Raw genomic sequence first — 258,404 nt, 5'->3', positions numbered from 1 at the left:
TCCATAGCATTACCTAGCTTATCCTAAAACAGTAATGATGAGGTCTGTCACTTGTGATGGAATACCTGTCCCCTAATCTCACTCCAGTGCGATTTAAGAGCAGCAACCTGATTCTCAAAAGTTACAGGTCAAAACAGTTGACGAGAGACCTCCCTGGGTAGTTCAGTGACTAAGACTCTGTGCTCCCGATCAAGGGGGCTTGGGTTCAATCCCTGGTCAGGGAACTAGGTCCCATATGACACAAAGAAAATTGAAGATCCCATGTGCTGTAACTAAGACCTGGAGCAGCCAAACAAGTATATAATTTTTTTTTAATAGTTGATGAAAGAGCAAAGCAAAACAGAGATGAAGGTAGAAAGGGCTGGGGACTCTGAAGAGGGGAGCTGGCAGGGACAAAGAAAGATAGCCAGAAGAATCCGTTACCAGGAAATTTGTGGTAATGCACTTGGCAATGGGATTTGTCCTTACCCAAGACATCAGAAACACTGATGCCATCTAAGTGAACCCCCATCTGTCACTCCTAGCTTCTCCTACTCTCTGTTTGATGCCTCCCTCAAGCTTAGCTATGGGCACAGTTTCCCATTCGCTGAGTCAAACTGAGCTAAGCAGAACTCTCAACTGATTGAAGCTGGGGTTTTGGACTCTGCACTTTTTAACCAACTAGTTGCATAAAGCCAGAGCAACTTTCTCCAGGAGTAAGTTTCTGGAGCCTTACTCTAGAAATTGGTTTCGCAAGTATATTGCAAAGTGTATCTTAAATCCTAACGATCTAGTAATAAAGAGTTTGCATGATTTCAGACTGTTCCCAAAGACAGGCTCCAGGAAAGAAGACCCATAGCATTATTAGTAGCAGCAAAAGTTGGAAATAGTCTAAGTAATCAGCAAAAGAAGAGTCATCAAGAAAACAGCAACAAGAACAAAAACAGAGAATAACCATGTAAGAGAATATCATGGATAATGCAAAATGATGTTTTCAAAGAATGTCTCAAAGGATGTGAAAATAGCTTATAATGTTAGATAAACAAAAAGATGCAAAACTTTCTAAACAGAATCATCTCAATTTTACATAACAACACATTATATGCATAAAAAGACTAGAAGAAAATATATTAAAAAGGTTACCACTGAGTATCTCTGAGTAATGAGTTCTTTTTATTTCTTCTTTGAAAGTGTCTACATTTTCACATTCTTATTAATGAATATATGTGATTTTAAATTAGAGGAAAACTTTTATTTTAAACAAACTGAATTTGTATCAGGACTTCAGCGATTTTAATTATTCCAGGGTATGTTCTAGGGTGAGGAAAGCTTTGGCTCAACCTTTTATACCATCTAAATACAATTCTAAACAATTGCCTTTATTGAACAACATGATGGCTCTGTCAAAGGGGTGTTTTATTTTTATACTTTTCAGTTGATATACTAATTAAATAAAATACAAAACACTATTCAGAGCCTTGTTGTTAAATTTTTTTACAAAACCTTTGGTTTATATAAGACTATCCTCAAGTTAGCTGTTCTGAAATCCAGGGGTTCGTAAAATAATTCAGCGTGGCTGGGAGGAAGGTGCTGGATTCTCTAGGCCTTTGGCCCATCCTACACTAACCTTTGTCTCCACACAGCCCTGTGTGGAGAAGAGGCAGCCCCACCCTAGGGCGGCACCACAGGCCGGGACCCAGGCAGCCAAGCAGGTATGAAATCTGCCCTAATGTCCAAGACCCCTCAGAGCTGGAAGGAGTCTGGGGTGGCACTGAGATTCCAGAAGTGCTTTAGGAACGGGAAGAATCTCAAAGGTCAGTTTCAGTCTGGAAACTTTTGAGATGAATCGCATAAGGAACACTGGATGTTGTTCCTGGGGCTTCCAAACAGGTTCGAGTTCCCAGGCACCAAGCAAAGACTTTTCCTTACCTTCTCCTCTCCCTCCCATCTTGGAGTTCATCAGGAGCTCATGGCATGGAGACCCCTCTGCTCACGCTGCTGCCTGGCCTGCTGAGGACCAGCCAGTTGACCAGAACTTACTGGACAGCCAGCACCCGCCAAGCACTGCGCCACACTTGAGGTAGACAAAGCAGAAAAGCTGCATCGTGTAGTGCTTCTCAGACTTCCTAAGTATGCCTGCACATCACCAGGGGACCTTATTAAAACTACAAACTCTGTCCCAGGTTAGGGCCTGGGAGTCTCACAAGCTTCCTGGTGACCTTGTTGTTTCTAGGACGTGGGTAGTATTTCAAGTGTCCAAGATCTAGTGGGAGGGGAAAATATATACGGAAATATACATATATAAATATATATTAAAAATATAAAGATTTAGTGGGAGGGGAAACTATACAAAAAAACATAAGTGGTTGTTGTCATTCAGTTGCTGAGTCATGTCCAGCTCTTAGTGACCCCATGGACTACAGCATGCCAGGCTCCTTTATCCTCCACTGTCTCCCAGAGTTTACTCAAATTCATGTCCACTGAATCAGACATATATACAAAAAGAAATAAGCTACCATTATTAAATACCTCAGTTCAGTCAGTTCAGTCACTCAGTCATGAACCGCAGCATGCCAGGCTTCCCTGTCCATCACCAACTCCCAGAGCTTGCTCAAATTCATGTCCATTACATCAGTGATGCCATCCAACCATCTCATCCTCTGCCGTTCCCTTCTCCTCCTGCCCTCAATCTTTCCCAGCATCAGGGTCTTTTCCAATGATTCAGTTCTTTCTATCAGGTGGACAAAGTATTGGAGTTTCAGCTGCAACATCAGTCCTTCCAATGAACACTCAGGACTGATCTCCTTTAGGATGGACTAGTTGGATCTCCTTGCAATCCAAGGGACTCTGAAAAGTCTTCTCCAACACCACAGTTCAAAAGCATCAATTCTTTGGCACTCAGCTTTCTTTATAGTCCAACTCTCACATCCATACATGACTACTAGAAAAATATGCTGCCTAGGTTGGTTATAACTTTTCTTCCAGGTTTCATGGCTTCAGTCACCATCTGCAGTGATTTTGGAGCCCCAAAAAATAGTCTCTCACTTTTTCCATTGTTTCCCCATCAATTTGCCATGAAGTGATGGGACCAGATGCCATGATCTTCGTTTTCTGAATGTTGAGTTTTAAGCCAACTTTTTCACTCTCCTCTTTCACTTTCATCAAGAGGCTCTTTAAATCTTCTTCATTTTCTGCCATAAGGGTGGTGTCATCTGCATATCTGAGGTTAATGGTAATTCTCCTGGCAGTCTTGATTCTAGCTTGTGCTTCACCCAGTCCAGCATTTCTCGTGATGTACTCTGCATATAAGTTAAATAAACAGGGTGACAATATACAGCCTTGACGTACTCCTTTCCCAATTTGGAACCAGTCTGTTGTTCCATGTCCACTTCTAACTATTGTTTCTTGACCTGCATACAGATTTCTCAGGAGGCAGGTCAGGTGGTCTGGTATTCCCATCTCTTGAAGTATTTTCCACAGCTTGTTGTGATCCACATAGTCAAAGGCTTGGGCATAGTCAATAAAGCAGAAGTAGATACTTTTCTGGAACTCTCTCAGTTTATCAATGATCCAGAGGATGTTGGCAATTTGATCTCTGGGTCCTCTGCCTTTTCTAAATCTAGCTTGAACATCTGGAAGTTCACGGTTCATGTACTATGGAAGCCTGGCTTGGAGAATTTTGAGCATTACTTTGCTAGTGTGTGAGATGAGTGCAATTGTGCGGTAGTTTGAGCATTCTTTGGCATTGCCTTTCTTTGGGATTGGAATGAAAACTGACCTTTTCCAGTCCTGTGGCCACTGCTGAGTGTTCCAAATTTGCTGGCATATTGAGTGCAGCTCTTTCACAGCATCATCTTTCAGGATTTGAAATAGCTCAACTGGAATTCCATCACCTCCACTAGCTTTGTTTGTAGTGATGCTTCCTAAGGCCCACTTGACTTCACATTCCAGAATGTCTGGCTCTAGGTGACTGATCACACCATCATGATTATCTGGGTCATGAAGATCTTTTTTGTATAGTTCTTCTGTGTATTCTTGCCACCTCCTCTTAATATCTTCTGCTTCTGTTAGGTCCATACCATTTCTGTCCTTTATTGTACCCATCTTTGCATGAAATGTTCCCTTGGTATCTCTAATTTTCTTAAGAGATCTCTAGTCTTTCCCATTCTGTTGTTTTCCTCTATTTCTTTGCACTGATCACTGAGGAAGGCTTTCTTTTCTCTCCTTGCTATTCTTTGGAACTCTGTATTCAAATGGGTATATCTTTCCTTTTCTCTTTTGCCTTTTGCTTCTCTTTTTTTCTCAGCTGTTTGTAAGACCTTTTCAGACAACAATTTTGCTTTTTGCATTTCTTTTTTGGGGGGATGGTCTTGATCACTGCCTTCTGTACAATGTCATGAACCTCCGTCCATAGTTCTTCAGGCACTCTGTGTATCAGATCTAACCCCTTGAATCTATTTGTCACTTCCTGTGTAATTGTAAGGGATTTGATTTAGGTCATACCTGAGTGGTCTAGTGTTTTTCCCTGCTATCTTCAATTTAAGTCTGAATTTGGCAATAAGGAGTTCATGATCTGAGCCACAGTCAGCTCCCAGTCTTGCTTTTGCTGACTGTATAGTGCTTCTCTATCTTTGGCTGCGAAGAATATAATCAATCTGATTTCAGTATTGACCATCTGGTGATGTCCATGTGGAGTCTTCTCTTGTGTTGTTGGAAGAGGGTGTTTGCTATGACAAGTGTGTTCTCTTGGCAAAACTCTATTAGCCTTTGCCCTTCTTCATTCTGTACTCCAAGGCCAAATTTGTCTGTTGCTGCTGCTGCTAAGTCGCTTCAGTCGTGTCCGACTCAGTGCGACCCCATAGACGGCAGCCCACCAGGCTCCCCTGTCCCTGGGATTCTCCAGGCAAGAGCACTGGAGTGGGTTGCCATTGCCTTCTCCAATGCATGAAAGTGAAAAGTGAAAGCGAAGTCTGTCTGTCGTGCCTGACTCTTAGCGACCCCATGGACTGCAGCCCACCAGGCTCCTCCATCCATGGGATTTTCCAGGCAAGAGTACTGGAGTGGGTTGCCATTGCCTTCTCCGAATTTGCCTGTTACTCTGGGTATTTGTTGACTTCCTGCTTTTGCATTCCAGTCCCCTATAATGAAAAGGACAACTTTTTTGGGTGTTAGTTCTAGAAGGTCTTGTAGGTCTTCATAGAACCGTTCAACTTCAGCTTCTTCAGCATTACCGGTTGGGGCATAGACTTGGATTACTGTGATATTGAATGGTTTGCCTTGGAAACGAACAGAGATCACTCTGTCGTTTTTGAGATTGTACCCAAATACTGCTTTTCAGACTCTTTTGTTGACTATGATGGCTACTCCATTTCCTCTAAGGAATTCTAGCCCACAATAGTAGATATAATGGTCATCTGAGTTTAATTCACCTTTCACTTTTCACTTTCATGCATCGGAGAAGGAAATGGCAACCCACTCCAGTGTTCTTGCCTGGAGAATCCCAGGGACGAGGGAGCCTGGTGGGCTGCCGTCTATGGGGTCGCACAGAGTCGGACACGACTGAAGCGACTTAGCAGCAGCAGCAGCAGTCCATTTTAGTTCGCCGATTCCTAAAATGTTGATGTTCACTTTTGCCATCTCCTGTTTGACCACTTTCAAGTGAATACCTACAGTGTGCAAACGCACAGTGTGAGAAGAGTATTACGAGAGCTCTGACCCTGGGTTTCTCCAGCCTGAATCCTAGTCACAGGTGTCTGGAGGGACTCTAACACCCCCTGGGACAGAGAGGAGCTGCCTGTGGTCAAAGCTGTGCCCTGTGCAGATAAGCCACAGTTAGAGCAGTTGGCGTGTTAGCACACCCAGCACACCTCAACACTTCCGTCAGGTGCTCACTATGAAGACATGATCCAATCATCTCGGCAGCTGAGGCTTAACTCGTAAGGAAGCCCTAACAGGAATATAAGCACTACAAACAGGTCTTTAGATCACTTCTTAAGTCCTTGCCAGTCCTAGGGCCCTGTGACTATAACAGACCTAGAAATGCATAAATGGCCATTAGCCAACTTCCGGCCAAGCAGAGACACTGTAAAAGCATAAATGAGCAGAGCATATTACTCCTGAACAAAGTTCATGATGAAAGCAAACATCCTGCATGCTAGAGACTTTCTTCTAATGTCCGTTCACATCCAGAATGAAGTGCTCAGAAGCTGACTGGAAGCTCTGTGTGGGTGGATGGGCTTATCTATTGGGAAAATCTCAGGCCCTACCCTAGATCTACTGAAACAGAATTTGCATTTTTAACAAACCCCCAGGCGATGTGCCTACACAAAAATGTGAGAAGCACTGAATCCCGTGCCTTTTCGGCCCTGTTTGCCCCTGCACTCCGAGGGCCATGACAATGTTTAGCATCCACTAGCTGCCCAGTGAATACGTCTTGACTGGCCATTATATGGACCATAATTTATAGTGAAATCTCATCCTAAATTTTAATTTTAAAAGCAGCAAAGTTTTTCTTTTTAACTTTTTCTTTTATATTGGGGGGTATGGTCAGTTGGAGAAGGCAATGGCACCCCACTCCAGTACTCTTGCCTGGAAAATCCCATGGATGGAGAAACCTGGTGGGCTGCAGTCCATGGGGTCGCTAAGAGTCAGGCACGACAGAGCGACTTCGCTTTCACTTTTCACTTTCATGCATTGGAGAAGGCAATGGCAACCCACTCCAGTGCTCTTGCCTGGAGAATCCCAGGGACAGGGGAGCCTGGTGGGCTGCCATCTATGGGGGTTGCATAGAGTCAGACACGACTGAAGCGACTTAACAGCATAGTCAATTAACAAACAATGTTGTGATAGTTTCAGGTGAACAGCAAAGGGACTAAATCATAACATATACACGTATCCATTCTACCCACAAACTCCCCTCTTATTCAGGCTGCCACATACCTTTCAGCAGAGTTCCATGTGCTATACAGCAAGTCCATGTTGGTTATCCATTTTAAATACAGCAGTGTGCACACGTCCATCCCAAACTCACTCACTATCCCTTCCCTCCATTCATCTCCCCCCTGGCAGCCATCAGTTTGTTCTCTAAGTCTTTGAGTCTGTCTCAAAAGTAGCACAACTGTTGAACCCAACCTCTAAAAGTTCTGAGGAACCAAACAGCCTGACATTCTTTCTGGTGGCATTGTCATATATATGAGCAGGACGCTGGAGCTCTGCTTCTTTAAATCGATCTCCACTTTCCTCCTATACTGTGCTAAAATAATGAGCAAAGGAACGAAGGACAAAGAAAACAGGAGAGAAGATAGTCACAACAAATATTTCCAAACATTTGCAGATGGAAGGTTAGATGCACGAGTGATAACTGGTTCAGTGGAGTGGAAAAATACACCTAAGAGCCTGTAGAGAGGAGGCCCCGAAATGGGGTTGCTTCACAGTAGAGGCTCAGGGAGGCTCAGGGGCCTTCCTCAGGAGGAGGGCCAGGGTGGATTAAGGAGGGGAGAATTGGCTGCTCCCCAGCCCTACCTGTGGCAACCTAGAGATCACTCCTCCCCAATTCCGCGAATTTGGGAGATTTATTTTTCACATTATTAGATCAGAGTGGCTCTCATGAAGACCCAGGCACTACAGAGGAAGAGGTGAGATGCTCTACTGACGCAATGGCATTAGGTGAGCACTGACAGCATCCCGGCCTCCTCCACTGCCTCCAACACTGACAGCCAGGCTCATACACGCTAAGGAGACTGATTCTTCTCTGAAGAACCCGAACTAAGAAGGACAATCAAAGATGCTGATCTGGGACACATCCCCAGTAAGATGACCTGCTCCTGTCAATCACCCTTCAGTGAAGTCTACCAACAGATAAGTCTGGCCCCACACACAGACCTTGCAACCAAACTCTAAGGGCTTTGGTTTTAGTAAACAGGTATTAGAGAAAGTCTTCACCATGAAACATGGAGAATAAACCAAGGGAACTTGGAGCAGATCGCCACAATATTTCTGTTCTCACATTTAAAAAAAATTTTTGCTCCTTCTTTCATTGAGAGGTGGGATTTATATTTTCTTTCCTTGAATCTGGGTGGGACTCCAACCAACAGAGCCACCTTCGAGCCAATGGCCACGAGGCACATGTGGCTATCAAGTTCTTGAAATGTGGCTATTGCAACCAAAGAACTGAAATAATCATTTTATTCAATTCTACATCATTTAAATTAAAAAACTGAAGCCATAGAAAATATTTTACCAATAACTTGATTGTTTGGATAGGACTGTGCTTCCCATCAACTATTGAAAATTTTGCATCTGAAAAGAAAAATTTAGTATTTGGATTGAGATGTGTTATAAGTCTAAAATCTAAACTGGGGACTTCCCTGGTGGTTCAGAGGTTGGGAATCTGCCTGCCAATGCAGGGGACATGGGTTCCATCTCTGGGCCAGGAAGATTCCACATGCCACAGAGCAACTAAGCTTGTGTGTCACATCTACGGAAGCCTGCATGCCTAGAGCCCATGCTGTGAGACATGGAAAAAGCCACCACTTTGAGAAGCCTGAGCATCACAGCAAAGAGGAGCCCCCACTCGCCACAGCTAGAGAAAGCCAACAACACAGCAACGAAGACTCAGAGCAGCCGAAGATAAATAGATGAATGTTTTTTTAAATAAATAAAATCTAAACTGAATTTTGAAGACAGTATGAGAAGAAAGACTGTAAAATATCTCATTAGCAGTTTTATATTAATTATGTATTACAGTATTTTGTATATATTAAATTAAATATTAGAATTCTGATAGCAGTCCTCACTAATGGGTCTGAGACTGCAATTTGACAGGAGTTGGATAATTTGAGGGAACAAGTCAGAATCTGATCAAACGATAAGACTTATCCTCCCTGTTGACAAAGAAGAAGAATCCTAAGAGACTCTAAGTAACTAAAAATTTCCTGCAGGGCCCTCAGATGTCATAGCCCTGTAGCTGTTGGTCCCCAATTCTTGATAAAACCCGAATTTCCCATCCAATGCCTGTTAAACCACAGATCTATTCCTTTTCATTCCTCTACTTCCTCCCATCTTACTGATGCTCTGGTCAATCTCCTTCTATACCTGCTGACTGGTTTTACTGTCTGACCACTTTGTCCTCTCGTGGACAAAGAATGCAAGGGGATAATGAACAATTGAAAACCATTGTTGTGTTAGGGTAGTGAGACTATTAAGACTTTTTTTCTAAGGCAATTATATTATCTTAGCAGTAATTACATCTCCTAATGGAAAAGGGTAGGCATGTATTACTCTGTTCCTACTTCCCTGGTGGCTCAGATTGTAAAGAATCTACCTGCAATGTGGGAGACCCAGGTTCAATCCCAAAGAAGGGAATGGCTACCCACTCCAGGATTCTTGCCTGGAGAATTCCATGGACAGAGGAGCCTGGTGGGTTACAGTCCATGGGGTTACCAAGAGTCAGACATGACTGAGCGACTAACACACTCAGAATTATAACCACTCTAAGAAAAGATTTCCAAGAACAATGTAAGAATTCTGTTTTCCCCAAAATTACTCAAGGTAAGTCTTGAGTCATCTAGAATATTGATTTTTTTTTAACTTTTTCTTTACTTAAAAAAAAAATAGCCTGTTTCTTCAGTGGAAACATGAATATTTGGTTTAGAAATGACCAATGTCTCAAAAAGCTTTGATTTCTTGCCACCTACTCTTCTCCAAAATGCCAAATTAATGGCATCTGATCCTAACCAAGTAAGGCATCCACAGCTAAAAACGTCTTTATAATGGGGGTAGGGAGAGTGGGGGGAAAAAGCAAGGGTAATTTTTTTCCCAATATGTTTGTCATTATTATAGGTTATATATACAGAAGGAAAGTTAATTAAGCTTTAAAAAAAAATCCATCACACATCAATGGCTGCATTTTAATGAGTACAAAAAGTTGAGGTGTTTACTACCAATTAAAGTGGTTTTTAAATAAGCATTAATTAACACAGAAATTCAGAAGAAAGTTATACCTTGTCAAAGAAAGGCCAGTGCAGGCTATGCCCACTTGTGCTCCCATTCATATTCAGATAGTAATTACCACCAACCCTATATTTTCCATAATAATGAGGAGATGCTGTCATGTCTATCAAACAACAACACACACAAAAGTGGGAGAATTAGAAATTCTCAACCTGAAGCAAACTTTTCAAATTTTTTCCTTCTGGGTTTTTCCCTCATCTGTGTCAAAGTTATTCAAAGAGGAGGTTGGCCTGATTTTAATGGTGAGGTTTCTGTCTTTTTCCCTCTTTTGCAAAGAACACTATATAAGGAGTACTCATTGCTCAGTCTACATCAGCAAATCCAAACAATTACCCAATCATGATTTAAGAGGGCCTGCAGTTCTTCCTTCAGAGAAGGCAATGGCACCCGACTCCAGTACTCTTGCCTGGAAAATACCATGGGCGGAGGAGCCTGGTGAGCTGCAGTCCATGGGGTCGCTAAGAGTCAGACACGACTGAGCAACTTCACTTTCACTTTTCACTTTCATGCATTGGAGAAGGCAATGGCAACCCACTCCAGTGTTCTTGCCTGGAGAGTCCCAGGGACAGCGGAGCCTGGTGGGCTGCACAGAGTCTATGGGGTCGCACAGAGTCAGACACGACTGAGGCGACGCAGCAGCAGCAGCAGCAGCAGCAGTTCTTCATTTGTTTCTTCATGATAATGTTAATTTGCATACTACTACTGACTGACTACTCCACTTCCTTTTAGAAAATTATTGTCTATCTTAAGGTGGTAAGGAGGAGAAAGACATAAAACCTGTAAAGCCCACAACCTAACTAGCACAAACTTTGATGGACAGTCTCCTCCTTGAGTGAAAAGTAATGGGGAGCATATTGGAGTCTGGGCAGCACCTAGGAAGATGCCACAGGGTGGTCGCAGGAAAAGGGTTCTCAGGCACCTCAGGCAACATGTTCCAGAGATGGATCCCCACCTCACAAATCAGGTTTTCTTACAGATGAACGTATTCTTACCAGATTCACGTAAAATTAGCCAATAAATCAGTGTATTAATGTACTAATCTTTAATAGAGGATTTAAGAAACTCTCTTTCTAGAGCTGGAATTCTCATGTTTCCTCTCCCTTCCTAATATCAATGTATTTAGGAAAGAATGCTGAGTTACTAATCAGAAGGCTCCTTGGTGAATTCAAAATCAGATCAGGAAAGCAAATGGTGTGGGAGGGTTCCGCCCAATGGAATTTCCCCTTCACATAACAGGGAACCTCTTTCTTGTAGTCAAAATACTGTGATCCTTTGAAAAGAAGTGCCTCTCACTTATTCAGTGTAAACAGGTTGACTTTGGTCTCTCTGGACTCCAATTTTCAGTGAAGATTCTTCCTCTATTTCACTGGTACATATCTTGCTTTATCTACCAGTAAAGTTCTTCTCTTTGCAGTAATTTAAGTAGTCAAATTCTCACCATGGGAGAAGCTCCTCCCAGCCAGTCTTTAGTGATCCAAGAATAGAACACCCAACAAGAAAGGCCAATTCCAGGAGTCTGCATTGAACATGTTTTCAATCAAGTTGGCTAAGTTGCTATAGACTCGATTCTTGAAGCTAAAGGGTGAGAGGGAACAGTGGAAGAAATTCCATCATCTCCCAGAGAGGGGTGGTTTCTCCCCAGTGTGCAAAAGTTAACACCATGTTTCCGAAAGTTTGCACAAAAAAGTGGGAGGGAATCTACTGGTCTTCTTGAGCCCTGAATTGCGCATGAATAAAGAGATGGATGAAGAGATGGTTTGATTATGCAGCCCTTTAGTTGCCAGAGTGTATTTTCAGTGCACACCCAGTGTAGCTTCAGAATTTCTATTTATAAAATAGGTTTAGGGAGCAATCCAGTTGGAAGGGGCTTAGAGAACTTGTCTGGAAGCCACATTTGCAAAGCAAACATGCCATTTTTACCTAGATTGAATGTTTCTTGGAGTGGCCTGGGGGTGTTGATGAACACTGAGGGAGGAAATGAGGACTCTGCCCGTTGCTATGGGATTACTGAGGGCGGGAGCCAGGTCTAATTTATCTTTGAATCATGTAAATGCCTAGCAGGATGAGTAGTACAAGTGTTCAAAATGTTTATTAAATGATTGATGAGTGAGTTTTTAGTTCCATGTTAAAGATGGTAAGTTTATGCCTGGGTTTGATGCTTTATAAGCCCACTGGCTTGCCTCTAGTTTTATGACTAGTGATTAGGCTCTTAACTTGTACCAACCAACTGGTATACCTGCCCTTGTCACAACCAGGCCCAGGAAGAGGCTGATAATGGACCAGCAAAAAGCTACAGAGAAAAAAAAATCTACAAAACCCAGAAATTTAGTCGGAAAGAGAACAGGCTGAATTGACATACAAGATAAGGAGGGGCTGGTAATCAATGAGGAGTAGGAAGCAGACTGTGGCCCATGCCTCACTGATGAACCACAGAGCACAGATATGCTGCCATTCAAGTTGCAAGTGCTCTCCATCATACTTTTTTTTAAACTGTTCACAGCTGATGTTCACCTCTGTCTTATCTGATCCCTTTGTACAGGAATAAACAGTCTCTGAAGAACACTGAGGTACCAATGTGCTTCTTAGGAGAGGATAGTAATAGGCTGGCAATGCCTCAAATTCCAGAAGTATGAAAATCTCCTACCTTGACTGCCACTTTGGTCTTTGCTTTTTCTCATTCTTTTCACTGTTCTTGCCTTTATAGGAAAATGCTAGTTTGGGGGCACTGTTTAAACATGCAGTCAATTGTACTTCTTTTTGGCAAAGTGTGCAGTTTTCCCCCATAGCATAGAGAAGGGTAACATACCTCCTTGGTCAAGTTTGGAAAAAGGAAATGTCTCTTTTTCTGCAGCTCTTCATTTATGTTACCTTTATCTGGCCTTATTAAAATGGAAAGAACTTCCCCTATGTGTGTCCCATTCTTCTATTTATCAGACTTGGGATAGATTTTGCCTTTCCACTCAATTTGGACAATGAACTGAGTTTCATTTTTATTTATGGGCTTCATAAATCCGTTTCACTTGCTGCTTTTCATGCCCCAGTTCCATGCTGTTGTGTTGGGATTTCCCACCCTGCCAGGCAATTAAACAAAAAACTCATGGAAAAGAAATTTCTTTACAAAACTCTTTTAAATTCAAAATACACACAATCATCTCCATTTCAGATCCAATATATTTAATGGATGGGGCTTTTAAGTCTTTTTTTTTTAAGCATCCAACTCTCCAAATTAATTATTTCACTGTCATAGCCAACTCCTCATTTGAGTTCTAAAGATTAGTTCAAAATTCCAAGACAGAAAGCACACTTAACTTTAAACCCTCTATTTGCAGACCAGGTGGCAGGCATGTGAGAAGATACTACAGTGGCCACGTGGCTGATGAGTTTGAAGAACAGGAGGGGGCTGCACATCATGGTCACCTGAGCTCAGAGCAGGATAAGCCCAGAAACCTAGGGCAGCACCAATAGTTACTTGTCCTAGGCTGGATTAAAAAAAACAACAACAACAAACAAGAGCAGCCAAACTTAACCACACAGACCTACACTATTAAAGGAAGCACGGAGAGATGTAGTCCCCTTTCTCAGTGCTGTGTCACCCTCAGAGGAAATTACTGCTATTTCTTTAAATACATGACCAGACAGCAAGTTTCTGCCTGACAGGGCTGCCTCCAATAGGACCCGATAAATCAGAATCCCATCTAAGAAAATTTACAGATTGGGTTCAAGCATAGTTCAGTCCAAGAAAAGAAATCCAATAAAATTTTATTTAGACAGAGACCCAGTAATCTGAGTCTCGCATTGCTCAGACACAGGCCAAACTACAGTTTACTTTGATGCTTTCTCTGATTTCCATCTCTCTCTCACACACACATACTATAGACAGATGATAGACAGACAGAGATATGCCAAGTAGAAGTGGGCAAAGAATGCTAAATCTGGTCCTTCCAGGCTGTAAGCTACTTAAGACCAGGAACCGCTGCTGGTTGCCCCCTGTGTCTAGTCCATGGAAGGTGCTCCAAGGCCGTTAGATTCATTTACCTGAAATTCTTTAAGTGTGAAGTGAGCAGGCTGCTCCAGCTGTCGTGTCACCAGTCACTAGGGTTGACCCAGATGTTCTGACTGTGAAGGTGTTTCCTTTCTCCCTCTGTGTGGAGCCGAGGAAAAGATACACTAGAAAGCAAGAATTCGTAAGTGTGTACACTGCGCGATGTTGACACGGTTGACACAGTGTTTTGGTCCAGCTGGCGGGTATCTCCCTGGAGTAGACGGGGGTGGACCAGAGTGTGATGGGAATGTCACCAACCATTAGGATCATCCACTTCACTTTGTGAACCACATAACTTCCTGGCTTCAAACGTACTTACCTAGTAGGGAGAAAATAGAGATAAGGTGAGTACCTTCATTCATTTAGCAGTTACTATTATAATAGGAAATTAATCAACTGACATTCAAATTTATATCACGATCTTTTGAACCTTTGCTACTGTGGATCTATCCCCCTGAACCTGATGAATTATGATGAATCAAGTTCTGGACCTGGCCAAGATGGGGTCTAGAGCTCACCTTTGTGCTAACCAGAGCAGGGGTACAATACCATCGAATTTCCTGCCTCTGCAGCCATTCAGCTCTCTTAAACCTTTCTAACACTGAAATACTAGCTAGAACAGCACTTTGTCTATCCCACTGGATTGCTAAATTGCACTGAGGTAAAATCCCTCAAAAACCAAAAAGATGTTTGCCAAAAAAAAAAAAAAAAATCCCTTTCTGTAACAACACTGAACAGAAACGAACCTGAAACAATGTAGAGATTCGAGGCCATTTCATAATGTTGAGCAGGTTGTGCACCATACAAAACCACCATCAAAGAGGCACTTTTCATTCATAGTCATTATTATATATTTTTGTATTTACTGGCCAATAGCAGCAAATGCCCAAGGAAGCGCTGACTTTTTCTAATGTGATAAGGACTAGCGGAAGCTCTGGAGAAACTTCGATCTAGTAAGAGTACAAGGTAGCCAGTACCCTCTATTTCTATTTATACATTTATAGGAAAATACAGAAATAGAAATAGCAATTTTATGTTTATTTATGTATTATATTTGTGTGTATATATTATGCATATATATACATATTATCCATGGAGAAGGGATAGGCTACCCACTTCAGTATTCTCCTGCCCGGAGAATCTTAAACATGGACAGAGGAGCCTGGTGGGCTACAGTCCATGAGGTTACAAAGAGTTGGACACAACTGAGCTACTAAGCGTGCACACACACACACACACACACACATATATATGTAATATCCCCAAGAAGTCCCTCCGTGCACCCTACCCAATCATAATCCCTCCCTCCCCCCAAAGGAACAGTTATCCTGTTACAATTTTAACTTCTTTGCATTTAAAAAATCATTTTATCACCCAAACATGCATCTCTAGATAGTGCTGTTTAGATGTGCCCTTAAAAACTTCAGTAATGTTTCTTTTCATCTAGCATTTTCATATCTCCATTCATCTCCATCATTTTCATATCTTATAAAGATATTATCTGCTGAAGACTTCAGAACATTTGACATATAGTTCCCCGGTGTCTTGATGTTGCTGACTACATGCGTGTGCCTGTTCAGTCGCTTCAGTCATGTCCAGCTCTTAGTGACCCCATGGACTCTAGCCTGCCAGGCTCCTCTGTCCATGGAATTTGCCAGACAAGAATACTGGAGTGGGTTGCCATGCCCTCTTCCAGGGGATCTTCCCGACAAAGGAATAAAATCTGCATCTCCTGCATTGCAGGCAGATTCTTTACCCACTGAACCAACTGGGAAGCCCCTGCTGACGACATCCTTATGGAAAAGCCCACCTGCCTATGACTTCTGTGTTCCCAGCAAATGGCAGGCTCAGTCCAGTTAAGTATCAGGCCACTTTTGGATCCCTTCATGAAGACTACAGGTGATGTCTGGCAACATTATTAAGAGTCACAAAAATGTCTGGTGGTCTTTCTTTTTATAATCTTAGCAGCCATTGATGTTTAATTCTTGTATCCATCCATTGAGGGTTACAAAATGGTGATAATCTAATTCTATTGCTTCTTTTTCATTCTGTAGCTAGAATGACTCTGTAAGAAACTCTGTCCCTCATTTAATATCTGGATACCCAGAGATATAGCTCATATAAAAATCAGTGTAAATGCTTGATTCTTTTCCTTTGTTTCCTTGTTTACAAGATAATGAATTAGTTCTCTATAATCTCTGAAGATAATTCTTTTTAATATCCTTATCAAGTCATGGATTAAACATACATGATGGGCTTCCATTTTTCTCAATATTGAAGGTCAAATTGTTCCATCTTTGGCCAGTGGGAGGCTCTGTGTCTTTTTGACATGATCCGAGAAGTCTTTTAGTATATGTGCTGCCGAAGCGAGCACCGAGAAGTCTTTTATAGTTTCCTTCTTATATAAGATGTTCCAGTTTCATTTCACAAACTTTCTACCTCAGACTTATTTCTCTAAGAAGCCCTAATTTATTTTATAGAAAAATGGTATTTCAGAACCAGAGTCTGAGTGCTAGAGATGTTCTTTGCTAAATTAGACATATTTTCTAGGACTTTTCAGTGGAATAAACTAGGAAATACTATCAATTCAAAGAAAAAAATCTCATAAATGCATGTTGACACCTATTCAAATTCAACACTACAGAGCTTTTACCTAACCACTTCTCTAAACATTGGAATCTTCTTTCGTCCATTCTGAGAATTCTGGTTCTTAAAAGCAAAAAGCACAATAGACTTAGAACATCTCCAAATGATCTGTTTATCCCATGTTACACAGCAGCAATATCAGAATGACAGCAGTGATGTTACCACAAATGTGATTGTCAAAAATATGTTTCAATTTTTGTATATGCTTTATTTCCCCAGTAAAAAATGGATCTGTTACATTTACACTGTCAGAAAATATTATCATTATGCACGATACACTTTCCCCCTTAGTCCTAATTCTACAAGCATCTGTTTATTTAATGTTTAGGCTTACATTGGTGTCTTTTTCATCACCTCAGTCATCTACAATATATTCTCTAGTAGATTTTTTAGGAAAAGCTCATGCAAACAATACTCTGTGAATACTCACATGTTGATCACTATTGTGCCCTTTATACTTAAAAATTAGCTTTGTTGGGTGTAAAATCCTTGGCACATTTTTTTTTTCCCTTATTTTAAATACAAAGGTTGAACAACACAAAGTTGGGGGCTTGACCCTCCACACAGTAGAAAATTCAGGTATAACTTATATTTGGTACTCCATATCCACAGTTCCTTCATATCCACAGTTTCACACCTGCAGATTCAAAGAACCACGGATGGTGTAGTACAGTAGTATTTAGTATTGAAAAACGCATATACGTGGACCCGCAGAGTTCAAATCCGCCTTGTTCGAGGGTCAACTCTATGTTGATTCATTTCTCCCCCGCAATAAGACGCTGCTGTTGAGAAGTGATTAATGATAAACTTGTCTCCTTTGTAAGTCACGTGCACTTTTTCTTCTAGAAGCTCAAAGGATTTTTTCCTTTTCTTGGTGTTAATCATACTGTTGCCATTCCCAGGTATGCAGTGTGCTATTTCTGTATTTAGCTTCAATTTCTTTTAACTTTCAAGAAAGTTTTCTTGAATTAGCTTTTACACTTCAATTGCCTTGCTTTGATTTTCTTTGTGATCTCCTACCAACTATATATTCTATTTCCTTTGCCCACTTCAATATTTGGGACATTTTCTTGAATGCTTTTTATCTCTTTCTCTCTTAAATTTTTTATTTTTAAAAATTTTCTGGCACTCAGTTTCCAGTTCCACAAATAAGGAGTTTAGAAGTCACCACTCTAGCCAGACCACCTGACCTGCCTCTTGAGAAACCTATATGCAGGTCAGGAAGCAACAGTTAGAACTGGACATGGGACAACAGACTGGTTCCAAATAGGAAAAGGAGTATGTCAAGGCTGTATATTGTCACCATGTTTATTTAACTTATACGCAGAGTACATCATGAGAAACTCTGGGCTGGAAGAGGCACAAGCTAGAATTAAGATTGCCAGGAGAAATATCAATGACCTCAGATATGCAGATGATACCACCCTTATGGCAGAAAGTGAAGAGGAATTAAAAAGCCTCTTGATGAAGGTAAAAGTGGAGAGTGAAAAAGTTGGCTTAAAACTCAACATTCAGAAAACGAAGATTATGGCATCTGGTCCCATCACTTCATGGGAAATAGATGGGGAAATAGTGGAAACAGTGTCAGACTTTATTTTTCTGGGCTCCAAAATCACTGCAGATGGTGACTGCACCCATGAAATTAAAAGACGCTTACTCCTTGGAAGGAAAGTTATGACCAACCTAGATAGCATATTGAAAAGCAGAGACATTACTTTGCCAACAAAGGTCCGTCTAGTCAAGGCTATGGTTTTTCCTGTGGTCATGTATGGATTTGAGAGTTGGACTGTGAAGAAGGCTGAGCGCCAAAGAATTGATGCTTTTGAACTGTGGTGTTGGAGAAGACTCTTGAGAGTCCCTTGGACTGCAAGGAGATCCAACCAGTCCATTCTGAAGGAGATCAGCCCTGCAATTTCTTTGGAAGGAATGATGCTAAAGCTGAAACTCCAGTACTTTGGCCACCTCATACGAAGAGTTGACTTATTGGAAAAGACTCTGATGCTGGGAGGGATTGGGGGCAGGAGGAGAAGGGGACGACAGAGGATGAGATGGCTGGATGGCATCACTGACTCGATGGATGTGAGTCTGAGTGAACTCCGGGAATTGGTGATGGACAGGGAGGCCTGGCGTGCTGCGATTCATGGGCTCGCAAAGAGTCGGACACGACTGAGTAACTGAACTGAACTGAACTGAACTCTAGCCTAACAGCATGTAAAATTCTATACAGAGTGAGAAACCAACAACTCTTAGATTTGTAAGAGAGGGGCAAGGACACAGGGAAACTGGTGTCCCTAAGACTGAAGAGACAGACAAGTGAATGAAGGGAGTTGTGGCTTACAGAGCAGAAATTCACATATGGAAGACTCACAGCTGGGAATCAAGGTTGCGGTAAGAAAATCTGAATCATAATTGACAAGGTGATAGAGGCTCAGTGTGGACAAGCTTGAGATTTAAAGTCTCCAGGGGACTCAGTTATCGGGGTCCCCACAATACCATGAGATTCACCTCCAAAAACTCAACCAGGTTTCCATAGCACACACCAGAGAAAAAGTCCCTTGTGTTTTCATGTTCCCAGCAAGGGAGCAAGAAAGGAACCATTTTGTAATATGTCAGGGCAGTCTGTTCTTCTTAACAAGACATTTCCTTGGGGGAAACTAGTTAACCCCAGCATAATCTGCTGGGATATTATCAGAGCCTAACTGATGTGGGGAAGGAAAATAACCAACTTCAGCCTCCTCTAGTCTTCCATGTGGGAGAATAGAAATACTAACTCCAGTCTAACCACCCTGTCCTACCTAAGGAGGTTGAAAAAAACTAAGAAACTCCATGAAATTCACAATCCAGAAGCATAGTTTCACTAAAAGAATGAGCCCTAATCACAAGACTATAGAGTGCTTCCTTTCTTTCCATACCTCACAACGACATTACTAAAGGCCTATTTACAGCAGGCATCATGTCTGGCTATTAAGAAAAATTACAAGGCACGCCAAAAGGCAAAAAAAAAAAAAACCACCCACCACCTGAAGTCACAGAGCAAGCAACAGAACAAAAATGTTGGCATTATCATATTGCAAATTTAAAACAAGCATGATTAATATAGTATGGATTCTAATGGGTAAGACAACATGCAAGAACAGATAGGCAGCGTAAGCAAGCACATGGAAATCCTAAGAAAGAAGCAAAAAGAAATGCTACAGATAAAAACAAAAACGCTAAAAGAAATGAAGAATATCTTTGATGGGCTTCTTAGTAGACTAGACGCAGCTGACAAATGAATCTCTGAGCTAAAGGATATAGCAAAAGAATCCTTGAAAACAGAAAAGCAAAGGAAACAAAGATTGGGGGAAAAAATAGAATATCCAAGGAGTAATTACAAAAGGTATAACACACGTGTAATGTTAATACCAGAAGGAGAAGAAGGAAATGAACAGAAGAAATATTTGAAACACTAATATCAGAATTTCTCCCAAATTAATGTCAGACATCAAACCACAGACCCAGGAAGTTACATCTAGAGGAACAAAGATACAACTCACATCTGACTTCTCCTTAGAAACCATGCAAACAAGAAGAGAGTAGAGTGAAATATTTAACATGTTGAGAGGGAAAAAAATCAGACTAGAAATTTGCATCCTGAGACACTAACATTCAAAAGTGAAAGATTAAAAAAGACCCTCAAACAAAAATTGAGGGAATAGATAATATTCAAAAATCAATTAACAGGGACTTCCCTGGTGTCCAGTGGTTAAGAATCCACCTGTCAATTCAGGGGACACAGGATCAATCCCTGATCCAGGAAGATCCCACATGTTGAGGAGCAACTAAGCCCATGTGCCACAACTACTGAGCCCACACTCCAGAGCCTGGGAGCCACAAATACTGAAGCCCCAATGCCTAGAGCCCACACTCCGCAATAAGAGAAGTCACCGCAGTAAGAAGCCCTGCACTGCAACCAGAGTAGCCCCCACTCTTAGCAACTAGAGAAAGTCTACGCATGGCAACAAAGACCCAGCACAGCCAAAAATAAAAATAAATAAATAGTTTTAAAAGAAATCGATAAATGGATCCATCATATCAATAGGCTGAAAAATAAAAATCACATGATCGCATCAGTTGATAAAGAAAAAACATTTGAGGGGTTCCCTGATGGCTCAGTGGTAAAGAATCTGCCTGCCAATGCGGGACACACGGGTTCAATCCCTGATCTGGGAGGATGCCACGTGCCATGGAGCAACTAAGCCGTGACGAGAGAAGCCACCACAATAAGAGGCCCACGCATTGCAACTAGAGAGGAGCCCTGCTCGCCGCAACTAGCGAAAGCCAGCATACAGCAGCGAAGACCCAGTGTAGTCGAAAATAAATAAATGAATCGTTTCAAAAATCTTAAAGATAAATGAATAAGAGTGTATCTTTAAAAAAAAATAAGAGCCATTTGACAAAATCTACCCCACATTCATACAGACTCTCAGAGAAGTAGGAATAGAAAGAAGCTTCCTCAGCTTGAAAAAGCGCATTTACAAAAATGTCTATAGTGAGGGGTAAACTAGGAGATTGGGATTAATATATACACTCTACAGTATATAAACTAGATAGCCAACACAAACCGACTGTATAGCCAGGGAACTATACTTAGTATTTTTTAATAATCTATAAGGGAAAAGGATATAAACAAAAAAATATATATTATATATCATATATATGTAACTGAATCACTGTGGTATATACCTGAAACTAATACAACATCATAAATCAATTATACTTCCATTTTTTAAAAGTACAAAAAAAAGAGATGAAAGCAAATAAAGTATTCGTTATTAAAAAAATATCTACAGCTAACACACTTAACAGTGAGAAACTCAAAGCTTTCACAATAAGATCAGAGAAAAGAATGTCGCTTCTCAGTGCTCCTTTTCAAAGTCCTTCTGTAAGTTCTAAACTTATGCAATAATATAAGAAAAGGAAAGAATAGGTATGTAGATTGGAAAAGGAGAAATAAAACTGTATTTGTTCACAGATAACATGATTGTCTATGCAGAAAATCTGAAAGAATTGACCCCCTCAAAAAAAAATTTCCTGGAACTAATAAGCAATTATAGCAAGGTGGCAGGATACAATTTCCTATATACCAGCAGTGAAAATCTGAAATTTTAAATTAAAAAGCACAATACCATTTACATTAGCATCCTCCAAAAATGAGATACTTTAGTATACATTGAAAAAAAATAAAAAGACAAGATCTTTGTAGAAGGAAAACTATAACATTCTTTTGAACAAAATCAAAGAACTAAATAAATGGATAGTTTATGATATTTCATGGATAGGAAGACTAAATATTGTCAAGATGGCAGTTCTTTCCACTTTGATCTATAGGTTCAGTGCAATTCCAATCAGAATCTCACTCAGCAAACTGATTCTCAAGTTTACATGGAAAGGCAAAAGACTCAAAATAGCCAACACAATATTGAAGGACAAAGATACTGACACTACCCAATTCAAAGATTCACTATAAAGCTATAGTAATCAATTCGAAGATTCACTATAAAGCTATAGTAATCAAGAAAGTGTTGCGGTGGGGCTGGGGCGGGTGTGGAATGAAAGTGTGGTATTGGTTAAAGAATGGACAAATAGATTATTGAACAAAGTAGAGACCCCAGTAGTAGAACCACAGACAAAGCAATACGAAGAAATATTTTCAACGAATGGTGCTGGAACAAGCGAACATGCAAAAAAACGAATCTAAACATAGACCTTACATCCTTCACAAAAATTAACTCAAAATGGAATGACAGGCCAAAAGGTAAAATAAAAAACCATAAAATTCTTGACTATAACACAGAATAAAAACCTAGATGAATTTAGGTACGGCAGTGACTTTTTGATACCAGACCAAAAGCACGTTCTATGAAAGAAAGAATTATAAGCCTAAGACTTTGTTAAAATTTCAAATTTCTGCTCTGCAAAAGACAATGTCAAGAGAATAAGAAGGCAAGTCACAGATTAGGAGAAAATATTTGCAAAGTACATATCTGATAAAGGACTGTTCTTCAAAATATTCAAAGAACTCTTAAACTCAACAATAAGAAAATGAGAAACCCAAGTTTAAAAATGGGCCAAAAACCTTAACAGGCACCTCACTAGAGAAAATATACAGATGGCAAATAAGCATGTGAAAAAGATGCCCCACATCATGTGTCATTGGGGACATGCAAATTAAAACAATAAGATACTACCACACACGTATTAGAATGGCCAAAATCTGCAACACTGACAGTATCAAATGATGTCGAGGATATAAAGCAACAGAAACTTTCATTCATTGCTGGTGGCAGCACAAAATGGTACAGCCACTTTGGGAGACCATCTGACGGTTTTTTAACCAAATGAAACATACTTTTACCATACAATCCAGCAATCATTCTCATTAGTATTTATTTAAATAAGTTGAAACTTATGTCCACACAAAAATCTACATATGGATATTGATAGCAACTTTATTCATGATGGCCTAACCATCTTAGAAGCAATCAAGATGTCCTTCATCAGATGAATGTATAAATAAATTATAGTACATTCAGATAATGGAAAATTATTTAGCATCAAAAAGAAGTGTAAAGTGTTATTCACTCAGTCATGTCCGACTCTTTGCAACCCCATGGACTGTATGGACTGTAGCCCACCAGGCTCCTCTGTCCATGGCATTCTCCAGGCAAGAATACTGGAGTGGGTTATCATTTCCTTCTCCAGGGATTAAAAAGAAATTAGCTATCAAATCATGAAGACACGGAGGAAACTTAAAAGCATATTACTAAGTAAAAGAAGCCAATCTGAAGGTTGGCATCACGTATGATTCCATCTGTGACATTCTAGAAAAAGCAAAACTATGGAGACAGTAAAATCTTCAGTGGTTATCAGATGTCAGGAGTCGGAGGAGGTAAGGAGGGATAAATAGGCAGTTGACAGAGTATTTGGGGGGCGGTGAAAATACTGTTTATGCCATAATGATGAATACACATCATTATACATTTGTCAAAACCCATAGAAAGTGCAGCACCAAGCGTGAACCATAATGTTAATTTGGACTTTGAGTGGTAAGTGAAAAGAAAATGAAAGTGAAGTCGTTCAGTTGTGTCCAACTCTTTCCGACCCCATGGACTGTAGCCTACCAGGTTCCACCGTCCATGGGATTCTCCAGGCAAGAACACTGGAGTGGGTTGCCATATCCTTCTCCAGAGGATCTTCCCCACCCAGGAATCAAACCCAGGACTCTCGCATTGGAGGCAGATGCTTTAACCTCTGAGCTACCAAGCAAAGGACATGATGTGCCAAACCACCCTCATCAGTTGTAACAAACGTATCAGCCAGTCTAGTGGGCGGTGTTCACAGTGGTGGAGGCTATGAATGTGAGGGCAAAGGGCATTAGGGAATTTGTAACTTCCCCTCAATTTTGCTATGAACCTGAAAGTGCAGTAAAATGCTTTAATTTTTTAAATTAGTTTTTCATTTTCGTTTTATATTTCTCTTATTATCTATCATGTTTATGTTCATTTCTAAAATAGTTGTGTTTTTTTTTTTTAACCTCTAAGTCTTTCCTGAGTTGTCACCTCATTTCTGAGTTTTCTACTTAACGATTTCTGTCATTCTTTCATGTCATATAATTTTCTTAATGTCTTTCCATTCATTTTGAAATTGTAAATTTTCATCTGTTTCGTGAGAATGTCTTTCCGGAATGCTCTCATTGTCTCTAAGGACTTTATTCTAGCCTGAATTCTCTTTTTTCTTATAATAACTTTGTATGGGACTTGATTATTTTCTGTTGTGTATTTTTATGTGAAATTAGTTTTCCTAAACTATGAGAATGAAGCAGGTTAAACTTTCAAAGGCTCTAACTCCACAGAGCTCCTTCTGTTGTTTTTGTTAAGGTTTTTTTATTTTCTTTTTAAAGTATGTCATCTTGCTTTCTGCAATTTCCTCGCTACTCTACCTTTCCTTTAAACTGGACCTTTCTTTTGTCCCTACTCTGCTCAGTTTTGATTCCATTCCCAGCGATTTCTCCTCATTGTAGGGTCCTGGACTAGAAGGCGGCTCCGGCAGGTCAATTTTGAAAGTTCCAGGAACCTGCCCCTTTAATCTCTTGTCTTGCAAGCTCTCTGCACTTACCCGGTGTTTAAGCAGGCGAAACACCTTCTCCTTCAGCTGCTGTTCTCAACTTGGTCCAGTGAGTACCAGCTGGCTAGCTAGCAATCTCCTGTTCTCTGGTCCCGTCAGAAGCTAGACTTTTGCTTCCTTTTGTTTCCCACACGAATTTGCTTATCACACGAGTCTTGTGGTTCTTGGTATTTTGTCCCCAGCTGCTTGCATTCTGGGGTACCAGGTACCTTGTTACCTAGTTTTATTGTGAATGTCACCCGTGAATTTTTGACCTCGCTAATCTAATTGCACCGTTACGTTTTTACATGGGATTATGAGAGCAGTGTGTTACTGCCATCATCACCACCAACTTGCCAGGATTTTCACCATCTTTTAATTCCAGCTAATTTTTGCTTTGTACTTCCTCTTGATTCCTTCCTTCAGCCTGTCACAGGAAGAACTTGGCTTCAGCTTGTATTAGAGTGTGTGTGCGTGTGTGTGTGTGTAGCTGAGCTGTATGAAGACAGGGTCATGAATGAGTTGAGGCTGCTGCTAACTGGGGGCACAATTGCAAAAAGTTAAAGACACAGTCCCTGCCCTTAGGTGTTTACAACCTAAGAATGCAACACACACTTGCTTAGTGAAGCAGAACTTTAGCTACCTGGTTTTCAATCACAGCTCTTATTAGCTTGCCATGCCAAATAGGGGAAGGCAACTCTTAGGGACTTCAGTTCCTCCCTTTTTAAAACACAGCGCATCTCACCGCCCTGTTCAGGTGTGTAGGTTGTGGGGGAAGAAATGAAATAACAGAAGCATATATGATCTGGTCATTCACAGCCTGCGTCCTGGGGGGTGGGGGGCAGCGACTGTGCTGTTCTTCATCCTTGTCTCTGCCCTTCAGGGCCTCACAGAGTGCTTGACACATTCTGAGTACTCAGTGCTTGCATCTTGAAAAACAGTATTAACAGCCCTATTATGGGATTATTAATTTAAAGAGTTCCTTGGCCGCATCAGCAATAACAAAAGTTAATCAGCCCATGTTTGGGACTCGAGAGGGTAACCTCCAGAAGGACCCTTCACATGGAAGAAATGGCCTTCACTCCAAAAGTCAAGCGTCAGAAGACAGGGAAGAGCTGAATTTTTAAAATGCATGCTTTATTATTCAGCCTTCAGCAGAAATGTCACCTTTCTAAAGCAAGCTGTTATCATGCACTCACCGTGCCAAACAGGCGCCTCTGAGGAGCAGGATTTTATCTCAACATTTTGAGTGATTTGTGTTTCCCTTTCAAGGAGCTCCATGCCTTAAGGCAGCTGAAACACTAACAGCGCAAGAAGGTAAGGTTACGGGAGGAGCAGACTCCAACAACATGAAACAGGGATTTTTGCAAAACAGGTCTAGGATCGGCATCAAAGCTCTCGTCTGCAGCCGCCCTGCCCAATAATTCATGCCCTCGCCACGCAGCTCATTGTTTTCTGGTGGGCTCCTTGGTCGACACCATATTCTCAAAGAAACTCCGTTTTGTGACAGGGCCCCCATTAGCAAGCTCAGCCACATGACAGGCCTCGAAGCAGCCAGCACAACTGCCGGCGACGCTTGCCAATAAGCCAGATGCTGCCACATATTGGCATCTGGGTCCTGGAATCGCAACCATGTTCTCAGTCTGGCTAGGGATTCTGACCCCAGCTACGGAAGGAGACAAAGGAAGGAAAGAAAGAGATGGAACGCGGGGAGGGCGCGCAGGCTGTGGAAGAGTCTCTTGGTAATTTCCCTACCATGGATTTAGAGCCTCCACAACAAAAGACTCCTTGGAAAGCTGCTACCAATGCTGCCATGGGCGGGAGAGGTAGAGATGGGGAGCATTTTAAACCCAGCGAGCTGCTTTGGCACCTGGGGAGTGGGGGTGGCTGATTCAAAAGGAGACAGCTGCAGCAGGCAGCCACGTTCTCCGGGCTCCGGGCACTGAGAGAGCCCACAGTGGAGACCAGCCACCGGATGGGGCTTTGATCTGCAGCTGGGGGACTGGGGGCAACACCAGGACGGCTATCGCTTTCCATTTTCTGGGTGCCAAGACCGACCGGTGACGGCAAGGCCAAAGAAACGGCCAGGGCGAGATTCAGACCGGCTGTCTTCAGGGGATCCTTTCGATCCAGAAAGGTGTGATCGGGGTGGAGGGGGTGCCGGTTTGAGCAGACGAACGGGGTGCAGGCAAAAAGAAGCCCTTTGCCTTCAACTGATTTTTGATGCCACAGTGACACCAGCCCAAGTGAAGCTTCGGATCCTGCCAGAGTCCTATGAGGTGAAGGCATGGCCCAGGAGGGCTGGGCTGCATGAGGAAAGGATAGGGTCCGAAACGAGAGGTGAGAAGAAAAAGGAGGCAGAGGTTCTTCTTTCTTAAAAATCCCCAATTGTACCCAGCACCCCTTTTTTCCCCATCATGTCCATCAAGAGGTGTTCAGGGCCTTAGGCTTGAAATACAAGTGGGAGGAGCAAGAGAATCAGAGTCGACGTGGTGGAAAGAGCCCAGCTTCTACTGTCAGAAGACTGGGGAGACAGCCCCAGAGGACACCTGCCCGCGGGAGGGCTGCTTCTCTTGGGGCACACTGGCTGTTTTCTGCTCATCAGATACTGTATCAGAACTAGAATCTCGTGGTGGTGCCTCTGCTCACAGTTTAGTGGTGAGGAGGAGGTGTTAGGGGGAACCTGTCTGTCAGGGCTTCCCTAGTGGCTCAGATGGTAAAGAATCTGCCTGCAATTCAGGTTCGATCCCTGGATCAGAAGATCCCCTGGAGTAGGAAATGGCAACCCACTCCAGTGTTCTTGCCTGGAGAAGCCCGTGGACAGAGGAGCCTGGTGGGCTACAGTCTGTGGGGTTGCAAAGAGTTGGGCGTGACTGAGTGACTAACGCTTTTCTATCTACCAGTGAAAAAAATTCTTCAAAGCATGTTCTACCAATGGTGGTTAAGCAACAGTGTTGCTTTTGAAAAAGGCTAGCACATTACTACTGAGACTGAGTCCCGCCATAGCAAGACCGTAGAGACACGTGAAGCAACTGCCAACACTGAAATCCCACCGCCTGGAAACATGAAATTATCTAAACATCTGGCAGATGCATACACATGGTCAGTATATATTTGGTCAAGATATATTTTATTATATATACTTTATTATCTCATCTAATAACCTTGATACCTTATAAACAAAAGGAGCTTCAAGTGAAAAACAGGAAAATAGTGGGTCACCCCCATCCCTTTCACGCCCCCTCCACCTACACACACACACACACACACACACACACAGCCTTCAGGGAACAGCTAATGTATTTCTCTCTACTCCTGTGAAGCTTGGTGCCCCTTTTCAAAAGGCAAAACCAAGTCTACAGAGAGAATGTGCTCAGCTGAGTCCCTCAGTTCTGGAGAACACTGAGCAGCAGCTCTGCAAGCCTCCCAAATTCGCCTGGAACTTTCTGGTGTCTTCCTCAATCTTGGTTTAGATTCTTTACACTGAGATTTTGAACAACACAGGGTCTAAATACTAAACTTCCACTGCGGCTCTGCTCAAGAATAAGCAAATAGTCCAACAACATACACCAAGTAATCAAAAGAATTGCAATGATAATGTTTATTCTGTTCAGTGGATGAGTTATTTGAATCCAGAGAACTGCGACAGAAGGGGCTGAGTCTCTGTGAGGGACCAGATCACAACCCACCACGTACGCCTCCTTCTGCCCCTGCCTCTGATGTCTTCTTCATCCAGTTGGCTCTTCCCCTTGACTTTTCCCTTCCCCCTTGTTGACTTCCTTATCTATCTTCTGCTGTCACCTGTTCCCACTGATGCAAAAACTCCTTGGGCCAGCCTCCTGGGAAATAAGCTAAGTGCTGGGAAATGTCTTCAAATTAAAAAACACACACCAGAAAAAAAACAAAAACCACACACCACACGGAAGGATGTTGGTGTTGATGCAAAGCACAGGCGATAAGCTGACAAGGAACTAAGCCAGTGGTTCTCAAACTTCATTGTGCATGAGAATCACCTTGAAGGGTTTGTTAAATAAAATCGATTGCTGAGATTTGGGATAGGGTCCAAGACTATGCATTTCTAACAAGTTCCCAGGTGATGCTAACATTGATGGGCTGGGGACCTCTTTTTTTTTTTTTTTTTTCCATTTCCCTAAAACTTTCTTATTCGGGAGTAATTTCAAATTTAAACTCTCAAGAAGAGTAAAAATCTCGCTGTTCCCTTGACTCAGATTGGGATCCCTTTTTGAGGACCCCTAAGACTCTTGAGAGTCCCTTGGACTGCAAGGAAATCCAACCAGTCCATTCTAAAGGATATCAGCCCTGGGATTTCTTTGCAAGGAATAATGCTAAAGCTGAAACTCCAGTACTTTGGCCACCTCATGCGAAGAGTTGACTCATTGGAAAAGGCTCTGATGCTGGGAGGGATTGGGGGCAGGAGGAGAAGGGGACAACAGAGGATGAGATGGCTGGATGGCATCACTGACTTGATGGACGTGAGTCTGAGTGAACTCCGGGAGTTGGTGATGGACAGGGAGGCCTGGCGTGCTATGATTCATGGGGTCGCAAAGAGTCAGACATGACTGAGCGACTGAACTGAACTGAAGCTAAGCTATGTCTGAGGAGCAAACAATCCCCTGGCAGGACACACCGCCTTATAAGAACAGGAGCGGAGTGCTATCCACATAGAAAGCAGACCAACTCTTTAGAAGGTGGGACAAAGTGTCACAAAATGATGAGTGAAACTGAGAGGAGGTCCCGGGGGTTTTAAGCTCAGAACAGTGAACAGCATTGGCAACCAATGGGCGGAAGTATAGAAATTTCTGGTTTGTTTCTCTGGTGATTCCTTAGGGGTGATTTTCAGTTCAGTTCAGTTCAGTCGCTCAGTCGTGTCCAACTCTTTGTGACCCCATGAATCGCAGCACACCAGGCCTCCCTGTCCATCACCAACTTCCGGAGTTCACTCAAACTCACATCCCTCAAGTCGGTGATGTCATCCAGCCATCTCATCCTCTGTTGTCCCCTTCTCCTCTGCCCCCAATCCCTCCCAGCATCAGAGCCTTTTCCAATGAGTCAACTCTTCACATGAGGTGGCCAAAGTACTGGAGTTTCAGCTTTAGCATCATTCCTTCCAAAGAACACCCAGGACTGATCTCCTTTAGAATGGACTGATTGGATCTCCTTGCAGTCCAAGAGAGTCTCAAGAGTCTTCTCCAACACCACAGTTCAAAAGCATCAATTCTTCGGTGCTCAGCTTTCTTCACAGACCAACTCTCACATCCATACATGACTACTGGAAAAACCACAGCCTTGACTAGACGGACTTTTGTTGGCAAAGTAATGTCTCTGCTTTTGAATATGCTATCTAGGTTGGTCATAATTTTCATTCCAAGGAGTAAGTGTCTTTTAATTTCATGGCTGCAATCACCATCTGCAGTGATTTTTGAGCCCCCCAAAATAAAGTCAACCACTGTTTCCACTGTTTCCCCATTTATTTCCCATGAAGTGATGGGACCAGATGCCATGAGTTTTCTGAATGTTGAAACTACAGATCCGTATCTCCTAGGATAAACTGTCTTTGAAAAAAAACGAAAAGTAATTATTTGCTAGGGAAACTCTGTACCTGAGAGACACGGACGAGGCATGTACCCCTCTATTCTACTGCCTGAACTCAGGACTTTATCTCTTTCCTGGATGTCTGCAGTTAACTCCTAACTGATCTCTTGACCTCTTATCACCCTGTCTCCAATTTATCCTCCATTCTAACCCTGAAGTTACCTTTTTAACAGCAGGCTGCAATAATGTCATCTCTCTGAAGCCCCCTACCACTTAGAGAAGGAATTCCAAATGTCTCTAGGTGGCATTTAACCTGGCCCCAACCTACCTTTCAAAAGCATATGTCTACACACCAGCCTCAATAGAATAGGCACAGTTACACCTTTTCCTAGCTCCAGGCCTTTGTACACAACTGTTTTTTGTTCCCCTGGAGATTTTCCTTCTTCCCAAACAAAATCTTGAAAAAGAGAAGTCCTTATGTTTAAAAATACTATTCAAAGGTCAAGGTTCCATTCCAATATAGGCAGCCTTCCTGCAGTTGCTCTGATCTCGCCTTTGTAGGCTCACCATACTCTATTTGTACCTTCTAACACTAACACGTCCTGCCCTACTTATTATTTATGCTTTCTTCCCCGAGTTTCATAAGGTCCTTGAAGACAAGTACCGTGTCTTTTGTTCAATGACCAGAGAAGCCCACAGGAGGCATGGTGGGCAGATGAAGAAAAGATGAAGGGAGGAAGATGGAGAAGAATGAGAAAAGGCGAGCACAGGGAGGGGAGGTGTTCAGTTTTAGTTTTCTTAGGCTTTTAGAATGCTTTGCTGAAGACAGATCCTTCAAAAATCTAATACATTTTCCTTCCAGAACAACCAAGACTATAAAGTTGTACAGATTTTTGTTTTGCCAACACTTCACGTCTTTTTTTTTTCTTCCTTTCTATGCTGCTAGATCATGGAAAAAGCAAGAGAGTACCAGAAAAACATCTATTTCTGCTTTATTGACTATGCCAAAGCCTTTGACTGTGTGGATCACAATAAACTGTGGAAAATTCTGAAAGAGATGGGAATACCAGACCACCTGACCTGCCTCCTGAGAAACCTATATGCAGGTCAGGAAGCAACAGTTAGAACTGGACATGGAACAACAGACTGGTTCCAAACAGGAAAAGGAGTACGTCAAGGCTGTATATTGTCACCCTGTTTATTTAACTTATACGCAGAGTACATCATGAGAAACGCTGGACTGGAAGAAACACAAGCTGGAATCAAGATTGCCGGGAGAAATATCAATAACCTCAGATATGCAGATGACACCACCCTTATGGCAGACAGTGAAGAGGAACTCAAAAGCCTCTTGGTGAAAGTGAAAGTGGAGAGTGAAAAAGTTGGCTTAAAACTCAACATTCAGGAAACTAAGATCATGGCATCTGGTCCCATCACTTCATGGGAAATAGATGGGGAAATAGTGGAAACAGTGTCAGACTTTATTTTTCTGGGCTCCAAAATCACTGCAGATGGTGACTGCAGCCATGAAATTAAAAGACGCTTACTCCTTGGAAGGAAAGTTATGACCAACCTAGATAGCATATTGAAAAGCAGAGACATTACTTTGCCAACAAAGGTCCGTCTAGTCAAGGCTATGGTTTTTCCTGTGGTCATGTATGGATTTGAGAGTTGGACTGTGAAGAAGGCTGAGCGCCAAAGAATTGATGCTTTTGAACTGTGGTGTTGGAGAAGACTCTTGAGAGTCCCTTGGACTGCAAGGAGATCCAACCAGTCCATTCTGAAGGAGATCAGCCCTGCAATTTCTTTGGAAGGAATGATGCTAAAGCTGAAACTCCAGTACTTTGGCCACCTCATGCGAAGAGTTGACTCATTGGAAAAGACTCTGATGCTGGGAGGGATTGGGGGCAGGAGGAGAAGGGGACGACAGAGGATGAGATGGCTGGATGGCATCACTGACTCGATGGATGTGAGTCTGAGTGAACTCCGGGAGTTGGTGATGGACAGGGAGGCCTGGCGTGCTGCGATTTATGGGGTCACAAAGAGTCAGAAACGACTGAGTGAATGATCTGATCTGATCTGATCTGATGTCACTATTGAGTCTGTCTATTCGATGTCACTATTTTATGTCTGTCTCACATGGGATAAGGGCAATATCACATTCCAATTGTTATTTTGGTTCCAATAACGAAACAGGTTGAAGTCTTTTTACATGTGTCAAATCCCCTTTGACATTTGCCTCTTTGGTGGGGCTGGTCAAACTCCTACCTTGTGGTTTAGCTTTAGAAGGAATTTGATCAACATGCCCAGAAGAGTTACCTTTTTGATATGAACACTTTTTTGAGATTTACAAAAGCAGGACGCCAACATCTCTAAGTGTGACCAGAAGTTGGTTTGCTGGCCATTCTTTCTTATTCACTGAGATGTTTTCTTGCCCAAAGAAGTCAAAGCAGCTCTTTGGAGACACTCCTGGCCTCTTCCTTGACTGCAGACATACCAGCTGTCCTCTGCAAAAAAGCAGAGCTAGAAGCAACTCTGGGTAAGTGAGTCATTTAATTCTTTCCAGAAGGTAGTTTAGCATCTCTTTTCCTGGAAGAAGAGGAACAGTTTCTGTTTCTGCCTAACTCTCGCTGGGGGAAGAACAAAGAATAGCACTTCAGCTCGAAAAAGCACACTCATTGTTCCAGAAACCTGGGCCAACACACCTCACCAGCCCTGCTCTCACTCTCGTACAGTAACACTCAAGTCACTTTCTCTCCTGCACCTCCTCACGTTTTCTCTGTCGCTATTTCTCCCTGTGGTAGACCCCTGGATCAAGGGAAGGAGTCACACGGCAGGGACAAAAAAGGCGGGCTCTGCCATCTGACTACATATCACCACTATTATAAATCTTCCTAAAAAAGGAAGCTTGTCCTCTGGTTTCCTATTTACTGAGAGTAAGTGCTGCTGAATCATAAACGCCTGTAGTACTTTCCTTCCCGTTTCCCTGCTATGTTTACAATCTTACTGAGAAACGACTGACTTCACAGCTTTTGCCATTTAGTAACCCTTCAACATGGACTTAATATGAAATCCTTAAAATGAGCTGAGTAGACTCAAAAGTCCAAATTACCTAGATTGGTAGAGGTTAATGTTCTCCTGCATTAAATAGGAACAGAAGGTATCAGTTTTGTACTCCGATTGTGCCTGCCCAAGAAGTGAGTCAAATAAGCATATGAAACATGATAGATGAGGACAACAGGGGTAGGAAAACCACCCGAGTTGTGGAGAGAGGTCTGAGAAGTAAGCAAATGTAGGCGTGTCCTGCTCCTTTCACCTCCATGCACTTCTATCTAGACCTTCTACTCTCCTTTTCCAGCGCAGAGCTGACAGAGACACAGCCCTTTAATATTTCAATCTATTTTTAATTTTTATAGCCACATAACCACCAAGCACTGTGCTACTGAGCGAATGCATGGCAGCAACCCAAGTACCTGGGATTACTAAAAAAGCATTACAAGAAAACAGTTAAGTACCAATTTCAAAGATTTTCATTAACTTTGTATTTTTACAATGTTGGTTTACTCTGAAAAAATCCACCACATACTTGTGACGCTTAGAACTCAACTGCCTTTTCATTCTATAGGTAAGGGAACAGATCTAGAATATTGTTATTAAAGCTAAAAGGCTAGTCACAGAGGTGGGACCAGATACCACCCTAAGACTTTCTATTATATTTCACAATCCTTAAAGAACTTGAAATACCAGGTTTCATGACCCAGAGCATTTAGATATACCAGAGGTTAAATCCACTACTCTAAGAAAAAAGATGACCCATTTATGCCTTGGCCTCTGCTATAAAGTAATCCCTGTGTGTGCTAAGTTGCTTCAGTTAATGTCTGACTCTTTACGACCCCGTGGACGGTAGCCCACCAAGCTCCTCTGTCTAGGGGCTTCTCCAGGCAAGACTACTGGAGTGGGGAAGTGGGGATCCTCCAGGGGATCTTCCTGACCCAGGGATTGAAACCAAGTCGCTTACATCTTCCGCTTTGGTAGGTGGGTTCTTTTCCACTACTGCCACCTGGGAAGTAATCCCTAAGTGAGCCCAATAAAGAAGCTAGAAAAGGCTCCCTGGGAGGCAAAGAAATTCTCAGTGCTACAATTAGGTTATTTTTCTATCTAGAGTCATAAATTATGGGCAAGTGGAATTCAACTAAGGCATACATTATGTGCAGGGTCCTAATATAGTGTTACTGATCGTAGCATGAATATTATTTATAGATTTTATCTTTTTCATTACACACATTATACGAAAGCTAAACTTAATCTTGGTTCACAATATTCTGAAATAAGACAGGGTAGGAAAAGCCTGAGGGTCAAAACACAATAAGAATTATAGCTGTTTAGACAGGCTTAAAATACAGGTTTAAACATGTGAACAAGAGGTCAGTAATTATAACAAGTAAATTGAAGACATACATGTCTCCCAAAATCTTAACTCATACCATTGTTAAAACAAACTGTTAAAATCACAGCATTCTTTGTTACTTTTAGGGACCTTAACTTACCCCTTTTGTGAAACAGAAATGGTAGATATTCATAGCATATCTGAAGATAGGTGGCATTATGCCAAATTATTGGCAACCTGCAGGAAAAGCTCTTTTTAAAGAATGTAGTAAAATAACAGTCAATGGCATTGGTAATTTCATACAAAAATATAAAATCAAACGAGAGTAAGGACTCAAACGGTTATCTGTACATCAAGGTTCTTGAGGACACTGCTTACAACAGCCAGAAGGTAGAGATATCCAAATGTCCACCGACAGATGAATGGATAACCAAATGTGGTATATACATATAATGGAGTATTATTCAGCCTTAAAAAGGAACGGAACTCTGGTATGTGATACAGCATGGATGAACCTTGAAAACACTACATCAAGCAAAATAAGTCTGACAAAAAAGAACAGACATCGTATGATTCCACTTCTGTGAGAGACTTAGAAAATAAGATTCATACAGAAAGTAGAACAGTGGTTACTAGGGGGTGGAGGGAGGAGGAATGGAAAGTTCTTGTTTAATGGGTAAAGAGTTTCAGTTTTAGAGATGTAAAAATTTTGAAATGCAGTGGTAATGGTTGGGAAAAAATGTGAATATACTTAATGGCATTGAATTGTATACTTAAAAGTAGTTAAAATGGTAAATTTTATTATGTAAATTTTGATACAATAAAAAACTAATTGAGAAAAAAATTTTAAAAATCAAATGAGAAATGTAAGTGGTAAGTTCTCTGATTTTGATTTTTCTAATACATGTCATCAAGTACAAACAGACTTGGGTCACCACCTCAAAGCCATTTGTCCTGTGTGTTTATTATTCTATAATTCATGTCCACCATGATTATGAATGATGTATTTACGTTAAGTACAAGTTCCAAACACAGAAATAGAGAAACTGAAGCAACGGATTTATGTCAACACAATTCCATCTGTTAACACTGTCCTTTGAACCCAGGGACGAAAGTCATGTGGTAGGGCTGGGAGCGTCACCTTAGCTGTGAAGTCCTACTTTATGTCATAGGGCACTTCTGGAAGGAAGCTCTGGAATGACCAACTCTAACTACTTGCAGATTTCCTACCAGTCCTACACAGGAAGGAATTCTTGTGTCTCACCTGCATGAGTTCCTGTTTTGAGACCTGGGGGCTGGCGAGTTGAAATCCAGTTCCAGGGAGTGATGTCATCTCAACTGAGCTATGATCCTGGTGACCTGCTCCCCATCCTGGTGTTGTTGCAGCCCTCCAGCTGGGGTTCAGGTTATAAGGGGACCAAAAAGGAAAATGGGGGAGAAGGATAACAGAACAAGGAAAATGCTTGCACATTTCCTTCGTTCCACTAAAGCTTTTTCTGCTTCCATTTAATGTGATGGGCGGGCCTGGCCAATGGCAGCTGGAAGCTGCACAGAGGCTCTTGGGGTGGGGATAGGCTCTCTCACAGATCTTGAAAATACAAAGAATTAAAACATACAGAAAACTTTCATTATGTTTGTGGCACCATTTGGAAATGGTGATTTATTCTTTCATCTTTGGATAAAGTTTAAAAAAAACATGCATTAACTTAAAAAGTTTGTATTCTGTTGTAAACACAGTATGACTACAGGAGCGATCTCAGCAACAGAAAGAAATAACAAACACAAATGTATAAATACGCATGTTCTTTCGACACAATGTCAAGTGGATGAGGAGGTCAAATCTCGAAATCCTGTCAATACATAATAAAATAGGATTGCCGTTCAATCCCACTGAGATGAGATCCTTTGGTTCTTAGGATACTCAGCCAAAAAGCTAAAACAAAGTCAAACACAGTAAGAAGCAGAAACTGCTAACCTTTCAAAATGAAAGGAAGAGAGGTCTTTGAATAGAAAAAAAATTGTAAGCAATTAAGAGAAAGAGAGACTTCAATCTTTAGTGCATTTATTTTACATCATGATTCTTTAATTCTTATTAAGTTGATACAGTTTGGGGAAATAAATACTCCTTTCCCTTTTTTGCTGCCTATGTATTAGTAGCGGTAGGAAGAACAGAATATGACAATAGGCAAAGGGTGTAGAAAGTGGAAAGATAAAGATAGAGAGAGAGAGCTGAGAGCTCATATGAACCCTACTGTTAGCAATACCAACCAAGAAAGTACAGAGTTGACAACAGGAAGTGTTTTTTTAAGTGGACTTCAGAAAGAATGAATATGGGACCACATTCGATATACATTAATTATATAGCATTGTGGTTGAGTTTCCTATCAGACATGATGTGTATCTTCCTTTTTTTCTCATTTTTTAAGCTTCATAGATGACACTACTTGTGAAGCACTTTTAGTATATATATCTTGGTTAGCGAAAAGCACAGTCAGCTGCCATGTAAAGGTCATCCTTTCAAGTAACACTTCATTCTACACTCGGAGCTTCATCTCAGAGGAAGTTCTTGAAGGTCGTTCCTCTTTTAGTTGGGTTTACAACTCACCTGCACCACTAAATGCAGATAAAATAAAGATCACACCTTGGTTTGTATGTAACAGCCCCTTGCAAAGGTAGCCAGTATCTTGTCCAGACAGTAACTGTAAAGGAATTGTTCTCTCTCAGGCCTTTTCTCTCCATTTCCTCTAAAGCTCTTCATCCCAATGCCTGGTGTCCCGTGAGTGAGTGTGAGGCTGAGCTGCCTCCGTGCTAGAGATGCCTGTCGCAGAGAAGGCCAGAATGTGTGCAGAGAACTCTGCGTTCTGTTCATCTCATCAGCTCTGCCCAATCCACAGGGGTAAAAAACGGATGAGATTTGATATCTTCAACACCAGCAACTCCAGCACCAAGCCGCTCCACAGGGTTGAACTGTAAGAGCTAAAAAGGAAGGATTTAAGTGAGTAGTGGGAATCTAACTAAAGAATCAAAGGAAAATAAAAACATAATGAAAGGAAACTACTTCTAAATTCAACCTCAGTAACAAATGGACTTGATGACAGCCAACTGACTGTATTTCCTTGAAAGAGGATTGTGTCTGTAACACCACCCTAGCTATGGGGTGCTGGGGAATATATCTGAGTTTATGGCTTTTCAAATGATATCACCTTGAGTAACTCACTTTGTTACTATATACTATATGCTGCTGCTGCTAAGTCGCTTCAGTCGTGTCCGACTCTGTGCGATCCCATAGACAGCAGCCCACCAGGCTCCCCGTCCCTGGGATTCTCCAGGCAAGAACATTGGAGTGGGTTGCCATTTCCTTCTCCAATGCATGAAAGTGAAAAGTGAAAGTGAAGTCGCTCAGTCGTGTCCGACTCCTAGCGACCCCATGGACTGCAGCCTACCAGGCCCCTCCGTCCATGGGACTTTCCAGACAAGAGTACTGGAGTGGGGTGCCATTGCCTTCTCTGATATACTATATAGCTATAGTGTATCTAGTATATCTATCTATACTATACTATATATCTATATACTATAGGGTAGTTCCACCTATCAATTTCCTACTCCAAAAGAATGATCATGACATTAATTAGATATTGCACCAAATTCTGAGAGATCCAGCTACTCCTTTCATGGTTAGAAAGTCTGAGAGGCACATTAAGTCTTTCAACCTCTAGTGAATTATATATGCCCTGGGACTAAATTTACCTAAGGTCTGAATGTGTGTGCTAGCTGCTTCAGTCATGTCCAGCTCTTTGTGACCCTATGCGCTGGGGCCCATCAGGCTTCTCTGTCCATGGAATTTCCCAGGCAACAATGCCCTCCTCCAGGGGATCTTCCCAACCCAGGGATTGAACCTGTGTCTGTTGTGTCTCCTGCCTTGGTAGGTGAGTTCTTTATCACCAGTGCCACCTGGGAAGCCCAAGGTCTGAATAAGCAAATTCATATTCTAAAACTGCTTTCTTTTAAACAGCTGCCTCACATGGAACAATTTGATCCAATGAGTGAAATGTGTTTCAACTTCTTCACTAATAGCAATAAGGCTAAAATAAGTTAATAATGTTATTTGCAACACGATTTGTGTGGGAAAATAAAAGTAGTCATACACAGTAACAGATGACGCTGGTCATACTGAAAGAATGTGTTACTTAAGACATTCATGTATCCTCAAATTTTTGTTTTAACAACTTTACTGAGAGATAATTTATATAGCACGAAATTTATCTATTGCAAGCGTACAACCTAATGACTCTTGGCAAATTTGAAGAGCTCCCTAAAATGTTTCTTCATGTGGTTTGCAGTCAATCTACATTTCCATCCCCACCCCCAGGCAACCACTGATTTGCTTTCTATCTCTATAAACTTGCCCCTTCTGGACATTTCATATAAATGAGATCATAAAGCAGCTGCCTTCTTTCACTAAGCATAATGTTTCTGAGGTCCATCTGTGTTGTAGGTGTTGCAGAAGGTGTCAACAGTCTGTTCCTTTCGGTTTCTGAATAGCATTCCACTATTTGAATATGACTACTTGGGGTTCCCTGTAGCTCAGACGGTAAAGAATCTGCCTGCAATGCAGGAGACCCAGGTTTGATCTCCGGGTCAGGAAGGTCCGCTGGAGTAAGGGAATGGCAAGCCACTCCAGTATTCTTGCCTGGAGAATCCCATGGACAGAACAGCCTGGTGGGCTACAGTCCATGGGGCTGCAAAGAGTTGAACACGACTGAGCAGCTAACACTCCTGCTCGTCTTTGGATGGAACATATTCTGTGAACTTTGGATGGAACATATTCTGTGAGTCTGTTCACCAGTCGATGGACGTATGGGCTCCCCAGGTTGTGGCTACCATTAATTGTACTGCTTTTAACATTTACATATATGGCTTCCTGCAGACGTGTATTTTCATTTCTCTTAAGGACATCCCTAGGAGTGGGGACAGTCGGTTGTGTTAAGTTTATGTTTAGCTTTTTAAGAAACTACCAAACTTTTCTAAGGTATCTGTACCATTTTACATTCCTGTTAGCAACGTATGAGAGTTTCAGTTTCTCTATATCCGCATCAACACTTGATACTATCTTCTTTACTACAGTCCTTCTAGTGGGTATTAATTATATCTTATTTTGGTTTTAATTTATATTCCCTAATGACTAATAACACTGAGCATCTTTTCATATACTTACTAGCCATTTATACAGCCTCTCTGGTGAATCTTTGCCCATTTTTATACTGAGCTGTCTGCTTACTGAGTTAAAGGGTTTCTTTACACATTCTGAAAACATGTCAGTTACTTGATGTGAATGTATTTTCTCCCAGTATGTGGCTTGTCTTTTCAATTTTTCACTGTTATCTTTTGAAGTGCAAATGTTTTTAATTTTGATGAAGCCCACTTTATCATTTTTCTTTTATGGATCATATTTTGGTGTCACATATAATCATTCTTTTCCTAACGCAAGGTCATGAAGATTTTCTCCTATTTTTTCCCTATGATTTTATAGTTTCAGCTCCACATATAGATCTATGAGCTACTTTTGAGTTAATTTTTGCATATGATATGAATTAAGAGTCTTAGTTCATTTTGGTTTTAGCATGTGAATATTTTATTTTCCCAACACCATTTGTTGAAAAGACTATTTTTCACCAAATTATCTTGGCATTTTTATTGAAAAATCATAGGATGCAGAGGGACATGAGAGGGAGGTTCAGGATGAGGGTACACATGTGCACCCATGGCTGATTCATGTAGATGTATGGCAAAAACCACCACAATATTGCAAAGTAATCATCCTCCAATTAAAATAAATAAATAAAATTTTTAAAGAAGAATAAGAAAAAAGAATATTAAAAAATGAGTACAGTTAATGCAGGAAGCCTAACATCCAACTAGTAGGTGTTCCAGGAAAAAGAAACACATGGAAGAGAAGAAACTGTCAAATAAATAATACTTTAAAAACTTCCCAGGACTGAAATAAACACGTTTACAGATCAAAAAAACAAAACAAAACAGTATACTACTCAGTTCCAGCCAAAGCCATGTATCATCATAACAGAACACCTTCTTGAAGTATGAGTATTTCAGTAAAAAATTATCATTATAAATTTTTATTAAGCATTTTAAGAGCTTTTAATTGACAGTATACAATTTATCATCTGCTATCAGCTGTTAGGTTATTTCTATAGTCTCTAGTCTGTACATACTCTGTACTAAATAAATACTCAATTCCAATTGAAAAAAAAAATTGTTTTGGATACTCTAGGTCCCTTGCCTTTTTTAAAAATTGATTTATTTAATTGGAAGCTAATTACTTTACAATATTGTAGTGGCTTTCCCCATACATCAACACAAATCAGCCACAGGTGTACAGGCGTCCCCCATCCTGAACCCCTCTCCCACCTCCCTCCCCATCCCATCCCTCAGGGTCATCCCAGTGCACCAGCCCTGAGCGCCCTGTCTCATGCATTGAAATAGATCGAATGTGGACTGGCGATCTATTTCACATATAGTAATATACATGTTTCAATGCTATTCTCTCAAATCATCTCACCCTCGCCTTCTCCCACAGAGCCCAAAAGTCTGTTCTTTATCTCTGTGTCTCTTTTGCTATCTCGCATATAGGGTCATTGTGACCATCTTTCTAAATTCCATACATATGCGTTAATATATTGTATTGGTGTTTTTCTTTCTGGCTTATTTCACTCTGTATAATAGGCTCCAGTTCATCCACCTCATTAGAACTGATTCAAATGCATTCTTTTTAATAGCTGAATAATATTCCATTGTGTATATGTACCACAACTTTCTTATCCATTCGTCTGTGGACAGACATCTAGGTTGCTTCTATGTCCTGGCTATTATAAACAGTGCTGCGATGAACATCGGGGTACACATGTCTCTTTCAGTTTTGCTTTCCTCGGTGTGAATGCCCAGCAGTGGGATTGCTGGGTCATATGGCAGCCCTTCCCTTACCTTTTTAAAATACTCATTTCTGAAGTCAGCTAAACATTTCCCAATTTTGCTAATCTTTTCAAAGAACCAACCTGAGATTTAATTTGTCTCTTATTTTTATCTTCTAGCCAATGAAGATTTTCTCTTCACTGATTTCTGCTTGTTTTGGATTTATTTTGCTTTTTACAAAATGCTTTTTATCTTTCTAGTTTCCTCAATTACAAGGTGAGATTTTCATTTGAGACCATTATTTTCCTATAGAGATTTCTAAAGCCATACATTTTTCTCAAGAACTGATGTACCTGCATCCTGTAAATTTTGATATACTGTGGATCTGTTTTCATTCCATTAAAAACATTTTATGGCTTTTCTTGGGATTTCTTCTTTGACTCAGGCTATTTAAGAAGTGTGTTGTTTAATTTCCAAACATCTGTTATGGACTCACCAGATCTCTTTCTGTTGATGATTTCTAACAAAAAATTGTTACGGTCAGTGTATGCTATGTGATTTCAAGTCTTTCAAATACTGAAACTTGTTTTATGACATAGCAAATGATCTATCACAGACAATATTCTGTGTGCATGTGATAAGAATGTATTCTACAATCATTGTTCTATACATGTCAGAGTTGTTTGATAGTGTTGTTCAAGTCTTCTCTATATCCTTGCTGATTTTCTATCAATTATCATGAATAGGGTATTGAAGCCTCCATTTATTATTGGAATATCTATTTTTCCTTCAAAAATAGGACTTAGCTTCATATGTTTTGAAGGTGTTATTAGAACATATACATTTATAATTGTTATATCTTTCTTTGTATTGATCCTCTCATCATAAAAAATCTTAGTCTCTGATAAGTCTCATCTTCACATCTATTTTATCTGATATTTAATAAAACCACTTCATCTCTCTTGTGGTCACTGTTTGCATCGTTTATCTTTTCCCACCCTTTTTCTTTCAACCTATTTGTGTTTATTAATTCAAGCATGCCTCTCATACACTGATAACTGGATCTTTTTTATCCAGTGAACAATCTTTGTCTTTCGCTTCACGTGCTTCGAGGTTCACACTGAATGACACGGTGAGTTCCCATTTGCCATTTCGCTATGCTTTCTCCAGTTACTGCCTTTTCTATTCCTCTTTACTGCCTTGTTTTGTGCCAAACACTTTCTACTGTACTGTTTCAGTTCCTCTATTAACTTACTATTTTTTGAGTGGTTGCTATCAAGATTATAATATGCTTCTTAATTTATCACAGTCTATTTCAGATTAATGGCAATCCACTCCAGTACTATTGCCTGGAAAATCCCATGGACAGAGGAGCCTGGTAGGCTATAGTCTATGGGGTCGCAAAGAGTCGGACACGACTGAGTGACTTCACTTTCACTTCACTTCAGATTAATACTTATTTACTTCTTCCAGTGAAATGAAGAAATTTTGCTCCACGATGGTTCTATTCCTTCTGCCTTCCTTTGTCTTAAGTACTGCATTGTTGTTGCTGTTTAGTCGCTAGTCACGTGTGACTCTTTGGTGACCCCAAGGAGTACAGTCCACCAGGCTCCCCTGTCCATGGGATTTTCCAGGCAAGAATATTAAAATGGGTTGCCATTTCCTTTTCCAGGGGATCTTGCCAACCCCAGGACTGAACCCAAGTCTCCTGCATTGGTAGGCAGATTCTTCACCACTGAGCCACCAGAGAAGCCCTAAATACTGTATATTATATCCATATGTCATTAAATACTACATAGTCATTAAATACTATATATTACATGTGTTATAAACCAACCAGCATAGTGTTATAAATATTGCTTTGTTCAACCTTATGTTTTTTAGAAGAAGTTGAGCAGAGAAATGAGAAAAAAAACATATTTAGTCTTCTCTATTAACTCATATTTATCTTTCTAACAGTCTTCATTTCTATGAATTCAAGTCACTATATGGTAACTTTCAGCCTAAGGACTTCCTGTGTTATTCCTCATAAGACAGGTTTGCTAGGAATGAATGCTCTGTCTTTACTTGGAAATTTATTTATTTCATTTTTATTTTTTGAAGGATAATTTTGCTGGATAAGGAATTCTTGGCTGAAAATTACTTCCTTTTAACACTTTAAATATGCCTTTCCACTAACTTGTCTTCCATTGTTTCTGATAAGAAGTTAGACATCAGTGTTCCTTTGAATACAAGTTGTTCTTGGCTGCTTTCAAAATTTTCAAATTGTTTTTGTCTTTCAACAATTGAAAGATGAAATATCCCTATGTGGATCTCTCTGTATTTTCCAACTTAATGTCCACTAAGCTTCTCGAATGCATTTTAATGTTCTTCATCAAATTTGTGACGCTTTTAGCTATTATGTCTTAAACATTTTTTGCTGCCCTTTTCTCTATGTTCTCTCTTTCTGGAACTCCCATTATATGTATTTTGGTGTATTTAATATCATCTTACAGGTCTCCATATCCCTGTTCATTTTTCTTCAAACATTTTTAATCTGTTTTCAAATTGAATAATTACTATCAATCCTGGTCTTCAAGTTCTTTGACTTTTCCTTTATCTATCTAAAATTTGCTGTTGAGATGCTCCAGGGAATTTTTTTCACCTATTTAAGTCTTCATTTCAATTATTGTACTTTTCAACTTGAGAATTTCTATTTGGCTCTTTTTTAAAAAAAATAAGATTTAAATATCATTGAGAATCTTTATTTATTGATTCATTATTGTCTTAATTTCCTTTAATTCTTTTTCAATTAATTATTTTTGGTTGTTCTGGGTCTTTGTTGCTGCATGCGGGCTCTCTAGCTGCAGCAAGCAGGGGCTACTCCCTTTGTCATGGTACACAAGCTTCTCACTGCGGTGACTTCTCTTGTGGAGCACAGGTTCTAGGCGCACGGGCTTCAGTAGCTGCAGCACACAGGCTCTACACTGCAAGCTCGGTAGCTGTGGTGCACAAGCTTAGCTGCTCCATGGCATGTGGAATCTTTCTGGAACAGGAATCGAATCTGTGTCCCCTGCATTGGTAGGCAGATTCCTATCCACTGTAACACCAGGGAAGTCCTCCTTTAAGTTATTTATACACAGATTCCTTTAGTTCTTTGAATATAACTATAATAACTGCTTTGAAGTCTTCACTATATCCAAAATCTCGGGACACCCAAGAGCAACTTCTATTGACTGCTTTTTTTCTCTGCCTATTCTGTTTCTGTGAATATCTTACAACATTTTGCTGAAAATGAGACATCTTAGACAATATATTTTAGTGACTCGAGTCATTTTTTCCATGAAGATGGTTATCATTGCTGTTTATTCTTTGTTTGGTAACTTTTTTTCAGCTAGATTTGTAAATCTGCTTTCCCCCACCCCCACCTCCAACTATAATAAGCAGAGGTTGACAGACTTGCTCATTTTTTTTTCTTTTCTTTTTTTTTAGTTTTTTAACTTATTTATTTTTCAATTGAATGATAATTGCTTTACAATATGTTTTTGTTTTCTGTCAAACATCAACATGAATCAGCCAAGTTTTATATTTTCATTTTTAAGCTTGGTTTCCTAAGGGTCACCCCTGTGCCTGCATAGCTTAGGGGCCAACCAGTGATTGAAAAGGGCTGCCAAGTCTGTCCAACTTTATAATTTCCTTTTTTGAGAAGAGAACTTTCCAGCCTTCTCATATATGGCTAGTCATTCACATCTGAGAATATCCCTAAAGCATATAATTTTTTTCTTCAGAATTTAGTCAACTAGAATAAAATATCTGGATGATTACATTAATGGTTCCACAACTGTAGGAAACCCCAACACTCAAATTAAACCTACACATTTGTTTCTTCTTTTTCCTTTATTTCTATTTTTTTCTTTCATTCACTAATCATTAACTTAATTATTTATATAAAAATATCAATTGATTTCCTATTGGGTGCCAATCCAGTACTTTTCTAGGCCTTTTCAACATATATTACCAGCAGTAGCCTTACTCTTACACTGGCAACCCTATACTATAATTCAAATACATACTTCATCAAATTATAAATTACTACATGTCATGAGCTCTCAGTGCTGCTCTATCAATAATAATAATACAAAATATTTATGTGACACTTACTGTGTACTAGGCATTATTCTAATTGCCTTGTATAAATTAGTTCATTGAACTCACAACAACTGTATGAATAGTTACTATAATTATCTCTGTTTTATAGATGAGAAGATAGAAACTTGTTTAAGGTCATATTAGGCAGTAGACAGCAAGGATACGATCTGAATTCAGGTACTAAGTCTCCAGAAGCCATGCTGTTAACCACAGCATCACACTGCCTTATGAGTGTGTGATCTGCAAATGCCAAGAATCTATTACTTTACTTTGATATTACCAAATCCACAAGGGCAGTGAAGTATACACTTCAAAAGACTGTATTCTCAGTCTTTTCACTTGAAATTACTGTATCCAGCATTCAAAATGACTTTTTATTAAAGTGTATTGAGTACAAAGAATTTTTATATTAGAAGTTGCTAAGGTGTGTTAAGAGAAAAGCTGCTCTTATAAAACAAACATCTAAGAATATTCTAACATAGCAAATCCATTTTCAGAATCAGACAATTCATATCTACTGATTGAGATGTGGAAGGCATCAAACATTTGAATATAAAACTAAAATACCACACATTGGTAAGAATTAACTATAACTATAGCATGCTTTTTAATATTTTGGCAAATATGTAAACATGTAGGTTCTCTCTTTCTTGTTACAATTGGTTTTTCCACCCCCATTCTCTCCAAACCATGACCTCATTATGAAATCCCAATGAAAGTTCATATTTTGACTTTTATGAAAGTCAATTTACCTTAGTTCGTGAACTCTTCATAAACTTGTAAGTATAAATCCATAGGCAAAAATATAACTGTTTCACCCATGACTGTCTTGCTTATTCTGCCATTTAAAATATTAATACTATCCCAGATCTTCTGAGAGATTTCACAAAGATTGTTCTGCTAAGAGAATGTGTTGACCAGTGGCAAAACCAAGACAGTCTCTGCCAACCTCCTTTCTCTTAAAGAGCAGACAATAAAGCTGAGCAATGGAAGCACAGAAATTTGTTTCGCATATAATATCTTTCAACTGACAAAGCAATTGTGTCATAAAGAACTAAATGTACACTGCGAAGTACAAACATACATGCTCTGAGCACCTGTAAATTGTAAATATATATTTTGTAAATTGCACTCAAAATGTAACTTTGCTTACTTTAGCACCATTCACTTGGACTGGGATGACTAGACCATGGGTACAGGGAATTATGAACTCTAGAAGAAAGCAAGCAGCTAAAAAGACCAAAGAGAGGAAAATCTCCTCAAAGTGGACTAATTCTTTCCATATAAATTGTTTGATGATTTTTTAAAATAACCTCTATGAACTGTGAGGTAGTGGAAGAGGAAAGTCAAAATGACAGATTGCTAATCATGCCAAGAGACCGCTTTTCCCTTTCCTGACGATGTTTCCTTAACGTGAGTGGTAGTTTCCTTAGGCAGGCCAGGGACAGAATGCTGCTTTACTATATAAATATACTTATATAAGTATATTTATATACTTATATACTATAAGATATATATATATATGTACTTATATACTATATAAGTATACTATATAAGATATGTACACATCTGTATAGGGGAACTTAACATATCTTAAGCTCAGACTCCTTACAATATAAATTCTGATAGACAGGAGCAGCAGACGTTTATTAATTAATGTGGGGAATTCTATTCTCAGTATTTGTCATGATGACTACTTCTTTAAGAAAGAGAAACAAACAAAAGCAGTTGCTGCTGCTGCTGCTGCTAAGTCGCTTCAGTCGTGTCCGACTCTGTGTGACCCCATAGACGGCAGCCCATCAGGCTCCCCCGTCCCTGGGATTCTCCAGGCAAGAACACTGGAGTGGGTTGCCGCTAGCCCTCCTTAAATTAATAGACAAAAAAAATACTTTGAATTTACCTTGCTGTTCCACAACAAATAAGAGGAAAATAGAGGAGGAGCTGTCCTTTCTCTCCATTAGAATGAAATGCTTTATGAATCTTTACATTACCTCTTAATCCTTGTACAAAGTGCTCAGGGTACTCTCATCTCACTATTTTCAACCTAATTATGTTTCTTTGTATTTTACATACTCTGGACAAATGAATCTTCCTGAAGCACAACTCTGATCCTTTCACTCTTTGTGCACAAAAACTTCAAATCTCAATTTTTTACTGAATTAAATACTATCATTCTCTTTTGGTATTTATGATAAGAGAATCCCAGCTTCTCTTTCCACACTCATTTACTACTGTTACTCATCCCTATATTCTCCCTGTACTCTAGATAAACCAAACTTTTGATTTCCCAAATGAGTCTTTCTGACTCAGTCCTTGCCTTCATTCAAACTTTTCATCCCTCCTAGCTATTCCCCCACATCTAACCTTCCAATGCCAAAATTCTGGCTAAGGCTCCACAAAAATAACACTCACTACACAAAACCTTCCCCAATACCACCACTGCATCAGTTATAACATCTCTTTATCCTGACTTGCCAAAGTATTTTTTAAACCGCTCTGATAGCCTTTACCAAATCCATCTGTGATATAGCTATTTGTGAGTCTCAGGTTTGCAGCTTATGACACCATGCCTTTATATATATTTGCTGAATGGAACCAAAATCACTGCCTAAGAAAATACTAGGTAAATCTTTTCTTAATATATTATCCCCTCCTCTTTTTTTTTTTTTTTTTTTTACAAATTTTGCTTTCCCTGATTTAAAAATAATTTGTGTTTCATTAAACAAAAATTTTGGTTCTTGATCTTTTTCAAATAAGTTTTCCACTGATATTTTCCCAAAAGTGTAAGGGATCACAGTTCTGACAATTCTTGCTGATCTGTGGTGAGTCTGCCATAAAGCTAGACAAGCATTTTAAATGTAGGGAATCAATTTAAGGAGCTCACTAGAGTAAGCCTACCTCTGGTATACCAAACTTTAATTATCAATAGTCTCTTTTTTCAAAGCCACCAGAATACACTAACTGACAGCAATATTCAAGTTCCATGACTGGATCTAAAGTGATTTAACTTGGCAAGATTTTCTACCATTTCTCTCCCAACCAGCCAATTCTTAAGCTTATCAATATGAATTAAAGATTTAAAATAGCCATTTATGAAATGTCGAGACTAGCTCTAAGGAATAAACACTTCAATAACTTTAAAAAAAGAAAAAGGAAAAAAGGAGCCATTCATATATGGTTACAAAATATAAAGCAGCTATAGACAGGCTTAAAAGCAATACTTAAATCTCACGTCTACACAGATATATGTGAAGTGAAGTGAAGTAGCTCAGCCGTGTCCGACTCTTTGCAATCCTGTGGACTGTAGCTTACCAGGCTCTTCCCTCCATGGGATTCTCCAGGCAAAAGTACTGGAGTGGGTTGCCATTTCCTTCTCCAGGGGATCTTCCCAACCCAGGGATTGAACCCAGGTCTCCCACATTGCGGGCAGATGCTTTAACCTCTGAGCCACCAGGGAAGCCCCCATACAGATATATGGAATTGACTAAACATTAGCCTGGATTTCAGAAATAAAAAAATAAATAAAATACAACTTTTAACTGTTCTGACATCACCAATACTTAGATTATAACAGAAGCCTAAAGATACACAGTACTAGTTCTGAACGTGTAATTACAATGGGTCCTTCTTGCCCAAAACTAATTTCTTTAAGGTTTTAGAGCTGTGGGCTCTGCCAATTTGCATGGTTGATATACTTGGCCAATAGGTCAATTAAATTACCTGTTGAATGAGTGAGCGAGCCTCTTCAGAGACACATTCTGGCATGTTCAAAGTGGTGTGAGTATTTATTCCTGCTGGATGGCACTCAACCAGAGTCTGAAACAATCAATCACATACACTGCTTATCCGAAATAACATCATATTCTGTTCCATCACAGGGTTTACAGACAGCAAATACAGACAGCTCAACAATCACCCTAGCCGCAGTGCCCTCTAAGCAGTCTAGGACAAAGGCTATGAGCCTAAAGAACTTCTAACTGGAAAAAAGGCAGTCATCATAATCACATCATAAGCTATGCCACTTGCCATTTTCCCTTAGATATAAAGAAAATGGTCCATAATAGAAAGATTCCATTACAGCCAAAACTTAAAACAGGACTCGGTATCTTGGAAATTTTTTAATGTTCTTAAAAACGTCCAAAGTCGAGAATTTGTTAATAATAATGTTTTATATATGTATAGCACCTTATGGCTCAAATGTATTAACATCTATAAGTGATCTGTATATTTCACAACAATGTTAGGAGCTCAGTATTAACTACATATTTAAGGTAGATGGCTGCTTACAAAGGTAGGATTGTTCATTTCTTCTATTTTAGTCCCAGGAGGCAATTTGCACAATACTCTATTAGAATCTATTAACCTCAAATATCTTACTTAAACATTATTGATCAGAAAGAGTATGAATTCTGTACTTAAGACAGAACAGAATGGAAAAATTAAGTGTTGAGAAAAAAAATCATGCTACCTTTAATATCTACATTAATTTTCTAAAGTGATAATTCCCTCCTGATTTCAGACAGGTGTTTAAAACACAGAATTCTAACAAATCCTTACACAACCCTTACAGGTTTAACTCTGTTAAAACTGAATCGCAGAAAAGGAAGAGAAAGAATGTCTAGTCTTCTATCTCGCTATGTACTGACACTGTGACATAACAGAATTTTACTATCAATTTATTCAATGTAATACAATTCTGCTTTTTAAAACCTCTGGAATCTTGATAAATTTGCATTTTTCTGGTATCCCATCCCTTTTGATATCAAGGTTTTCTTACTTAGTCCCCAACCTAAAAACTAAAGGCAAAGGCTAAATATTCTCAATTTGAAATCAAGGTAGCATCTGGATAAACTTATTAAACCTCCAGGTCACTGCTTACCTTGCCAGTGAGAAGTTCAAAGAGGACAGCACCCAAACTCCACCAATCACAGGCTTCAGTTTCTTCCGTGATTGCTCCAACCTCTAAACACACCAAAAAAGGTTGATATTAAAATTCCAAAGGTCAATTAAACTCTCAAAATTAACATGTATTAGCAAGGTGACCTTTTTAATGCTGAGAGAGCACATACTAAATACTACTGGGCTTTCAAAATTCCTGAAAGTTACTTATCCCTTTGGTCACCTACTGTGGTTGCATTTTTTTTTCCTATGCAGTCATATATTAAACTGAGACATTTGTTCTTTAGTTGATAGAGGGACACCTTCAAGATGCTATACTTAAAAGTTACATGAATCTACTAGATCAGCATTTTGCTTAATTTTTCAAATTTGAGAATATACAGTCAACTCTATCTCAGAGGTCATTTTTTGTTTTAGAAATAAAGACTCTAGGTTTCAGAAGGAACTTCGAAAATTATCTAAACCAGTATTAATTATCCTTTGAGTTACCGAAACCAGAAAGGTGAAATGTCTTGTCCAATGTCATACAGTAAATCAGCAGCAGAACTAAGACCCAGTTTATGGTATCACCCCTCTCCTATATAATCAACTGTTTTCAACTAAAGGAGCATGTGAAATGCAAACTTGTTATTCAGAAGTACAGACAGACACGGTGTCTTAAGCCACAACTGAAACTACTGGCTAAGGTAAAGGCTTTTGGAGTATCTCCAAATTACAGTTTATCTGTGTTATCCCTCTCTCTCACCAGCACAAGTTCCTGAAATGTAATCGTTTTCAGGCGTAATCTTTTAGGTTTCTCCGTAAATCAGCAGTAACTCCTCATTTCACCATTTTTGAGGTTTTTAGCTAACTCATGTTTTGATGTCTTCTTGTCCTTTCCTAATAAGATCCAACTAGTCCCTAAGCCTGAATATATCTGCCCTTTCATTTCCATTAGACTGATAAAACATGCTTGATTATTTGTCTGCAGGTAGCCCACAACTCACAATAATCATGTTGAAAAGGCTTTGTAAGTAGTTAGGTTGGAACTTGGACAATAATAATAAGTGGAAGAGGTGCTCAGGTGCCCAGTCTTTTAACGGATACTAAGTGAATCTACTATGTTGGAAAATCAAAAAGACTTGTAATACAGCTTGAGTTTTAAGTCTTAAAGGTCACAGGCATCAGAAAAAGAGCCATTTCTATGCAGAATACTGAAATTATTCCACTGCAGCAACCTTCTTCCGTATCCCTACCCCATTCTGGGTTGCTAAAGGCCCACGTTCAACTACGCCCTCCACACTAGCTCCCACGCAGTCTTTTCTCCCCCGGTGGTGCTACCCACCAAATGACAACCTCTATTCTCTAACTCAGCTGCTCTCAGCTAGGTGGTAAGAAGAAAACACAGATATTTAACCAACTCAAATTACTGTGTGAATGACCAAAAGTCTCCTAATCCCCTGAGAGCCCTTTGCATTCATGAAATAGCCAATTTGTTTGAAAAACTTAGAACTACCTTACTATCTGACAGCAAAGGGTCAGTTACACATATATTGGCACATCAATGGAACATTACTACGTAAGCATTTTAAATGATGTATTCACACAAGGTTGAAGTATGTAAGTAAATGTCTGGATATGTTAAATTTTAAAAAACAAGCTATAAAACAATAGAATCTTAATTTTAAAAATATTTTTTTTTAAGAGACTGGAGCGAAAATACAACAAAATGTTTTAGTTTTTGCCTCTGGGATGGTGAGATCTTTATTTTCATTCTATACTTACTAACCTACACGAATATCTAAGTGGTATGATTTTAAACACATAGTGAAATGACATGAAAACTTCATTCAGGCTTGTTGGAGCAGGAAAGATGAAGCTATTATAGGTCAGTCCTCCCTAAGAATCTGTCTGCCTACAGTTTGCTCTACAATGTTACACTTGAACTTAGCCAAAAGACTGAGAAGCTATCCTCTACTTTAACGTGTTATATTATTTGAGACAGTAGAGGACTAGGAATCAAGAGTCCTGGCCTAAGAACCTTGAGGAATTCACTTGATCTCATCCTAACATGAGGATTAGATCTGAGGGCCCCTAGGTTAAATTTAGCTGTATAATCTACAATTCTGACATGGATTTCCTGAAGGAGATTTTCTTGAGGGACCATTCCTTGGGGGCTCTCATTCAAAGTACTTACACTACCCCTCCCAGATTCAAATACACTACCCCCACCGCCATTCCCAACATCCACACAGAGAGCCACCACCACCTTCAGAAGAGTGCTCTAGAAACTTTGGAAAGGATGTGTGTTCTTAGAAACGTTTGGGAAGTAGAAGAAACTTACCACAGCCCTGTCATCATATATAACCTTTTGCACATTTCCCTCTAGCCTACGGCAGGCAATGGATTGTATCACTTACCTATTCAAAATTCTAAAATGGCTTCTCTTTCTCACTAAACATTCAGTAACATTCAAATGTCTTGCTTAACCAGGCATGTATACATTCAGGTCTCCATAATGAGGTCTCAATGTATTTGATTCATTCAAACCAACACTTACAAGCAGTACAAACTAGGTCCCCTGCTAGGCCCTATTGCTCTGCAGAACTCTATGTACTTACTATGTTGCTAAATGATGTGAAGCTAAAGTCAGTTTCCCCCCTGGCAGGGTTAATGGATTTCTTTTTAAATATCTTGCTCAAGAATATGTTATGTCATTTTCTTTAATCATATAGCAAGTACTATATACTCCTTACTTTTATAAAGGTGTTATATGCTCACAACTCAAGACCCCAAGTTAATGACTAGCCATGTGTTTTGAATGTGGCACCTCCAAGTCTAACTTTCTGTGTATGAATGTTGCTAGTGGGCATGTATTGCAATGATGATAGTTGCAACAATAAAACAGTAGCTAACATCTGCTGACTGCTTACTATATGTAAGGAACCGTGTTTAACATTTTACACGAATTGTTTAACATTTCCAAGCATCCTTATGGAGAAGTTCCTTGGGTAGAAAGACTTTGAAGGAGAAAGAATACTATATTTGTGTGTTCAGGGAAAGGGGGAACACCTGATCCCGTCAGCTCAGATTAAGTTGTGAAAATCAGACATGTGTTGTACGGTCTAACAACATGCCCTGAGGAGCTCTAGACTAGAATCACACCCCAAGCCTCGCTCACAAAGGTTTCCTGTCACAACTGAGCGAAGGGTCACTGGGGTAAGTCTTGGCAAGGTAATCAATGGCTAATACAAGTTATAAAGGGACCTTTCAAATTCAGCTAAGGTCCAAAGTGCCATCACCCGCGCAGCCTAGACAATCAAACACTATGTGTTTGCCTGCTTCCCAGATCACTGCTAGGAAGGCGACTGGGGGTGAAACGTGTTACCACGTGTGTGTGGGGGGGGCAGGGGGGCTCCTTGATGCTACCATAAGCACAGTGCATCTTCCTGAGCATCAAAGATTTTTATGTGTGGGAGGGGGCAGGATGTTGTTTTATTATTAAAAGAAACACAGACCCATCATGGAACAGAATGTAATCCTTGCATGGATCTGCAAGATAAAAAGACTTCAAAGCAACATCAGGATCATATGACTAGTCTCAGAGGTCCCCATTTCATACCTCCTCTACAGTCAGAAATACTTGGACAGAAAAGTTTGAGAGGCACTTCTGGAGACAGACAAGGTGCTATGTCTCTATTGGTTTTCTGCAACCTCGCTAAACTAAGGCGTCTAAGAACAAGGTTCACTGGTTTTTATGCTGCTTTGAAATCTCTCACAATTTTCTGCCCGAGTCCTTAATAGGTAGGTAACAACCAACATAGTGCTTCAAAACGAGCCTCAGTCTGAACGTGAGACAACAGAGCCAGTAGCCAGAGACCCAGACAGGCCCTAAAGCCAACGCACTTCCCATCTTCAGTGGGCTCACTGTACAGTCCAGGGCGCGCTACACGGCGCCTCGTGGGGCCGCTGGCGACCCTCTAGCGCCATCAACCTTAGTCTACTTCATCTACTCCCCGTTTCTTCTTCCACCTTTCCTTGACCTTCCCCTCTTCCTTCTTCCACACACAGCCTGCTTCTTTTCCCCTCCCCTAACTCTCGCTTTCCTCCCCTCACCCCTTGGCACCACTGGTTAAGCGGGATTTCTAAAGCACTTGAGCCTAAAGGAACGACTGAACCCCATCTAAGAAACGTGCTCCTGAAAATCGGAGGCAGCTAGGCTGAATTTCATCTTGAATCTGACTGGACTAATAAATAAAGACAGCAACTTCGGAAAGTTAACTTTTTTTCTCATGGAAACCTGGAAAAAGACACTAAACAATTTTAAATCCATCCCCTTAACAATGCAGCTTGAACTACTTCAAAATGAGTTTATATTAAGCAGGGATTCATTAATTAACGTGAAACTGACATCATAACCAACTGTCCTTGATTTTAACAGATAACTCTGAACTACAACAATAAGATACAAAGAACTTCCCAACGGCTAAGAAAATGTAAATGTTAAGAGAGTTGTAAAATTTCTCCTTTAGGGTTTTAAAACAGAATCTCACTTTCTTTTAATAATCAGAATAAAATATTTTGGTTGTCTTTTTGAAATTCTTTAACATTCAATAATTCTTAAGATTAAAATGTTAAAGATACACTCTGAAATCTCATTGCCAAAAAGAAGACTGAGGTTGTGCAATTGTCAAAACTAATATTCTAAGACTGCTTATTTGTAAAGTCTATACAAAATTTCAAGCATTAAACAAGAGTGCCGATTCATATATAAAGCTACGTGATAGCTACTACAAACACAAGGTGAATAGGTATGTATATCTAAAGTCAAACACAGAGAATATAAAGAAATATCAAATAAATCTGTGAGGCTTCTTTTAAAAGCTCTTATACTCTTACACTCTTTTAAAGTATAATGTAGTTAAAGCTGAGAAATTCCTTTAAACTCCCACCTTGAATTTTTTAAATCTCTGGAGGGGGGGGTGGGCGGGAAGCAGAAAACAAAAAATTTAAAGGATAAATTCTACCACTGCTTTGTCAATTTTCAAAATATCTTCCCTATAAAACCCAATGTGTTGAGTTTCCACGTGGACCCCTCCCCCGACACTACATTCTGTATTTGCAGTTTCCAGGGTGGTTGAGCAGTCTCCCCAGTCTCCATAAGTACAGCAGGGCTACAGGCATTAACCAAAGTGATGGGGGTTGGGGTCGGGGGGGAGGAAGTACACTAATTCCTACGGAAACAAACAAATTCTCAGGTTATTCCCACGAAAACTCAAAAAGAGATAGTGATATCAAAGGATGCTGGATTTTTGTCTTCCAATCAAAGAAATGCACCGATGGGTCTAGTTCTGCTGCTGTTTGAGCCCGGCTGGGTATTTCAGCTTCTCTGAAAATGAGGACAGCCAGACTTCTAACACTCTTTCTACCTGTAATTTTATGATGCTGAAAGTGTTTTCAAAAGCACTCATGAGCCTTTCTTATAACTTCTCTCTCCATTAACCTAAGACGCCCAAAGAGTGGGATTATGCTAAAAAGAGCCAGCATTCCACAGTCTTTCTTCTCCTTTTTCTCCACAGTGACTCTTCCCTTCCCCTGAGACCTGATGGTGAGCAAAATCAATCAGTGTCACTAAATCTAACCGCTATCATCATTTAACGTAATGGAGATACAAACTCAGCTCCAGATTAGATTTCAACTCATCCAAATTTTTGAAGGACAGCAAAACTCCTTAGTAAAATTCTAGAACTCCCACTTTAGCCCTATCAATCCTCATATCCTAACAAAATAAAATCTCACTGATTCACACTAATGATTCAAACTACCAAAATTCACAAGTAAAACAAGTTTAAATAAAACAATAAAGATATCACAACATAAAAATTGTTTACCTCTGTTTCACTCATGTTTAACTCACAGAACACTTCAACAAGCTAGGATATTTTTCAGAAAAATAACGCTGCTTTAGTAACCCATATTGTCAAAAGGCTTGCTAAAACATAGAATAAGAGTTTTATAGTCCTCATGACAGTCAGAGTTTACTGTCTCCTTCTTACAATCAAAAACAATAGTGTTAACCTGACCCCAAAACTGTGTTATAAGCAGCCTCACTCCAGAAAAGTAAAAAAAAGCAGAAACCCTGGACTCAGGAGACAAAAAAAATATCTCTATGTGTATCAGAAGAGAAGGGAAAGACGCAAAGTATACACTCTTAGACTACATGAAGTCTGAGACGCTGGAGAGGCCAGGTGATCCCAACATTACTGAAATCACACATGTACTGTCTACTGACCCAGGCCCTGCCTTTTGGGGCTACACAATTGAAGCCACGTGGATCTGTCAAAGATATGACTCAGAAATAACTGTAGATAATACTAAAACTAAGCGAGAAATTGTACAGAAAATTTTAAAAGCTAGAAAATGTGTCTCAAGCCCAGGCTTTAAAAATGAACACCAACCTTCCTATAAAGCTTTATGAAGAAGGAACTACCTTGCATTTAAACTGTGAATTCCCAGAGTTAGAATTTACTTTTCTTTAAGAGACATTGCTATGGTGCTTGATAAAGAAGGGAACCTGATACTCTGCATTTAGGCTTTGATGTATTTGTTACGGCACATTTTCAGACTGGTGACGTCACTTGATTCTGTTCCCTGGTTTTTCCACTAAGGGAGACCCACACATGTCATCGCATCCTTCTCCTTACCTCTACTGATAACAACAAATAGCTACTCACCCACATTCCAAAAATACTAAGAGACAATTCCTTGACCTCCCTCTGGCAGTATACTCTGTTGCTGCTCTCTTCCATTCAGGATATCATAGGAAATACAGTAAGTTCACATATAGAGAAATTCTATTGAAATTTAGAGTATTTAAATATCTCTCCCAAACTCTTTCCCTTAACGACACTTCTTTTTAATAAATAGAATCTTAGACGCTTCATTTCTCTTCACTCTCAAAGTTACAGTAATTGTGGAACTGTTACTAAGAGGTCATATAAAACTCAATAAAAAAAGCAACTATTATTGCAAATAAATATAATAGTCAAATTAAACCAATATTTAGATGCTAAAAGAATTAGTCACATAAATGATGGAGCACTTGATCCAAATATCAAAATGATGGAACAATTTTAAAAGTATACACCTACAGAATACATTAAAATGATAATCAATAGTAAGTATACTTTGAGGGGAGGTGGGGGGGGAGGGTAAATGCAGTTCTCTAATGTCACAGGATTTTCTTCCCAAAACAATTCTTTAAATTTTGAAGTTAATTATATGACTCAAGGATTCCAAGTCTCTCTTTTGGGGAAAAAAAGGTAAGAAAAATATATAAGCTTTTAGAATAAGAGAGAGATCTTTGGTGAATAGGACAATATAAAACTTAAGCCACATTCTTACGAACCTTAAAATTAAGCACCACATATACTTTTACAGTATCAAAAAAAAAAAAAAAAAGCTGTGGTATTTGAATTTTCCATAAATTCTGTAAGTGTTCAGTAAAATTTAAAACAAATAGTTCGTTATCTTTCTTCCAGAAGAGTCAGACTTCATTAATGGCCTCAGAAATTTCTATTTTAACGTGATCTATCATTAGTGATACATGTGAACCAAGGAAAAGAGCATCTTTCTTCTGCAATGAGCATTCCATGTCAGCTAGAGCACGGAAACATTAGTCCTGTGTTTCTACACAGTCTTTCCCTGCAGCATCTGTTGCTAATTGAAAGGAACTAGAATTACAAAATTCTAGTCAATTTCTCTCACCAGCTCTTGCTGTGTATAAAGATTTTCCTTGCAGGGGCTGAGCATTAGTCTTCCACCACAGATAATGACTAAAGAGCTAAGAGAAACACGGAAGAAAACATTTCTTTTCTCTTTATATATCCAACAGTATATGGAACTAAGCTGTGAGAAGAAGGATAGCTAAGCATATCTTCTGTTAGCTTGGTAAACTACAATTCTGGAAACATAACTATTCACCTATAAAGTGTATCCGTGCCCCAGTTAACTGTGTATGTCTACGGTTTGGGCTGTCTCTTCACACAAATCTTCAAAAGTAAATGTCAGTATCAACCAAATCTGCCTTATCTCCGGCTCTGGGGCACAGCGCCCGGCACGTGGGCAGCACGTTAACAGGCGTGTGCAGAACCACCATCTCCACCTCGTGTTTCGCAGCACGATGCACTAAAGACCTGCAAAGGCTGCACTGCACGCGTTTTCTTGAAGTCTCATTGAGCAGAGATCTACAGCAAGTCTTTCGGCATTTTTCATGTGGTAGGCCAGAAAGTTTTAAATGTTATCTAAAGCATCGCTCTGGCTGCTAGATGAAACCCCGATTAGAACAAGGTAGAAATGCAGGTCACTGAGCTAAGGACTGCAACAGTCCAGGGAAGAGATGACGGTGGCTTAAAGAGGGGTGGTCAAGTGGACACCTTCCAGGGCTCCCCTCTGCAGAGTGTGACTGCTACAGTCTGTCCCAGCATGGATAGCATGTGGTAAGGAAAAGGGACTGGAAAGCCCTGGGAGTAGGGAGAAGAGAGAACTGGGAAGTAAACTGAGCTTTCCTCTGCCCGCGTTCAATGGAAGGAATCTAGACACAATTACATGAAATGTGCTGCAAATGGGTAAGCTGGAGATAACCCCTAACTAGAGCCTGGAAGCTGCATTTCCTAGCCCGTCCTTTCAAATGGGCATTTTGCTCCTTTGTTATTTAATAAAGTTTTATCTGTATTTCAGAAAATGTAAGCTCCCCAGTTATCTGGCTCCATACGCCATAAAGTCCTTCAACATTGTACTCAACCAATTATTCAAATACCTTATTGTCAAGTAGAGCATATGAACCGCTTAAAAGTTGCTGCTGTTGCATCACTCGGACTCATTAGAGTGTCACCAGAGAAGACCGATGACAGGGGCTCGCACTTTCCAGAGGGGAGAGTTTGCAGCGGCCGGGCTCTATACTTCTCCTCATGCCTCAGGTGACGGGAGGGAGGCGGGGCTCCTGCCCTCTCTCGGCGCATCCCAGTCTCTAGCCTTGCTTCCTGCCACCACAAGACTAATTCGGGTGGTTTCCAGGTAATCTCATGATATGAAACCCTGGGCCCTGGGTTGTATTGTGGAGACTTGAACATAAGTAACACACCACACTAAGACAATTCAGGGGAGGTCTGACAGACTTCTGCTTCTCTCACCACCCATATTTTAATTCCTTGTTGTCGTGGTGACCTGGCAACCATGTTCTGAGCTTTTACACAATTATCTGCACAACTTGGGTCAGGACTCCTCGATTTAACTAGATGCAGCATTCCAGAGCCAAAAATCACTTGTTCAAGGAAGTTTATAGGTACCGTTACTATATAGTTTTCTTGTGAGATAAAGTAAGAAACAGGTAACTACCAGATGACTTCTGGTTGACTGACTGATTATAATTCTGAGCTCTGTACAGTCCTGCTTACTTAACTCTCACCCTGCATTTCTGGTAGGAAAAAAACCAATAGCATGCTCCACTTTCCATTGATCATATCACAACAACTCCATTCTGAATAGCCATCGGGTGTCACAGTGTTACCCAACCAAAGCCATTACGGTTGACTGATGAGAAAAAGGCTAACTGAAAACTGTGAATATGACAGGCACGGCTTTCCCTCTCCCTGCTGCTCTGTTGCTGTGTCAGGCAGGCCAAGCTACATGCACTGCTATGAAGGGAGCTTCAGGAATTCTATTTGCTTTATCATCAATTTTTTTAAAATCTTAGGATTTTTAAACATTTATTTGAAGGAAGTATTTATGAACAACTGTTTAGAAGGCATCAGACCTGGTTACTTCCTGGCGATTCAAACTGACAAGATTTTACAAGGTATAAAAATTGAGGATTTGGTCAGAGTAGCTTGGCAAGAGCTCTGGTATGTAATGTTGAACTCAGCTTTCATCTTCGGGTTAAGTATCAGGAGTGAAAGATAGTTCCCTGTCTTCTTCAGAATAATATGGTGGTAAGGTCAATTAACTGAACAATTACCAAAAATACATTTGGTCTTCAGAAGCATTAAGTGTTCTTAAGCGTTAGTCGCTCAGTTGTGCCCGACTCTTTGCGACCCCATGGACTGCAGCTCACCAGGCTCCTCTGTCCATGAGATTTTCCAGACAATGATACTGGAGTGGGTTGCCATTTCCTTTTCCAGGGGATCTCCCCACCCAGGGATCGAACCTAGGTCTCCTGCACTGCATGCAGATTCTTTACCAAGTGAGCTACAAGGGAAGCCCGATGCAGCTATTACTTAAAACTATTTAAGTATCTAATCTCATGTTCCTCTTCTAAAAAAGAAATTTGTCTAAGATCATAAAGAGAAAGATTAGGAGGAAATAAGAGATGAAAATTAACTTTCTTTTAATAATCTAAAGCTTGAAGTAAACCCCTTATTTCCCCAATATCAGGTAGTACTAGGAAATGGACAGACATTGTTTTCACACAGAAGAGGTGAAATACAGTATCAATTTGTTTACCCTTATCAATTCTCTAGTTCTAATAGCTAAAAAATTTCTTCTCTTGAGAGGGACTAATATAGTCTTTACTCAAGTGCCAAATAACAAAGACTAAACACTCTATTACTCTATCTCATTTTTACCACTAGATCCAAATCACATTCTGATCTGATAAGAAGTATGGTTTCAAAATGGGTCTATTTCAGTACCGAGTGACCTTAATGCAGAAGTGAAGGTGACTGGCCCATTATTAAGGGATTCATGAAGGTTTCAGAATACACCCTGCCTAGGGATCGATCCCAAGGTTCCAGACCCTCAAACATACGTAAGTGAAAGCAAAAGTCGCTCAATCGTTTCTGACTCTTTGTGACCCCATGGACTATATACAGTCCATGGAATTCTCCAGGCCAGAATACGGGAGTGGGTAGCTGTTCCTTTCTCCCAGGGATCTTCCCAATCCAGGGATCAAACCCAGTTCTCCTGCATTGCAGGTGGATTCTTTACCTGCTGAGCCACAAGGGAAGCCCAAGAATACTGGAGTGGGTAGCCTATCCATTTCCCAGCGGATCTTCCCAACCCAGGAATCGAGCCACTGCCAGCGGATTCTTTACCAACTGAGCTATCTAGGAAGCCCAACATACATAAAGTAACCCTTTAATCTTCTTTCCATCAGAAAGCTCTTGCCCTCCTGGACACGGTTAATTAAGACTTAAGTTGACTTGAACCTCTTTTTGCTTAACCTAATATTACTCAGGGCACAAGCTTCATAGTACACAGTGGTACTGATGGGGGTTGAGTGCACTGACGGAGGGAATTTTCCTCACGTAAAATTTCCACTATTCTACGGCAAACTTGAAAAGATACTGCTTCTCTCAAAGAAGATATAGATTTAGTTTTATAACATTAGGAACTAAAGGCAAAAGATTAAAAGTACTTGCTAATCATTCAAGGAAAACATTAAAACATTTACTATGTACAAGAGAGCTACTGTTGAAGTTTTGCTTAAGGGTAAATCAAACAAAAGAGCTTCTGTTTGAAACATAACGTTTAAATATTAACCACAGATATTTCACTCTTTTAAAATTACTTCTATGGTTCCCTCTTGCCTTTTTCTTCCTTTTCCTATGGGGTGGAAGACTAGACCAGCAATACAGCCATACTTCCTGGTTATAACATTATTATTTCAAAATATACATCTATATTCGTCTGCTTTCTCTATCAACTTCGCATGCTTAAAATTAGATTCCTCAGTCATGGTGAAGTTACCTAGGACCCAGAAATTCTGAGATCTAAATGATTCTTCTTTTAGACAACTTTGTTAAAAATCTTGGCATTTAAATTTCACACTATTCAAGAGCTGTCTTGGCTCTTTTCCTCCAAATGAAAATATTTTCCATAAACTCATTTCCATATTGCATATCATTTATGCACAAATGATACATGAGTAAAAACAGAATACTTAGAAAGTCCTCCAAGTGAAATAATTTTTTAACTTACTGATGTTAGACAAGAAATCAGTATTTATTCCTCAGGGGAAAAGTTCTTGCCTTAATAAGATGGTCTCCAATTTTGACTAAACTTTGTATAAGAAGGCTATTAGATCATCTGACATCTGGCATCTTTTCAATATTCATGAAATCTACTTCGGGTAGATATATGATAAAGCAAATATTAATATTATAGGATGTTAACTGCAGAATCTAGGTGACAGATAAATATGGGTGTACAATTCTTCCAACTTTTCTGTATGTTTGAAATTTTTTCAAAATAAAATGTTAAAAAGTTTTAAAAAATCTATTTCACTACTGATAAATTAAGGCCTAAAAAGTCGTCTTAAATAATTTGCCTATGTCATGCAATGAGTTAATGGCTGATTTCAGAATATTGAGTTTTGATAATTCTCAATTCCATCATAATATTCTAAATCTTAAACCTATGATGCCCTCATGGTATTTTTAAACCATCCACAGTCCGAGTCTCAGATCTAATTATCAAATACATAACTGTCACACGGAACACCATGCTTAAAAGGCAACTAATCGTGTATAAAGCACGCTTATGGAGAAAGGCAGGAGAGACTATGCCCCAAAAATATATTCATGGGTTATTTGACAAAATCAGGCAAGAAGAGCAAAGAGTGGTAGTAAATAAATGTCATGCTCTAAAACTGAATTTTGCAGATAGTTTTCAGCATGGTTTTTCTGTTTCGCTTTTCACTGTCAGCTGTGAGCTGTTCCCAAGTGTGAAATCGCCTAAGAGAGGAAGCAAAGCTGTCATTTGACATCTGGGAGCGTGGAGATTGGGCTGCGGTAAAAAGCACTTCGGACTTCTTCAATTTACACACACATTCACCTATAAATTCTCAAGTGTGAAAAGTGTTCAATGAGAAATATCAATGTAAATCTCAAGCATTTATAAAGGCTCATAATAGGCTGGAAAATAAAGGTGAAGAACACACTGACAGGATACCATATCAAGTTGCTAACACTGGAGTGGGAGACTTAAGTGACCATGTTAGCAGAAAAACGACATAGAAACAAATTTTACTCACTTGTCTTAATTGCATATTAAACTTTCAAATCCAGTCTTTTGTGTTTTTATATGCTTAGTATTCTAAGGACTATTTTCTAGCTGCCTTTTTATGATAAAAGACCAGACCACTAAGAAAAAAATACTGGTAAAAGAAAAAAATACTTTTTTGACATTGTATTTTTCCTCTATATTTAAAATAGTGTAACAAAAATTTTATTCTATATTATGATAAGCTAATAGCTCCAGTAATAAAGCACATAAAATCTTTTACATAAATCTGTGTTTGTAGGTGTGTATATACAAACAGAAATAAAATGAGTAACTAAAAGGAAGCCCTCTGGAGAAGAGTAACTAGTTAACTCCAGTTTTTCTATAATACTCCAGATTATCCTAAAATCTCTAGTAACAAAAAACAGGAGACTGATGTATGGCAGAAACCAACACAATACTGTAAAGCAATCATCCTTCAATTAAAAATAAATAAGTTTAAAAAAATAGGAGAATCTGTCTAGACATCTCTTAATATCTAAAACTCTCCTCAGATGGGCACTAGATAGTGCTATACTTATACTGTCATGTTATAAAATCTATTCCCACTTTGGGGACTATTTCTTCACTCTTTCTTTTCCTGAACTCTGTTCTGTGTTTCTATGGTATGAAAGGAACCCATTTGCCATGAATGATGTTTATTTAAAATAAAACCTTTCTAGAGAATCATCCTAGATAATCTAAGGATACAAGTGAACATAAAAGGAATGGCTTCTACTTTGAAAACAGGGCTGAGTTTGATCAGTGAATTCGTATTCTCAAGACCCTCTTGATGGGCCTGCAGCTGCAGCCATTTATTTGCTGGCTTTTTCACAGATGTAGACAGAGAAAGCTCCATGGTTTTTGTCTTTTTGTTGTTGGATTTATTTTCTTTAATATAAAAAAGTGACAACTTTTTAAGTTCTTCGTTTCACTATAGAAACTTGTGAACATCAGACATCCCCGGTAGTATATATATTGCTGAAATAACTGACTTTTTAAAATCTAAGATCTCAAAGTTGGCAGAAACTATACTTAAATAACAGAAGGTGATCATTTGCATTTCAAAATTTATCTATCTTGCTTTTCCCCTCAATTAGACCAAAACATGTTGATTCACAGGTTTCTCTGTGTGTGTTTTCTTTTTTAAACTTATTTATAGAGCAGAATAATGGCCCCCCTGCTAGTCTGGCATTTGCTCAAGTTTCTGTCGAATCTGTTACTGGAAAATTTTCTCAAAATATAAAGGCACATCATCCACAAGATAAAAAGATACACTGCTGATATTATAGAGTACAGGGCAGGTGGACAATGTTTTTAGGACAAATGTGTGATAAGGATTCCCAGGAGAGACGAGTGGTGAGGGAGAGGCTACACGCTGTTTAAACAGAAGTGAGTCGTTCTCATCACAATCTTCCGACAACTTTACTTTCTAAGCAAACATCAGCTGCTTAACCTGCTTCAGAGTTACTTGGGCAATAGTACTAAGGTCAGAGCTGGGAAACAGGAGGGAAAGGGGGACATGGGAGAAGTACTTCAACCCTTACTACTACAAGGAGTAGATCAAAAGATAATTTAGTACTCTATGTCCCCATGTGCTCACTGATTGTGATTTTAACCACTGAAACGTCAGCTTCTTATCACTGCTTCCACCCCTCTGAGAAGAGGAGCAAAGTCTACTTGTATTTTTATCAGCAGCACTGCTATTCAGTTTTGAAAGAAACAGTAAATCACAAATTTTTGCTCCTTACAAATGCAATTCCCCTTCATCATAAGCAATGGGCAGGAGTACACAAACTTAACTTTGAGTTCTGCAACTCTAGGCTTCAAATCATCTGAACTAGAATACCAGCATTACTTTTCAATTAAGGCCATTACTGATCTGAGTTTTATCCTATTGATAAATTAATAGGTCCAAGGAATGAAGAGACTTCTCACATTGTTCAATATATGCCTCAATACTATAACACTTTTGTAACTCATAAAGCCTGCAGTTCTTTTATATAAATAATTAAAACAAAGCCCTTCTTCAGACGACAGCTTTTTTCAAATGTTAGTGAAGGACAACCTAGACCATGACAGCAAAAATCCATTAATGGTAGACTGCCACCTGCTGGTGAACTTTGGGAACTGCTATTTCTGGGAAAAGGCTTAAAAATTAGAACTTGGAAACTGATCTGAATTAAATTCAGTACACAAAACTGTATTCAGCTGCATACAGAGCCCAAAGTATGTACGTGCTGATGAACGTCATATGGTTTTGTTCCACATGTATTAGAATTCTCAGGGGGTCAACATGCTATGGATGTTAAACATGTCTGTAGTTTGAAGAAAAATAATCTGCTAGAAAGCCAAAGTACAACCCTTCAGATAGTTTTCAACAAGAAAGTGAGAAGAAAAATAGGAAATAAAGAGTCAGTTATAAACATTAAACTACTTTACAAACATCTGCTTTTGATGTGAGATTTATACTACACTTAAGGACTTAACAGGTTTTACTTAAAAAAGAAAAACAACTCCCAGATTTAATGTTGACCCTAAATCCTTGAATCTGAGCAAACTCCAGGAGATAGTGAAGGACAGAGAAGCCTGACATACTGCAGTCCATAAGGTCACAAAGAGTCAGACACAGCTTAGCTACTGAACAACAATAAAACCTTGAAATTCATCATATTAACATACATATTTATATACATTGGTGCCTAAAATATTGTTTATTATCAAATTAGAAAGGAGGAAAGTCTGTCAAAAAATAAAGCAGATAACCATAATAAAGTCATTTCACTATGAAATTTTTTTTGTTATCCCATTAACTAAATCATACTAATAAGATCAAAAGCCAGCGTAATATTATCTATCTGTGAGAAACAAAAAAATGTAGGCATGTTCTATGCTTTATAGCCCCTAGGAAGAAACAAAATCAAACAATCCTAATTTGGGGGACAAAAGAGAAAAGAAAAGAGTATAACACTAAGAAGAAAATCTAAATCATTGTTTTCAGGAAATAGTTTGAGGATATCTGCTTGGCATATTGAAAAACTTTTCTATTCCCCAATAAAGAAATAATTCTTAACAATGAAAATTACAACTAAAAACCATATAGCTCTTTCAATCCTTGTAATTATTTCCCATTATGCAGGGAAACAATGTTAACATCAACAAAACGCTGGTTTGCTAGTAAGCATTAAACACTGTATTAATCAACAACTAAGCTGATCATGTCAATACAATCCAGAGCGGTGACGAGTAAAGCAACTTTGGCCATCCAAAGGGGCTGAAAGTGAAAGTCGCTCAGTTGTGTTTGACTCTTTGCAACCCCATGGACTATACAGTCCTTGGAATTCTCTAGGCCAGAAAACTGGAGTGGGGAGCCTTTCCCTTCTCCAGGGGATCTTCCCAACCCAGGAATCGAACCCAGGTCTCCCTCACTGCAGGCGGATTCTTTACCAGCTGAGCCACAAGAGAAGCCCAAGAATACTGGAGTGGGTAGCCTATCCCTTCTCCAGCAGATCTTCCCAATCCAGGAATCGAACTGGGGTCTCCTGCACTGCAGGCGGATTCTTTACCAACTGAGCTATGAGGCAAGCCCATACTAGGCAAAAGGTGAACAAACTGGATTCAAACACAGCCCCATCTGCACTGATGACAGAGAAAGTAACTCAAACCCAATTCATATGCTTAAGAGACCTGTAATTATCAGCAAAGGACCTAACAACCCCAGAGAGTCTCTAATAAGTCTCTAATTTTAGAAAACAAAGATAATACAGTAAAAGAAACGTGTTGGGTCAGATATTTGGTTATTTCAAAACAAGAAGAATATGCTTCCTAAAATTTCTCAAATATGGAAAGAATTCTTTAAAATCTGTTCTAAAATGTCAGGATGGCTCATCACTGAAGTCACAACATTGTTGTTTTTTTTTTTAATTTCAAATTTTATCCATTTATAGCCTTAGGAATTTTATTGTTTTAGTCATCTACCTCTCACATCATAAAAATGATCCATTTGAAGAGGTTCAGGAGGACTTTCCTGGTGGTCCAGTGGTTAATAATCTGCCTTGCAATGCAGGGGACAGAGGTTCAATCCCTGGTAGGGGAACTAAGATTCCATTGGCCATGGAAAAAACTAAGCCTGCCTGCAGCAACTAAGACCCAATACAGTCAAATAAATGATTTTCTTTTCAAAGAGATTCAGGATACTTAAAGGTCTTTTTAAACACTAAGAAGTTAAGACATTTCTACAAATTCATTGCCAGTTCTAAGAGAAGTATAAACCCATTTAACAGCATACACTAACAAATATACATTACACATATGCTATGGACCATATAATGATTTTATCCCCCAAATAATCTTTTTTAAAGGGTTAAAGAGATAACCAGATCCAATATCTTGTCAATGGCTAGTGAAAATACAACTTGGATAAAGAAATGAGAGCTGCGGAACTACTTTTGCAAGTGAGACATTTAGGAGACGGCTCTAACCTGGGGCACAGTACATTCTCTCTATGGCATCGCTGTCACAGGAATCTTCAACCTCACTCCACCTGCTAAAATACGTTAGCTGAATGTGTCCTAAAAACAAAACGACAGGAGAAATCAAAACATTTTTCTCTTCCATTTTCTGCAGAAGTGAACTGTAATTACTCCTTTTGTAGCTAAAAACAGTATCATTAAGAATAATGGCATCATTAAGTACTAGAAGCTATTACTGGGGGTGAATTTGCTGCACTGATAATGAAGCTCTAGACAGGAAATGAAGATACTAATTACAAGATAAAACGCCTACTCAGTTAATTGGAAGCAACAGCGAATAAAAAGAAATGCATTTGCAAAAGTTCCTGACCTCTATCATTCAATAAGATGTTGTTTGGGTTCAAATCGCGGCACACAATCCCCTCTCTATGTAAAGCATCAAGGGCTACCACCATTTCAGCTGCCCATCTTTGAATGCAGCCTTCTGGGATGTAAAACCTGGAGTTCAGTGCTAATTTTTTATCAAGGTCCTCAAAAATCTGGTGTATTTCCTTGTCTCCTTCTTGTGCTAGCCCACTCTCTTGCTTAGGCTCCAAGTCTCTCTGAAATATAGCGGGTTCCTCTTTAGCCAAATCATCAGCCTGATCTGTAAACAGCAAGACTTCTTCAGTTTTTAGAGTGTCTGTATTTACGTTATATTCATTAGCACCTGAGAGCGGGTCAGAAATGTGGAATAATCTTTCTTCCGTGTTGTTTGCAGTTCCTGGTGACTCAACCGCGCTAAGTCCTTGGAACTGAGACTCTGAACTGTCTAACAAAGACATGTCTCCCGTATTACTATGATCAACAGCTGGTAAAAATAACATCCCAAGATCCCCCTGTACGTAGTGTTTCTCTGTTATACTGTGGGCTTCAGGCCCACAGGGATCACTCAGTTCCTCTGTGCCTTTTTCTTCCTGTGCTTGGCACTGTTCAGTACTAAGCCTGAGGCATAAAACATCAGGGGTTTCCAACAGTTTACTCTCTATTATGCCTATATTAGTCTGTGTGAACTTAGTAGGTCCCACTGCCACGCCATCTTTCATTGGCTCCAGTTCACCAGGCAGATTTACAAGAAGATCAGGCCTTCCTTCATCAGTACCACTGACATCATCAAAAGCAGCATCTTTAAAAGAAATAACGGGGACTGAGTCATCTGAGCCCCTGCTAATCGTGTCCTGAGCTACACACTCTACCTTGCTTTCACTCGTCCTAACGCTCCTGGGAGTGCTTTCTCCGTCTGACAGAGTGAAGAACGGTTTCAAAGGTTCTGACTTTAGACTATACAATTTTTCTCCAAAATCAAGTCCTAGGAGTTCACTAGTGCTGTCCTTACTATCTATCCTAAAGAATTCCATGGGGATGTTTTTAGATCTACTGAGGGAATCTGATGTTCTTGGAGAACTAGCGGCTTCAAGGCCATCATCTCCAGGGAAGAACTTCAGCTGTCTGCTGGGGCTGTCGCCGTCAGTAGCAAGCTGTCCTGGGAACTTTTCTATAGCTTTGGTATCAACATCATTCCTTTCAGCCTTCATGAAAGGTTCCTCACTCAAAGACCCTGGTTCAATCTTCTCTTGCCCGTACTCATTGCATAATGTTAAGTAGCTAGTAGTGCACTCTTCCTCGGAACTGGAGCCGGAGTCTGGCCATTGTGGAGAGCTATCTTGCCCACCATCATCTTGGTTGCTATCATCCTGAGAGCTTGGAGTAAGACTAGTCTTCAAAGGCAGAACTTGGAGCGTGGCTCCACCATCACTTCCTCCAGATTCAAAGCTGGTGCTGTCCTGGGGACTACAAGCTGGCTGCTGCAGGTGAACTTTAGCAACTGAAGACTTTTTCACTTCTTCGATGTCAAAGCTTTCTTCAGGACTTCTGTTGAGAAACTTACTGATATATGACCAGAGTTTGCCACCTGTGAACAAGTACAACCAAAAAAATAAAATTAAGAACCCCAAATTAATAGTTACATATTGAAGCCATTAGAAAAACCTAAAAAGTATTCTAATAATCAAAAGCAAGTCAATGATACCCATTAATGTCAAGTACGCTGTAAGAAGCATTTTAATAAAAATGCCTTCTTGAAGAACAGTTGCTCATGGATTTGGGATTCATGACAACAAAGAGTTTAAATAGAATTTCTGCAATGAAAAAAGAAACTAAATAAAATAGTTTATAAATGGTGAGTACAGTTTCAAGCATATCTCCTAATATCAATTATTTTATAAATATCAACCTATTTCTCCCTTTGAAGAACTGGTTATAACAAAAACTAAATATGAAATTTCACAGCTAAAATTCTACTTACAAATAATTAACTCTATAAATATCTATGTTCTACTTTGTTAATAATTTTTTCAAGCATGGCCACCGAAGCTCTACTGACAAGAAAACAGTATTACAAAAAGAATAAGTCTGATCCATAAATCTTAAAAACAGTAATTATGGGAACATACTTTGTGAAGATACAACTATTTCTTCCAAAATAGGAAATAATGCACTAAAAATGAAACCCTGTACTAATAAGAAGAAGGCAATTTTTTCAGTACATTTTTAAATGTTGCTATTAAACATCATGTAACAAAGGTAACTAAATCTTAGGGGAAATAATCATTGACAGTCAATTATATCTGTAAAAAGTCAATGGAAGCATCTAAAAACTCTTTCTCTCCTTGGCATCTCACTTCATTTAAAGGAACTCAGTAAATAACATAAATATCCAACATGGTGCCTAGCACAGAGTAAATGCTATGAAGGGTAGTTGTCATAATATTATTCCTAGGATACCCAGACATCTTCTACCAGTGATTTAGTTTATAGACTTATCCCATTTTTTTAATTCAAACATTGTGGCTTTTAACTTTTCCCTGTGGCTTTTTCTTAGCTAATCTTCTGTCATCACTAGATTATATGCAAGAGTCTCATTTCCCCATATTCAAACTACTTTAAGGATTCATATATGGCTTTCAAATTCACTCACTCACACACAAAATAAGCTATGCATTGATTCCATCTTTTTTCATTTCTTTGACAACAACGATGCCATTCCTCTGATCACAAATACCTTCACCAGCACACTGATAATAACGCCAACCGTGGGACTCTCCTGGTGTTCCAGTGGTTAAGAGCCCACCTGACCAATGCAAGGGACATGGCTTTCATTCCTGGTCTGGGGAGATCCCACATGCCACAGAGCAACTAAGCCAACGAGTCACAACTACAGAGCCCCTGTGCTGCAATTACTGAAGCCTGAGGGTCCAGAGCCCATGCTCTGCAACAAGACAAGCCACTGCAATGAGAAGGCTGCGCATCACAATGAATGAATGCGAGCTCACCCCACTCGCCAAAACCAGGGAAAGCTCGGGGGCAGCAACAGAGACACAGTGCAAGCAAATAAATAAGCAATGCCTACCCTGAAGCTGGGATTCTTGTGTGAAATCCAAAAAATCACGTTATCTACTGTTTTCAGTGCTCTTAGATTATAACCACCATAAGGACAGGACCAAGTCTTTTTCATCTTTCTATACCTACTGCCTGGAGAAGGTGATGGCACCCAACTCCAGTACTCTTGCCTGGAAAATCCCATGGACAGAGGAACCTGGTAGGCTGCAGTCCATGGGGTCACCAAGAGTCGGACACGACTAAGTGACTTCACTTTCACTTTTCACTTTCATGTGTTGGAGAAGGAAAGGGCAACCCACTCCAGTGTTCTTGCCTGAAGAATCCCAGGGATGGGGGAGCCGTCTATGGGGTCACACAGAGTCGGACACGACTGAAGTGACTTAGCAGCAGCAGCAGCAGCAGCAGCAGCAGCAGCATACCTACTGCTGATACGGTGTGCAGGAAATGACAGGCATCACTCAATGCTTGTTAACTCAAATGGTTACTCATTTGTGATGAGATACGCCATCACAAAGTGGCCACTATCTGTAGCTGTAACGTTCCAGTAATCAGCAAGGAACCTAATAAAGTTCTAAGACAAGTTGCATTTATTTTTAGGCTAATTGGGCTTCCCTAGTAGCTCAGACAGTGTAATAAAAAAAAAAAAAAAGCATCCACCTGCAATGCAGAAGACCCAGGGTTGATCCCTGGATCAGGAAGATCTCCTGGAGAAGGAAATGGCAACCCACACTAGTATTCTTGCCTGGAGAATTCCATGGACAGAGGAGCCTGGTAGGCTATAGTCCATGGGGTCGCAAAGAGTCGGACATGACTGAGCAACTAACACACACACACACACACACACACACACACACACACACACACCCTGGATGAGCTGCTCAAATCTAAAACTGATTGTGCTTAAATTCTTTATTTTTGCTCCCCAGATCACTTCCTCTTTCTGACTTCAGAGCTACTGAGGCACAAAAGCTTTGGACCATCTTGGACACTTTCTCTCCCTGTTCTTCCTACATCTGACAGGTTTCAAAGCCCTATAAGATCTACACATGCTTCCCACAGTCCTCCACTTCTAATTCCTCCGATCACTCTGTGCTTCCTGGAATAACGTTACAGCTACAACTAGACCTCTACTGTCAGTCCTTCTTGTGGCGCCCTGCCATACTAATTGCTACCCAAGTAAGCTTTTCACTTTAGCACAGATCTTATCATGTCATTTCTCCAAAATCCCAAATCCCCCTGCTGCCTACCTACTGAATAATGTACATCCTCAGTCATTTCAGTCATGTCCGACTTTTTCTGACTCCATGGACTGTAGTCTGCCGGGCTCCTCTGTCCATGGGATTCTCCAGGCAAGAATACTGGAGTGGGTTGCCATTTCTTCCTGACCCAGGGATTGAACCCGCATCTCCTGCATCTCCTGCATTGGCAGGTGGATTCTTTACCACTGTGCCACCTGGGAAGCCTCACTGAATGATGTACCAACACCATATGGGCATTTAAACCCCTACTAATGCAGTATCAATCCATGATTTGGTTCTCTCCCTCAAATTACTATGGCATTTTACCTGAACAGAATTTCTCCACATATAACCCATGCTGGGTTTTTGCTCAAATGAAAGCTGAGTGCCAAAGAATTGATGCTTTTGAACTGTGGTGCTGGAGAAGACTCTTCAGAGTCCCTTGGACTGCAAGGAGATCCAACCAGTCTATCCTAAAGGAAATCAGTCCTGAATATTCATTGGAAGGACTGATGCTGAAGCTGAAACTCCAATACTTTGGCCACCTGATGCAAAGAACTGACTCATTTGAAAAGACCCTGATGCCAGGAAAGATTGAAGGCAGAAGGAGAAGGGGATGACAGAAGATGAGATGGTTGGATGACATCACCGACTCAATGGACATAAGTTTGAGTAAACTCTGGGAGTTGGTGATGGACAGGGAGGCCTGGCGTGCTGCAGTCCATGGGGTTGCAAAGAGTCATACACGACTGAGCGACTGAACTGAACTGAATTGATATTTATACCACTTAGAATTTTCTTCCCTTTTAGTTTCCCCAATATCTGCTTGTCAAAATCCTATCCATTCTTGAAGGTCTTTCAGAATTTGTTTTCTTTTATCAATTTTTTTACATGTCCTCACTGGATACAATTCCTATCTTCTTAGAATCCTCTGTATCACTTCATCCCTCTTATTACATTTACAACATCCTATTTCCTACTAATATTACTTTTATGCTTTCATCAGCTCCTTTACCAGACTGCAGGGTCTTCATAACTACAAAGAGAGGATTCTGTGTAGTAAGTAAAATAATAGGAATTAAATATTTATTAAATAGAGTTTTAAAACAATGATATTTTTAAAAATTTTTGAAAATCTTTCAAGGAAAAGCTTATGCACACTAAAAATGTCATTATTTTGGTCATATTTTCTTCTTATTCTAAAACTGATACATATAATAGTTTTACTATGAAAATAAATTTAAATACAGAAAAGGACAAGGAGAACAGCAGAAAATTCAGAATACATAATTCAACCACAAACAGTATTAACCATTAGTATATTTTTTTCAGACTTTTCATAACTAACATCTTATCATAAGCATTTTCTCATTTCATGAGAATACAAACCTGAATGGCTACAGAGCATATCCATGAGATAGACAGATAAGGTGTTTAAATGTTCCTCTACTGTTGAACATTTGCTTCCAGTCTTTTAAATTAGAATTTAAATACTGTATATTCATAGTTTAATTTACAAATACTTAACACCTCTGACTATTTCATCAGGACAGAATACCAGAAATGAAAGTGGCAGGTCAGGAAGTATGAATATATTTAATGCTCCTGATATGTGTCATTAAACTGCTTTACAGAAAGGCTATGCCAGAATCCACTCCTATTACAACGTGTACCAGAGCCATCTTCATAGCATCTTACCTAGACTGAACATTAGCAAGTTTACCAATTTGATTAATCAACTATGGCATCTTATTTAATTTCCATTCTTTTCATTATCAGATAAAATTTTAATATAATTGTCGGCATTTTCTTTATGAAATTTGTTACTAGCCTAAATGAGTACCCTAACACAAAATATAAAAACTGCATTTTCCAGAGAGAAGAAAACTGTTTCAGCTCATCTCCATTCTATTTGGGGGCCCCAGTTAGATTTAATGCTCAATATAGAGCTACAGAAACAAAAATTTGGTCCTATGACATACTTTTTTTCAATTACAAAATCATGAAGACACATAACTTACAAAAAACATATTATTCCACAAAGTTCCTGATCCACAGAAGCTGAATGGGTTTTACTTACTACAGAGTTAAGATCAGGCCTAATACACAAGCTTACACAAACATTAACATTATTATTGTAACATTAATGACATTAACCTAGAAAATCCCATTATTGCTAAATCACAAATATAAATAGAAAATATCTAAAAAATGTATAATTTTTAATACTCTAATATAAATGACACTTTTCTAAGCCCTGTTGAAGCATATAAAATTGTAGATATTAGCTATTTTAAGCTACAAAAATAGCAATCCATAAAGTTTAATAAGAATTCTCTCTCATTAAGATTTTCATCTATTGGTTTTCTACAAGATTGCAAAGAAAATCTGTTCAATTTACTTATCAGAATTCAAATTGTTTTAATACATATGATAAAATATTTCTGAACAAATGATCAAAAATCATCTTTTGACCCAGCAGTTCTACTTCACGAAATTTGTTCCATAAATAAACAATAATTTATTATTACTTAATTAATTCAATTTTAAATAAATATTTATACACTTAGGTTATTTCATTTAATTCTAATAAATTATTGGTTATTTAAATAATTTATTGTAATAAATAATAATTAGAATAAACTATTATTTAAATAACTCTCAAAACAAAAATGTACAAAGATGTATAGGGACAAGTACTAGAAACAATTTAAACAACAATTGACAGAGGACTACTTAAATCAACTACAGTAAATCAGCACAGCGAAATAAATACCCTGCATCTACTCAAAAATAAATAAAACAACAATACTGCAAACATGTACTAGGCACTATTTTGAGTATTTTACATATATCAACTACTTAATCCTTACATCAACCCTATGTAATTATTATAGTTAATTATATAACTATTACATAATTCTTATTATCCCCATTTTACACATAAGGAAACAGAGGCATCAGTTCAGTTCAGTCGCTCAGTTGTGTCCGACTCTGCGACCCCATGAATCGCAGCACGCCAGGCCTCCCTGTCCATCACCAACTCCCAGAGTTCACTGAGACTCACATCCATCAAGTCAGTGATGCCATCCAGCCATCTCATCCTCTGTCGTCCCCTTCTCCTCCTGCCCCCAATCCCTCCCAGCATCAGAGTCTTTTCCAATAACTCAGCTCTTCGCATGAGGTGGCCAAAGTACTGGAGTTTCAGCTTTAGCATCATTCCTTCCAAAGAAATTGCAGGGCTGATCTCCTTCAGAATGGACTGGTTGGATCTCCTTGCAGTCCAAGGGACTTGTGCAAGGTCACCACTAGTAAATTACGAACCAACCTTCAAGCTAATGTGGTCTGGCTCTAAGATGCTTGTTTTCAATGACTATACTATACTGCCTCTCTGGATATAGACAACTATACAAGGCACTGATAGGAAAGATGATCAAAGTACACTATTAGGACAGGGGGAAAGCAAGCTATAGAACAATATGTGAAATCCATTTGTTTTTAAATATCAGAAAGATGAAGAGGGAGTTCAGTTCAGTTCAGTTCAGTCATGTCTGACTCTTTGTGATCCCATGGACTACAGCACACCAGGCCTCCCTGTCCATCACCGACTCCCAGAGTTTACTCAAACTCATATCCATTGAGTCAGTGATGCCATCCAACCATCTCATCCTCTGTCGTCGCCTTCTCCTCCTGCCTTCAATCTTTCCCAGCATCAGGGTCTCTTCAAATGAGTCAGTTCTTCGCATCAGGTGGCCAAAGTATTGGAGTTTCAGCTTCAACATCAGTCCTTCCAAAGAACACCCAGGACTGATCTCCTTTAGGATGGACTCGTTAGATCTCCTTGCAGTCCAAGGGACTCTGAAGACTCTTCTCCAACACCACAGTTCAAAAGCATCAACTCTTCGGCGCTCAGCTTTCTTTATGGTCCAACTCTCACATCCATACATGACTACTGGAAAAACCATAGCTTTGACTAGAGGGACCTTTGTCGGCAAAGCAATGTCTCTGCTTTTCAATATGCTATCTGGGTTGGTCGTAACTTTCCTTCCAAGGAGTAAGCGTCTTTTAATTTAATGGCTGCAGTCACCATCTGCAGTGATTTTGGAGCCCAGAAAAATAAAGTCTGACACTCTTTCCACTGTTTCCCCATCTATTTCCCATGAAGTGATGGGACCGGATGCCATAATCTTCGTTTTCTGAATGTTGAGCTTTAAGCCAACTTTTTCACTCTCCACTTTCATCAAGAGGCTTTTGAGTTCCTCTTCACTGTCTGCCATAAGGGTGGTGTCATCTGCATATCTGAGGTTATTGATATTTCTCCCGGCAATCTTGATTCCAGCTTCTGCTCTACTAGCCCAGCGTTTCTCATGATGTACTCTGCATATAAGTTTAAGCAGGGTGACAATATACAGCCTTGATGTACTCCTTTCCCGATTTGGAACCAGTCTGTTGTTCCATGGCCAGTTCTAACTGTTGCTTCCTGACCTGCAAACAGATTTCTCAAGAGACAGGTCAGGTGGTGTGGTATTCCCATCTGTTGAAGAATTTTCCAGTTTGTGGTGATCCACACAGTCAAAGGCTTTGGCATAGTCAATAAAGCAGAAATAGATGTTTTTCTGGAACTCTCTTGCTTTTTTGATGATCCCACGGATGTTGGGAATTTGATCTCTGGTTCCTCTGCCTTTTCTAAAACCAGCTTGAAGATCTGAAGAACTATGGACAGAGGTTGGTGACATTCTACAGGAGACAGGGATCAAGACCATCTCCAAGAAAAAGAAATGCAAAAAAGCAAAATGGCTGTCTGAGGAGGCCTTACAAATAGTTGTGAAAAGAAGAGAAGCAAAGAGCCAAGAGAGAAAAGCAAAAGATATACCCATTTGAATGCAGAGTTCCAAAGAACAGCAAGGAGAGGTAAGAAAGCCTTCCTCAGCGATCAGTGCAAAGAAATAGAGGAAAACAACAGAATGGGAAAGACTAGAGAATTCTTCAAGAAAATTAGAGATACCAACGGAACATTTCATGCAAAGATGGGCACAATAAAGGACAGAAATGGTAGGGACCTAACAGAAGCAGAAGATATTAAGAAGAGGTGGTAAGAATACACAGAAGAACTGTACAAAATATATCTTCACGATCCAGATAATCACGATGGTGTGATCATCCACCTAGAGCCAGACATCCTGGAATGTGAAGTCAAGTGGCCTTAGGAAGCATCACTACGAACAAAGCTACTGGACATGATGGAATTTCAGTTGAACTATTTCAAATCCTAAAAGATGATGCTGTGAAAGGGCTGCATTCAATATGGCAGCAAATTTGAAAAACTCAGCAGTGGCCACAGGACTGGAAAAGGTCAGTTTTCATTCCAATCCCAAAGAAAGGCAATGCCAAAGAATGCTCAAAGAACACACAGTTGCACTCATCTCACACGCTAGCAAAGTAATGCTCAGAATTCTCCAAGCCAGGCTTCAACAGTAAGTGAACTGTGAACTTCCAGATGTTCAAGCTGGTTTTCGAAAAGGCAAGAAGAGGGAGGAGTGTATGTTTATATACAAAGGAAGTTTCTGACAATATTCCCATTTCTTGGGCATCAAAGTGAAAAAGGAAGAATTTCCATTTCTATTTTATAGACTTCCATCTAGCGTAAATTTCTTTCTATATTCATTTTATAATATTTTTTAGAAACTAGCTAATAAGAATAATTTTATCCCTTGGGTCCCCAGGTATCTTAAGGAGAAACTCTTTCCTATCCCCCACCTAATTGGTATGTTCATGCTCAGATGCTTTTCCACTTTCTTATAACCTAATCATTCATCTTTTCTTACTCAATATTGAACAGTTATACACTGAGCACCTTCTGTGTGCCAAGCATTCCTGTAAGTGCAGGTATCTGTCAACACAATGAATCATAATCTCTAATCTTAGGAACCTAAAGTTTTTAATGACACACATAGCCTTGACTGAATATATTTGTTTCTCCCACCTTTTCTTCTTCAAACAGAATTAAGAGATCCATTCATAGGAACAATACCTGTTTTAACCCCCTCTCCTAAAATCCTGTCTGGCATTTCCAACTGCCTACTCAACACCACCTAGAAATTTAATTTAATAAGCATCTCAAACTCAAAAGGGGCTTCCCAGGTAGCTCAAATGGTAAAGAATCTGCCTGCAATGTGGGAGATCTGGGTTCGATCCCTGCATTGGGAAGATCTCCAGAGAAGGGAATGGCAACCCACTCCACTATTCTTGCCAGAAGAACTCCATGGACAGAGGAGCCTGGTGGGCTACAGTCCAAGGGGTTGCCAAGAGTCAGACAGACACGTTCACTTTCACACTCAAATGTCCAACACCGAATCTCATTTTTCTCTCTAAATTTACTCTTCCCAGAGCTTTCTTTATCTTAGTAAATGGAAACCATTCTTTCGGTTATTTGAGCCCAAATCCATGGAGTCATACAAGGCAGAACCATGCCAGTTCTGTCTTCAAAATACATTCACAATCTAATAACCATTTCTCACCACCTCCACCTCTATGTCCACACCAGCGCTGACTTCTCCTGGATTACTTCAACAACCTCCAAAGTGGTCTCCCTCTTAAATTCTATTTTTCCTCCTAGATTCTGTTTTTCACCAAGCAACCAGAGTGATCCCTACCTTGTCACTTCTCTGCTCAATATGCCCCAGTAACTTCTTCTCCATTCAGAATAAAACTATGTTCTGAAAGTGTCTGAGGAGGCTCTGTCCACATGTGTCCCCACCTCCACGAGACCATTTCCTGTCACTCTTCACATTCTGCTGCAGCCACCGCTGACCTTGCTGTTTCTTGTACAGCAAATACACTCTTGCCTCCAGGCCTATGAGCTTGTTCTCTTTGCCAAAATACTCTTCCCTCCCACGTCCACATCTGCTCCCTCTCTCACTTCCCTCAGGTCATCTGCCAAATGTTCCCTTCTTAATAAGATCGACCACTCTATGTAAAATAGAAACCCTCAACTCACCCTTCTGGCATTCCCTCATATATTTACCAATGTATTTGCTTATTGTCTGCTCTGCCTCTATACTATTAACTCCATGAGGACATATTCTTCGTTTTGCTCATTACCATGTTAGAACTGGGGCTTCTCTGGTGGCTCAAATGGTAAAGAATCTGCCTGCAATGCAGGAGACCTGGGTTGGGAAGATCCCCTGGAGTAGGGCATGCATGACAAGCCACTCCAGTACTCTTGCCTGGAGAACCCCATGGATAGAGGAGCCTGGCACCCTGCAGTCCATGAGGCTGCAAAACGTCGGACACAACTGAGTGAGTGAGCACAGCACATGTTAGAACTAGGGCTTCCCAGGTGGCGCTAGTGGTAAAGAACCTGCCTGCCAATCCAGAAGGCATAAGAGACGTGGGTTCAATCTCTGGGTTGGGAAGATCCCAGGGCATGACAACCCACCCCAGTGTCCTTGCCTGGAGAATACCATGGACAGAAGAGCCTGGTGGGCTACAGTCCATAGGGTCACAAAAGAGTCAGACACACGCTAAGAAGCGACTTAGCGTGCATGCACGCATGTTAAAACTAAGAGCCCAGAGCGTGCCCAAAATATTTCTAATTGAATGAATTAAAATGTTAAGAAAATTAGTCCAAGAGACTTGTGTGGAAAATGAATAGTTCTGTAAGCAAAGGGAAGTTAAAGCCCAAACCATAAATATTCAAACATTTATATTATGGAGAAAACAATTCTTCAATGTTTACTTTTTCATTAATAGCCACTCATGCATATGAAAGTGATATTTTTATGATAAATGCACAACCTCCTATTTCACAGGTAACAAAGTACCAGCGACACATAAAAGGTAACACACTGTCCCCCATCCAGTTCACCTGACTGCTCATGCCAAATCCAGGAAAGCATCCTAAATTCTCCTCCCCCTAACTTTAAATCCATCATAGGTCCCACTGAAAGTGAAAAGTGAAAGTGAAAGTTGCTCAGTCGTGTCCGACTCTTTGGATCCCATGGACTGTGAATTCTCTAGGCCAGAATACTGGAGTAGGTAGCCTTTCCTTTCTCCAAAGGATCTTCCTGGTTGAGGAACTGAACCAGGGTCTCCTGCATTGCTGGTAGATTCTTTACCAATTGAGCTATCAGGGAAGCCCACATAGGGTCCCATTAATTACCCTCAAAGCAACTCCATAGTATCCCAGAAGGCCATACCATCATCATCTCTTGCCCAGGCGATTTTACTAGCCCGCTCACTGCGTCTCCTCTTGACTTTCTATAATCCATTCCACATATAACAGTCAGAGGGATTTTCTTGAATGTGAACCAGATCGTGTCACTGCTTAAAATGTCCAATCACTTCCCAATGCCCTTGAATGAAAGCCAAAGTCTCTACCTTGCTCCTGCCTGCTTCTTCCGTAGCTTCATGTAACACCAAAGCCATCGATTGCTAGATCCAACTGAATGGTCTCCATTCTTGTTCATCAAACCAACCAAGTTTACTTCTGCCTTCGATTTTTCACACTGATCCCTATTAGAACGGGCTTCCGCCTTACATTCAAAGGGTTATTTCTTTTGTCATTCAGAACTCCTCTAAATGTCACTTTTTTAGAGTAGCCTTCCTTGAATAACTAAAATTGTCACCCAGTCACTTTCTATTAGATCTCTGTTAAAAATGAGTATGAATGAGCGCTAAGTCGCTTCAGTCGTGTTCAATATTTTGTGACCCTATGGACCACAGCCAGCCAGGCTACTCTGTCCACGGTATTCTCCAGGCAGGAATACTGGAGTGGGTTGCCATTCCCTCCTCCAAGGAATCTTCCCGATCCAGGGATTGAACCCTTGTCTCTGGCATCTCCAGCACTGGCAGGCCAGTACTTTATCACTAGCACCACCTGGGAAACCCCAGAAATGAGTAGAGTCCCCATTATTAGCTGATATTATCACTCTTTCATTTTCTGTCTGACTTTCCACAAGAAGAATCTAAGTTTATTTTCCTGTCTTGTTCATTGAAAAAAAAAGCCTAATAGACAGTACATACTCAATAAATTTGCTGAATATTAAATGAATCCAGAGTCCCTATTTCTACTATAATCTATTTGTATTATAAAATCTTTTAAAAATTAAACAATAAACACCTGAAATAAACTGTCAACAGCAATTTCTCTCCTCTCCCCACCCCCATCCCCCCACCTTCCCCCCATTTAAATAATCCAGGACAAATTCCATTCCATATGATCATTCAAAGTCAGGCATGGTCAACAGCAAAGGAAAAGAAATTTGGTGAAGACAATCTAAAACACTGAAAAATTTGAAAGCCACATGTCTATGGCTTTAAAGCAGATTATAAACATCGTCTATAGTAACAAGGTAAAATCAGTTGAAATATGAGCTTTAAGAAGTATAAGAAATGATAAGATGGCATAAGAAAAAATTAAGTATTTGGAGAAGGAAAAGGAAAAACAGGAAGAGGAAGCTCAAATAGCAGAGGTAAACCAGGATTGGAAATTTACCACAGATTATCTCCAACATGAATAATCCACACTGGGTAATAGAATATTGACTATAATTACATTCATCCTACTGACCTTGTTCTAAATTATTATGGATTATTACTACGCAAGTTATTTTGTTCCACACCAGAGGTGGCTGTATTTCGCTATCAGATGACATGACCTCTAATTCAATAATGTCTGTAATGCACTGGTATCCTCAGATAAAAGCTGTCTATAATGTCTGAACAAAGGTGAATTAGTTATCCAATTCACACACGCAATTAACTCTCTTAATACCTGAGAGACCATGGAGCCCCTTCTGAATTTCCTATTAAATACTACATATGGAGGTCTTCCCTCCATCTGTAGTTATCTTGTGCTGTACTTCATAATAAACAATATTAATAGTTTATTGCCCCTGTCAAAAATCTTACATTAGTTACCATAAGAGACCTCATTCCACAAAGCAATGACTCATTTTCCTAGCAAAATGCATTCAATTCAAATGTTATGCCTATTACTAAAGCACAACAGTTCTTTATTCTCAGTGACGTAAAAATAATAACAACACCTTCTTGAAACATGGTAATTTTCTTTACCACTTAAAAAAATCTCTCAAAATCCAAAAGGCAATTGTTTATCTTGTGCATTTATATTTATATGCTATGTTCATTTTAATAGAAGACTAATTATTTAAACTCAGGTGTTAAAGGGCAAAAACAAACCAAAACGTAGTATTTTTTTTGCCACCTGTTCCCTTTACTAAGAGCTGAAATCTCATAAAGAGTCTGAAGGCAGAGCACTGCGCCTCTGCTTTGTACCCATATGTGATGCCAATGGCTGTATTCATAAAAACCCAGATCAGAATAACTAGTTAATGTCAAACGTTAAGCAAATACCTACGCCTTCTAAAAAAGGAGGTAATTAATTAATTCTTCAGGGGATGCTTTTCATTTTGTCATCTAACATTAATGTATCTTTTTCAGCAAAGAACAAGAGAAATTCCTAAAATAAAACCTAGTCCTCTTAGCACACGGCCGCATTAAAGTTCTCGTCATACTGGACCCATCCTCAGAGTAAGGAAGCAGTTAAGCATATCTAAGAATGTTCCTACGGTTCAAATGAAATCTGCTGCTCGCCTGGGCTTTCATTGTCCCTCGCAACTCAAAGTGGGCGGGGGTGGGGGGGCAGGTGGCGAGCAGAGGAATAGGAAACAGTTTCTCACATGTGTTTCGTATGTTTTATCCACTCAAGTAATGACAGAAGGAAGAAGGACATTATAGAAACTAAAAAGCTAAGAAGGGTGCTCGGCTTCAGTGCATAAACAATTTAAGCTACAAACCAACCTTCTGCGTGCTGCAGCACAAGAAATACTGACTCCTCAGAAACGATGTACTTGTGCAGGCACACCATGTTGGGCACACAGCGGGGGACGATGGTCTTTCTGTTCCTGCTGTATTCACTGCTTTTCCTTAGACCCTGACAGAGAACAAAAAGGTCAGTTGTACCCTCAGTTGCCTTTGGAGCCTGCTGTGCTCTGTGTTTATCAACCAAACTAATCTATCCGAGTTACTCTGGGCTTCAGAGAAACCACTCATCTGCTGCTCTATGCCCCTCGGTCCCTGGAGGCTCTGCTGATGGCATCTGGCGTGAGTCCAGAGCACTGAAGATGCCACAAAGCTGCCATTAAAATCAATTACGTGGGTCAGTGTTTTTATTAGAGATGCTCTCAAACTAAGTCATCAGGATGACACACAGTTATTTCTCTATGACCTTTTCTTAAGTTTTATTTTACTTATGTGTATCTTCAAAGCAGCAGACATCGTGAGATCAATTCAAATTCCTGAGACACAAAAGGTATTCCGAGATTAAACAGGCAGTTTTGAAATTCTATTCCAAAAAAAATACGAAGATCATTTTAAGTTTTCTCCAAAGGAACAAGGTATGTGGAGTTCCTCACGTCACACCCTGGTTTAAAAACCTGAGGAAATAGCAGCAGTAAAGTACACGCAGAGAGAAAATTTTATTTCAGTGTATGTCAATGTGACCTACTGCCATGCTGATAAGTAAAAGGAAAAATATCAGAAAAACATAACACTAATTTGAAATTCATTAATTCTGGATGCTGAGGAAATGCTTAAAATTAGGATACTTTTAGAATATTGCACTATCAAAATCCACTTCAAATATGATTTTGAAATTACAAAATTTGGGGGGGGTTCTTCCCTTATTCACTTAATTACAAATTGAATAATACAGAGAATCAAAATTGAATTTAGGTAAAAGACACGGCCAGGGACGTAGATAACACTTTTCCAAATACCTTTAACAAAGACTTTAAGGTAAAATTTCAGCTCTTAAGAACTGTAATCATAATCAAATGTATGATTGCATGTGGTCTTCATAAATTATGCAAAATATATTAGAGATGTACTTAAATTATACACTATACATTTAAACAGCATAAAAGGAGCCTTCAACTTATCCAAATTATTTCCTCCACTCTTTTTAAATGTATGCTACAGAGTATTTATCAACTGTGATGGAAGGACACAGAATAAAGTGAATCCAGATGACTGTAAACACACAAAAAAAACATTCAAACACCCAGAAAAAAAATACTTTCTTTCAGAAGCATAATTTGAAAACATATTTCTAAACTCATTAAACAGAAAAATTCTTACTTTTAAAATAAATGTCTGTTCTGTCCTTGTGTCCATTACAAGTAAAACCTACAAAAAAAGACATGAGTAATAAATTATTTACAATATAATGAAATACGAACTCATAACTTTTTGAAACCATACTAAAGGTTTGGGGAGAAAGTGCTGAAACTGACTCAGCCAAAACCGCTAATTTGTGAATAGGCTTTTTTTTAAAGTCACCAAATCACACAGTGAAAACTCTTATCCAAAGGCTATTTCCTTTCTAAAAATGCCATATTTTAGAAACTCTACCATGTTTTCCTAGATTTATTTTAAAATATAATTCTTAAAAGGAAAAATTATTTTAGAAAAAGAACTTTTCCTTATGAAACATTAAGTGGCTAAGTAAAAAATGAATAAATAAATAACTGTTTTACAGAAATTGAAGTCTCAATTTTCTTCCCAAAACCTCACACGTAGCCACTTGCTACAATGTGATCTCAATAACTCAGGCTCAACCCAAGGCACCCTCTGGTGCTACTTCTCCATCCTGGACTCATCCTTAAATCCTCTTTTCCCATCAGCAAATCCTGCCAGCTCTCTCTTCAAACTGGATCCAGAATCTGAACTCACCTCACCCCTTCCACAGGTATTACCCTGAATAAAACAAAGATTTACCCGGATTATAACAATGGCCTCCCAACAGATTTCTCTGCTTCCATCTTTGCTGTCCTATGCTCTATTCTCAAAATAGTAGGCAGGTTTTCTTTTTAAAACATTATGTTATATCATGTCACTTTTCTTATTCAGAGAAAAAGCATACATCCAAAAAATGACTTCAAGATCCCTCATAATTTCACACATCACCCCCTCAAACCACCTACTCCCCCTACCCATCTTGATGAAAAGAGTGAACAGAGATAGGGAATTATCCTCCCATATTTACATTTATAGTTTATAAATATATTCGATATTTACATATTTTATATCATGTTGATCTTATCATTTTGGAGACATTACAGCAGAGGTTGGCAAACTATTCCTGGAGAGATACAGACAGTAAGTATCTTAGGCTTTGCACCCCATGTCGTCTCTAGTGTAGAGAGAAGCACATGAAGCAGCAGAGTCTGAAATGGGCCGTGGCGGGAGAACTTGCACACAGAAATCTGTAAACACCCAGCAATCTGTCAGCACTGTATACACGGCCTTCTTTCCTGCCCTCTTCAGTGATGGGAGCCAAGGGTAAAAGAAGGTATCAAGCTTGGGGAAATAAAAGAATGCTGAGAACAAACAGGCGAGTTAAAATGAGGAACCTGTTTAAGACCTGATGAATCTGAAGTCATAGCAACAACTTCATCTTTGACCCCTCTTCTGAGTGCTTCATCGATCCTATTCTACTCCATCTAATCTCAAACAAATACTCCCACGGATACCTCCTTAACTCCTATCCTCTTCCCAAAGCCCTCTTCTCACTAAAAACAAAACCCAGTTTCACCTCTTAACAGTATTAAATAATATTATCACCCATGAAACCCCCTAAATCAAAAAGCTCCTTAAGTCCTGTGAGTTCTCCCGTCCCCACCTTCATGACCAGTGACCTAGAAGTCTAGTCAATTCTACCCCCTAAGTATTTCTCTTTTCCACCCTCCACTCTCCTTCACCTACCATGATTTCAGTGTTTACTATGTGCTATGCTTTAGTCACGTGGAATCATTGTTAATTCTTTCAATTACCCAGTAAGATAGTTTTACCATTCCCACTCCATATGTGAAGATATTACAGCTTCATCTGTAGAAGATACAATGGTGAAGTGAAGTGAAAGTCGCTTAGTCATGTCCGACTCTTTGCGACCACACAGACTGTCTGTAGAATTTTCCAGGCCAGAATACTGGAGTGGGTAGCCTTTCCCTTCTCCAGGGGATCTTCCCAACCCAGGGATTGAACCCAGGTATCTCGCACTGCAGGTAGATTCTTTTACCAGCTGAGCCACAAGGGAAGCCCATAATGGTAGATAATAATAGTATCTACCATTTGTGAGAATTTCAGTGAGATAATCTTTAAAAGTACTTGGTACAGCCACTTGGTACTATTACTGCTGTTACTATTATAGCTTCTTCTCCCTGAAATGTTCACCCAGCCCCTTATCAAACAAGCACTCATATTTCCATATTCAGCTCAAATGTCACTGATGCTTGTCTTCCTATGTTTTCCTGCTGTATACGATACCAGCCTCTTCAATATGGTTTTATTTGGTCACTTTGATCTATATCCCAACCAGACTTCAAGCTTTTCATCAGCATGTTGTAAGCAGAAAAACAGTTGCCAATGATGCTCATACCTTAATCTCCATAACTTGTGAATATGTTATGTTATTGGCCAAAAGGACTCTGCAGATGCAATTAGGATACAGACCTTAAAACAGATTACCTTGGATTATCTCAGTGGGCTCAATCAAATCATATGAACCCTTAGAGAACTGTCTCGGTCCAGAACTGTAATGATGCACAAAACTGATATGCCAGAAGGGGAAATCAGAGGGATTCATAGTATGAGAGAGAGGTGCTACTGCTGGCTCCAAGACACAGAGGTCCACATGTAAACACTGGACATACCTCTAGGAACTCACAGTAAGCATGGGAAGGAACAGGCAGCTTTTAGGCACAAAGACCAACCCTTGGCTGAGAGCTAGCAACCACAGTCCTACAACTCCGAAGAAAGGAATACAGCCAACAACCTGAATGAGCTTGAAAGTGGGTTTTCCCCCAGAGTCTCCAGGAAAGAAAGCAGCCCTGCCGGCACCTTGATTTCAGCCCAATGCAACTCATGTCAGACCTCTGATCCAGAGAACTCTGACATAATAAAGTGAGTTGTTTTAAGCTGTAGAGTTTGTGGTAATTTGTAATGCAGCAACAGAAAATTAATACAGGGCAGAAACTGTATTTCCTGCAACACATAACCTATCCACCTCCCAAAGTAACTGTTCACTAAACATATGTGAATGAATTTAAGCATAAAAGTTTGGAAGGTAGATAGCAATGTGGGAATGGAGTTTAGAAAATAAGTCAGGACTACAGATGTATATGAATAGCTAAGAATTCTCCATTAAAAATAATAGCTAAAGACAGGAGAAATTATCCTACTAGAATGCTTCAAGCAGGCACTGTGACGGGGTTTAAAGAATCAAATCACATAATTCATTCAACAATCTAATAAGGAAAGTATACTTTTTCCTTTTTTCTTTGATCACACCATGCAGCATATGGGATCTTCGTTCCCCAACTAGGGATCAAACCCACACGTGTGAAACTTTCAATACTGCACTATGCGGTGACCTGGGGACAGAAGCGAACTGCTCTGAGTTAGTAATGGGGGGTAAGAAAATGGAGGAAACATATACGTATCTTTCCACAGAGAAGTATATCAGAAGAAGGAAAAACACTAAAATGAAACAGTTAGTAGGATTATCAGGTTTGAACCTTTTTCAGATAGGGTAAAACTGCTCTCCCTTGGAACTTGTATTCACCACCAATCTTGAACCTCCAAGTCAAGGAAATATATTCAAAGAACCTGAACCTTGACAATCAAATTAATATCATGAGTGCAAAAGGAGGCACATCTCTGTAAAGGAGAGCTCAATAAACATCTACTGAGCCTGTAAAGACATTCAGTGTCCCTTAAATCTCATTTGTTTTCATATCTGTTTGTGACTCTTTTAAAGTCACTCACCAGATTCCAATCCAAAACATTTCACCAGGGAAAAGGTATGGAAGCCGTACAAAGGAAATAACTTTTTCCCTACCAGAAGCTTCTTAACCGACTGGACAATATGTACCTGTATAAATCAGCAGTGATACCTCTTTGCTGGTCTCACTTAGCCATGAAGCATGAAGTCAATAGATAAAAAGGCCAAATTAAGATCGATGAACATGGCTGAGAAGGGCTTCTTTGCTTACATTTACTTTCTCCTCCTACCAAGTTTGTTTGTGACCAGACAATGTTCACATTGAGGCAATAAACACAAGAACATATGTGATTTTTTTTAAATGTGCCCTTTGACTGTCAATTTCTCCCAAACAGGTGTTGGCTAAATGATTATAAATTGGCCTCTGGATACACCTCTTCAACTGAGCCGTACAGGGCTGGTGATAATATAATTAGACCTAAAAACATCAGGCTGGTGAATGCTTTCCATCTGTTTGGCAATAATGTTTAGTTAACAATAGTCTTTAAAAGAAGCACCTTCAACTTCAGTTCTTAAAGTTATTTATAGAGCCATTCTTAACACACCAGCACTCCTGCTAACAAGAGCTTTAGCCACTTGGAAATTATTAGCCATACGGCTGTATACAAAGAGAAACGACTGCATTTAACATCTGTATCTTTCCAAATTTACACGCTTCAACCTCATTTAGAGTCATTTCTTAATGAACAGTGCTATGGCACTGCATTAATATTATAGTTGCATGCACAAAGATCATAAGGAGCCAAACATTTTTTTAATGCCAACAGTAGGCCAATCTGTAATGAAGCTGTCAGCATAAAGGACAAAATAATAGCTTCTTTAACCCTCAAACAGAATTTGTTCATTTGTGGACTAGAACACATCAATTTAAAAACTGCTCATGGGTTTGCTCACCTTTATAAAGACAAAAATCTAATCTAGTACTAATTTGATACAATTGTCTTTCCAATAAAAGGCTCCTAAAACCAGCTTTTATTTCATGATAAAACAAGTTCTATAACTCAAACTGTCATGAAATAATTATCTTGGATGGCATACCTTATTGAGAGAATACAATTAATGTATTTTTCCCTTTCATTTTTCACACTCACTTATCAGCACTATATTAGCATATGGTCTAACAGGAGAGATTACTCCATCTTTGCCCATGGTAATATATAGAATCACTGCTCCTAACTGGAAAAAAAAAAAGCAAACAACTTATCCCTCTAGGATTAGCCTCATCTGTTCTTCAATTCCACCAGCACAATGAGACTTGCCTACTTTCCTTTCACAACAGTAGCAAGAAAAGTTCCAGTTGATTATCAGTAAATTTTGTTAACTAGAATGGGGAAGACTTGACATTTAACTAGGTTTAACTAGGTACTACCTCTGGAAAGAGGGGAGGTGGGAGAGCATATCAAAAGTATCAAATGACAATTAATTTTTAGGCATATGAAAAATAAATTTGGAGAAAAGAAAAGAGACAAACAGCAATAAAGACATGATGAATGTGGTGAGGAAGTGCAGAAAGTTCCCTTCGGTGAAGATTATATGTCATCTATTTTTGAATTTTTTTAGATACTTAATTTAAATGCTGACATTCAAAGTCTGTAAGCCTCTAGAGTTAACTCCAGCTCCAATTCCTTTAAGAAGAAAGATTACCTGGGTAATCCAAGGGAACATCTCTCACTACTTTGGTGTCACTTATTTCACAGAACTCCAAAACAATTAATAAAAGTTTTTTTGTTTTTTCTTTTTTTAATGTTTAAGAAAGGCCTACAGAGATAGCCATACTGGCACAAACTGCCTTTCCTCTAACGGTTGTCACGGTATTATTCGTGTTGTCTGGATGTCATCTAAATGGACTTCAGTTGTGCAAGTGATACCACTTAGAATTCACATATAAATATACCAGAGAACAAGGGGATCAACATAAGAAAGAAGCCAGAGAAAATAGAGAAGCCCAATCACACAAGTTAGCTAGTTTTTCTCAACATAGTTCTCAACACTTGACCATGAGTAGATTCATTAAATTCACCTTGGCAGCATTATAGGTACTGGTAATGTTATTCTTCTGTAGAAACAGTCACAAACCTAAAGTACTAAACCCTTGCTTTCCCTGTCAATACTACATGATGATAATAAAATGTTACTTACACTTATTGCTAAAACTCATCTCATTTCATAGGCTGAGAATATTCAAAATGTATTTTGACTGTTAACTGTGAATTCCATACCTTATTCTTAAGAGAGATATCTTATAAAAATTCAACAACCAGAAAACAAGGAGTACTTGGTGAACTTTAATACGAACAACTCTTCCAATTCTTCCCACCGGGGTCTAACTTTCTCTTTCTTGGACATCAGAAACTAGCAGTGTTCCCTGTACCACCGCCCAGCAACTAAAAAGCAAAGGATACTCAGCCTACCACTTCTGTCCATGAGAAACTGCAGCACCAGGAGTGTCAGCATGAACAGACAGTGGAGAGGCACTTCTTGCCCTTATGCCATGAAACCAGTCTGTTCTGGATGGTCCTGTGCTTATTCAGTTTCACTGATAAGAACTGAAGTATGAAGAGCAACATTTGACACGGATACTTACAACTCTATCCTAAAAGATGGAGAGTTCAAGGATCTGTTTTCAGTAAAGCATAAAAATTACCCTTGTGACTGACGGGAAACAGAAAAAAAATTCTTTGGCATCTTATCAGTGTTTTATTCTTGCTAGAATTTCCAAAATAACACAACATCGTGAAGTAAGTGAACAAACAATCCAAAAGGATATTGCTCTGTGGATTGATGGCAAAGCCAAAAACATCACCACGCAACTTACAGCAAGGTGAAATATCATTTTGAAGTGGGCTGAGTTCTCTAGGCATCTATATAGCCTAGAAATATCTTCAAATGCAGGAAACAACAGAACTGATCTACTAGGATTATATGCAATGAGCATGCAAGATCCACATTGTTTTCTAGTTATTAAATTCTAAATTATCGTAAATAAAAATATAGTTTAAATGTTTATCCAAACACATTTAATTCCCCACAACATCCCATTTCAGTTTACCTAATTTTCTTATCTGCCTTAACTATAAACAAATTGGGGCAGAACAAGGGGGAAAGAATGACATTAGGACAAGCAAGCAACACAAAACTAAGCTGGTAAATAACTAATTTCTCTAGGAGAAAACAACTGATCTTAGACTTCTTTAAATGCCCACACATTTGCAAAGGTTTGAGTATGCTAATTTTTTAATTAAAAGATATTTCAGCAGTGAAAGCTCTTTCATATGCACTACTGATTCTTCATCAAACGTTAACTTTCCAACTTAACACCAGTATAGCCGGTGGCAGCCTGAAGGTTCACCATCTGCTGCTACCCAAAGTCACTGTGGCCACCTTCAGAACATATGCATCAAAGCCTGGAGATAAGAGACTGAAGGAATACTGCCTAAGTCAGCATAAGGGCGATGACAAACCCAGAGGCAGGCAACAGGCAAGCTACCAGAAAATTTAGAACATCACGAACCATCAGTCACCTCTTCGAATACATACCCAAGGTCACAAGGGATTCTAGTGGCTGAACAAACAGCCAAGAGAAATACTACCACTAATGGCATTTACTTAAGTAAATAAGTGTGATGATTTTTTCCTTAAAAGAGAGGGGATAGTTATTTTTTAAATCTCCTGTAATTTTATTCAAAGCAAGCATATGGTAAATGAAATATAAAATTGAAGTTATATTAATCTATGAATAATAATAAAGGTATAAGTATATATTTTAGGCAGTCATAAAATAAGGTACTTTGCTTTGAAAGATTTATTTTCTGTGTACCATCATACCCACCATTCAAATATTATCAAAGTACTTTGAGATGAGATTTTATAAAATTCACAAAACAGCAATTAAAAACCCTGATTTCTGGCTACTGAAAAATGTCATTTATTTAAGGTAATGATCATATTCACCACAATACTGCATAGAGAAACATAATATTGTGGTGTCTTTTAAAATATTAAAGAGAGAAACTCAAAAACCTGGCTATATTCAATTAGAATACTGAATAATTGACATATTCATCTTAAAAGAAATTAACTAATATGAAATTTTCTTATACATCATCTTTGATTTCTAGGTTGGTTATTTTGGTTTCTTAAATGTAGTTAGAAAAAAGCAATATAGAAAATATGTTTTAGAGAATATAAAGCATCTTTCAATTCTTAATTTTAAAATGGCAACAGATATATTTAGTTAGAATTCATTCTAATCTTAATCCAGATATTTAAAAATTCTTCCAAACTTCCACAGCAAATTAGTTATAAATTAATTTAAATCTAGGGCATTATTAAGCATTCATATACCATAAGAACTGTCATGATGAAGCCCATTTGTCCTGCCCTCTATTTAAATTGAACACAACCTGTTGAGCACAACTATCTACAGTTTCTACAACCGAATACAGTAGTGTAGTGTATGTATGCGTGTCCCAGGAGAACACAGTTAATACCTCTGTACACTTGTAATTTCAATAATAATCATGATTTCTTAAAGGGTCATAGTTTGTCATTGTGAGAGCTAAAAATAGAGTTCAGTTCACTTCACTTCACTTCAGTCGCTCAGTCATGTCCGACTCTTTGAGACCCCATGAACCGCAGCACGCCAGGCCTCCCTGTCCATCACCAACTCCCGGAGTCCACCCAAACCCATGTCCATTGAGTCAGTGATGCCATCCAACCATCTCATCCTCTGTCGTCCCCTCCTCCTGCCCTCAATCTTTCCCAGCATCATGGTCTTTTCAGATGAGTCAGCTCTTCGCGTCAGGTGGCCAAAGTATTGGAGTTTCAGCTTCAACATCAGTCCTTCCAATGAACACCCAGGACTGATCTCCTTTAGGATGGACTGGTTGGATCTCCTTGCTGTCCAAGGGACTCTCAAGAGTCTTCTCCAACACCACAGTTCAAAAGCATCAATTCTTTGGCACTCAGCTTTTTTACAGTCCAACTCTCACATCCATACATGACTACTGGAAAAACCACAGCCTTGACTACACGGACCTTTGTTGACAAAGTAATGTCTCTACTTTTCAATATGCTGTCTAGGTTGGTCATAACTTTCCTTCCAAGGAGTAAGTGTCTTTTAATTTCATGGCTGCAATCACCATCTGCAGTGATTTTGGAGCCCCAAAAAATAAAGTCAGCCACTATTTCCACTGTTTCCCCATCTATTTGCCATGAAGCGAAGGGACCGGATGCCATGATCTTCGTTTTCTGAATGTTGAGCTTTAAGCCAACTTTTTCACTCTCCTCTTTCACTCTCATCAAGAGGCTCTTTAGTTCTTCACTTTCTGCCACAAGGGTGGTGTCATCTGCATATCTGAGGTTATTGATATTTCTCCCGGCAATCTTGATTCCAGCTTGTGCTTCCTGCAGCCCAGCGTTTCTCATGATGTACTCTGCATGTAAGTTAAATAAGTAGGGAGACAATATACCGCCTTGATGTACTCCTTTTCCTATTTGGAACTAGTCTGTTGTTCCCTGTCCAGTTCTAACTGTTGCTTCCTGACCTGCATACAGATTTCTCAAGAGGCAGGACAGGTAAACATTATCAAAATAACTTTATCTTCCAAGAAATGTTATGAATATATTATGAATCATAACATTAAAAAAAAGAAAGTAAGCATATTTTGGTGGTGCTAAAAGAATTTGCAAATACAAGTAATGTACTCAAAATTCAAAAACCAGTCATTCTCACACTATTTCATTCCTCCAAAGGGCACTGAAATATGGCTGGCAAAGTTTGTTTTCTTTGACAGACTAATATCAGGATCAGAAAAGATAAAAAGGATTTTAAGGATGTTTCTCTACTTCCCATCTAAAAGTCATTTGGCCAACACCTGGATTATTCATCCTTAGGCAAATAGCTAAATCTAGTCCTGCCCTACAGCAATACAAAACACATGTGATTCTCTGGAAAATAACTCAGGGAGTAATTATTTCAACCACAAATATGAATTTTAAATCTCTTATATTCCTATTAGCCGAATGTCAATGAATGTGAGCCATTCCTCAGTGATATCTCATATTAGGATGTGAAGTGAATGATTCAGTGAACAGTAACCTATACAGAAATGTCTTATATACACACACACACACACACACACAAACATAAATACATAAAAAAACTTTTACTTTGTATAATTTTTAAAATCCTAGGCCTATACATCTATTACTTCATAAAACATGCTTCTAAAGGACATGGTGTGTCTTTGTAAGAAAACAGGATATAAATACAGCAGAAGGCAGAATATAAAAGACAGAGAAATCAGGTTTAAAACAGAAAGGCTGAAGAGCTAGGAAAAACATCCACTTAGGAGGCTCTTCTCAGATCCAAATGCTTTAAAAGCTAGATCTCTACACCTTTGTCATTCTCATTTTGATTGTCTGTTTTCTGTTTTTGTGAAGCAACTTGCCCAAGGCCACAAAGAGATTACGCTAAAGAGAGGTTAAAACTCTGAAGTTCTGGGTTTATAGGCCCAAGTTGAGCTTATGTCATTCAATTCCATAATGAAACCATTTATTTTATTTTTTTGGTTTGAATTCTGAAGTTCACTTGGGATAATGATTTGACACTGTTAACTTTAGATGAAAATTAACTCAAAAGTATGATCTGTTATACTTAGCTTTAGATACATTTTTTTTTTTTTTTTGCGTTTGCCAGAAACACCTAATACTCTAGAGCTGATAAAAAATATCCATGAAATTAAAAGACACTTACTCCTTGGAAGAAAAGTTATGACCAACCTAGACACCATATTAAAAAGCAGAGACATTACTTTGCCAACAAAGGTCCATCTAGTCAAGGCTATAGTTTTTCCAGTGGTCATGTATGGATGTGAGAGCTGGACTACAAAGAAAGCTTAGCACTGAAGAATTGATGCTTTTGAACTGTGGTGTTGGAGAAGACTCTTGAGAGTCCCTTGGACTGCAAGGAGATCCAACTAGTCCATCCTAAAGAAAATCAATCCTGAATATTCATTGGAAGGACTAATGCTGAAGCTGAAACTCTAATACTTTGGCCACCTGACGCAAAGAACTGACTCCCTGGAAAAGACCCTGATGCTGGTAAAGATTGAAGGTGGGAGGAGAAGGGGACAACAGAGGATGAGATGGTTGGACGGCATCACCAACTCAATGGTCATGAGCTTGAGTAAACTCCGGGAGTTGGTGATGGACAGGTAAGCCTGGCGTGCTGCAGTCCATGGGGTCTCAAAGAGTCACACAACTGAGTGACTGAACTGAACTCAACTGAACTCTGTCTTCATCTCTCTGATTTTTAAAAACAAATGGATTTCACATATTGTTCAGTAGCTTGCTTTTGCCCCCATCCTAATAGTGTACTTTGATCATGTTTCCTTATCAGTGCCTCATATAGGTGTCTATATTCAGAGAGGCAGTATAGTATAGTGATGAAAACAAGGAGCAAAGAGTCGGACACGACTGAGTGACTGAACTGAGACTGAGACTGATTCATACTCTGCCTTAGTATTTTCATTCGGTTGCTAAATGTGCTGTCAATACACTCGCATAAATTTATAGGTTCTGGAAACTGAAATAAGTTCCTAAAAATTAGCAAATATATGCACATAGTTTGTATATCGTGTTCAAAATTGGAGTAGTATGTACTCAGCAAATGCTACCTTTCAAAGGTAAGAGGCTGACACAGAGCCTACATCTTCAAGTCAATCATGTGTATCCAACTAAGTTGCCAATGTCAGAGACAGCCTGATTCCAATGCAGAAGAAAATGCTTCAAGGGCAAAAAAGCTTTAGATGCTATTATTTTTAAGTGTTTTAAATGAGTTTTGCACTTTTGTAGCAGATGGAGTTGAAATTTTGGTACTGATTAAAATTTAACAGTGTTTTAAATATGACCTAGAACATTTATTTAGTTTAAAAATCCAAGTGCTGATGTTCTTTAAAACATTCCAAAGTATTTCAAAGCACATATGAAACACAAAGACACAACACTCACTCTCAAACTGACAATTTCATTGACTGCAACTATTTCCCTGCCAACAATCTTCACGTGTATTCCGTGAGATGGTGAAAAAGGGAGAGGGATGAATGCTTGGACAGTTTTCAAAACCCCTCTCTTGCTCTGATCCTGAACATGTGGTATAGTTTGAGGTGCAGCCTCACAGAGTATGTGAAACCTTAAAATACATGTATTATTTCTTTTTGTCCCCTTTATAACTATTCAGCAAGCATTTATTAAATCCTTACTGGATAGACAGCAATATGTTTAATTAGGAATTATCAAAGAAAGAAAGAGAGGTAAATAAGGTATACTTTCTGCCCTCTAAGACAGGTTAACAATATATTTAAGGCAACTAAAGTGAAAATAAGACACAAACGAACGCTAAGTTTAATTCAAAGAAAGGAAAGATGAATATTACAGTTGAGGAGGTAAGCTTTCAACTATGTCGTGAAGACTGGACTGTATATAGGCAGGCAGGAAGGAAAAGAGAAGAAAAAATTCACAGTTGAAGAAGCTAGAAAGAAAGCATGCTCTGAGTCTCGCATACCTCTGAATACGGCATTCCTTTAGCCTTCGATGAGTAACCCTACTCATTTCTCATGTCTTTACTTTACTTTCTTTAACCTCTGGAGAGCCCCAAGTTAGGTACCCCTCTTACATGTTCTCATAATTCTCTAGTGTACTTCCCTCACTGAAAACAGTTTCACATTGTACTGTAACTGCTATTTCCCACTAAATTATAAACTCTGAGAGGGTACAGATCAGGTGTTTTATTCACCATTATATCTCCAGTGGCTATTATCACATTTGACATATAGCAGGAGCTCAACAAAATCACTGCAAATGGTGACTGCAGCCATGAAATTAAAAGATGCTTACTCCTTGGAAGGAAGCATATGAAAAAGCAGAGACATTACTCTGCCAACAAAGGTCCATCTAGTCAAGGCTATGGTTTTTCCAGTGGTCATGTATGGATGTGAGAGTTGGACTATAAAGAAAGCTGAGCGCCGAAGAACTGACGCTTTGGAACTGTGGTGCTGGAGAAGACTCTTGAGAGTCCCTTGGACTTCAAGGAGATCCAACCAGTCCATCCTAAAGGAGATCAGTCCTGGGTGTTCACTGGAAGGACTGATGTTGAAGCTGAAACTCCAATACTTTGGCCTCCTGAAGTGAAGAGCTGAGTCACTGGAAAAGACCCTGAGGCTGGGAAAGATTGAAGGCAGGAGAAGGGGACGACAGAGGATGAGATGGTTGGATGGCATCACTGACTCAATGGACATGAGTTTGGGTAAATTTTGGGAGTTGGTGATGCACATGGAGGCCCGGCAGGCTGTGGTCCATGGGGTCACAAAGAGTTGGATACGACTGAGTGACTGAACTGAACTGAACTGAGGAGCTCAACAAATATTTTCTGAATTAATGAATGAATGAAAAAATAGAAATAGAAAAGACCTGGAGAGAAATGGTGAGGAGGTAGGTCAATTAAAATAAATGGTCCCTACCTGTTTTTAAGATAATGTGAGTAGAGAGGTATCATTCATTCATTTATTCATTTTTTTCAACACATATTTATTGAGTATCTGCTGTTTCTAAGTCACTATGCTAAATGTCAACTATGCTAACTGTCAGAAACACAAAATTAAATAAGATATAGTCACCAAGCTGGTATTTGACATCTTATAGAGGCTTCCTCTTCAAAGACACATTATCTTCTGCCCAAGATTTAGACTATCTTTCCTGTCTAAAATTAATAGATGTCTATGATACTGTATCAAAATACACAAAAATGTTAATTTTCAGGAAAAAAAAAGAAAAATACTTGGTATTTGAGGCATGTGAAGGCTTGTTGAAGGAGGCATAGAAATAGTATCAAAAACTACCATACAGGGATTTCCCTGGTGGTCCAGTGGCTAAGACTCTGCACTCCCAATGCAGAGGGCCTAGGTTCGATCCCTGGTCAGGGAACTGGATCCCACATGCCACAACTAAGAGCTCACATGCCACAGCTAAAGAACCCACACACCACAACAAAGATCGAGGATCCTGCATGCTGCAGTTAAGACCCGGAGCAGCCACATAAATAAATATTTAAAAAGTAAACCTACCGTATAATATGCATGAAATCTACGGCAGAAAGGTTCAAGGCATTAAAAAGACACAGCAAAAGATATTTAAAAACATAATAATTCTTTCAAAAAAAAAAATAGTAATTCAGAATGAGACAAAATTAAGTGAGGAAGGGAAAAAAAAAAGTCACTTCAGGTAGAGGGGTACATCCTGTGTAAAACATGATACCCTGTGTACCTTACAAGTTCCACAGGGCTATACCCAAGGAAGCATGCTGAGGTGGTCTGGGAACAGTCTTTGTGGCTTAGATAAGAAGTGCAAACATTACCCTAAAAATCTATGTGATGGTATTAAAGGCTTATAAGCAAGAGAGTTACTAGCTTTGGAAAAATCACTTTTCTAAAGCACCCATTTTATGAATTATTCTGATAGCAGTGTCAACAATGAACTGGAGGAAAATCAGATTAGAGGCAAGTATAGTATATATTAAAAGGGGGATAAAGGGAATAGTGTATGCCTTTAAACTTACAAGTAACTTGGGATGCCTAAGTTTTGATTTGAAACAATTGAAGGTTAGTTGTAACTAGCAGTGCCCAGAAGGTACTGGGTCAACTTGAAATAATTATTCTAGCTATACGTCATCTACAGGATTCTTTGTCCTATTTTGGTGAAAAAAAAAATTGTTAACTTGAAAAAGGTCAACAAAGACATGTTGATCAAAATCATGGACACCACAAAGCTGAGAGGTCCACACAAAGTGTTAAATTTAACATTCTCTGAAACACAGATCACTATCCCCTGTAGAAACTGGTGATGGGCATGGACGCCTGGCATGCTGCAGTCCGTGGGGTCGCTTAGTCAGACATGACTGAGCGGCTGAACTGAACTGAAAGAAATTTTTAAAGCTATATAATAATGACTACAAAGAAAACAAGAGAGGAGATGAGAAAAGATGGAAGACAGACAACAGAATGAATCGGATACTACAGACAGCTAAAGCAGGGACTGAAGAGTGGCAGTGAAAACAGGGCTTATATGAAGACCTACACACCAAATGGATGAGGACAGTGGTCCTCCTTCAACCACTGGGCTCCCAGAATCTTGGTTGGTCTAATACTACATCCCTCAGTAAGAGACCGGAAAGTTCTTTTCTAAGAAAACCAAGTAGCCTAAAAGATAAGGCATATAGATACTGAAACTATTAGGTCTCCTAATAAAACATCTGTATCATTATCCAAATTGAAGCTCACCAAATGCCCAACTCAACAAATGAAAATAAAATAAAATAAAATCCCACCAAAACAAATCACTGTGAAATTCTGAAAGAGTAGGGTCAGAAAGAAGAGCCTATAGGCCTCCAGCAAGCAGAAAGAAGGTGGGGGTGGGGGAAAGGTCAGGAACTGGAATTCAATATAGAAGACTGATGAAAGGAATTCCCAGGAAAACAAGTGAAAGTGTGATGAGGGTATCTATGCAGAAGACCAAGAGAACAAACCAACCCAGACTTGAGAAGAGCAAAGAAGGAATCCAAGAGAGAAGACTACAAGAAAACCACTGATCCAAAGTACTGTCTGAGGCACCTGATGGTACTGAGACATTTTAAAGTTTTATTAAATGGTTTAGTAATAAACGTAAAAAATAAGAAGGACAGGGACATAGGAAAAAATAAGAGGAGTGCGATGGGGAGAGAAGGAAGCAATATATTAACCCTACGGAAAAAAACAAAAAGTGTGTACAAGGAAAGTCTGAAGATATTTCAACAGATTGAAATTTTGGTCAAATTTAAGCAAAATAAAACTAGAAGAAACAAACAGAAAGCCAATACCAACTGGAAAGACAACACACTGTCTTGAAATAACTAAAAAAAATGGTTATTGGAGAAGGGCAGTACTAAGGACTAAAGCAGCAGTACTTGGCTCAAGAGAAAAAAAAAAGACTTTTTAAGAGTTTCAATTGTGTAAAATGGAATGACTGACTGAGACATTAAGTAGCTCAGTCTTTACTCACACTTCTTTATACTCCCTTCCATGTTGTTTTAGAATTTACATCAGACCAGATCAGATCAGTCACTCAGTCGTGTCCGACTCTTTGCAACCCCATGAATCGCAGCACGCCAGGCCTCCCTGTCCATCGCCAACTCCCGGAGTTCACGCAGACTCATGTCCATTGAGTCAGTGATGCCATCCAGCCATCTCATCCTCTGTCGTCCCCTTTTCCTCCTGCCCCCAATCCCTCCCAGCATCAGAGTCTTTTCTAATGAGTCAGCTCTTCGCATGAGGTGGCCAAAGTACTGGAGTTTCAGCTTTAGCATCATTCCTTCCAAAGAAATCCCAGGGCTGATCTCCTTCAGAATGGACTGGTTGGATCTCCTTGCAGTCCAAGGGACTCTCAAGAGTCTTCTCCAATACCACAGTTCAAAAGCATCAATTCTTCAGCGCTCAGCCTTCTTCACAGTCCAACTCTCACATCCATACCTGACCACAGGAAAAACCGTAGCCTTGACTAGATGAACCTTTGTTGCCAAAGCAATGTCTCTGCTTTTCAATATGCTATCTAGGTTAGTCATAACTTTCCTTCCAAGGAGTAAACGTCTTTTAATTTCATGGCTGCAGTCACCATCTGTAGTGATTTTGGAGCCCAGAAAAATAAAGTCTGACACTGTTTCCACTGTTTCCCCATCTATTTCCCATGAAGTGGTGGGACCGGATGCCATGATCTTCGTTTTCTGAATGTTGAGCTTTAAGTCAACTTTTTCACTCTCCACTTTCACTTTCATCAAGAGGCTTTTGAGTTCCTCTTCACTTTCTGCCATAAGGGTGGTGTCATCTGCATATCTGAGGTTATTGATATTTCTCCCGGCAATCTTGATTCCAGCTTGTGTTTCTTCCAGTCCAGCGTTTCTCATGATGTACTCTGCATATAAGTTAAATAAACAGGGTGACAATATACAGCCTTGACGTACTCCTTTTCCTATTTGGAACCAGTCTGTTGTTCCATGTCCAGTTCTAACTGTTGTTTCCTGACCTGCATACAAATTTCTCAAGAGGCAGATCAGGTGGTCTGGTATTCCCATCTCTTTCAGAATTTTCCACAGTTTATTGTGCTCCACACAGTCAAAGGCTTTGGCATAGTCAATAAAGCAGAAATAGATGTTTTTCTGGAACTCTCTTGCTTTTTCCATGATCCAGCGGATGTTGGCAATTTGATCTCTGGTTCCTCTGCCTTTTCTAAAACCAGTTTGAACATCAGGAAGTTCACGGTTCACATACTGCTGAAGCCTGGCTTGGAGAATTTTGAGCATTACTTTACTAACATGTGAGATGAGTGCAATTGTGCAGTAGTTTGAGCATTCTTTGGCATTGCCTTTCTCTGGGATTGGAATGAAAATGGACCTTTTCCAGTCCTGTGGCCACTGCTGAGTTTTCCAAATTTGCTGGCATATTGAGTGCAGCACTTTCACAGCATCATCTTTCAGGATTTGGAATAGCTCAACTGGAATTCTATCACCTCCACTAGCTTTGTTAGTAGTGATGCTTTCTAACGCCCACTTACATACTGACCTGTATCTCTCCACTAGACTAAAAAGAAGAAACAAGTCCTATACAGCACCCAGCAGTGGCTGTCACATGTTGGCATTCAAAAGAAGCTTGTTAAATTAACAAATAAAAAAGCCTAAAGCTGAGCAGCCATTCAGTGGGGCACTACAGATGGGCCAGAAGATCTGTAATTCACTGGGTCAGATGACCTTAAAGTCCTTTCTAACCCTGAGCTTCTTTATGCCAAGCCATTAGGAGGTAAAATGAAACTAGCTCCTTGATTCCAAAATTACTTAGGTTATCACATTATAAAACTGCCCATACAAATCTATCCCTAAAAATATATTAGATAATCATACTTTAAATACAAAAAGAATGAGTCCTTTAGAACAAAAAAATACTCTATTAATCTATTAACATTAATATCACAGGTAAAGAGTTTTGCAAGTATAGAATCCATTTTTATATATTCAATTATAGTTAAGATGTATGTTTCCAAGAGACAGAATAAGATATTAAAGTACTGAACATAATGAAACAACCCAAATGCATGTGTGTGTGTTTATCAAACATGTACAGGTATATTAGATGCCATTCTTTAAAGACGATATTACTAGCTATAATCAAAGTCTATTTTGATTTCATGTATAAAAACTGTGGCTAAACTACATGTCCTTCAACAATATGCATAAATTAGCTTGTGGTTATTAATGTTATCAGCACAATCCAACTCTTTTGTTAACTGTTCCTTAGCTTCTTGAAGCAGTTTTAGGTTCACAACAAAACTGAACAGAAAGTACAAAGCTTCCATACATCCCTCCTGCCCCCAAACAGCCTACAAGCTCCACCACTGTGAACATCTTGCAGCAGTGATACATTTGTTGAAACTGATGAACCTACGGTGACACATTATTATCACCCAGAGATCACAATTTAGAGTTCACTCTTGGTATTTCAGTGGTTTTTGAGAAATGTACAACATGTATCCACCATTATATCAAGCGGAATAGTTTCACTGCCCCCCAAAATTCTCTACCTGTTCATCCTTCCCTCCTCCTCCTGATTCCTTGTAATCACTGATCATTTCACTGTCTCCCTGACTTTGTGCCCTTTCCAGAATGTCATACACTTATAATCGTACAACACGTACCCTTTTCAGGTTTGTATCTTTTCCTTGTTTGGGATTCCCAGGTGGCACTAGTGGTAAAGAACCCACCTGCCAACGCAGGAGGAATCAGAGATGCAGGTTCAGTCCCTGGTTAAGAAGATCCTCTGGAGAAGGAAATGAAAACCCACTCCAGTATATTTGCCTGGCATCCCATGGACAGAAGAACCTAGAGGGCTACAGTCCACGGGGTTGCAAAGAGTCTGATGCAGGCAGCATGCACATCTTTCACTGAGAGAGATGCATTTAAAGTTCCTCCATGTCTTCACAGTTTGATAGCCCATTTCTTTTAAGCGCTGAATAATTTTCCATTGTCTAGATGTACCACAGTTTATTCATCCCATGAAAGGCATCTGGTTGCTTCCAACTTTTGGCAATTATGAATAAAGCTCTTATAAACATACACATGTAGACTTTTGTGTGGATGTTAACTTTTCGACTCATTTGAGTAAATAACTAATAAGCACAATTGCTGAATTATATAGTAAAAGTATGTTTAGTTTGGTAAAAATCTGTCAAATGTCTTCCAAAGTGGCTGCACCGTTTTGTAATCCCAGCCAGCAATGAATGAGAGTCCCTGTTGTTTCACATCATCGCCCGCATTTGGTGTTGTCAGCGTTTCAGATTTTGGCCATTCTAATGGCTTCCCTGGTGGCTCAGCAGTAAAGAATCTGCCTGTAATCCAGGAGACTTGTAGGAGACACAGGTTTGATCACTGGGTCGGGTCAGGAAGATCCCCTAGAGAAGAAAATGGCAGCCCACTCCAGTATTCTTGCCTTGGAAATCCCAGGGACAGAGCAACCTGGCAGGCTACACTCCACAGGGTCACAAAGAGTCCCACATGACTGGGCAACTCAACAACAAGTATCTAGAGATATTTCATACATCATTCCCTGGTGATGTATGATGTGCAATATCTTTTCATATGCTTACTTGCCATCTGTATACTTCCTTTGGTGAGGTTCCTATTAAGGTCTTCAGCCCATTTTTAATTGGTTTGTTCATTTTCTTATTGTTAGGTTTTAAAAGTTCTTTGTATATTCTGGATAACATTCCTTATCATATATGCTTTTACAAATATTTTTTCCCAGTCTATAACTTGTCTTCATTATCTTGACAGTGTCTTTCATAGAGGAGAAGTTTTTAATTTTGATGATGTCCAGCTTATCAAATATTTCACAGATCACGTCTTTGGTGTTATATCTAAAAAGTCACTGCCATACCCAAGGTTATCTAGATTTTCTCCTATGTTGTATTCTAAGGCTTTTATACCTTTGTGTTTTTCTCTAGGTCTATGATCCACTTTGAGTTAATTTTTTTCAATGTGTCTGTGTCTAGGGCCCCTTTAAGGCCTGTGTCTCGGCCCCTTTAAGGTCTGTGTCTAGGGCCCCTTTAAGGCCTGTGTCTCGGCCCCTTTAAGGTCTGTGTATAGGGCCCCTTTAAGGTCTGTGCCTCGGGTCCCTTTAAGGTCTGTGTCTAGGGCCCCTTTAAGGTCTGTGCCTCGGGTCCCTTTAAGGTCTGTGTCTAGGGCCCCTTTAAGGCCTGTGTCTTGGGCCCCTTTAAGGTCTGTGCCTCGGGCCCCTTTAAGGTCTGTGTCTAGGGCCCCTCTAAGGCCTGTGCCTCGGGCCCCTTTAAGGTCTGTGTCTCGGGTCCCTAGGCCTTAGCCTGTGTCTCAGGCCCCTTTAAGGCCTATGTCTCGGGCCCCTTTCTTCACGTGAATGTCCACTGGCTTTGGTGCTTCAGTACCATCTGCTGATGCAACTATCTTTTCTCCATGGTACTGCCTTTACTCCTTTATCAAAGACCACTAGACTATATTCATGTAGATCTATTTCCAAACTCTATTCTGTTCCATTTATCTGTCTATTCTTTCACCAATCCCACCCCACTGTCTTGATTTCGATAGCTTTACAGAAAGTCTTAAACTCAGGTAGAATTACTTCTCTGAATTTGTTCTTTTCCTTCAATATTATATTTTCTGGAACTTCTGTCCCTTTATAAAAACTTTAGAATCGTTCTCTCAATATCCACAAAATAATTTGCTGTGATTTTGACTGAGACTGTACTAAATGTATAAATTAAGCAGGGAAGAACTGACATCTTGACGATAACGAACCACCCTACATATGAACATGGAATATCTCGCCACTTATTTAGCTCTTCCTTAATTTTTTTCATTAGAGTTTTATAGTTTTCCTCATATACAGTTGTATATATTTTGTTAGATTTATGTCTAAGTATTTCATTTTTTTGGAAGTGCTGATATACGTGATATTGAGTTTTTAAATTCCCCTTGTTCACTGCTGGTATATAAGAAAGTGATGGACTTTTATACATTAACCATGTATCATGCAGCCTTCCTATAATAGTTTATTTTTTGGTGCATTTTTCATATAGACAATCATGTCACCTTCAAATGAAGTTTTCTTTCTTCCTTTCCAGTTTTTGTACCTTTATTTCCTTTTCTTACCTTACTGCAATCGTGAGAACTTTCAGTAGGATGCTGAAAAGGAGGGATGAGAAAGGACATCCTTGCCTTGATCACGATCTTAGAGGGAAACTTGAAGATTCTCAGCATTAAAGATGATGCAAACTATAGGAGCTCTGTAAAAGCGCATTATCAAGTTGAGACATTTTCCCTCGATTCCTAATTTGCTGAGAGTTTTTATCATGAATGGGTACTGGATTATGCCATATGCTTTTTCATAGTCAATTGAGAGGATGATGTGATTTTTCTTCTTTAGCTTGTAGGTATGCTGGATAACATTAATTGACTTAGAAATATCAAACCAGCCTTGCACACATGGGATAAATACCATTTGGTCACAGGACATAGCTCTTTCTATACATTATTAGATTCAAAATTCCGAATATTTTTGTTAGGCTTTTTATACTATGTTTATGAGAGATACTGGTCTATAACTTTCATTTCTAGTAATATCTTTACTTCTGTTGTTAAGCTAACACTGGCCTCAGTGATTGAGTTAGAAAGTATGACCACTGCTTCGATCTTCTGGAAGAAATTATAGAATTGGTTCAATCTCTTCCCTAAATGTTGGTGGGATTCACCAGTGAATCCATCTAGGCCTGATACTTTCGACTTTAGAAGCTTATTAATTATTGGTTCAATTTTTTTTTAATAGATATAGACCTACTCAGATTGAATATTTCTTGTGTGAGTTTCAGCAGACTATGTCTTTCAAGGAACCGGTCCATTTCATCTAGATTATTAACTTTGTGTGCACAGCATTTTTCACAGTATTCCCTTAATACTTTTTTAAGGTTTATGCCTAAAGTGAGGTTCTCTCTTACGTCTCTGATCTTAAAAATTTGTATCTTTTCTCTTTTTTTATTAGTTAACCTAGATAAAAGCTTCTTGACTTTTTAACAGAACCAGGTTTGGGTTTTGTTGATTTTCTTTTTTGATTTCCTGTTTTCAATTCTTATGATTTCTGCCTTAATTTTTATTATTTCTTTTCTTCTGCCTGTGCATGCCTGCTAAGTCGCTTCAGTCGTGTCTGACTGTTTGCAATCCCATGGACTGTAGTCCACCAGGCTCTTCTGCCCTGGAATTCTCCAGGCAAGAATACTGGAGTGGGTTGCCATGCATTCCTCCAGGGAATCTTCCTGACCTGGGGATAGAACTCATGTCTCTTACATCTCCTGCACTGGCAAGAGGGTTCTTTACCACTAGTGCTACCTGGGAAGACCCAGTGTTAGTCACTCAGTCATGTCCAACTCTTTGCAATCCCATGGACTATAATCCGCCAAGCTGCTCTGTCCACGGAATTCTCCGAGCAAGAATAATGGAGCAGGTAGCCATTCCCTTCTCCAGGGGATCTTCCCAACCCAGGGATCGAACTTGGGTCTCTTGCATTGCATGTGGATTCCTGAATCCATGCCTGGTGGACCACAGTTCATGGGGTTGCAAAGAGTTGGACATGATTGGGCGACTCCCTATTTATTTTGCTCTTCTTTTTCTCATTTCCTAGGATGGAAACTTAGATAATTGACTTTAGATCTTTCTTCAATTTTAATACATGCATTCAATGCTGTCAATTTCCTTCTAAGCACCACTTTCACTACATCTCACAAATGTGAATTGTTTATTTCTCCTTTCAGCTTTATCAGTTTTCTGAATGTGCACATCAGTATACTACTACTAATATACCAAACTTATATACGGTGAATGCATGTCTAGGGGCGCTACATGTTCTTAGTGGATTAACCCTTTTATCATTATATAATTTTCCTGTCTCCGGTTAATTTTCTTTGCTCTGAAGCCAATTTTTACATTTTCTGTTTGTTCTCTTTGTTTTTTCTATTCTCTTTTTCTTGCCTTCCTGTGGGTTACTTGAATGCTTTTCAGAATTGCATTGGGTTTATCTAGAGTGTTTTTTAGTGTATCTCTCTCTACTCTAGCCATCAGATACAAATTACATCGCTGCCTACTGGTGGCATCATTTTACCATTTCAAATGAAGTGCAGAAACCTTACATTCCTTTATACGCCTTCATTTATAATTATCTTAACTATTTTCTCTTCACACTTTTAGAACTACATCAGGCCCTCATGAAGCAGGCCACCCAGGGCTGGTGCTCTGTGACAAGCTGGAGGGAGGGGGCAGGGCGGAGTGGGAGGACGGGGGGACACAGGTATACCTGTGGCCCATTCATGCTGATGTATGGCAAAAGCCATCACAATACTGTAAAGTAATTATCCTCCAATTAAAATAAATAAATGATTTTTTTTTAAAAGAACTACATCAGACAGGATACTTTCTGTTCAACCATAAAACAACTTAGAATACTCCAGAGGGAAAGGAAAACATCCACTCGTATTTCAGTCTTTTGTTCTTTCTTCCTTCTTAATATTTTAGAATTCCTGCTTTTATTATTTCCTTTCTGTTCAGAGAACTTACTTAAGCTATTCTCTCACAGCAGATTATCAAGTGGCAAATTCCCTTAGTGTTGCTTCATCCTTTTCTTCTTGAACGCTGTTTTTCAGGACACAGAAACAGGGCTGGCGGTTCTTCAGCACTCCAGTGCTGCGCCACGTCCGCACGGCCTTGGTGGTTTCTGGTGAGAAATCCACTGCCATTTGAACTGTTTCTCCTCGAGAAGTAAAGTGCTGCTTTCCTTGCACCGCGTTAAAATGAAAGACTTTCCCATCCCAGTTAAAGAACAGAAAGTCACTTACTCCTCTTTGAACTCTAGACCAAGACACAACGACGTAATTACTGTCCCTCTGGGTAAGGACATCTGAGCGTCTTGAACCACGATACTAGATGACAGTCTCACGTTATACCAGTAGGTGTCACTCTACATATGATGCATTAAAAGTCACCTAAGTCTCAATTGCATCCCTTCAACAAATATTGACCAAGTGTCCATTATGTGCCAGGCATGATTCTGGATGCTGATATTATAAAGGTGAACAAGACATGACCTTATTTCCATGAAGCTCACAGTCTAGATATTAATGAACAAATCTGCTTTACTTGTTTTCATTATAAAAGTCTGTCAAATTCTATTCCAAAGGAAATTTTATTTTCCTAAGTTATTAGAGAATAACATTTAAAATAGCTCTTAAAGAACATATAATAATTAAACAGAATTAGAGAATCTATGTTCAGTACAGGTGAGATTGGGGCTTCCCTGGTGGCTCAGTGGTAAAAAATCCACCTGCCAATGCAGAAGACACGGGTTCGAGCTCTGGGTCAGGAAGAGACCCTGGAGGAGGAAATGGTAACCCACTCCAGTATTCTTGCCTGGGAAATCCCATGCACAGAGGAGCCTAGTGGGCTACAGTCCATGGGGCTGCAGAAGAGTTGGACACAACTTAGCAACTAAACAACAGGTGAGATTAATGTATCCAGTTTATTTTCTAGAATTGACACAACACTTCTCTCCCAAACTTTTAAGTTTCTAAAACCCAAATATTAGGTACCCTTCATTACAATGGAGAATTAATCTTAAAAAAAATTCAAAGTTTTTTAAAATCCACCTATTCATGTTTTTACAAGAGACTATTACAAATTTTTAAAGATTATTTGCAAAGTTTATTAATTCCAAAGTACAGATTTCTTTATTTCTACTTAGAAAAGTTAAAACGTCCACTTCTAAACACCAACATACTCCCCCAGTTAAGAGAACAAAGATAATAGTGAATTATCGTTCTCAGCATAGAACTTAGGGATTCCTCCACTGTCAACACCCTTATTTGGATAAACATGTGAGACTCATAGCTATTACCAGGACTTAAGGTGACCTGCTCATGGTTAAGAGTCGAGCAATGAAAGGTCATATTTGTCAAAATAAACAGATCTAAGACAGGGAGCAGACACGGTACCTCAAAAAAGTATATTTGCCTGCACAGAAATCCAAGAACTTTTAATTAATCCAAGAAATATTTAACTGCTATTTTACTTCTCTGAATTCTCAAACAGAATTTTCTCTAATCTGGGAAGGCTAGAAAAAAATACGGTTAAGGAAATATTTCAGGATCAAAAGTTCTATTGCTTAGAATTCTTTAACTTGAAAATTTAGTCAAATAAATTTCTCTGAGACAAACTGATGCTGATAAGAATTTTAAAAGACCAAAACATCTTCATGTAATATCTAACCTAATATTCCTTTTGAAATACCTCAAACTCTTAGTTAGTATTCAAATTACCTGAAATATATTCCACATTATTCAACTTTAGCTTAGAATCACACACATACTTTAGAACACAAGAAGCAGTCAATGAATGCGAAGTTATAAATAAACACTAAGGTGCTTCATAAAGGATTGACTGACATTAAAAAGATTAAATTAATTTATATCTAATATTAAGGCATTTTCTTTCACTTTTAAAGGTATTAAAATAGTGGTGGTTGACCAAAAATATTTAAAACTGGCTTAGTGGGTATGATTTTACAATTACTCAAAAGCTTTCTGACGCCCCAGCACTGTTGTCTGGCATATCTGAGATATCTGATGCTATCGCAGTACTTGGATTTCAAATATAAAAATATGAGTGTGTAAAAGGTGATTTAGTGTACAGGGAAAAAAACACAGCTCTTGGTGTTACAATGATCCTGGTTTGAATTCCAGTACTACCTCAAATAGTTCTATGTGACTCTGAGGGCAAGTTATTTAAACTGTTCTAAACATCACTTTTCCACCAAGATGCAAATAACAGGGCTGAAAAAGGATTATGCTGTTTATACTGTAAACATACATAAAACATTGTATTATGTTGTTTATATTACATAAAATGCCTAATACACAGTCTGATACATAGTAGGTACTCAAGAAACAGTATTTATTAGGAGAGCACCATTCTTTTTAACCACTAGACTGACTATACCAGTTAATGCTGAACAACTACTGACTCACTAGTTTTTGTAACTAACACACAGTATCTTTACTGCTATAACAGGTTTATAAAATCAAACTCTTTACTAGACTGAATGCCAACAAATAAGCACCTTCTCCTTTAACATAACATATTTTGCATGACCTTACACGAATTGCTTAGATAAAAGCTTTTTCTTTTCTGCTTTTGTTATTTTAAAGTGCAGATGCATTTGAGTCATTTTCTCCTTTTGTTTCATATCCTTAAGATCCAAAGCTTCAAAGACATAATGTCAGCATGCAGTCGATTTATTACTGAACTCTTGAAGAGACACTGAAGAATTACCTTGTCAATCACCCCAAGGACTCTGAAGGCCTTCAGCTCCTCGGCAGGGCTCCTTAGGTTCCAAGGGGGCCTTGAACTTAGTGATCCTGGAGGCTAATGGAAGATATCAAAGATTACACATCAATCAGGGAGGTACTTGAAGGAAGACTGCCTGCTGAAGCAAATGCCAGGCCAAAGGAACTAAATTTATCATAAATCAGAGAATGGAAAGATGAAACGAGGAAGTTTCTGTTTGTCTGTAATATAAAGTAAAAAATAAAATAAAAAATGAAAGAAATCAAAAAGAAAAAGCAAGAAAAAAGTCCCAAGTAAATAAATCATGATAACACTGGAAACAAGATTTTAAAAAGAAAAATTAATGAGCTGATACAGTTTCCAGAGCAACAATTCAATTCAGAACTGTACAGCTATAATGCAACTTTGTAACAAATGGATAACTGAACCAACAATCAATCACAGCCTTATATTTGCCCCAGAAGGCTCAAGAGCAATTTAGAAGAAAAAGACTAAAAAACAATAGATAAACTTGGGGAGAGAGGGAACATAAGTCATTTTCTCTCATCATAAAACTACAGTTCTTTAATGCTACTTTTTAAATATATACTATGTATGTTAAGAGAGACTGGCAAATTTAAGGTCAACCAGAATTGCTAATAATGGTGAAGAATTAAGAAACTCTATCCCATAACCAATAATTATTAGAACTGAGATTGGTTAAGCCTAGAAAAGAGATGATTTACAGAAGAAAATGTCTTTTAAATATTTGAACACCTGTGATGTGGAAAACTTCATCTGTTCACCATAATAAAAAGTGCAAAAAAGATCAATGAATACAGAAGGGATATTTCAGTACCACTTACAATAAAAGAATAATCCTAACTTCCCATCCACTGGTCTTAGTTTTTCACTACCAGTCATATAAAACATTAGGCTAGATAAATTCCAAAGACCTTTCCATTGGCATTCACAATCAGAAAGCAATCCTTTATTAACCTTTATATTAAAATGGTGATGTGATGACAGGACACACAAAGCCTTATTATATCTTCAAAACAGACCCTTCTGTTGTCAACAATCTGTTAGAATACAGAGGAAACATTTATCGCCCCACTGAGTAGCTACTGATAAATCACCTGGCTAACCAAATGTTATAATTACTGGAGTTACTGAGCTACCATTTTCGATACTTCAAGTCCTCGTGCAGCCCAACATCACTAGACAAGAAGCTCCTTGGGAACAGGAAGTAGGCCTTATTCACCTGTATGTTCACAGCAGCTAGCATGCTGGTTGGAAGCAAAGAGGAGGAGCAGAAAAGAAAGGAAGGAGGAAGAGAGGAGAGTGACAACTGAGGGAGGTCACATAGACTAATTAGGTGTCTTTAATAGCTACGAAAACTATCACTGTGCAATTAGCTTTCAAAATTTTTTTTGTTTGTTCTTAGGTTTAGCAAGCAAACACTAACTATAATATGCCTAAAGAGGTGATTTTTTTAAAAAAGATAACTCTTTACTTTTTAAAGAAACTTGAGAATGTTGGTGATAATGGCAACTCAACAGGGTAATAACAATCTTTTCAGTTCAGTTCAGTTCAGTTCAGTTGCTCAGTCGTGTCCGACTCTTTGCGACCCCATGAATCACAGCACGCCAGGCCTCCCTGTCCATCACCAACTCCCAGAGTTCACTTAGACTCACATCCATCGAGTCGGTGATGCCATCCAGCCATCTCATCCTCTGTCGTCCCCTTCTCCTCCTGCCCCCAATCCCTCCCAGCATCAGAGTCTTTTCTAATGAGTCAACTCTTCACATGAAGTAGGTGGCCAAAGTACTGGAGTTTCAGCTTTAGCATCATTCATTTCTACTTCTAGGATATGTTTCCAAAAAATTATATTTTTAATATCTCACTTATATTACGTGCTGAGCTAGATGACATAAAACACAGATACATCTCTGTCTCCCTAAAGCTTAAAATCCAAGGGGGAATTTTTAAGGCTAGAAAAACACTTAGCAGGGCATTTTAATAGAAATGAAACAGAAATACAGACTCTTCTCTCTTAATCTATGTTATATTATTTCATCTTCATATCTCACCCTGGTCTGAGTGTAGTACTTACAAGAAGTTATCATTATAATCCCATTTTACAGATAAATAAAAGGAAGTTCAGAATGGTTGGGAGTTTACAGTCAGAAAGAGTAGTGAAAGATCCCAGACTAGATCCTAACTCCTTACATGAAATTGCAGTCCTTCTGTTACACAACACATTCTGATGATTAAAAATTCAGCTCTCCCTACTCTATTATCAAGGAAGCATAAGAACCGCTTGTGATTTTTGTAAAAGGAATGGCTAGAAAACGTCATAAGAGGAAAAAGAATAATATGGCCAAACATGTCCAATATCCCTATCTCCTACTTATCCCTCTTATTCACTGATGTCATAGGATCTTTCAGTTTCCAAGGAAAGTTATCAGTTCACTTTATCAATCTCAACAGCAGACAGAAAACCACAAGCTCTCTACTGTGTCTTTCAATAAATGACCATGCCCACCATGTGCATGATAATTTAAAGGGATAAAAATCATCAAAAGACACAGTCCCTAGTTTCAAGACATTTACAATTTACTTGAAGAGATAAGCTAAACACATGAAAAGTTAAATAACAGTAAAACATTTTTTAAAAATAGAGATAAGTCACTAGTCAATGTATGATAAACTGTGGTCTCAGAAAGAAGTGAAATCAAAGGGGATTTTAAATGTTACGTAGAAATTAGGTTAGGAAAGGATATTATACATAGGACTGGGGGAAAAAACTGGCTTGGTAGGGGGGAAAATGTTGAAATTGTAGAACAGAGGAAAATAAAATTACACATTTAAGGTTGGTTGGTCTTACTGCCTTTAACAGGCCTTGAATGCCAAGAAGAAAAGTCTGGACTATGTTCTCCAGAATCTAGAAAACAAGTTTTTGTATGAGAAGCAACTCAACGAAACAGTATTTAGTAAGGTTACTTTTGCAAAGACAGGAATGGTGAAATTGTAATGGGGAAAGACCAAAGGCAAAGTGATCATTCAAGTTCTCTTTCTACTTTAACCATCTATAAAAGTCTAAGATCAGAGAAACGAACAAAGAAAGATCATGAAATAAAATCATCAATAAAAAATCCTGTATTTCTGATATGCAGTGTTTAAATTGGGCAGAATCCCTATAGATCTATTCCTTTTTTTAGATGGCAAAAGGAAACATAAATCCACAGAATTTTAAGAACAGAAGAGGCAGAGATCAAGTCCAACACTCTTTTTTTTTTTTTTTTCAGATGAGAAAACTGAAAAGCAGCAAGGTTTAGCAATCTGGCTAAGATGACAAAACTAAATAATAGATAAGGGGGGATTAGATCTTATTTATATAATTACATAACACTGTTTAAGGAAACTTCAGCAGATACTGTTGGGGCAGGGTAAATGAAAATATTTCCAGGCAATATGGCTCATTTCCTTAAGGAAGAAAATAAAAATTTTACTTCTTTGTATCGGCTACAATATCAGAAGATGCCTAGAGAAACAAAAAGTTCAAAACTAAATACAGGAGGTGTGGAAGCAGGGGGGAAACACAAGATGTGATAATCCACCAACTTTCAGAAGCAAAGATGGCAAGTATGTATCACTCAACTGCTCCAGCCTATGGGAGACCCTGTTAGTCCACACTCTGTCTTGCAATGCAGGGCTCTTGGGGGTCACCATCAGTGGATCAGAGTTACCAGCACCTAGTGAGACCTGTTTACTATCACTGTCTGACACTGTCTACATGGCGGAAGTGAAGCTTGCCTTTGTTTTCATTTGGGTTCTTTTTAAGTTGTTACTTATCCAGCCCAGAGTGTTTTTACTTGATATTATTCCCTTTTCTCAATGAGATCTAGCTCAATTCTTAACTATCTGTTAGTGAGGTACTTTTCAAACTTTTAACATGCATGCGCATCACCTGAGGACTTGGTGAAAGTGGAGATTCAGACCCAGTCAGTTCGTGGTAGAGCCCACGAATCTGCATTTCCCAGAAGCTACCAGGTGATGCTGAGCTGCTGGTCCACCAACTGTATGAGGAACAGGGTTAGCTGCTCGTCCTTAAATACCCTGAGAGTTAAGTCAGCATTATCTGGGCGGGAACAAGCAGTCAAAGGCACAAGAAAAGTTCTACCAGGAACATATCAAGAATCCACACTCTGAACCGTGACAGCTAACTGCACTAGTTTCTGAACTTGGCTTCATCTGTAGATTTTTGGCTTTGCCGAGACTTTCCCTGGCAACCTATTAACCCCCAATACTCAACCTCCTAAACAAGTCTCTCTTAGGTCACATTTCAAGCATGACTCCTAACTGCCGTCCTATTACTGATCTGGAGTGCACCTGCCTGCCATCTTTGCTTTGCCCACGTCTCATTAAGGGTGACACGACACTCATTCTAAAGTATTTGCTGAAGAAGAATTGAGACATACCAGTGATACTAGTAAACAAAATGCACAACAGTGAAATACTTTCAATATTATAGCAACTATACTCAGAATCTATGAAATACTCAGGAAATGCATACATTCTACACACAACTGTCCCTGGAACCAATACACAGGAGACTGATTCCAGGATCCCCATGAATACTAAAATGCACAGATGCTCAAGTCCCTTATATAAAATGGTGTAGTAGTTATATAACCTACGCACATCCACCCATATATATTTTAAATCATCTCTAACTACTTATAACACCTAACGCAATTCAAATGTTATGTCAGTAGTTGCTGGCACGCAGCAAATTCAAGTTTTGTTTTTTAGAACTTTCTAGCATTTTGTCTCCCCAACTATTTTCAGTGTGTAGTTGGTTTAATCCACAAATGTGGGGCCCATGTGTACAGAAGGCCCACTGGGTTTCCATTCATACCTTATAACTGCAAGTAAAAACTGCATTCATACTTTAGAAACTACACAATCTTTTATGTCCTAAATTTAGACCATTTACTTTTTCTAAATTTCATTGATCTTGAGTTTTAAATTCCTAGAGCTAAAAATAGCAAATGAGCTATTCCATGTCTTTTACAGGGAAATCTCCTCTAAAACTAGTAACTCTTAAATCATTCAAAGTCATCTACAGTTCAAAAAAAGGAAAAAGAAATCCATCTCCTTTAGTTAAAACTGCAACTTTAAGTGAAAGTTTTAGTCATTCAGTCGTATCCAGCTCTTTGCAACTCCATGGACTGTAGCCCACCAGGTTCCTCTATCCATGGAATTCTCAGGACAAGAATACTAGAGTGGTTTGCCATTTCCTTCTCCAGGGGATCTTCCTAACTCAGGGATCGAACCCAGGTCTCATAAACTGCAGGTGAATTCTTTATCATCTGAGCCACTGTATCTTTAGTTTATGCAAAGCTCATTTCTTTTTTTTTTTTTTTTTTTTTGAGATTTGGTCTTTAAATTTCCTCGGAGCTTTTTAGTAATGAAGAAAAGAAAGAGTAGGATAGTGCTTTTGTTTCTTTCTGTCCTCTTTTTGAAAAAGATATTATCAACAACAACTGGAAAAATTTGGAACTTTTTTATTTACTGCATGAGAGTCTCAAATAAATTCAATAAAGCAAAAGCTTGAACCATCACAGAAAACTCAGTAAGTAAAGTAAGTCATGACCTAGACTGCCCCAAAGGAAAAACAGTGATCAACAAAAAAATTCAAAACTGAAAAGGAAGATTCTTTTATTTTCTTAATAACCAGGCTAGAAACAAATGTTTGTGTGTTCAAAAAAGAAAAATATCTGCTCTGCAGAGAATTAAAGACTTGCCAAAAATCATTTAAATCAATTCACTTGTTGTATTGGTTGACACTATAGTCCAAATATGGTTAAAGAAGAGAAATAAATTCATCAAGCTAATCAAGAACCTCCAAAAGACATTTTACATTAAATTTCAGACAAGAAATAACCAAGCATGTCTCTAACCTAAATAAAGGCCAGGTTTAATAGAGTAAGGGCTTCCCAGGCGGCACAGTGACAGAACCTGCCTGCCAAAGCAGGAGACGTAGGAGATGTGGGTTCAATCCCTGGGTCCAGAAGATTCCCCTGGGGAAGGAAATTGTAACCCATTTCAGTATTGTTGCCTGGAAAATTCTATGAATGGAGGAACCTGGAGGTCCATGGGGGTCACAAAGAGTTTCAGACACGATTGAGCCACAAGTATGTGTGTGTGTGCGTGTGCGTGCGCGCACACACACACACACACACATACATATTAATACAGTAAAATACAAAAGTGAAAATAAAAAGTAAATGCTTACTCTAAAAGAAAAACACCTTGCTGTTAATTGCCTAAGAATTGAGGGAAAAAATCCTAACATATCAAATCTAATTCACTAGGTACCCCTTTTTAACCCCTGCCGATACAAGTTTTATTATTCTACGTGGCTCTTACAATTCTAACGCTTGTTACCTCAATGATGCACATATACTGGCTCCTCAATTGTGCTTTGGGGCAGTGGTCCCAAACCTCTTTGGCACCAGGGACTGGCTTCATGGAAGACAATTCTTCCATCGGCCAGGCTGGAAGGGGGACGGTTTGGGGACGATTCACGCACATTCCATTCACTGTGCACTTTGTTTCTCGTATTATTACATTAACTCCATCTCAGATCATCAGGCCTTAGATCCAGAGGCTGGGAAACCCTGCTTTAGGTGTGCAAGAGCAGAGACTGTGTGGATGCAACTCCAACGCACACCTAGTTTGATACTGTACACACAGAGTCTTAGATGCTAGTGAATTTATATAATCTAATACAATCAGCTTCCCTATACTAAATCTCTTTTGATTTATTTTCATTTACAGCTATGCCTGAAAGAAAATTCTGACTGATACACATCATGGTTCCTTTCTCAAAGTCAAAAGTTACACGGCAGGCTTTATATACTTATTCGCTTAATAAGTTATTCCCTTATAAAAGTGATTATGGGGAACTGTAACAGAGAATGTATAAATAGGGAGCTTGAATGAGTAAGGATGAGTAGAAATGCCAGGCTGGATGACTCACAAGCTGGAATCAAGACTGCTGGGAGAAATACCAACAACCTCAGATATGAAGATGATACCACTCTAATGACAGAAAATGAAGAGGAATTAACGAGCCTCTTGATGAAAGTCAAAGAGGAGAGTGAAAAAGCTGGCTTGAAACTCAACATTAAAAAAACTAAGATCACAGCATTCAGCCCCATCACTTCGTGGCAAATAGCTGGGGAATAAAATGGAAACACAGTGACAGATTTTATTTTCTTGGGCTCTAAAATCATTGTGGATGGTGACTGCAGCCACAAAATTAAGAGACGCTTGTTCCTTGGAAGAAAAGCTACAACCAATCTAGAGAGCATATTAAAAAGCAAAGACATCACTTTGCCAATAAAGGTCCATACAGTCGACTAAAGCTATGTTTTTTCCCGTAGTCATGTATGGATGTGAGAATTGGACCATAAAGAAGGCTTAGCACCAGAGAATTCATGCTTTCAAATAGTGGTGCTGGAGAAGACTCTTGAAAGACCCTTAGACTGCAGTCTATCCTAAAAGGAATCAACCCTGAATAGTCATTGGAAGGACTGATGCTGAAGCTCCAACACTTTGCCACCTGATGCGAAGTGATGACGCACTGGAAAAGATTCTGATGCTGGGAAAGATTGAAGAGGACGGCAGAGGATGAGATGGTTGGATGGCATCACCAGTTCAATGGACATGAATCTGAGCAAACTCTAGGACACAGTGGAATATGGAAGACCTGGTGAGCTACAGTCCATGGGGTCACAAAGAGTCAGACCCAACTCAGCAACTGAACAACAGATCCTGCAGTACTACTGCTAAAAAAAATTCACATGTAAGTAGACCCGCACCGTCCAAGCCCATGTTGTTCAAGATCAACTGTATTTATATACAAGATGGATTCAGTTAAACAAAAAAAAACTAAGTTCATAGAGGCCCATCCTATTTAATATGTTTATCAATGTCCCCCCAAAATAGATGGAGAATATACACACTGGACTGCACGTAGGGCCAGCTGCCAACTCCACAGAAAACAAGAACTGAATTCAAAGCAACCTTCAGATAAACAGTCCACTTAAAAATGTTTAAATGCAACCCTGTCATTTGCAACAACATGCATGGACTTAGAGGATATTAGGCTAAGTACACTAAATCAGACAGGAAAGACAAACAGCATATGATTTCACTTATATACAGAATCTAAAAAACAAATGTATAAACATAACAAAATAGAAACAGACACAGATCCAAACTGGTGGTTGCCAGAGGGGAGGTGGGAGAGTTGAGTGAAATAGGTAAGGGAGATTAAGAGGTAAAAACTTTCAGTTAAAAGTAAATAAGTCAGAACAAGGAATACTGTTAATAGTACTGTAATAACTTCATATGGTGATAGATGATAACTAGACTTACTATGATGCATGTTTTGCAATATATAAATATATTGAATCACTATGCTGTACACCTAAAACTAATACAATATCGTTGAGTCAATTATACTTCATTAAAAATGCTTTTTAATTTTAAAATTAGAAAGACTAATTCAATAGTAAAGAAATAATATAATTGAAACAACAATGACAGAAAACAGGAAAAGATTAGCAAACAGAACAGAGTTATAACCATTAACAATCTGGAAATGGCTCAGCAGGTAACTTTACTTAAACACATTTATTATGTTAGAAGAAGTAACAAAAGTGTATATACTTTGTCCTAAAAAGAACGGTCAACTGCCTAACAACAGAAATTCTTACACTAAGAAGTATAGTTCTGATAACTGTACGTTTTAAAAGGTCATACAGAAAATGAAAAGGACTCAGAAAAGCAGCAGAAAAATTTCTAGTGGTCTGATGCACCAAGATTACAGTCTGTTTCTAAACTAGAAACTGAAACCTTTTACAATTTTCAAAAAGTATAAAAAGCATTTACAAATGTCCAAAAAAATATATAAAGCAAATATATGAGGGGAGATGGAAAATAGGTTAATGTTTATTAAGCTAAGTCACTTCAGTCGTGTCCGACTCTGTGCGACCCCATAGACCCATAGCCCACCAGGCTCCCCCGTCCCTGGAATTCTCCAAGCAACACTAGAGTGGGTTGCCATTTCCTTCTAGTCTTAAAAGCTTGGCTTATTAGCCAGTCTTTTTACAAGGTAGGCGCTTGATTGTTTACATGGGAGTATGTGCATGCATCCACATACGTGAGCGATTTTTTTTTAACCTATTTAATCCTAACAACCACCTAGCAGGGAATTACTATTATCCTCACTATTCACATGTAGAAACTGAAGTGAAGAGGTGGAGTTAAGTATCTTGTCCAATCTTCCACAGCTTCAAGGGACAGATCTGAGACGTAGACAAGCCTGCCTTAGATTAATTAAGAAACATTTTTGCCCTAGAAGATGTAACTCTTAAATTGCATCATAAAAATAAAACCTTGGTTTAATTAAAAAAGAAAATATCTTCCAGAAATATGCCACATCCAGATAGACGTAACATAAAAAAAATAACGATAAACCACAATGTTTCTAACATTTTAAGCATTCACCTGCTTTCTTAATGAGACTAGGGGTAGCCCCAAACACCCTAAATATCCCTGTTAGAATTATGCCTTTCTAATTCCAGGTGATCGTTAGCTGCCACCTGTAGGACTTATGCTTAAATTAGTTTTAGCATGAATCAATAAAACTGTATGTGAATGCTATAAGAATCATAATTTAAAATTTCAAATGAAATAAAGTATAAATTACTGTCATTCTACACATGGCAATATTATAGATATTAGGGATGGAATTCCTGCCTGGAGAATCCCCATAGACAGAGGAGCCTAGCGGGCTACAGCCCATGGGGTCGCAGAGAGTCAGACACAAATGACAACTGTTCAGCACAGCACAGAACAAAGAGCAAAGGGCCAAGAAAAAGAAGGAGAAGGTGAGTCATTTTATTTCATCTTTGATGATTTGCTTTAATGCTTTTCTTCCCATCAATCAGATCAGATCAGATCAGTCGCTCAGTCGGGTCTGACTCTTTACGACCCCATGAATCGCAGCACGCCAGGCCTCCCTGTCCATCACCAACTCCCAGAGTTCACTCAGACTCACGTCATCGAGTCAGTGATGCCATCCAACCATCTCATCCTCTGTCGTCCCCTTCTCCTCCTGCCCTCAATCCCTCCCAGCATCAGGGTCTTTTCCAATGAGTCAACTCTTCGCGTGAGGTGGCCAAAGTACTGGAGTTTCAGCTTTAGCATCATTCCTTCCAAAGAAATCCCAGGGCTGATCTCCTTCAGAATGGACTGGTTGGATCTCCTTGCAGTCCAAAGGACTCTCAAGAGTCTTCTCCAACACCACAGTTCAAAAGCATCAATTCTTCGGCGCTCAGCCTTCTTCACAGTCCAACTCTCACATCGCATAGCTGACCACAGGAAAAACCATAGCCTTGACTAGACGAACCTTTGCTGGCAAAGTAATGTCTCTGTTTTGAATATGGTCATAACTTTTCTTCCAAGGAGTAAGCGTCTTTTAATTTCATGGCTGCAGTCACCATCTACAGTGATTTTGGAGCCCAGAAAAATAAAGTCTGACACTGTTTCCCCATTTATTTCCCATGAAGTGGTGGGACCGGATGCCATGATCTTCGTTTTCTGAATGTTGAGCTTTAAGCCAACTTTTTCACTCTTCACTTTCACTTTCATCAAGAGGCTTTTGAGTTCCTCTTCACTTTCTGCCATAAGGGTGGTGTCATCTGCATATCTGAGGTTATTGAATTTCTCCCGGCAATCTTGATTCCAGCTTGTGTTTCTTCCAGTCCAGCGTTTTTCATGATGTACTCTGCATATAGGTTAAATAACCAGGGTGACAATATACAGCCTTGACGTACTCCTTTTCCTATTTGGAACCAGTCTGTTGTTCCGTGTCCAGTTCTAACTGTTGTTTCCTGACCTGCATACAAATTTCTCAAGAGGCAGATCAGGTGGTCTGGTATTTCCATCTCTTACAGAATTTTCTACAGTTTCTTGTGATCCACACAGTCAAAGGCTTGGCATAGTCAATAAAGAAGAAATAGATGTTTTTCTGGAACTCTCTTGCTTTTTCCATGATCCAGTGGATGTTGGCAATTTGATCGCTGGTTCCTCTGCCTTTTCTAAAACCAGCTTGAACATCAGGAAGTTCACGGTTCACATACTGCTGAAGCCTGGCTTGGAGAATTTTCCTCTGCCTTTTCTAAAACCAGCTTGAACATCAGGAAGTTCACGGTTCACATACTGCTGAAGCCTGGCTTGGAGAATTTTGAGCATTACTTTACTAGCGTGTGAGATGAGTGCAATTGTGCGGTAGTTTGAGCATTCTTTGGCATTGCCTTTCTTTGGGATTGGAATGAAAACGGACCTTTTCCAGTGCTGTGGCCACTGCTGAGTTTTCCAAATTTGCTGGCATATTGAGTGCAGCACTTTCACAGCATCATCCTTCAGGATTTGGAATAGCTCAACTGGAATTCCATCACCTCCACTAGCTTTGTTCGTAGTGATGCTTTCTAAGGCCCACTTGACTTCACATTCCAGGATGTCTGGCTCTAGGTCAGTGATCACACCATCGTGATTATCTGGGTCATGAAGATCTTTTTTGTATAGTTCTTCTGTGTATTCTTGCCACCTCTTCTTAATATCTTCTGCTTCTGTTAGGTCCATACCATTTCTGTCCTTTATCGAGCCCATCTTGCATGAAATGTTCCTTTGGTATCTCTGATTTTCTTGAAGAGATCTCTAGCCTTTCCCATTCTGTTGTTTTCCTCTATTTGCATTGATCGCTGAGGAAGGCTTTCTTATCTCTTCTTGCTATTCTTTGGAACTCTGCATTCAGATGTTTGTATCTTTCCTTTTCTCCTTTGCTTTTTGCTTCTCTTCTTTTCACAGCTATTTGTAAGGCCTCCCCAGACAGCCATTTTGCTTTTTTGCATTTCTTTTCCATGGGGATGGTCTTGATCCCTGTCTCCTGTACAATGTCATGAACCTCAGTCCATAGTTCATCAGGCACTCTATCAGATCTAGGCCCTTAAATCTATTTCTCACTTCCACTGTATAATCATAAGGGACTTGATTTAGGTCATACCTGAATGGTCTAGTGGTTTTCCCTACTTTCTTCAATTTAAGTCTGAATTTGGCAATAAGGAGTTCATGGTCTGAAAATCATTGATGGAAAAGGAAATGGTAATCCACTCCAGTATTCTTATCTGGGAAATCCCATGGACAGCGGAGACTAGCAGGCTCAATGGGGTCACAAAAGATTCAGACATGACTTAGTGAGTAAACAACAATAGCAAAATAAAATCATGAACAATCAAAATGACAAAATTGACAAAGAGGAATAGTTGTTATATATACCTTGTTTAGACTCATTTCCTTCTTTGGATCCCACGTCTATGCTAATTACCTTCTAACATTGTGCAGGCCAAAATGAGCAATCAGAGCTCCTTTAAGCACTTTTAAGAACTTTTTGTTTAACAAAAAAGTTTTCTTGACACTCACAGAGTAAGCTGCTTAAAAGGGACTGATTCAATATTGTCAGTACCAGTGTGAGTGAAGAGAAACTGAACTCCTGGCCAAGAGATGTTAACTTAGAAGGCAGGAAGTTGTTGTCTAAGTACAAATAATTTTGCACTGCATGAGAGAGATATATACGATTTGATTTACATTCCATTTTATAGATTGCCGGGAGAAATATCAATAACCTCAGATATGCAGATGACACCACCCTTATGGCAGAAAGTGAAGAAGAACTAAAGAGCCTCTTGATGAAAGGGAAACAGGAGAGTGAAAAGGTTGGCTTAAACCTCAACATTCAGAAAACTAAAATCATGGCATCCGGTCCCATCACTTCATGGCAAATAGATGGGAAACCGTGGAAACAGTGACAGACTTTATTCTGGAGGGCTCCAAAATCACTGCAGATGGTGGCTGCAGCCATGAAATTAAAAGACGCTTTTAATTTATGAAAGTTATGACTAACCTAGACAGCATATTAAAAAGCAGAGACATTACTTTGCCAACAAAGGTCCATCTAGTCAAGGCTATGGTTCTTCCAGTCATGTATGGATGTGAGAGTTGAACTATAAAGAAAGCTGAGCCCCGAAGAATTGATGCTTTTGAACTGTGGTGTTGGAGAAGACTCTTGAGAGACCCTTGGACTACAAGAAGATCCAACCAGTCCATCCTAAAGGAGATAAGTCCTGAGTGTTCATTGGAAGGACTGATATTGAAGCTGAAACTCCAATACTTTGGCCACCTGATGTGAAGAGCTGACTCATTTGAAAAGACTCTGATGCTGGGAGGGATTGGGGGCAGGAGGAGAAGGGGACGACAGAGGATGAGATGGCTGGACGGCATCACTGACTCAATGGACATGAGTTTGAGTGAACTCCGGGAGTTGGTGATGGACAGGGAGGCCTGGCGTGCTGCAGTCCATGGGGTTGCAAAGAGTTGGACACAACTGAGTGACTGAACTGAACTGAACATTTTACAGACACCTCTTCAAAAGGAAGAAATAGATTTCCTAATTAGTATTAGTTTATGCTTAAACTTAATATTTTACCCTGAACTCTTGAATTTTTCCATGCCTTTGCAAATTCAATATGTGTAATTTTGATCAGGGTGGAAAAAAGAATGTCTCATGTATCCTACTGTCCCTCAATTCAGCACAAATTTACACTTCCAGGCTCAGTAAGTGTTTGGTTAACCAGTGAGTAAATATTGTAGACAGCAGTGGATATACAAGTAAAGTAAAACCAGTAATTTACTGTTTATTACAGAAGACATCTCATCTTTTCTATGGCATTTTTCCATAAATAAGTGATTTTATGATCACTTCAGCCTTTTTTTTCTCAAGTAACCTTGTAAGCTGCTCCTTCATTTTAATATAGGAATAGTGGGAATATAGAGACGTTTTCCATTTTGCATGCTGGGTTGGACAGGAAATTGGTAGAATTGGGACTGTGGAACGTGGGTCACTTAAATTTTTATATCTTGTATAGCCAAATTTTTCATATAGGAAATTACCATATTCCTATTATCCAGTACTCTAAGGGCCTGTGTATAACATTCTATTTCATTTACCCCAGGTATATTTTCATCCAAAACTCTTTCAAAGGTATATCTTGAAGGTGCTTCTATAAAAGCAGCACTACATGTATTCATTAAGTGATCTAATATTCCTAGAATAGTTTTCATCTTCTCTTTTTCCCCTCTAAATAATAAATTTTCATAGAGCTTCTCTTTATTTCTTTGGGTTTTACTTATTTGCCATCTCTTTTCATTGCTGCTGCCAATGTAAAACTTCTCTTTTGCTGGCAGAATGAAAAAGCTTTATTTTGAATTTTAAGTATCATGTATCATACATCAATTAGGCTCAATAAAGCTGCCATTTTGAACTAGAGGTATCCTGTCAAGAGCTTGCCAAGGAGTCTCATTGCTTCCTCTAAGAGCAGCAAATTCAGTGATATATCTGCCCAAGTGATATTTTGCCCGAATGTTTGTGAGTCTGATCAAGAAACACAATGGGTCTTCTGTGTCAGAAATACTGTGAATGAAAAACTGCCAAATCCTTTCTTGTATATTTTAAACACCCCTACAACATTTTACCTATCTGTCTTTAATGGTTTCTAAACATATGGCCAAGTTTGATCTGGGTTTGATTTCTTTAGTGAAGAGGATGCCATCAAAACAATTCTAAAACGTCTGAATACACGGCTAGGTTGAAGTGTCAAAGACTATGTTTTAATGTTGGTTTGAATACACTAGAGTGAGCAATTATGATTTGCCTAAGAACAACACAACAAGCTCATATTTTGCTTTTTTCTAACTGAAGACATTCACGGATATATTTTAACCTCAAACGTACTTTTAAAAAATAATAAATGAGTGTGTCAGAATTCTTCCAATAAAATTTCTGCTAAAAAAAAAAGAAAACAAAAAAAAAAAAAGAAAATCACTGATAAAATTCCAAAGACCAAAATTCTCAACCATCCTAGTTCGAAATAAAATCAAGAGAAAAAAAAAAACAGCAAAGATGGCTAAAAGGAAATGCACAATGAAACATAAGACATACCTGAGACACATCATCAAGCTGAGGTTTCGCACAAAGGCTAGAGAGACTCTCTGCTCGCATGAGATATTCTGCAGTTCTTCTCTTCACAGCTTCTCGCCGGGTGGGGCTTGACTCTCCTAAAAGGAGAAAACAAAAGTCCAGACATGTGAAAAGTAAACTTTCACTCCTGCAAACTGAAGATTAACTTCCTTCTACCCAATTTACCACCTGTCACATTTCTAATTGAAAAGACGAGAGAGATCAAAATCGGAACAGACATCAAAGTTACTAATATCAGCAAGGTCTACATATTACCCAGATAAATTGCATTTATCTAAATTCTGAAATTCCCATATTGTATAAAAGGAATCAACATATAAAGAATGTGATATAAAAAGCTCTGTGGACAAAAGATTAGGCTAGTCCAACTCAACAAATAGCACCAAATGGAAGAGATGTTTAGTAAGAGGTGAGACATGGATGTGAGATGCTGTAAAAGTACCACCAAACCAGATAAAAGTATTCAGGGAAACTTTAATATTTCCAAGTGTCATGGTTTATTCATGAATAACAAATTGTCACCCACCTTACAACTGAACACAAGAATGTGACTTTAATTCTTTTAACATATAATTATCTGAAACTGAAATAGGGTCACTACCCTGTCTGGCTCCCAGTTTCCCTAACGGAAGGGTATTCAAAGCGGCCTTTAATGAACTCAGGATCTCAAAAAGGAGGCGGTCTACTCCTGGATCTCTCCTCTCCAGAGCAGGATGATCCGATGCTTTTATCCATTTTACGTACTCGACTATAACATTTCATTTGAAGAAAAGATTCTAGGGCTGAAAGTCAAAAAGTTTGACACCACTGTACTATACGATGTCTATGGTTCCGTTTATAAATACTATTCAATACTGTGCATGACTCATTTTTATCAAAGCACTTCATAATACACAGTACTGTTTTTATAATTCACCCTAGGCACCTTCTGAATGAAGCTGTTTTAAGTATCACACAGTGGAAAGTACCCTGGATTACATCCCAGAAACCCTGGTTATCTGAATTCTGGCCCTGCCTCTCATTAGTCATGTGTCCAATGATAAGCCATTTCAACTCTGAACCTCTTCCTCATTCTCTAAAATGGAAATACATACCTCAAATGACTACAGAGATTAAAGGAGACAAAATACATAAAAGGTACTACAACAGATCCAGTAGTAAAGAAAGCAATAAATTATTAAAGTTTTCAATCTTGGTTTTCCTTTCAAAACCAAATCCTATGCAATAATGTCACCTAGTTTGCTGAATTAGAAGTGAACTGAATTACAATAAAGCAGATATTTTCCCCCAAAAGACTTTCTGCCTGAAATAACATCTACTTCTTCTGGGAAATGTCCTTTTCTCCTCCCCTTCAGACCCCTCCATCTCCTGCCAACCACTACCAACTCTTAGTTCAGTTCAGTCGCTCAGTCATGTCCAACTCTTCGCAACGCCTTGGACCACAGCACACCAGCCCTCGCTGTCCATCACCAACTCCCGGAGTCTACTCAAACTCATGTCCATTGAGTCAGTGATGCCATCCAACCATCTGAACCTCTGTCATCCCTCTCTCCTTCTGCCTTCAATCTTTCCCAGTATCAAGGTCTTTTCAAATGATTCAGTTCTTTGCATCAGGTGGCCAAAGTAATGGAGTTTCAGCTTCAGCATCAGTCCTTCCAATGAATATTCAGGACTGATATCCTTTAGGATGGACTAGTTGGCTCTCCTTGCAGTCCAAGGGACTCTCAAGTCTTCTCCAACACCACAGTTCAAAAGCACCATTTCTTTGGCGCTCAGCTTTCTTTATAGTCCAACTCTCACATCCATGCATGACTACTAGCTTTAACTAGAGGGACCTTTGTTGGCAAAGTAATGTCTCTGCTTTTTAATATACTGTCTAGGTTAGTCATAACTTTCCTTCCAAGGAGTAAGCATCTTTTAATTTCATGGCTGCAGCCACCATCTGCAGTGATTTTGGAGCCCCCCAAAATAAATTCTGTCACTGTTTCCACTGTTTCCCCATCTATTTGTCATGAAGTGATGGGACCAGATGCCATGATCTTCATTTTCTGAATGTTGAGCTTTAAGCCAACTTCTTCACTCTCCTCTTTCCCTTTCATCAAGAGGCTCTTTAGTTCTTCACTTTCTGCCATAAGGGTGGTGTCATCTGCATATCTGAGATTATTGATACTTCTCCTGGCAATCTTGATTCCATCTTGTGTTCATTCAACCCTTAACATGGTTTGAAAGAAAGCTTCTACCTTTTTTCAGATCTCAGCCCCTCCAATCACTACTTGTTAGCCAAGGGTGAGCCTCCCTGTTACAGCAGAGCCAATCAGAACCCCACCCTCCTGGCCACAGCTGGAGAAGGGAGAATTTGACCCAACACAAACTGGACCAATCCTCTGTGTAACTGATGCTGGAAATAAGATGAGTGGGACTGCCAACAGCCATCGTTTCTGTCAAAGAAAAAAAAAAAAAAAACCTACAAGAAGGAACTTGACAGATGCAAATATGAGAGACAAAAAAAGAAACTCTAATGTGACTGGGGCCCCTGATTTTAGCTGGACTTACAATCCTAAGGAAGTGGACTGTATCACATGTAAACCAAAGAACCCTAACTGAATACAGACCTCAAAGAAAAACTGCAACAAAGCCTGGATTGCAATTTTGCTTGAATATCTTTCCTTTCACAGCTCTTACCTTACAATTCCATCTCTTCTCTCCTTTATGGTTGTCATTGTTCGGTCACTCAATCATGCCCAACTCTTTGTGACCCCATGGACTTTGGCCCACCAGGCTCCCCTGTCCATGGGATTTCCCAGGCAAGAATACTGGAGTGGGTTGCTATTTCCTCCTCCAGGGAAATCTTCCCGACCGGGGATTGAACCTCTTGTGTCTGTCTCTTGCATTCACAGGCAGATTCTTTAGCACTGTGCCACCTGGGAAACCTTCAGTGTAATTAACCTCTAATAAAACTTCAAAATATTCTTTTTTTCAAAAGAAAAAAAAATTAACTTTCTCACAAAGTAACCTGAAATTCAAAAATGTCAAGACTATAAAACACCTATTTAAAGCTAGAGCTAAAACTCTATTTTGTAATCAAATTGCTGCTTTTTAAACTTTTGGTATTTCTGTCGCTTTCTAGGCAGTCACCATAGTAACAGAGAAAAAAGAACCGGAAACTAGCAGTTGAAATGGACTCCTGCTGATGATAGTGGTTCCGCTTCCATGGAAACAACAATGAAGTGATGGAAATACTGGAAGCCTTTTTAAATGTAACCTTAAATATACATACTAGGACTCCTTCCTTATCAGCCCCTTAAAAGTAGGTCACAAGCACTGCCGATCAACAGCAGCCGCCCAGGATGAAAACCACCTCTTGCAGACTGTGGCTGCAGGATCCTTGCTGAGGTCTGTGAGTCCCATAAAGAAAAGATCAATCTATCGATTTCCAGAATAAGTCCAACTAATCACATTATTTATAAATGTGACTTTAAACGGATTTTACTTGATCAAAACTTTTGAATCTAACCTTAATTTCTTAATCTTCCTTTTAAGACACACACAAAGCTTATGATTATTTTTCAGGGCAACCAGGCTACCTGGAATTTAACTGCTAACCCCACACTAGGTCATGCGACTATTATTTCTTCAGTAATCTATCTATAAATGCTTTTAAAAATGGATCCATATTTAACATGCTACCTAGAAATAAACCAATACCTTCAGTAAGTTCTCTACATTTCTGTTGATCATTCAGAATTTCCACTGTGCTTTGGCAGTCAAGACAGAAAAGCTGCTTCTGTTATTTCTTTAACAACCGTTAGGTCAAAAAGTTCTGGTGTCCAGTAAAAGACGTTTTGTATATATTCAGTCAACTCATATTTCTTTACCTCAAATCAAGAGAGAGGATAGAATCAGGGTGATTACAGAACGTGTGAAAGAAGAAAGTGTAGCTCAGTAGAAATGAGCAGAAATTTTGTAGTTGTTATTGAGGGACTTCCCTGGTGGTTCAGTAGATAAGACTCCAAACTCCCATTACAGGGGGCCCAGGTTCGATCCTTGGTCGGGGAACTAGATCCCAAATACCACAACAAAGAATGTGCATGCTGCAATGAAAAAGATCCCACATGCCACAGGGAATTCAGATCAAAGCCCCTGTGGGCTGCAACCAAGACCCTGTTCAGCCAAATAAGTATTTTTTTTAAGTTGTCATTGACAATTTTAGAAGCACTGGCCTGCCTAGCCTATCCCAGAGCACCAACTCTCACTCAGCTTCCTCAGAGAAGTTTTTATAGAAGGTACCATCTACAGATAATAGAATTGTGAAATTCTTATTTACCCAAGAGGCTATCACCATCTGGCCACTCCTTGATCACAACAGTAAATTCATCTACTGTATTACCTTCTTTTTTTAACAAAGGAAATGGAGGCTTGGAGATGGGAAATGCCTTTCTCCATCACAAAGTTAATTTAAGAACCTAAATCTAAACCAGGTCGTATGCTACCACGCTTCACATAATTGAATCTGAATTAGATCATTGAGTAGAACAAGAAGAATACAGAGCACAGGGCAAGCACAATACAAGTGAGTAAGGGAACAAAGATGAGGAGAAAATAAATGTAAGGAGTTGAGGCAGGAGCCTGAGTCAGAGAGAAGCAAAGAGACTGAAGGAATCAGACAGCACACGGTAAAATCACAGCCATGAAGAGGCATATAAATTTCACACCATGTAAAAGAGAATGGGCCTCTAGGAGAAAAACTGGGCTCTCAAACATTCTTCTTACCCAAGGATTTCTTTGGAAAACAAAAGCGAAAGCGAAGTCGCTCAGTCGTGCCCGACTCTTAGCGACCCCATGGACTGGAGCCTACGAGGCTCCTCCGTCCATGGGATTTTCCAGGCAAGAGTACTGGAGTGGGGTGCCATTGCCTTCTCTGATTAAAGGCCACTCATTTATCCGTTTTTAAAAAAGGGCATTTTTACTCACAGAAATAATGAAAATCAGTTTCAAGAACTAGAAAAGTGAATTCTTCCAGTTCTGTTATTCTACCCTTAGACACTAAAAAAGAATATAGCTAATGCCTCATCACTGATTCAACAGAAGAAAAGCAATGCTGAAGGAAGAACTGACCATGTTGAACTTTTTACAATAATTTTATGTATTCATTTTTGGCTGTGCCGGATCCTCACTGCCGCACGGGCTCTTCTCTAATTGCAGGGAGCAGGGGCCACTCCCCAGTTGTACTGCATGGGCTTCTCTTTGGGGTGGTTTCCCCCGTTGAGGAGCACAGGCTCAGGGGCATAGGCTCGGTAGATGTGGTGACAGGCGGGGCAGCTCCGCAGCATGTGGGATCAAACCTGCGTCTCCTGCGTTGGCAGGCGGACTCCCCACCACTGAGCCACCCGGGAAGCCCCATGTTGGACTTCTTGAAAGCCAGTGTGTCTACATTTGTACTTTATGGGAAATTTTAGGGGATTTTTAAGAGCATTTTGATCATACTTGATCGTCTCCACATGCTCAGAATTTAATTCCCATATAAGACTGTACTTAATCACATCTTATATTCTGATCTCTACTCCTCTACTCCACACTGTCCACCAGGCTCTATGCCACATTACTCTTGGTCAAGGGTGCCTGGTTTGCATTCAAATTTATCACTTTAGAAAGAACATCCAAATCAACCTGGGTTTGCTGCAGTAAGTTTTTGTTCGTTAGTGATTCTCTTTTAAACAACTTCAGTCACATAAAAGAATACGCCTATTTGAGATGGCCTTGGTGGTGAGAATTTGTTGTTGTTTTTTTTTAAGTGCTGATTTATTATATTTAATGGGTTTTTTGTTCTTTTCAGGGAAAGCCTACCATTTCTGACTTATGCTAAGTGTTCTGACAACAAAAGGCAACCTTGAGAAGAACTGTAATGTATGGTTCTATACAAAATCCACAAACATGGAGCCAGCAGCCTTTCCATGAATAACACAAACCTGGTTGAGAAAGGGAATCTGTTTCCCATTTGCATTTAACCAATCTTCTATTAATGTTTTTTCTAAACTCAGTGTCATGTGAACCCTAGAAGTTCAAAGAGTCACCAAAGAATAGTAAAAGCAATAGTCACAATAACATTCACACCCAGGCACTGCCTCGATTATAATTGCTTTCAATGTTGTTTTGCCGTTTTTTGGTCCTTAAAGAAACAAGCAGCCCAAAATGGAGCCACCTGAGCTAAGCCCATGTCACCAAACCAAGACTTAACACCTAACCTAACTGTAGTTTCAAACTTCCCCAGGACTGGAATCTTAACCAGTCAGTCTGCAATTTCCTGGTCAGCACCAGGGAGGTAACTGGCCAATAAGTATTTTTGTCTCCCAAAGGAGGGTGCCTCGCTCAAATAGTTCTTTTCTGTTTACAACTTCCTTGTCCCAGCCCCTCTCTGGCTTTAACAACCTTTCCCTTTCTGGAGTTCCCTGGAGCTCCTTTCTACTTGCTGGATGGGAGGCTGCCTGGTTCATGAATCAACTAAAAAAGCCAACTAGATCTTCAAACTTACTAGGCTGGATCCTTTTAATAGATAGGGTGTCAGAGCTGGGATCCAAAGTGAACAAACTTCTGATGGCATTCTGACACACAGGTTTGGAACCTGTGGAGCCCTTTTTGCGGTTGCTGTCTTTCTTGCTATTTTCAAGGACCAGGGGTAAGTTTCTGTAAACACCAAGCTCCTTTCTCTCTGCATCAAGCTCCACGTCTGATTGGCTTTCCTTTACAGAGCAAGACACCTTAAGCTGATGGGCACTTCTGCCTGGAACTCAAATCCCTCGCTTTATTATGTGGATTGTAGTTCCCAGGTTTTTGAGCAGAACCCTCAACCCTTAACTCTGTCCCAGGATCCACTTAGGAACTGTTCGCGGTAATGTGCAGTTCCCTATTTATGTGGGGCCCCCCGTCCACCGCCCTCATTTATTGAGATCTGCTGGTTTAATCCTTTCTCCAGTCTAAGGTCCCACACTGGGGCATTGGTGTGGTACACACAAGGCCTCTTCTTGGCTGGAACTTAGTTACCTGAAGGTACATGGTGGGGGCGGGGGTCTTATTTTATGTAGATAAAGGCTAAATGCTAATAATATCCCAGAATTCAAAACAGCCTCAACATTTATGGTTAAGGATTAAGGATTTAAGATCTGTTAGCGCAACTACCACCTAACTCAAAAACTCCCAAATTAGGATAAGCTGGTCACAGAATGGGATATTGACAGTCATCTTCTAACCTTAAGAAAATTTCCACACACAGAGGTAGACGGTAAAACACTACATAATCCCCAATACAGTGACTCACCCCTCTTAGGTATCAGTTTGATTCCAAGAGACCAAAAGGCTTAACTAAAATAATAAAAATAATAACGGAATTTTTAAAATCCAGAGTTAAGCAAACCTATGTCTAACAACTATAATCCTGGAAATCTACAAAAGTGGCAAAAATCTAACTAAAAACAACCTAGAATTATGATGGCCATTATGGGGAACTTTGCAACTAGACAAGATCATTCACTTGAGATGCACACTTAAGAGTGCCCCAATTAAATTACAAACAGAAGGGGATACATATTTTAATTGGTATGCAGAGCTTCCAAAGGCTTCAAAATGCCAAAAAGAACTTTAAAGTTTCATTACAAAAAACTAATAAAAAAGTAAAGACACAAGAGGTATCTAAAACAAAGGATTGTAAGACAGACACCACTCCTACTGCCCCCTATCTACCTTTATCTAGTACTCACTCTAGTAGTCCTCTGTTTGAACTGTCTTTCTACTCTGAAGAGACTACAGGGCCATAAACAAAAGTCTATGAGGTTAATGGCCTTAAAGGTACCCCCATATAGCTCTGAAAGAAGGACCCTGTAAAGACCCCTCTCAGACATAATGAGACTGAGGATTTTCTGCTAAGCTGCTACATCATTCCCTTAAACAACCAAGGGGAAGCTAAAATCAAAAATTAATTTTAAAACCTTGACAAATTCTGGTAAACATCAGAGATACATTCTTTCCACTTAAACCCCACTTAGAACCTGCAGCCAGGATCTTGGAAATAAACTGGCAGAAGTTAGCTAAGGGTAAGAATTATTATAATTCTTCTGGATCTCTGTCTGTAGTACCCAATAAAGAGAAAAATGTGTTTTTAATCCCATTACAGGATGCCTCTTAAGTCCAAAGGGTTGTTCAACACTGTCAGCAATATTTACTGTTTATTCAAGCTGAAAACTGGTAAGATTGTATTTTTAAAATTTTAAGCAGTTCTGTGGTCAAAAGTTGGCCAACTTGGAAGCTGATATACAGAGCCTGGTAAGAACTTTTTAAGGCCTTCTCCCCTAAACTAAAATAATATACCCAGCAGCAAAGAAAAACCTTCTAAAGCCCTTGAAAGGACTTACGGGTGGATCAATCTATGATGTCATTTAAGTAACCACCCAATTCCTTGAGTAATTGAGAGCAACTGTCCTTAACCTATAAATCTTTGCAAGACTAGAAATGCAGCTCAAGGCAATCCAAAATTCACCTATTCCTTCTTCTAGTCATATAACCTCCCTTATTTACTTAAAAGTCTTATAACTTGCATTTTTTTCTTATGTCTTTGGGATGTAAATATTAACATACAAACTTCAGAGAGGTAATTCTTATTAGTAAAAAAAACACAGGAAAGAGGAGCTGGGGGTAGGTCATTTGGAACTTGAGCTACTGAGAAATCTTAAGTGTAGAGAAGCTATGCAGTCCCAGTTCGTGCCTGCCTATACATTCCCATGTGCCTATACCTGAGTTACAGATATATTTTCTACTCTGGATTGTACAGCCAAAATGCATTTATAGAAGAGCTCTATTTAATTGGCTTACAAAAAATTAAACACTTCATGTATTCATAAAATTCTTTAAAAAATAAGAAAAATTAACCCCAATGCTTTTGAGGTTCACATGATCTGAGATAACATTGAGTAAATAAGCTTGTTTTAAGTTTGTTGATTTCATTAAAACAGACAGACACATCTTTAAAGTTATTGATATTAAAAATAATGAAAGTATACACCTTTCATTCAACCCAGGCTCACTAAAGATCACATAAGTTCAATTTATCTATTACAAATTTTGTCAGCAAGAAAAATGGCTTAGAATGAACACTGACATTGTCTAATGTTTCATGAAGCTTTTGTGGGCAGTCTAAGCATAATTGTTAAAAACAAGTAAATAAAATAGATGTAAGGAGGATAAAAAGTTTGTAGGTGAACCATCTAATAGTGTCTCCAAGTCTTTACAGTAACCTGAAATTCCACTAAGTTAAAAGATAGGCATTAAATATCTAGATCATTTCCAAACAAGGTGGAGCACTGAAATATTAATTACTGAACACAAGTTTATTTAATTTTTGTTTTCTTTCATAGAGGAATTAAAGGCATTTTGTTCTCTTAATAAGCTTGTTTTTGCCACACTGAGAAACTATAAGAAAACACATTTCTAGAAATTTTAAAAATATTTAAGAATCTGCCAATCCACAGAATGCTAATGTGAAAGATAGTTCATAATTGCTCACTTCCCAGTTTTCACTAGAAACAAGTTTTCTAAACAAGTTTAAAAACAAGGTTTATAAGGGTTAAGAATTCTCATATTAATCATTAAAACTACTAGAAATAATAAGGAAAAGGAATTTTATGTGTTATCAGGACTGGCTAAGATGGGAATGAGTCTGATTAAGTGAGTTTTAACATCAAAAGTAAGCTGGTATAAAATTAGAATTTGACTTTCTCCCTGTTGAAAGGGACAAAGCTTTCTTAGACTGTTGGTCTGCTTTTGACAATCAGAGATTATAAAAGGTTTTTCTTTACCTTTTGAAAAATCTGCCAGGGAGGAGGTGGGGGACACAAAGATCTTTGCTTTGTCAAAATAAGCACCTATGTTCCTGCCGTCTATATCAGACCTTTGATCTCTTAAACCTAGTCCTGTCAATATTAAAAGAGCTAATTTTCACTCAGAACTATGCAATCTATATTTGCCTGTAAAGTCTTTGCCACTTTAGTTAAATACATAAGTACTGTTTCGCGGTTTCCTATGACCCTATGTGACCAAGTATTTTTAAACCTTTTAATATTTTTGACAAACTTCCCAAAAATCAAATTCTAAAAGAAGTCTTTCTGACCTCAAACTAACTTTGGGATGTTTTTTAGAGGGCCCCAAGCATATTGCAAAAGATTTCGTTCTCTCTTCTCATAAAAAGATAGATGTTAAATTAACTACACTTATTTGATATGTTAAATTACATGTGAAGAAGCATTGAGAAATAAAAATACTAAGTTTATGTTGTATTTATATAGGATGTAAGTACTTTTAAAAATATATGAAGTTCCTAGAAATCTGATATATGTTAGTATCTGGTAATGTTGTGATAAAACATTATAATACACAGTGATATTTTATTTATAATAGTAATACAATAATAACTCTGATAATGTTATCAGTCATAATTCTAGTTACTGTCTTAGAGTGTTATGTACCATAGAAATAACCAAATTTCCCTGTCAACTACACTGTAATGAACTCTAATCAGATCTTTAACCATGGCATTTTAAGTCTTTTGACATTTACAGACAGTTATTGCTTTACTCCGAGGTTTTTCCTAAAGCGTTCCTAAAAAGTGTTCTTTCTTCAAAGAAATTTCTAAAAAGCATTCTGACAGGTACTCTAGGATACAAGTTTATGTTAACTTTCAGATCATAATAACAACTGGGTAAGAATTTATGGAACTCTAAGGAAAAACCAGATTCATAAAACTGCTAACAAAAGATGAAGATCAAAAACTGCATAGGACTGAATGAACTGATAAAGATTCGTATAATTTTTTATGATTTTTTTGTTTAAAACATTGCTGGTTCTTTCTTTTGTGTTTTGTTTTTCTAGGCTTAAGGAAATCCTCTTTTCTCTTAAAAGCTTTTAGCAATTTGGTAATAAACATTTGTGAACTAAAGTGAAACATTCTCCTTACCTGATCTCACCAAAATTCAGAAACTCTTGAGTATTCTTTCCATTGCAATAAATTTCATTATTTGCATAAGTGCAATAAGAACGTTCTCTTTACACCAGAACACAATTAGAAACACTGGCTATATCACAAAGGCTTTAAACAGAATGTCATATTTGAGAGAAATGTGTATAGACCCAGATATGACCAGACAACTTGGAAAAACTGGCCTCGTGTCTTACTTAACACGTTTACCATCAATCTTACCAGATGAGTATGGAAGGTTCCACCTCCTGGCAGACCCAGCAACCTTGAAGAGAGTTCACTCAGACTATAGGTACTACAAGGAAAATCTAGTGATGATTCTTAGAATGGCTTCCTAGTCTCAAAGGATTTTAAGAGTTCAGTCTGAGACCCCTTATGAAAATTTCCACCAAAGCAGTCTTAAAAAGAACTTACACACACACACACACAAAAAGAACTTACACACACACACACACAAAAAGAACTTACACACACACACACAAAAAGAACTTACACACACACACACACAAAAGAACTTACACAATCAATCACTATTCTTGCTGCATTTGTGTAATCAAGCCAGTCTAATGCAAACTAATTAGTTTTACTGTAATTATCCTTAAAAAAGAGAAGTGGAGATAATTGTATGGAGAAAAATTATGCCTAGACTTTTGTCTATTTTAGAGTCTAAACTCTATCGACTGTTTTTGAGGTTTTGTGATACACCTAGCAACTGAACTAGATCCTAAATTCTTCTAGTTTCCTCAAATATCTGGCTACAACTTTCCAAACTAACATTTCTAATTTTCTCTGACCCTTCTAATTTAAAATTACCAAAAACAAAGACTGCCCTTGAATCTTCTTGGAAGGGACTATAATAACCAGGTCCTCTTCCCTGCCCAGATGGCAGTCAGACTTCAGGCACTTGAGCCATGGATATGTGTCTCACAACTGAAGATGGCTCCACCTGACATCTGGTCCTGGACAGGCACGAAGGACCTTTGAATCAAACGCTCAAGGGAGAGCAGTAGCTGATATCAGGGTAGATTGCTTCTGCCCATGATGTGTTATGGGCAGATGGGCCCAGATGGGCCCATATGATGGGCAGATCAAGACAAAACATGAAATCCTTTATTCTTCTCTTTCTTTCCTTTACTCTGGAATTGGAAAGACATTTACATATCTCTCAGTCCAGTACTAAGTAGGGTAACATCTCAGCCTGCTGGGTTTGTCTCTAAAGATTCTGATATACCCAACACTAGAGGTCTCCTGGAGAAGGCAATAGCACCCCACTCCAGTACTCTTGCCTGGAAAATCCCATGGATGGAGGAGCCTGGTAGGCTGCAGTCCATGGGGTCGAGAAGAGTCGGACACGACTGAGCGACTTCACTTTCACTTTTCACTTTCCTGCATTGGAGATGGAAATGGCAACCCACTCCAGTGTTCTTGCCTGGAGAATCCCAGGGATGCGGGAGCCTGGTGGCTGCCATCTATGGGGTCACACAGAGTCGGACACAACTGAAGTGACTTAGCAGCAGCAGCAGAGGTCTCCTGGGAGAAGGCGATGGCACCCTACTCCAGTACTCTTGCCTGGCAAATCCCATGGATGGAGGAGCCTGGTGGGCTGCAGTCCATGGGGTCGCTGAAGAGTCAGACACGACTGAGCGACTTCACTTTCACTTTTCACTTTCATGCATTGGAGAAGATGGCAACCCACTCCAGTGTTCTTGCCTGGAGAATCCCAGGGATGGGGGAGCCTGGTGGGCTGCCGTCTATGGGGTCACACAGAGTCCGACACGACTGAAGTGACTTAGCAGCAGCAGCAGAGGTCTCCTGGTCCTCCCTGTGACCAGTTTCTCTTCTATCCCGATGCCAATGGGAACTATGATCAACACCACCCCCTCAACCTAGAAATCTCTTACCAACTTCAACTCTTGAGGTCAGAATATCAAATACTGTTTTTATCTTTCTCCAATTATAATACTTACCCAGTTAGACACAATCACCCACATAATTTTAGGTCATTTGCACCCCCACATTCCCATGATTATCTACATGAATCTGCCCCCACTCACTAGGAAATCTCACTAGCAGCACCCATCTTTGCAAGGTGGGTGCCTCTTTATTTCAGACTGAAAGATTTTCTTTCCATATGCACTGAAATCCTAATTGACTCCTGGCTTGAACACTAAAAACAGCAATCCCTGTGAATGATCCATTAGCAGCATCACTTTAACAGGAATGGTTTGTGCCCCAACAGGGTTTGTCTTTGTTTGTGGTGGCTATAATTCTCCTTGGGCCCATGAATGCCTAGATGGCTGGCATACAACTATGTGATGCCTCTTAGGTTATCTAACAGTACCCCTAAGTTTCCACGAATGAACTAGTCACCTCATTGGTTAACTCCCATAGATTTACACCAGAAAGTTCGAAAAGACCTACCAGGAGGTGTTCGTGACTCAGAATTCACTTCCTTTGGCAACGTCATGCCTTCCTGGTGAGGAGCAAATGTAACTGAGAATGTGATTTTAAAATTCTCCTTAGTTCTTGAAGATATTCAAGAATCCCCTGCTAAAACAACAGGTGTCCCCAAAAAACTCTTCAGACTCTTCAGCCAGAATTGTTCCTCAAAATAGAATAGCGCTTAATTATCTTTTAGCTGAGCAGGGAGGTGCTGCGGCCAACACAACCTGCTGTGCCTAGATTAACACTTCGGGGGAAGCCGAAACAATTACATAAGATCACTGAGCAAGCCCCTTGGTTAAAAAGGTGACTCCTTCAGGAGGGTTGTTCTTTGATTTATTTGGTCTCGATTAATTTGGATCCTGGGGACCATGGTTCCAATATTCACTCCAAATACTGGGAATTATCCTGCTTTTGATTATTATAATTATAATAATCTCCCTGGTACATTATATTGAACCTTAAACTTTGATCACATTTCTCAGTTAAGCTAAGGGTTTGATCAAAAGGGGAGAATTGTTTAGAAAAAAGAAAAAGAAACAACAGGTCCAGAATGGAGTCACTTGTGCTAAACCCATATCACCAAACCAAGACTTAATACCAAATCTAACTGTAATTTAGATTTCAACTTTCCCAAGGATTGGAATCTTAACCAACAGATCTGGAATCTCCCAGTTAGGACCAGTGAGATAATATGCATAATAAACCCTTTTGGGACTTCCCTGGTGGTCCAGTGGCTAAGAATCTGCCTTCCAATGCAGGGGACACGAGTTCAATCCCTGGTCGGGGAACTAAGATCCCCACATGCCAGGTGGCAACTCAGCCCATGCACCACAACAAAAAACTAGCAGAGCCAAAGAACAAAAGTAAAAAAACAACCTTTGACCCCAAAGGAAAGAGACCTCACTCAAAATAATCCTTATTTTTATTTTAAAGATGAAAATTCAAAAGACAAATCATTCAATTCCTTCAAAAGAATATTACCTGGACATTCTCTTTCTGACAATAAACTCTTCTAAGTAAGAAAGTAAGTAAATAAACAACCCCCTAAATGTTCCAGATGACGATAATCCCCTAAGGATTATGTTCTAATTAAATGACTTCTAAAAGATTAAGATAAAACAATTAAAAGAAGCTATAGATACATTGAAGGAAAAGGGAATAAAGAATTAAAACCAAGGAGTTAAAACTTTCTCTTAAAAGATGGAATAAAATAAGATAGAAGAAAATTCGGAAATCAAACTCCACATACACTTAGGAGTTTTTTTATCTGCCACACAGATAAATATGCAAAGTCCCCCAAGCCATACAAAAGCTTTTACTCATTTTTTCACTGCCTATAGGAGACATCTTAAAAGAAGTAGCAAATCTATGAAGATTCAGTTCAACAACTGTTTTCTTGATGTCATGATATGGAATCACATTTTTTCCCCTTAGATGATATAAAATGATAAACAGAAATATTGACTATAATCTGTAAATTCTTCTCAATTCTAGAAGCTTCACAGACTCTTTTAATGCATCCCCCTGGTGGCTCAGGAGGTAAAGAATCTGCATGCAATGCAGGAGACCCAGGTTCTATCCCTAAGTCAGGAAGATCCCATGGAGAAGGGAATGGCAACCCACTCCAGTATTCTTGCCTAGAGAATCCCATGGACAGAGGTACCTGGAGGGCTGCAGTCCTTGCTGTCATAAACAGTTGGACATGACACACTTTCACTTTAACCTTAAAAATTCGATTGACTTGGTGCATACTAGAATTAGAACAGATGCTATCCCATCTTTCTTCAGACTGATCTAAGGTAAAGATATACATATCGCCACATTCAAACAGTTCAAAATATGTATAAAGCAATACTCCGAGAATATATCACATGTAAAGCCCATTTCAAGAGAACAATGAAAATCCTCCTAGCAACTGGCTTTCTTTAAGTAAGCCATCAAAGTGAAAAAGTTCTCCATATCACTTATTCCTGCTCCTCCTACCCCTTTCAGAAGGAAAGATATCTACTAGTCACTAACCATATATTATGTTCCAGAAAGTCATCTCAATGTTTATAGTCATTTCAGTGTTATCATTGAACATTACATATAGAAGACTATCAATAAAAATTTTTTAAACAAATGAATGGAAAAGTAAGTAAATGATTTTGCACCAATAGTTCACAGTCTGATAACAATACCTTCCCACCTAGAGATGATCCAATTATAACTTAGTGCCTTTCATAATAGTCACATAAAATGCATTTCAGACATGCGTATAATTATCATCTTTATCATCTGTGTATATAAAAGGAATACAAAGGAATATAGCATAGAAGGGGCATGGCTGAACTAAAGAGAGAATCTGTATTTGGTCTAATTTTACATTATAACTATCAGTGAGGAAAATACAACACAGATATTCTAAGTAATTATAAATCACTGTGAAGTCTATGAACTCTTTATTGTTTGACAATTTTGGAAAATGTGTTTCTAACAGTTTATAAAAGTATGATATGTCTGCACAGTGATCTGGTTATTTTTCAAATAAACACACTTTGAGACCACAAACAGAAACACAGTGTAATCTTCTGAGAAAAAGCAGAGTTACATTTTTAATACTCCCTAAAAGGGAATAAATAGGCTGAACTTCCATGCAATTTATTAACAGCTCAATGTTTAAGATACAGCTGAAGCTCTAAGTTATATAAAAGTACGCAACTCAAATAATAACAAAATAATGATTAACTCCTTGCCCAAGTGCCTAACAACCTGCCAGAATTAAAATAGTAGTAGTAGTTTTTCCACCTAGGGTATTCTAGTTCTGTTTGGTTTATTTTAAAATACTCATGGATATCTACAATTCTTCTGATCAGAATCAAGGTTCTTTCCTTTTTTTCCCCCCTAATAATCACAGGGATTAAACCAACCCTCTCATTTTAATGTTTTAAATTGTGTTGCTAAAGATATAAAAATGTGGTGATACTGATGACAGAGACCATCTAATAGAATAAAAAAGCCCTTCGAGAATCCTCATCTATCTCACTGCTTTTGCTGTAGAGCAGCTGTGCCTCACAGATTCACATGAATGAAAATATTTAGACGAGAAACCACCCACTTAGTTTATTTTCCATATGACTTTCCTGTAATTATTTTGTAAACTGTTCACACAACAATACATAAAAACATCTGCAAAAACAGGTAATTAATGTGTCAAGCCAAACTAATGCATTTTTTATGGTGTCCATGCTTCGTCAACTGTAATTATAACTCTTTTTTAAGCAAATGATGATGTGTTTGTTGCAATGTGCAAGTGGTTATTTTAGATGCTCTGTTTACTCTTCATACAATCTGAATATAAAACTCCTCAGCTACTTTACCCCACATCGATGCTTTACCTAGCTTTTTGCAGAAGCAGGAAAGTGGCTCTCTTTTCCAAGCTATAATTTCCAGTAAACATTTTTGTCATTAAAACATGAAATTCTAAACATAAAAGTCATTACCAAAATAGCCAACAATTCAAGAAATAATATGCCCACAGATGATTCAACAGGACTTTCTTCCTTCAGTTGTAACCGCCTGAGAATGCAGCACTTTTTGCCGATCGACTACAGTATGCTAAGCCTTCTGAACATCAGACTTAGAGGTGCATTGCTTTCTGAATGTGCAATAGTCATTCCATCTAGACCACCAAATATACATATCTTCAACATGAGACCAACAAATGAAGAATCAAATCCTGCCCAAAGTATACTGCTTCATAATCAATTCATCCTGCTTGAGTTCTAACTATATGAAAGATCATCTTAATTATCATTACTATTACTATACATTAACAATATTATTCATAATAATCCTTAAATGGACGTTCTTCTAGGCCCAAGGTATGTGATCTGTTAAATTCTGTTTCCAGAGGAAACAAAACCTAAAATTAATGAAGAAGCACAACAATATAAGATTTTCTGGGGTTCCTTCTCTTCTTATAAAAGGTAGTTTGGGGGATTTCCCTGTGATCCAGTGTCTGGGAATCCACCTGCTAATGCAGTGAACATGCGTTCAATTCCTAACATGCCACCGAACAACTAAGCCCGTACACCGTAACTATTGAACCTGCTCTCTAGAGTCCACGAGCTGCAACTACTGAGGGCCACACACCTAGAGCCCATACTCTGCAACGAGAAGCCACCTCGGTGAGGGGCCCTGCAGCAAAGAGCAGCTCCTGCTTGTCCAACTAGAGAAAGCCACACATAGCAATCAAGACCCAGCACAGCCATACATAAATACATAAATATTTTTTTAAATAAGAAATGTAATTTTTAAAACTTCTATGATTAAAACCCACAGTATTAAAAAAAATGTGGTAATAAAGAACTCTTAGTACACAAGGTTTTTCTGCTTATTTTCACAATGAAAATTCTGAGAGATAATATAAGAATTAGCCCTTCTGGGTCCAAACTTATATAACTCTTAATTTTAATACAAATATATCTAAACCGAATTATCCCATTCTTCCCCTGACTATTAGCTACCGTGACAGGCTACAAGTGTCTTCTGGAACAGAGTACAGGTGTTTGTCTATCCCTACCTTGTTCTCAAAAAGAACATGAGGAAAATATTAGAGTAAATCAAATGACAGTTTCCCAGCCGCCAAGCATGTGTTTTAGGTCAAATGCTAATTCTGGACAAATTAGTGAAAGTAAAAGTCACTCAGTCGTGTCCAACTTTTTGTGACCCCCCTGGACTGTAGTCCGTGGAATTCCCTAGGCCAGAATACTGGAGAGGGTAGCCTTTCCTTTCTCCAGGAGATCTTCCCAACCCAGGGATTGAAGCCAGGTCTCCCACATTGCAGGTGAGTTCTTTACCAGCTGAGCCACAAGGGAAGCCCAAGAATTCTGGAGTGGGTAACCTATCCCTTCTCCAGAGGATCTTCCCAGCCCAGGAATAGAACTGGGGTCCCTGCATGGCAGGCAGATTCTTTACAAACAATTTAGGGTTGAGTCTAATTAAAACAGAACAGAGTCCTAGTTCCAAGGATGCTGGGATAGGAAACACAAGACCAAGACCTGGAAAGGTACCAAGACAGAAGTATATTTGTTGAAGCTAGAAATCAAACTTAGGATCAGATTAGCAGAAATTCTCAATACTGAGTTCTCACTATTTATGTAGCAACAAACATAAATGTAATAATGCATATAATTAACGTCATTTCAAATGGCTGCATTCTACACATTGTCAACCTTTCGGGATAAATACACTAATGTCTGTGTGGAGTACTGACAGGACAGGCAGAGGTCATTTTAAACCTACCTGACACTTTCACAAGCTACCTTGATGCATACTGGCTATTCATCATACATACTTTAAGACTTCACTTAACTATCACCTCTTCCAGAAGCCTTTCCTATAAGCCTTCTCCTTCCCCTTGGTCAAGTGCCCACTTATATGTATCTACAGAAGCACTCTCATTCAAAAATATTTATAGGGAATTTTCTATGGAAAAGCCACTATGCTAGAAGATACAATAGTGAATAAGAAAATTCCTTGCATTCAAGGACATCTACAAGTAAACAAAGAGACATTAATTCAACAAATAACTAGATAAATAATTATTTCATTGTAAATAAATACACTTGAAACAAAACAGTGTACAATGACCACAAGGTTCAAGGAATCTATTCTGGTCTAAACAAAGGTAAGGAAAGGCTTCCTTGAGGAACTGTCATTGAAACTGAGACCTGATGAAGAAGGAGGTATCCACTGAGGAAGCACAGGAAGGCGCTCAAACACAGCACAGCTCACATGAAGGCATTAACACGGAAAAGACCTTGGTGCCTGCCGGGAGGTAAAGAAGGCCACTGTGTCTAAAGAAGGCGAAGTGAAGAGGAGTGGTTCAAGATGAGCTTGGAGAGGCAGGCAGAAGCCACATCACTCACAGCCTCGGAGGCCATATCTTTGGATTTTGTCCTCAAAGTAATGAATTTAATGCAAGAAAGTGACATGATTAGACCATTTTTAAAAGATCACTCAGGCTACTGGTATAGAAAGAATAAATTAGAATCAAGCAAGAGCAGAGCAGGCGGGGAAGAAATTATAAAGTTGTTAGAAAAGCAATGATGGAAGGTGGGACTTCCAGATTATGAGAGAGAGGAACTGGAGAAAACATCTTCCCAGGCAAAACCGGTCAAAATTATCAAAAAATCACAACTCTGGAAACTGACTACAGAGAAACAGAAAATTAAGAAATACGTATGTAAGAAAAAGTACTGAACTGCGACAGAGAAGCAAGGGTGTTTCAACACGTAGCTACTCCTACCCGTCCCTAGCCAAATGCTGATAAGGGATGTGGGGATCAACAGTCTTCCTGATGCTGGAGGGGGCTAGTCTGACATCTACTGGAAAAAGCTCCAGGCTATTAAAATCAACAGCAAACAGTGACAAAAGGCAAGACAAAAATTTAACAGAGAAATCTGAGAAACTAGGTAAGTCATAGTGTGCTCTGATAAGCTCCCATATATTCACAGGGATCTTCAAAGTTATACACATTCACAGAAGAGATCGCAGAGGGTCACAATCACCCACTCACTCTTGGTGAACAGGAGACCCTGCAAAAACAGAAAGTAAAACCAGGGAAGACTTATAAACCACCTGAATTTTTAAAGCCCCAGCCCACACAACAGTCTCAGCAAATGGCAGAAGCCTCACTAACTGAGGCAGTTTAAGAATCATCTCTACATAATCACTGACTGACCACAAACAACAACAAACAACCCTAGGTAAATGGAAGGGAGGAGGCAGAATCTTAAGAGTTGCTCTGTTATCTAAAATGTCAACTTTTCAACAAAAAAGTACGAGACACGCAAAGAAACAAGAAAGGTATGGCCCATAATCAGAATAGAAGCAGTCAGTAAAAACTATCTCTGAAGGGCATGCAGGCATGCTAAATCACTTCAGTCGTGTTTGACTCCTTGTGCCTCTCTGGACTGCAGCCCACCAGACTCCCCTGGTCGTGCTATTCTCCAGGCAAGAATACTGGAGTTGCCATGCCCTTCTCCAGGGGATCTTCCCGACCCAGGGATTGAACCAACGTCTCTTATGTCTAACCTGCACTGGCAGGCGGATTCTTCACCGCTAGCGCCACTTGGGAAACCCATCTCTGAAGGGACTCGTATCTAAGAAGATCAACAAATATCATGGATACAACAAATACCAACAAGGATAAACTTAAGAGTCTCACACCCAAATACATAATAGCCAAACTGTCAAAAGCCAAAACAGAAAATCTTAAAAAAGTAGCAAAAGATAAACATTACTTATCACCTACTAGGGGATCTCAACAAAATTTAACAACTGACTTATTATCAGAAAAATGAAAACCAAAAGGCAGTGACATAGCATATTCAACATGCTGCAAAAGGGCATAAAAACCTGTCACACAAGAATCCAATATCTAGGGAAACCATCTTTCAACAATAAAGACAAAATAGAGACCTCCCTGGTGGTCCGGTGGTTGGGAGTCCACGTTCCAGGGTGGGACACGTGCGTTCAATCCCTGGGCAGGGAACTAGGATCCCACGTGCCGTGGGGCAACTGAGCCCACACGCTGCAACTAGAGAACCCACACACCGCAGCTAGAGAAGCCTGCACACCCCAACTACTGAATCCAAGTGCTCTGGAGCCCTGCGCCGGGCAGGAGGCCCACATCCTGCAACGAGAAAACCCGCTACGTGCCACAACTGGACAAACTCTGTGTGCCGTGAGGACCAGCAGAGCCAAAACCAAAAAATAAAAAAAGACAAAATAAACATTCCTACAGAAACACTGAGAGGATTTGTTGCTAATAGACTTGCCTTGGGAAAAATTTTTAAAAGATAGCGTAAGTATATTTCTTCTCATTTCTTCTCCAAAGTGGTTTCAAAGACAAGCAAATTTAATCAATAACTGTAAAACTGTACTGTAGGGCTTATATAAAGACAATACATATGAAAATACTAGCAAAAGGAAGGGAAGGAAGCTCTACTGAAGCAAAGTTTCTCTATATCACTAGAATTAAGGTAGTTTTCTCCAATGGCACCCCACTCCAGTACTCTTGCCTAGAAAATCCCATGGACGGAGGAGCCTGGTGGGGTGCAGTCCATGGAGTCGCTAGGAGTCGGACACGACTGAGTGACTTCACTTTCACTTTTCACTTTCATGCACTGGAAAAGGAAATGGCAACCCACTCCAGTGTTCTTGCCTGGAGAATCCCAGGGACGGGGGAGACTGGTGGGCTGCTGTCCCTGGGGTCACACAGAGTCAGACACGACTGAAGCGACTTAGCAGAAGCAGCAGCAGAAATGTTTTAAGTTAAAAGGCTTATTACTTTAATCTTCAGAAAAACCATTATGGGGGGAAGAAGGAGAGGGTGGGATGTATGGAGAGAGTAACGTGGAAACTTCCATTACCATACGTAAAATATATAGCCAACGGGAATTTGCTGTGTGACTCAGGGAACTCAACAAGGGCTCTGCAACAACCTAGAGGGGTAGAATGGGGAGGGAGATGGGAGGGAGGGTCAAGAATGAGGGGACATATGTATAGATTCATGTTGATGTTTAGCAGAAACCAACAAAATTCTGTAAAGCAATTATCCTTCAATTAAATAATTTAAAAAAAAAAACTGTTATGGAAAATCAGTCAGATCAAAGTCAAAATGATATAGTCTAGGGGAAAAAAAAAGATAATAAAGATAGCCTAGAAATACATCTAGTCACAGAGTAGGCAGTAAAAACAGAAAGAAATGACACATATAGAAAACAAATAGTAAGACAGCAGACATAAATCCGATATTATTAAATACATTAAATGAATATGGATTAAACATGCCAATCAAAAAGTAGAGGTTATAAGACCAATTTTTTTTAAAAAATCTAACTACATTCCATCTACAGGAGAAACACTTTTATTCAGACAAATATAGGTTGAAAGAAAAAGAATGGAAAAATGTATCATACAAAAACTAATCATAAGAGAGGTAGATAACTATACTAACATCTATTGAAATAGATTCCAAGAAAAAAAAATTTACTAGAGACAAAAACAATGTTAAAGTTAAATCTAGGTTTATTCATGATAACTATTTTATACCAAGATTGTACTTTAATCATGAACTTTTCACCCACAGCCAATAAAAGCAGGTATGCTTTCATTAATCAGAGAACAACTTAACGACACCTCATATAGTTCAAAAATCAATTTAATTATAAGTTCCTATGACTAGTCCATAATGACTGATTATCAAAAATTACAGAGACTACTAAAATGTGGGAAATGTCCTACAAACATAAATATGATAGCTATGTTATAGAAAGTGTCATGAAACCTTCAAATAACATAATGTATCAAGCATCCCCATTTCAAGTCCCTGTGTTAAAATGATTAAATAGTATGACCTGGCCATAAAGAAAGTCTCAACAATTTTCAAAAAGTTAAAATCATTCAGACAAAGTCCCTTGGACACCATGGAATTAAGCTAGAAATCGGAAGCAAAAAGATAATCAGAAAAAATCTCAACTGCTAGGATATTAAATAGTACACTTGGTCTTCCCAACCCAGAGACTGAACCCAGGTCTCCTGCACTACAGGCAGATCTTTACCATCTGAGCCACCAGGGAAGCCCTAGAAACATATTACTTAGAAGTAATTCACAAGTACAGGAGGTAGACTAATGGACTCCTAAGATGTCTGTGCCCTAACAAAGAAACCTGTGAATATACTACTTTACTTGGCTAAACAACTTTACAAAATGCGATTAAGGTTACAAATTTTGAGACTGAGCAATTTTCCTGAATTATCAAGGTGGGCCCAACCAAATCACCTGGGTTCTTAAAGTCAGGCAACATTTCCTTGCTAAGAATCAGAGTGAGATATAACTATGGGAAAATGACCAGGCAGATACAAAACTGCTGGCTTTCCGGGTAGAAGACATGCAGGTGGCCTCTAGAAGCTGGAAAAGGCAAGGAAACACGAGAGTCTCTGGAAGGGAATACAGTCCTGCCCAAACTTTGATTTCAGCCTGTAAGATTCATGGCAGATTTCTAACCTACAGAACCATAAAATAATAAATTTGTGTTGTAAATCTGTAGTAATTCTATATAACAGAATCTAACTCTCTTTCTTGACAAAACTAGAAACAAATGGGAACTTCTTCAACATTACCAAAGGCACCTATGAAAAACCAATAACTAACATCATAGTCAATGGTTAATGACAAAGCTCTCCCCCTGTGATCTGGAACAGGACAAGGATGCCTCCTTTCCCAATGCTACTGAACACTATACTAGAAGTTCTAGCCAGAGCATCAGCTAAGAAACAAAAGGCAACCAAACTGCAAAAGAATACATAAAACTACATCTATTCATGGATAAAATAACCCTATATACCGAAATCCCAAGGAATTTACAAACACCTACCTAGAGCTAACAGATGAATTCAGCAAGTTGTCAGATACAAGATAGACACACAAAATCAGTTGTGTTTTAACACACTAGAAATCAACAATCTGCCAAGAAAATTAATGAAACAATTCCATTTATGATAGCATTGAAAAATATAAATATCTAGGAACCTATTTAACCAAGGAGGCAAGATTCATATGCTGAAAATCACAAAATATTGCTGAAAGAAAGAAGATCTAAATAAATAAGACATCTATGTTCACAGATTGAAAGACTTAATATTGTTAAGATGGCAATATTGCCCAAATTTATTTAGATTTAATTCAATGCCCAGTAAAACTTCAATAGCTTTTTTTTGGCGGAAATAGAAAACATGATTTCTAAAATAATAAAAACTTTGAAAATAAAATATGTCAATTATACCTCAGTTTTTTAAGGTGATTTTCAAATTCATATAGTTATAAGGAGACCCCACAGTAGAAACAACATTGACAAAGGGAAAAATTCTCAAAGAAGATCATAAATCAAAAAAGCTAGGAGCCAATGTATTAGATGGCTAGACAATCACGCCACTATTGCTGATAAAAATAAAAGTTTGGGGATTTCCTTGGTGGTCCAGTGGCTAAGAATCCACCTTACAATGCAGGGGACTCAGGTTCAATCCCTGGTCAAGGACCTAACGTTCCCACATGCTGCAGAGAACTAAACCTGTGTGCCACAGCTACTGAAGCCCCCATCCTGGAGCCTGCGCACTGCAACTAAAGAAGCTGTGAACCACGAGGAAAATACCTGCATGCCTCAACTAAGACTTGACAAAGCCAAATAAATAAATAAATATTTTTCTTAAAATACAGGTTTTTGTCTTGTTAGCCTTATAAATATGCTTTGTACTGAACTGGGCAACCCCTTAGAGAAAAAGTGGGCTGAATAATATTTTCGTAAGATCATCAGAGTTAACACCGTAAACAGCCAAACAAAGTTTAAAGCTACATATTTTCACTTCTGGAATTCAGCAATAAGAAATCTTGTGACTTGCTTCTCTTCATCAAACATATACTTACTACTACCTTTCTCATATATCCATCCATTCTAAAGCAAACAAAGTTATCCTTTGAGCTTCCTCATATTTGAGTAACTCATTCAAAGGAATAAATCTATGGTCAAAACTGTTTTATAAAGCATGTGAAATATATATCATTATGACTGCATAGAGACTAGCCACATCCCTGGTGGCTGAGAGATTAAAGCTTCTGCCTGCAATGTGGGAGACCTGGGTTCGATCCCTGGGTCGGGAAGATCCCCTGGAGAAGGAAATGGCAACCCACTCCAGTATTCTTGCCTGGAGAATCCCAAGGATGGAGGAGTTTGGTGGGCTACAGTCCACGGGGTCACAAAGAGTTGGACACGACTGAGCGACTTCACTTTCACACACGTCCTAGAACCAACCCTGTAATTCTGAGCTAGTCCAAGTGACTGAAAGGAAACCTAGACATATATGTAGATTGATGATTTCTCCAGAAATTCTATTCCTCACTGCAGGAAGGGGAAGAAAAACAATCAAGACCCAGTAAGAGACCCAGAATGATGTAGTACTTCTACACAAGTTCAGCTTTTGAAATATATCTGGACATCCCTGAGAGCCTAGCACACATAAATGCAGGGGATGGGTAAACCATGAAAAATGGTTTGGTACCGCTTATTATACCATTTACCAGGAGGAAAACTGCAGAAGACTGTTTGCATCTTTCAGCTGAGTAATAGCATCACAAGTAGTCTCATATGTTAAAAATATCAGTAAGTTTGACCAAAAAAAAAAAAAAAACACCAACAACATCAAGAAACTCTCTTCATCAGTTCATTCACTCAGTCAGGTCTGACTCTTTGCCCCCCATGGACTACAGCACACCAGGCCTCCCTGACCATTACCAACTCCCAGAGTTTATTCAAACTCATGTCCATTGAGTCAGTGATGCCATCCAACCATCTCATCCTCTGCTGTCCCCTTCTCCTCCTGCCTTCAATCTTTCCCAGCATCAGGGCCTTTTCAAATGAGTCAGTTCTTCGCATCAGGTGGCCAAAGTATTGGAGTTTCCACTTCAGCATCAGTCCTTCCAATGAATATTCAGGACTGAGTTCCTTTAGGATGGACTGGTTGGATCTCCTTGCAGTCCAAGGGACTCTCAAGAGTCTTCTCCAACACCACAGTTCAAAAGCATCAATTTTTTGGCACTCTGCCTTCTTTATAGTCCAACTCTCACATCCATACATGACCACTGGAAAAACCATAGCTTTGCCTAGATGGACCTTTGTTGGCAAAGTAATGTCTCTGCTTTTTAATATGCTGTCTTTTAATATGCTGTCATAACTTTTCTTCCAAGGACTCTTTTCATAGTGATATTCATAATGCATGCAGGAGACTTAAAAAGAAACAGAAAAGAGAGGGGAGAGAAGAAGAGAAGAAAAGAAAGGAAAAAAAGGAATGGAGAGAAAGTAGAGGAGGTCTCATTTTGAAAGGCCATCATTCAATTTTATATTTTTATAAGAGAACACTATATAGTCACTATCACAATACCTGGTACATACAAGAAGTAAAAGCTTGTTGAACGGTCAACTGAATGAATAGATGGCTGAATGAGCAAAGAAATAAATGGGCAGAATGAAAAAGAAAAAATACTTGAAGTTTAAAAATATTTGATTGTGAAGAAGATATATGTCTCCATGTTAAAAAGTTAATCTAATAGGAGAGAGATGTGAGAAGTAGCATGGCAGAGTGGAAAGAAGGCAAGATTTGAATTCAAAAGGACCTAGATATAAATCCTGGATGAAACTTTTACTGGTCTGTGCTGCTAATATTTTATATAAGCCTTAGTTTTGACTGGTTCAGGAGTGAGAAATGAGTACAACAGGGCTGTATATTGTCACCCTGTTTCTTTAACTTATACGCAGAGCACATCATGAGAAATGCTAGCTGGATGAGTTACAAGCTGGAATCAAGACTGCCAGGAGCAACATCAACAACCTCAGATATGCAGATGATACCATTCTAATGGCTGAAAGAGAAGAGGAACCAAAGAGGCTCTTGATGCGGGTGAAGGAGGAGACTGAAAAAGCCAACTTAAAACTCAATATTGAAAAAATTAACAAGATCATGGTATCCAGTCCCACCACTTCACAGCAAATAGAAGGGTAAAAGGTGGAAGCAGGAACAGAATTCCACCTGGGCTCTAAAATCACTGCAGATGGTGACTGCGGCCATGAAGGTAGAAGACAACTGCTTCTTGGCAGGAAAGCTATGACAAACCTAGACAGTGTGTTAAAAAGCAAAGATGTCACTTTGCCGATAAAGGTCCATCTAGTCAAAGCTATGGCTTTTCCAGTAGTCATGTATGGATGTGAGAGCTCGACAGTAAAGAAGGCAGAGTGCCGAACAATTGATGCTTTTGAACCACGGTGCTAGAGAAGACTCTTGAGAGTCCCTTGGAAACCAGGGAGATCAAACCAGTCAATCTTGAAGGAAATCAACCCAGAATACTTTTCGGAAGGATTGATGCTGAAGCTGAAGCTCCAGTTCTTTGGCTACCCTATGCAAAAAGCTGACTCACTGGAAAAGACTCTGATGCTGGGAAAGACTGAAGGCAGAAGGAGAAGAGGGCAACAGAGGATGAGATGGTTGGATGGCATCAGCAATTCAACGGACATGAAATTGGGCAAGCTCTGGGAGATGACAAGGGACAGGGAAGCCTGGCGTCCTGCAGTCCATGGGGTCATGAAGAGTTGGACGCGACTTGGCGACTGAACTAGTTTTCTCCATCTGTAAAATGGGGATTCCAGTAACCACCTTACAAATACAATAAACCAGCAATGTTGGCACCTAGAACAAACTGAACAAAACCAGCTCTCAAATCAATTCTGTAATTCATAATGTAGCCCACAGATGGGTGTTACTAACAATGCTCGCCATCTGGTAGCTTCCTCTTTTAAATAATTATTCTTGCTAACTAGGTGCCAAGCTTTTAGAATCATTATAGTGAATGTTTGCACCCTCTAAATTTTGGTGTCCTTAGAAAAAGCCCAGTGTGACTAGCCATAGCTCATAGTATATAGGTTTGCTAAAAATAACATTAAGAAAAACCCGTTGTACAGTGACAGACATGTAATCAATAATAAATTATTGTTATTTAAATATTTCATGAATACCTTTATATCATCCATTTGCCACTCCACATTATCTCAATTATTCCAATAAGCCCACACTAAGAATACAGATTAATCATATCAGTCACTTGCAGAAAAACATAAATAAGGCAGAAATGAAAGGTTATAGAGACAGAAATGAGAAATTCTGAAAAATTCTCTTCAAAGAATCAATTTGATTCCTTCAATCTTGACTTTTTGCATTTTCTCTCTTAAATCCAGAAAAACCTGAGGACTTAGAAGTGTAGAGGGACCCTAATTTCAAGAGCCATTTCCAGACGAAGGAAATAACTGTTGGATTCAAAAGGAGAGTTCAAAGTTACCACTCAGTGTATGCTTTTTCTTTGCTGGATGGGCAAGAGAACTGTTGCTATTGTGTTCTGTATCTAGTCTCAGCTGTGCAAACACCAGTTAAGTAAGAAAAACATCAAGCCATCTTTATAAGATCTACAAACAACCTAGACAAATTCCTTTAGAAAGCATAGTTAGTTAAGCTGAATAGTTAGTATGCAAAATAACAAAATTTGTCAACTCATAAGAACCCCTGTATAAAGTACTCTTACTTAGCTCTGAAAGATTATTTCTCTGGATTATCAGATATCCAGAAATAGTTATTTTATTTTAAAGCATGCCAATCCAATCCAAGGTCACAGATAACAATTCTCACAGCAAGAGTTAAACTAAAATGACTCATTGGTATAACTAGTTATAATGATGCCACAATAACAGTTTTTCTCCACGAAAACATCTCTTCTGCTCCTAAATGTTAAGTTAGTTCACAAGCGAGAGCCTCCAGTTTCCCCACAAACAAAAGAACAAAGTCTTTATACTCAACTTCAATCAACAGTAATAAGTTGAAAGGTTTTCCTCTAAGATCAGGAACAAAACAAGGGTGCCTACTTTTGCCACTTTATTCAACACAGTACTGGAAGTCCTAGCCAGAGTAATCAGGCAAGGGAAAAAGGGGGGTGGGGGAAGGACAGCATCCAAATCAAAAGGAAGAAGTAAGACTGTGTCTTTATACAGACGACATGATGATAGATACATAAAATCCTAGATTCCCCCCCAAACTGTTAAACTAATAAATTCAGTAAAAGTGCAAGATACAAAATCAGTACACAAAAATCAGTGTGTTTCTACATACTAGCAACAAAGTATTAGAAAGATAAATTAGGAGAGCAACCCCACTTAAAACTACACTAAAAAAAAAAAAAAAACCCTAGGAATAAATTTAACTGGGGAGGTGAAACATAAGTATACTAAAACCAACAAACAACTGATGAAAGAAACTGAAGAGAATGATGAAAGATATTCCAAGCTCATGAACTGGGAGAATTAATAATGTTAAAATGTCCATACTCCTCAAAGTGACCCATGATTTAAAGCAATCTCTATCAAAATTTCAAAAAGCAGAAAAAACAATTCTAAAATTTATACAGAACCTCAGAAGACTAAACAGGCATAGTAATCTTAAGAAAGAGGAAAAAAGCTGGAGGTCTCACATTTCTTAATTTCAAACTATATTATAAAGCTATAGTAATCAAATAGTACGGTATTCACATTAAAAAGACATAAACGTCAATGGAACCAAATAGATAGTCCAGAAATAAAACCATACATGCATGGTTAACTAATTTTCAACAAAGGAGCTAAGAATATTCAATAGGAAAAGAATATGCACAATAAATGGTGCTGGGAAAGCTGGGCAGTCACTTTTAACAAAGTAAAACTGGACCCCTATCTCACACCATACACAAAAATAAACGCAAAATGGATTACAACCTTGAATGTAAGATTTGAGACCGTGAAATTCCTAGAAGAAAACATGGAGGGTAAATTCCACGACATGTGTCTTGTTAATAGTTTTTGGACTTGAAACCAAAAGAAATGGCAACAAAACCAAAAATAAACAAGTGGGACTACCTCAAACTAAAAACCTTCTTCTGCAGAGCAAAGGAACCCATCAACAAAATCAAAAGAGAAACCAGAAGGGGAAGGACAGTTGGGTTTGGGATTGACGTGTGTATACTGCTTTATTTTAAATGGATAATTAACAAGGACCTACTGTGTAGCACATGGAACTCTGCTCAATGTTATTTATGTGGCAGCCTGGATGGGACATGAGTTTGGGGGCAAATGGATACATACTCAGAATGGCTGAGTCCTTTTGCTGATCGCCTGAAACTATCATAACATTGTTAATCAGCTATACCCAATACAAAATAAAAAGTTTAAAGCATTTTAGGATCAAATGGCTTCACAAGAGAACTCTATTAAACATTTAGAGAAGAGCTAATGCCTATCCTTCTAAAACTCTTCCCAAAAATTGCAGAGAGAAGAACACTTCCAAACATTCTACAAGGTCGCCACCACCCTGCTACCAAAAACAGACAAAGACAACACAAAAACAGAAAACTACAGGCCAATATCACTGATGAACATAGATGCAAAAATCGTCAACAAAATTTTAGCAAACAGCATTCAGCAACATATCAAAAAGCTCATACACCATGATCAAGTTGGGTTTTTTCCAGGGATGCAAAGATTCTTCAATATACACAAATCAATCAATATGATACACCATATCAACAAATTGAAAGATAAAAACCATATGATAATCTCAATAGATGCAGAGAAAGCCTTTGACAAAATTCACACCCATTTATGATTAAAATGTTACAAAAAATGGGCACAGAGGGAACCTATCTCAACATAGTAAAGGCCATATATGATAAGCCTACAGCAAACATTATGCTCAATGGTGAAAAACTGAAAGCACTCCTCTGAAAATCAGGAAGAAGACAACGGTCACCACTTTTACCACTATTATTCAACACAGTTTTGGCAGTCCTAGTTACAGCAATCAGAGAAGAAAAAGAAATAAAAAGAATCCAGATCAGAAAAGAAGAAGTAAAGCTCTCACTGTTTGCAGATGACATGATACTGTACATAGAAAATCCTAAAGATAATAAAAGAAAATTACTAGAGCTAATTAGTGAATATAGCAAAGTCACAGGATACAAACTCAATACACAGAAATCACTTGCATTTCTATAGACTACCAGTGAAAAATCAGAAAGAGAAATTAAGGAATCAATCCCATTCACCATTGCAACAAAAAGAATAAAATATCTAGGAATAAACTTACCTAAGGAGACAAAAGAACTGTACACAGAAAATTATAAGACACTGATGAAAGAAATCAAAGATGGCATAAACAGATGGAGAGATATTCCATGTTCTTGGGTAGGAAGAATCAATATTGTAAAAATGACTATATTACCAAATACAGTCTACAGATTGAATGCAATCCTTATCAAATTACCAATGGCATTTTTCACAGAACTAGAACAAAAAATTTCACAACTCAAATGGAAACACAAAAGACTCCAAATAGCCAAAGGAGTCTTGAGAAAGAAGAATGGAGCTGCAGGAATCAACCTTCCTGACTTCAGACTATACCACAAAGCTACAGTCATCAAGACAGTATGGTACTGGCACAAAAACAGAAATATAGACCACTGGAACAAGATAGAAAAGCCTAGAAATAAACCCATGCACCTATGGGTACCTTATTTTTGACAAAGGAGGCAAGAATATACAATGGGGCAAAGTCAGTCTCTTCAATAAATGGTGATGGGAAAACTGGACAGCTCCATGTAAAAGAATGCAATTAGAACACTTCCTAACACCATACACAAAGATAAACTCAAAATGGATTAAAGACCTAAATGTAAGACCAGAAACTACAGAACTCTTAGAGGAAAACAGGCAGAACACTCGATGACATAAATCAAAGCAAGATCTTCTATTATCCACCTCTTAAAGTAAGGAAAATAAAAACAAAAGTAAACAAGTGGGACCTGATTAAACGTAAAAGCTTTTGCACAGCAAAGCAAACTATAAGCAAGGTGAAAAGACAACCCTCAGAACGGGAGAAAATAATAGCAAATGAAACAATGGACAAAGGATTAATTTCCAAAATATACAAGCAGCTCATAGAACTCAATACCAGAAAAACAAACAACCCAATCCAAAAGTGGGGAAAAGATCTAAACAGACATTTTCCAAAGAAGACATACAGATGGCTAACAAACACATGAAAAGATGCTCAACATCACTCATTATTAGAGAAATACAAATCAAAACTACAATGAGATATCACCTCACTGGTCAGAATGGCCATCACCAAAAAGTCTACAAACAATAAATGCTGGAGAGAGTGTGGAGAAAAGGGAACGCTCTTGCAGTGTTGGTGGGAATATAAATTGATACAGCCACTATGAAAGACAGTATGGAGATTCCTTAAAAAACTAGGAATAAAACCACCATATGACCCAGCAATCCTACTCCTAGGCATCTACCCTGAGGAAACCAAAACTGAAAAAGACACATGTATCCCATTGTTCACTGCAGCACTATTTACAATAGCTAGAACACGGAAGCAATCCAGATGTCCATCAACAGATGAATGGATAAAGAAATTGTGGCACACATACACAATGGAGTATTACTCGGCCATAAAAAATGAATGCATTTGAGTCAGTTCTAATGAGGTGGATGAACCTAGAACCTATTATACAGAGTAAAGTAAGTCAGAAAGAGAAATATCATATACTAACGCATGTACACAGAACCTAGAAAAATGGTACTGAAGAATTTATTTGCAGGCAGCAATGGAGAAACAGACATAGAGAACAGACTTATGGACATGGGGAGAGGGGAAGAGAGGGTAAGATGTATGTTGAGAGTAACATGGAAAGTTATATTACCATATGTAAAATAAATAGCCAACAGGAATTTGCTGTATGTCTCAGGAAACTCAAACAGGGGCTCTATATCAACCTAGAGAGGTGGGATGGGGAGGGAGATGGAAAGGAGGTTCACAAGGGAGGGGATATAGGTATACCTATGGCTGATTCATGTTGAGGTTTGACAGAAAACAACAAAATTCTGTAAAACAATTATCCTTCAATTAAAAAAAAAATTTTAAAAAGTCAAAAGGCAATATACCAATGGGAGAAATATTTGCAAATTATATACCTGATAAGAAGATAATATCCAGGGGCTTCCCTGGTCGTCCCATGGTTAAGAATCTGCCTGACAATGCAGGGCACATGGGTTTGACCCCTGGCCAGAAAGATCCCATACGCCACAGGTCAACAAAGCCCATGCACCTCAACTACTGAGCCATGCTCGAGAGCCTGCAAGCTGCAACTACTGAAGCCCATGCTCTGCCACAAAAGAAGCCACTGCAGCGAGAAGCCCAGGCACCACAAGGAGGGAGAAGTCCCCACTCGCCACAACCACAGAAAGCCCAGGCACAGCAATGAAGCTGTAGTGTCGCTATAAAATGTTTTTAAAGTTAATATCCAAAATACATATAGAATTGTCATAACTCAAAAGGAAAAAAATCAACCAGATTAAAAAATGGGCAGAGGAAGTGAACAGACATTTTCCCAAAGTAGACATACAAATGCTTAAAAGATATATGAAAAGGTACTTAACATCAGTCATCATAAGGGAAACCCAAATCAAAACCACAATGAGGTATCACCTCACACCTGTCAGAATGGCTATGCTATCATCAGAAAGACAATACATAACAAATGTTGACAGGGATGTGAAAAAAAGGGAATCCTCATACACTGTTGGTAGGAATGTAAATTGGTGCAGCCCCTACAAAAACTGGTATGGAGGAAAAATTAAAAATAGAACTACCATATGATTGAGCAATTCCATTTTCAGTATATATTCAAAAGAAACAAATCATTATCTCAAAGATATATTTACATGTCCATGTTCACTGCAGAATTATTCACAACAGCCAAGACATGAATCAACCCGTGTCCATCAACAGATGAATTGATAGTGTGGTGGAATATTATACAACCATAAAAAATATATTTTATGATAGATAGTGAATAATATACAGCAGAATATCATTCAACCATAAAAAATAAATTCTTCAGGGCACTATGCTAAGTGAAATTAAGTCAGAGAAAGACAACTACCATATGATCTCACTTATATGTGGAATCTAAACGGAACCAAACAAAGAAATAGAACAGACTGGTGGTTGCCAGAGGCAAGTGGTGAAGGTGGTCAAAAAATGCAAACTTTCACTTATAAGATTAATAAACTTGGGGGATAAAACATACAACATGGGCTTCCTAGGTGGGTCAATGGTTAAAAAAAAAAAACCCGCCTGCCAATGTCAGAGACTCCAGTTCAATCCCTGGGTCAAGAAGATTCCCTGGAGAAGGGAACGGCAACCCACTCCAGTATTCTTGCCTGGGAAGTCCCACGGACAGAGGAGCCTGGAGGGCTACAGTCGATGGGGTCACAAAAAGTCGGACACGACTTAGCAACTGAACAACGACAACATACAATATGGTGACTACAGTTAACGTTACTATATTGTATATTTGAAAGCTGCTAAAAGAATAACTTTAAAGTTCTTATTACTAGAAAAAAATATATAACTATGTAAAGTGATGTGTGTTAACTAAACTTACTGCAGTAATCATTTCACAATATATGCATATATCAAATCATTATGATGTCATATGTCAATTATACCTCCGTAAAACTGGGGAAAACAGTTTTCAAAAATAATGTCCATGTGTGGTGACTGGTATATTTCTAAACAGAATCTACAGACTAGAAACACTGCCCTAATGTTACATTTAAACATGTATAACATTTAAACATATAACATGTTAAATGTATAACCATGTGCCTGAAACAGACATTATTATACATTTTGGTTAAAAGTTAGAATTGTGACTATGGTCACCACGGTTTGTATGAATTAAATTGATCACATTATGGATAAACAATAGAAGGCTAAAAAAAATTAGTTGACTATAACTTTTTAGACTTGATGGCATATTAACCACAAAAACTAATCCAGGCAGAAATAGAGATTGCAGTTTCAGAAATGTGGTAAGCTAAATAGAAAAAGTATGTTTAAATTGTAACATTCCTTAAGACAGAGGTCTAGTAGGTTTACAACTAGCCAATCTGATCACATGGACCACAGCCTTGTCTAACTCAATGAAACTAAGCCATGCCCTGTGGGGCCACCCAAGACGGACGGGTCATGGTGGAGAGGTCTGACAGAATGTGGTCCACTGGAGAAGGGAACAGCAAACCACTTCAGTATTCTTGCCTTGAGAACACCATAAACAGTATAAAAAGGCAAAAAGACAGGACACTGAAAGAGGAACTCCCCAGGTCGGTAGGTGTCCAATATGCTACTGGAGATCAGTGGACGACAGAGGATGAGATGGTTGGATGGCATCATTGACTCGATGGACATGGGTTTGAGTGGACTCCGGGAGTTGGTGATGGACAGGGAGGCCTGGCGTGCTGCGGTTCATGGGGTCGCAAGAGTCAGACACGACTGAGCGACTGAACTGAACTGAACTAGTAGGTTTGGTATCAAGTTGCAGTGGAGAAATAACTCACCACCATAATCACAAATAACAACATTATTATTATGAAATAATGAAACAAATGAAACAATATTATTTTTTGGTATTTGCTGATATGTATCCACAATTCTCATTTTGAAGAAAAGATTTTTATTTTTCTGGTGCCATCAAGTGGTAACATTATGAAGTGTTCTAAGGTTTAAATACTAATAACTTTAAAACAGAAAAGTAACACACTGATACGTTTTATATATGTCAATTTTGTGTTTTAGCACAAAATTACATAGAAAAAAAAGGGGGTAACATTAAATCTAACTGTTTGCAACTCATCCCCATTTTCAAACTCCAAATGAGAATTAAGACAAAGAAGAAAAATGAGTAAGTCATTAAGATTGGAATGTTCCACTAGCAGACAAAAAACCCAAAAGACAATGAAACTACCTGAAAAACAAAATTTATATCAAAATGATATATCAATCAAATCATAAGAGATGCTCCCTCCTGAAGTTCCATTAATGTGGCGGTAAAAGAAATTATTTTTAAGGCAAAACCCTTCAAGAACAAAAAGAAAGAAAACAGCAGCAACAAAATTGTAGAAGTTAAAAAGTAGATGAATAAGTGGTTACTGTTTGATCAACTCAAGGAAGCTGCCTTACTAACAGAGCAATGTAAATCTCTCCAAAATTTCAGGGACTGGTGGTCTTAGATAGCTGTGGGAGTGTGAAAGCTAAAACCAAGAAAATTCACCAAAATCCTAGTTAAGAAGTTGTTAGGATGCCACTACACACACTCCTTCTTCCACTCCTTATGGCCAAGTACCCATTTTTACATCACTCATACTGGAAGACGGAAAGTTTACACTGGAGCAAGAGTAAAGAGAGGCTTCTGACCACAGTACACCAAGCATAGTGACGGCAGAAGTACTGCAGTTAAAAAACAAAAACTGTTAGTAATCCAGGAGACTGTGATAATCTAAACAGTACTGACAAGTCAAAGACCACAGAATAACAACAACAACGATGATTTTCCTGAAAGAAAACCACTGGAAGAAGGTCCTATTAACCTTTGACCATTGTGTCCGGGACGTCAGATTACGAATCGCAGTATGCTTCAATCTGCTTCCCTAAGAGAAAGGCAAATGATGAAAAACTGATGCTTAAAAATAAATAACAGGCTAAATTCTACTTACAGACATTTAGCAGCATTCAGCTCTCCATGTCCTGTATCACCCCCATTAATTGGCTGAGAATTTATCACAACTAACACAAACAGAATAGTAAGCAAATCCAAGAACCCTTTACGTTCTCAGTTTAAAAGCCCATTTCATCTCGCCTCTTCAGGCCATCAAGAGTGAATGTACTGAAGAATCTCTGGGAATACTCCTGACAGAATCAGGTGAACATGGCAGGAAAAAATATATATACATATTATTCAAAGAAGGGACTTAGAAGCTTGATTTTTAAAAATTCTGTTTGTGTTGATTAATTGATCAAAGCAGAGACTTAAGTATACTGTCTTCCACCACGTAATTAAAAGTTAAATTACCATATTTAGGTAATTTAATCTCTAGTAATTTCTTTTTTTCAGTCTTGTTTTTACACAAGATTATACATAAGAAATTGCTATATATATAAGTATGTATGTGTGTGTGTGTGTGTATTTTCCCCCAAATATCAACAAAAGAACATGCCAAAATATAATAATACAGATAAAATTGTACCTTGAACACCTTCCAGGAGCAAATCAACTCCCTTCCTATAAAAATCAGAAGCAGCTTCATAGTCATCTTCTTCTTCCTTTTTTAAAGCCAGCTTTATTAATTCTCCTGCTTTCTCCAAATAATCTCTCTTGCCAAGCTTGGATTTTAAACTGCTGGGAAAAAGGCTACGACTTTCCCGTTCTTCTTCTGTTTTGTTCTGTTCACTGTCAGAAAAAACAGTCCCTAGCACTGAAGAATCCGAAGAAAGATTGGGACCAAAAGTCCTGATGGGAGAATTCTGATTGGAAGCCATTCCATCATCCAACTCAGCAAGAGAATCCACATCAACAGTAAGAGATACCAGGTCACTGTCGCTGGAGAAACCTAGAAATATGATCACAATAGTGAACAGATATTAAACTGAGAATCGGCCAAAAGAATACAAATCACACTGACTAAACATTTTTTCATATTACCCATGTCAATCAGGAAGACTGCAATTTACTGATGGAAGTCAGTGTCTAGCAATTTGTTTCAGCTTAGTTCATTCATTTTTGTACTATCTCCCCACAGTTCTGGAAGACAATCTCCTGCCTTAACCATCAAACTAAAACTGAAGACAAGTCTTTATCTAGCCCTGTTGTTACAAGCCTTTACCACAGGATCTTGTATTTACAGAAGGTTGATGCTTATATACACAGCTTCTGTGAACAACAGAATTATGATAAAAGGAAAAGAATAAGTGCTTTAGAATAGAAAAGAGAAGTGCTTGAATCCCAGCTCTTAAAACTTACTGTGTGACCAACCACAAGTTACTTAATAATAAAACTTATTATGCAGGGCTTTAAATGAGAAAAAGAGCTAATGCACATAATAGGCTAAGATTAAATTATAACTTTTATAGCAATTACATAATAATAATTTTACTATACATAATATAATGTATCCTCAGAGATGTGCTTTTAAGTAACCATCCATATCTGGAAAATGTATGCCATGCAGCACTTTTTTAACCGAATTTTTTGAAATTCATGTTTCAGCCTCTTCCACAAGCTTTTGGCAAAAGCTTTGGTCAGTATTTGCATCTTAGTTTTCTGACAGAAAATGAATAGAGAATGCTACTGAACATTTACTCAGTGAAAATCACTTCTTCCATTTCATATAACTGACTTCATGATACACAATCTTGAACTACAATAACCGTTACTAAACCTGCTCTACTTGTACATTCTTTTTTTTTTTTTTTTTTTAAATTTTGCCTGGCCGCTGGGCTTCCTGCTCTGGTCTCCTTCCTCCACCCCTTCCCAGACCTCCCTGTCCCAGCGGGCAGCCAATCCACTACTTGTACATTCTTAAAAATGATTAAGGACCTCAAAGAGCTTTTGTTTATATGGATTACATCTGTAAATATTTACTGATCTTGGTATTTTAAAAATAGACTGAATTTTTAAACACTTAAAGTCCATTATATGTTAACATAATTTTTATAAAAATAATTAAGAAGTACCATTGTTTTACATATTTGCAAATCTTGTTAACAGAAGATGGCCATATTCTCATGTCTAATTCTGCACTCAATCTGTTGGATGTCGTTTTGGTTAAAAGAGTTGAAGAAAATGTCACATTGGTAAGTAACTGAAAATGGGGTGAGTATTTTAACAGGCTTTTCAAATAACTATAGCTATCGTTTTTTTTGATACTACAACAAAACTTAACAAGTAGTAGTTTCTTAAAGGTTAGTTTACATGTGGAATATAAATTTCTATCAGTGTAATTTCTGTTTCTGTTACATTCAAATCTATGGGTCTGTCTCACACACTGAATGGATCTTTTATCATGTATGAGTCTATAACATCACACTCTGGTCATTTTGAAAATATTAGTTTCCTGAGTTACATGGAGCCTCCAAATGGTGATAAATTTCATCATTACAATATCTCCAAGAAAATCATATTTGCTATCACCACCAACCTCGTCAGAAAATTGTTTACATATTGTAAAACTGTTAGGCTCAAAGTGGCTGATACAGGTTCTCCAAAATTCTGTTTTGGTGTTGAGAACTAGAATATCATCACTATCTGGCAACACATACTGTTAACTGTTTTCCTTGAAGTACAAGCTTCCTTTTTCATTTAAAATGAACAATGAGTTGTCTGTCAATCATTCTTTCAAGCAAAAATGGGGTCCCAGGAAAAGAGTGGCTAGTTTACAGTTCAAATAACTGCAAAGGTGCCTTTTTCCAAGACAACCAGGGCAGTTCATTATGTAATGTGTTCTTCATTTTCATTTCATCTCACATAATAGCATATAAAAGACATATATCCAAGGGTTGAGATTCAGTAAAATTAACTGTTTTTACTGCTTTATCAAGGACCTCCTAGGTGAAGTAAGCATTGGCATTACTGTAAGGATGTGCAACGAATACTGTCACAGTCTCATAGCACTGTCCTGATTCATGCTCAAGTACAGCAGTTTCACCCACCTCTGCTTTTGGATCATCAGTACAAACGTCAGCAAAGTAGAAACAGAAAATAACTTCCTAGATTATTATAAAAAATAGTTTCTGCCTTGGAGAGTCCCTGAAAAGATCTCAGCAATGAATACCCAGAGATCTGAAAACTATACTTTAAACGCCACTGACTTGTATCATTAAATAAGATTCACAACAGGGTTAGGCAAAACTTAGGTTTTGGAACAACTATGTGATCTGCATCATCACTGAATACATACTGACTGCCACGTTTCTCAGGAAGGAAAATACTGGGTTGGCCAAAAAGTTCATTCAGGTTTTTCCATAACTCGAACAAACTTTCTGGCCAACGTAATACATAAAGAAGAAAATGATCTCCCCAGCATCACACACTAAGTCAAAATCAAAGGTGGACCTGAGTGAACAGTTCCAGATCAGGGGTCAGCAAACTGTTTTTCTGAGGGCCACAGGGTGAATATCTTAGGCTTTCTCGGCCACACAATCCCAGTCACAACTAGTCAACGCTGCTGCTGTCACAGGGAAGCAGCTACAGACAACACCCACACGTCCAAGTGCGCCTGTGTCCCTCAAAGCTGCTCAGATGGGGGCTGAGCTCTGAATGCCGAACAATGTTCACATGCCACACAACAACAACAAAAAAAAGTAATATTAACCCAGAAATACCACAGCTGAAAAAAACAAAAAAAGGCTTTTCTGAAATTCAAAATAAAATGCTAAGTGTAAAAATGTAAAAACCATTCTTAGCTTATAGGGCGGGTCATATAAAAACAGGTGGAAGGACAGACTTGGCCCATGGGCCACAGTCTGTCAACCCCTATTATAGACTCAAATTGCTTCAGTTCAGTTCAGTCGCTCAGTCGTGTCTGACTCTTCGCAACCCCATGGACTACAGTACGCCAGGCCTCCCTGTCCATCACCAACTCCTGGAGTTTACTTAAACTCATGTCCATTGAGTCGGTGATGCCATCCAACCATCTCATCAAATTGCTTACTTCATACCGAATAAAGTAAGTTGGGATAAAAACATTTACTGGCAGCTAAGCTCTAATTTCAAATCAACTTTAGACACTATTTTGGCACTCTGTCAATATATCCTGTTTTCAGGGTTTGGCACTTTTTTCCCCCACAAATCCTTGGAATGCCCATGAAATACTAATTTTGTTCCCTGAAAGCAAGAGACTTCATTAAAGCCAGGATATCAGATGAAATTCACTGGATCTAGTGGAAATCTCTTTAATTCACCACATTTCAACTGCATAGACAGCACTTAAAATCAAAATCTCTTTATAGCCATCTACAAATTTATGCACTGCTCTGAGAAATACATAAACTTTCGAAGATTTTTAAAAAATAATTTTAACTATTTTCTATATTCAATACAAATTTACTTCTTCAAATGGTTATCAATGTATAACCTGGTCATCCGAAATTAATAAACAGACAAAGAAAAGAATGCTGTGGTTTATACAGCTAATCACAAATGAAAGGAAATGTTGTTACAGATCTTTTGTCTGCTCTCTGATGTCTTGTCACTATAACCTCTACATCATCTATCACATCATACTGCTTCATGCTTTGCTTGATTTTCCTTTCTAACAAGAACAATAATACCAAAGGGCAAGAGGGTACAGTTATGTGTACTCAGTTTCTTGGCTTCTGACCATAAAAATCTAGTCACATAGTCATATTTCCTCTCACTCTTCCAACCTTATTTTATTAGCAAAGAATCATGATTACATGAAACTAGATCAGAAAAGTAAGATCATAAAAACACCTAGGGAAAAGTCAGAGAGTAAAATAAAGTAATAAATAAAAGCTCTATACAAATTGTTCCCTCTTCAAATCCTACCTAATTCTAAATGAGAAATGTTTCAAAATAAGCAAACAAATAAGAACTAGCCGGTTAGGAAGAGAAACTTTTTAGCCTAAGCAAGAGAAGCAAAGGAAACAACACTACTTTTTCTGGCGTATGGAGGGCAATTTTAAAATATACGTCAGATGCAAAAACACTTATATCTTTAATCCAGAAATTTAGCAATATATACCAGAAACAATCAGAAATGCAGGGAAAAAAAGACTGACACGCAAGAATATTCATCACAAAAACTAGTGCAATTGAAATAACAAATTCCTACCAATTGGAGAATATGGTATATCCTATGAGGAGGCCTTACAAATAGCTGTGAAAAGAAGAGAAGCAAAAAGCAAAGGACAATAGGAAAGATACAAGCATCTGAATGCAGAGTTCCAAGAATAGCAAGAAGAGATGAGAAAGCCTTCCTCAGGTATCAATGCAAAGAAATCGAAGAAAACAACAGAATGGGAAAGACCAGAGATCTCCTCAAGAAAATTAGAGATACCAAGGGAGCATTTCATGCAAAGATGGGCTCGAAAAAGGACAGAAATGGCATGGACCTAACAGAAGCAGAAGATATTAAGAAGAGGTGGCAAGAATACACAGAAGAACTGTACAAAAAAGAGCTTCACGACCCAGATAATCACGATGGTGTGATCACTGACCTAGAGCCAAACATCCTGGAATGTGAAGTCAAGTGGGCCTTAGAAAGCATCACTACGAACAAAACTAGTGGAGGTGATGGAATTCCAGTTGAGCTATTTCAAATCCTGAAAGATGATGCTGTGAAAGGGCTGCTACACTCAATATGCCAGCAAATTTGGAAAACTCAGCAGTGGCCACAGGACTGGAAAAGGTCAGTTTTCATTCCAATCCCAAAGAAAGGCAATGCCAAAGAATGCTCAAACTACTGCACAATTACACTCATCTCACACGCTAGTAAAGTAATGCTCAAAATTCTCCAAGCCAGGCTTCAGCAATACATGAACCGTGAACTTCCAGATGTTCAAGCTGGTTTTAGAAAAGGCAGAGGAACCAGAGATCAAATTGCTAACATCCACTGGATCATGGAAAAAGCAAGAGAGTTCCAGAAAAACATCTATTTCTGCTTTATTGACTATGCCAAAGCCTTTGACTGTGTGGATCACAATCAACTGTGGAAAATTCTGAAAGAGATGGGAATACCAGACCACCTGACCTGCCTCCTGAGAAACCTATATGCAGGTCAGGAAGCAACAGTTAGAACTGGACATGGAACAACAGACTGGTTCCAAATAGGAAAAGGAGTACGTCAAGGCTGTATATTGTCACCCTGCTTATTTAACTTACATGCAGAGTACATCATGAGAAACACTGGGCTGGAAGAAGCACAAGCTAGAACCAAGATTGCTGGGAGAAATATCAAAAACCTCAGATATGCAGATGACACCACCCTTATGGCAGAATGTGAAGGGGAACTCAAAAGCCTCTTGATGAAAGTGAAAGTGGAGAGTGAAAAAGTTGGCTTAAAGCTCAACATTCAGAAAACGAAGATCATGGCATCCGGTCCCATCACTTCATGGCAAATAGATGGGGAAACAGTGGAAACAGTGTCAGACTTTATTTTTCTGGGCTCCAAAATCACTGCAGATGGTGACTGCAGTCATGAAATTAAAAGACGCTTACTCCTTGGAAGGAAGGTTATGACCAACCTAGATAGCATATTAAAAAGCAGAGACATTACTTTGCCAACAAAGGTTCGTCTAGTCAAGGCTATGGTTTTTCCAGTGGTCATGTATGGATGTGAGAGTTGGACTGTGAAGAAGGCTGAGTGCCGAAGAATTGATGCTTTTGAACTGTGGTGTTGGAGAAGACTCTTGAGAGCCCCTTGGACTGCAAGGAGATCCAACCAGTCCATCCTAAAGGAGATCAGTCCTGGGTATTCATTGGAGGGACTGATGCTGAAGCTGAAACTCCAATAATTTGGCCACCTCATGTGAAGAGTTGACTCACTGGAAAAGACCCTGATGCTGGGAGGGATTGGGGGCAGAAGGAGAAGGGAACGACAGAGGATGAGATGGCTGGATGGCATCACCGACTCGATGGACATGAGTTTGGGTTAACTCCGGGAGTTGGTGATGGACAGGGAGGCCTGGCGTGCTGCGATTCATGGGGTCGCAAAGAGTCGGACATGACTGAGTGACTGAACTGAACTGATGATAAAAATATTATAGAGTTATTAAAAACTTTTATCAGTTCAGTTCAGTCATTCATTCATGTCTGACTCTTTGGGACCCCAAGGACTGCAGCACCCAGGTCTCCCTGTCCATCACCAACTCCCTCAGCTTGCTCAAACTCATGTCCATCGAGTCGGTGATGCCATCCAACCATCTCATCCTCTGTCATCCCCTTCTCCTCCCACCTTCGATCTTTCCCAGCATCAGAGTCTTTTTAAATGAGTCAGTTCTTCGCATCAGGTGGCCAAAGTATTGGAGTTTCAGCTTCAGCATCAGTCCTTCCAATGCATATTCAGGACTGATTTCCTTTAGGATGGACTGGTTGGATTTCCTTGCAGTCCAAGGGGCTCTCAAGAGTCTTCTCCAACACCGCAATTCAAAAGCATCAATTCTTCAGCGCTCAGCTTTCTCTACAGTCCAACTCTCACATCCATACATGACTACTGGAAAAATCACAGCTTTGCCTAGATGGACCTTTGTTGACAAACAAATGTCTCTGCTTTTTAATATGCTGTCTAGGTTGCTCATAGCTTTTCTTCCAAGGAATAAAGAGCCTTTTAATTTCATGGCTGCAGTCACCATCTGCAGTGATTTTGGAGCCCCCCAAAATAAAGTCTGTCACTGTTTCCATCGTCTCCCCATCTATTCACCTTGAAGTGATGGGACCAGATGCCATGATCTTAGTTTTCTGAATGTTGAATTTTAAGCCAACTTTTTCACTCTTCTCTTTCACTTTCATTCAACAGGCTCTTTAGTTCTTCTTTGCTTTCTGCCATAAGGGTGGTGTCATCTGCGTATCTGAGGTTATTGATATTTCTCCCAGCAATCTTGATTCCAGCTTGTGCCTCATCCAGCCTGGCATTTTGCATGGACATTTCGCAGACTGGGTCCAAATAAGAAAAGGAGTACATCAAGGTTGTATATTGTCAGCCTGCTTATTTAACTTATATGCAGAGTATATCATGCGAAATGCCAGGCTGGATGAAGCACAAAAATTGTTATAAGAGACTATTTAATGCTAAAGTATTCATGCTTTATTAATCAAAAACAACAAACTGCAAAGCAGTATATACACTATAATTCTAGTTTAAAAAAACAAACACACACCAATGTTCATAGCAGCACTATTTACAGTAGCTAGGACGTGGAAGAAACCTAGCTGTTCATTGACAGATGAATCTATAAACAAGTTGTGGCACATATATACAATGGAATATTAATCACCCATAATAAGGAACGAATTTGAGTCAGTTGTAGTGAGGTGTATGAACCTAGAGCCTGTCATACATTGTGAAGTAAGTGAGAAGGAGAAAAACGAATGTCATATATTAATGCCTATATATATGGAATCTAGAAAAATAATACTGATGAACCTATTTGCAGGGCAGGAATAGAGATACAGATGTAGAGAATGGACTTGTAGACACAGTGGGGTAAAGAGAAGAAGAGACAAATTGAGAGAATAGCATTGACATATATATACACCACAATGTGTAAAATAGCCAGCCTCGTGGGAAGCAGGTGTATAGCACAGGGAACTCAGCTCGGTGCTTTATGATGACCTAGAGGGGTGGGAGGGAGGCTCAAGAGGGAGGGGATATATGTATACTTATAGCTGATTCACACTGTTTTACAGCAGAAACCAACACAACACTATAAAGCAATTATCCTCCAATTAAAAATACATAAAAAATAAAATTAAAAAACACAAACAGGAAAAAAGGTTAGAAAAGTACACGAAACATTAACAGCACTTTTCTCTGTATGCTGGAAGTACAGGTGACTCATCATATTTGCTGAATGTGTGTGACAAGTCCTTAAGGCTATGTATGTGAAGGATATCAAAGAAGATGCAGCAAGAGCTGAAACTGGCGATTTGTTTGTAAATCAAGATATGTTATACAGACATAATTTATAAAACATAGACCTATGTGAATCATCCAGCAGCCAGTGCCAAGAAACTTCTAACTTGAGAGAAGACAGAGATGATTATAAAAACAGATCTGTACAAAGCAGACTAACCCCTGACACTCCTTTCTTACTTATGTTCTTCCTTTCATTGTCCTCTTAAGATGTACCCTAATGTACCTGGAAAGCCTAGCACTAGCACATTTCCTCAACTATACACTGCAACTAACCTAGTATTATCTGATGTTTCTCTTCCATACTGAAGCAACTGCTAACTCCCCTTCTTTTCACTGAAGAACTCCCCAACCAGCTCAAGAAGAACATTCCCCATCACTACCTCAACAATGAGTACAAAGATAGAGAGAGAGGAATGCAAATACTCAGTACCTATTTTATTCATCTTATATCTTTAATATATCTACTTAATACAGTGCTTGCTCAACTCCTTGAAACCACCGGTCTTGTCATTCAGTCTGTTTTTTATAAAGCTTCACATAATGGACACTAGCTCCCTGAAACCCAGAAAGTTAACAAGTAAGATAAAAAGAGCTGCAAGCAAGAAAGAGGTTCTCAGTTAAAGTGAGTAAGAAGAACATTGTGGATAATGCAGGGCAACAACTGACAATACAGAGGCTATTTGTCAAAAGTCAAACCAACCTGAAGTCAATCCATGTTTAAAGGGGCCCTCTGGGCCATCAGAAGAGTAAAAGGTGCATCCTTTACCAACACCATCAAGTCAAAAACCTAAGCCTTTTTTGGAAAGGATGGGGGTGGGGGGGAGTCAAAGGTTCTGTGAAAGTGTTCAGCCTCCAGGTTCATATCACAGAGATTCAAGTCTCAGGGCTATTAGAGGACCCCAGGTGACTGGTTAAAAAGCAGCTACAGACATGAGGGGTTTGTACAGCGTCCCAGTTCACCTACCTACCCTCACCTTCTGTGCTTTGAACTGCTCAGAGTAGGGCAGTGTAGTGTAATCCGTCTAGGACACCATCTCTGAAAGACAGGCACCAGGGGAAAAGGTTGAGTTGCCATAGAATAAATCTTTATACTATAAGCTATCAGAAATCTGTATTTGAAGACCTTCTGCAAAAAGAGATCAGTTTCCTTTAGAACAACAGGTGGTCTCTCATGGCCGACTATGCCTAAAATACATGGCCTCATTATTATTAGCTGATAGCTTTCACTGAGCCCTGAGGTTCAAATATTGCCATAGTCAATGAAAGGGAATTTCTACCTTTCCTAGTAGCGATGACTCAAGCTTCACACACAAAGCAAGGTATCTAGCTAGCAGAACAAAGGTCACCCTGAGGTAGAAGACATAGTATCAATCTCCATTAAGAAACAAGCCTTTATAAATATGATTTTAAGTGACTACCTAAACCTAAAAGATGATGTTAGTTAAGATTCCTCTATTTGATTGCCAACTCATCACTCAATAATAGCTACTGTTACTAAAAAGAGCCATTCCTCTGACATTTCACATTTTTATAATGTTCCTGATACATGTCTTGCTTCACCCTTGAAATTTTATAAAAAGAACATCGGAATATTTACTGCATATTTGGTTTAAGAAAAAAGAATAAGCACAGGAAACAACACATCAATCACAATTACAACCCTAGTACTGTTACCTTATCATGAACAACAAAGATCTATGAGTTGGCTTCCATTTTTACTTAATGAACTTTTTATGCTGCTCCATAATCTACTCTGCAAATCAAATCTGTGACCAGCACACAAGCAGTTCATACTGAGCTTTCTATACCAAATTAAACCTCATTTCAGAATACAGGTCTGGGATTGCTGTTAAATATCTGGAGGGCTTTGACTGCCTTAGGCATCTGTCTTAACTTTTCTGAAATTCCAATTTTTAATTATAAAGTAAGGTATTTATCTATATCATTCCCACTGTTCCTTCTACTCTAAAATATCTATTCCCACAACATCGTGAAATTTTTATTTGCCCCATCAGACTCCTAAACTCTTAATATACAATGTTATCCTCAATAGTCACAGAATTGTTAAGGGTCAATTTTTGTAATTTTGTGTCAACTGTTTTATATGCACACATACACACAAGGACACATTCTCATTTCTGCTTATCTTAAATAATAATAACTTATTCTTTTTCTATTTATTTTAAACTTCCCCACAAAGAAAATTCAACTAATAATGGACAGTGAATAAAAGTGAATAAAAGCACTCAGGAGAAAAAGGAACTTCAAACTGAATAAATACACTCTGAAGTAGTACAGGAGCACCCAGAATTAGCCCAGTAACAAGATTTAGCGTTCTTGTGGTGCCACCTGGTGGACATTTGCTATAAATTCTACTTTAAATTTAAAATCTTAATTTTGTCATCTTTGTGCTTTTCTATATAATGAAAAGAATTATTACCCTGACACCAAATAAATACACAAATTTTGAACTGAAAGTGATTTTGAAAAGGTCCTTTACACGGACCAGCAATAGATTCTATTCTCAAAATGTACATCTCATTTACTTTAAAATAGCTAATTCAAGACAGCTTACTTAATAGACCCTTTCTTGTGTCTACAATTGCTACAGTGAGCACTTAGAGAGTTCTCACTCCACAATTTACAGGCAAAAAGAAAAAGAAAAAAAAAAGTAAATTTGACTAGGAAACATTTAAGAATATTTACTCTTAAGATATGCTACATATAAGAAGCTGATCTCTCAATTTCTATCTGTGGTTATGATCACCTAATTACTTTTTCTTACTTGCTGCATACACCTGGAAAATGTCCCTCCCAAAACTGCAAAAGAAGTCAAGTAATGTATTGCGAAGAGGAAATGACACAGTTTACCAGATGAGCTTACACAAACATCAAAGGCTCCGATATTAAGGCCAGCATGCAGTAAAGCAACCTATATCCTTCCAAAAGGCCAACAGATGAGAGAAACATGCCAAGAAGTTCAATTCCCATCCACCACTCTGGCCAGGTCCCCACAAATGCCACAGGAACTTTATGGCTAAGTTTAAGTCAACAAAAAGATGGAATTTTAAAAAGGAAGTAAGATGTTAACAATGAATTAAATCTTCTTTCATCTTTGAGAAAATATATAGTTTAATTTCACTGAACAAGAGAGATGAAGAGCAAACCAGCACTTCGTTTTAAAAATATAAAACAACGTTAATGTTTCATCCAAAAACCTACTGGAAAAATTTTATAATTTTTAATTTCATTAGATAAAAATACATTAAGCAATTAATCACCAAATTGTTGGGCTTTCTAAAACCTTAAAGGGGTTTCCTCTATCACAGTATACTATATAAACCACTGAAAGTTTTTAAAAATCCTCTAATCCAACTCTTTATGCTTTCCTTAGAAAACTTTCTTTCAAGGTAAAGACTTGTTGATTGCATTTTATGGTACTAATAAAAATAATGATCACTTAGCCTCTGCATCTGTTCTCTGAGAGGTGATGTACTTGCCATGTGTCATTCTGACTCTAACTGAAGGGCCTTGGCACAGCAGACTATACATATTAAGATTCGCCCCGCTGGCTCATTCCACTGGCAAACTAAATGACAAGGATGAAAAATGAATCCACCTTCAAAACACCATTTAAAACACTACACTCAGAGGAGCTGTTACGCAGTGGATCACCTCCTCGCGCTCCGGCTCTAAACCCGCCTCGCCAGCATGCGCCTCCACAGCCCCTTGACAACCTTCCCTGCCCTCCACACCTGCGGGGCTCGGTGGGCTGCGAGCTGCCCTGCCCCTTCCTACGAGAGGCCCTCTCTCCTGGTTGTCTCTGGGACTGGCAGACTTTTGGAGTGAAAGTAACTCTTGCACTTACCCAGGATGCCAGGCAATCTCATGATATTTAAAAGTCATTTTTCCTCTCAAATACCAGCGAATTTGTACGATGTCTGATACTCAAACCTGTACTTGTCAACAAGGTGTCTTTGGGCAGGATCAATGAGCCAGGTAGAGAGGTTTTTAAAGGGAGGGGGTGAAAAACATAAGCATTAACAGCTTTTCCAGTTCCCTGGTTTTCATTCTTCATGGATCCCAGGGTGTTTCAGAGGTGGTAATGTAGTTAGAAAACTAAATTATGCACTGAAAGGATAAAATTTCAGTCTTATTCTTAAGTATCGTTAAGTCTTTTTCTGTGTTTTTAACAGAAATGTTGCCCCCAGTTTCCCCCATAAAAGCATATTCCTAAAATGATAATTGCTTCCAAGGAAAACTCACCGTTTTGAAATGTTAAAGATAAACTCTGAAACAAATACACCCTACCTATACTGTAGGTAGAGAGAGCAGTCATCCGGAGAGCAGTCCTGGTCTTAGTGAACAATAAGTACAACAGCATCTTCTTTAATTCTCAGAAGTGTCTCAGTTGGGACAATAAATTATAAACTCACCCTATAAGTTTAAGGCTACAACCCACCTTAGGTTATATCTCCTTTAACATGAATACCTTTTTATTCTGAACAGCCTTCCACATTTTAAAACACCACCCCAAGAAAAGTCATCCTAATAACAACTCTTCCCCCTTCTCTTCTAAACTTAAGCAAAGGGCAAAAGACCTCTGCACCCCTCCTATCCTTGATTACCTTCTACTAAAATAGGCTCCTGAGACACCCTTCTCTCACCATGGCTGACACCTACCTAGGTAATAAAGACTTATCAAGGATATAAAATAGAGTCATCCTCAAGTCACATACCCTTCAATTTCTGACCCAAAAATCAAAGAGAGAAAAAAAAAGATTCCGTAATTTTCAGGAACTGTACTCCTCACTGAACACTCTCCCACAAATCTTTCTAAGTCGACTTCCTGCTTGTCCTCTCTTGGACATCACCAAATCTGCCAATTTTACAAGCAGAAAATGTCATTTCCCTCTTTCTCAAAAGTACAAGGGTATCTCTGAGGCAACAGCCAGATCAGGTTATCCCAAAAGAGTCATCCTCCAAGGAAACTTTTTCTAAAAATAGTCACCTTGGGATCCCAAGAAGTGGTTAGATTTTTCCAAAGCCTAGCAAGAATCTCAGATCAAAACAAGTCATGGAGAATAGATGTATTTTTCCCCAAAAACATCTGATGGACTGTAAAGTAAAATGACTATCAATATTGTTTTTCTATGATCTTAGCTGACTCAGGATGGAGTTGAAGATACCGAGGACCCAAAGGAGACCCCAGCCTAAGATCCCCCATACATTACACAGAACACTGGATGGAAGTTAATGAACTGTGCTTTTAAGTCAATGGGAGCTACCAAGAAAAATAAGAAATTTTAATTACTTCTCAGTGTGGATTTTCTTCACCAAAAGAAAAATAAATTTTAAGTGCATCAACCCACAAAATGGATGGGAACTCGTTGCTCCTACAAAAACATGATGAGAACCTATTGCAACAGACCTATATTAGCATGTCAACGTGTGACATCAGTACACATTCCAACCAAACCAGCACTACAGTGAGATCACAACCACCTCTCATGTCAGTCATAAACCATTCTCCTCTACCATAGATTCTTACTCATGAAACAGATCAAGAAATATTCTCTGGTGTATGATTTTTCTTTTATACAAACCAAACCTAAGCGACTTCAAGCAAATCTAATTTACCTATTTTTAAAGACTCTCCCCAGCCCTGTCCCCAAATATATCTCTCTTTTAAATCTAAAATGTTTTCTGGAAGAAAACTAGCTAAGGAAATTTTTTAAATCTTCATTAAAAATTCAAGAATGGCTTAATAGAGGAACAAAAACAAGAGATTAAGCATTATTGAATTAAAGTAATTAATAGTACAAAAAATGCTTTGGTTAAGACTCATGTTATTATAAACAATATCAAAAATACTAAAACTGCCTTAGATTTATTCTTTCTGGTACATGACTAAACTTTCAAAGCCCCTTTTGAAATTAATTGTCTGAAAGTCAGATCCTGCTAAATAAACTTCAGAAAGGCACTCTTATACTAAACAATACCAATTCTGAGCACTTACTATACCACATTTCAACAAACCTAAGAAGCCGTTAATTGTAGGACAAATCATTATTTTATGTATCACTAAGAAAGAAAAAAGCTGTCAATTAATGTATCATCAACCCAATACTATGTACTCAATAGCAATGATGTGAAAATGTGAAGAAAAAAGTACCTTAGAATTAGTGCAATACTCTCAAACTCCTACATCCATCTGATTTGGGCAATGTAGATATGATTTACAGTCTGCAGCAATCAAAACCACTGAAATGAAAAAAATAAAAATCTCTTACCTTCTGTGCTGCACTCAGGAAAGCTATCAGTGAGGGAATCCGGATAAGCTTCAACGGGACCGATCAATTCAGAGCCATCATTGATTATCCCACCCTAAAAAGATTAGAATAACTGTGTTTCATGGTCAATATGACTATTTTAAAATATCAGTAATGAATGAATGATAGTTATCGCAACTATTTTATAAGAATTACAAAAATGTCCATCTATTAAACTAGATTACGAATGCTTTTTAAAAAATCAACAGGAATAGCCATATTGGTTTATCAAAAGTAAAAAATGTACCACACCAAGGCAAGATGCTAACAACAAGGAAAACTGTGAGGGAGAAAGGTGAATATATGGGAAAACTCTATACTTTCTGCATAATTCTTCTGTAAACCTATACTGTTCTAAAACTTTTTTAATTCAACAGGAATTTTATACTGTTTCTAATAATGTGTGGCTTTTTACAAAAGCATGTTATTTGAAATACATCAAAAGTGCTCATCTTTTTAAAATGCAGAAAAAGAAAAAGCCCACCAGCTAAAGTGGGGGATGTTATTCAGTTTCTTTAGAGTCCCTAGTCTTTCTAATTAGTGATAAATGATGGACTCCATTAGGGAGTCACTTAATTTTACCAAATTAAAAACTACCACATACTACACAGTACCTCAAGTGATCCAAAAACTATATTTGAGAATCATTTGAATACAATGCACACAAAATGAAATAAATTTGTTTATTAAGGAACCTTTTCTTTAATATTTATTTGGCTGTATCAGGTCTTAGATGCAACACGTGGGATCTAGTTCCCTGACCAGGGATCGAACCCAGGCACCCTGCTCAGGGTCTTAGCCACTGGACCATAGGGGAAATCCCTACGGAAACATTTTTAATAAACATAAAACTGATTTATCCGTGTGACCATCATTGTAATTAAATATTTAAGTTTCCAAATTCATGCCTAAAAAGATTCTCTTACTTTGTATATAACTAGAGACTGCTCTGTCAGGCAAGTGGTGTAGTGTGATTTTGTGCTGTGGCTTTATGGACTGAATGCTCTAAAGGCTTATAACCCTTAAAGAACTAAATTAATGGGCTTCCCTGGTGGCTCAGTGGTAAGAATCTGCCTGCAATGCAGCAGATCCGGGTTTGATCTCTGGATGGCGAAGATCCCCTCCAGAAGGAAATGGCAACCCTCATCAGTATTCTTGCCTGGGAAACACCATGGACAGAAGAGCCTGGAGGACTATGGTCCATGGGGTCGCAAAAGAGTCGGTCAGACACAACTTAGCGACTAACCAACCAACAATGAAAATAACAGCTCTTCTGCTCTTTAACCGTCCACCAACCATTCTATACCCACAACACTATTACCAGAGTAGCAAAGCCGAAGAGAAATACAAACCCCCTATTTCCTCTCTGGTTCGGCACTCAGAACTCAACAAGTATCCTTCCCCCAACTCTCAAAAATATCTTTACCTCATCAAGTCTCCCTGCCAGTTAAAGGAAGAGAAATGTGAAATGGTCCCTCTCAAATTATCAAATTTTACTTCCTTGAGTTTTAAGTGAACTGAAACACTGAAAATGTTTGAATTTTTATCACTTTATTGTATGTACTCAAATATTCAAATCACAGATTACAACTGACTGTTTCTCCAAAAAGTAGAGTATCCATTCTACACTAAACAACATCCACACCAAATCCTAAGAAAATCTAAAAGTATTTTGAGCATTTTAATAGACAAAGTTGATTTGACCTACAATCTCACGTAACAGAAGGTGCCTTTCAACTGTTAACTACCTCTTCCACTGCCAGGTATGTGACTTTAAGTTACCCACCTATAAAACGGAAATAACACGAATATAACTAACTCAAGGATTTCTCAGGACTAAAAGATTTCACGCATATAAAGTGTTTAAGACAATGTAAGTACTCAGGAAATGATTATTTGTTATTATTACTAGCTGATATAAAATCTGCTTATAAAAAAATAAAAATACTAAAGAATACAAAAAATGTTTTAGCCCATAATCCTAGGGAAATTTTACTTACCTAATTTAATAAACAATTTAGTAAAAAATATAGATAATAAAGAATATATCTTTAATGAAATAATAATAATAAAAACTGTTCTAGAGGAACTTAAGTAGTAGGAAAATATGCCACAATTCTATTTTAAATCTTCACTTCAAAAATATTAACCTTTTAGTGTTTCTGAATATGTAGTAAAAAGAATCTCTTATTATACAGCATCTCAAAGGTTTTGATTAATGAAGAGTCTATTTGGAGGCAGGGGAAGGGGAGTTCAGATGTGCTGCTGCTGCTGCTGCTAAGTCACTTCAGTCGTGTCCGACTCTGTGCAACCCCATAGACGGCAGCCCACCAGGCTCCCCCGTCCCTGGGATTCTCCAGGCAAGTAACACTGGAGTGGGTTGCCATTTCCTTCTCCAATACATGAAAGTGAAAAGTGAAAGGGAAGTCACTCAGTCGTGTCCAACTCTTTACAACCCCACGAACTGCAGCCTACCAGGCTCCTCTGCCCATGGGATTTTCCAGGCAAGAGTACTGGAGTGGGGTGCCATCAGATGTGCTAGAATATCCAAATATGGTGGGAAGTTAGCAAATGCTCTCCCCTCAGAAGGCAATGACAAAGCTAGAGAAAAATGTCAAAGAAACCATTCCAGAGCTCTGGAAACTGACAAAAAACACAGAGCAAATGAGTAAGTGGCTACTCATGAAAAGCTACAGAACCAAAGGTAAGAACTGTGGGAGTCTGTGGCATTCTTGCCTGGGGTTGTTTCCATCTTCCATCCCATCTGGGTTGCCATGGTAATCATACAAGGGAAGACAAACCTTAAAAACTAGCAGATTCACTTGCAGATGAGGCTGGCATGATTCAGATTCAAGCAGAGAAAGAGGTCCACTCCAGTGTCATCAACAACAGTAGTGATCTCAGTGCCAAACATGGCAAGAACATAGACTCAGTAGCAGCACAAAGTTGCAGTCAGCAAAAGACCAGACATTTAGCAGGAAGATCCAGAAAATGGCAGAGCTATTAAGGGTTCTTAATAAGCTCTCCACCTATCCATGAATGAAAAACCAGAGAGGGATCAAGCTATCTGCAAATCCCTGGCAAACCATGAGAGGGTGCACATGCACAGAGGAAATCCAAGAGATCCCAGAGGAAAACAAAAGCCAGAGCAAACTTAAAACATGCCTGAACTTTCAAAACACACAAAGAACCATCACATTAAGGGAGAAATAGAATGAAACAAAGTGTACAAGCAAAGAACAATCACTGGCTGACCCAAGCTATGCTTACACAGGGCTAGCCAATACCAAACTAGGTTTAAAAATACAATAAAGATATTATGTTGAGCAGAAATATTAGCAGTCACACACTGTACATCAAACAGACTCCACAGATTTAGTACAGACATGTTAGTAAACACACTGATAAAACTACAGCAAGAACCCTCAGGGGAAACAAATCAACACAGATTCGCTATATTACCCAAACTTTTCGGTTTTCAACAACAAAATTACAAGACATACAAAGAAACAGACAAGTGTGATGAAGAGTAAATACACAAAATGTGATATATCCATATCCACTTCACAGAATATTATTCAACCATAAAATGGATTTAAGTACTGTTATATGCTACAATACAGATGAACCTTGAAAGCATTAAGCTATGTGAAACAAGTCAGATGCAAAAGACGATATATTAGATGATTCCATTCATGTCCAGAATAGGCAAATTCATCAAGACAGAAAGCAGATTAGTGTTTTCTACAGGTTGGGGCAAATGGTGTAGGAAGGGTGAACGCTAATGGATATAAAGTTTCTTTGTGTATTCAGTCGCTCAGTCCTGTCCCACTCTTTGTTTCCCATGGGCTGTAGCCCATCAGGCTCCTCTATCCACGGGATGTTCCAGGCAAGAATACTGGAGTGGGTTGCCATTTCCTCTTCCAGGGGATCTTCCTGACGCAGGGATCAAATCCGCATCTCCTGCATAGGCAGGCAGATCCTTTACCACTGAGTCACCTGGGAAGCCTCTAAGGTTTCTTTATGGGTGATAAAAATGTTCTCAATTAGGTAGTAATAACGGTTGCCTAACCATGTGAATATACTAAAAAAGAAAAACACTGAACTGTACGCCTTAAATGGTAAATTTTACATTATGTGACTTGGTCTCAATTTTTTAAAAAAGTACCAGATGAAAATCCTGGAGTTGAAAAGTTTAATAACAAAATTTTAAATTTACTTAGAGAAGTTCAACAATAGATCTCTGAAAGACAAATAATCAATGAGCTTGAAGATCAATATAAACTATCCAATATGAAAATCATAGGGAAAAAAGGAACAATAATAAAGAGAATCAGGGAGAGCTGCCAGACAATATCAAACATACCAACTAATAGTACCAGAGAGGAGAGCGGGAAAAGGGCTAAAAAATATTTGAGAAGATGAGGGCAAAAAACTTCCCAAATTTGATTTTAAAAAATTAATCTACTATATAAGAAGATAAACCCAAAATAAAATAAACAGAAAGAGATCAACACCTAGTCACACAATTGAAAGACAAAGGCTAAATTCTGGAAGAAGTAATAGAAAAAGACGTATACAGTGGAGCCATAGTATAATTAACAGCTGACTTCACATAAAAAAACAATAAAGGACAAAAGGCAGAGGAATGATAAGTTCAAAGTGCTAAAAGAAACACCGTGGGACCTCCCTGGTGGCACAGTGGATGAGAACCTTAAATCTCACATAAACATCTCACAAACCCAGGGCACATGGGTCTGATCCCTGATCCAGGAAGACTGCACGTGCCGCGGAGCAACGAAGCCTGTATGCCACAACCACTGAGCCAGCGCTCTAGAGCCCTCGAGCGCAACCACTGAGCCCACGTACCGCAACTACCGAACCTGTGCACACCCAGCCTGTGGTCCGCAACAAGAGAAGCCACGGCTGTGAGAAGCCCACAAACCACGGTGAGAAGAGGCCCCTGCTCACGGCAACTAGGGAAGCCCACGCAAAGCAACGAAGACCCAGCACAGTCAAAAATAAAGTAAATGAATTTTTTAAAAAAGAAACATGTCAATCGAGAATTCTCTATGTCCAGTAAAAAAGAAAGAGAGAAAGATAGTGCTATGTCGTGTCCTCCTCTTGCAATCCCATGAACTGTAGCCTGCCAGACTATTCTAGGCTAAACTTTACTGTGGGTAAAGGCACACCCTGGCAAGGGACAGTGCCGTGAGTATGACGTCCAGCACACAAGTTGAATGGACTTCAGTACTGACCACTGCTGCTGGGACAGCTGCAACTGGTTATCTAGCTTACAAAAGATTTTAAAGATCATCACAACAAATCTAGGGTAAACCCTCTCATCCAGAAAGACAACATCAAGGTAGTACATGCTTTTGACATGGAAGATTTGGCAGATAAAGCTGTGTACTGACGACGCTGCTGAAGGTCCCAAATAGTTCCCATTCTGTGATGGATCTGACACAAAACACAATGAAGAAACTGGAGACAATATGGGGCCTCTGATCATTAAGAAAAAAGACACTTAAATGGATGCTTCTGATGCTGTAGACCAACTTGTCCGGGTGTTTCCTGACTCTTTAACTAGAACAACTACCGCTTCTGTCTAATTCAGCTCCTCTGAGTTCTAGATGTGGTATATTGCAAACTACAACTCTCGTATTCACCACATCCACCTTGTATGCTGAACCACTGTGGTGCACAATTGTTGAAACCAAAAAAAAGGAAAAAGGAAAAACCAATCTCATGGCCCAGGGGTTACTTTGGTCCTGTAAGGATCTGTTTCTTTACATTTAAAACTGAGATTATTATATAGTTGTATGTCAAAGCTAATGTATTATTCTTAAAATTTTAAAAAAGATGGGGAAATAAAAACATTTCCAGATAAGGACTAGAGACTCTATTACTAGCAAATCTGCCTTATACACACAAAAGAAAACTACAGTCCTCCAAGCTGAAAGAAAAGAATAACATATGGTAATTCCAATCCACCTAGACAAATAAATAACACCAAAAAAAAAAAAAAAGACAGAGAGAGAGAGAGAAACAGGGCAAGTACAAAGACTACATATGTATGTGGTCTTATTTTTTCCTCCCTGAACTTTTTAAAAAGACACTGTAACACGGTATTGTTCTGTTTATATATGAGGTATCAGTTCAGTCCAGTCACTCAGTCCGACTCTTTGCGACCCTAAGGGCTGCAGTACGCCAGGCTTCCCTATCACCAACTCCCAGAGCTTGCTCAAACTCATGTCCATTGAGCCGGTGATGCCATCCAACCATCTTATCCACTGCCGTCCCTTCTCCCACCTTCAATTTTTCCCAGCATTGGAGTCTTTTCCAATGAGTCAGTTCTTTGCATCAGGTGGCCAAAGTATTGGCTTCAGCATCAGTCCTTCGAATGAATATTCAGGACTGATTTCCTTTAGGAAGGACTGGTTGGATCTCCCTGCAGTCCAAGGGACTCTTTAAAAGTCTTCTCCAACACAACAGTTCAAAAGCATCAATTCTTCAGCGCTCAGCTTTCTTTATAGTCCAACTCCCACATCCATACATGACTACTGGAAAAACCATAGCTTTGACTAGATGGACCTTTGTCGGCAAAGCAATGTCTCCGCTTTTTAATATGCTGTCTATGATGATAATAATAAAAAATAAGGAGTAAATAGAGCAAGTCTGCACCATAAAGCTCTACTTTACTAGAATGTAGCATTCTTCTCAAGTAAATTGTCATAAATTAAAATGCATACATTAATCCCTAGAGCAAACAGTAAGAATATAACTTTTAAAAGCACATACATAAGGGACTTCACTGGTGGCCAGTGGTTAAGAACCTGCCCTGCAACACAGGGGACCTGGGTTCAAAACCTGGTGGGGGAGCTAAGACCCCACAGGTGGCAGAGCAACTAGGCCCAGGCCGGAACTACTGAGCCTGTGCGCCACAACTAAGACGTGGTGCAGCCAAACAAGTAAGTGTTTTCTAAATAAAAGCACACACAGAAAAAAAAGAATTTAAGTGGTACAATAAACAATACCTATTCAATACAAACGGTGGCATAAAGTAGAAACGAAAAAACAAAAAATATGTATGACATACAACAAATAGCAAATGACAGACAAAAATTCAGTCTTATCAATAATTGAATACAAAAAGACTAAATACCACATCAACAACAGCAGTTCTCAGACTAGATTAAAAAAATAGGGTCAAACTATATATAGTGCATGTAAGAGTACTCTTTAGATTCAGTTATACAAACAGATTGAAAGCAAAATTTAAAAGAAAAGTACATGCAGATTGTAAGAAACCTAGACTGCCTGTATCAAAATCACACAAAACAGACTTTAAGACAATAAACATTACTAGAAGAGGGACATTTTGTAAGATTAAGTAAATCATTTCATCAGGAAGACAGAAAAATTCTAAACATACATGCACACGCCAAAAAAGGCCCAAAATAAAGTAAAAATCAACATAACTGAAAAGAAAAATAGAAAATTCGACAGTAATTAGAGACTTCAATACCTCAATCTCAATAATTGCTAGAACAACTAGACGGAAAATCAGCAAGGATAATGAAGACAATACTATCAACCAAAGTGACTTAATATTTACTCCACCTGAATTAATAAATGTAACTCTGCCTGATAACAGAATATGTCAACATGTAACATTCTCCAGGGTAGAGCACATGCTAGGAAATAAATCATGTCTCAATACATTTAAAAGGTCTGAAATCATACAATGTATATTTTCTGATCACAACCACAAGAAAACAAAATTAGAAATCAGTAACAGATGAAACTTTAAGAAATCCACAAGCATTTGGAAATTGAACACATCTCCAAATAACCAATGGGTCAACAGAAAAATCATAAAAGGAATCAGAAAATACTTTAAACTGAGTAAAAGTGAAAATAAAACAAAAACTTATGAGGCTCAAACAGTGCTAAGAGGGAAATTTATAGCTGTAAATGCCTATGTCAGACAAGAAAAACCATCTCAAATCAATAACTAAAGCTTTCAATTTAAGGAATTAAAGAATCAGATAAAGAGCAAAGTAAATCCAAAGCATGCAAAAGGAAGGAAATATAGTTTAGAACAGAGATCAGTAAAACAAAATAGAAAAATACAGGGGAAAAAAAATCAGTGAAACCAAGTCGATCCTTTGAAAAGATCAACAAAAATACCAAACTGTTAGCTAAATGGGTCAAGAAAAAATAGACACAAATTACCAAAATTATGAATGAAAGAGGGGATATCACTACCATTCCTATAGCAGTTAGAAACATTATAAGTGAACAGCATGAACAAATTACAGAATTCAAATGAAAACTCCTAGTAAAACACAAGTTACCAAGCTGTACCAAGTATCAAGCAAAAAGAGAGAAAGGTAATGCCAAAGAATGCTCAAACTACCGCACAATTGCACTCATCTCACACGCTGGTAAAGTAATACTTAAAATTCTCCAAGCCAGACTTCAGCAATATGTGAACCGTGAACTTCCTGATGTTCAAGCTGGTTTTAGAAAACACAGAGGAACCAGAGACCAAATTGTCAACATCCGCTGGATCATGGAAAAAGCAAGAGAGTTTCAGAAAAACATCTATTTCTGCTTTATTGACCATGCCAAAGCCTTTCACTGTGTGGATCACAATAAACTGTGGAAAATTCTGAAAGAGATGGGAATACCAGAACACCTGATCTGCCTCTTGAGAAATTTGTATGCAGGTCAGGAAACAACAGTTAGAACTGGACATGGAACAACAGACTGGTTCCAAATAGGAAAAGGAGTTCATCAAGGCTGTATATTGTCACCCTGTTTATTTAACTTATATGCAGAGTACATCATGAGAAACACTGGACTGGAAGAAACACAAGCTGGAATCAAGATTGCCAGGAGAAATATTAATAACCTCAGATATGCAGATGACACCACCCTTATGGCAGAAAGTGAAGAGGAACTCAAAAGCCTCTTGATGAAAGTGAAAGTGGAGAGTGAAAAAGTTGGCTTAAAGCTCAACATTGAGAAAATGAAGATCATGGCATCCGGTCCCACCACTTCATGGGAAATACATGGGGAAACAGTGGAAACAGTGTCAGACTTTATTTTTCTGGGCTCCAAAATCACTGCAGACGGTGACTGCAGCCATGAAATTAAAAGACACTTACTCCTTGGAAGGAAAGTTATGACCAACCTAGATAGCATATTCAAAAGCAGAGACATTACTTTGCCAACAAAGGTTTGTCTAGTCAAGGCTATGGTTTTTCCTGTGGTCATGTATGGATGTGAGAGTTGGACTGTGAAGAAGGCTGAGCACCGAAGAACTGATGCTTTTGAACTGTGGTGTTGGAGAAGACTCTTGAGAGTCCTTTGGACTGCAAGGAGATCCAACCAGTCCATTCTGAAGGACATCAGCCCTGGGATTTCTTTGGAAGGAATGATGCTGAAGCTGAAACTCCAGTACTTTGGCCACCTCATGCGAAGAGTTGACTCATTGGAAAAGACTCTGATGCTGGGAGGGATTGGGGGCAGGAGGAGAAGGAGACGACAGAGGATGAGATGGCTGGATGGCATCACTGACTCGATGGATGTGAGTCTCAGTGAACTCCAGGAGTTGGTGATGGACAGGGAGGCCTGGCGTGCTGCAATTCATGGAGTCGCAAAGAGTCAGACACGACTGAGCGACTGATCTGATCTGATACAAGAAAATAAACTGAATTAGAATTTAAAATCTTCCACATCAATTCCATTCCTAAGTATATACCTAAGAGAAACAAAAAATGTCCACATAAAAACTTATATGCCAATATTCCTAACAGCCATCATTCATAGTAGTCAAAGAAGACAACAACCCATATGGGCATCAACTTGATGAACAGATAAACAAAATGTGGTATATCTATGGATCCACACAGGGAAAATTATAATTAGTATTTAAAAATAAATTAAGGAATTAATGGATACTGGCTATAACATGGATAAACCTTTAAAGCACAAGGCTAAATGAAAGAACAATTCCATTCATAATAGCATCATAAGAATAAAATATTTTATATTAAATTTGTATAAGGTACAAAAAAAGTACCTTATACAGGAAAATCACAAACAGTGCTGAGATAAATTAAAGAATACCTAAATAAATGGTGAGTTATTTCATGTTCACAGATTATATTAAGATAACAATTCTCCCCAAATTGAACTGTATACTTAATATAATTCCAATCAAAATTTCATCAGAATTTTGTGCTCACATGGACAAACTGATGTTAAAACATTTTATGAAAATTCAGAAGAATCAAAACTGCTGTAATAACTCAGAAAAAATACAAATAAAGTGGGATAACTTACACTTTTTCATTTCAAAACTTATTATAAAGCTACAATAATCAAGACAGTATGGTATTAGAAAAGAACAGGCACACAGATCAACAGAAGTTTATGTTTTTAAGAAACTGTTTTCCAAAGTGATTTTTACCATTTTACATTCCCCAATAATGAAATTTTGCCATCTGCAACAACAATGCATGGACTCAGAGGGTGTCATGTTTGGTGAAAAAAGTCAGTCAGAGAAAGACAAATACTGTTTGATATCACTTATATGTGGAATGTAAAAAACAAACTAATGAATAAAACAAAAAAAGGAAACAGACTCAATGAGAAACTAGTGGTTACAACTGGGAAGAGAGAAAAGCTGAAGAGCAAAATAGGAGTAGGGGACTAAGAGGTACCAGGATATACTGTACAGCACAGGGAATATAGCCAGTATTTTACAGTAACTATTAATAGGGTACAACCTTTAAAATTGTGAACCACTATACTGTATACCTGAAACTTACATAATATTGTAAATCAACTATGATTTTAAAATATGTACATATATGAAAAAAAAAAACTTTGTTGTGTGAGACAAACAAGATAACATGGTGAGTTTTGCTTTGTTGCTTACTTGGGAGTCAAACAACCTTCTAAGACCATATTTACTCATCTCTACATTAAGAAACTAAGCATCACTGTTAGGATATTAAATCAGTATACTTCTCCCACCAAACACACTGCTTAGGATATTTCCAAGATATTCTCCAAGACTAGCTTGACCTTTCTTAAACTGCCCAATTTTTTCTTCCTCTTCTGTTTCTCATTTCACATAACCCAAAAATAAGTATCTTTCAGCAACAGTTACAATGAGGAATTCCCAGATCCAAAAGAAACAGAATGAACAGCTTTTATTTTATTTAAGTTATTCAAAATCTACGATCTGATCTCTATATTCTTTTTTTAGCCCTTGGTATAGGAGAAGGCAATGGCACCCCACTCCAATACTCTTGTCTGGACAATCCCATGGATGGAGGAGCCTGGTAGGCTGCAGCCCATGGGTCGCTAAGAGTCGGACATGACTGAGCGACTTCACTTTCACTTTTCACTTTAATGCATTGGAGAAGGAAATGGCAACCCACTCCAGTGTTCTTGCCTGGAGAATCCCAGGGACGGGGGAGCCTGGTGGGCTGCCGTCTATGGGGTTGCACAGAATTGGACACAAATGAAGCGACTTAGCAGCAGCAGCAGCATGTGTTAATTTGCAAGATTGCCTTTCATAATTTCTATAAAGCAATATTCTTCTTGCTTAATAATGCTGTCTTTTTCTATAAGCACAGATTCCCTGCCATACAGAAACAGCTGTATTTAGCAAACAGCTAATACTGTATCAATTTGATTTGGTCTTTTATCCTAAATATATGCATTAGGTCATAAGCAGAAGCCAATTCATCATCTCAGCCCAGTTTGCAGAGTAATGAAAAATTAAGCAACAAAGTCAATCAGCAAGAATCTTATTACCACAAACTTTTCTACTATTATTTCTAAATCACAAGTTTGTAATGTCTTTCAAAAGATCCACTTCCTTTAGCAAACTAAAATAGACCATAAAAAATAAATTCCTTTTGTAGATAATATTCTTTTGTAAGATCCTCATATACCTTGCTGGCTGCATGTTCTAAGAAATTACATTTATACAACTGAGTAGATTTTTAGTTAAAGAAGGGAAAAAATAATTATGGCACAATCATATAGCTTTAGTCTAGAAAGCTAAATGTAACAGAAAAATTAAGACATTAATATTGAATAAAGACATTGATATTAACCGACAACTAGCAAAAATTCAATACATAATAAACTAGAATATTATTAGTAAAAATGATAATGAACTCAGAATGAAGGCATCTCATGTCAAGAAACTTAAAATACTAATATCCAAAGATCTCTGGTAATACAGTTTGAACTAGACTACCTCTTAAAGTTGTACACGAACTATTTTTGTTCTATCTTTATACAAATTAGTCTAATTAGAACAAATTTAATATGGACTTACAGTGGTTTCTGTCCCCAAAAGAAGTCTCTTACTGAAAGAAACCTCAAAAAGTGAAGATAACTACTGGAGTTTCATGGTATTTAAATGTTTTAATTTTTTCAATTATGATGAATTAGATAAGCTCTAAGCCCTCTGCAACAATTTTCTTAAATTGGTGAATCACAAACTCTACACATTTCCACAAGAGAAATAGAAGACATGCCAGACACTGTTATTTACTATTAACTTCTAGTTATTTTACTGAATAATGAAATTTAAAAGTAAATGACATTTTGTTTGGGGGAGAAAAAAAAAACTTAAATCTTGCTTTACTACAAATCAGAAAATAAAGACATTTAATAAGATAAAAAAAAAAAAAAAAGATACAAAATATTCCAGAAAGAACACCAAACCTTGAAAAAATCTTCAAGCTGTTTACTGTTATAAAGGGCAGGAATGTTGGCAGAGAACTGCAGCAGATCTTCAGCACACTGCCTCCTCTCTTCAATAACAGTTTCATCAAATCGTCCTGGAATTAAATAAGAGTCAACACTGAAGGAAAGAAAGATCAAAGCTAGTTTGCAACAGTTGAGCTTCACAATGAGAAAGCTGTCTGCTGTGGTCATCACGCAGTCTTCTGAAGTCAAATCTAGTCTCCGTACCTGGAATCACTTGTGCTCCCACCAGGGAAGAGTAACGTTTCTGATAACACGGGAGGCAGAGGTGTCAACTAGCCAATAAACAGTGCTGTCATAATCTAAAGACTGTCAATACAAAAAACTTACCATTTAAGAAGCTGGCAATTTGAAACTCAAGTTGAAGAGAGAATTATAAAGAACTCAGTTTTCTACAGTAATTTAATACTGCAATTACTCATATCATTTTCCCTTTCCCACTCCTTTTTGATTTATAAAAGGAGTTGAAGAGAGGAAATTATGAGAACATCTGTATGGCAGTGGGGTCAAACACCTCAGCTTGAAGCAAAAAGCTTTCAAGCCAATTTCCACGTGCGATGCTGTCAGTGAACATAAAGCATGCTTGCGAGAAAACAGAGAACCCGCATGGCAGTCAGCTCTGGTTTACAAGGTGATTGAAAGGTGGTTTTCATAGAAATTTTTTTAATGATATATACAATTTGAATGCTGATAAGACATTTTCAAATATGAGCATTTTGTACTACTCTCGGATAAGATTACCAGTTGGCATTTTTCACACGCCATGCATCATACTGATTGCGATTTAGGTTTAAAAAACTACAAAATCAAAAGAGTAACACATCCCATACTTGACTGGCTTTGAAAAATGTTAATGAAAACAGAGGCATAAAGAGATTCTTAGTTATAGGCACCACAACTTACTGGAAATAAATCAACTTCTTTGCAATTATCACAGAGCCGCAAATGAATGAAAGGGAAGAAAGAAACAGAAAGATTAGAACAGAGCCCTCAGTTGCTTTAGTCAAAGGATTAAACACTGTACATCCGAGAGTACAGAGAGGAAAGAAGTCAGTTTTACACTGCCACACTTTTTCCAGTAGCTTACTAAGTACTTAATATAACAATAAAGTAAGGAAATCTATTTTTTAGCAACTTTTTAAAATATCACATATGTTTTCCACTCACTCAGAAACACAATTAATGATTAAATTTTGGTATGTTAACTAAATTTGTGCCAAATCTCTACTCTCCCTATTGTTTATAGGGAAATTTGTTTCAAAATGCTCAACTCTATTGTGAGAGCACAGAATTACAAAAAAAAAAAAAAAATGTTCTAACCTAGGAAACATCACACACATCTAATCCAACATACTTTAAAACCAGCACTTACATGTAAGATTATACTATCTCCCAGCTGACAAACTTAACAACCAGACTTTGTGGAAAATAACTGAGGTTCAAGCTTGTTGATTTTAATCATGACATCACCTTAAAATGGTTAACAACAGAAAGTGAACAGGTTTTTAAACAGAAATAGAATAGAAATGGTTATATATATATAACAACAGAAATGGGTGTGTGTGTATATATATATATAACAACAGAAATGGTTATATATATATATAAAACAATAGAAATAGTTATATAGAAAATGAACAGGTTTTTATTAGTCTATGAAGTGTAAATAAGCAAGGTAGTATGATCACAAAAACGCTGCTGCTGCTGCTAAGTCGCTTCAGTCGTGTCCAACTCTGTGTGACCCCATAGACGGCAGCCCACCAGGCTCCGCTGTCCCTGGGATTCTCCAGGCAAGAACACTGGAGTGGGTTGCCATTTCCTTCTCCAATGCATGAAAGTGAAAAGTGAAAGTGAAATCGCTCAGTTGTGTCCGACTCTTCTCGACCCCATGGGCTGCAGCCTACCAGGCTCCTCCGTCCATGGGATTTTCCAGGCAAGAGTATTGGAGTGGGTTGCAATTGCCTTCTCCAACAAAAACACGAGTCAACCTTAAAAAAAAGAAAGACTCCTAGTTATACTACCCAAGGCAAGAATTTGAAACTGAACAATTAAATGCCTCAGCTCAATGTGACTCAAGTCTAATGAAACATCTACTTAATGACAACCGAAAGAAACGGTTTGAGAGACAGACCTGGGTTCAAACTACTTGCTCTCTCATTTGGTAGTTATAAAATTTAGGCTGATGACGTCCTAATTTACAAAATGAATAAAATGAACAATGTACTCAAAATGAATAGTCCATATCAAGCACATGCATGCATGCACAGTCACTTCAGTCGTGTTCAACTCTGTGACCCCATGGACTGTAGCTGCCAGCTTCCTCTGTCCATGGGTTTCTCTAGGCAAGAACACTGAAGTGGGTTGCCATGCCCTCCTCATCAAGTACATAGTAAGCTCTTAATAAACCAATCATGGTTTCTTTAAACCTTCAAGTACCATCATAGTGTCCAGTATATAGAACAGGCTAAAATATTTTTGTTGACTGTATGAGTAAATAATAAAAACTTAAAAACTCTGTCCACGGAATTTTCCAGACAAGAATACTAGAGTGGGTTGCCATTTCCTTCTCCAGGGGATCCTCCCAACATAGGGATTAAACCCACATCTCCTACGTCTCCAGCACTGGTAGGCCCATTCTTGACCACCTCCCTGGTGGCTCAGATGGTAAAGCATCTGCGTACAATGCAGGAGACCCAGGTTCGATCCCTGGGTCGGGAAGACCCTCTGGAGAAGAAATGGCAACCTACTCCAGTACTCTTGCCTGGAAAATCCCACGGACGGAGGAGTGTGGTAGGCTCCAGTCCATGGGATCACTAAGAGTCGGACTCGACTGAGTGACTTCACTGTCATTGTTCTTGACCACTGAGCTATCTGAGAAGCTGTGGGCGGGCGGGGGGTGGTGTGGAGGGGTGGAAATAGACGGTAATTTCCAGCTTGCCTTGAGGTTACCTGTGGAATAAATGCTGGCCAATAATATAAATGAAATTTATTTTGCAGCTTACCAGAAATCTCTTTAAGAGATAACTGCTATACACCCTCCTTCTCCCACTTCTCCTCTTCATTCTATCTCCTTTTCCCCTTCCAGGAAGGACTAGGATGTAGGAGGTTAAAAACAAGACAGAACAAGGCAGGAAGGAGCTTGGATTCCTGATCGCTCTGGAGCCACGTTGCCTGAGGCTACATCCAGAGCATTAGCCATGAGAAACCAAAACTAATATTACCTATTATGCTAAATCTACTAGTTTCCAGTTCACACTCAACAACTACATTACATTCTTCCAATGACAAAAACACGCCTAAAGTGACACTGCTAGCTTACCTATCAACAATATTAGCTGGAAACAAGCTTCTGAGAGCTATAACATGTAGCACAAATTCTCTGGCCTGAAACAACCTAAGATATTTATCCTGGGGGAAAAAAAACATTGGCCAAATAGGTGAAAATGACAGCTAAAAATGTCCATTATCCCTTCTTTTGCCTAAATAAGAATTTGAGTATTCATCGGTGCTTATGATTATTGTCCAGCATATTTATCCTTTAAACAAAAAAGCAAACTGCAGTACCTATAAATATAGTAGTAGTAATTGTGTGAGCATCCGTAATCTTAGAACAGAAATCCAGAAAATGCACACATTATATTATGTTTCAACCCACAAAACCACCCAATATTATCTTTAAATGAACTAATAATTTGTTGTGGCAGAAAGTAAAGAGGAACTAAAAAGCCTCTTGATGAAAGTGAAAGTGGAGAGTGAAAAAGTTGGCTTAAAGCTCAACATTCAGAAAACTAAGATCATGGCATCCGGTCCCACCACTTCATGGGAAATAGACAGGGAAACAGTGGAAACAGTGTCAGACTTTATTTTTCTGGGCTCCAAAATCACTGCAGATGGTGACTGCAGCCATGAAATTAAAAGACACTTACTCCTTGGAAGGAAAGTTATGACCAACCTAGATAGCATATTCAAAAGCAGAGACATTACTTTGCCAACAAAGGTTTGTCTAGTCAAGCCTATGGTTTTTCCTGTGGTCAGGTATGATTGTGAGAGTTGGACTGTGAAGAAGGCTGAGCACCGAAGAACTGATGCTTTTGAACTGTGGTGTTGGAGAAGACTCTTGAGAGTCCCTTGGATTGCAAGGAGATCCAACCAGTCCATTCTGAAGGAGATCAGCCCTGGGATTTCTTTGGAAGGAATGATGCTGAAGCTGAAACTCCAGTACTTTGGCCACCTCATGCGAAGAGTTGACTTACTGGAAAAGACTCTGATGCTGGGAGGGATTGGGGGCAAGAGGAGAAGGGGACGACAGAGGATGAGATGGCTGGATGGCATCACTGACTCAGTGGACATGAGTCTGGGTGTACTCCGGGAGTTGGTGATGGACAGGGAGGCCTGGCGTGCTGCGATTCATGGGGTCACAAAGAGTCGGACACGACTGAGTGACTGACTGAACTGAACTGATAAATGAAAAACTTCCCCACATTTGATGACATCCTAAAAAAATGCTAGTTTACTAGTTGAAACAAATACATAAAAATTTGGCTGCTTTAATCCTAGTGTGATCAATGAATCACCTCACTTCCCTATTAAACTAGATTTAAATGCTTAAGTTGTGAGTATATCAACTTCTAAGTAGAATAAACATGTCAAAAGTGCATTTTTGTTCTATTTCTATTGATGTATGCATTTCTATTCCACTAAACTTGGACAAGCAGAGATGAATTAGAACATTTTTCAGAGTACAACCAAAATTAAAGGCTAATGCATTAAAAGGTTCAATTACACTAAATCCTCGCATCAGAACAAATATGATAAAAGAACATGTTCACTTCTTTGTTCCTAAGATATTTCAGAATAACAAAAATAAAAAACGGTATTGGTAGCACAGACAAAGAGAAGCAGATAAATTTTAATGCAATGACTACTGGCTCTAATACATGTCACAAAGCCACCTAATTTGACAATTGAATTTAAAAGCAGCAAGATTCAACAGTAATTCTAATGGGAGACAACACCCTAGGGGCTACTCTCAAACTGTTCATCTTTTAATATCATCATAACCTCCTTTGAAAGTCAACAACAATGAGAAATTATGAACAGGTGCTTCTCTTACAGCCTTTAAATTTCCATTTACAGGAATGGAAATTTTATTTTCTTGTGAAGAGTAGAAAAATTATAGGTAATTTATGATAGAAAATGTAAAACAATCTTTCCTGAAGTTTATTATGCAGTATTACACATTATGTACTATATTATTTGTGTATGAGTGTGTATATATTATCTTTAAGTCACTCTACCACCTCCAAATTACTCCACAATGGTTTGCTATTAAAAGTGGCAGAAGGAAAATTAAACCAAAACCTTCTCACAAAGCTGGTAAAGCACTGAAAATACAGTCTCTCTCTTTGATTTCTAAGCTGTCTTTGAAATCTTCTCCAATTTTTTTTAAATTATGAAGAACAACTCATGAAAGCAGGATTTACAGCTTTTTAAAAATGCAACTGTCAGTAACCAAAAACCAGTTAAACAAAACTAAAGGTTATCCTTTACCAGTAAGAAACTAGCCAGAGAAGCTTGGTGCTAATTCCTAACTGTATTAAAAACTCATTCACAAGGCAAAAAGGAGAGGCCGAGTTCTTAGGTGTGAATTTCCTCTAGTCAACAGCACCAAGAACATACCTCTAGTTAAAGAAGTTAGGTTTAAGACTCCTTATGAGTAAGGAGAATGTATAGATCTTTTCAAGATCTTTCTGTGTTGTTGGGTGTTGTCATTATAGACATGCCTGAACCAGCTAAGTCTGCTCCTGCCCCTAAAAAGGGCTCTAAAAAAGCTGTGACCAAGGCCCAGAAGAAGACGGCAAGAAGCCCAAGCGCAGCCGCAAGGAGAGCTACTCCATGTACGTGTACAAGGTGCTGAAGCAAGTCCATCCGGACACCGGCATCTTGTCCAAGGCCATGGGCATCATGAACTCCTTTGTCAACAACATTTTCGAGCGCATCGCTGGCGAGGCGTGGCACCTGGCGCATTACAACAAGCGCTCAACTATCACATCCAGGGAGATCCAGACCACCGTGCGCTTGCTGCTACCTGGGGAGCTGGCCAAGCACGCCATGTCCGAGGGCACTAAGGCTGTCACCAAGTATACCAGCTCCAAGTAAATATAATATGCCTAGCCGCTGTTAATGGAGAAGGCAATGGCACCCCACTCCAGTACTCTTGCCTGGAAAATCCCATGGATGGAGGGCCTGGTGGGCTGTAGTCCATGGGGTCGCTAAGAGCTGGACACGACTGAGCAACTTCACTTTCATGACTAAGGAGAATGTATACTCTAGGGAACCCTGGGGCGTTTCACTCAGAGGGTGTTAGAAAGGACTTACAGAATTTGAGTTTCTGTTGGCTGCTGGGGGAAAGACGCAAAGAAGTGCGGCTTTGTTTGCTCTGTCAGGAAGTGGGAGCCATTCTAAGATTCTGTTAATTCTATATAATTCTTCGATTCTATGGTTTTAATAAATTTTATTATGAGGCAAGAAGAATGAAGAGAGGTTAAGGCTGTGATTTATAAAAAAAATCTGTAGTCATCATGGTAGCCAGGATGAAGCGAAGCTTGATCATTTTTGTGACTTGACAATGTTCATGTTTTTGTCTGTGTTCAGACATGATTACAGCATGGTCTTGTTTTAGTCTTGATCCAAAGACAAAGAGCACCCTTGTCTAATGTTCCTATTCTGTGAAACTGCTTATATTCAACAGGAGAACACCACGACCTAGCTGTGAATGCCGGGCCAACTCTAGTAAGAAACACCAAGGTCGAACACATAGGGAGTGTCGGGCCAGTTCTTCCTTATATCTGTCAGGAGCTACTTTTCCCATTCTCACAGGAAATCACAGTGTGAGGAGAGATGTAACAAAACAAACAAAAAACAGTTTTTTATGATCTTAAAAAAGATCAAGATTGTGAAACCTACAAACTAATACTCTAAAAATGTCAGAACAAAGACCCAGCACAGCCAATAAATAAAGTTATTTTTTAAAACAAAAGCAAAATAATATTTTTTTTTAAATGTCAAAGTCAAAAAAAAAAAATAAAATCAAATAAAAATGTCAAAGTCATGAACAGACAAAAAAAAAATGCATAAGGAATAGTCTAAATAAACAAACCTACAGATACGGTCCTGGATGCAAAAAAAAAAAAAATTTAGAATAACTAGAGAAAACTGAATATTAACTACATATTTGACAACAGTATTATATCAGCATTAAATTTCTTGAGTAATAGGGGAAATATGGAAGTAGGGATGAAATGTCACAAAATCTGCAATGTATTCTCAAGTGGTTCAGGAAAAAAATGATACACGGAGACACAGGAAAATGTGGCAAAATGTTTTTCAGTGAACTTGAGCCAAAGGTATAAACTGTTCACTATATTATTCTTTAGGCTTTTCTGTAAATTTTGCAAGTTAAAAAAATTGGAGAAAAATAAAATGAGTTAAGTGCCAGACTGGTGAGATGTACAGCCCGGAGGGGGAAACAACCATCTCAACTATCCCCAAAGAAAACAGAGAACTTCCTAGAAGAAGAGACAACTAGAGCCCCGAAAGGCTAACCAGAAGCTTCTACATGGACAGTGTGGTGCGTTAGGGGAAGGGCAGACCGAGCAACAGATGAGAGCTAAAGGAGCTGATACGCGTAAAGCACCGAGCTACACACGCTACCAATACGATCCTCAGGAACGGATGTAATTCCTAACTCCTCAATAACAAGCTCAGATGTTAATTTGTACAAGATCACACCACTAGTGAACAGCAGGAGAGAAGATTTGGGCCTAAATCTGATTCCAAAAGGCATGTTCTTTTCCCTGAAACACTCAAATAGTAACCACAGATCTGATGGTTCTGTAAATCACAAACAGGACTCTTTTGCAGCTGAGGCTCATGTACTAAAAATGTGAGACTAGCTAAAAAGATAGATGATTAACTAAAACTTCCCTTCACACAACCACAGCTGCTGCCTGCAGGGTTCACTGCAACTATAAGTATTACAAATGGACTGCACCAGTTACTGAAAGAGATAAATTGCTTACTTACTAAGATTAATATGAAACTTTCACTCTTTAATGTATAAGGATGTGGAGAAAAGTTGGAAATAACCCACTAGCAACAGACAATAATAGTTAAGAATCTCAACCAATCCAGAAGCCATTCCCTTGCACCCAGTGATAAGCTTATCGTTTAATTTGCACAAGCTCACAAGCTACTTGAGCGCAGTTGAACTCCACAGCACAGAAGGCGTAAGGCAGAAAGCAAAAATATCCCTCCACCCACACCACCACAGGCTGCACACATTAGGTACGGCTTCACACAAACATGTATGTCTATTTAAATACAGATGGGATCTGACTAAACATACTGCTATGCAACATTTGTTTCTTTATCTTAAAAATAAATCTTGGACATGTTTTCATATCAGTGTATCACAAATAGCTGCAGAATCCTATAATTGTCTAAATTTGTATGGCACATCCATACAATCATATAGTGAGAAACTCAGTTTCAGTTTTCTTGTACTGAAGGAGAGGGAGGCAGGAATTGAGAGAGCAGCACTGACGTATCTACACTACCATGGGTAAACAGTCAGCCAGCAGGGGAGCTGCTGAGCAGCGCGGGGAGCTCAGCCCAGTGCCCCGTGATGACCCGGGGGCAGAGGGGCGGGGAGGGAGACTCAAGGAGGGGGCATATGGATACAAATGGCTGACTCACATTGTTGTACAGCAGAAACTAACCAAACTAAAGCAATTATACTCCAATAAGTAAAGGGGAAAAAATGCTGCAAGGACACTCATCTGTATACACATATATGTGTTCAGACATGTGTTATGTGTTCTCAAAGTGTAGTCCGCAGACTGCTGGGGGTCCCCCAAGGGCATTCAAAGAATCAATAAGGTCAAAACCATTTTCATAATAATACCAAGACAGCAGCTGCATTTTCACCACATGGACATCTGCACTGATAATCTAAAAGCAATGGCAGTAAAACTGCTGACCTCTTGGCATGAACCAAGACAATGGTACCAAACTATACTTATTAGTAATAGTCATATTCCTTACTGCCACTCACATTAAATTTTTTTAATGCCAGTTTTACATAAGAATGTCCGTGATGAAGCATAAAAATTAACTTTATTAAACCTCAATACTTACTTGAGACCATTTCTTTTTAAAAGTCTGTGTGTAAAAAAAATATAAACTACTATGACTTGGATATCTGACAGCTATTTTCTCAAAAATAAACAAAGTGAGCCTAACACTTCAAAGAAAACAACCAGGAGCATCATTTTCAGTGATGAAATTCAAGCTGTCAATTCACTATAAGCTTGACAGCTTCCTAATACTTTAAAAAATTTCCTTTAGAGATCTGCTGTGATAGTTAACATTTTTGGATACTATTTAATGAAAATGGCCAACATTTGCAAAATCTGCATAACTCAGGGAACCAAAACTTGTCAAATGATCAATGTGTGTCACAAGCTCACACATAAGTAAAAGATACATTCAAACCAAAGACAGATGAATGGATTTTAATATAACAAAGGACCAGAGCTTCATTGACTGAGTGTCAGATTCCATAATGTAACTAAGCCTTTACGAAATGACTGCTGTCTACCCAGCCATAGAAAAGAATAGAATTTTCCCATATGTAACAACATAGATGGACCTCCTGGAAGGTATCATGCTTACTGAAATTAGTCAAGACAGAGGAAGACAAATATTGTGTATTTTCACTTATTTGTAGAATCTAAAAAATAAACAAATGAGTATAACAAAACAGAAACAGATTCACAGATACAAACTAGTGGTTACCAACACAGAAAAGGGTGAGAGGAGGGGCAATATAGTGGGAGAGGATTAAGAGGTACCAACTACTAGGTAGGAAATAAATATGATACCAGGATGCAAGGCACAGCACAAAAAATATAGCCAACATTTTATAATAACTTCAACTACAGTATAATCTATAAAAATATCAAATCACTATGTTGTATACCTAAAACTAATATAATACAGTAAATCAGCTATATTTAAATAACAAAAAAAGAAGGAATTTACCACTACCAAGCTTCGGTGTATCGAAGAAGAGTTATCTTCAACCATCTGAAAAGCTGTTAAAATACTCCTCCCTTTTCCAACAACACCATCTGTGTGACCCTAATTTTTCTTCATATGCTGCTGCTGCTAAGTTGCTTCAGTCGTGTCTGACTCTGTGCGACCCCACAGACGGCAGGCCACCAGGCTCCCTCCTCCCTGGGATTCTCCAGGCAAGAATACTGGAGTGGGTTGCCATTTTCTTCTCCAATCCATGAAAGTGAAAAGTGAAAGTGAAGTCGCTCAGTCATGTCCAACTCTTCGAAACCCCATGGACTACAGCCTACCAGGCTCCTCTGTCCATGGGATTTTCCAGGCAAGAGTACTGGAGTGGGGTGCCATTGCCTTCTCCATATACTTCATCACATTTTACCACAGACTGGATCCAGAAGCAGATATGAGAATTAGGTATTTTTCTTTTAATCCAGGCATTGAAGATTCATATAAGTAAACTAATACTACTCTAATTTTTTCATAAAAATACTCACATGTTACATTTTTAACTAAGTACAAAAATATTTTTAAACTTCTAGTGTGATAAATATTAATAGCTACAACCACATAAACAATAGTTTTTCAAGCTTCAGTAATTTTTAAGAGTGTAAAGGAGAATTCTGAAGCCAAATATCTAATAATAATTATCTCCCTGTAGACAAGAGAATAGATGTGTAGTAAAATTTACTAAAAAACAGGAAAAGGTATATTCCAAATTGTCCTCCCCAAACTATGCAAATTTCTACCCTTCCTATATCTATTTCCCTGTACTGCTGCTAAGTCACCTCAGTCGTGTCCGATTCTGTGTGACCCCATAGACGGCAGTCCACCAGGCTCCCCCATCTCTGGGATTCTCCAGGCAGGAACACCGGAGTGGGTTGCCATTTCCTTCTCCAATGCATGAAAGTGAAAAGTGAAAGTGAAGCCGCTCAGTCATGTCCAACTCTTAGCGACCCCATGGACTGCAGCCTAAGAAGCTCCTCCCACGGGGTTTTCCAGGCAAGAGTACTGGAGTGGGTTGCCATTGCCTTCTCCCTTCCCCATACTAGTTATAATCAAACTTTTAAATTTCTGCCATGAGACTGATTTTTAATGGTAACATTGTCTGTCACTAGTCCAGCTCTTAAACCTTAACTCATTATTTCTGTATTTTTCAAGTATATATATGGTTAGGCATGGTGCTACATGCTGAAGATACATCTGTAAATAAGAACAAAGCAGTCTCTAAACAACACAGCTCAGGAAAGGCGGAGGAAAAGGTAGGTACAATACAAGAGAAGTTTCTTTCCTTTTAGAATACAAAAACAAAAAACTGTTGGTGTGGCTTTAGAAGTATGATTCTTAAAACTCCTCAGAATAGTCAATTTTTTACACTACTTGCACCTTCATAATAAAAGTAGAGAATCACAAGACTTAAAAACTTGACCGGATGAAAGCCACATCCAGCACTTCTGGATCATGATGCTTGCTTGAACTATGAGACTCTAAATTTTTGAGAAGGCAGAGGCTGAGTCACTGTATACAACAGTGCCCATTTCTAAAATGTTTCTTGAATTAAATGTGCTCATAAAACCCCCAGATAATTAAGGGTTAAGCTGAAATTAATCAGAGAAGACTCCAGTAGTAGAGTCTTACATTTACGGCATGTAACCAGCTACAACTTGACAACCTTAAATGGGACAGGTGTCATGAAAAAAAGGAAGGAACCACAGGGTTTGGATAGTAACTGTGAACAGAAACCATGAGAAATGTAGAGAACCGATGGGATGTCTAGACTCAAAGACCAAAAGCAAGCAGTCAGAGGTTAACAGCCTACAATAACAAGAGTTCGTGGATCCCCTAACGCTGAGTACAAGAACGTAATGAATGGATGGAACCATCAGAACTAATGGTTCTACGGCTAGTGACCAGTTGCCCACTTCCCTCAATTGTTTTTTTATCTTTCTAATTATGCATCCAAGATACTTCTTGCTATTACTTATATTTTGAAATGTCAGCATATATCATAAATTGTTAATATTTAGCATTTATTAAAATTAAAGCATTGTAGCAAGAAGCTTTCAATGACCCCTTTATTCTGGCATAAATGTCACTGATGTTGCTATACTATATAAGATTCTCTGCATCTTGTGCCCAAATCTCAAGGAGCTGTGAAAATCTGCCGCACATTCTGAGGAAGCAAGTGTGAAGCTCAGGAGTACCGTGATCCTGCAATCAAATTAGAATGAAGAAATCCCTGTGCCACGAGAACCCTGAGCTAACGGAGACAGGATAACGTCAGATTACCCAGAATTCTTCTAAAATCAAAGACAGACAGCAGGGTCCAGTCAAGAGATCAAAATCACACAGCAACTGGAATAGGAAAAATTTAATATAAAGAATTATTAAGCATGACAATAGAAAAATAGAAACTCTAAAGTGAAAAGAGAATCCTAATGAATATCCCAGGGTACCCAAGGAAGAAAAAACTTGGAAGAGGGAAGCCCTCCCCACGGTTCGATCTCAGATCCTCTTGGAAAAGGTATGGTTACAGCCACTGGATTGGGAGACATTTGCTGGGCTCCCCGGACTGGTCCACAGTCACCAGGAAAGACCCCCTCCATACTTCAGAAGGGACAGGGCAGGCAGGTGGGCAACGAGAGAGTCACAGTACTGGGAGCCCACGCATAAAGCAAGGTCATGCAAGGCCTGGGGAACACGCTGGAGGTAAGGAAGGCCACAGGAAATGACTTTCTGAGGTAAGGAAGGCAGGCCGCAGCTGTCAGACTGGCATGCAGAAGGGGGAGCATCAAGAATCTGCTCGCCTGCAGGGCAACGAGGCCGGAGGTCTAGTGTCCTGTCGGAGGGGTACAGGGTGCTAGCGGGCTGCAGCTGAGGGGCAAATACACAGACAGAGAGTGTGTGAAGCCCACTCTCCAACAGCCCTGGAGACCGTGCAGTGCTTAGCTAGACGGCCACCGACTAACTGTGGCTACAAGCTCATCAGGAGCCTGGGCTCCAGGTGTGTGGCTGAGGCAGATGCTTCTGACAACAGCGCAGCAAAAGCAAAAGCAAAACAGTCCACAGCAGACTGCAAAGAGGGAGAAGAGACCTGACCCTCCCAGAGCGCCCTCCAGTGTCCCCTACAGTTAAACACATGTCTAAGTGAAGCTTAACTGCAATGCTCACTGTAAAGGGAAACGCTTAAGGAGTCCAGCCTATTAATGTGGAACAGGAAATGAAAGAAGGACCTGACGGGAATTCCCTGGAGGTCCAGTGGAACTAAAATGGGGGAACTAAATCCCACAAACCGCACAGTGAGGCCAATTAAAAAAAAAGGAATGGACCTGAAGCTAAGAGGCAATAAATGGATAATGGATAACTGGCATGGTTTCTGAGAACCAAGAAGAACCAATGTAAGAGCCCCAAGTATTCCAAGATGACCTTGCAAGGCAGCATTTCCCCAATGCTGATGAGAAATATAGCTAGCATCAGACCATACTCTATAAAGCCATTATACAAAAATCAACATGGTATAGAAACAAGAATTAATGTAAGAATAGACAAATAAATGCCACAAAAGAAAAAACCCTTAATTAATGGCAATGCATATGAAAAGTATAACAAAGATTTCATTAGGAAAAATACAAATTATTGAATAAGTGATGTGACAACAGATATCTAACCATCTGAAAGAAAACTAAAATGGAGCATCATGTGACATCCCATTCAAATATAAATTCCACACAGATATTAAAAAGAATTTTTTAAGCTATAAAAATCATCTTATAAGCAAATGTAGGTATGGGACGACCTTTCTCATCAGGACCAAAACCATAAAAGCTTGGCAAGGAGGTTAGTGGAGGAGCATTCAGGAATAAAACTGAACATATAAAACTCTGTTTGGCAAAAGCTATCATAAACAACTCTGAAATAAGCACATGTAGGTGTATATATATATGTATATGTACAGATTTGTACATGAATGGAAGTATGTACAATGCATGCATTGTAATATGTATGTACATAAATGCACTGATTCCCAACTACAGCAGCTGAAAGAGCCTTGAAACAGGCCACAATGAGCCTGTCTACCACCCAGATAGTGAGCTTATCTACTGCCCAGATAGAGGACCCTGCGGCAGCCAGAGTCCAGCCAAAAAGTGGAATCCACACGGCAGTTTGAAGAGGGAAAGTCTTATAAAGAATTATTAACTACTTACACAGGATTAACTACTGCTGCTGCTGCTGCTAAGTCACTTCAGTCATGTCCGACTCTGTGCGACCCCACAGACGGAAGCCCACTAGGCTCCCCCGTCCCTGGGATTCTCCAGGCAAGAACACTGGAGTGGGTTGCCATTTCCTTCTCCAATGCATGAAAGTGAAAAGTGAAAGTGAAGTCGCTCAGTGGTATCTGACCCTCAGCGACCCCATGGACTGCAGCCTTCCAGGCTCCTCCGTCCATGGGATTTTCCAGGCAGGAGTACTGGAGTGGGGTGCCATTGCCTTCTCCGGGATTAACTACTAAGAAGGAATAAAAGAGAAGTGTAAGGAATATCCTAGGATGGAGGGGAAGAACCGAAGGCAGTCCTAGCAAGGGGGCCTGCTCCCCAAGGCTGGATTCGGGGCTCCCGGAGACAGGGCAGCTGCAGCAGGCTGGCTGAGAGAGTCAGCTGGGCTGCCCCAGCCACTTGCTCCACAGCAGGAGGGCCAAAGGCACTGGGCACGGAACTGCAGGCTGGACTGCCAAACAGGAAACTCTCTGTGGTGTCAGCAGGCCGCAGGTGGAAGGAGGGGAGCCCTAGACAGGAGCGAGCAACAAAACTTGCTAGAAGGTGAGGACCGCTGGGAAGCCCACAAACGTCCACGCCACTGGCAACACAGAGCACGAAGGAACAGAAGTCCATCTCCCACAGAGTCCCTCAACACCTCGACGGATTAAGTTTATACAAGCCAGTTGGAAAAGTAGGTCCAATAAGGGGGAAAAACAAAAGGTGGAATTGGAGCTAATTTTATGCAAAAAAAATGATAACTAACAGTTTCCAAAAACATTCCCCACAAAAAGCAACCAGGGCTCTGTGAAGAGATGGCCGATTCCAAGGCTGGAGCTTATGAGCTCACAGATGAGCACTGAACGTCTTGTTATGCTTAAAAGTAGTAAGTGCTTTAAAAAAACAACCACCACAAAAACATGTGATGGTGAAAAGTTTCAAGGACAGAGAAGCCCAAAGTAAAAGGGGTCCTACTAGTCAAATCTAGAACAATTTGGGCATCTAGTACCCTGAAAGAAAGTGTGAACAAGAAAGTCACTCAGTCATGTCCGATTCTCTGTGACCCCATGGACTGTAGCCTTCCAGGTTCCTCTGTCCATGGGATTTTCCAGGCAAGAATACTGGAGCATTCCCTTCTCCAGGGGATCTTCCCGACCCAGGGATAGAACCCAGATCACCTGCATTGCAGACAGATTCTTTACCATCTGAGCTACCAGGGAGGCCTAATGAATTCCAAATTCTAAACTATTGGGAGGGGAAAATTAGGTATATGAGTCCAAATAAATAATGGATAGATGGAAAAATACACAAATAGACACAATACACAAACATGCAGCCATACAGATAGATAACAGAGATTCAGGTAAAAAGAAGAACAGTTACAAAGACACACAAACAAAGAGATAGGGAGGATAATCACTAAGGTGGAAGCGGTGCTAGAACTGGAAACTCATTATTATGAAGCCATGATGGGAGCTGGTGATGGACAGGGAGGCCGGGCATGCTCCAGTCCATGGAGTCGCAGAGTCAGACACAACTGAGCGACTGAACTGAACTGAAGCCATGATGTAAACACTGGTTTGTGCAAGAATCTATGGATGCTAAACATAAGGGGCAATTTTGTAAAAGAGCAGAATATATTCATGATCTTAAAAGTTTTGAAAGAAAGGAAGAGAGGGATGGAGAGAGGAAAGGAGGAACTCAAATATATGTGATAGTCTCAAGATGGCCCCAAAGTTTCTAGGTCCTAATTCCTGCAACTTGTAAATGATACTTTATTCAAAGAGTGTGTGCAGATGTGATTAAGGACCTTGAGAGGCAGAGATTACCCTGGATTATCAGGAATGGGCACTAATGCCATCACAGATGTCTTGTAAGAGAGGGGCAGAGAGAGATTTCACACAGAGAAGGCAGTGGAGTATTGAAGTAGACAGAGAATTGAAGATGAGGGCCTTGAAGACTGAAGTGATGCTGGCATAAGTCAAGGAATACACCCAGTCACCAAAAACTGAAAGAGGCAAGGAATGTATTCCTCCCTAGAAGCTCTAGGCTCTGCTAACACCTTGATTTCTGCCCAGTGATACTCATTTCAGACTTCAGGCCTCCAAAACTATAAAAAAAAAAAATAAAGCTCTATTGTTTTAAGCCACCACAAAAACAAACCTTCCTCTAATTTCTCTCTCACGTTTTACTAAAAGAAGCAAGAAGAAACCACACCGAACTTACTAAACACTCTGGTTGGACATCTCCCAGCAGCATACCCTCTTCCGTTGGTACCTTTCCTACTTCCCACACCTCTGTACGCAACCACATTGCTAAACTTTCTACAACGATGTAAGAAGGACCCGCTCCCTTCCTCTAATTTCCAGTAACATTTACCTCGTTTTCCTGCAAACCCTCACCTGCAGTCTTATCAAAGACCACGAGGCTTCTATAAACAGCTTCCTCAAGACAGTGTAGGCCCTCATACTCTCCTCAAAGCCCATGGCTCATTCCAAAGCCACTCTCCACATTTTTGGGTTTTGTCATAACAGCACTCAAACTTCCAGGTTAAAAAAAAAAAAAATTAAGTACTGATTGCAATGTAAAAAATTATCCCCAAACTTGGTAGCCTACAATAACAAACATTACTATCTCACAAAGCCTCTGATAGTCAGGAATCCTAAGAGGCTAGGCAGGATGTTTCCAGCTCAGTGTCTCTCATGAGGCTGCAGTCAAACTGTCAGCCAGCGCTGCAGTCATCTCAAAGGTCTACTGAACCGGAGAAATCAGCACCTAAACTCATCCACATGATTGTACCAGGTTTCAGATGACTGCGGGGTGTTGATGTTGGCCTCTGTTTCTTTCAGCGTGGGCCTCATCATGGGCTGTGTGTGTCCTCACAGTATGAAAGCTGGTAACCCTCAGAGCAAGTAATGAGAGAGGCAGACAACATCCCCAAGAGACAAGCCACAGCTTTTATAACCTAACCTCAGAAATGACACACTGCCACTTTTTTTACGCTACTGGTCACACAGGCCAATCGATTCCTGGGAAGGGAATACACAAATGTGTAACTAACAGGAGACAAGGATTACATACGGCCATCTTGGAGATTGTCTATCACAAAAGGTATGGTCCAAATATTTAGCAAACCAGCACGCAGCATGAATTTGATTTACTGGTAGTATAAGGAAAAAAGATTCCAATAAAACTACATTGTCGTAACATGTGTATGTATGGCTGAGCCCCCCTGCTATTTACCTGAAACTACTACAAGGTTGTTAACTGATTAAACTACAATAGAAAATAAAAAGTTTTAAAAAACCTACATTGTCACAGTAGTCATCACAATTAAACTTAACAAAAGATAATTGTTACCTGTTTAATGAACAATATTTACAGTCATGATACAAATATTACCTGATATAATAAACAATATTTCTAGACATAATGATACTAATATTACAGATGAAGTTGATTAAAATTCCGGATTTGAAAATCATTCTACAGATTAAGTATGGAATCTTAATTATGATTATTGAAAAGAATATAAGTATTACCACCTTTGAGAAATGTTAAAATAAGCATACAAGTTTCAAAAGCTGAGTGGTAAAAGGAGCTAATGAGGTAAAAGAGAGGACAAATACACTCCTAGATTCACCTTACAGAATGGTATTGTCCATAGTTATGGGACAAAGAAATAGAGACGTGGTCAACAGAAGAACTAAAAATATTATGTAATAATACACGGGAACAGGTAAGTCAAAACCTTACCTATCAGAGTAAAAAGTAAATAGACACGTCATAAGCTGTTACACCAAAGAAAAAAAAAACTGTATAAATTTACTATTATAGATACAGAATACACATTCAAAAAATGAAAAGTAAAAAAGATAAAAGCCAGTTTTCTCTAGAAGCAAAACTGGGAAGAAGATGCACAGAGCAGAAAATTACAGTACTTTTTTGTTTGAGGTTTATAACCATTTGCACATTGGTTTACAACAGCAAGTTTCTCATGTGTAACATTTTAATTCTACTTTCGTACACACCACAGCATGCTCACCACCCAAGTCCAGCTTCCATCCATCCCTGTGCACTTGACCGCCTTTAACCATTGTGCCCTATCCCCACTACTCTTCCCCCTGGTAACTACCAATCTGTATCCACATGTTTGTTTTTGCTCCATTTCATTTCAATTAGATTACACATGAGTGAAATCATACGGTATTTGTCTTTTTCCATTTGATTTATTTCACTTAACATAATACCCTCTAGGTCCATTCATGTTGTTGTAGATGGCAAGATTTCATTGTTTCTTATGGCTGAGTAGTATTTGATTGCATATATGTACACAGAAACATCTTCTTTATTCATCCGTCAGTGGTATTTAGGTTGTTTCCTTATCTTGGAAATTATAAATAAGGTTGCAATATACATAGGTCTGCATCAGTTCAGTTCAGTTCAGTCGCTCAGTCATGTCCAACTCTTTGCGACCCCATGAATCGCAGCATGCCAGGCCTCCCTGTCCATCACCAACTCCAGGAGTTTACTCAGACTCACGTCCATCGAGTCAGTGATGCCACCCAGCCATCTCATCCTCTGTCATCCCCTTCTCCTCCTGCCCCCAATCCCTCCCAGCATCAGAGTCTTTTCCAATGAGTCAACTCTTCGCATGAGGTGGCCAAAGTACTGGAGTTTCAGCTTTAGCATCATTCCTCCCAAAGAAATCTCAAGGCTGATCTCCAGAATGGACTGGTTGGATCTCTCTGCAGTCCAAGGGACTCTCAAGAGTCTTCTCCAACACCACAGTTCAAAAGCATCAATTCTTCGGCACTCAGCCTTCTTCACAGTCCAACTCTCACATCCATACATGACCACTAGAAAAACCATAGCCTTGACTAGACGGATCTTTGTTGGCAAAGTAATGTCTCTGCTTTTGATTATGCTATCTAGGTTGGTCATAACTTTTCTTCCAAGGAGTAACTCTCTTTTAATTTCATGGCTGCAGTTACCATCTACAGTGATTTTGGAGCCCAAGAATATAAAGTCTGACACTGTTTCCACTGTTTCCCCATCTATTTCCCATGAAGTGATGGGACCAGATGCCATGATCTTCATTTTCTGAATGCTGAGTTTTAAGCAACTTTTTCACTCTCCACTTTCACCTTCATCAAGAGGTTTTTTAGTTCCTCTTCACTTTCTGCCATAAGGGTGGTGTCATCTGCATATCTGAGGTTATTGATATTTCTCCCGGCAATCTTGATTCCAGCTTGTGCTTCCTCCAGCCCAGCGTTTCTCATGATGTACTCTGCATATAAGTTAAATAAACAGGGTGACAATATACAGCCTTGACGTACTCCTTTTCCTATTTGGAACCAGTCTGTTGTTCCATGTCCAGTTCTAACTGTTGCTTCTTGACCTGCATACAGGTTTCTCAAGAGGCAGGTCAGGTGGTCTGGTATTCCCATCTCTTTCAGAATTTTCCACAGTTTACTGTGATCCACACAGTGAAAGGCTTTGGCATGGTCAATAAAGCAGAAATAGATGTTTTTCTGAAACTCTCTTGCTTTTTCCATGATCCAGTGGATGTTGACAATTTGGTCTCTGGTTCCTCTGTGTTTTCTAAAACCAGCTTGAACATCTGGAAGTTCACAGTTCATGTATTGCTGAAGCCTGGCTTGGAGAATTTTGAGCATTACTTTACTAGCATGTGACATGAGTGCAATTGTGCGGTAGTTTGAGCATTCTTTGGCATTGCCTTTCTTTGGGACTGGAGTGAAAACTGACCTTTTCCAGTGCTGTGGCCACTGCTGAGTTTTCCAAATTTGCTGGCATATTGAGTGCAGCACTTTCACAGCATCATCTTTTAGGATCTGAAATAGCTCAACTGGAATTCCATCACCTCCACTAGCTTTGTTCATAGTGATGCTTTCTAAGGCCCACTTGACTTCACATTCCAGGATGTCTGGCTCTAGGTCAGTGATCACACCATCGTGATTATCTGGGTCGTGAAGATCTTTTTTGTACACCTCTCCTATGTATTCTTGCCACCTCCTCTTAATATCTTCTGCTTCTGTTAGGTCCATACCATTTCTGTCCTTTATCGAGCCCATCTTTGCATGAAATGTTCCTTGGTATCTCTAAGTTTCTTGAAGAGATCTCTAGTCTTTCCCATTCTGTTGTTTTCCTTTATTTCTTTGCATTGATCGCTGAAGAAGGCTTTCTTATCTCTTCTTGCTATTCTTTGGAACTCTGCATTCAGATTGCTTATATCTTTCCTTTTCTCCTTTGTTTTTCGCTTCTCTTCTTTTCACAGCTATTTGTAAGGCCTCCCCGACAACCATTTTGCTTTTTTGCATTTCTTTTCCATGGGAATGGTCTTGATCCCTGTCTCCTGTACAATGTCACGAACCTCAGTCCATAGTTCATCAGGCACTCTATCTATCAGATCTAGGCCCTTAAATCTATTTCTCACTTCCACTGTATAATCATAAGGGATTTGATTTAGGTCATACCTGAATGGTCTAATGGTTTTCCCTACTTTCTTCAATTTAAGTCTGAATTTGGCAATAAGCATAGATCTTTTCAAATTACTGTTTTCATATTCTTCAGAATACCCAGAAGTAAAATAGATGGATCATATGGCCATTTTGATTAATTTTCTGAGGAATCTCCATGCTGTACTCCCAGTGTAAGAGGGTTCCTTTCTCTTCGCATCCTCTCCAACAACTTTTGATAATCAGCATTCTAATGAGCATGAGGGGATATCTAACTGTGACTCTGATTTGCATTTCCCTAATAGTGATGTTGAATATTTTTTATGTGCTTGTTGAACATCTATATCCTCTTTGGGAAAAGATTTATTCAGATTCTCTGCCCATTTTTTAATCAGGTTGTTTGGCTTTTTTGTTGTTGAATTAGAGGAGTTCTTCATATATTTCAAATATTAGCCCTTAACAGGTATACAATTTGCAAGTACCTTCTCCCACTCAGTAAGCTGTCTTTTCATTTTGTTAATGGTTTCATTTGCTGTGCCGACGCTTTTTAGTTTGAAGTCATCCCATTTATCTCTGCTTTTATTTCCTTTGCCTGAGGAGACATATCCAAAAAAATTACCGCTAAGACTAATAGCAAAGAGCGTACAGCCTGTTTTCTTCTAGGGATTCATGCTTTTGGATGTGACGTTCGTGTCTTTTGCACGTTTTAAGGTACTTTTCGTGTGTGGTATAAGACAGTGCTCCAGTTTATTCTTTTGCACACAGTTGTTCACTTTTGCCAACACTAATGGAGAGACTTTCCTTTCTCCATGGTATGTTCTCAGTTATCCATATGTATGTGTGCATTTATTTCTGGGCTCTCAATTCTGCTCCATTGATCTGTGTGTCTGTTTTCTGCCAACAACATGCTATTTTGATTAGTACAGATTTGTGCATGCATGCTAAGTCGCTTCAGTTGTGTCCGACTGTGAACCCACGGACTGGAGCCCACCAGGCTCCTCCATGGGCTTCTCCAGGCAAGAATCCTGGAGTGGGCTGGCGTTTCCTCCTCTGGGGAGCTTCGCAGTGTAATTTGAAATCAGAGAGTGTGAAACCTCCAGGTTTGGTCATTTTCCTCAGGATTACTTCAGCTATTCCAGATCTTTTGCGATTCCATAAAAATTTTATGATTTTTTGTTCAATTTCTATGAAATCTGTTGTTGGGATTTTTGACAAGGATTGAATCTGTGGATAGTTTTAGGTAATATAGGCATTTTAACAATGTTAATTCTTCCAATCCATGAACATGGGCTATCTTTCCATTACTTTGTGTTTTCTTCAATTTTCTTCAACAATGCTTTACAGTTTTCAGTGTACAAGTCTCCACCTCCATGGTTAAGTTTATTCCAGAGTATCTTATTCTTTTTGCTGTGATTGTAAATGGGATTGTTTTAATTTCTCTTTCTGCTACTTCTTATTAGAGTATAAAAATGCAACAGTTTTATATTTTGATTTCCTATCCTGCAACTTTTCTACATTCATTTATTATTTCCAACAGATTTTTGGTGAGATGTTTATAGGAGTTTCTATATATAAAATCATGTCACCTGCAAACAGTGACAGTCTTCCTTCTTCCTTTCCAATTTAGAGGTCTTTTCTTTTTCTTGCCTAAATGCTCTAGCTAGGACTTCCAATACTACGTTGAATAAGAGTAGGCATCCTGATCTCACTGATAAAAGGACAGCTCTCAGTTTTTCATCATTCAGTATGATGTTAACTATCAATTTGTCATATATGGCCTTTATCATGTTTAGGTACATTCCTTCTATAATAATTTTATTTTATTCAAAGTTTATCACAAATGATCGTTAAAATCTGTCAAATGTTTTTTCTACATCTATTGAAATGATCGTATGATTTTTATCTTCCATTTTATTAATGTGGTGTAGAATATTAATAGATTTGCAGATACGGAGCCATCCTCGTACCCCTGCAATGAACGCCACTTCATCATTATGATCCTTTTAGTGTACTGTATTCGATTTGCTTAATATTTTGTTGAAGATTTTTGCATCTACGTTCATCAGAGATATTGGCCTGTAATTTTCTTTTCTGTATGTTATCTTTACCTGATTTTGGTATCAAGGTAATGATGGCCTTGTAAAACGTGTTAAGAAGCACTCCAGTCTCAATTTTTTGGAAGGGCTTCAGAAAAACAGGTATTAAATCTTTGAAAGATTCAGAGAATTCACTGCTGAAGCCATGTGGTCCTGGACTTATGTTTTGGGGTGGTTGCTTTTTTTTTTTTAGTTTCAATCTCTTTACCAGTGATCAGTCTATTCAGATTTTATACTTCATGTTTCAGACCTGAAAGGTCGAATGATTCTTAAATTTATCCAGTTCTTCTAGACAGTCCAAGTTGGTGGCATATTTATTCATAGTAGTCTCTTATAATCCTTTGTATTTCTGTAGCATTCATTGTAACTTCACTTCTTTACGTTTCTGATTTTATTTGAACCTTCTCTTTTTTCTTAGTGAGGCTAGCATAAGGTTTGTCAATTTTGTTTACCTTTTCAAAGAACCAGCTCTTAATTTCACTGATCTTTTTCTATTGTCTTTTAAATCTTTATTTCATTTACTTCCACTGTAACTTTTCTTATGTCCTTCCTTCAACTGACTATATACTTCATTTGTTCTTTTCTTCTAGTTTCTTTAGTTTAACGTTAGATTACTAGAGATTTTCTAGTTACTTAGAGAAGGCCTGCTGCTGCTGCTGCTGCTGCTGCTAAGTCGCTTCAGTCGTGTCCGACTCTGTGTGACCCCATAGACGGCAGCCAGGAGACTCCTCCGTCCCTGGGATTCTCCAGGCAAGAGTACTGGAGTGGGTTGCCATTTCCCTCCCCAATGTATGAAAATGAAAAGTGAAAGTGAAGTCGCTCAGTCGTGTCCAACTCTTAGCGACCCCATGGACTGCAGCCCACCAGGCTCCTCCGTCCATGGGATTTTCCAGGCAAGAGTACTGGAGTGGGGTTCCAAGGCCTACACTGCTATAAACTTCTGTCTTAGAATTGTGTCTTTGCTGCATCCCATAGATTCTGATATGTCATATTTCCATTTTCATTTGTCTTCATGCATTTTTTATTTCTCTTTTGATTTCTTCATTGACCAATAGTTGTTCAGTCTCCACATACTTAGGATATTTTCCAGCTTTCTTCTTATAGTTTGATCTTCTTTAAAAACCTATTTATTTGGCTGTATCGGGTCTTAGTTGCAGCATGTGGGATCTTTTCACTGCAGTGCAGTAGTTGCGACATGCAGGCTCTCGACTTGTGGTGCCGGGGTTAGTTGTCCCACAGCACGTGGGCTCTTAGTTCACCAACCAGGGACTGAACTCACAGCCGCTGCATTAGAAAGCGGATTCTTAACCACTGGACCACCAGGGAAGTCCCTAGCCAATTTTCTTAAAGAGACTGAACTTGTGTCCCAACATACAGTCTATCCTTGAAAGCAATTCATGTACACTTGAGAAAAATGTGTATTTGTTGCTTTTGAATGAAATATTCTGTATATATCTGTAAGAATGGTCTAATATTTCATTTAAGGTCAATGTTTCCTTGTTGACTTTCTGTCTAGATCTATCCATTGATGTAAGTGGGATGTTCAAGTCCCCTACTATTATTGTGTTGCTGTCAATCTCTCCCTTTAGGACTGTTAATAATTGTTTTATATATTTTGGTGCTATGTCAGATGTATATATTCTTATTAATGAGTCATGTCTTCTTAATGGACTGTCCCCTTTATCATTATATAACATCCATTTTTGTCTCTTGTAATTTTTTTGGCTTTAAGCCTATTTTTCTGCAGATGGTGATTATAGCCATGAAATTAAAAGACACTTACTCCTTGGAAGGAAAGTTATGACCAACCTAGACAGCATATTAAAAAGCAGAGACATTACTTTGTCAACAAAGGTCCATCTAGTCAAAGCTATGGTTTTCCCAGTAGTCATATATGGATGTGAGAGTTGGACTGTAAAGAAAGCTGAGCGCAGAAGAATTGATGCTTTTGAACTGTGGTGTTGGAGAAGACTTTTGAGCGTCCCTTGGACTGCAAGGAGATCCAACCGGTCCATCCTAAAAGAGATCAGTCCTGGGTGTTCATTGGAATGACTGATGTTGAAGCTGATGCTCCCATACTTTGGCCACCTGATGCGAAGAGCTGACTCATTGGAAAAGACCCTGATGCTGGGAAAGACTGAGGGCAGGAGGAGAAGGGGACGACAGAGGATGAGTTGGTTGGATGGCATCACCGACTCAATGGACGTGGGTTTGGGTGGACTCCGGGAGTTGGTGATGACAGGGAGGCCTGGCGTGCTGCGGTTCATGGGGTCGCAAAGAGTCGGACACGACTGAGCGACTGAACTGAACTGAACACATGCTTTCTTCCGGCTGACATCTGCTTGGAGTATCATCTTCCATCCCTTCCCATCCCTTCCATCCCATTGAGCCTTTATTTGTCTCTAGAGCTGAGCTGAGTATCCTAGAGGCAACAAACAGTTTTTAATCCCTCTGGTCACTCTGTTTCTTTTGAGTGAATTCAATCCATTTACATCTGGGGGATTTCTGACATTTGAAGACTTAGTATTGCCATTTGTTTATCATTTTCTGGTTGCTCCATATTTTTTTTTTCTTGTTTCTACCATTTTAGTTTGGTGGTTTTTGTGATGTTTTTCTCAGTTTCCTCTTTATTATGTTTCATGTTTCTGTTCTAGATTTTACCATACTGTTTTTGTTTTATGTTTTGGTCTTTTGGCTGCAAGGCATGTGGGATGCCAGCTTCCCAACCAGGGATCAAACCTGTAACCTGCACTGGAACGCAGTATTAACCCTGGACCGCCAGTGAAGCCCAATACAGCAGCAGTATTTTTAACAGCCAAAAGGTAAAAGCAATCCAAGGGTTCACTGATGGATGAAAAAATAAACAAAACGGTGGACACACACCTGATGGACTACATTCAGAAATAAGAAGGAAATTCTGATACATGCTACCACGTGGATAAATCTTGAGAAATGATGCTAAGTGAAATAAGCCAGCCACAAAAGAACAAATACTGTATGATTTTACTTATATGAGGTGCTGATCCACAGTTGGTTGAATCCATAGATGAGGAACCTGCAGATACCGAAGGTCGACTGCACTACACCAGACAAAGGACGTGAGCATCCACAGACTCTGGTACCCAAAGGGGGTCCTGGACCTAGTGCCCCATAGACACTGAGGGACAGCTATGCAAGAATAAGTCAATGTCACCTTATGTTCCTACAGGGTTTTTCTATTTGCTTAATTGGTTAGAGTTTGAGTTGTTGTTCTGGTGCTGTTTTTTTCATGAAAGGGAAGAGTAAATGCACTCTGAGTTAACAAAACCACAGCAAGAACATGAAAAAACAAGTGGCCCAAAAGGACTGACGTCTGTCCTGCCGTGTTCCTCTCTGTGGAATTTGAGCCCGCAAAGCTAGCCTCACCACCCAGAGGGGAAGATGTATAAGGAATCTGCATAAGACAGCTGTGCAAAATGGAGCTGGAGGAGCCTTATTTGTGCACAGAGATACTCTTGAGTATAACCCAGACACTCCATTTGACTTCATACCGGAAAATTCTAAGAGGACAGAAGCAACTAAAAAAAAAAAAAACTAGCAGCAGCACATAAGGCCATAGCTGTGCTTCCACTCCTGGATTTAGCCCAGACGGAATACATGGCTGCCCCTCTCTACATGAAATAGGTTACAGGAAGTTCTGCAATTATCTTCAATGAAAGTATATGTACCATCCAAAGCCAGTTGTTAAGTATCATATCCAAGCCTATACTACTGTGCCTTGCATGCTTTGAAACCTGGACAGCACACTGGAGGCCATTCAGGAAAAAAGCCTGGAATAAAGGCTGGGGAGGCTACACCTGATAGAAGTGGAATGTTTAGAAGGCTGTGTAAACGCACCAATGGTTCAAGTAAATGACAGCTACTACGAGAATCTGACGCCTAAGGATACTGAAGAAATTACTGAGGAACTCGATGCTGGCAAAATCCCAAAACCGGGGCCAAGGAGTGGCTGCTTCTCACGTGCGTCAGTCAGCGGCCTCACCTCTTTGACTGAAGCACCTAAGACACTTGGCTTTGGTGTGCAAGGAGGCCTTTAATTTATGTTCAACTGTAAATATATCACTGAGGAAATAAAATATGAATCTCCTATCTTAAAAAAAAAAGCCATGAGAAAACAACTTCAAGAGCTTGCGGCATAATAGCAATCATAAAGGGGCTTCTGACCTCATGGTACAGTGTTTTAGTGTTCAGTGTATATACATAATTAGCTAGTCATCACTTTTCAAAATCACAATTACAAAATAATCACTTACCAAACACGATTCCTTTAGCAAACGGAGGAAACAATTCTGAATGTCGAAATAAGTTTTTGTGAATTTGCCATAGTTCTTTGTGCAGTTTCTTAAAGTCACTATATCTCTTCCATACGATTATCTAAAGAGAGAAGAAAATTAAATGTGTATCTCACAGTCAAACCATTTCGGTTCACATATCTGAACAAGAAAAAAATTTTTCATTCAAGTACTCAAAACTGTCATGCAAAGGCAAACAAAAGTGTTCTAACCAATGCAGTTACCTATCTGAAATCAACTAATAATATTTACTTTAAAAACATAAAGCAGCAAGTCTCCCTCCAACTGTTTTGGTTTTTAAATTTCATTTTAAGCAAGCACTGTTTTCTTCATATTAGAAAAATATCCAACCTAGTACAAAAAAGGTCTGCACTACACAAAATGTCACTTAACCTCTTCAAACGTTAATTACAATTGCCCTGGAAATGAGTTAGATGTCAAAATATATATTCATCTCAAAAACAGCATGTTTACAAACACAAAATAATTTAAACAAATTTAAACATAAAGAACATACTCAGCATTTGCTTTAAAGGATAAATAATCTGAAAAATACTGAAGAAGAAATAGCTTTGTAGCAAGTAATTAACCTAAACTTTTGCATTTCATAAAATCTCAGTTAAGATAGTAATAAGATTTCTGGAGGCAAGGTAAATCCTGATCAGAATACCACTAAAATTAGGATATTTCAAAAAACAAAATAACAATCATTTAGATTATATAACACATAAAAGTAAGCTACGTTCATTAGTTTAAATTATTGTCTAAACTTATTTAGATTAAATCAAAAGGGAAAAAAAAACACTTAATAAAAAGAATTTAAAACATGGTCTTAATACTGATCCAGACCTCAGTCTCTATAGGGTAAAACTGAGTTTTAAATTCCATTATCTAGTACATTGGGCCCTTTACTTCTGAAAAATCTAATTACCTAACTTCTAACAAACTCAATAGTGTAATACTAATAAGCAAACATTAGGCCAAACAGGTAACCAAGTGTGATTTAAGAGACCTGTCAAAAAATCCACTCACTGTATATAAGAAATTCTTTGCAAAATTCTGTCATGCTATCAAAAATTTTATTATGATTACTATATGTCATATAAGAAATTCTTTGCAAAATTCTGTCATGCTATCAAAACTTCCATTATGATTACTAAATGTGATATAAGAAATTCTTCGCAAAATTCTGTCATGCTATCAAAAATTCTATTATGATTACTAAATGTGCTGCTTTTCATATAAGAGACTTGCTTTTAATCCTAGGAGACTAGTCAGACAATATGAATTAATTTAAACAAACTGCTTACTCCTGACCTTTTCTTTTATTCATTTGCATGTGTGTGTGCTCAGTCACTCAGTTGTGTCCAGCTCTTTGTGACCCCATGGACTGTAGCCTGCCAGGCTCCTCGGCCCATGGAGTTTTTCAAGCAATAATACTGGAGTGGATTACCATTTCCTCCTCCAGGGGATCTTCCCGACCCAGGGATCAAACCCACATCTCCTGCGTCTCCTGCACTGGCAGGCAGATCCTTTACCACTGAGCCACCTGGGAAGCCCTTTTTATTCATTTACTCAACAACAAAAATAGTCAACAAAGCAAATATTTTCATGAGCATACTTTATGCTAGGCACTGTGTTGGCACAAAGGACGAAGAAATAAGAAACACAGTCCCTCCTTTAAAGAGTTCTCTGTCAAATTAAGAAGAATAAGCCAACACAGTAACTGTATCACAAGACGGCATGATAAATGCTGAAAGGGGCAGCCCGAGGGTGTTGTGGAAGGAGCACCTACACAGTGTCGACTTAGGTGAGCACACCGAGGAAGTAATGGCCAGAAAAAACAAAAGAGAGGGAGACAGAAGTGATCAGGAATGAAGTACTTTAAAAGCAGAGGGAAAGGCCAAATATAACTACTAAAATTTTGGCTTTTACAACTGGATAAATGGTGGTGCTATATTCCCAAAGGTCAAGAGCCAAGGAGAAAAAAGCTGTGATGAGATAAGAATGAAGCTCAATTTTAGATATATTTTATTTAGGTGCATGTGAGGCTAAGTCTAACTGAAGATATCCAATAGACAGGTCGGGAATTCAAGAGCAAGAACCAAACAAGATGTAGTAGCTGGGGAGTCATGAGAAGAGAGGTGGAAATAACTCAGAAAAGATTTCTCAGCACTTGTTACAAGATGAGGAGTCCAGACGGCTGAATGTTGGGGGTCAGCCAGAAGTAAAAGAAGAGGAAACCAAGGACAAAGTCAGTATTGAAGCAGCTCAGCTGTGCCAGGAGACAGGACACCTGGAAGAACAGGTTTCATATGAAATGGAAACGAACAAGACAAATGCAGAGAGTAGAGCATCCACAGTTCCAGCAGAAGAGAGAGTAAATGGAACTGAGAGAGTCAAACCAACACTTGAAAAGTAAAAGGCCTCAGGACACTGAGATTACGTGATTTTTTTATTTTCATATTTTGCTTCCCTGCATTTTCTAATCTTGATACATTAACATAATTCTGGTCATGGGAACACAGTGCTATTTCATATTTTTTAAATTGATCAAATTATGGTGGTACCACATCTGCCAACGGCTTAAGGGCAAAACGAGTGGTGGGCTTCTGACAATAATCTTACCTAAGGGAAGCACAATCCTTAAAGCTATTATAAATTAGACATGAGAGCTTTTCAAAAGACCACAGCTCATGGAAACAAATCTGTAGATAAAATTTGTATTCCAGTTAGGGTCATTGTCAAATAAAGTCAGGGTAACTTAAGGGCCAAAAGTTAATAATTTAATCACAATAATGATAATAATACCATGGCATATAAACCAGCAGATAGTCTTTCAGAGCAAAAATTAGGAAACCTGTGTTTCTTCATTATGTCCTAATTTATTCATTCACATATTCACTCACATATTCTCAACACTATAGAAGTGAAATGCCCAAGAGCAAATAAAAACCCTCAAAAAATGCAGGAAACCAAAGCATCTCCAAATGTCACAAGCCACTGCCTCCTTTTCTTCTCACTCCTTTTAAGCTTGGACATTTCTAAAGATCTTCAAAATGGAAAAGTGAACAAAAGCACACCTCCACTGTATCAGCGAGTATCGACGTCTATAACTGGACTATACAAAGCAGCCAAATTGCAAACAAAATATTTCCTCTAATAATCAATTGTTTCCTATTAGGAAAAAAAATTATAATAACACTTTTTACTCTACTGAATCAACTCTGTAGAAATATCCTATTCATTTAAGTTACCTCCGCATAAAATTTCTCAATTAAATATTCCTCGATTAAAAATTCAGTGACAACCATAACAGACTACAAAGAAAAGCTTAATTTTCATTAAAAACATTTCCTTAGATTTTTTTTACATAAAATGAATGCTTTCTATACAGATAATTTCTCTTAACAATACCAAAAAAACTTTAGATCTTTTACAAAACCACTCAATTAACTTTCTCCTTTTTACTCTCAAATAATATTTAAAACTTGCTGGATCAAATTTTCCTACAATGTCACCATCATACTACCTGCTTATGAATTTTCTTTCCTCCCCCTTTAAAGAGCCTTTTCTTTCCCGACACATTTCTGAATGTGCTCAAATAGTTTTTCTAAAACTGTTTTATTTATGAAATGACTTAACAGTGAGAGACTTCTGATACACAGAAAGTTCTATTTTGGTTCTCCTTTCCCAGATTTCCCCAGTGAAATAGACAGACACAGAGCTACAGGTTACTTCTTTACATCCTACAAGTGTGTGTGCTCTAGAGAACCTACTGGACAAAAGGTCACATTAACTGTTGCTGTCCCCCCTCCAGAGTGACCCGTGCTGCTCTCACTAAATGAAAATTTAGAGGGAATGTTTAAAGATAAAAAGGAAAACCATCCTGGATAATTTTAAATTATTGACTCTATGCAAGTATTCTGGCCTACTTAGAAAGAAAACATAACTATCTGGTAGCATGTGCCAAGGTGTGTGTGTGTGAGTGAGAAAAAGAGCTAAATCTCCCCAATCTTCTAAGCATAGCTTATTATTAGTCTTATATTTGATTAGACAAATAGTACATCTACTGATCTTCAACAGCTCTGGTGAAACATAAGTAAATTCTAAGTGAATCAGTTAACAGAGAAAGAAAGTGAGAAGAAAAGAAACGGAAACAAATTCTACGTAGTAAATTCCTTTCCTAAGTAAGAATTTCAATGTTTAAATGAAATAACACATGGGAAGCTAAAAAATGTTGTTATAACTTCAAGGTTATTCTATCCTTCAAGAAATCAGCTAGACAGAAGACATTCTTTTTAAGATTTTATATCATTTTTAACAAAGGACCATGCAATCATCTAACTAAAGCACACTTACAAGAGTTTCTGATGAATGGTTCACCAACAGTTGTTATTATAAAAGAGTTTTCCCCCAAAAAGGATTAAGGAAATGGCAGAGAGTATGTTCATGGATAGGTTGGCTCAGGATTCTCCCTGGAAAAGGGGAACATCAAGCTACAAACTACAGCACAGCAATCAGACAATGTATTCAAAGGAAACAACCCATTTTCAATTCTAACAGATGTAAGTTTTCAGAAGCAGAAAAGCCTGGTATTGACTTTTCTTTTTTTTGGTATTGACTATTAATTCAACAGAATTAACAGAATTCTAAGGAATAGTTCATACTAATGAACTGACACTTAAATAGGAAGAGTACTCTCTTAATCAAAGGTACAAGTTATTCTCAATGCCATTTTGAAAGGATATAGATATATATAAATATAGTCTTCCAAAATAACAATATTTTCTTCCTGGCTATCAGGGGGGCAGGGAGTGAGGTTAAAACTCCTAAGGAAAACAGTATGGAATCTTTTTAAAATGTGTCTTTTATCAAACTTTTTTTTTTACTCTTTTTAACAACAGGACAAAAACAAGTACCAGATTAGATATAGCAAGAAGCAGTAATACATAAAAGTTAAAATATTATCGAAACATGTTCAAACCAACCAGAACCAATCAATTTAAATCTATGAATCAAGACAGGTATGTTTGGTAAGGAGTAAGTGGGGCTTGTGGTTAAATAGATAATACATAGCCCACCCGAAGACATTAAAATGCAATTAGGAAAAAAAGTCTTGCAGAATAAAGACTTAACAAATTACAACATCTGTTTTAAACACTTTAATAGGAAGAAAAAATATATAGACTATACATATCCTTCTAGTCCTACTATAAACAAGCACCAAAATGAAAGTAAACTTAAAAATGTTAAAAGACGTTAAGTCCTCAGTTAGGATTCCTAAAGGTATATAACAAGGACAAAGTAATTACAAATAGAGAAGTCTACAGTTCTAAGCAAAACTATAACAAGCTGGTATCATTTTAAAAAGAGGGAATTAGTCTGCAAAAGAACTACATACAAAATTCTAAAAAGAAGCAATTTTCCAGGATGTCAACACGCCAAGTCAATATAAAAATGGAAGTAGAGAAGGAGGTTCGGGAGGGAAGGGATGTATGTACACGAACAGCTGATGCACTCTGCTGTACAGCAGAGACTAACACAACACTGTAAAGCAATTCTATGCCAATAAAAAACTGGAAGCACAGAGAAACCCATAATTTATTACGCTCTTTAAAATTAATACAAGTTACCAAATAGTCTCTTTTTTATTTTTTTTTTCTTTACCACACAGGCATCATAATTTTCAAATCAACAGGGGCCCTTAACTAGTACTGAAATCTTATGAGTGGCAATTATCAGGAAAGTTATCACATTATTAAATAGCACTACAATTCCTGAAATTTTTATTTATATACCTTAATACCTACTGAAACTTAACATTTACTTAATAGGTCTGAAATGAGATACTTCAGTTACTGTTCAGTGAATTGAAGACAATTTCCAAACATACAAAGACTGACATACAAATAACTGCTTCCTCAATGAAGCATTTAATTAAATTTTTGTCAAAATGCATAAAATAAAATTTTCATATGGATAAACATGTTACCTCCTGGACATCCTCTGGATTTCTTCGTGAAACAACCTAAAACAAAGAGAACACAGAAATATCTAATCATTATCAAATCTACTTTACACTTGCATGATTACTTTCAACAGTATTTGTATGAAAAATTCAATTTGCTGAAAGAAATCATTTGAAACACATACTAAAAAATGAAAACAAAAAGGCAACTAAAATAAAGTCCACATGCTAATGTTCATGTACTATTACACTCACAAGAGAATGCCTCATCCTTTTATTCTTACTCGACAATTCTAACAGCTCATCTATCTCCCTTCCCAGGCTACATATAAATCAGAAGCATAAAAAGGCAGCTGCACCTCAGCAAAGTATACAAAGGGACAGCTCTGTATTACTTCTTCTTTTTTATTTTTCTTTTTCTCTGTATTATTTCTTACACCCATATATAAATCTACAATTAGCTTAATAAAGAAACAAAAGTAACCTGTTAAAAAAAAAATGTATACACATCACTCACGGACAAATAACCCTATCATTATTGCCTGAGCCTGGAGGGTGGGGTTGAATTCTTTCAGACTTCTCTAATGACAAAAGCCAAAAAGTCTACCACCACGTACAAAGAATTCCTCACAAAGGGTACAAAAAGCAGGCTGGGTGCTTAAATCATCAAATGCATTGCAGAGTGATGCAGGGAAAATCTCATATTAGATACATAATATCCTCTGCTGCTGCTGCTGCTGCTAAGTCGCATCAGTCGTGTCCAACTCTGTATGACCCCATAGATGGAAGCCCACCAGGCTCCGCAGTCCCTGGGATTCTCCAGGCAAAAGCACTGGAGTGGGTTGCCATTTCCTTCTCCAATGCATGAAAGTGAAAAGTGAAAGTGAAGTCGCTCAGTCGTGTCCGACTCTTCGCGACCCCATGGACTGTAGCCCACCAGGCTCCTCTGTCCATGGGATTTTCCAGGCAAGAGTACTGGAGTGGGGTGTCATACCCTCTATGCAAATACAAAAGTCATAAACTTGATGCTACAATATGTATTCTGAAGAAACAAACAAAAAAATAGATCAAACATATTAAAACGGCGCCTGCAGATGAGAGGAAGAAAAGTCTTTGATGACAGGTGACAATACTATAACTGCAGATTATGATCAATTCAACACCACACTACTCCTAAGGTCCAAAACAAGAAGTATGCTGAAGTCACAGAAACCTGGGTTCAAATTGCAGTTCCTCCACTCACGGGCTTGAGGGGCTCTATGGAAGGAGGGTAATACTCTCTGGCCGGCTGTAGTAGACAGCGAATATGGAGACACAAAAACTCCATGATTTAAAAGTTATCTTTCTCTTACTAGGGAATTTAAGTACCTTGAACAATCCCACACGACAATTCCGAAAGAAAAGGTTTCCAATTTCTTGCCACTCTACTCTCCAACTCTCAGGATATAAAATTTGGTGAAATCTCTTAGCCATTTTCATTAATTGAGAATAATGCTCTCCAACAGTACTTTCTCTGATGATGGAAGGAAATATCCCCTATTGCCACTGTTCAACACAGTAGCCCCTGGCCACATGCACATGTGGCTCCTAAGCGCTGGAAATATGGCTACGGCAACTGAAGAACGGTAATTTTATTTCATTTAAATTAATTTAAATTAAAATAAAAGTAGCCACATATGACTAATGGCTACCATATTAAACAACACAGATCTACAGTAAGAGGTTAGAACAGGTAACTAACAACAACATATTATTCAAAAACTGGAGTTTAACTATTACTTTCAAATTCCACCCCCTAAAAAATGTCCACCTTTCCAAAAGCATGGTGTTTCACATAACTAAATGATTTAACTTTACCTCCTATAAATATAAATTTGCTTCCTAAAAATATAAGAACATATTTTTATAAAATGTGCTAAAGAGAAGTTAGATAATCAATCCACTAATATCGACCCACCAAAAGTAAATCAACATATGATCACTGGCAATAAGATTTATGTACCTTACTATTCTAAACAATACTTTAACACATGCAGATGATCTTTCTGGGACAAAAGAAATTATTTTCCTGCTTGGTGTATGTAGTAGAAATATCACATTTTAGATTCTCCTCAGGTAAGCTGTTCCTGGAAATCAAATATATGTGTACTGCATCATCAAAAATATATTAGCCATTCCCTAACAACAACCACAATTTAAAAACAGTTTCGTCAGAAATAACCAATCTGGGGCTTCCCTGGTGGCTCAGTGGTGAAGAATCCGCCTGCCAATGCCGGAGACACGGGTTCAGTCCCTGATCCGAGAAGGTCCCACATGCCACAGAGCAGCTAAGCCCATGCGCCACAACCACGGAGCCCGCACTCTAGACCCCACGCTCCACAGGAGAAGCTGCCGCAGTGAGAAGCCTGTGCACCGCGCCTGGACAGCAGACCCTACTCTCTACAACTAGAGAAAAGCCCACGCAGCAACGAGGACCCAGCACAGCCAAAAATAAGTTTTTTGTAAAGTTGGTTTAAAAAAGGAAAGAAATGATCAATCTGGGACTTCCCTTGTGGCCCAGTGGCTATGACTCCTCACACCCAATGCAAGGGGCCAAGTTTAATCCCTGATCAAGGGAACTAGATCCCACATGCCGCAACTAAAAGACCCACATGTCTCAACCAAGACCTGGGGCAGCCAAATAAATAAATAAAAATTTAAAAAAAAGAAAGAAAGAACCAACCTGATTATGACTCCTCATCCACACCCTTTGTTGGCTCATGGATTTCTGCTATGTGGCTATGATAGCAAGCAAAAGAAAGTCCCTGCCTTCACACCTCCCAAAGCTTACAGTCTGGTGGCAGACGGTAGTTGCTAAGCAACAAGTTAAGAATGGCTGCATCTCCAATGTTTTCATGGCAAGTCATTCATAGTTATTATAGAAAAGCAAAACTTAAATACTCAAACTAAGTGGAGATCTTTAATTTTAAGCTCTCAAAAAGAACTTCTCCTCATCCTCACATACTTCTCATATGAAGAGGCAAGAGTTGAGAAAATTAGGTCAAAAGTTACTTCCTGAGCATTCTATCCTCTTCCCAAACAGCATAAAAAAGCTTAGTGAAAAGCATGTCTGGCAAGTAGAGGGCTATACTTGCTTGATTCTTTTTCCTTGCTGGTTCTTTTGCTTCTCTTTTGTAGGTCTTCCTTCCTCCTTCTACCTTCAACTTTTCAGTATTAAGAGAGAAAGTCTGAATCTGTGTTAATACTGTTCAAGGCACTGACTGTACTAGGCAAGTGGGAGGGGAAAAAAAAAAAACCTTGACTTCATACATTTACATTTGCACAGCATTTTATATCAATCTTTCATTTTATTCCCTCAACAACCTGTGAATTATGCAGAAGTGGTTATTATGAGTCCCCCTTTTACCCCACAAGGAAACAAGGTCCAGAAACTTGTATAAGGTCACATGGCTTTTCACCTTCAGATATGGAATTAGAACTCGGATTTTCTGATTCTTGATTCAGTACTCTTTCCACCGTAGTCTATTGCAAAGGTCCCCAACCTTTTTGGCACCAAGGACCGGTTTTGTTAAAGACAATTTTTCTACAGATGGGGGTGGGGGGGTGGGCTTGGGGATGACTCAAAAGCATTACACTTACTGTGCACTTTATTTCTATTATTATTACATCAGCTCCACCCTCTGATCATCAGGCCTTAGATCCTGCTCTACTGTATCCTTCAATTTACCTGCAGTATTTTCTGCAATAACTTTACTTAACTCCAGAACATCCTTCACCATTAGGTTTTATTTACTCTTATTCATTCAACAAATATCAGTGCCTACTCTGTTAATAGGTAGAGTAGCATAACAGTGAATACACTGGGTCTGATTCTTAATAACATTAGAAAAATATAATCACTTGCTAAATACATTACCAAGTTCAACCACTTGGTACCCCACTATAAGGATTCAGTATTCCCATGTGTGCAAACTCACTTAAATGAGTTAATAATCTGTCCTCTGAAATGAAAACCAAAAACCACAATGGGTTGGAATGACATGGTGGTGGTGGTTTAGTTGCTCAGTCGTCTCCGACTCTTGAGACCCCATGGACTGTAGCCTGCCAGTCTCCAGTCTTCTCTGTCCGTGGGATTCTCCAGGTGAGAATACTGGAGTGGGTTCACGTTCCCTTCTCCAGAGAATCTTCCCAACCCAGAAATCGAACCCAGGTCTCCTGCACTGCAGGAAGATTCTTAATTGGCTGAGCTATCAGGGAAACCCCCTCATGGAATAGCATGAATTGAGCCCAAATGTCCTTTAAGGGTAACTCTTTCTAACTATGTAATTCTCTTCAGCAGGACTACAAAACTGACAAAAATAAATAAATAAAAATATCAGAAATCTGAGGGAAAAAATATGATCATACTGAAAATGAACAAAATTGAACCCTCAAATCCAGAAGATTTCTATAACTTTTAACATTGTGTTAACAATTATCTTAATAAGTAGTCAATTCCAAAACAAAAATACTGTAAATTCAGGGACTTCCCTGATGGTACAGCGGTAAGAATCGCGTGCCAATGCCAGGGACATGGGTTCAATCCCTGATCCCAGAAGATTCCACATACCAGGGAGCAACTAAGCCCACGCACCACAATACTGAGCCGAGTGCTCTAGAGCCCAAGAGCCTCAACTACTGAGCTGGCATGCTGCAACTACTGAAGCCCTCATGCCTAGAGCCTGTGCTCAAAAAAAAGAGAAGCCGTTGCAACAAGAAACCTGTGCACTGCAACAGAGTAGCCCCCACTCACCACAGCTAGAAAAAGCCTGCTCACAGCAACAAAGACCCAGCATGGCCAAAAATAAATAACTAAATTATATTTTTAAAAATACTGTAAATTCACCCTGATGTAGGCTGCTAGCATTCAGTAATTTTTTTTTCTGGGTGAATTTCAATATTTTGTTATACAATTCCAGAAAAGTTAGAATTTAAAGCAGTGATTCTTTTCATTTAAAGTTCATAAATTTCCATGGCAAGCATAGACTATCACCAGCTCAGTAAGTACTATAGATATCATGAAGACCCTTTTGCTATAGAGAATTCTATCACCAAGTCATCTTGAAAATTATTATCTAAAGCAGTGCTTGATAAACTGTGCTGCATGGAATACAAATATTCTTTAAATCACCTATTTTAAAGGGCTTAATGATCAATTCAGTTTACTTTCGTTTAAAAAAAAAATTTTTTTTTACAGCAGAATTTCTCAAGGCCTCAAGGCCTCTCAACATTATTATACCTGGTAAATTTCCGAAGGAAAAACAAATAGTATTTCCCAAGGTCATTTCTTCACCCAACTATTTATGCAACACCTATTACTGATAAAATTTGGAACACAACTGGGAAATGCTACTGCAACATTTGTAGTCCATTTGCCTCAATTAATGCCAACAGCAAGTTCTGAATTTAGGGAAACAGGGACTCACAGTAAAGGTTAACTATCTCTTACTATGCTAAGAAATTAAATATTTTATTACATTTAATCAACACAACAATCTTGCCTGCTAAGATGAGATAACCAAGGCCCAGGGGAACATATTAGCACTAATCAGATTCATCAGTAATACACAGGACCAGGTCTCACAACCCTCTGGTTCTAAACAAAGTGCTCTTTCCAGGACATAACTAAATTGACCCTCCTAGAGATTAAAATTCCAAGTAACAGCCCTAATGCCAGTCCAACTCTTTGCAACCCCATGAATTGCAGCACGCCAGACATCCCTGTCCGTCACCAACTCCTGGAGTTCACTCAAAGTCATGTCCATCAAGTCGGTGATGCCATCCAGCCATCTCATCCTCTGTCGTCCCCTTCTCCTCCTGCCCTCAATCCCTCCCAGCATCAGAGTCTTTTCCAGTGAGTCAACTCTTCGCATGAGGTGGCCAAAGTATTGGAGTTTCAGCTTTAGCATCAGTCCTTCCAATGAACACCCAGGACTGATCGCCCTTAGGATGGACTGGTTGGATCTCCTTGCAGTCCAAGGGTCTCTCAAGAGTCTTCTCCAACACCACAGTTCAAAAGCATCAATTCTCTGGCGCTCAGCTTTCTTCACAGTCCAACTCTCACATCCATACATGACCACAGGAAAAACCATAGCCTTAACTAGACGGACCTTTGTTGGCAAAGTAATGTCTCTGCTTTTGAATATGCTATCTAGGTTGGTCATAACTTTCCTTCCAAGGAGTAAGCGTCTTTTAATTTCATGGCTGCAATCACCATCTGCAGTGACCCTGGAGCCCAAAAAAATAAAGTCTGACACTATTTCCACTGTTTCCCCATCTATTTCCCATGAAGTGATGGGACCGGATGCCATGATCTTCATTTTCTGAATGTCGAGCTTTAAGCCAACTTTTTCACTCTCCTCTTTCACTTTCATCAGGAGACTTTTTAGTTCCTCTTCACTTTCTGCCATAAGGGTGGTGTCATCTGCATATCTGAGGTTATTGATATTTCTCCCGGCAATCTTGATTCCAGCTTGTGCTTCCTCCAGCCCAGCGTTTCTCATGATGTACTCTGCATTTAGGTCCTCTAAATTCTTCCCAGTGCTAACTTCTTTTATCTACTTCTTACCAAGTTATTACCTAGTTTCCTTAAGGAGCCTTCCCGGGAGCTCAGCTGGTAAAGAATCTGCATGAAGTGAAGAAGACCCCGGTTCTATTCCTGGGTTGGGAAGATTCCCTGGAGAAGGAAATGGCAACCTACTCCAGTATTCTTGTCTGGAAAATCCTAGGGCCAGAGGAGCCTTTCAGGCTACAGTCCATGGGTCACAAGAGTCGGACACGACTTAGTGACTAGTTTCCTCAACAGTCAAAGTCAAAAGCACTCTTATCTAATTATCATGATAATGATTTAAAATCAATCTCTTAACTTGAATACACAAAAGAATTGTCATCTTCATAAGATTAAGAGATAGCTACTGGAAAACAAAACTACAAAATTTATTCAATCTAACCGTTATAGTTCCTACCAAAAATGATCACAAAATAAGTCCCTTTGGAAACAAACAGAATCATAATATGATTTATAGTCATATAATCATAATTTATACCACAAATTTAAACAGGAATTTTAAAAAGCTACTTTTATGAGCAATTTATAATAATCAGGTCTCCTGACGGCCACTTCACTATCAGTATTCAGCTGCTAGTTCAGGGCAGAAACAGAGGTAAGAGGATAAAATATTAACAAAAGTAACATATTGTTTAAAAAACTGTCATGACACAAATAATCAAACTCAATGAAAAACAGAGACATGCCCCACACATTTTATTTCTCAAAGATATGACTTTCCAAATGTAGAAGAGAAAAAATAAGGTATACAGAAATGTAAGGCTACACTATACTGAACATTTCCCATTATGGTGATTAGGCAAACCAAACGGAACATCCATCTGTGTAATGCACGCAATCCTGACTTTCAGACATTTGACTTTCACAAAATCCACCTTCATGGAAACATACTGACATCTTTAAACTGCATTTCATACACACACACACACACACACACACACACACACACACTCTGGCAAGAGGAACAGCGACCTCAAAGCGCCCAGCTCACACAGGCAAGCATCCCCTACCAAACTCAACCCCCCTCCCCCTCCCCCTCCATCACCTGCATCTCAGCTCCTCCCCCTCTTTTCCCTGCAGAGCTGCAGGTGTCACTGGTTGGCAAGGATACCTGGGTTGGTTAATCACTTGCCAGCCAGGTAGTCAGGACCCAAGAGACAGCACCTGCACAAACCATAATTGGATATTTTACAATATTTTTTTTTAGTACTCTGAAAAGAGAGAAGTCCCATTAAGATAGATAAGTCAATGGGGAAAATTTTAGACATTCAACTTTCTAGTAATTTCTTATGATAGTAATATGTTGAAAGTAAGAAATATTTTCTACATTATTAAAATCCCAAAATCTATAGGAGAATAAAGAAACTAACAACAAGTTACTTTTGTATACTCAATAAACACTTGCTAAAGTTACTTTTCTCACTTCAAATTCTCTCAATTATTATAGCACTACTCTAAGGTAAACTACTTTCCAATCAAAGTTCAAGGAAAATAAAAATCCGTAATGTTAGTTAACATAGGGACTTCCTTGGCAGTCCAGTGGTTAAGACTTTGCCTTCCAATGCAGCGAATGAGAGTGTGATATCTGGTCCTGGGAGCTAAGATACCACATGCTTCACAGACAAAACACCAAAACATAAAACAGAAGCAAAAATGTAACAAAGTCAATAAACACTAAAAATTGGTCCACATCCAAAAAGAAAAGTCTTTGCGGCAAAAATAAAAGTTATAGCGGCAAGTTACCTTGGTATACTCAATAAATGTTTTGCTAAAGTTGCTTTTCTCACTTCAAATTCTACCAATTATTATAATACTATTGCTGTTTTTTAGTTGTGAAGGTGTACCCAACTCTTTTGCCATCCCATGGACTATAGTCCACCAGGCTCCTCTGTCCGAGGGATTTCCCAGACAAGAATATTGGAGTGAGTTGCCATTATCTTCTACAGGGGATCTTCCCAACCCAGGGACAGAACCTGGGTTCGATCTCCTGCATTGGCAGGTGGATTCTTTACCACTGAGACAGCAGGGAAACAACTATTTTCCAATCAAAATTCAAAGAAAGTAAAAATTCTTAATGTTAAAGTTAATGTACTGAGTTCCTGGAAGTCTAGTGGCTAGGACTCCACATTTTGAACACAGGGGGTGCAGGTTCAATCCCTAGTCAGGGAACTAATATCTGCAAACCCTGGGGTGAGGCCAAAAAAAGAGTTAATGTAAAAATCTTTAATATTAAAATGTTAATATCTGAGCATATAAGTCGTCAATAAACAAGATGAAAACAGGAATGGTTTATATTTTTTAAAACCTGGTGTCAACAAAGAGATTTTATTAGATACAGCACTAAAAGCCCATTTTTCCTCCATAAAAGAAAAATATGATAACTTAGACTTCACCAAAATTAAAAATTTTTACTTTGTGAAAGACATTGTTAAAGAGAATGAAAAGATATGCTACATACTGGGAGGAAACACTTGCAAACTACATATCTGACAAAAAACTTACATTCAAAAAAGAACTATCAAAAGTCAACAATAAAACAAACCCACTGAAAAAACTAGACAAAAGAGGATGATTCTCTTTATAAAATGCCCTCAAAAGGACAGAAGTATAGAAGAAGAGAGCAGAACAGTAGCTGCTACGGACTAAGAGGTGGGAGAAGAGTGTAAAACAAGGAAAGCAGAGGGAGATTTTGAGGCTGATGGGAACTGTTCTGCTTCCTGATCATGACAAAGGATATGTGAATCCATTCATGTGTAAAGATTCATAAAATTACACAACAAAATATCAATTATACTGTATGTTAATTTAAAAGATAACAGAAAGGAAAACACTGCCTCTTTACAGCCTTCTCTAAAGTCCCTACTATATCCAGGCTGTGTTAGGCACTAAAAATAGGTTAGAAAGACAGTTTGCCCTCACTCAGAGGAAGCAAACAAGTACAATAAGGTAAAGGCTTTAACGGAAGGATATATTAGGTTGGTGAAAAAGTACTTGTAGTTTCTGATGGTGAACCTTAAATCATTGTAACCAAGCTCAAACACATCTTTGTTAATTAAAATAGGAACCATTGCAATCAACAAATTTCTGCCAGTGAGAAATAAGTTTATTTCCTTAGCATAAAAATCTGTGCTTCGAGATTCAATGAACTCTTGGAAAGCATTTTCTGCCTCCTACTGGTTGTGAAAGCGTTTTCCCTGTAAAAAGTTGTCAAGATGTTTGAAGTGGTAGTTGTTTGGCAAGAGGTCAGGTGAATGTGGAGGATGAAGCAAACCTTCGTAGTCCAAATCATTCAACTTTTGAAGTGTTGGTTTGTGACATGCAGTTGGTCACTGTCGTGGAGAAGAATTGGGCCCATCCTGTTGACTAATGCTGGTTGCCGGCGCTGCAGTTTTTGGTACATCTCATCGATCTGCTGAGCATACTTCTCAGACGTAATGGTTTGGCAGGGATTCAGAAAGCTGTAGTGGATCAGAGTGGCAGCAGACCACAAATCAGTGACTATGACCCTTTTTCTGGTGCAAATTTGGCTTGAGAAGTGCTTTGGAGCTTCTCCCCAGTACAACCACTGAGCTGGTCACTACCAGCTGTCGTATAAAATACACTTTTCATTGCACGTCACAATCCAATTGAGAAATGGTTCATTGTTATTCCACAGAATAAGCAAAGACAACACTTCAAAATGACTATTTTTTTTAATTTTTGGTCAGCTCTTCAGGTACCCACTTATTGAGTTTTTTCACCTTTGCAATTTGCTTAAAATGCCAAACAATCATAGAATGGTCAACGTTGAGTTCTTCAGCAACTTCTCGTGTAGTCGTAGAGGATCAGCTTCGATGACTGCGGTCAATTAGTCATTGTCAACTTCTGATGGCTGGGCACTATGCTCCTCATCTCCAAAGCTCTCATCTCCTTTGCAAAATTTCTTGAATCACCACTGCACTGTATGTTCATTAACAGTTCCTAGGCCAAATGTGTTGTTGATGTTGTGAGTTGTCTCCGCTGCTTTATTACCGACTTTGAACTCAAATGAGAAAATTATTAGAATGCGCTTTTTGTCTAACATCATTTCCCTAGTCTAAAATAAATATAAAATAAACAGCTAGCTCAGACAGTAGAGAATCTGCCTGCAATGCAGAAGACCTGGGTTGGATCCCTGGGTCAGAAAGATCCCCTGGAGAAAGGAATGGCAATCCACTCCAGTAATCTTGCCTGGAAAATCTCATGGACAGAGGAGCCTGGTGGTCTATAGACCGTGGGGTCACAAAGAACTAAACACGACTGAGCGACTAACTTCACTTTCACTAAGTCATTAACAAGAAAACATAAAGCAAGAAAGGTCATTCAAATGATGTATCACATAACCACATTTATCTAAGAATGTATTCCAATATCAAACAGCAAAGTTCAACAACGCAAACCATAAATACTTTTGCACCAACCTAATACAATACACAGAGTTCTCCATTTAAGAAAGGCTTTCTCTAGAACACAGGGCAGGAGAGGTCACTTGAGACTAGCAGCAATTGCCAGGGAAAAATGGAATCGCATTCCAGACTGAGAAGGCCACATCTAACAGAGAGGCAAGGAAGCATGCTTCCCAGTGGTAAAGAATTCGCCTGCCAATGCAGGAGACACAGGAGACGCAGATGCGTGTTCAATCCCTGGGTTTGGAAGATCTGGAGGAGGAAATGGCAATCCACTCCAATATTCTTGCCTGGAAAATCCCATGGACAGAGGAGCCTGGTTGGCTATAGCCCATAGGATCGCAAAGAGTCAGATACAGCAGAGCACACACACATGTGCACACACACACAAGAAAAACTCAGTGTACCAGCACACTTAGGAAACTACAGATAATTATCTTTCCAAGCACAAGCAGCCCATACAACAATGTGGTCAGGAACTGAAAACAGGTTTCCTCCAAGCAATATAAACCATGCTTGAATTTGAAGCTTTGGAAGAGGCAATTTTCAGATTCAAGTCAAGCTGAGTACTTCTATTCATATTTGCATCTATCACTTTAGTAAACTACAGTATACCCACAGCCTCTAATAAAGTGTGCTTAGGAACTCAGCATCGCACTGGGATTAAAAGCACTCTGACAGACTACCAGGGTTCAAATCTAAACTCTACCACTTGTTTGTTGCGTGAGCCTCGGCAAGTTATTTAACATTTAGGTGCTTCAATTTCCTCACGTGAGAATGTGAGAATAATAATGGCACCTACTCACTGCACTGCTATAAAAAATGTGCTAATTTATATAACGTGCTCAGAACAGAGCTTGACTCACACTAAGCACCGCAGAAGTGTGTGCTATTAATACTCAACAAATGTTAGCTATGTAAAATAGACTTATGTATTCTGATAGTTTGAAAACAAACCCAAATTATGTGCAAGACCTGCACACTAAAAACTGGAAAATATTGCTCAAATAAAAGAGCTAAATAAATGGAAAATTTGTGCTCATGGATTAGAAGATTCAATATTATTTAAAGACATCAATTCTAAAACTGATCTACAATCAATGTGCGTGCACGCGTGCTCAATCGCTTCAGTTGTGTCCAACTCTTTGGGACCTTACGGACTGTAGCCCTCCAGGCTCCTTGGTCCAAGGGATTCTCCAGGCAAGAATACTGGAGTTGGTTGCTAAGCCCTCCTCCAGGGGCTCTTACTGACCCAGGGATCAAACCTGTATAGACTTTGGCTCTTGCATTGCAAATGATTTCTTTACAACTGAGCCGCCAGCCACCAGGAAAGCCCCACATTCTCAATGTAACTCCAATCAAAATCTGAGTAGGCATGTTTGCAGTTTAATAAGCTGATTCCAAAGTTTTTCTAAAAATGCAAACAATCTAGAATAGCCAAAACAATTTTGAGAAAGAAAGAGGACTAAGACTATCGGATTTCAGCTTAGTATAAAGGTATAATAAGGCCGTGTGCTATCAAGAGAAATAAAAGCCCACATTCATTGAGACTTGTATATAAATGTTCACAGTAGCTGTATTTAAAAGAGCCAAAAACTGGAAACAACTCAAATGTCCATCAACCCAAATGCGGATGGATTAACTGTAGTATAACCATACAAGGGGATGTGCGTGCATGCTCAATCGCTTCAGTCAGGTCCAACTCTTTGGATCCTATGTACGGACTATAGACCGCCAGGCTCCTCTGTCCATGGGATTCTCCAGGCAAGAACACCGGAATGAGTTGTCATGCCCTCCTCTAAAGAATCTTCCCAACCCAGGGATCAAATCCACGTCTCCTGCTCTCCTGCATTGCAGCTGAATTCTCTACCACTGACCCAACAGAGAAGCCCACAAGGGAATACTGGCCAGCAATAAAGGAGAATAAAAATACACAATATAGATGAATCTCAAATAAGCCTGCTGAGTTAAAGAAGCCAGATCCCTCCTCCACAAAAAAGCACAGTACAACAGAAAGCTGACCGGCGGCTGCCCAGGGACAGGGGGTGGGGAGAGGGAACTGACTGCAAAGGAGCATGAGGGAACTCCTGCAGTGATGACCGTGGTGGTGGTGGTTACACAACTACAGACACGTGTCAAAACTCGCCAAACTGTACACTTAAAATTGGTGAATCTTACTGTATATAAATTATGCCTCAAAAGAAAGAAAGTCATAAGGCAGTATTGTCTTTTAAAAATAGAAACAAGATATTCTTTTCATATTCATGAAAGAATACAGGCAAGAATTACTATTTACTTAATACTGTTAAGAAATCTATATTACCTTATACAAATTTTGTAAACTTTAGCATGATGAAACAACCAAAAATACTATGTGAATGATTCTTTTACACCTGTGTCTCCTTTAACTAAACAATCAATGGAAATCTACAAAAGAACTTTCTAATGCTTAACAGAAGTACTTATTCCAGATGAAAATTAACGAGCAACATAGGATTTAACTAGGAAATCCGTTAGCAAGCTTGTAACTGGTCATAAGGTTATCTAAGCCTGCCAGCTTCCAGAGAACTGGGGGAAAAAAAAGTATAAAGGAGATTTAAGAACATGAAACAGCTCTTATGCCAACCAAAACTTAACAGTGGTAATTCCAACGATTCTATTCTTACATAAAGAACCTTGCAAGAATCAAGAACATAGAGATTGTTCCCTAAAAATATGTCAGTCAGTAATAGGAAACATAAAGGGACATTTTTATCTCACAAAGTTCTGTCAGGGGAGCACTACTTACCTGATTAATTCTCCTGAGGTAAGATGTTTTTCTCTTTAAGTCTCAAAAAATAACAAATAATTTACTTATATTTTATACTATGAAGCTTTTTAAAGTATATCTCTTTATTAATCCTCAATCTTTAAAATTAGAAAACAATATCTGTACCATAAGCAATAAATGAGGACACAAATATTTACAAGGAGAAAAAAAGACAAGTGTAAGCAATTTCCAGTTAAATAACCACAGCAATAACTAATATGCATATTACATGGATCTGGTTAGACCGGCAATGTGCTACTTTATCTTCTAATTGATGTTGTCATATGTTAGTTTACCACTTTAAAAAAGATATTTAAGATCTCAACTAGATTAACCATCCCTTTTGTAAAGTAAGACTACAAGTAATGATCATATTCAGTTTCTTATTCAAGTTCTACACACATTCACATATTCCTTCTACCTGCAGTGCCCTTTCCACTTCTCCCACCCATCTAGATTCTTCCCATCTCTCACCACCTATCTTAATTGGTACATGTTCCCTGATCCCTTGAGCCAGAAACTCTGTATTGTGAAACCCCATAGCTCTTTCCTATAGCCTTTTATAGCATTTAACACTTTCTACCTTGCACTATACTTCAAGTACAGTAAACCATCTTCTACTGGGAGTATCGTTGAAAAGAAGGTCCACACTTTATGCTGCCTGGTAACCCTCAGAGCTCATAGTACCTGAAACTAAACATTCAGTAAATGCGCTACCTAAAACACAGAGGAAAACAGTAATTTTAGGCACTCTGTGCCCCACAATGCCTTGGGAGATACAAACGGAAATAAACATCAATGATAGTGACCTGCTCTGAATCTGAGAGACACAGACAAGCAAACACATTAATACAATATATTATAACTGTGATAAGTGTTACAATAGGAGATGAACAGGGTGCTCTGAGGGGAACATTAGAGTTAGGGCATTAAGTATGTTGAAAATTGTTCTAATTTCACAAACTATATTAGGAAACCAAGTCTAGGTTTCTGAAGGGCCAAGAGAAGCTTTCAAGGGGGCTATAGTAAGAGCACCCATAATCTTGAAATTTTTTCTTAAGCTGAAACTAACACTCCACCTATATAACAACCTTACTTGCAAACACAGAGTAACAATTTTCTCTGTATTCTTGGTACAACCCTCTGCAATAACCAGGCCTGGTCTTACTACAATTTACACAAATTTGCCCATCCTATCCTCTTACACTTGTCTGAACTGTGCACCAACTCCAAAAAGCACATGCCAATCCCATGCCCCAAACTCTGCGGATCTAAATCTATTTAACCTCTAAGGTTCTTTTCAAGGCCCACTTCCTGATCTATCACCCAAGAGTACTACATCCCCCAAACGTATACTGTAATATTACTATCTGTACCTCTCTTTTTTTAACAATTAATGATGAAATTAATTCTTAAACATTTTTTTTTACAACTTAAACAGAATTGACCTCATACCCCAGATATGCTACTTCCTTGCAACGTGAAGCTGGGCCAGCTACGACACTTTGTTGAACCATAGTTTCCTCTTCATTAAAATTAGGATTTAACTGGGTGACGTGTACATATGCCTAACACACACATACATTCATACTACATATAATACGTCACATAAATATGTAAATTTAATACTAATTTGTATTTAATATTAATATTTAATTTTATTACTCTTATTTCAAGGAGGAAGATGCAAACTCTAAAACTCGAGCAATCAAACATGAACAAAGTGGGTCCTAAAAACTGTATCAATTAGTCAATGTAAAGGAGCCTCACAACTTTCAAATGTGCCCTCAAGACAACTCACACAAGACACCCTCAGCAGAATTTCTCATGTCTCCTACGGAAAGCCACGAAAAATTCAGAGGCGAAAAGACACAACCAGTTACAGAGGTCCTAGGATGGTGGCCCTACCACTGACATACTTCCCAAGGGTTTATCTGCCTCTGTGCAACCCAGAAGGAAGGGAAGAAATATCCTCTATTATATAAGTCAAATAGTACATCAATTTAACATTTTTTTTAAAAACCTGCATTATCCCTAGGAGACAAGCAAAACCACTTCTGCATATTTCAGCCTCGGAAGAGAAAGTCCAAGCGGGATGGGGCTGAGTCATCTATTAAAGATCATCAACGCCTGCCCCACCCTGGAATGGGGACACTGTTGAGACCATTTCCAGCGCGATCCGGGACTTGGTACGCTCTGCCCCTACCGCATCCTTTTTAAAGTCCCCACCTCGGGCGCCTGTCCCAGCACTAGGCGCAACCTGGCATCCGGCATCCCCACACCAGGGTCCACGCCTGTCTCTCGTCCCTGGTCAGACTCCGACCCCCGTCCGGCAACTGCACTCACCCGGGCGGTGACCTTATACACCGTGTAGCCCCTCGGGTGTCGCTGGGGCTCGGTGACAGTGTAGAATCGGGCCAGATCGGCACCCCGCTCGCGGGGAGAGGTCATCCTCCCGCCGCCTCTGCCGCCGCCGCCTGCCGGGGATCATCAGTGCAACCCGGCGCCGCCGCGGTTCTCTGAAGCAGCGGCCAGGCGGCGAGGGGGCGGTGGCTCATCGGCGGCGCCTCCGCCGCTGGGCTCTGCTTCCGGGGTCGCGGAAAAGCTTCCGGGTCAGACCCGGGCTCCAGTCCTGGGAGGGAGACTCCACTTGAGACCCGGACCCGCATCGCCGGCCTGAGCCTGGCAAGTGAACGAGAATCAGGCAATGGCACCGCCCGCCACGAGACGGAGGGATACCCCAGCCTAGTATCTTCTTTCCTTCCCTATTGGCCGCCCATTGGTTTAAATACCCACAACCCCTGAACTCTTCTTTTAAGACAAACCCGGTCCATCTGTGCACCTGTGTTTATACCACCACAAAGTGAAAGTGAAGTGGCTCAGTCGTGTCCGCCTCTACGCGACCCCATGGACTGTAACCTACCAGGTTCCTCTGTCCATGGGACTTTCCAGGCAAGAGCACCGGAGTGGATAGCCATTTCCTTCTCCAGGTGATCTTCCCAAGCCAGGGATTGAGCCCTGGTCTCCCGCATTGCATGAAGTGAAAGTCGCTCAGTGTCCTGATCCTGCGACCTCAAGGACTGTACAGTCCATGAATTCTCCATGCCAGAATACTGCAGTGGGTAGCCTTTCCTTTCGCCAGGGGACCTTCCCAACCCAGGGATCGAACCCAGATCTCCTACATTGCAGGCAGATTCATTACCAGCTGAGCCACAGCAAGCCCCCCAAGTTAAAAAAAAAAAAATCGTTGCCTGTGTTAAGAGTTTCATACGGATTAAGCTTCAACCCACTGCAGTGCACTCACTACAGTACACCCTGAGGGGAATTCACACTAGGGGAAATTAACACGCATTCCCTGCTTTGAGTATACTAACCCTTAGGTAGTTAAGTTGCGTATCTCAGGGAAAATTTCATAGATGTCGTGGTCCAGGCGTGGGTTGGAAAGGAGTTTCCAGGCATGAGACAGAGTGAGAGGGAAAGTAAAGTTTATTAGAGTAGGAGATGCTGTCAGAATACCGGGCCTGCTCAAGGGAGAACCGACTTGAATGGGGGTCCTTAGTCCACTTTTATACCCAGGGTACAAGTAGTGGGATAGGGGTCTTGCAGTCATTTGCTGATTGGATGAGGCACGTATACTGGGTGGGGAAAGAGTAGAGCAAATACCTTCTCTCTATGGGATAGGAGGGAGACAGGTTATACTATTCCATTAATACTGTATATATAATATACACAAAGTGAAGTCGCTCAGTCTTGTCCAACTCTTTGCGACCCCATGGACTATAGCCCACCAGGTTCCTCCTTCCATGGGATTTCCCAGGCAAGAATACTGGAGTGGGTTGCCATTTCCTTCCCCAGGGGATTTTCCTGACCCAGGGATCGAATCCAGGTCTCCAGCATTGTGGGCAGGCGCTTTACCGTCTGAGCCACCAGGGAATAGTATATAACACATACTGTTCCATGGGGGAGGGAAGGACAATAAGGGTATGGTTTTTCTGTTCTGCATTCCAAGACCCTCCTGGGTTTTATCTGCTCTTTCGTCCTTGGGTCACCACATTCCTCCCTCTATTTTTAGGGCCAATTCTTTGGACTCTTGATACCCAGTTCATTTCTACCTACCTACCTATTTCACTTCTTAGGCACTTGGGAACCCAGTCTCAAAGGAAAAGAGGCCATGACCGCTCTGGCTTCTTCAGGCTGTACAGGGGTGTAGTGGAGCTCTGGGTTCCCTTTGCCTGCTCCCTGTCGGGGTGCATTTACAGAGAGAGATGAAAGTCCATGGAGTGATAAGGCAGCTTGTTTCAGCATCGTCTGGGTGTTGGCCAGGGAACATTCTTGTCATACTACCACTTGGAGATTTGTTGTAGTCTAGAGGGAAATGGCAACCCACTCCAGTATTCTTGCCTGGAGAATCCCAGGGACAGAAGGGCCTAGTGGGCTGCCGTCTATGGGGTCGCACAGAGTCAGACACGACTGAAGTGACTTAGCAGTAGCAGCAGCAGCAGAAGAAGAAACAAACAACAAGAAAGTTAAAGGTACTTGGCCCAAAGATTAATAGAAGTAGAAAAGCTGCTGAGGAGCTAGTCAGGAGAATCAGGACTAGACATTGGTTTGTGACATTAGTGTTTCTCTAGGTATGAGAAGATGCAAGAATTTGTCCTCATAAAATCTTTACCTGAAAACATCTGACCATCTGAAGGCCGGTTCTTGTGGGTTTTTCCCAAGCACAGAGTACCTTATTTCTGGTCTCCACCCTGAACTCCTTTCAGGGGATATTGAAGGTCAGCAGCTTGTAGTGGTCACAATGTAATCCTTGCAGAGGCAGCTGGCAAGTGCCAATTTCCAGTCAGCAGGGTCCCTTCATAGCCACATATTTGACCTTGCTTTGGGGGCATTTCACGGCCATTGTGTCCCGCGGTGCTGGGAAGGTTCATTCCCAGGTCTAATGAAGATTCCATTGACAGGCCATTCAGTGTGCTGTTATTGGACCAGGCCTTGCGAGGAGCAAAAGTCTCTGGACCATGCCTGTCTTACTAGCCTCTTGGTCCAGGAAAATATTCCCTCTTGTTGCTTCTTCCCATATCTAGAGTTACATTATTACAATCACTGATCTCATATGGAACTGCATATCAGCATTTTATCACAGGCTCAGTCACACATTTGGTGATATAAGAAACAATCTTATGAAACAAGTGACATAGAAAATAATATACTGATCCCTAGCAGTTATTAGTAAGGTCATAAGTCAGTCAGATAGGATCATGTAAGTCACTGTGAAATAATATATTCACTTAGCAAAAGTAACAAAGAAGATTTCAAAGTTAAACATAGGGGGAGGAGCCAAGATGGCGGAGGAGTAGGATGGGGAGAACACTTTCTTCCCCACAAATTCATCAAAAGAGCATTTAAACGTCGAGTAAATTCCACAAAACAACTTCTGAATGCCGGCAGAGGACATCAGGCACCCAGAAAAGCAACCCAACTCTTCGAAAGGAGGTAGGAAAAAATATAAAAGGCAAAAAAAGAGACAAAAGAGGGAGGGACGGAGTTCCGTCCCGGGAAGGGAGTCTCAAAGTTAAACATAGAACAGATCACTTCAGAGGTAAAGAAACTTAAAATCCATTATCAAAGGCAGTTCAAGAAACCAAGAAAATTTGTATTTATGCACAAAACTCTTCCCTTGGAATACACTTTCCATCAAACCTTCTTAACACTTTCTGTACCCATTACTTTGTTCTCCCATCCTGAAACAGCCACCTGTAAGTCAGACTTACTTCCTTTTCCCTTCATAAAATGTAATTTCATTCCTCATACCTTCTTTACTGAAAACACACATCGTAATTTCCTTAAGCAACCAATAACTGACCTTTATATTAGCATTCTACAGATTGGTGAACATAAATACCAGTGACAATTTCTAAAAAAATTCTAGAGAACATCTCAGGATGGCATCAAACATTATTCATTAACAGTCCAAAATCTCTAGTTTCTCTGTAAGAGGAAGTTAGTGTTCAGTAATGAATGTTTCAGAATCTTATTTTATTTGGAAATGATCTAGCTATTCAATACATCGGTCACTTAGTTTAGCACAACCCTAGAAATTCAGGGTTACCAAAATCTAAAGGGACTGTTTTAGAGAAACATTTCTAAAGTATAATGATTCTTAATAGTTTATCTAAAAGCTCCTATCTCATTTACTTTTTTTTTTTTTGAAGTTTCTTCACTTGATGTACTTTCCTTACTGACAAACTTGTAACAGATATAACAATATAACAATATTTAACTTATAATAAACCTAGACACAATGAAAATATGCTTAATGTTAATGACTCTTAGACATGTCTATATTAGATTAGCAAACAAACATTAATACTAGGTATTTAATATTGATTATTTCCCAGTTCATGTGAATCTGAAATTCATTTAGGTTAATTTCTCTTGTATTTAGAACTGTCTGATTTGTAAGTGCTTACTTTTCTTTCAGTTCAGTTCAGTTCAGTCACTCAGTCGTGTCTGACTCTTTGCGACCCCATGAATTGCAGCACGCCAGGCCTCCCTGTCCATCACCAACTCCTGGAGTTCACTCAAACTCATGTCCATTGAGTCGGTGATGCCATCCAGCCATCTCATCCTCTGTCGTCCCCTTCTCCTCCTGCCCCCAATCCCTCCCAGCATCAGGGTCTTTTCCAATGAGTCAACTCTTCGCATGAGGTGGCCAAAGTACTGGAGTTTCAGCTTTAGCATCATTCCTTCCAAAGAAATCCCAGGGCTGATCGCCCTTGGGATGGACTGGTTGGATCTCCTTGCAGTCCAAGGGACTCTCAAGAGTCTTCTCCAACCCCACAGTTCAAAAGCATCAACTCTTCGGCGCTCAGCTTTCTTCACAGTCCAACTCTCACATCCATACATGACCACTGGAAAAACCATAGCCGTGACTAGATGGACCTTTGTTGGCAAAATAATGTCTCTGCTTTTGAATATGCTATCTAGGTTGATCATAACTTTCCTTTTAAATTAGAACTCATTTACAGCTTCAGCAATATTAAAAAAAAAAAAAAGACACACACTGAGACATACATAAATCCAGACAAACAGAGATCTCATAGTTTGCTTCTTGAGATTTTAAATGTCTCTTTGACCCTCCCCCCTTTTTTTCTTTGCTTGAAGTTCCAATTTGCCCAAGGCTGAGGTCTCAGGCAAAGTGGGCTGTGTATTTCAAGAACTTGAAAGGATTAACCTCAAGCTTTTCCCTAGGCAGGGCTTTTAATAAGCTAGTTGTTTTTAACTGCGTATGCAAAAAGAACTGGTTTTGCAGTTTCCAAGAAAAAAAAATTCATTTTAACCAGTCTTCTCCAGAGTCTAAAGAAAATCATGGCCATCCTGTGTCAAAAAGTCATCGTTCCTTTCTGTGGTCATAGTTTTATAGCTAAAATATAGACCAACTAGTGCTCAAATTGACTCTGATATCAGAGGCAGATGAGCTGATGAAAATCTTGGATTGTACCTTTGGTGGGAAGTGAGGTCTTTGTCCCATCAGAACAATCTGAAGGGCTAAGGGAATTTGCAGGAGTGGGGAAGTGTGGTCCTTCCCCACCCTGAGAAACAGGAGTAGTTAAAAGAGAATTCTTTAGGATGTTCAGGAGTGGGGGAAATTTGGTTCCCTCTCCACCTGAGAGAGGAGAAGGCAATGGCAACCCACTCCAGTACTCTTGCCTGGAAAACCCCATGGACTGAGGAGCCTGGTAGGCTGCAGTCCATGGGGTCACTAAGAGTCAGACGCGGCTGAGCGACTTTACTTTCACTTTTTACTTTCATGCTTTGGAGAAGGAAATGGCAACCCACTCCAGTGTTCTTGGAGCCTGGTGGGCTGCCGTCTATGGGGTCACACAGAGTCAGACACAACTGAAGCGACTTAGCAGCAGCCACCTGAGAGATAAGCGTAGTTAGAAGGGGATTCTTTAGAATGTTAGGAGAGTTTTTGATTCTTCAGGCTTTTGAATATAGGAGAAAGACCCGACAAAAGGGAACCTCAGAATCCTTTCCTAGAGGTCATGTGGATATGAAAGGTCGAGTAGGGGTTGTCTAGGAAACCTGATGGAGAGAGACAGAGGGGGCAGGAGATAGGGAGACAACAGAAAGACACATGCAGCCTGAGTCCCTTAAGTCTGGATTCTGACTGAGGGCCATGAAAGCAACATCTAGGCTCCTGTAAGTCAATCCGGACCAAAAGGGAAAGAAGTGACAGGGAAGAAGGCTGAGGAATCCGCCTTACAATCGTATCGGAGAGGCGGTGGCCAGGGCACGATGGTCTCTGTTTTGCTTCAACCACGATGTGCCTGACTTGGTGCATGGAAGTTGTCTTGCTGGGGGTGGAATGCCCTTGTGGCCCAATCTGTTCTGTGTCCCCCTTATCAATGTGGCAGGAGCCCTAATGGTTTTTAAGTGCCTGACCTGTGCCCAGACAATATCTGTTGGCCTAGTCCTCAGTTGGAAAGAAGACAAAGAAGAGACCCTCACCCATTCGGGCGGCAGCTACTGGGGTGCAGTGAGCAGTGGGGCCTTTGGAACACACGAGAGGGTAACCCTGGCCAGAGTGCCTCAGTTGCTTCCACAGCACTTGCCTGTTCGCACAGGGCCCCTATGAAAAAGAAGAGGTGAGGAGGTGGAGGAAGAGACCCCAAGGTCCCCATACGAGCCACCAAAAATGTTGTGGTCCGGGCACAGGTTGGCAAAGAATTTCCAGACATGGGACTGAGTGAGAGAGAAATAAAGTTTATTAGAGTGGGAGATGCTGTTAGAACAGCAGGCCTGCTCAAGGGAGAACTGATGTTGAATGGGGGTCCTTAGTCCTTTTTTATACCCAGGGTACAGGAGTGGGATAGGGGTCTTGTGGGTCATTTGCTGATTGGATTAGGCATATATACTGGGTGGGGAAACAATAGGGCAAATACCTTCTCCCTATGGGATAGGAGGTGGGGACAGGTTGTACTGTTCCACTAATAGTTACAACATGGGGGAGGGAAGGACGATACAGGCCTGGTTTTTTTGTTCCTGCATTCCAAAACCCTCTTTGGTTTTATCTGCTCTTTCATCCTTGGATCACCTCAATAGATTCTTATATCTCCCACAAATGGAAAAGCATTAAAATCATTAACTGTGATGCATTTTCTGTAACCAGCAGTAATGTTTCACTACTTCATGTTTTTCCCAGCAAAAAAAAAACAAAAACAAAAAAGAATCATATAAAACCTGTCTCCTCCCTTACCTCTCTGGAGCAGTTTCTCAGCTATCTGAGAGGCTATCTCTTGGGGTATTGTTCTCAAAGCAGCCCCTGAATAAAACTGAAACTTGTTCTCACACTATGCATGTTTTTTATTTGACACAACCTATTTCAATTTTAAAATTCATCCATTCATACTCTAAAGCTGGAAACTGTGTCTACTACGAAGATAGAGCTCCTATTTAAATTCGTCACTATCCATAGCTTGATTCCTCTACCTTCCTTCATCAAGATTTTCTCATTCCCCACAACATTCATTCCAAATGGTTGCAGCTCTCCTCAACACTCTATTCCTCTTCACCTTGCCTTCTTACCTGTTGGCCCCTCCTTCTTTACAGAGGGGGAAAAGTACTTAGCACCAGTCCCTTCATCTTCACATGTTTCTGTTTCAATCTGAGACCTACACATCTCCCTACCTCATTTTCCAGGACTAATCACTCTTCCTGTGCACTGATATCCATCCTCATTGGCAGGCCTAAAGACCTTGTTCCATCAGTGACATCCCAACTCTACTTTCTGTACCTTTAATCTCTTCCTTGTCACTGGCTCCTTCTTCTCAGCCTATGTATGCAAGGTCTTCCCTGTAGTTCAAACGGTAAAGAATCTGCCTGCAACGCAGGAGACCTGGGTTCGATCCCTGGGTCAGGAAGATCCTCTGAAGAAGGGCATGGCAGTCCACTCCGGTATTCTTGCCTGGAGAATCCCATGGACAGAGGCGCCCGGCGGGCTACAGTCCGTGGGATCGCAAAGAGTTGGGCATGACTGAGCGACTGACACTATGTATTCCTAAACCTATCATTTGTTTATTCAACCTGAACTCACCACCTATTATATGCCAGTCATCATGCTAACTAGGCATTGGAGTTACAAAGTCCCTGATCTCAAGAACCATTTAGGAAGAAAAAGCAAAGACCATTTAAAGTATATTGTTATTAAAATAAATACTATCACAGGTGCATATATGGCATACTACAGAACACATCTAATTCTGTTTGGAAGATTAGCTAAAATTTTCTGATACTGGGGAAACTATGGTGAATTTTGAAAGAGAGACAGGAATTAGCCAGGAAGAGAAGAGAATAAAGGAAACCATGTTCTCATCTCTCCTGATTTTTTCTCCTGATACTGAGCAGTGGGTAGTGGAAAAGGCATGAAAACCAAGGGCACTGAAAATCAAGTTCACGAGGAAGCTATGTTCAAAGAGCTAAAAAAAAAAAAACACACACACACACACACAACAAGCAAAAAATGTCCAAACTGCTTAACCAAAACTGGTTCAAGAAGAAAGAGGAAATCTTAATCAACCCATAATAAGTAAAAATACTGAATCAGTAATTTTAAAACTTGAACAAATAAAAAGCCCAGGATCAGATGGCTTCACTGGTGAATTCTACCAAATATTTAAAGAAAAATTAACATGAATCTTTTTCAAACTCTTCCCCAAAAAAAAGGAAATGAGAAAACAATAATTCATTTTATGAAGCCTGTATTACCTGAATACCAAAGGCAGATGGAGCTGTCCCAAAAAAAGAAAATTGCAAATATCCCCTATGAATATATATTCAACTAGGGGACTTCTCTGGGGGTCCAGCAGTTAAGAATCTACCTGCCAATGCAGGGGAAGTGGGTTCAATTCCTGGTCTGGGAAGATCCCACATGCCATGGAGCAACTAAGCCCAAGTGCCACAGCTACGGAGGCCTGAGTGCCTAGACCCCGTGCTCTGCAACAAGAGAAGCCAGTGAAATGAGACGCACTCACACTGCAATGAAGAGTAGCCCTGGATTGCTGCAACCAGAGAAAGCCTACTCAGAGCAGCAAAGACCCATTGCAGCCAAAAATAAAAACAAACAACAACAACAAAAAATCTTCAACTAAATATTAGCAAATAGAATCCCAGAGTATATTTAAAAAGTTAAATAACATGACCACATGGGATTTATCCCCAAAATACAAGGTTGGTTCAACATTATGAAAATAAATCAGTGTAATATACCATATTAATGAAATAAAGGCAGAAAGTGAAGAGGAACTAAAAAACCTCTTGATGAAGGTGAAAGAGGAGAGTGAAAATGTTGGCTTAAAGCTCAACATTCAGAAAACGAAGATCATGGCATCTGGTCCCATCATTTCATGGGAAATAGACGGGGAAACGGTGTCAGACTTTATTTTTTTGGGCTCCAGGGTCACTGCAGATGGTGATTGCAGTCATGAAATTAAAAGATGCTTACTCCTTGGAAGGAAGGTTATGACCAACCTAGATAGCATATTCAAAAGCAGAGATATTACTTTGCCAACAAAGGTCCATCTAATCAAGGCTATGGTTTTTCTAGTGGTCATGTATAGATGTGAGAGTTGGACTGTGAAGAAAGCTGAGCACCAAAGAATTGATGCTTTTGAACTGTGGTCTTGGAGAAGACTATTGAGAGTCCCTTGGACTGCAAGGAATCCAACCAGTCCATTCTAAAGGAGATCAGTCCTGGGTGTTCATTGGAAGGACTGATGCTAAAGCTGAAACTCCAATACTTTGGCCACCTCATGCGAAGAGTTGACTCATTGGAAAAGACCCTGATGCTGGGAGGGATTGGGGGCAGGAGGAAAAGGGGACAACAGAGGATGAGATGGCTGGATGGCATCACCAACTCGATGGACATGAGTTTGAGTGAACTCCGGGAGTTGATGATGGACAGGGAGGCTTGGTGTGCTGCGATTCACGGGGTCGCAAAGAGTCGGACACGACTGAGCAACTGAACTGAACTGAACTGAATGAAATAAAGGGGGGAAACACTGGATAATATCAATAAATACCAAAAAAAAGCATTTGACAATATCAAACACCCTTTCATGGTAAACACAAAGCAAAGAAAGAATAAAAAGGAATCTCCTCAACCTGATAAAGGGCACTGAGGAAAAACTCACAATTAACATCATACTCATGGTGAAAGACTAAAAGTTTTCTCCCTGAAATTAGCAACAAGACAAAGATGTACACTCTTTCCACTTCTATTCAGCATTGTACAGAAGTACTAGACAAGGCAACTAGACAAGAAAAAGAAGTAAAAAGCATACAGAAGAGAAAGGCAGGAATAAAACTCTTCATTTGCGGGTGACATGATCTCATACATAGAAAATTCTAAACACACATACATGCAATAAAACCATTAGAACTAATAAACAATTTCCATTAAATGGTAAGAATAAGATCAGCATACAAAAATCAATTTTATTTCTATACATTAGCAATGAACAGTCTGAAATTAAAATTAAGAAAATAATTCCATTTACAATACCATCAAAAATAATAAAATATTTGGGAAAAATTTATAAAAGAAACATGACTTGTACACTGAAAACTCTAAAAACATTGTTGAGAGAAATTAAAGCATACATAAATAAATAGAAAGTCATCCCCATTCATGGCTTAAAATATGGTTAAGATGGCAATACTCCCCAAATTTATGTACTGATCCAATGAATCCCTATTAAAATTCCAACTTTTTTTTTCTTTTTTCAGAAATGGTCAAGCTGATCCTAAAATTCATTTGGAAATGCAAGGGACTCTGAATGGCCAAAATAATCTTGAAAAAAAAAAAAGATTCACTTCCTGATTTCAAATTTTACCACGAAGCTACAGTAATCAAGGCAGTGTGGTAGTGGTATAAGGATAAACATATAAATAAATGGCATGGATAGAGAGTTCAGAAATAACTTGATATATTTATAGTCAAGTGATTTTCAACAAGGATCTTAAGATCATTCAATGGCTGAGGAGGGTGGAAGAGCGTGGGCAGGGGTAGCAGACAGTCTTTTCAACAAGTAATGCTGGAAAAACTAGATACCCACATGCAAAAGAGTGAATTTGGATCCCTACCTAACACCGTATACCAATTTTTTTTAATAACTCCTGCTCATGGGGCATGGGTCAAAAGAAATGAATCTGATGTTAATGCACATAATGTTCAGCCTAGCTGCCAGAAATGAGTACATACTCTATGATTCCATAAAGTTCAAAAACAATTAAAGCCAATCTGTAGTGATAGAAGTCAGGACAGTGGCTCTCCATGGAGGATGGGGATGGTGAGCACGTGAGAAGGACACGAGAAACTCCTCTGGGATGCTGGGAAGGGCCATGATCTGGTTAGTAGTTACATAAGGCCCCCTCTACCTCCTGGTGGTGCAGTGGTAAAGAATCCACCTGCCAATGCAGGAGATGCAGGAGACGCAAGTTCAACTTACAAGTTCCACCCCTGGGTCAGGAAGATCCCCAGGAGGCATACTCTAGTATTCTTGACAGGAAAATCCCATGGACCGAGGAGCCTGGTGGGCTACAGTCCATTCGGGTCACAAAGAGTCAGACGCAACTGAACATGCATATACAAGTATATGTATATGAAAACATTTATCACACTAAACATTTATGATTTGTTTACTTTACTGTGTGTATGTTATACCCCAATCAATAAGCTTATTTCTTCATTTATCTGTTTTTGGCTGTGCTCTGCAGCATGTGGGATTTTAGTTCCCCCACGGATTGAACTTGTGCCTCCTACAGTGGAAGGCAAAGTCTTAACCAATGGACCTCCAGGGAACTCCCCCAATCAGTAAGCTCTTTAAATTTTTAAGAAAACAAAAGTCCCCTGGTCTCCCTAGACACTTCCAATCCACCTTTCATATTCCCATTAAAATCATCCATTTTAAAAGCTATGGCATTATGTCACTCTTCTGTAAATTCTTCACTGGGTCTTATTGTCATGATTTTTCTGTCATAGATTTTTAGGATCCATTATGTCTGGTCCTTGCTCACCTCATTTCATTTCTCTGGGTTTCAATCAGATCATTTGCAACATCACACCTCCAGATCTTCAGACCATCTGTTTCTTTAGAAACTCCCACCACCTCCAACCAGCCTTCAGAAATCAGCTCACTCAAGGACTAATGAAGTCGTCTTTCACAGCCCAAGCGTCTCTTTCAAGGAATAGTAGGTATTTCTTCTTCTGTGCAATCACCTCTCTATTCTTCACCTGTGCTACGGACCTGGCACAGGGTAGCCATACGTTGTGTGGGTTAATTTAGGGCTGAGATGTTTTTATCCCATTATGCTGTGAACTCCTTAAAGGCAGGGGCTGTTCTTGCTTTGTATCCGTACCCCAGGTAACTGTTGCAGTGGCCAGAAGGGAAGAGCTATTTGCTAACTATATTAACTCCAAGGTTCTAAAGACTTTTTTCCTGCCAATCCAATTAAATATACTGTTATAACTATTTATCTTTTTGCCCAAAACAACTGACTTTTAACTACTGATCTGAGCTTCTGACCAGAATAAAATAAAAAGTATACTCATATTAAGCTCTTATAATATCAGTCAAAAGCAAGAAACTGTGATTTTGGCAAACCTTTGCTGCCTTGTTATAGACTTTTCTTCAATTTCTATATGATATTTCAAAATATTATAATAATTCAAAGATTTCTTTAAATTTTTTTGATCTCCAGGACCCTAAACTTCCCAGGTTTAGCTAACTATGAACTAAAGAGTAATTAAAGAGAATAAAGTGATATGTAACCTACACCTTGATGTTAGCCTTCATGAAAGACACATACTGCTTTCAACTATGTGCTTAGTTTTGGCATGGCAAAGTCAAAATTCTTGGTAAAATACTATAAAATATCACATTATTTAGACAAACAAAAGACACAGTTCCTGTCCTCAAGTGGGAAATAGACAACCATGAAGAGCATTTTTGCTCTTTCTTACAGACGCTCTCCTCTGCTCTCCTCTGCTCTTCCATCATTCTCTGTATCTAAAGAACCTCTGCTGGTGTCTGCCCTTACTCCTTCATCAGTTCAGTTCAGTTCAGTTCAGTCGCTCAGTCGTGTCCGACTTTGCGACCCCATGAACCGCAGCACGCCAGGCCTCCCTATCCATCACCAACTCCTGGAGTTCACTCAAACTCATGTCCATCGAGTCGGTGATGCCATCCAGCCATCTCAGCCTCTGTTGTCCCCTTCTCCTCCTACCCCCAATCCCTCCCAGCATCAAGGTCTTTTCCAATGAGTCAACTCTTCACATGAGGTGGCCAAAGTATTGGAGTTTCAGCTTCAATATCAGTCCTTCCAATGAACACCCAGGACTGATCTCCTTTAGGATGGACTGGTTGGATCTCCTTGCAGTCCAAGGGACTCTCAGGAGTCTTCTCCAACACCACAGTTCAAAAGCATCAATTCTTTGGCACTCAGCTTTCTTCACAGTCCAACTCTCACATCCATACGCGACCACTGGAAAAACCATAGCCTTGACTAAGATGGACCTTTGTTGGCAAAGTAATGTCTCTGCTTTTGAATATGCTGTCTAGGTTGGTCATAACCTTCCTTCCAAGGAGTAAGCATCTTTTAATTTCATGACTGCAGTCACCATCTGCAGTGACCCTGGAGCCCCAAAAAATAAAGTCTGACACTGTTTGCACTGTTTCCCCATCTATTTCCCATGAAGTGATGGGACCGGATGCCATGATCCTCGTTTTCTGAATGTTGAGCTTTAAGCCAACTTTTTCATTCTCCTCTTTCACCTTCATCAAGAGGCTTTAGATCCTCTTCAATTTCTGCCATAAGGGTGGTGTCATCTGAAAATCTGAGGTTATTGATATTTCTCCCAGCAATCTTGATTCCAGCTTGTGCTTCTTCCAGCCTAGCATTTCTCATGATGTACTCTGCATAGAAGCTAAATAAGCAGGGTGACAATATACAGCCTTGACGTACTCCTTTTCCCATTTGGAACCAGTCTGTTGTTCCATGTCCAGTTCTAACTGTTGCTTCCTGACATGCATATAGGTTTCTCAAGAAGCAAGTCAGGTGGTCTGGTATTCCCATCTCTTTCAGAATTTTCCACAGTTTACTTTTTCATAGCTTCCCAGAAAGATAACCACAGGGGCCTGAAGACAGACCAGCCCAGGCAGCAAGACCATTTGTCAGAGTTGAGCTCTATTCTGTGATATCCACAAGTGTCTGCACTGTTGAGACCCACAAATCTGAAAAGTTCCCATTCTGGGACAGAGATGGGAATAAGAAAGGCTTTGGGGGTAGAGAGCAGAGAAGAGCTAATCTAAATTTTATATCCTGACTGCCAAATCTCTATCATTGTACCTGTGCTGTAAAAGCCTGAACATTAAGATGTTCCCAGTGAATTAAGGTTCTTGCTTCATGGCAAAAAAATTTGGAGACAAAGTGATAGGAAAAGTGGTTTTATTTAGGGAGAAACACACTCTACACACAGAGTATGGGCCATCTCAGAAGGTGAGAGGCCTCGAAATCTGGCAGGGTTAGTTTTTATGGGCTGGGTAGTTTCATAGGCAAATGAATGAGAGGATAATTCCAATTATTTGGGGAAAGGGCAGAGATTTCCAGGACTTTGGCCACTGTTCAGTTTATGACCTTTTATGGTTGGTCTCAGAACTGTTCTGGAGTTCACGGGCGTGTCACTTAACATGCTAATGTACCACAACTAATAAGGCTCCAGGTCTACTGGAAGTCAAATCTCCCGCCATTTTGGACCTAGCTGGTTCTAATCAGTTTGTGTCATGTCCTATGACCGTGTCATTCTTTTAAAGGTTGTGGCCCTGCTCCCTTCCCTCCCTTTCATTCCCCCCTCAGAGATTTTACTCCCATAGTCTTACGGGAAACAGATGGGTAATCATCTGTCTTCTGTAACTGCTTTGTTTCAGAGAGTTCTTAATTTAATCAGTCCATTTACAGGTTAGGAAAGAAACAAGAGATTCTAGCAAGGGCTGAATGCTATAAAGTGTTCATCAAGGAATACTGCAGAACATATATACTCATGAAGACTTCCATCAACTTTCCAGACCAATTTACCGACTATTGGCTATTGTGAGTGAAGTGAAGTGAAAGTCACTCAGTCATGTCTGACTCTTTGTGACCCCATGGACATGGAATTCTCTAGGCCAGAATACCAGAGTGGGTAGCCTTTCCCTTCTTCAGGGGATCTTGCCAACCCAGGGATTAAACCCAGGTCTCCTGCATTGCAAGTGGATTCTTTACCAGCTGAGACACAAGGGAAGTCCAAGAATACTGGAGTGGGTAGCCTATCTCTTCTCCAGCGGACCTTCCCAACCCAGGAATCAAACCAGGGTCTCCTGCATTGCAGGTGGATTCTTAACCAAGTGAGCTATCAGGGAAGCCCTGCTATTGTGAGACCATTCATCAAATATGTCTGCCCCAAATCAAACCTTTAATTTGCCACCACTCTAGCAGGCTCAAATGCAATTTACGCTGGAAAAATAAGAAAGAGCATGAAAAAAGTAAAGGTAAGATTTCATAACCATAAAGAGTTAGGAAACCACTGCACCAGACAACAAAATTCTGCAGGGGAGAGAATTATGTCACCATGACAACCTGAGATATTTTTATTGGGAGAGTTGGTAGGCTATACAGAAACATTTTCCAAAAATTGGAGTTGAGACTGAAGTATAAGAACATGTGTGGGAGTTGAGAGACACTTCAAATTTGAATTTTCATCTTTATTTTTTTAGCTTTTTCTTGCAATCTACATATTGCCAAATCCTGTTTTATAAGTGCAAAAGGGCAAAAATAATTTTTATACCCCATACTCATATACAAATGTTTTGTACATATGTGTATGACTATGCAACTTCAGGAATTAGAGGGTTTTGTTAACAAAAGATACAAGGTTTCTTGAAGAATAGACATTTATATCAATCAACAGTTCAAATAGATCATTACATATATTAGCACATCTATCCTTGGCTAAGAAACCTGAGATTATTAGGTGGATACCTCATGTATTGAATCTATACCATATTACTTTATATTTGATTTTATAACATTTTAACTTTCTGTGTTTAATTATTTTGTACCGTGTCCCAAAATGTCTGCATAAAGCTCTGTTACATGTGTATTATCTACTTAGTATATGTAGTTCATTTAATCACGTTTATGTTCAAGTTTGTTTTGCACACAAAGTTGATGCAAAATAAACATTTCTGCCTATGTCTCATAACAGATACTTCACAGCTATCACTTTATTTAATCATCACGATATTTCACAAGTATCATTATCGCCTTTTAGAGAGGAGCTAACTATAACCAAAGAGGTGATACATTTGCCCCGAACCACATCTGGAAGTGTCATGTCTGTTAAGCTGCAGGTCTATTTGACGCTCACAAGTCTTCCCATTTCCTGTGCTACACTGAATCTCAACGTCCTCATGATTCTTGAGGCATACATTTTGAACTTATAAAGAAATTGCTTCTAGATATTACGTAGTACAACATATTTGGACTTCCAGCTAAGATACCTTGTAAGTTCTTACACTGAAATATTCTCTGCTCCAACACATAGCAACCGGAGATAAAATATAAAAAGAGAAATTAATACACAAAACCAAAAAACAAACAAACAAGTAAACTACCATGCTCAGAACCAATTTAAACCTCTCTGAGGCTCAAAAACACCAAAGTTGAGGCCTGCTAGATCCTCCATCTAAGAATTTTGCTCCTGCTCATTAACATGGACTTAAAGTCCTCCCATGAAAGGAAAGAGATGAACTCAGTCTCACTGTGGAAACTGGGGGCTTCTTCACCTATGACAAAAAAGGTTGAAAAGTGCAGCAATGACTGCTTCCGGAGCCACGCCCCAAGTGGAGAAAGGTGACAGTTTCATATCCAGGACCTAGTCCACTAGCTCAGGCTGGACCTGCAGTGTTTCTTTCTTTTATATATTATTTATTTATTTTAATTGGAGGCTAATTACTTTACAACATTGTAGTGGTTTTTGCCGTACATTGACATGAATCAGCCATGGGTGTGCAGTGTTTCTTAACAGCATAACTAGACAAGCCTAAAGCCAGCAATACAAGATCTAATTCTGGTCTGGGATTCCATGGAAGGAAATGCAGGCAAATAAGACACAGCTTAGTATTGATAACTATACCAAACCCTAAAGTATCACTCACAGAGAAGCCAGAATTAAGATACTTATCAGTGACACTAAAAAGAAAAGATTTTATCCCCAACAGACATTTGCAAAAAGGAGAAACAATGTTTTAAAAAACAAACAACAAACCCCAGATGGACTCACTTTGCTAAGCCCTGTATCTCCAAATCAAGACTTAATTCCTAACCTAATTGCAGTTTCAGCCTCTCCCAGGAGTATAATTTTAAACCGGTCAATCTGAAATTACCTGGTCAGCACTGGCAAGGTATTCTACTCAATAGGACACTTTTGCCCACCAAAGGAAGATGACCTTCCCTGAAACAACCCATTCTTTTCTAGAAACTACTTTATCTCACCCTTTTCTGCCTCTTTAAAAGCTTTCGATTTTGTACAGCTCTGTGGGGCTTCTCTCTGATAGGATGCTGCCTGATTCATGAATCATTGAACAAAGCCAGTCATATCTTCAAATTTCCTCAGCTGAATTTTGTTTTCAACAACAACAAACAGCAAAGAAGTTGTTGTCGATATGTTAGTGAATGTACTATTAAAAAGCTAGATTTGAGGGCACAAAAATTCAAGAAATATAAAGTTGAGGCAAGTCGCTCAGTCGTGTCCGACTCTTTGCAACCCCATGGTATGTAGCCTGCCAGGCTCTTCCATCCATGGGATTTTTCAGGCAAGAATACTGGAGTGGGTTGTCATTTCCTTCTCCAAGAAATATGGGCAGCAATGTTTAATGAAAAATTAAAGTCTGCTAAAGTTCTTGTCTTAATCATGAAAATGATAGAGATAACAAAGTTCTTATTAGAAATTTTGTGAGGAATTCAAGTGAAACTAGTGTTGGGAGCAATGGAAATTTTTACATGTCCCAAAGGAAAGTTCAACCACTCTAGAGAGCAAT

At 39.1% G+C, this 258,404-nt stretch overlaps 1 protein-coding gene, 1 non-coding gene and 2 pseudogenes across 13 annotated transcripts; 3 read left to right on the top strand and 1 right to left on the bottom strand.

Annotated features, from left to right (window-relative positions):
* Positions 1-36,808: 36,808 nt before the first annotated feature.
* On the bottom strand, positions 36,809-240,850 carry RPS6KC1 (ribosomal protein S6 kinase C1). Of its 11 annotated transcripts, none has more exons than XM_086342354.1 (15): positions 240,613-240,850; positions 224,451-224,486; positions 218,417-218,537; positions 191,124-191,239; positions 178,320-178,413; positions 163,621-163,983; positions 126,355-126,470; positions 111,222-111,314; positions 85,045-85,092; positions 83,707-83,839; positions 68,577-70,157; positions 68,216-68,305; positions 50,698-50,780; positions 49,539-49,634; positions 36,809-37,739 (listed from the first exon to the last, which is right to left on the bottom strand). In XM_086342354.1, exons 1-15 carry the CDS (start codon positions 240,715-240,717, stop codon positions 37,629-37,631), a joined length of 3,186 nt encoding a protein of 1,061 aa, XP_086198480.1. In that variant the 5' UTR covers positions 240,718-240,850; the 3' UTR covers positions 36,809-37,628. The 11 variants fall into 11 exon arrangements, with proteins under 11 accessions (XP_086198480.1, XP_086198481.1, XP_086198483.1 ...); XM_086342365.1 differs by lacking the exon at positions 36,809-37,739 and adding an exon at positions 44,516-44,769; XM_086342355.1 differs by lacking the exon at positions 111,222-111,314.
* On the top strand, positions 98,659-98,731 carry TRNAG-CCC (transfer RNA glycine (anticodon CCC)). The gene has a single exon. It is a non-coding gene; the product is annotated as a tRNA-Gly (tRNA).
* LOC147356165 (CDGSH iron-sulfur domain-containing protein 1 pseudogene) lies at positions 183,573-183,889 on the top strand (annotated as a pseudogene).
* On the top strand, positions 215,320-219,952 carry LOC147356164 (NADH dehydrogenase [ubiquinone] flavoprotein 2, mitochondrial pseudogene; annotated as a pseudogene). The gene is made up of 2 exons (XR_015143852.1): positions 215,320-215,347; positions 217,511-219,952. The product of XR_015143852.1 is annotated as an NADH dehydrogenase [ubiquinone] flavoprotein 2, mitochondrial pseudogene (transcript).
* Positions 240,851-258,404: the final 17,554 nt, after the last annotated feature.

Source organism: Bos grunniens, chromosome 16 (assembly GCF_055505025.1).
Source record: "Bos grunniens cultivar Pamir isolate PY7600 chromosome 16, Bosgru_T2T1.0, whole genome shotgun sequence".
NCBI lineage: Eukaryota > Metazoa > Chordata > Mammalia > Artiodactyla > Bovidae > Bos > Bos grunniens.
Note: the sequence above shows the minus strand (reverse complement) of the source record. Positions and strands in the feature narration are given on the sequence as shown.

Bases quoted from the DNA above. Each gene is read 5' to 3' on its own strand.
- RPS6KC1 (XM_086342365.1), bottom strand. From the start codon at position 240,717: ATGACCTCTCCCCGCGAGCGGGGTGCCGATCTGGCCCGATTCTACACT. The intron at 218,538-224,450 runs GTAACATGTTTA...TTCTCTCTTTAG, and splicing joins ATCCAGAGGATGTCCAGGAG to ATAATCGTATGGAAGAGATA. The intron at 70,158-83,706 runs GTTGGTTTGTAG...ACTTGTTCACAG, and splicing joins TGTGCTGCAGCACGCAGAAG to GTGGCAAACTCTGGTCATAT.